General features: G+C 38.9%; 4 protein-coding genes across 13 annotated transcripts; 2 read left to right on the forward strand and 2 right to left on the reverse strand.

Moving 5' to 3' along the window:
- The first annotated feature begins 8080 nt into the window (after positions 1-8080).
- LOC23687559 lies at positions 8081-9039 on the forward strand. The gene has a single exon (XM_011494679.2). It carries the CDS (start codon positions 8587-8589, stop codon positions 8890-8892), a length of 306 nt encoding a protein of 101 aa, XP_011492981.1. The 5' UTR covers positions 8081-8586; the 3' UTR covers positions 8893-9039.
- A 14990-nt stretch (positions 9040-24029) lies between these two features.
- On the reverse strand, positions 24030-64660 carry LOC5576462. 4 transcript variants are annotated; one of them, XM_021844628.1, is made up of 6 exons: positions 63445-64660; positions 46348-48029; positions 46075-46283; positions 28427-28776; positions 28222-28364; positions 24030-28132 (listed from the first exon to the last, which is right to left on the reverse strand). In XM_021844628.1, the coding sequence occupies exons 1-6, from the start codon at positions 64080-64082 to the stop codon at positions 25293-25295; spliced, it is 5862 nt and encodes a 1953-aa protein (XP_021700320.1). In that variant the 5' UTR covers positions 64083-64660; the 3' UTR covers positions 24030-25292. The 4 variants fall into 4 exon arrangements, with proteins under 4 accessions (XP_021700320.1, XP_021700312.1, XP_021700302.1 ...); XM_021844620.1 differs by having other exon boundaries at positions 24030-28144; XM_021844610.1 differs by having other exon boundaries at positions 28201-28364.
- An 8289-nt stretch (positions 64661-72949) lies between these two features.
- Positions 72950-74152, forward strand: LOC5576464 (calcium uptake protein 3, mitochondrial). The gene has a single exon (XM_001662606.2). It carries the CDS (start codon positions 72950-72952, stop codon positions 74150-74152), a length of 1203 nt encoding a protein of 400 aa, XP_001662656.2.
- An 11986-nt stretch (positions 74153-86138) lies between these two features.
- LOC5576465 (serine-rich adhesin for platelets) lies at positions 86139-220072 on the reverse strand. Of its 7 annotated transcripts, XM_021844648.1 has the most exons (11): positions 219695-220072; positions 194990-195622; positions 183858-185400; positions 123436-124187; positions 110059-111541; positions 100938-102026; positions 100651-100772; positions 95001-95006; positions 94079-94936; positions 93872-94012; positions 86139-87100 (listed from the first exon to the last, which is right to left on the reverse strand). In XM_021844648.1, the coding sequence occupies exons 3-11, from the start codon at positions 185278-185280 to the stop codon at positions 87029-87031; spliced, it is 5946 nt and encodes a 1981-aa protein (XP_021700340.1). In that variant the 5' UTR covers positions 185281-185400; positions 194990-195622; positions 219695-220072; the 3' UTR covers positions 86139-87028. The 7 variants fall into 7 exon arrangements, 6 of the variants coding, with proteins under 6 accessions (XP_021700340.1, XP_021700356.1, XP_021700363.1 ...); XM_021844664.1 differs by lacking the exon at positions 194990-195622; XM_021844671.1 differs by lacking the exon at positions 219695-220072 and having other exon boundaries at positions 195118-195882.
- Positions 220073-225727: the final 5655 nt, after the last annotated feature.

Raw genomic sequence — 225727 nt, forward strand, 5'->3', positions numbered from 1 at the left:
AATGCAACTGCGATCAAAGGGACCATCGAGTTAGCCATGAAAACCAACTTTAACTATGGTTCTCTAACTCGATATCGAGTAAGGGAGAGTTAACTGTACCAGGTATAGGTACGCTTGCAAATCGCACACTTCAGGTTAATTATCAGAACTCCAGATCTGAAAGACTTCCAGTAAAAGCTGGTGTTCCTCAAGGCAGCATTTTGGGACCAATATTATACAATATTTTCACATCTGACTTACCTGAGTTACCTCCGGGATGTCAAAAATCCTTGTTTGCGGATGACACAGGCCTCTCCGCCAAAGGATGAAGCCTACGTGTTATCTGTAGTCGATTGCAGAAAAGTGTGGATATTTTTTCTTCATACTTGCAAAAATGGAAGATTTCTCCTAATGCTTCCAAAACTTAACTAATAATATTCCCACATAAACCAAAAGCTCTTTATTTGAAACCTTCAAGTAGACATGTTGTCACGATGAGAGGGGTTCCAATAAATTGGTCAGATGAAGTTAAGTATCTAGGGCTCATGCTAGATAAGAATTTAACTTTCAAAAATCACATTGAGGGCATTCAAGCCAAATGTAACAAACATGTAGAATGGCTTTATCCCCTTATTAATAAAAAATAAAAAAATTGTCTTAAGAACAAGCTTTTGATATTCAAACAAATTTTCAGGCCAGCCATGTTGTATGCTGTACCAATATGGACAAGCTGTTGTAATACCAGGAAGAAAGCTAAACAGAGAATTCAAAATAAAATTTTGAAAATGATTCTGAGGCTTCCTCCCTGGTATAGTACCAATGAGTTACATAGAATATCCAATGTTGAAACATTGGAACAAATGTCAAATAAAATAATTAATAATTTCAGGCAAAAATCGTTACAATCTTCTATTGCCACGATTAATGCGTTATATGTTTAGGTTAAGTTAGGTTAAGTATATTCAAAGCGTTTTTTTTTCTCTTATAAGCAGGTGAAATCAACTCACCTGTAAAAAAATCCGAACTGCTACGGCAAATGAAATGTAATATGTTGTTAACAAAATGTAAATAAAATCTTAAATTTGTTTCACCAAATTAGGATGATAGTGTTGTCTAATAACACAGAACACCTAGATATAAGAAATGAATGTAATGTTTGGAATGATACTAATAAAAAAAGGTATACGCTTGCAGCAAATGACGTTTGTATGAAGCCAATATATTTAATGCTTATTTGGTTCTTTTTGAATTCTTATAGCTACAACAATGGTCAGTACTGGAATGCATTTGGAATGCACGTGTAGTGCAAAGAGTAAAGTGTATATGCAATTTCTGATAAATTACCCTGTTTATTTCACTTCGGTGTATTTTACTTGCCAAATAGGGAAGAAGAAACCACCGGGTCATAAGCACAATCAACACGATCCATAGAGTTCAATGCCGCTTTGAGCTGCGAGTAGGGTATTATTAATTACTTAAATTAATAAATTTGTATAACATGTTTTACACGTTTGGTGCTCTTTCTATACTTCATCCAGCCAGCCACACAAACAAACTTCAAACTTCGAGCGTCGATTTTTCAATGCCTACTTATCTATATGGGACAGTTATGCCTTTATGGGCAGTGTAATACGTTTTCGTTCAACAAGTTTTTCACTTTCCGGCCACAGATTCGTCGCGAGTGCCCCTCATAAGTCCGGAGAACTAGCTCCAAACAGTATTCGTAGCCTGTCTACACACATGGCTACACAACGGCAAATCACCTTCTTTGATTCGTTTACTGGTAACGATTTCGTCGGTCTGTTTAATAGTTGGCGACGCGTTGTGTTGTCCATGAAACAGACAATTCTTCAGAAATTACAGTAAAATATTCTGGAATAATCTCAGAACAAAATTCTAGGAAAAATGAGAGTTGTCTAAATGAAGGTTTGATGGAATTTTTGGTAGAAAATAAATCAAAATAGGAGCTTCCTCCAAAACTACTTTTAGGATATTGGAGCAGTGTCTGAAGATCTCAATAAAAAAAATTCTTGAAAAAATGTTTTGTAAGATTTGACCTGGATATGTTCTACAGTACTGAAGTAGTTATTGGTGTGAATTTCAGAAGGATTTCTTGAATTAACTCCTTAAAGAACATCATTCTCAAAGATTTATTTGGACTAACATTTGTTTAAATAGATGCCATAGATTCATTTCATTAAGAATCTTCTGAAAACTCGTTGGAAAGCGATACGATGAGATGTTCACGACAGAATCTCAAAAGAATTTTTAAAAGCGTATATTCATAAAAATACTTTGATAATAGCTTAAGAAGTATTGAATAAACTTTGAAATATATTTTTGAAAAATTCGTGAAAAATAATTTTATGATAATCTTGAAATAATCCATGAGTTTAATTTCAGAAGCTTTTCAGCTTTTCAGCTTTTCAAATTTCTAGAAGAGTCATTGATATACAGTCGAATTTCGTTCGTTGCACTATCTTTAAGTGGGTTCGTTTTAATTGGGCTCCCGTTAGGTGGGCTATAGCCCACTCACAACGAAGGCAAACGTCACTTTTTGACATAGAGCTCGATTTATCAATATTGGTAGCCCTGAATTTCTATTGTATTCGATATTTTGACAGCTAAAAACTCAGCCCGATTAGTGAAAGTCTTTCACTAGGTGGGCTACAGGTTTAGTGCAATCAACGAATGTTGACTGTATTCTAAAGAAGAGTGCTTCGAACAATCCTGGAGAAATTCTTGAAGTATTTTATCGTTGTTTCGATTCCTGCGAGAACTCGTGCAGTTATCAATTATGCCTTTAGAAGCAAACTCTTCTATGAAACACTTGGATATTTTTTATTATAGGAGAATCTTAAGTTCCTCAAAGGTAGAGAACGCATCAAACGTGATTGTTTTATATTATTTTGTTATGGCTATATCGATTATGCAACTTAAAGGTAAAGGGATCTTCTACATTCTCTTTAACTTAGAGTCGCATGACCGATATAGCCATAACAAAATAATATGTTCCTCAAAGAGTTCCTGTAGTTCCTTATAGGAATCTTAAGATAAAATCCTGAGGAGTTCCTGAAAGATTCTTAGAGGGATACTTCAAAGAACTCTTTTTATGATGCCTGCAGGCATTCTGAAGTTATTATTGGTTGCAACGCTGAAGGAATTTATTTCGCAGATCAACTTAGATTGATTTCGGGCCTCATTCATCGCCTATCAATTATTCAGGTTTTTTTTCGACCAAAACCGTTACCTGACTGAAGTCGAGAAATTGAATTAAATCGCATTTTGAATTCCACTTTGCCAACTATAATAGAAAGAAGAGGTTCCTGTTTCTTCATAGTGTTACATTTCATACTAAAGTTTAGTAGTCTAATAACACAAGGATGCGGTAAGCGTTACTCTCTCTGATGCAAATCCTAGCGACGCCCATGAAAATAGTTGAAGTTCAAGAACTTCGCCACTTGCTCGCAGCTGTAGGTATCAGACGTATACTGTAAGCTCTTCTTAAACTGTAACCACCTTCCTCTGTAAGAAGCAACCGCTTGGGCTTGGACTTGAAACTGTAGCCGTTTTGTAGATCGTGCAGAACCGGTGCAGTCCGGTCGGCATCTCTCAGGTGTAGTAAATCTCTTCAAGGTCTACTGGATTGCAATCCGAGGAAAAACATATGATCGAATCATCTTGTCGTTGAATCGTTATTAACATACCTGTACGAGCAGTACGAGCGGCAGCACCTCTTTGTCGCCGGACAAATGAATGGACGAGCCTCTTCTCGGTTGTGAATGAATGTTGTAGCTGTCTGTAGGAATTATCCGGTATGATGGACTGTATGGCAGAAGCACTGTGATTGAAAGTTACGATGCGCACAACTATCTTGCGTGCGTTCATTGTTTATGCGCATACGTAATTGGATTGGACGTTGATGGTTCCTCTTTGCGCTGCTTTCTGCTAGTTGTTATTACGTTTGTAAGTACATACCTAAGGCCTTTTAAAATTTGAACTATATCTGAACTTATGCTTCTTATTTGTCTGTCTCGGGTTAGTTTTCGATACGTAATTTTTTTGGCTTTCAGTTCATTGCATATTAGTAAAATATACCAGTCAAAGCTTAAAATAAAATTAACATAGTAAATAATCATTTGCTGTAAGACAAGCAGATGGTGAGTAGTGTTTGATCCTTCGACCTTGACGTTTGCTCCTGCGGGGGCGAGCGATGAGGGCAGGATCAAACATGTCGCGCGTCGGTAGGGAAGTAGTAAAAAAGTGATCGGTTCGTTAGTAGTGTTTGATCCTTCGACCTTGACGCTTGCTCCTGCGGGGGCGGGTGATTGGGGCAGGATCAAACATGTCGCGCGTCGGTAGTGGAGCAGTGAAAAAGTGATCGGTTCGTTAGTAGTGTTTGATCTATTGATCGCGTCGCTTGCTCTTGCGTGGGCGAGTGACGAACACTTGTTCGGCGTACAATACGATTATCGAATTATTTCGCGAATCCGGTTAGGCGTGATTATATCATGGATCGCATCACCAAACATTGGTGACTCCCAGATCTTTACCTTATCCCACTAACCCAATATCCTTTCCATGACAACCGTGGAGATGCAGAGGTGATCTCGGTCTCTAGTAACAACGGTAGCCACACTAACATTCCTTCCCTTCCCCGATGACCGTAAGGACGTGGTCGGCGCCGTTATTGACTTTTAAATTTGAGCTCTCGATTTGTGCACATTGAAGAATGGTAAGCTAATCCCAAGCCCCATTCATTAATTCCCTGTGCAACTTCGATTGTTCTGGTCAATCACGGAGTAGCAACTACGAATTGTACGGTCATCTATGCTTATGCTATGCTTATGCTTATTTGCAGTAAGACAAGCAGATGCAGTAAGATGCGTGCATTTTTCACAGAACTCCCTTCTTCTTTCTGGCGTAACATCCCAGCTGAGACAGAGCCTGCTTCTCAGCTTAGAGTTCTTATGAGCACTTTCACAGTTTTTAACTGAGATCTTTCTGGGCTAATTGACTGTTTGTGCATGTGTAATACATCGGGGGTGCGTAAATTGAATCAGTGCGTAAAACGAGGGAGCTCAGTTCGTAAAACGAGGTTTTGCCGTTTGCAATCTACTTGTATGAAATTAATTTATATCATTTAGAAAAAAATATGCTATTTTAGCACCATTAACATATTATTAATACATTGGGTTCTAAATCAGGCTAGAATGTGTGCAAGTTAAGGTCTTCCAAGAACTCTTTGGAGTTGGGGCATATGATTCTACATGAGTTAACGGAGATCAATTTATCATTTCTATGTAGAAGAATGTCTCACAATACTGGACCCTAGAATATTGTTATATTTTTAAGAAGCGTTTGTATTGTCAGATCCAAGTTTTGGTAATTAAGTGAGTACAACAGGTTTTCTAGTTCATTCAAAAACTTCCTGGAATATATACCTGCAATGTACTGGCATATTTAGCGATCCTTTGATGTTTTTTTGATATTGCACAGGCCCTTATCTATTCATAGTAGTAAAATGAATATTTTTATAGTTTGTGCCGATGTCCTAGGTCCCCAAGGACTCCATTGAATATAGGCCTTGGGATCTACGATCGTGATAAGAGATTAGAGGTTAGTTTTCAATTACTCCACAGGCTCCTAACCATTCATGTGAGTAAACGGTGTATTGTTATAATTTGTGTGGATGTCCTAGGTCCTCCAAGGACCCCATTGAATATAGACCTTGGGATCTACGGCCGTAATAAGAGATAAGAGGTTAGTTTTCAATTACTCCACAGGCCCCTAACCATTCATGTGAGTAAACGGTGTATTGTAATTATATGTGTGGATGTCCTAGGTCCTCCAAGGACCCCATTAAATATAGGCCTTGGAATCTACGATCGTAATAAGAGATAAGAGGTTAGTTTTCAATTACTCCACAGGCCCCTAGCCATTCATGTGAGTAAACGGTGTATTGTAATAATTTGAGCGGATGTCCTAGGTCCTCCAAGATCTATATCGAATATAGGCCTTGGGATCTACAAGCGTAACCAATTATCAATTGATGCTTTTTTGATATGGCACAGGCCCTTATCTATATGTAGCAGTAATGTGATAATTCGTACCGAAATCCTAGGTCCTCCAAGGACTTCATTGAAAATAGGCCTTTGAATCTACAAACGTGATCAATGGTCTATAGGTAGTTTTTAAATATGGCACAGTCTCTTAGCCATTTATTCAAGTCAATTGAATATTTTATTGATTTATACGGATATTATTGGTGCTCCAAGGACTACATTGAATAGAAGCCATTGGATCTACGGCCATAATAAGTGATAAGAAGATAATTTTCAAATACTCCAAAGGCCCCTTACCATTCCTGTGGGTAAACGGTGTATTGTATGAATTTGTGCGGATGTCCTTGGTCCTCTAAGATCTCTATCGTATATGGGCATTAGGATATACAAGCGTAACCAATCATCAATAGATAGTTCTTCATTATTGCAAAGGCCTCTTACTGTCCAAATTTGCAAACGAAGTATTGTATTGAGTTGTGTCGATGTTTTTGTACTTCCGAGGACCACGATATATGGGCCTGTGTATCTACAAACTTAAGTAGTTGTACATTGATGATACTTATTTATAGCATAAAATCTAAACTCTTAAGACTAAGAAGCCTGTCATTCGTTTTGGTAGCCTTGTTGATTCAATTCCAAATTGGCGTCGGACATCGATTTTCGTCATCCCCTCGTCGTGCCCGTTCCGAAAATACCCATATTGTATGGGTTTCCAACGGTTTTCCCGAACCAGAGGTAACCATTTTGGATTCCAAAATGACGTCGGACATCGATTTTCGTCATCCCCTCATCGTGCCCATTCCGAAAATACTCATATTGTATGGGTTTCCAACGGTTTTCCCAAACCAGCGGTCGCCATCTTGGATTCAAAAATGGCGTCGGACATTGATTTTCTTCATCCCCTCATCATGCCCATTCCGAAAATACCCATATTGTAGGGTTTCCAACGGTTTTCCCCAACCAGAGGTCGCCATCTTGGATTCCAAAATGGCGTCGGACATCGATTTTCGTCATCCCCTCGTCGTGCCCGTTCTGAAAATACCCATATTGTATGGGTTTCCAACGGTTTTCCCCAATCGGAGGTCAATAATTTCCCACAGAATTGTCAAAACTCAATTTACGCACTGCGTAAAAAAGTAAAAGTAAATTGAGTTTACTGCGTAAAAAAATGACTTAAATTGAGGTAGCGTCAAAAAAGACTTCGTAAATTGAGATTTTAGTGTACATCAATATTTTACCTTTATTTAGTGCTGATCTAGTGTAATATTATGCATATTCGCCGTAATATTAGGGTAATACATATATTGTATTGAATGGAGACAAAAATAACCATTTTAGTTATTCGAATTTAGCAATAGAGAGTTACGCTTGTGTTGAATCTTGTTATAAAGCATCCCCTTGTCACGGTAAACTTAAAATTATTTCTGCTTTAATGTAATATTAATAGGTAATAAAGCAAATTTCATTACAAATAGAATTACATGCGACGTTCATTCGGTGACCGTCTTGCCCCATATGGGTGTCACACTTGCCCCATAGTGTCGAAAAATAGGATATTTTGGATGATGTTTGAGAAACTCCAAAACTAATACTTTTCGAAGTTATTTTCTTTTTAAATGGCACAGTGGTTATGAAAAAATGTGAAACTAACATCATGAGGCTAAATATTGCAATATTTCCAAGTTCCTTTGGCTACTTCTAGAAACTAGATATGTGGGCCAGTGAACTGACAAAAAATCATTTGAATCCGTTGAGAATTCGCTGAGCGGTGAGGGTTTCAGTATTTTTGCTTTCACTCAGGCCTATACGGGTTAAAATGCTAACTTTTCTTTTATGAAATAAATTTATGCGAAACGTCCATCATTCTTATACGAAATGGGCCACCCCCTGTGAAAATTTCAATCAAATTGGTTCATAAATAGCTTGGATCTAACCGTCCATCTGACCGTCCTAGAATTGTTTGACTACCTTGGTGCAATTTCGCATGACAGTCCCTGAAGAATGAATCATCTCTTCTGTTTCCTTTCTTCCAGCTGAGAGAGGGGAACCCCGTCGTCACATAAGAACCAGCGCAGCGAATGGAGCATCGCTCATCATCAGAACCCGACCGAAATTGCGCAAAAAAGGAAAGCAAAACATCCATCCGCGATAGAACGGCCTTCGCGCGAAAAACCCTTATATAAAAGCATTGGCCGGCTCCTGTCCACTCAATAGATCATCTAGCGTGTTGCACTCGATCAGAGGTGCCACTGTCTCGGCAACATCTACGCGCGTAAGTTCTGTATCAGCGATAGTCGTGTGTTCTCTCCATCTAAGGATCGCCGCCACATGGTGTGAAAACAGTTGATTGAAGATAATTGGATTGATTAAGCCTCGATCGCAAACTCAAACCATTGAACTTGAGCCTACCATTTAGAGGCAATCCTCCAAAGAGTGTTAGCTGCTGCCACCAGTTGATAGACGTCGAATACGCACCCTTCCATTACTGATTGATCGAGTGCTAAAAATAACATTACCAAAAGCTGTTGCCCTACACACCAAGATGAGGTCACTGTCATTGGTACTGTCAACTTTGCTGAGTTTGCTGCTGTTGACCGAAGTGGTTCTAGCATCGCCGGTACTTGATAAGCTGTTCGGATTCGCCGCTTACCAACCGGGTTATTCCGGTTATGGCTACGGTGGAAACCAGTACGGGTACTACAGTTCCGGCGGAGGAGGCCCCAGTCCAACGCACAAGAAAAAGCCCAAGGGTCGCTCGTATAAGGACATCTGCCGAGTGGTGAACCCTACGCCGTACGCTTTGCCAGGAAGTGTTCCCTATCCCGCGGCGCCATTCTGTCCGTATTGAAAATGAAAATAATACTCTTGTATGTTGTGTTCAGTTGTACATCGAATGTGTTTCTATGAAGTGTGAGATTGAACCCTTTGCTGTATATAGCTAGTGATAAGGTGATGATAATAAAGTGCAAAGTATTTTTAGTTTATTTCAAAGGGATATGTGTAGTTCGTTCATTTTTTTACATTATGTTTGTTTGAATCTAATATGTATTGTATCAAAATGACAAAATTTGTGTTAAACGGTGTTACGTAAATTTGATGAACTAAATCGATTAAGAGAAATCTAAAACTGTTAATACGATCATATGATACTGAAGCAAGATTTCATTTATTTTTTCGCTTTCAGTATGACCGTACCTACAGTTATCAATTTTATTCCTTGTTTTTTGTCTAATACAAAAATTCAATCAGTTTTCGCAAGAAACGGATTATTTTGCTCGGTTCATCAATTATTCTAAATAAAATGGCTCTTCGATTTTTGCAATTAGTTTAAATCCGTGTTGAGACTGGAGTTTCCCTTATGAAAAGCCAAAAAATATGCTGATCAAGCCACGAACAGAAAAGAATAATGATCCCAGATTAGGGCAGTTCAAAACTGTTCAAAATACATAAAACATTTATTCAACTCATCGTGCAAAAGTTTGGATTAATCTGCATCTTATGAAAACCGCTTATGTTAATATCTCTACAATTTTTCTTACAATTTCGATGGTCTAAAGCGTTGTTCAACGTAAATAATAATGCGCATATAATTGGTATGAGATTTAATAGAAACTTATTTTTCTAATGACCCCAAACTATTGCACGATGACTTGAATGACTATTTTATTGTTTTTAAATATTCTATATTGATTTTAATTTTGTCCGTCTATATGTTTCCAGCGCTCTTAAAAAAAAACGAATTACGATTCTAATGCAGCACAAATAAAACGATTATAAAACGAAGCCAAACTTTGAATTGTCAAGTGCACAAGACTGGAGAATCTGACAACAGTTCACGTTGAAAATCAATCGAATTACTTGCTTACTGGTGGTGACCAATGGGATAAATTTTCAATGCGGAGCGCTGTTTGGTGTCTTGTGCTCTTGAAAATTTGAGGTGTGGCTTCGATGCAACTTCACCTTTTCCTATTTACTTTTGAATAAGCCATAGAGGGTAATCACAGGGATATGGGCAAAACACTTCGGTATGAGCATTTTTCGCAGGGACAGGCCCACTTACGCTTGCTTTGCTCTTTCAGAATGTTCCATATTTATACTAGTTTGAAAGCTTCTGTCGAGTAAGTAAAGAAACTGTATTCGCATGGTCAAATTGATGGACCCCTTGGTAGTTATAATCAAAACCGTTATTTAGAACCCTGTCATTTTTTTTTATTATTTTATTAGTATAATTCCAAACATTATATTCATTTCTTATATCTAGGTGTTCTGTGTTATTAGACAACACTGGGGATTATTTTTTATTATCGGACGATTTGGGCCGGAGGTTCTCCGATTTGGATGAAATTTTCACCAGAGGTTGAGCTCGTGGATACATGACCAAAAGTGAAATTCAAAAAATTATAGTGGCCTATTTTCCCGGAAAACTGTAGATGAATTTTCACGATTTCCCTATATATCTCAAACTTCAAAAATTCATATCTGCTGAACTATGCATCGTAGAACAAAAGTCTTTTAGTAAAATCGAAAGGAAATTTCCTCTACGCTTCCCATAGGAAATTGTGTTCTATTGTGGGCCTTATAACCGTGCGCTAACGGCGCACACAAGAGTAATTTGAGTAAAACATGGCCAAAATTATTTTCTGCTTTTAATGGTTTTCTTATTCCTTTATATTGATTAAAAAACGGTTTTAACTTAACTAGGATTAATTTCAAACCTTTCCCGAACTCATAACCACCTAACAGTGAGTAATTGTATTAAAAAAAGGGCATTATAGACATACTGCTTTTGAATTCATCTTTGAAATTCATTGGTTAGAATATTGTTGCAACAAATGACAATTGTTTTGTATGGAACTAATTGAAGAGTCCCTGGCTCACCAAGGGACAAAACTATTAAAGAAGAACCAGATTTTCCAATAGCATTTGGATGTTCTAAGCAACTTGTTTCAGTAACCAGGCTTAATTTTCCATTTGGGATTACAAAACGTTTAGTGCTGCCTGTTTCTGTTTTTTTTTGCGATTTAAAATATTTATTCAAACATATACTTGTATTGTAGAAAAATTTAACCAAAGACAAATAGACGTAGCGCTCGAATTATTTTTATCGTTACTGTACGATAAAAATAATTAGCGCTAAATTCTATTATTTAGTAGTTGGCCGATGGCTCATTCGTGGCGCTCGCGTCGCGTTTTCGTTCGAGTTTGACATTTGCGCACTACCGCCATCTAGTTACCGTTTGGCCAAACCCAGTATTTGTAAGCATTGGGCCTTAATATTCGCATGACTATGTTTTGAATTGATAGTTGTTCTATCTATTACGTCTGTTTGTCTGTGATTTAACAATATGCTTGTGTTTCTTAAATAATGAAAAATTTAATAGTCCATTTATATTGGGACGTTGGAAATTTATCTGTTTGTTTTATATTTCAAAAGTTTGTTCCATGCCTAGGGTATACTTTGTATACTGTCCATAAATGCATGTCAGTCCTATATTCATATGTTTGCTGGATTTCCTATTCACATAGGTCTATTATTCATTGATGGGTAGTATAGTGAAAACGTTTTTTGAAGGGTTATTTATCAAATAGTATGCTATTGAATTGATGATAATTAGGTCGCAATCAAATGGTTCATGTTCATGTATAACAATATGATCAGACCTTTTTTTATTTCTTTAAATCGACACATGTTAGTAAATTTGAAAATGATGACAACTGGCGCTTAGGCTAATGAAGCAAAACAGCAATATAAAATTTAAAAGCTATCAGCTAAAAATGCTTTTAAAAACGATCAATGGGGAAATACTCTAGACTAGCCCATACTTTATAAGAAGACAGTCGCATAATTTATGATTACGTTCTAAAAGCCATTGGTAAGGGGTCGTCCATAAATGACGTAGCATTTTAAGGGGTAGGGGGGTCTTCACGAATTTGTGACGATGTGTGACGAGGGGGAGGGAGGGGTCCAAACTAGTGGACGTAGCATCTTGAATAATTTTGGTAAAAAGAGTAGCGCTGAAGTAAATGACAAAAAGTTTTTTATCAAATTTCTTTATCTGACTTATGAAACATGGTTCATAAAATGAAGATTGAGCTTTAAACATTAATATGAAAAGAAAAATTTTCTAGGAAATTTTAAATTTTCCTGATCAATACAATCTAACAGTTTTTATGAAGCTTCGAATTGTTATGTGAATATTATATTGTAGTCGTGTCTGGACATTTTTATTATTTATATTTTAACAAATTAAACGATTAAGTAGTTGAGTTAAAATTAATACCTTATCGACCTAGGAAATATTGTTTTTTCATTTGTTAACATGACAAAGAATCAACCGTATTAGAACGGTTCCACGCGAAATCGTCCATAAAATGCTGAAATCTGACATGTACCATTCCGATTTGGATGAAACTGCGCAGATGTATTAAGTATATGAGACGAAAATTATCTCATATAATTGGGGATCGTTTAGAATCGAGAGTAACTTCCGATAAGGACGTATGTATTTTTGGCACCACCATTTAAAAAAAATTTTACCTCGGAAACCGTTTGAAATAGAGAAATAGTGTCTGACGAGGGATGGTAGACAATCAAATAGGCTTTGTAAAAAAAATATACACTGAAAAAAAAAATACTTTTATTTTCATGAAAAAATCGAAATTAAACCTTAAAACACAAATTGCAAAAAATAGATATCTTCGATTTTTTTCAATTTTTTTCTGTAAAATTTCAATGTAAAACCAGATGTTTTAAGCACAGTTTCAACATGGTGCACTCTAAAATAAAAAAGTTTTTCTAAGAGCAACTTTTGGTGCATTTCTGAAAATTCAATATCTGGCCGTATAAAAGACGTTTTGATGCTGTAATATGATTTTTCATCCAAAAACAATTCAAAATGCTAATAACAATGATCTTCCTAAAACTAGCCGTTTTCTAGATATTTAGGATTCAATTATATTAATATCATAAAACTTAAGAAAATACGCCCGTTTCATAAGTTACTCCAGATGCTCCACCAACAATGTTACGTTTATCTCTTTCCACATTAATATCCCATGTTTTAAGGGCAGTTTCCACATGGTGCAATTTAAAATAATTTTTTTTTTCTAAGGGCAACTTTTGGTGTATTTTTTTTTAGGTACATTTTTTTAAATGGTGATGCTAAAAATACTTAGAAGTTACTCTTGATTTTAAATGGTCTCTCCACCAGTGGAAAAAACTTATTCTATTATATCGAAACTATGTGCAAAATTCCATTTGAATCCAAGGTAGTCGAGTTTCATCGTTTACCGATTTGGCGTGTGTTCCGGGAATTAACTTTTGCGTGGTCTGGACAGCGATTTCTTCGGTTTTACGAAAAGACAAAACACGAACGCGTTTAATCGGTACAGCGTTTATTTCATAACTGAACAAAGATACAAAGTTTGTTTATTTTTCAGGTAATGCAAAAGAGAAACTTACACGGAAAGAAATGTGGACTGTATTTCAAACTTTACTCTTTCATACACCCCCCCTTGGATCGTCCGATCTGGTAGCAAACATCTGGTAGCAAACACACCTTCGCTACTGCTCGTCGGTATTCACCACTCGAAGACTTGATGGTAATCACCCTGACTACGCCGTCCTTACCGGGGTGCAAGGCCACGATGCGACCCATTTTCCACAACTGTGGTGGCACGTTCTCGTCACGAAGTAATACCATAGATCCTATCTTGATATCTAGTACGCCATCCTTCCATTTTTGCCGGGTTTGTAACGTGTGGAGGTAGTCCGTAGACCACCGGTTCCAGAAATGCTCCCTCATACTCTGCACGTGCTGCCACCTTGACAGCCTGTTGATCTTCTGTTCACCATACGACGGTTCAGCAATTGCTAGACCGGGACGTCCGATAAGGAAATGCGATGGCGTCAGTGCTTCCAAATCATTCGGATCATCCGAGAGGGGGCACAACGGACGCGAATTCAAAACAGCTTCAGCTTCTGTCAGGAATGTCGCCATTTCCTCATAGGTCAGTCTAGTTTCGCCAACGACTCGTTTGAGTAGGTGCTTCATTGATTTAACTCCAGCCTCCCAGATCCCACCAAAGTGTGGACTTCTGGGAGGGATGAAGTGCCAGATGATTCCTTTCGCACTGCAGAACTCAGCCAGTTTCTCAGTGTGAGCCTGATCTTCAAATAACTTTCGCAAGCTAGCCAATTCGTGGTTGGCGCCAACAAATGTCGTACCGTTGTCAGATAAAAGGTCACTAGGGAGGCCACGTCGGCTTACAAATCGTTGTAGTGCAGCGAGGAATGTCTCGGAACGAATATCGGTGCACAGCTCCAGGTGCACGGCTTTTACGGACATACACACAAATACACAGACGTACGCCTTGAAGAACCTTGGCTTGCGACCGCTTTCCTTCAGCACGAATGGGCCTGCAAAGTCGATTCCGATTTTGGAAAACACTGGAGATGGTGTGACACGATAACTAGGCAGGTCGCCCATGAACTGCTTCAATTGTTGCGGATTGTGTTTGTAGCAGGTATAGCAGCGACCAGCTATCTGTTTCACGACGGACTTCACCTTAACAGGCCAGTACTGTTGGCGGATAATGGACACTAATCCATTTTGCCCTACATGAAGATTGTTTTACGGAATATGCGAATATTTCAACCGTCCACCGACCCTTATTATGCCAGCTTGGTCCAAATATGGTGCTAGCACAGAATAATTATTTCGCTTCGTTTTCTCCATTTTCAGATCCTTGAGCAGATCCGGGAACATTTCCTCCTGAATCAGCTTCACGATTGTTTGAGTTGCTCTGGATAGCTCTGATGCAGTTAGATGCCCACAGTTCTTCTTCGTCGCTCGGCAGTTGTCGATGAACCTCCAAACATATGCCCATGCACGCTGCAGACGTGTGAACTTGCTGACTCGCGCGAAATAAAAAGCGGGCTCCTTATTTATGTTAATCAAAACACGTTTTCGTAGTTCCGGCAGGCCTTCATCGTCAATGGGAGGCATCTCTTCTTCTTCCAAATTTCGCGAATGTCGAAGTTCGGGTGAACCTCCCCACCATAGCCGGTTTTCTATTAGATGCTCTGGGAGCATTCCACGTGACAACGCATCTGCCGGATTACACTCGGATCTCACGTAGCGCCACTGGAAGTTTGGTGTGAGCTCGATGATGGAAACAACTCTATTGCAAACGAATTCATTCAGTACCAACGGAGATTTCTTTAGCCAGCTCAAAACGATTTGGGAATATCACCAGAGTCAGTGTGACACTGTCGAAATTGACTTCCAACGCTTCCATTGATTTTCGCGTCAGTTGTGCTAGAACCAGTCCAGCACATAATTCAAGGCGTGGTATGGTGACCGGTTTCAAAGGCGCAACACGAGATTTACTGCAGAGAAGTTGAACGTTGATCTTACCATCTGCTAGAATACACCGCACATACAGGCAGGCACCATAAGCTCGTTTCGAGGCGTCGCAGTAGCCATGTAGTTCGATACGTTGCGCACCGGCTGGAATGACACATCTCTTCTTTCGAATGTTTCGTATGGACAGCAATTGCTCACGAAAAGTCGTCCATGTATCCATCTGCTCTTCAGGAAGCTCGTCGTCCCAATCAAGTTTCAATCGCCATAGTTCCTGCATAGTTAATTTCGCAATGGTTCCTACCGGTCCTAGGAAACCTAGCGGATCATAAAGTCGACCTATCTCTGACAGAACGACTCGTTTTGTAGGTGTGCCTTGGTTGATCAAGTCCGTCACATTGAACGCGAAATAATCATCAGTAGGATTCCAGATCAAGCCTAAAGTTTTGATGGTGTTGTTCACCTCCGATGACTCGAAATCCACCTGCTTCTCTTGTAGCTCATCCGGTATGGCTCGTAGCACCTCTGAACTGTTAGAGCAGAACTTGTGTGCTCCAAAACCATCCCGCTTCAGCATCGCTTGCAACTGCTCGTATGTCTCAACAACTTCAGCAGCCGTTCGTCCTCCGGTAATAAAATCATCTATGTAGCTATCCTTTTTCACTACTCGCGATGCCAGTGGAAATTCGTTTGCCTCGTCCTTGGCTAGCTGTATCAAACTCCTCGTGGCAAGGTAGGGAGCGCTGGAGCATCCATAAGTGACGATTGTCAGCTCAATGGTTACCTCTCCTTTGTCATTCAACCAAACGATCCGCTGGTATCGTCGGTCCTCTGGATATACCTGTATCTGACGGTACATTTTAGGAACATCAGCTGTCAATACGACTTGGTGCGTACAAAACCTCAGGATGAGTGTGATTAAATCGCTTTGTACAGTTGGACCCACCAATTGCGTATCGTTTAACGATATGCCCGTTGTCGTGGCCGCCGAGGCATCAAAAACAACTCTAGTTTTGGTAGTTGAACTACTCTCCTTATACACCGCATGATGTGGGAGAAAGTAACCACCAGCGGGATCGTTGCCTCTTGCATATGTCCAAGTAGACGATACTCATTCATAAAGTCTGTATACGCCTTTTGTTTCGACGGATTCTTGGAGAAACTACTGATCAATCTATTACAACGACGCTTGAAAGGTAACCTTACAACGTACCTCCCCTCGCTATTTCGAGAGTGTGTTTCCTCGAAATGTTGTTCTACAGCGCGTTCAGTTGCAGTCATCTTGGTGGTAACGTATCCTGCTTCCAGCTCCCAGAATCTCAAAAGAGTTTGGTTGATGTCCTCTTGAGTCGTGTTCATATGACAATGTTTTCTCGTGCGGGGAGCTGCCTTCCGTTGTGTGTTGACAGTTCCACTGACAACCCAACCAAACGTAGTCTCAGCCAGTGTGGGAAAATCGCCACCTATCTTCAGACGCCCCTGTTTCAGAACGTCATAGAACACCTCGGCGCCAATAATCATGTCGACTTCTTCAGGAACATTGAACGAGGGGTCCGCCAACTCTACGCCGGCAGGGAGAGGCCACAAATGGGTGTCTATCTTACCTGAAGGAAGTTCGGTGATGGCAGGGGTGACCAGGAAGTCGAGAACAGCAAAGTATTTGCCATCCCTAGACGAAACTCTTGTCTGGATAATCTTGTTGCTACTCGTCGTCACTCCGTTTAAACCGCAGATCAAAATCGGCGGGTCAATAACCGATGGTTTGATGTTCAATTTCGTAGCCATTTTTTCCGAAATCAGATTCGACTCCGAGCAACAATCGAGTAAGGCTCTACATGTAGTAGTCACACTGCCAAATCCACTCACTAACACCTTCGCAGTTGACAGGAAAATCTGCTTCGTCACGGACGTTGCTTGCGTACAACAGCTAATCGTACGTTTTTCCGCTAGATGTTCCGGTTCGGGTTCAATCTGGGCTTGCAGCACAGGGTTCTTCGGTTGATTGTTGTCGCTCGGCTTCTTAGGATCTTCAGCACGTTCATAATGCAAATAACTGTGGTGGCGTTTGCCACACGTTTTGCATTGCTTATCTGTCTTGCATTCCACTGTACGATGTCCGGTGCGAAGACAGTACAAGCACAGTCCTGCCCTTTTCACCTTCTCGAAACGTTCAGGGATTTGTAGTTTCTTGAAGGTTTCACATTTGTAAATATTGCGAGAACCTGAGCAGCATGGGCATGTTTCTTTACTGGTCTGAACGAAAACCTTCTGTTGCTTGGGCTTGGTTACTGTCTGTGGTTGACTGGCTTGGCCATGATTTGACAGTTTCTAAAGAATACGACAACGATCCTTCAAGAATTCTAACAAGTCATCATAACTAGGTTGATCATCATGAGACAATGACGATTCCCAGTATTTCCTAGTCTCTCTATCCAGCCGCTTGCTAATGATGTTGATGAGCATCATTTCTGATAATCCTTCCACAGGAAGATCATGGTTTTTCAATGCATCCACGTGCTTTGTGCATGATTCTAGGGTTTTGTTCTTCTTCGTCGTAAGCGCTACTATTCGTCGTATCAAACTTTGAATGTTCCAGTACGGCGGATATTCAAACTTACCTTCAACATAGATTCATTATCCAAGTGTAATTTTGTGAAAGCTGTTATGGTTTGTACACTTGTACACCAAAAATGCAATAAAACTACTATATTTCGGTAAATAACTTCAGTTCAATTATCCATTTTGCACTTTTTCACCGAAATCGCATGGACGAACACGATTTGAGAGAAATGCTTAGCGATCGACTGAGCCACACAACTTTCCAACACAAGTTTCTTCCCGCCCCCGTGGGTGACTTACTTCGCCGGGCACTTATTTTCACTATGGAAAACCTTCGTACTTCTTCACTGAAGGGTTTCATTCCAATCACACGCCGTAAAACTTCAATAAATCACCAAATTTTACGAAATTTTCTCAACCGCCGCGTATAATTGAGAATGTAAACAAAGTTTAATCCGTCGTACTGAGAAAAAAAAAAGCTTGTGCGCATCAATGTGTGTGCGACGCTCGATGTAAAAATACGGTTTCTTTGATTGTGTTGTTTTCGCTGTACTGTGAGCAAATGCCATAATTGTACGGTCAAAAGGAATTGTGTTCATATGTTTGGGCTGAGTTTTGATAACGAACAATTAATTTTAAAGGAAATTAGTATATTCCATCATGCTGAAGGAATGGAGGGAGATACCAGTAGATCTATATATTCTAGTAAAACATTTTATTATAGCGTTGATATGTTGTGTTTTAACCATTCAATACACACAGTGCCGTAAGTTGTCAGACGAATCTGGAAACTGATTGCGACGGAGTTGAAAACGATACGACGGACTGAGAATACGGTAAGATGCATTTTCTTTGCATTATTTCCAAAAAGAGATCAAGATTTATCAAAATGTTATTGTAGAATGCTAAAGCCGTTTTGAGAAAGAATTGTTTGGCATCGGTTTGTATCAGCATCATTCACTGCAATACTGGGCAAATTGCAGTTCTCACTGATCAATGCTTAATACGATGGATACTAGCACATCACTATACCAATTTCTGCAACTCTTCTCCATTCTCCTTTGTAATTCTTGGAAGGTTGAACAGTGCGTCGATATGCGTATCGATGATCAAACGTTGATCCTCGTAGGCATCTTCTGACATTCGCCAAGCTTATTCATAATCATTATTATTGATTATATCCTGGTCTATTTTACCTGACGCTTCTCCAATCAACGAGTTTTTGAGGTGAAACAATTTGATTGCCAGTGATTCGTGTGGATAGCGATCCATCACGGTGCGGAACATGCTTTTGAAAGCGTATCAGTTCTCCAACTTCCCATCGAACGTTGGGAGTGGTACCTGCAGGTGTGGAACATTGTTTATCACCTGAGGTCTGGTTTGAAGAGAAGATGCATTGGCATTTAGCGGCAACGCTACGTTCGTATCAGCTTTCAATTTATTGGCAATCATTGTCTGCACTTCAACGTACAGCTGACCGTGCAAGACTTCAAAGTTGAGATATTTCTGGGTTGACTCACCTCGTTTGTCCCTTGGGAGTAGTGCCAGAAGATCCGTGTGCATTACGTCAAATTCATCATAAGCTCGTTGAATCGTTTGCAACTGAAGGTTCAGGTAATGAATGTTGTTTGCTGCCTCCGTTTTGATCGATTGTTGAATCCGAAACAGCTTTTCGATAATCAGATCCTGACGATCCATCAAATTTTCCAAAGCACGATCCATTCCTGCTTTCTCTTTCTTGTCGCGGTCAAGTTGCTTTTGGTAAGCAACACTGAGCGTTGGATCCTGTTCCTTGTGAACTGCAGCGTCAACAGTAACAGAAACAACCTGCTGATTCATTGTCGAAGCAGGAGCGACCGATGGAAATTGTTCTGACAACTGATTAACAGTGTCCGGCGTTCTATTTTCGTCACTTTTGTTTTTCGAGAGATCGAACTGAAGACTCTTCTTCGAGATTTGACTCTTTTTCACTTTTGGTGTATCACTTTCATTTTCATTTTGAGTAGCACTCTTCAATTTTGAATTCTTCTTTTTTTCCGGTCATTTTTCGGTTATGTGGTTACATTTCGATTTTCACTTCACTATAGTTGTCAACCCAATGTTGACAAGTTTTCTTCGGTTGTTGTATTGACAACCACCAAAACACATTTCCTTTCATTCGGTAAGCATCGCGCTTCACCGAAACAAATTCATAACCTCACTTTGTTCTTCAGTGGCTCTTTAGCTTTTGCAATTGCCGATTCACAGTCGCGGCAAACATGAATCACACATAACCACACTTCTCGTTCGGAAAGCTTTGAGCTTATACGAATGAATCTTTCACAAGTCTTTTCAGACGTTAGCTGCGTGCAGCATTACTAACACAACCACAATTCTTCTGGAAAACTATCAAGTTTTCGCTTTTGCTGATCGTCGAGATGCAGCAATCCAACACTGTTCCCATTCGGAAAGCTCAAACCTTCGCGTTTGCTGACGCTCAGATATGGCGTAGCAATCTTACACAAACACACTCCTGAAAGCTTTCAAGCTTTTGCATTTGCCGACTCGCTCTGGCAAGCCCACAATCAAACATTACATAATTCTTCTTTCTTATAGCTTGGAGCTTTTTTCATCGGTGGCAGAGCACTGTCTGCGCATAAATCACACACTGATGCTGATTTTCGTAATTAAAACCCAAATCATGGATTTTCACTAAACAATTCAAGCTTTCCGCATTTCAAGCAGATCCAATCACTTCATCACTACCAAAAATCGATTCACAAAGCATCGAGCATTTGTGATCGCATCTTTGCACGCACACCACCTCGGTATACTGCAATCATTGGCTACGCCATTTTGCACGCGGTGCAAATCCACTAAATTCACTCCCGATCGGTAACGAATCCGGGTTAAATCACCGGGAAATCGCGAGCTGTCCACATCCGGTCCGATAGGACCAAAAAATGTTCCGGGAATTAACTTTTGCGTGGTCTAGACAGCGATTTCTTCGGTTTTACGAAAAGACAAAACACGAACGCGTTTAATCGGTACAGCGTTTATTTCATAACTGAACAAAGATACAAAGTTTGTTTATTTTTCAGGTAATGCAAAAGAGAAACTTACACGGAAAGAAATGTGGACTGTATTTCAAACTTTACTCTTTCAGCGTGGAACCGCTCATTAGTTCTATTCATATTTTCTGTTGGATCATTAATTCTTCTTCTTCAAAAAAAAAAAAAAAAATCCTCATTAAAGCAAATATTAACGTTATTTTTTGTAAAACAAGATATTCATTCAGTGCGTTCAATATTGCAGGAGATTTCCACCAATATTGCAGGAGATCTTCACTTAAAGATTTGTTTTGCTCTTGATGGAACAGCCTGGATAATATTAAGGACACCAAATTCGAGTGTTATCGAAATTGTCCAATCATTCAGTTTTCTAAATCACTCCATAATTCAGCGAAAGAGTATTTTTATTATTTCATTATGAGTTGTGTCAGAACGATGATGAAGTTTAGTTGAAATACTAATATTGAAAGCTGATTGTATAAAAATGGCTGATTCTTGAACAAACCATATATTAAAATGGGTTACATGTATGCCCTGATTCGCTACTCGCCACACCGTAACGCACATGCGCTAGTGTCTATGTACGAAAAATCGCTAAAAGGTACCGTAATCCGGGGTAACATTGATCATTTTTTTTAGTTTTTCTTAAATTTTTCATTTCACAATACAAATGTTACAAGTTTCATATTTTTAAAATAAGTACTGGCACCCACCGCTCCTAACTATGTACTTTATTTTGTTTTTCGAAAGATTTAAACATGTTTAAATAAATGTTTTAAGTGATTTTTTGATTCAGCTGATATGGGGTAACATTGATCACCCAAGTAAACAACGTTCGCTAATATTGGAAATGTCGTTACTTACTAAAATCAGGGCCTCTGAAGCCGAATATGAAGACCAAACTCTTACAAGTCATTTACTTTTTGAGTTATTTCAAAATTAAAAACACCTTGAACCGCGGAATACGCCTAAAAGTAGGCAATTTCCTCAGGAAATTCTACATTCGTAATAGTAATTAGTTAATGTTGCCTAATTGAATAAACTTATGAAAGATTTGACAACGGAATCGTTTTCGGCGATGCCATTTTTAGTAAGAACCGCATTTTCCTTGATCACATCGGCTGCAGAACTCATGTGATCATGAATTTTCGGTAGTGTCAGTGAAAATGATAGAAATCATTGTTTCAAAAAGTTGACAAATTTGCGCATGAACTAAACGCAATTTTGGCAAAAACCTTAATTATCATTAGCTTATGAATATACGAAAGAGAGGCACCATTCATGGTTCGAAAATGTTTCATCAAAAAATCTTTATATGAACGTTTAACAAGATGAGTCATTCCGATCAATGTTACCCCGCTGATCAATGTTACCCCGGATTATGGTACCCCGAAAAATATTTGTATGGCGCAGTGCATCTAACGAATTATTTCTCAAAATTGGGAACTATTTTCGAAAAAAATATTTGGTACCGGTTGTGCGCGATGATGATGGCTATCACGCCTACCAAATTTTGTTTCGATTAAAGCTTTCATTCACAAGATTTTTGAAGTTAGATGCCTTTCCCCATACAAAATAAAATGAGAAAACTTCTGCTAATTAACTGTGAACAAGAGCAAAGCAGGTAATCCATTGTTATTTTTTTATCATTCTGGCTACTGTTTATTGAAACGACTTGAATTTAGAAAATAATGACGAGGATCTATTTAAATTTAAGATACTTCGTTGATCATATACACTGAAATTGGCTACTTTAAAACGAATAATTAAAAAAAATCCTTTCAAATAACAAAATTTCTGTTTAATACATTATAACATATTTCGAACCCTTGCTCATTTCTGTTAGGTTTATCATTTCAAACAAGATTTTTACCTCTTCACAACATTTTTAGCTGTAAACTTGTGTTATGTTTTAACAACTGCAAAAGTAATAAAAATTAATTTTAACCTGTATAAACTGGTCCCCAAAATTATGTAACTTGAACAGGAAATAAGTTTGTTAAAAATGTATTTCAAATGATTTTGGGCGCTACGGTATATAGAAGTATCATTTGTTGGATTATCCTAACGTTTCAATCAGTAATTTATATTATATAATATCAAACTTTGTTTTGGATTTCTGGATTTTAATGCTTCGTTTTAGTCCAATAGCTGAGTAAAAAAAAAAAAAAAAATTTGGGGGGGTGTCTTGTTATACTACGTATTATCCAAGGGGGGTATCAGCATTTGTGACTAAATGCTACGAGGGGGGGTGGGAGTGTAAAAATTCAGTGAAAAAATGCTACGTCATTTATGGACGACCCCTAAGCAAGTGTGTAGCTCGTTATTGTTGAACATATTATTGGCTTAAAACATATTAAAGAAGCTAAGATCTTTAAGCTTTAGAGAAGATAAGATCTCCATATATCTTCCTGTGATGGTTTTTTTTGAATTCAAATACATTTATTTGCCTACAAACAGTAAACTACACATTGCCTACAAACTACAACTACACAATTATGCGACAATCAATCGTCTAGTGGCTGACGGTACTGCGCAGCTACCCCATCAGTCGACAAGCATTGTATATTGAAGCACAGCGTTCTGTTTGTTGTGGAACTCGTGACGCTGGATAACCGCGGCCGAATTTCAACTACAACGAGATAATGATCCGAGTCTATATTAGAGCCTCGGAAGGTCCTGACATCCATAACATAGTTAGGATACCAGTAAAATATAAAATATAAATTTTTCTTTGAAACAGCATGAATAAATATTCAAGTTTTCTTCGAAAAATAAAACTATCAAAGTTACCCCGTTTTACGGTTTTTATCTTTAATATATTGATGAGTTAATATTTTTTTTTTTTCAAAAATTGAGTTTTGTTCATGAGTAATTTTTTTAACTTTTCGAAAACAATGATTTCAATCATTATACCGGAGATTCACAGAGGAAAAAAAAGTCCACAAGTTCTGAGGCTCAGAATTTTTTTTCGAGATTTTCATGAGATTTATATGAAAAAAGAAACTCACTTTTTATGTTTTATCCACTTTTCTTTATTAATTTCCTCGTATCATACATATGCCAGATGTGGTTGTGTCATAATTTGCATCTTGAATCTATGTTTGCTTCAGAGATAATATTGGGTTATCTTCTCTCTAGGTTGGTAAGTTGCGTAAAGTCCTTGTTGTGTTCTATCGACATTCGTCCTCATCGTCGCTCTAGACGACGATTTCTGAGTACTGCTGACTCAACGTAAACCATTAGACGTTTACTATTCATTTGTTAATGGTTAATGCTTCGTCACTATTGGTCAGAATGTGAGCTAGCAAGTGCCTCGTTGAAACAGTTTATAAGGAGTTTATGATTTTAATTTTCGATTTTGTGACGTCATTTTGTATTAATAAGTATTTTGGGTATAATTTGTCTGTTTTGCTGTTTGTGGTTTGTGCCATTGTCACATAGAACACTATTCATTGTATATTGTGGTTTTCATTACACAGATACATACGATGGCTTCCTTTTTTGTTACAATCTATTTTATAAATATCGATTTTACAACTACTAATAAAATGACTGACTGACAAGACTGATGATTTTGGTTGACTAGAAACAAACAAAAGAACACTCTTTGCGTACTGTCATATGAATTTCTTTGTTATTTTGGCACAATGCTCTCGATTCGTTTGTATGTGTATGGTTTGGTATATCTTGGTAAGATAGTATTTTTTATTCTGTCTAATTTATTCATAATAAATATTACAAACTACGATAAGATTTTTTCCAGCTGTTGGAAAGCATCCTGCTTCTCAATTCGTGCTAGAGAGAAAACAAAAGTATGACGAAAAACATTTATAATGTTTTGTTATGCGATAGTTACGGAAAAATAGTTTGCGCGAAATCGACTTTGTAAGAGTTTTGATTGATTTTTATGCGTTAAAGATAGATACAATAACGAATTAAAGTAGAACTGTTATTGATTGTTACAATTACAAAAACACAATTGATTGCACAGTTAAAACAAGTAAAATATAGCTCTAGCAGCTCGCCCGCCAAAATTAATATTGATAAGCCCCATGCGCTGCAGAACATATTTTGATATTCTTACAAATATTCATAATCGATAGAGACATTCAACAATGTGGTTTTTCGTATACCGAAACTCGTTCTCGGTTATCATTTTACAAATATCATTACAGGTTTTGGTGGGTACTTTTCTCAGATAATATTCGTTAGTTTGACCGGCACGTTCTGCTGGTTTGTCTTGAGGGTGAATTTCTTGTGACTCTCTAGGCTTAGTAGTAGGTTGGGAAGGGATGGTAATTCGCTGCCGCTGAAGCGTGTTGATTCAAGGGAGGAGATGTGAGATTCTGTTTGACCGAATGATGATGATAGTTAGACGATCCGACTTGGTGGTGATGGTGATGATGGTAGGCTCCAAAACCTCGTTGAGGAGAGACCACGTGCCTTGGAGGAGGAGGCGCAGGTCCTGGAGTTTCCGCGAGAAGACGATTGTTCTGTTCGAAGATCAAGTGCGCAGCCGGATCGACTAACAGGCGATGGTTTGTTGCGGCCAGCTGTTCACTAGCCAACAGCCGATGATGATCGGGAAGTGAGTCGCGGTTAGAATGCTGTATTTGAGAAGACAAAAACGATGGATGACGGACATGATGAGGGGTGTTGCCTACGATCATGTTGCCTCCACTATTCGCACTGAGATCCAGTGAAACCATTCGTATCATATCAGGATGGGGATGAGAGTAAGGAATGGCAGGAGAAGGAGGAGATGGGACTAGGTAATTGGATGTACGACTTAGATCAACAGAAGCTGGTTGTTCCGACTCAGCGTCTTGACCGATATGGTCTTGGAGCATATGCTGCATTTGTTGCTGCTGCTGTTGTTGTTGCAGTTGGAATTCCTGTTGCTGTTGTTGGTGCTGTTGCTGTTGCTGCTGTTGTTGCTGATGCTGCTCTCGTTCGTTGAGAATGTCGTAGATGTGGTGGTGATACCGGTTGAAATTCAGATTTCCACCACTTGAGGGTACCTGGAAATTGCTATGTGAGTAACTCGAAGAAAGACCGGTTCGAGAAGTCATATCTAATCCTTGGAAGTCCGAAGTTTCATTCATAGCGTTACTGGAACGAAAATCGGGAAGATCCACATTGGCTTCAGAGTTGTATTTCAGTCTGAGATCCGTTGACAAATCCGACCCTAAACTGTTCCGAACCGATTCATATTTATTACTTCCGCTGCCGGCATTCGGCGTAATAAAGTCTCCACCGGAAGTTGGATTTGTGATCTTCAGTTTCGGTTCGTTGCTACTCGCGCTGACGGACAAGTTCTCAGCAATCACAATACTGCTATCCTCGTCACTAGATAAGTGTTGCATATGGTGCTGGTTCTTCAGATTTGCTTCAAAGTTCTCCAATGCCAATGAGCTGATGGTCTTTTCCTGTCGACGAGCGTAACTATTGTTATCCGCACCGAAATCGTATCTCGGTAGTGATGGAGTGGAAGCGGGTGAGATAAGGTCATGTTCTCCATAGATTTGTCGTGAAACTGATCGTGCTGGCGAGTTTGTAGCAGTTTGCTGAGCTTGTTGCTGCTGCCTTTGAGCTCCATTTGAGTTGGAATAGTTGAAGTCATTTTGATCAGGAGACAATGCACTACGCACTGAGTCTACGCTTGGAGTATGCTTATGTAGTGCTGACTGCGATTGCTGTTGCTGGTGAGGTTGATCATCGTAACCAAGCATCTCTCCATCGCCATAGTTCGTTAACTTGTCCCGCGACTTAGGCCGCACCTCTAGTTCGTTGCGCTCCTGTATGATACTAGCATCGTCTGGAGACTGCGTCGAAAACTGAGACATTGAGTTCATCGGCAATGGGAAACCGTGCGGCTTCATCATTTTCATTTCATCTACCGAAGAATTCATTTCTTCCGTACTGAAGGAATTCGCTTGCAAGTTGTTCTCAGCGGATGCTGTATTGTTTCCATCGATGTCCATGTGAAGATTTTGGTTTTCGTTGCTACTATTGTTCATTTCAGCTTCGTTGATGATGTTACTCACCGAGTTTAAAGCTGCTTCTACCAGCATGCTAGCCGATGTAGGTATCGTATTGATAGCGTTACGGCCCGTTACTCCACCGTTGTTATTATAGAAACTTCCCAGTAACGATTGATGATTGAAATGCGTTGGGAAAGTGTGGTTTTGGAATGCTGGCAAATCCGGTAAGGAGTTATTCAAACCAGCAAAGCTTGACGTATACTGAGATTGTTGTTGCTGCTGCTGTTGTTGTTGCTGAGACTGTTGCTGATTTTGTACATTAGGGTTCTGTTGATTTTGGTTGTTCGAGTCAACAACATCCAAAATAGTTGAGTTATCATCGTCATCTTCGTCATCATCTGCCACCTGAGTATGCGATGTGTTATGCCCTACATTTCCTCCATTCATAATCAGTTTCGTTAAGAAATCTCTATTGGCAGCTGCCGCCAGCATATTCTCCGAATTGTTATCATCTTGCATATGACCGTTATCACTTATCCACTTTTTGCTACCCTTACTTATTACCAATCCCGGATTACCGCCGTTCATAAATTCTTTATACTTTTGATTACTTGACGTTAGTGAGTTCAAATCCCCGAAACCATCTCCGTCCGTCATTGGTTTCTCGTCCTCACAGCTGGGCAGTTTGTAGTGCATTGCATTCTGTTCGTTCTGGGCTGATATGTTCGATAGACGCGAGTGCAGTTGACTGAACTCTTCATGTTTCTCATCCGACAAAGGCTGATTCAGATGCCGTTGGATCGCCTCCAAACGTTCGTCACGCTCGGCACAATCATTCGAATCCAGGTCGTCATCCAATTCTTCCTTTCGAACCCCATCGCCATCCATCCCGGGCAATCCCGTAGGAACCTTCCCAAAGTCCTTGAGATTTCCACTTAGAATCGAGGATATTTTTGTCGACAACAACGACAAGTTGCTGTCGTTTTTGCAAATTTCACTAAACGACTCCAAGATGTTCTTCGTTTTGAGAATGCTGCCAGGAAGATCCTTCGGTACCCGTTTTCGCTTCTCGCTGCTTCCTTCTTCGCCTGGTTCCAGCTTCCTACGCTGTCTGCGCTGAAGGCCATCTGTAAGAAGATCTAAGTCAACAGATATCATGGAATTCTTTTACGTCGGTGGAGGATAGGCTACTTACCAACCAATCCATCATTCATACCACCCGAATAAGCATCAAATGTGTACGCGACACTGCGCTCGATCTTCGGCATCTGCTCCTGTGTGTATCCATGCACCTTCTTGTAGTGGAACTGGAGACACTGCTTCGTTGTAAACGCTGCCGCACACTCGTTCTCAGCACACCTGCAAATCAATCACCATTTTAGTACATCTATCAACTTTAGACTAACATCACAAATAATTACTTGAAAGGCCTCACTCCGGAGTGCGTCAACATGTGGATCTTCAGGTTGCTTCTGTTCTGGAACAGTTTCTGACACCGTGGGCAACTGACCACAGCAGAGTTGCGGCTGTGCACCTCCTTGGAGTGACGCTGAAGGGCTGCACGGGAACCTAGTAGTTTTGAGCATAGCTTGCACTGGAAATCTCGCAACACTTCGGCCATGTCGCTGTGCATGCGTTTGATGTGAACTTTCAGCTTCTGCGGTTGGCAGAACTTTCGGCCGCAGAAGTCGCACAAGGGACGCGCTCGCTGAGGATTCATACTGCAGCCATAGGTTCGATGCATCTCCAGATAGTTCAGACGTAGGAAGAACTGTGAATAGAAGAATGATATCGGTTGTGTAACTATACTGGATAACACAACTAGGATATGACGATTATCTACAGTATCATGTCCGGAACAACTTCAAGAATGTTGTGACCGGAACTCCAAACAAAAGCCTAAATACTTTTTATATATGATTCGTGGTTTTACAGCCGAGTGGAAGTTTCGGTAGTTGTTAAGAGCCTAAAGCTTTGGTAAAGTGAGAATAGCTGTGTTGGCTATGACCATGGTTAATGCAAAAAAGTAAGAGGTTGTTTCCGAGATACAACCGCCAAGTTGACGTTGGATAACGTTAGCTTCTTCTATTTCCTGCCTTGAGACCGTCACGAACTTATGAAAGATTTCTACTGATAAATCCAATCAATTTTCATACTATTTGTTGTATGTCAATTCTGACCTATTATGGTCATAATATGTGACATTCAACACCGATAAAATCGGTCGATGAAAGAAGAAGCATGAGCGGTAACTCTTGCTTCCCGAACAAGTATTCCGGTCGAACGTTAGGTCCACGCGATCCACTAAGATTGATTGCTTTAGTGGGTTCCGAAGCCAGTTTGAGGTTGAGGTTATTTCTCCATGAAGTACGTGAGCTCCATGTTCTCCTCTTTGCTCAAATCGATGTTAAAGTTGTCAGTCACGATGATTGGCATGATCTCCTTTTGATACTCGAAGAAGTTCCGCACCATGAAGAACTTCTTCTGCTTCGTCGTTGTATCCGGGGAAGAGCTCGGCCGTCATGGTCCTGCAAAAAACGAGTGGGTTAACTGATCGGTTTGTTTGAAGATACCAACCTGTTCACGATCCACGCCAAGCGTATCAGCATCATGCCGAAGGACATCCAGCTGACTCGTAGTATCCGTGGAGAACGCGCTTAAATCTAATTGCAAAACAATTTCAAACAAAACGGCCCTTTTCAGGGTCACAAAAATGCATTCGACGTAAAAGAGTTACCATCAGAGACATTTAATCTATTACTATTAATTGATTATTCAATTTATTTATTTATCAATTATAATTTTGCTTGATTAGTTTTCAACGGAGATAAATGGCAAACTAAGTTTTACCTAGGTTCCCGTCGCTCGGATCGGGCGGCGGTAGCATTTTTGCAGTCTTCCCGAGCCCGATTTCATCTTCTAAACTCGTACCAATTAGCTCATACCGTTGAAAAAATTAAATTACTGTTAGATATCAGGGATTTCCTTAGGAAATTGCCTACATTTAGGCGTTTTCCTCGCAATTCTTGATATTAACTATTCATTGTTTTTTTAAATATTGCATTATTAAGAATTTAGCAAGCATATTCGGATTTAGGGAGCTTATATTCATTATATAGAGTCGTTACAAAAAAAAAAACAGTAATCGCATTGACAAGTGATCAATTTCACCCCGAAATAGGATTCTCCGATTTTTTTATTTAAAGGATGATTTTTAGCACTAAAACACATTTGTTAGAAAATTTTGGCCAAAGAGGCTGACCGTCGTACTGCATTCAGTTGTTTGGCGGCTTCCACAAATTACATAACGCTCTAGGGGGAGGGGGGGAGTAGGCTCAAGCGTTACGGCTCATACAAAAATTTGAAATTTTTCATACAAAAAGCGTTGCGGAGGGGGGGGGCGTTAAAAATTTCCAATTTTTGCGTTACGTAATAAATGGATTCTGCCTTTAGCATTTTTAACATTGTTGAATACAGACAAGAAAAACCATGAAAAATGACCAATTTCACTCGAAATTACGGTACATATAAATTTCAAAACGTCAAAACCTTATAACAGCAAGAAAAATGTGCTTTTCTATGAAAAATAAGACATGCCTCGATATTTACCAATCTGTCAATAGTTTAGTCATAAAAATCAATAGTTTTCTTTATTGGTGTAGATTCGTAGAAAGATTTCCAATCGATTGGTGCAAGACTCTCGAAAATCTATGCAAGCGTTAGTAAGTTATTAACAGTCAAAATCTAACCACTTTTCGTGACGCGAGCGATTTTTCGTTTTTCGAAATTGTACCCCAGTACAGTCTTGGGAACTGTGACCACAATTCACCACAGTTCATCGATTCTGCCATTCCACCAAAACACAAAGCAGCAGCAGCATCAATACCATCAGGCGTTGCGCTGCCAACGGTTCACACACTGCTTGACTGTTTTTGTCTCTCCACTATGACCATTTTCGGGCAGCCATTCCAAGCTGAATGATTGAAAAAAGTGTTAAATCATTCAATCGCTAATATTTTGCTTGTGTTTTCAACTAATTGATATCTATTAGCTCTAACAGAAAGACCACAATCATTCCGTTACGATACATATAAACAAGTTCAATTTCATACTGCCTTTACCGAGCAAAAATGCAAAACCCCGAAAACCGCAAAAATCGTGTCACCACTGTGCTCGAGTCATTTCGCATTCGGGGTTGAAAAACGTTAGGAAGAAGAAGATTACATTTTTGAAGAGCCGTGACATTTTTTTGTTTTGAACCGTCATGGTTTGCTTTGGATTTTGATGGTCGTGTAGAAAGATGTAAATGTAGAGGCGGTAAATGTTTGCTCCAGTACTTTTCTCATCCCTGCCCCAGTATGTTGCCGTAAGACGTTATCCAACGTCAAAAAGTTAGCGGGCAATGCTGTATTCTAGCAGCATAAAAGCACCGAGCAAAACAAAGATAGAAGTACATAAGAAGCTGATAGCCGAACAAGTATATCGAATATCTGGTCATGAATCACCATGGAGCACTTTGTTTAGCCATTAAGGAATGAAAAGCGTGTTAAAGAAAGCGAAAATAACTGAGAAGGAGGTATCGGAGACTGACCTAGAGATAGATCAACCATCGGCACCGCAAAAATCGCCATCAACGGCAAAGAAAAGGAACACGTTGAAGAGGCTACAAAGACCTGCGTGACTTAGTGATTCCGAGAATCAAAATAACGCTTCCGGTACCGATTCGATTCAGTAAAAGAAGGCTTTCAGCAACGTTTAACTTACTCCATGGAAAGTGATCGGTACCCGAGAAGGAGCAAAGTGCTGGGTTTATTGATTAAAGAGATGAAAGATCTAAAGACAATATTAAAATTTAATCCTTTTTTTCTACAAAAGGGAAATCTGCAAACAGACCCCTGAGAAGGTAACTCAGGAAGTATGGGGGTGTCGCACCAACGACGACCCACTAAAACCAGCCCATGCACTGTTCATGAACAATACTCACTGAAATCACATAGCATAAGTGGAACTCGAGATCAAAAAGTGGTACCCACTTTAATATCTGCATGCTGGTATAAGGACATCGAAATGTCAAAAGAATTACACACTGAAAACATTCTACAAGCTCGATCAATGTGTTTCACACGTGAATTTTCACTAATTGTAAAACACATCAATCGATGGTGTAAAACCAGTCGCTATCGGCAATCCGAATTCAAATGTAAAACACGTTAATTTACAATTTTTCGAAAAGTTTGCTGCAGATTTTGTTAGCAATTTCTTGGTTCTCTAAAACCAGGCACCCATTACGGGCGCACGGTTTCTCAAAAAATAACATGTTGACAAACATGTCACGCGTGGGTAGCAAATGTTAGTCCTTGTCATGTTAGGCAAACTAGTTCTACTAGTGATTGATATCGCAATCGTAAAACACGTTGAAATTGTATGTAAAAGCCTTTGCTATCGAACCAAAGTCAAACCTTAACAGAATTACAAGTTTTACACGTTAATTCACCCTGCCATTTGACACGACAGATCCACGTTGAAAAGAATACCTATATATAACTATTTTCGAAAATATCACATTCTGTGGTTATGGAACATGAATATTAAAAAAGATGACAGAAAACATTTACATTTTATGAAAATATAAAAATGTGTTTAGTTTTCGGACATTAATTCCCAACGTTGTCGAAGTCCCCTGATCTTAAGGTGATTATAAAACGAAGCCAAACTTTGAATTTTCAAATGCACAAAACTGGAGAATCTAACAACAGTTCGCGTTGAAAATCAATCAAATTACTTGCTTGCTGGTGGTAACCAATGGAATAATTTTTCAACGGGAGCGCTGTTTGGTTCTCAAGTCTTGTGCTCTTGAAAATTTGAGGTGTGGCTTCGTTCTATAATCACCTTAATGTCTGCAATATTTGCTGCAACTGGTCTACTGCTCGAATCATATGGTTTTTGTTTACCAATGGCAATGACAGTTCGGTGTCTTTTATACTAGATATACCACTTGCCGGCAGCTGAAAGGGGGTACAAGTTTTGAACTCGCTTTCACCTCCAAGTTCTACATATGTTATGTGCTGAAATGCTCTAGTGGTGTACAGAGAGCACTAACATTACCCTTAGCATTAGAGCTTTATCTGCTTGGAACCACCTTACTACATTCTCAGTATTATATTGTCGGGGAACGTGTCCCCTCCGCATGTAGCGAGCGTGCGATCTGTCACAACAATGAAACGGGGGCAATTTAACACAACATGCTGCGTTGTTTCCTCCACACCAGCACAATTGAGGCACGCAGGAGATTCTGAGTGCCCGAACTGTAACCGTTGGTTCCAATTGCTACTTGCAGCTTCCCCGCAAGACAGTTTTCCTTCCCATTAACCCCACTGTGCTCGTCACTCACCTTATGCAGTCAAGTGGTACCCACTTGTCGGCATAAAGGGTGAGTACCAGTTAGATCCCAACACCAATACGCATCAGAGAAGTAACCCATTTGCTGCGGTTTGAGCGCGAGTAAAACATAAAAGCTCGCCGTACGTTCATCATTTGCCCACAGATGGAGTAGGGTGGAAGGGTTGCCAAATTGGAAGAGCATTATAGGTACTTCGGCAATTTTCGTGCTCGGTCGTACCAATTAGATAATTAAATACCTCAGCTTTCATCTCGAGGAGATTATTCTGTCCGAAACACTAATCGGAATTGTAGTGCGCGCCGGAAAATAATTATTAAGTTTGATAGTGAGTTTTTCTTACATTTAGTGGTGTAGATTTCTAATATTAGTTGAATCTTTTCAGAATAGCATGCGTAGTTAAGCTCAAAATCGCATGCATAGTTAGTGTAGTAGATTGTATTGAGCATTTTGCACCTTGTTAGACTACTGTGCAAAATAATTTTGCACAGTGAATATTTGCACACCTCACACATACACCTGCATAACAGTTTAACAGTTGCTTCGATACCAACGCTTTTCGGATCTGATTTGTTTATTATTTGTGCTAACAATCCTTGGTAAGTGTTTCGTTTGAAATTCGATGTGTTTTTAGTGATCAACAGTGATTTCTTACTCTCACAACTTATTTTATTTTAGTTATCATCAAAAAATTACGGAATACGATCTATACATAGCCTGAAACATCGTAAGCCGCCGGAGAAATACTTCAGTGACTAGTTATTACGACCTACCCCTCTTCTGTCAGCATACGATCAAGTTTCTACCGGCTTGGTTATCCGATTATCCCTGAGATTGCTCGTGCCTCGGTCAGTACCGCCTGAAGTAGGAATTTGCTGGGCAGGAGGCTAGGGCCATACAAAGGGATGGTGCGGTCACATTGTGGTTGAATTTGATCTCAATACCTTTATAAAAAATCATACCAAAATGTAAACGTGCGCGAAAATGAACATGTTTTGATAAAATTCATCGCACTGCTTTGAACAGTTTTGAAACGTCATAGCTTTTAAAGCACACGCCTCAAGACACGCCTACTGTTATTCGTGAGTGTGCAAATTGTATCTGGCAAATAAACAATTTCATTAGAATCTAAAAATTCGTGCAATGGTCAATAGTGCAAACAATAATTATAAAAGGTTGGTGGTGCTCAAAAGAAGAAAGCAATTGTGTGAATAGACAAAAAAACCTATTGTTCCTATTGTAATTATAGCTATCCGTTGTAACTATTGTAACGTCGCGTCAAGAAGGAAGGTCAAGTGTTAGATTGACAAGGAAAAGGTAATTTAAAGACTACAAGAAAATGATTGTACTTGTAACGTGAAAATTTAGTGACGTCACACGTTAGTAACCATGGGGTAGGTCCATCTCGTGGGCCTTTTTCTTTTTTCTACCCTCTCTTGGCGGAGCAAGGGCCGTTCTTCTACTCAATAGGATCGAGCATCGGTGATTTCCACGGACAAGCGCACCAGAAAACTCCTCGACACGCCAGTTTGGGACAGAATTGGGAAATTCGTCGAAGCGTGGCCCTGTCGGCCTATTGTTCCATTGTTCGGCCGGTATTCCTGGTCAAACCATCACCATCGACCATATTGCCACGTCACGCCCGGTCCAACCACCTCGTCAATGCTCCTCGTCAAATCCGCCACGTTGACTGCTGGCCTTATCAGTCGGCCGACCTTATCAGCACCATTGTCCAGTTGCCCCATCACGGGAGGATAATCCGCCGAAGGGATTTAGGTGGGCCCTGGGCCCCTCCTTTACCTACGACCGACAAGGACTCGTCTCGTCGGTGATTGACCAATCAAGCCATCAACCATCATCGCAAGCCTCGCCTCTCCCCTCAGCAACAGAATTCGCCCGTCATCATCATCAACCCCCAGCTGCTACCACCATGGATTGAAAATGAGCATGAACCGCAAGTACCCCATTAATACGTTGTGACGTCACTCTAAAATGCCATAATTGGCGAATAAACAGGCATGTAAATTGAATTGCTTTGTAGGTAGCACACTTTATTTAAGATTCGGCTATCCATTTGTCTTCTCCACCACTCTTAACTTTGCTTCGTTTGTTCGGACTCATAAAGGAGTCGCCAGGCCTCGCCTACTGTGTATCGAATGTGAATTCCTCTCTTCGAGTAGCTTTTGAGCCCCTCCTAGGTACGGCACTGTTTGTCAGTTTTTCCACCTTGCAACATCGGTGGGCACGTGTCGCGCAACACACGTGCATGTGTGTAGCTCCCGCCGTAGGTGAGTACCTTCTGTGGGTGTATAGTGTTGAGATCTAAGGTAAACGACCCTGTAATTGTCACCCTTCCCTAGTCTCGGGGAGCTAGCAGGTAACAGAACCTATGCAGTAGACCTGTTCATATTTGAAAAAATGTATGGAAATCTACCGGTCAAGCAGTATTCCGAATTATCATGCTAAGAACAATGTGTGGTCAAATTTTCAGCTCATTTGATAAAGATTTCAATATGCTTCAAGTTGAAAATGTGTTTTAAGTCTATATCAAGGTTTGAAAAATCATAACTAGCATTTGGAAAATCAAAACCACTTGCTATTACCACTACTTGAAAGCTAATTCTATTCTGTTAAAGTTTGTCCAACACGCTAATAAGATCAAATTGAGTTTTAACATTGTTTGATCGAGATTTGTTTTCCGCAGTACCCGGAAATCACAGTTTTTTGAATATATATGATACAAAAAACACACATTGACATTATTTTTTCAGACCATAGTCAACGGGAATAGAACATTGTAAAGCTATGAATTCATTAACCATTAACAGCTTACATTTTACCTAAGGCAATAAATTACAAAAAATGCCCAAAGATCGAGCACTGCATCGCAACCTGATGATAGTTAAATCACGCATGACACATGTACCGACGAATGAATGAATTGAACAAGTTAGCATTGCTTTTTCTTTCCGATTGATGATTGTTTTGATCGTATTTCATTGACGATTCAGAACGATTTGAAAACAATCATCATCATCGACTGAGAAAAGCAGTGCTAACGTGTTCATTTTTTACATTCCACAAAGCTCACGATGGTGCTCTTTGCTCCCCCACAGCGGATTCACATATGTGCTTCCAAAGTTACTATTTTTTACAATTTATTTTTGTAAGATAACTTGTAACTTTCAACGGGATTGTTTTTTAGAGAGAACACTTCCTAAAAATAGTGATTTTCAAGAACCTCGAAGCACAAACCTCAACCAAACTATGTTAAAACTTGCTCCAATCTTAAAATCATGTTCGACAAAAGTTCGTAGAATTGAATCAACTACTGTGTAGAGGTATTTCCAATAATTTTTGGTGTTCCGTTCGGTAGTTATGATTTTTTATAGCTTGAAATTATCCTAAAAATACATAATTGATTTGAAGCACACCTAATTTTTCTCCAAATTGATTGAAATTCTGACCAGAAGTTCATTTTAAAATGAAAAATCTACATATTGGTTGACTGGTTGATTTCCCGACATTCTTTAAAATATGAATAGGTCTATTCTTTACGTGCTCCCCAACCGTTTTAGGTTTCTGCTCGTTCTAAGCGAATTTGACCAGATTGGTCCTCTGTACCTCAGTATGGATGGTGCCACGCCTGCCGAGAGCTTGTGTTTGCTGGAAATTTCAGCAGAGCTGTTAGACATCATCCTCTACAGTGCCGCTATAGCCGTAGATGCCCTTTTACAGGCATATTCAACGTGGCTAGCGAAGATGAGCTTGTCGTCGACCCCAACATGCCTAAGGGATCGATTGGAATCAATGGTGCAATCACCTACCGAGATAAGCACCCGTTGCTTGGACTTGCGGCTATTTACCACCACCTCAGTCTAGAGACGGGCCAGTGCTAGTTTCCTAGACTTCGGGAGGGGCAACCTTAGTACGCAGGCCTGGTTTTGGGGGATTTTCAAGGTTTTGTTTAAAAATTGCCAGTTTTACTAAGACCTTGACATTTACAATAATTTTTACTCAAGTTCACATAACACAGCGTAACAAAAATGAAATGTTTGCATGTCTCAAGAATCAAATTATGTGTCTCTAGTAGATTTGGGGTTGCTAAATCTGATGCCATTCTCAGAAATGTTCCAGCACGTCACAATTTTTAGCTACAGGTCGCCAAAGTTGCATAAGACACTGATTTTATTGATGTTTACATAAAATTTAAGGTATAATTTATCAAACTTTTTTGTGATCTTATCCACCAAGCATGCATAAAAGGACTCAAATTTTCATTTTAGATGAAATTTGGTTGAAATTGCTCGATTAAATTTGGTTTAAACCATTTTTTTCAACATAGTTACTGTCTCCATACAAAATTCTTCGTTTCTTTTATATGGGAAAATACAATACTTTTTTAAATTACCAAAATATAACTTTTCCGCATCGAAAGTATTGTAAACATTTTTGACAAGTATTGTTATCGAGAGCTCAGAATTTAAAAGTCAATAACGGTGCCGGCCACGTCCTTACGGTCATCGGGGAAGGGAAGGAATATTAGTTAGACAACCGTTGTTACTAGAGACCGAGTATACCTCTGCATCTCCACAGTTGTCATGAAAAGGATATTGGGTTAGTGGGATAAGGTAATAAGATCTGGGAGTCACCATTGATTGGTGATGCGATCCATGGTAGAATCGCGTCTAATCGGATTCACGATTTAATTCTATAATCGCGTTGTACGTCGAACAAGTGTTTATCATTCACCCACACAAGAGCTAGTGACGCGATCAATAGATCAAACACTACCAACGATCCACGGCGCATTTTCATTTCACTACTCGACCGACGCGCGACATATTTGATCCTGCCCTCGACGCCGCCCCCGCAGGAGCAGGCATCAAGATCGAAGGATTAAACAGAACTCCATAAGTGAATAAAATTATATTAAAAAAAAAGTGCTAGTTGCTGAACTTCTGATCAGTGCTAAGAGCCGAACCTGAAAGAAGAGTTTGGGAACTCCTCGTGGCTAGGCCTGCAAGGTCTCGTCCTAGCGAGCGTCTCGGGTTTAATCATGCGAAAATTATTACATCTTAGCCATTACCATTCTCTAGACGTCATTCCACGGACTCGACATGGCTTGATTTCCTTTCTGGGAACTTTGCATTTATGAATATTGCACCGCCTTCGTCTAGCCCGAAGGCAGATCACTGATTGCCAAAGCACTCATATAAGGCACTTACCGATTTGCTAACAATCGCTTGCCCAATGGCCTTTGTAAATTTCGGTCAGCCAATCGGGAGCGTCTGAGAGACGTCCCGACTCAACTGCCTTAAGGTCGGCACGCTCACCTTAATTTGCAGCGGACAGGGCATTTTCGCAATCGAAATTTAGGAAAACCCACACCACTTCACGATTCAAAACTCCTACTTTATTTCCAACTTTCTCACAATTTTATTTGGGCTACTTCTCCTCACTACCACTTCTTCTTCTTCTCCTTCTTCTTCTTGGCATTAACGTCCTCACTCTCACTGGGACAGAGCCTGCTTATCAGCTTAGTGTTCTTATGAGCACTTCCACAGTTATTCCTGAGAGCTTTCTTTGCCAAAGTTGTCATTTTTGCATTCGTATATCGTGTGGTACGATTATACCAAAGACAAATTAAAGACCTCCATGTCCCTTGCAGTTGCCAAAAATTTTATGGCTCATAAGGTAATCTAGAATGCCGTGAAAAGTGTACTGCAATCTGTCAAACTTGGGTACCTTTTACACTACCGAGGGACCAAATGCAGTACTAGAAGTGGTACCCAATCTGAGCCCGAGTGAGACGGACCTGATTATACTCTATACCCAGGGAAGTTAAGGAAATTACGAAATTCATTACGAAAAGATCCTGGACCGACCGGGAATCGAACCCAGACACCTTTAACATGGCTTTGCTTTGCAGCCGCGAACTTCAACCACTCGGCTAAGGAAGGCTCCTAAGCAGTGCTGGGAATGGTAATGGGGCACTGCACTGTTTTAATTTTGCATGGGATTTTGACGTTTACTGGCCTTGTTGTTTACAATTTTGTGAAGGGGTGAAAGAGAGAGATAGATTTTTATGCAGAGCCCCATAGTAGTAGGCTTGAATTTCGAGAAAATCACGTGGCTCTGCCCAGTACAGTAGTTCAAAAAAGTGAATCTCATCAAGTGAATTTTCTAAGGGTGTGAACCGTTTCACCGATTCGTTTAACTTTTAGTTAAAATTTGACAGCTCGATAGTTATTTCCCCTCCGGTTAGAAATAACCCTGCTCTAGAGCATGGTTAAACTTGACAGTTCGAAAGTTATTTTCTGCTCCCGTGAATTTGAGAATAACTAACCATCTGTCAACTTTGTTCTGAAATAACTACTCGACTGTCAAAGCTCAAATGGGTCGACCGCAAAGTTCAATTTAATCATTTGAGGGGAAAATAACTATCGAAATGTCAAATTTTAACTAATAGTTACGAATTGGTGAAACGGTTCACAGCCTAAATCGTTAGTGTCATTGAAGGCTCTAAATGCGGAAAATAGAATATTCTTCTATTCTATTCTATTCTTCTTCTTCCAGCTACCACCTGTCCACTCCTTCCTTTCGACCTGGTAACGGTTACCGGATTTTTCCTACCGCTCACGAATGCTTCGGCAACGTCTGGCCACGCTCTCTTCGGGTTGGCTTGGGCGACTTCGACTGCAGACTTCTGGGACCCTCCTACGCGTCCTAGGCTACCGATGTGGTGATGCATCGGTCTTCGGCTAACAACAATGCCGAAAAGTACCCGGAATAGGGCTCTGGACAGCGTAGGCAGTTATAGAAATTCGGTGGTTCCTATACTAATACGGCGGGGTCCTGGTGGAATGAAAAATAGTTTCAAACCACGGTAATAGATATTATGGTAACTGCCAAACATCACACAACTCTTCTGCTTTCAGCTTCTCTCTAAACTTTAACTTTTAAAATTTCAACTGTACTCTAACGACTAGCTTATTTAATTATTTCCGGGCAACTGCTATCCCTACCTCCTCGCGGTACTGGGCGGGGTACGAACAACCTTAGAGAAGATCGGGTAATCAACCCCGGTGGGAACTCTGGTCATAAGCTGACAGGAAAGAGGGGGTTGTCTGGAGCGTCTGTAGTCCATGTTAGGAGCGGCTCACAACAGCGCCTGTTCCCCATGTCAGGGGCAGCTGATCATCGTCCGAATGCCAGAGAAGGACTCTAAGCCAAACTGTGCACTATGGGCTTCCGGTTCCCCGGAAATCTAGGGGGTTGGTGCAATGAATAATCAACGCGAGAATACGAACCGGGACAATCGGCGAAGACTGACTAGCGATTGAACGACAGCGACTTAAACGGACTAGCGATCGAACCGTTGGTACATGGAACTGTAAATCTCTCAACTTCATCGGGAGCACACGCATACTCGCCGACGTGCTGAAGGACCGCGGATTCGGCATGGTGCGAACTATCAACCAGAGCTGCGAACAGCTGGGAACAGCTTTTATAGTGATGGATGATGTGCAGAGGTACGTGATCGGGTGTTGGCCGATCTGCGAGAGAATGTACAAGTTGAGGCTCAAAAGCCGGTTCTTCAACTTCAGCATAACAAACGTGCACAGCCCTCACTCTGGAAGCACTGATGATGATAAAGACGCTTTTAACGCGCAGCTCCAACGCGAGTACGACAGCTGCCCAAGCCACGACGTTGGTGGGCTTCGTCCCGTGCGGTTCCCGTTTCAGTCCGGAACACTTTTCGTCATGAATGTATTCAGACTGAGCCATTGGGTGTTGCATGCTAGTCCGTTGTCTAGTGTGGTGCTTCCTTCAAAGGGCTAATCGTCCACTGGAAGCATTTACGTGTCGGTGTCTTTTTTTAAATCATCATAGGAGATTTGAACGCTCAGGTTGGCCAGTAGGAGGAGTTAAGACCGACTAAGAAAACGGCTTACGACTAATTGATTTCGCCGCCTCTAAAAATATTGCCATTCGTAGCCACTACTTCTAGCACAGTCTTCCATACCGATACACCTGGAGATCACTACAGCATTCAGCATCGCAAATCGGCCATGTTCTAATTGATGGACGGCACTTCTCCGACATTATCGACGTCGGGTCCTATCGTGACGCTAACATGGACTCTGACCACTATCATGTGATGGTTGAATTGCGCCCAAAACTCTCCGTCGTTAACAACGTAGATTCCGTCGGCCGCCCCAGTATAACTTAGAGCGGCTTAAGTAACTGGATGTCGCAGCTGCATACGCGCAGCACCACAGTGAAAGCAGCCATTAATAATGCAGCTGAGAGCAGCGTCGGGTACGTGGGACGGAGTGGACAGAACGATTGGTTCGACGAGGAAGGTAGGCAGATTATGGAGGAGAAGAATGCAGCGCGGGCGGTCATGCTGCAGCAAGGGACCCGGCAGAACGTGGAACGTTATAGACGGAAACGGCAACAGCAGAGCCGCCTCTTTCGGGAGAAAAAATGCCGCATAGAGGAGACGGAGTGCGAGGATATGGAATAGCTGTGCTGGTCTCAAGAAACACGTTAGTTTATCAGAAGCTCAACGCATTCCGCAACGGCTTTGTGCCGCGGGCCGAGATGTGCAAGGATACATAAGGAGCATTTTGACGAACGAGCGTGAGGTGATCAAAAGGTGGAAGCAGCACTTCGACGAACACCTGAATGGCGCTGAGAGCACAGACAACGAAGGATGGGATAACGGAGGAAATACTTTCGTCAGTACTGCGGGCGATGGGAACCAACCAGCTCCCACTTTGAGGGAGGTTAAGGGGCCCAGATAGCCGTAGCGGTAAACGCGCAGCTATTCAGCAAGACCATGCTGAGGGTCGTGGGTTCGAATCCCACCGGTCGAGGATCTTTTCGGGTTGGAAATTTTCTCGACTTCCCAGGGCATAGAGTATCTTCGTACCTGCCACACGATATACGCATGCAAAAATGGTCATTGGCACAGTAGGCTTTCAGTTAATAACTGGAAGTGCTCATAAGAACACTAAGCTGAGAAGCAGGATCTGTCCCAGTGGGGACGTAATGCCAGAAAGAAGAAGAAGAAGAAGAAGAAGAAGGATGCCATTCACCAGCTCAAGAACAATAAAGCTGCTGGTAAGGATGGTATCGGAGCTGAACTCATGAAGATAGGCCCGGAGAGGCTGATCATTTGTCTGCATCGGCTGATAGGCACAATCTGGGTAACAGAACAGCTACCGGAGGAGTGGAAGTAAAGGGTAGTATGCCCTATCTGCGAGAAAGGCAACAAGCTAGATTGTGAGAACTTTCGAGCGATCATCATTCTAAATGCGGCCTACAAAGTATCAGGGTTTGTTCACAAATTTCATAACGCCGAAAATTACCATTTTTGACACCCACCCACCTCCTCGTAACACTTGCTGTATGAAAATTTTGTAAATTGTGTATGAGCTGTAACATTTTGTAGATATCCACCCGAGCAGAAGAAAATAACTACTGAATACCAAATTGAGGTATTCCATACCAGATAATTTCCAATACTTACAACCTAAATGAGGTATGAATGAGCCCTGCATAAGAGGTAAAATACCTCAAATAATACCTTCTGCATATGCTACAAATACCAAGCCGATACTCAGATCAGGTATTGTAATACCTAAATAATACTTTCATATAAAAGTGAAATTTTTCAATACTAGTTCAATACCTCCAGCAGTCCTCAATAGCTATCGAATACCAAAATGAAGTATTTTTAATTGTTTTCAACATTTTTTTCAAATACCATTATAATACCAAAATGAGGTATTGATAACTGAACAATACCGAAATCTGGTATGATACCAAAATATGGTATGCATAAGTTATTGGCGAGTTATTCTTTCCTCCTCGGGCACCCACCCCCTTCAACGTTATGCAATTTGTGAACAGGCCCTTATCCCAGATCATCATCCGTCGTCTGTCACTGTAGTAAACGAGTTCGTGGGAAGCTATCAAGCCGGATTCGTTGACGGCCGATTGACAACGGACCAGATCTTTACTGTGAGGAAAATCCTCCAAGAATGTCGTGAATACCAGGTCCCAATCCCAACGCATCAGTCACAGTTTACGTAATGTGTACAATTGACGTTACACTGAACTGAATATTGTTAAAAAAAATATTTTCAATTATTTTGGACGTAATTTTACAACAATGACGTATTTTTAAGCTCAGATACCATCAAATTTACGTCATTTCATTTCTCATATGGAATATTTTGCTTATCTTGAAACAATCGTCATGTGTAATATTAGTTTTTTCTTAAAGCTAATTTGCTGCTGAAAAGGAATGGACCAACTGATTAAAGTGATCTTTCGGAAGAGGGAAAGAGAAGCGGGTATGAGCAAAATGACGGTACGATTAGAAAACTGGGCATGTACAGTGGTGTTCAATTGGAGTGTTGCAAATTTAATACAGTGCCCGTTCGATTTTGGCAACTCTACCGTTTGATCTTCATTTGGAGAAGCCCAGCAAGCGGGTACAGTTTTCGCATAGCAGAAGTGTTTTTTTTTTGGCTTTCGGTTCGTCGAAATGGAAGTTTTTTCTGGTTTTCGGGCAGTGCAGTTTGAGAAGCCCAACAAGTGGATTTGATTTTCGTATCGCTTTATCGGAGGAGTGGAAGTTTGTGTTTTTTTCTCGGTTTTTGAACAGTTTCGCATAAATGATACTTTATAGAGTAGTGTCTGGTCTTTCGATTCCATAGCATGCTCTTGCAGCGTGAGCGATGGAATCAAGACCAATCTTTTTCGGTCCTCGTGGTGCGAGTGCGAAAAGAGGTTCGCATTAGTAGTGTGTGGTCTTCCGATTCCATGGCATGGAGTTGTGTTTGATCTTCCGACCTTGACGCTTGCTCCTGCGGGGGCCGGCGATGAGGGCAGGATCAAACATGTCGCGCGTTTGTCGAGTGAGAGTGAAAAAAAAACCGCGATCACTTAGTTGTTCTTCCGACCTTGACGCTTGCTCCTGCGGGGGCCGGCGATGAGGGCAGGATCAAACATGTCGCGCGTCGGTCGAGTGAGAGTGAAAAAGTGGCGTGATCCGTTAATTGTGTTTGATCCTTCGACCTTGACGCTTGCTCTTGCGAGGGCCGGCGATGAGGGCAGGATCAAACATGTCGCGCGTCGATCGAGTAAAGCGAAAAAGTACCGCTTTCGATTAGTTCTTTTTGATCTTCCGACGTTGACGCTTGCTCCTAGGCAGTGCGTCAAGAAAGCCCGAGCAGTCGTCAGTTGTTTTCCCTCACTGGTTGCACGCCTATTTTCTCTGAGTGCTTTTATATAGCCTATTAAACGAGTGAAGTTCAAAGAGGATTGTTGCTGCTCAAGGATGACGGATCAATTGGTGAGCTCGTTTTATGCTACTGTTTCTAATCTATAAAATATGTATGATTGCACCCTTAATCGTTACAATGGTGAGACGAAAATATGATTTTTCAAAAAAATATGAATGGTTCGTCACTGTGAGTGTCGACATAAACTCTGATTCATAAATTTTTTATGTCTAATTTTTTTTTATTCAAAACACTTTCTTCTTTTTACCTTTATTTTTGTAATTAAAAAACAAACTTTGAATGGTTCGACACTTCAAGTGTAGACTTCCAAAAGGTTCACTTTATTCAACAAACTTTGAAACGTTCGTCACATCAAGTGTCGGCATATTTTTTCTCTACATAGATGTTGTTCATATCAAATGAAAATATTATATTTACATATAAGCATGTTTATATCTCACAAATCATTGTTTATCATGGTCTAATCGCTTATCAAAGTGAATCCTGTGACCCAACGATCCTTCCCATTAACAAACATCCCTCCCAGTAACCTTTGTGGAGATGCAGAGGCAAACACGGTCTCCAAATAGCAAAGATTACACACTAACATTCCTTCCCTCAATCCCACCTGACTGCAAGGACGTGGCCGGCGCCGTTATTGACCATGTATAAATAGAGGCACTGAATTATGCACACTGAAGAAGATTATGGCCAATCCCAGCCGAACTTCTAGTTGATTCTTTGTGCATTTTCACTGACTTCGGTCAATCACGGAATAGCAACCATTGATATGTGTAGTCAGTCTAAGCTAAGCTAAGCTAAGGCTAATTTGCTGCTGAAAAGGAATCGTTCAAGAAATTCCTAGTCAATTCCTTGCAGAAATTATCTTCAGTGGCTCCCGGTTGAAATGACGTTTTTTTTCAAATGCGTGATGCGATCAGAAAAGCGTTTTCTTGGATGATTCTTTGCCTAAATTTATCACGCATCAAGATAAGCCAAGAAATTATTTGTCAGCCTTAGTGTCAGGTCTTAGTGTGTAGAAAGAAGGTGCCATTTTGCAACATGCAACTCAGGTCAGCAGGGCTCATTATCTACAGAATGATCGACGCATTCTTCTCGCAGTTCAGATTAGCAGAACTCCATGCATGTCGTGCAAGTATTATTTGATCACCTTTTTTCCCGAATCAGACGCTATGGTAATAAAAATATGGCTCAAATTTACGTTATTTGACTCGCTTCTTTTATATGCATCCAGAAGACGTAAAATCACATGATTTGTTTAAGGGTTTAAGGCCTTCCTACTGGGTAAACTAAACCATAATTGTTCTAACTTTTATGACTGTTTGTCTATGGTTTTAAGTTATCTTACCTTCGAGCAAAACTGGCACTGATAAGCTCCTTTTCCATCATGCATCTTTTCTGCATGTTTCATAATGTTCTCCTTTCCCAGCACTGCAATTCCGCACACTTTGCAATGGTACTTTCGAATGGTCAAACTGAACGCTGGATCATGGAACACCGAACAATGCGTTCGGTAATAGAGGGGATGATCAAATTTCAAGTTGCATCCACCACAATCTGAAAATAAGGAAGATCATTAAACTCAGTGCACGCTATCAGTGAGATTTCCAAATAGCCTTACTCGTTTTTTCCATTTTCTTCTTGCCCCAAGCCGAATTGCTCTCCTCGCTCCAGTACAGCAGTTCACTACCGACTTCAAGATCCACGCAAGTTATGAACACAATCTGCTCGTTGCGCACTTTCAGCACGCAATTTTTCTGATCCCGGTGCCGAGCCGGTCGCAGATACCGTAACCAGTTGGCCTGGTTCTTGTTCTCCATGTTGATGTAGGTGGACTTTGTCCCATCGAAAGTTTCGTAGATATACCGCATATTGCAGTCGTCTTGGATTTCCGTCTCTTTGGCCACGAGCCCTATAACAGGTCCAAGTTGGGTATATTTCGGAATGAAAATCTTCGTGTAAATGCTCAGTCCATGGTTGATCGTATTGGTAACCGTTGCTGTCGGCGGAGGAAGCTGTTGAGGCTGTTGCTCGCCAGATTGGGATGCTGCCAAGGAGCATGATGACTCATTGGCATCAATCTGCATTTGTTGACTAGTGTTTGTACTGTTGGCAGTTGTAACTGTGCTGATCGTCGTTGCCAACGGTGCTAATCGAAGTTCGAATTCCGACGGAAGTGAGGTTTCCGCAAATGAAGGAATTATATCGAGTTTTTCTTCAAACTGATTTTCATCATTCTCATCACCTTCGTCATCATCCTCATCGTCATCGTAGTTGTCTTCGTTCTCATCGTCCATCTCTTCTGGATTCTCAGGTTTCAGCACAATTTTATGCTTTTTAATAAGGTCTTCATTCTGTTCAATCCATTCATTAAGCTCGATTTTATTGTTTATCACTGCCAACGGCGTGTTCAGTGGACATGGATCGGTCCCGTGTTTCAAACCGCATCCTGTACAGGCTTTATTTTTCGTTGTTGGTGCTTTCCTAGGCTTTTTGGGCGGTGGTAGCAGAGGCTTGCGATCTTCTGGAGTCATCGGTCGATATTCTTGCTCTTCGTATTCTATACGAAGATCAACCGAACCCGTTTCCCGTTTCATTTTTCTACTCGTTCCAAGCTTCGGATCGAACGGCACTTTTCGTATATCGATCTTTTTGATGTCCAGTTTACTGTCGTACGCTTCGTCGTCCGAAGGACGATCAGAGTGCTCAGAAAAATTCGAAGTCGACGGTATGTCCTCCCCGAACGACTTTCGTTCGAGCTTTTGCTTCTCCTCCATTTCCGTTTTAATTTTCTCCGCAATGCGGTAGTCCAACACTTCTGTTTCGGTATGTAAAGAATCTTCCGACACCGATCCCATTGTACTGCTAATGGAGTCCTGTTGAACTTCGTTGCCACCCTGGCCGACCCTTCCCGGAATCTTTTTGATAATATTTTGAACAATAAACTGTTCTTCGTCTTCATCGCCTCCATCGGCTGCAGCATCCTCATCCCTGTGGCCATCCTCGCTAGGCGGTAAGGGTGATCTCAATGGCTGCTGAGACCTTGGACGTCTGCGTCGAAACTCCACCCCTGGTCCGTTTTCATTGTCATCCTCGTCTTCGTGGAAGTCGAATATCCCTGCCCCACCTCCAGAGGTACGCATGCTGCTACTGCTATTGTTGTCGTTGATTATATTTACACTTTCCTGGAATTGTACTCTTTTGGTTTTCTTAGTGCTAGGTTTTCCATTCGATTGGTCGCTTTTACTACTGACCAGGACGCCCGGCAGGACATCTTGCAGCGAATCTGAGTCACCATTCAATCTGGAACGATTAGAAAAGGAAAAATTAATCATTATTCATCGTGTCGTTGATGTATGTAAAATAATATTGCTTTTATTATAACGTCTTTCAATACCTATTATCACCAACGATAGAAGAAAACATATCCAAACATTTTTGCAATCGACTACAGATGACACACAGCCTTTGGCGGAGAGGCCTGTGTCATCCGCATACAAGGATTTTTGACATCCCTGAGGTAACTCAGGTAAGCCAGATGTGAAAATATTGTATAATATTGGTCCCAAAATGCTGCATTGAAGAACACCAGCTCTTACAGGAAGTCTTTCAGACCTGGAGTTCTGATAATTAACCTGAAGTGTACGATTTGACAGATAACTTTGAATTATTCTAACAATGTATGTTGGAAAATTAAACTTTTTTAATTTAACGATAAAGCCTTCATGCCAAACACTGTCGAATGCTTTTTCTATGTCTAGAAGAGCAAGACCAGTAGAAAAGCATTCAGGTTTGTTGGATCGAATCAAATTTGTTACACGTAAAAGTTGATGAGTGGTCGAATGTGTATGGCGGAATCCAGATCATCATTCTGTTCAAAATGACCTTTAAAAAGTTTACTGATGGAAGACAGCAAACTGATTGGACGATAGCCAGAAGCTTCTGCAGGATTTTTGTCTGGCTTTGAAATTGGAACAACGTTAGCATTTTTCCATTTATCAGGAAAATATGCCAACTGAAAACATTTGTTAAATATATCAACTAAGAATGATAAGCTACTTTCTGGAAGTTTCTTGATGAGGATGTAGATGATTCCATCATTGCCAGGAGCTTCATATTTTTGATTTTTGTTTGACGTTAACTACGTCTTACGGCAATATACTGGGTGTCAATTGAAAATCTAAAATTTTGCGACCGTCACGAAATTATGAAAGATTTTGAACGCTAATAACTCAGTCATTTATCGATAGATTTTAAAAATTTTCCCACCAATCGGTCGGAAATGTATACAGCAATTTCCTCGAATGGAGAAAACTATTGAATATCGACAATAAACTATTGAAAATTTGGAAAATGTCGACCCCTTTCTTACGCAACCAATCACGTGCAAGCAGTTTTCCACGCTTCTTTTGCGTTCCGCTTCGCACTATAAAAGCAGACCGATTCCTGCTTCTTCGCTCATTCTTCTTTTTGCCGTCAGACTGTGAACATGGTCGGCGAGCAAGTCTCGAGTGCCTTTCGCATTATCAGCTCAGTTTTCAATGGAACGCGAATGGAACAACAACACGCCGTCACGACTGAAGCCGCTTGTTGAAGCGCACATCGTCATCAGCACCGAAAATCTCACCGGGCGAAGAGGATTGCATCCAGTGCGCCGTCAAAATGTGTCCGTGTTACGCAAATTCAACAATTCAATCGGCCCTTTTCAGAGCCAACAAATGTGTTTTAAAGAGTTGATTGTGTAATATTCCTTAATTTGTTCGAGATGGCTGAAGAAAATCGACTAAAGCCGCCGAAATGTGTCCGTGTTACGCAAATTCAACAAGTCAATCGGCCCTTTCCAGAGCCAACAAATGTGTTTTAAAGAGTTAATTGTGTAATATTCCCTATTGTGTTTACCACATACTTGCTATAATTTCTTAATTCATCTCATAGCAGCATACAATAATTGATTTATTACGAATAATTGACAATACGGCAATTTGAGGATGTTTCCAAGGACGCTGCTGCAGTGCCGTCGGGATGCAATAACAGCATAATGCTCATCTTGTACATCCCTTACCCAGACATCAGTTTCATATAGCCTATTTGCCAGATAAGAAAACGAAGAATTTGAAAGGAGGAGCATCACCTGCTATTCTAAGGGTATAAAGCATCCCTTCTTCGTTGAATTCGGTTTCATTCTGTTTTCGCTTTCGAGCTGGTAAGAGCTCCTCCAAACCTGCTCAGCTCTTCGCTACCAGAGGCAAGCTGTTTGTACGAGATGGCTGAAGAAAATCGACAAAAGACGCTTGTTGAAGCGCACATCGTCATCCGCACCGAAAATCTCATCGGGCGAGGAGGATTGCAACCAGTGCGCCGTCAAAATGTGTCCGTGTTACGCAAATTCACCAATTCAATCGGCACTTTTCAGAGCCAACAAATGTGTTTTAAAGAGTTGATTGTGTAATATTCTTTAATTTGTTCGAGATGGCTGAAGAAAATCGACCAAAGCCGCCAAAATGTGTCCGTGTTACGCAAATTCAACAATTCAATCGGCCCTTTTCAGAGCCAACAAATGTATTTTAAAGAGTTATTTGTGTAATATTCCCTAATGTGTTTACCACATACTTGCTATAATCTTTTAATTCATCTCATAGCATCATACAATAATTGATTTATTACGAATAATTGACAATACGACAATTTGAGGATGTTTCCGAGGACGCTACTGTTGTGCCGTTGAAATGCAATATATTGACGTTAACTACGTCTTAAGGCAATATACTGGGTGTCAATTAAAAATCTACAATGTTGCGACCGTTACGATATTATGTTAGAGTTTGAACTAAAGGAAGGCTGCAACTATGACAATCGACTAAAATTCAAATGCAGAAAATCACTTGGCGTAGTTAACGTCATGCGGTCGTGTCTTGTACACAACCCCCCCTGATTTTTTAATAATAGTTCTCACTTCTTCCAAATCAGGCTCCCAGGAATTTTCGAAAGCGTTCTGTTGATTGAGAATATTTTCGAAGTCCAGAGTAACTTGATTTTCTATTGGACTAGTAGAGGAATTAGGGTCATAATGGACACGTTAAGCAAATGTTCGTTTTAAGACCATATAATGGCAATGTTTTTAATTTACTAGACGGGGTTTTCAAGTTTGATGTTAGTACGACGTGCTATATTCATCCATGTTGATAAAAATCATACCATATGCCTGAAAAGCAAGATAGAAAACTGAGTCGAAAACAAAGTAAAAAGGTATCGGGGCGAAATGGGCATTTGCATGAAATTAAGTGATTCCAATATATTCAATGACTGTCAATCGTTTCGATATGTAAAAGGACTCTCCCTCAATCATAATAGCTAAAAAGAACCTTTCAAGGCTTGTTATTTTGCTCAAAAATTAAATTCTTCCATGGCCTTGCTTATATGCCAATTTGAAACTGAGAAAAATTTTAATTCAAATTTGGAAGGACAATTGAAGCAAAAAATAAACATTTATACCGTCAAACATTTTAAATGCATTACAGATTTCATGCAGTGTATAAACTTTTGATGAAGTATGCATATTCTCAGATATTGAGGGGTGTCCATTTCGCCCCGTATGTTCATAATGCCCCTAATCCCCCTAAGTCCTAAATTAAAGTTGTGTGCACTTTCAAACTAAAAAGCAAGTTTTTGAGCTTTTTCGCAATTAATTAGTAATAATTTGTTTTCCTCTTTCAATTCCGGTATTGGCTTCTGAGGTTTATTTTTCAAAATTTTAGATAATTTCCAAAAGGGCTTCGACCGAGGGTCCAATTGAGAAATTTTATTTTCGAAATTTTTGTTTCTTAATTGAGAAAAACGTTTCTTGATTTCTTTCTGCAAGTCTTGCCATATAATATTCATAGCAGGATCGCGAGTGCGTTGAAATTGCCTTCTCCTCACGTTTTTAAAACGGATCAAGAGTTTAAGATCATCGTCTATAATCACGGATTCGAATTTTACTTCACATTTTGGAATTGCAATGCTTCTGGCTTCAACATTGGAATTTGTTAATGTTTCAAGAGCATTGTCAATATCAAGTTTTGTTTGTAAAGAAATGTTAACATCAAGATTAGAGTCAATATATGTTGCATATATATTCCAGTTGGCTCGAAAATAATTGAAAGTGGAGCTGATAGGATTGAGAATCGCTTCATGGGATATTAGAAATGTAACAGTGACATGATCAGAATCAAAATCAGCATGAGTAACTTATTGGCTACAAAGATCACTAGAGTCGGTTAAGACCAAGTCAATCGTAGATGGATTTCTAGAAGAGGAAAAACATGTAGGGCTATCAGGGTATTGAATTGAGAAATATCCTGAAGAGCACTCATCAAATAAAATTCTGCCGTTGGAATTATGTTGAGAATTATTCCATGACCGATGTTTGGCATTAAAGTCACAAATGACAAACAAAAGTTGACTTAATGCGAGTCAATTTTCGCAAGTCAGTTTGGAGCAAATTTACTTGCTGTCCAGAGCACTGAAAAGGAAAATAGGCAGCTATGAAAGTATATTTAACAAATTGTGTTTCAACAGAAACACCTAAAGTTTCAAAAACGTTAGTTTCAAATGACGATAACAGTTGATGTTTTAAACGCCTTTCAATGATGATTGCAACTCTCCTACATGCCCCATCAAATCGATCATTACGAGAAACAAAAAAGCTAGGATCTATTTTGAATTTAGATCCAGGTTTCAAATACGTTTCAGTAACAACTGCTAAATGCACATTATTAGCTGTAAGAAAATTTAATAGCTTATCCTCTTCACCATTCAATGAACGAGCATTTCAATTTAAAATATTTAAATTATTATTTGGATCCATTAGAAAACCGTAATCCAATAACAATTTGATTAGTAAATTTACACCAGCTTGAACTGCTTCCCATTAGATGATGATTTTTCGTTAGAATTTTCGGTTGACGAAGAGTCGGAGTAGAAGTTTCCTGTGGCGGCAGGGTTTTTTTTTTTCATTTTATTTGAAACAATTAGAATGGGTACTCGTAGTATGAAAAGGGGAGGAGCTCAAATTACCTGCTACGATATCGGCAAAGGATTTTCCTTGGGTAGATACATTCGAAATTAAAAGATTCGAACGGCTACCCAACGGATTAAAATTAGTTTGTGAATGAGCATGATTATGATCTTCCTAATAGGTATGATTCTTGAGCAAGCGATCGTTAACTGAAAAATGAGCATTGTTCGATACTCTACCATGCAAATTCCGGAAACGACCGTTATCGTAACGGATATTATCTTTCATCTGCCTGGTACGAGCCTCGACGACTCGCCTACGCGAAGGGCAAGCCCAAAAATTTGACTTATGAATGCCCAGCAATTGGCGCATATGAACTTATCGGTATCTTCCTTCACTGGAAAGACGTGCTTGGCATGAGAAGAACCTCCGCAAATCATGCATTTAGCTTAGCATCCATGCGGCCATGTTTTGTACCATGATCATTGATTGGGGTTCTGGAAATTTCCTCCAGGGGTCTTTAAATGTTTCCATGTCACAAGGACATCGAACATAAGTCTTGCTTTTTCTAAAGCTAATATTATTTAGATGTTTTTTTGTTAAAGGGAACTAAATAATATTTTTGAGAGAGCCCTTTCCGAACAATGCCAGATTGGGTTCTCTTTTTCGTAATGTTTGCTTGGCCTGGGGAAAATCCAAGTAAATCATTTATTCCATTTTTGATCTCTTCAGGTCTTATAGTCTTATAGTCACTTGAGAGACCTTTCAAGGCGACTTTGAACAAACGTTTAGTTTTGTCGTCATAAGTAAAAAAAATTGTGCTTCTTCTCTTCAAGATGTTTGAGAAGAAGTTCGCGATCTTTAAGAGTTTCCGGCAAAACGCAACAGTATCCTTTCTTTGCGATTTATGAGGAAACCTTGATTCCCCTAATGGAGTTCAAGATCTCCTGCCTAAAACCCCCGAATTCGGAACAACTGACCACGATAGGCGGCACTCTTTGCTTCCTCACTTGAATCAAACAGCCAGCAGTCTCTACTTCGATTTGGTGTTCAAAAAATTTATCTAGAGCATCGAACTGATTGCTAACATTATCCATTTCACCCTTGGAAGAAAGTTCACATTCCGAAGAAATGTCCTTTCTTCCATTCTTGCCACGTGTAGTGACAGTTTTAAAACCCACTTTTTTGGAAGGAAGTAGTGAATTCAGAGATTCACCCTTCCTTTTGTTAGTTGTTGATACCATGTTTAGTGAATAAACGAAAGAAGACGAGATCTCCTAAGAGGTTTTTTTTTCTCAAGACGGTGTCCAAGAAGGATTACCATCGCTAGCTTTCGCCAACGAGTCCAACGAAAAATCGAAGGCACGGGTCCAAGTAAAAAAAGCTTCTTGGAATGCCAGTTTAGCAATCTTGCTCTCATGCACTTATCCCAAAAATTCCAAGCAAATTAGTTTCCGTAGAATTTACATTTCGAGAATCGACCGCGAAGTTTGATTCGCAAACACAAACACACAAGCCCACGAACTTTGCCTCTTTGGAGCAGCCTTTTTCCGAATTATGACCTTCCACTGTATTCTAAGGCATGGGTATCACAACTCATCTCTCAATTCACCCCCGTAAACACTCACCACCGTAGATATATTTGCCCAACCTGATAAGCCCATGTCGATTCGTTCCTATACAAATGCGTATTGTTGATACGGTTCTCCGTAGGCGGTTTGCAATTGTCTCCTTTTCAGTGAAACACACCCACCAAAAGAAAAATACACTGCCGTTTAGAAGATTGGGTCACCCCCAAAAAAAAACAAACCCAGTTTTTTTTTGTTAATATTTCTGCAATTACACGTCCGATTGGAAAGGAAATGAGTTAATCTTACCTAGCAATTATTTTAATCTAACCTTTTCTGAAATTTTGTTTACTCAACTTTTACTTATAGTTAAGACATTTTTTATTCTAAATTGATACTAAATAGGAAGGGGCCTTCTTTAGCCGAGCGGTTAGTCCGCGGCTACAAAGCAAAGCCATGCTGAAGGTGACTGGGCTCGATTCCCGGTCGGTCCAGGATCTTTTCGTAATGGGAAATTCCTTTACTTCCCTGGGCATTGAAGAAGAGATCATAAACAATGATTAAAAGTAATTCTGAATTCTCCCTACATTCGTTCAGGAATTCCTTCAATTATTCTTTCAAGGGAATTTACGAAAGTTCCGTAAGGGGCTCACCCAGAAATTCAGTCCGAAACTTACGGTGAATTTTTTTTCACAAATTCTTCAAAGAATATTTCCAGCGATTCTTCAGTTCCTCAAACATTTCTCCAGATATTCCTTCATGAATTGTACTAGGATTTTTTCCTTATTTCCATTAAGAAATCCTCCAAAAATTTGTAATTTCTCATAAAGTTCCAAAAGGGATATACCTGCAATTCCTTTCCGAATTTCTCCAACGATATTTCTTCAAGATTTCATCCAGGGATTTCACCAGCGATACTTTCAGAGGTTTTCCAAGAATCCCTATAAGAATTTCTACAGGAAATTCTACATGGATTCCTATCGATAGTGTTCTTTAGGTTTCATCAGGGCTTCCCAAAAAAAACTTCAGAGGTTCCCTAAAATATTCAGAAACTCCTCCAGGAACTACTTCAGAGATTAAACCACATTTTATTTTCTGAAGATTCATCAATTAATTCAGGTATTCTTTCAGAAATTTCATTAAGCTTTTCTCAACCACATTTTCCCGAAATTCTCCTACGCGTTTATCCCCGTATTTATTAAGGAATTTCTCTGGATATTTCACCGAGAATTCCTCCACTATTTTCATTAAAGTTTCTCCAGGGATTTAAGGGATTAAACTTTATTCGGAAGTTCTTCCAGGGATGCTTCCAATGATTTATCCAGGAATTCTTGCAGGTGTGTGTAAGAAACCAACTAAGGATTTTACATGAATTTCATCCAGAGATTCCATAAGCATTTCCAATAGGAGTTTCTTCAGGGATTGAACAAGAAATTTGCTTAAGTTTTTTTTTTTCATCCAAGTATTCCATCAGGAATCCCTTGAGAGATTTTTCCCGGAATTTCTTTAGTGACTGACTCATATATTAGCTTAGCTAGCTTAGCTTAGACTGACTACACATATCAATGGTTGCTATTCCGTGATTGACCGAAGTCAGTGAAAATGCACAAAGAATCAACTAGAAGTTCAGCTGGGATAGGCCATAATCTTCTTCAGTGTGCATAATTCAGTGCCTCTATTTATACAAGGTCAATAACGGCGCCGGCCACGTCCTTGCAGTCAGGTGGGATTGAGGGAAGGAATGTTAGTGTGTAACCTTTGCTATTTGGAGACCGTGTTTGCCTCTGCATCTCCACAAAGGTTACTGGGAGGGATGTTTGTTAATGGGGAGGATCGTTGGGTCAAAAGATTCACTTTGATAAGCGATTAGACCATGATAAACAATGATTTGTGAGATATATACATGCTTATACGTAAATATAATTGTTCATATAATTTCTATGTAGAGGAAAATTATGCCGACACTTGAGGTGACGAACCATTCAAAGTTTGTTAAACAAATACCTAAATGTAACATTCCTACAGCTGTCAGTACGAAAGCATGTGTTATTATATTTTACTCATTTGAAAAGAAACAAAAGACTCAATTGGTTGGGACATCATAGAACACTCTTATTTTTATGCCGACACTTACAGTGGCGAACCATCCAAAGTTTGTTGAATAAAGTGGATCTTTCGCAAGTCTACACTTGTAGTGTCGAACCATTCAAAGTTTTTTTAATTACAAAAATAAAGGTATATAAGGGGTGTTCTGAAAAAAAAAAAAAGTTAAACATAAATAAATCATGAATCAGAGTTTGTGTCGACACTCACAGTGACGAACCATCCATAGTTTGTTGAAACATCATATTTACATCCCACCATTGTAACGATTAAATGTGTAGTCATACATATTTTATAGATTAGAAATAGTAGCATGAAACGAGCTCACCAATTGATCCGTTATCCTTGACTGAGCAGCCATAATCCACTTTCAGCTTCACTCGTTTGCTCGGATAGCACCCAGAAAAAAAAAATAGGCGCGCGACCCGAAAAAAAAACAGACGACAGCTCGGGCTTTCTTGACGCACTGCCCAGGAGCAAGCGTCAAGGTCGTCGAAAGATCAAAAAGAACGAACCGATCGCGGCACTTTTTAACTTACTCCAACCGAACTCCCCGATCACGCCACTTTTTCACTTACGAGACCGACGCGCGACATGTTTGATCCTGCCCTCGTCGCTCGCTCCGGCAAAAGCAAGCGTCAAGGTCGAAAGATCAAACAGGACTAACCGATCGCGGCACTTTTTTCACTTACTCCAACCGAACTCCCCGATCACGCCACTTTTTCACTTACGAGACCGACGCGCGACATGTTTGATCCTCTCTTTAGTGACTGACTCATATATTTGTATAAAAATTCCTTCACGAATTTTTCCATGAAATTTACCAGAAATTCTCCAAGGAGTTTCTCCCGGCATTTTTACAGGAATTTCTCCAAATAATTACTCCACAATTTTGTATAAAGCTTTACCAGAGAATTCTATTAAGATTCCATCAACATCTTCCTGGGGTGCGTTCAATGATTTTTCCAGGAATTCTTCCAGAAATTCCTCGAGGTATTCTTTTGGAATTTATCCAGACATTTCACTAGGGGTTCTGCTACCAACTTTCCAGAGATTACTTCAAAAATTCCACGAAGAATTCTTTCAAAAATTCCTTTAGTGATATTATGGGTAAATGGTGAAAATTTCTCTTAAAGCTTCAACAAGAAATCTTTCAGGTATACTTCTAGGGATTCTTCCAAGAATTTCTTAAGGAACTTCCCCAAAGATATTTCTACAGGATTTTTTTTTCAGAAATTTCATCCTTAACATCTCCAATACTCCTCAAAGAATTTCTTCAGGAACATATCTCTAATTAGTTTCTGTTTTATTAGTTTTCTCGTAATAGTAATTAATTTCAGAAGTTCCTCCAAAGAATACTGTAAAATTTCTTTAGGAATTCTTCAAGGATTTCTTCAATGATATCTCTCAAAATTTCTACAAACACTCATCGAAGAAACTTTATCCGAAAATTGTCCAAAGATTCTCCAGGTTCAACATTTCCACCAGGAAAAATTTCTCCAGCGATTTTACCAAAAATTCTTCCAGGGATATCACCAGGAGTTTCTCCAAGGGTTCTACTAGTGCTTCCCAGACTATATGGACAGGAGTTCCATAGGGAATTTCGTCAGAGATTTCACAATTATTTTATTCGAAGATTTCAGTTATTGAACCCGGAATGTTATAAAGAATTCCACTAGGAACTCCTTGAGAGATTCTATGTTTCCAGGGGTCACACTACTATTTCCTCCAGAGAAACCCTCGGGTATTCCTACAGAGATTAAACCAAGAATTCCGAATGGAATTACATCAGGAATCTTCGCATTCACCAGGAGTTCTCCAGAGAATCCAATTTTCCAGAGATTCTGCCTCGGGAGTTCTTCAAAAGATTCCATCAGGAAATCTTCTAGAAACTCCTCCAAGGACTACACTAGAAATTATTTCAGAAATTCCACTAGTTTGGCCTTATGGGATTCAACTAGCACATTCATAATAATTTAAACGAAAAAATGGGGATGAACGTCTTTACTTTACCTTTGATATCATCAGCGTTTCTACCAAAATTTCCGCAAAGAATTCTACCATGGATTCCACCAGTATTTTCTTTAGTGATTCCACTGGAGTTTTCCCGTAAATTCCAATAAGAATACTCTCAGGAATTTAATCATGATTTTTTTTCAACGATTCCACCGGAAGTTACACCAGGTGTTACAGGGAAGACCTCCAGGGATTGCACCAGATTTTTTCCAGGGATTCCACCACGAACTCCACAGGAAATTCCTCCAAGGATTCTACCAGAGGGATTTCATCTGAAATTTCTACCAGGAATTCTATCAGCGATTAAACCAAGAACTATTTCAGGGATTCTACCAGTTTTTTTTTTCTCATGGGATTCTACCAGTATTATTTTCATGGAATTCAACTAGCGATTTCACCAGAATAGCCTCGAAAAAGCCTTCAAGGGCTTCAACAGTATTTTCACTATGGATTCTATTAGGAATTACATCAGAGTTTTAATATGAAATACTCCCAAGGATTCCAACGAAAAAATCTTTAAGGACTCAACCAGGAATCCCTCTAGGGATTCAACGGAAAGTTCCTCCAAGGTTTTTGTTAGGAATTAACCCAGGGGTTTGACTAGTAATTTTTCTCATGATTTATATTTTTCTCCAAAGACTACGAGTGGAATTCCTACAGAGATTCCATCTGGAATCCCGACAAGCATTTCATCAGAATTATTTCCAGGCATTACATCAGGAAATACTCCAGCCATTCCAATAGGAATTCCTCAAGAATTTTTTTCAAATTTTCTATCAGTAATTCTACCAGGGATTTACCATATATCTTTATCAGGGACTCCCCTAGTATTTTCTTTGGAATCCCTCCAGGTTTGACTTAAAAGATTCAAGTATGAATATTCTCAGAGATTACATCAGGTAATCTTTCAGCGATTCCGCCAAACTTTCTCCAAAGTATTTTCTCTAGGGATTTCTTCCGGAATTCTTCAGTAGATTTCATCAAGATTTCCGACCGGGATTGATTTTTTCCAGGAATTCCACAAGGAGAGATTCCACCAAGCATTTTAATAACAGTCTTGAGGGGAAATATAATAGGAACTTCTAAAGGAAATCCTGGGTGAAAATTTGTAGAGTTTCCCGACGAAATCTCGAGGTGTATTTCAAGCGGAAACTATTCTTTCCACTAGAAATAGTTCTAGGGTATCTACCATCTACCAATTCATCCAATATCTCCAGAGGAAATGTTTGTGAAATTTACGGAAGATTTTTTGTTGTATATTCTGGTGGACTGTTCGGAAAACTTTCTGGTTAGCCGTAAGAAATTCTCAACCCCTGATGAATTTAATGGCGGAATTTTAGGAGACATTCCTGATAGAATATCTGAAAAAAATCTAGATAAAATTCTTGAAAAATAATGCTGGAATATCTGAAGGAATTCCTAATACAATCACTAGGAAAAAATACTGGTGGGATCGTTGAAGGATTTCCAGTTGAATTTAGTAAGAGTTCGTAGAATAAATATAAAAGGAACTCCAGGAGTGGTGAAATCGTTAGTGGAATTTCACAAGGAATTTCTGGAGTTATCTTTGAAAAAAAAAATCGTAAAAAAAAACTCCTTGGGGAAATTATGGGAGGAATTTCAAGTTGTTTCCCTGAAGGAATTCCTGGTGAAAACCTTGGAACAACTTCTGGTCACATTCCAGGTCGAATCCTGGAGAGAACTCTAGAAATACTGGTGGAATACCTTTTAAAATCGCTTATGGAGTCTCTGGTGGAATCTTGATGCAATTCCTAAAGAAAATCCTTGTTGAAATTCCTAGTAAGAAATTCTGGAGAAATTTCAGGTTGCCCTGTAGAAAATATTGGTGAAATCCCTTTAGGAATCGGTCGATCAGGTCAATTTTTTGAAAGTTTCCCTAGAAGAACTCTTGTAGAATACGTAGAGAAAATGTGGGCTCCGTGGCCGTACGGTTAGTGTCGTCATGCATTTGATCGCATCGTGTCATGAGGTGTGGGTTCGATTCCCGCTGCAGCCATTGAAACTTTTCGTCAGGAATGTTCCTTTATCGAAAGGATTTGATCATCGGAATTACTCAAAAGATTCCTTCCGGAATTTCTCGTGGAAACCTCAAGTAATTTGGTAATACACCAGTATATCCTCCAGTGACTCTATGACGAGTTCCTCCTGGGATTCAAAAAAGATATACGGCCAGGGCTTCTTTTGAGAATTCTGCTGAAATATTACCAGGAATTCCTTCGAAAATTCCGCTAAGAACTCCTCAAAGGGTTCCAACTAAAAATACCCCTAAAAATCCTCTAAGGATTCCAATTAAAATCCTCCAGGGATTCCACCAGAAGGTCCGCCATGGATTGCATTTGGAATTCACCCAGATAATTCTCCATGATTTCCATCAAGAAAAACTTCAAGAATTCCGTCTAAAATTCTCATAGGGATTCCACTAGAAATTCTTTCGGAAACTCCGTCGATGTTCTTCCAGTGATTTTATCGGGAATTCAAAAAACCTCCAGAGGTTCTTCTAAAAAATTCTGGAAAATCCTTCAAGGGTTCCGCCAAGATGATCTCCAAAGATCCCATAACGAAGAGGATTAAACAAAGCATTTCTCTGAATGTCTTCAGGTTGAATCCCTCAAAGGTTCTTTTTTGGAAAATTTTTGGTAAAATTTATGAAACAGTTTATTGTGAAATCCTTGGAGGAATCACCAAAGAAATCACTGGAAAAATTCCCAGAGTATTCCCTGGAGAAATTCCTCAAAATATCTTTGGAAGAACTTTTAAAGCAATCCTACAGGATTCTCCAAGGTAATTCCTGGTGGGTTCCTTGGAAAAAATCCTTTAAGAAATACTGGAACGAATTGATGGATAAATTCCTTAAAGTATACTCGGTGAAATTTCTGGTAGATTCTTGAAGTAATCCCTTGAAAATCTCAGGTCGAATGCCTCCCAAGAAATTCAGGGATGCAAGGAAGAATCTTTGAAGGAAACTCTGGATGAATTTAGAAAATAATTTATTGAAGATTCTCTAGAAGAATCCTCTGTGAATAACCTGGGGAACATCTCAAAAGGAATCTCTAAAAAAATCCTGAGGGAAACCGTGTGGAATCCCTGAAAGTTTCCTGGTGGAATCCCTGAAGGAACTTCTTGATGAATTCTTGGAGAAATTTTGGGTAGAATCACTGTAAGAGTTCCTGGAGTGAATCTCGGCATGTATTTCTGTAGGAATTATTGAAGGAGTTTCTGGCGAAAATCGTTTAGGACTCCCTGAAACAATCTTAGCAAGAATGTCTGAATTAAATCCTGGAGAATTTTTTGGAGGTATTCCAAGGGAAATCACTGGAAGATTTTTTCCTGTATTAATTTCTTGGGAGGGATTTATTGAACAATCTCTTTAAGAATTTCTAGAAGAATTCCTGGTGAAATCACAAGAAAAGAACCCTTGTTGAAACTGTTTAGAAATTCCTCAAGTTACACTGGAGGGATTCCTAAATAAATCTTTGGAGAACTTTTAGGTGTAATATTTGAAGGAAGCATTATAAAAACTTGTATCACTCTGTAGAAAAAGACACTAAAGAATCGCTGAAGAAATTCCTTTTGGAATTTCTAAAGCAACTCCTGGTGGAATATTAGGAGGAAGTCCTGAAAAAAGCCCTGGTGAAATTCTTGGAGGATTTCCTGGTGATGAACTTCTTGAGAAGTATTTGAAGTAATTGATCTTTGAATGAATTAGTGGAGGAAATCCTGAATAACCAGTAGATGAACCTTTTAAGAAATTTCTGGAAGAATTCCACCTGAAGGTATGCTTGAAGAATTTTCCTCGGAGAAATTTCTGGTTGAAACTATGGATAAATTTCAAGAGGAATAATTGATAAAATTTCTGGTAGAATCCCAGGAAGAATATATGGGGAAATCCCTAGTATAATTTATGGATTCCTGGAATAAATGGCATTCCTCATCAATATCAATTTCTTCCGGTACTTAAATTTTGAATGTTCTGCTCTTCCTGACTACGATTATTGTCCAAAAATCGTAGAAACATGCCCACTCACAGCTACACAATTCGAATAAAAATAACAATCACTTATTCACTAGACTTGTCGAGATCATTCAAATCATGCGAAGAAATATAGAGTTGCGGCAACGAACATAGACAGTTGGTTAAACGGTTGCACCCACATAAAATAAAACTTGGGAGCGGAGTCAATGTTGGTCAAACCGTCTGAGCGTCTGTGGGCTGCATAATATAAAGATTTTTTGATACTAAATTTGATTTTTTAAAGATTTCCAGAAGTTTGCATGAAAGTATTCCGGGTTTAGCATTCGGAAAAAATATGAAGTAATTTCTTGAACCTGAAAGAATATTTGACAGAATTTCTGGAGGTGTTTAAGAATAAATTGTTAAATCATGTAGTAAATCACAAGAGATATTTCTCTTGAGTTGTTTGGAAGAATTGTTGAAAGATTTTTACTAGACTTTTAAAGCACATTACATTGAATAATTTTCACACTACATTAGATATTTTCCGTAGAGAGAATTGATGTTTTTTTTTTTTCAAATATTGAAATATTCCGATTTCCGTCAAAATGTTGCAAATACCCTACTAAAAGTCTGGAGTCTGTGTTCTTATGCCACACTGAATAATACAATGGTTGATACAATGCTCAGATAGAATGTTGTCTTTTTTTAGTATAAATATTAGGAATCTATGACAAAAAGTCGAACGACAAAAGGTCGAAAGGGCAGAAGGTCGAAATACAAAAGGTCGAAAGGACAAAAGGTCGAAGAACAAAAAAGAAGGGACAAAAGGTCGAAAATCTATTTTCAAAGAAGGAAAAATTTCCCACCAAGCAAATCATATTCGACCTTTTGTCCTTTCGACCTTTTGTCTTTCGACCTTTTGTCCTTCGACCTTTTGTCCATAAACCAAATATTAGATACTTGCACGACCATAGATGTATGGATAAAACTTTCGTGTTTTTCGGGATTGACCCCACACTTTTACACGGCAGTGTAACTAGATAAGGTCGCTCCACTCACCCATTGGCTATTCGATTTTTCCGCTTTCGATCGTCCATCTCCGCCAGCCGAAGCAGGAATGTTACAAATTCCACATCGTTCTTGAACTGCAACAGATTCCGCAAGGTGTCCCATTTCTCCGCATTCTTCGTGCCGATGTAGATGTTCTTGCTGAAGTTCTGGTGTCGGTACTTTCTCACCCGATCAGCAGCTCCTGCCACAGGAGTTCCCGCCGCGGCACGGTTGAGATTCGGATTGGTGATACTGCTACTGCTGCCGGAGCTAGAGTTGCCACAGTTGTTCGGATTGTTGGATGCACAGCTGGAAGAGCTATTACCATTGGCGGTAGCTGATGGCGGGCTTGGTGGTCTGACTGGTGGAAGACTTGGTCCGGAGGTTTGGGAAGAATTTCCGTTGGGCAACGTTCGCGTATTGCTCTGATTGCTGCAGATGCTATCCGTATCGCTGATGTTTCCATTTTCCACTGCTGATGGGAGTGACGTCCTTCCAACAGGAAGGGCGTCCGTTTCCGGTTTTTCCTCATTATCCGTATTCGGCTCGCTATTGTTGTTACTCTGAATACTGACTGGTATCTCCGATTCCGTATCACTGTCCAACACCTTTGGCATCGTATCACGCATCCCTGCCCTTAGTTTCATTCAATCAATATTTCGCAGAAAATAATCACCATTTTTCCGACCACTTTAAGCAGAAATTTTCACATCCCAACCCCCTTAGGAGGGCGCTCGCGCTGCCATCATTCTGGCAGACTGCATCAGATATCCTTTTTTCGCAGTTCCCATTATTTCACTCTCACATTCACTTTCACATCCCAATCAAATAAAATGTCTAACTTTTATCACCACACAGCGGAGCAGCAGCACAAAAAAATCCTGGAGGCTGAATACCAGCCCCGCGATGTCGACGGCTGCCCAACCGACGATGATGGAGCCCACTCTTGCAATTTTTGGGAGGAAAAATCCTAGCCCGTTCACACACAGAATTCACACTTTTCGCCAGCCTTCAACCAAAATTTCCACTATTCCCGACGATCGACCATGCTCGATTTCACCTAATCCTGTTCCGAGCCCGGGTCCGTTCTGTTTTGGAAAACTTTTCAACCATTAAAGTCAAACTTTTTCCAGTAAAAATTGCAACTTTAAACCGACGAAAAACTCGTCAAGATGAAACTTTTCATCTTTAAGGCTATTTTTTCACTTTTCCCACCCCGAACGACGTACTCTCGCTCTCAATTCCAGGAGATGAACTTCCGTCCTGTATACATGGACATCTAGCGGGAGCCCGCCCGCCACCACAAGAGCGAAGCAGAATTTTCTACACTCGCTCTCTCATTCTCGCGTAAATATGAGCCGTAGCGAGTGTGTATGGGTGTTTGTACACAAATCTACTCCCTACTAAAGGACGAACGTATCCTTGCAAGGGGGAGTGCCGAGAAAAACGCATCGAAGGAAAATGTTGTGATGTGCTTGTTCGACGTCGTTTTGAATCGATAGATGCCGAAATGCCACGTGCTACTGGGCACTGCAAACTCAGGCGCAAGCTAGTGACGTAGTTGATGCGCTTCTTCTAACATCCTAAGTTACAATCTGAGTTTTATAAATTACTTCAAGGCTGTTATATTAAATAAACGACCGTAAATCCGTGGTCTAGGTATTTTTATCTATATTGCAACCTAACCTCTTGCAGAGTATAAAGCAACTAGTTGGTCTACTCTAGGAAAGGCTACAAAGTGTTTAGTTATGACACAAAAGAACACCGAAATCCGTACACCAGAGCACTAAGCCCAATAAAAGCCTCCAATAAAAATATTTGGATTTAAAATAGGCAGTCAATTAGTATTTTTCTATTACTTCCACGTCTTTTTATGCCTAATTAATCACAACATGAGCCTTTCGTTTCGTAGAAACTTTAAAATATAGGAATAAAAATCACTTGCCTTATATCGAAATCCGTACAGCTGCCCAAAATTCAAAATTCAATTGCTAAATACGGAATTTTTATTCTCTTCTTTTTATTCCTGGCTTATAATCCGAAGTTTAATTGATTTTAGTTCATTATCATCAATTTGACTAATCATCAATTACTGAAGCCACGCGTTTGTAATACTAATAACCCTATATCTAAATCTGGCTACATCTTACTACCCCGAACGCCACTACCCCGAATGAGTCATTACCCCGAATAGTTCAGAATACAGCGCGGTATTTATTGTAAGCAATACGGTGGTAAACAACGGTGCGTAAAATACGATATTAGTTGTTCTTTCGGTGAATATTTCCTCTCATGCTTTTAAAGACCGTTTTTACTTTTTTGAATGTAGGCGGAACTATTAATTCTGTTACAGTAGTTGATGACATCATAGCTGCAAGCATTTCATCACAAATATTCCATTCTTCATAAAATAGACTGTTCTTTCGAGTTATTGCTAGAAGAGCTAGCCACTAATATTTAAAAACTATGGTTGATTCTAATGAAAAACAGAACCTTCTCAATGAGTGATGCTGCTTAAGGGGTAATTGATTTAAGATACAAGCTTCTCCAGTAATGCTTGAGAGGCTATAATTTTGTTATTTTTTTGTAAATTCCTTTTACAAAAACATTATTAAACTTGTTAGGTTCATGTTTTAAAATTAAAGTCTCTTCTAGGATTGCTCACCAGTTTTCTTCCAATACAGTTTCTCAATTCCACATAGTCAATTTTCTGTTTTAGCTGTAATGAATTGCTCATACCAACGCGATTTTTTCGCTATGGTGGAGACCTGGGAGGGAGCCACAGATACTACACACGAAATATTGAACAACACTTTGGGATGGTACACAAATTATGTCACGCTAAATTTCAAGTTGCTGACCCCCTCCCCCCCCCTTTTGTCACGTTTTTTGTATGAGTCCTCCGAATTTTTTGTAAGGCTTGTCACGCTTGGCTTGACCCCCTCCCCCCCTTGGAGCGTGACGTAATTTGTGCATGACCCCTTTTCCAAATTGTAATTCCGCTCACCAACGACAATCAAGGCAGGCTTGGGAAAAATCGCTAGTTTTCTATTGTTCTTTCTGGACAAACTTGGAAAAAGGGCTATAGTTTTATGTGCATTGAATTTTAATTTTGATTGGAAAAAAGTAAAAATATTCGTGTTCCAATTCTTTATATTCGATCAAATAAAAAGTTGCTATCGTGGCATTGCATTTGAGTATGCAGGAATAGATTTTCAACCGATTATTGTCAACTTTGTTGAAATGCAAAAATATGTTTTGATCAATTACGCGCTTTTTTCATGTTAGTCCATTCTTTAAGATCTGGGCTCACAGTGACAGTTCGTGACAGCAGAATCTCGGCTCACTATGACGTACATAAATTTTGTATCGGTTTCTCCCTCCCAGGTGGAGACGAAAGGTTGTCGTGAATTTAAACTTGTGTCGATACATGCACAAGCTTTCCAGGATTTCTACGATTTTGATCCAGCTGGTCTTCTAGATGGTCCCTCAGAACAGCACTTACAATGACAGAATCATGGTGCTGATTAATTGCTATTACTGTAAAAAAATGTAAGCAAGAAAACTGGGTTGCAGTTGCGTATTGGGGACTTAATGAAATAGTGAATTTGGGAATTCCACAGTTTTTATTCTCATACTACTGGTTCCGGCAAACTTAGTTTTTCCATAAAGTAGGCTATTGAATAACGCATAGAATCGTCCTGTACAAAATGACAGTTCCGTTCAACCCCGTTCTTCCCGACTTTCCCGTGGAATATCCAGTACTTTTCATGTACACAAACTCGTTAGAACAATCTAGGAACATAACTACGGAAAAAAAAATTAAAATTCGATAGACCGTTCTCAAGCCATTTCGTGACATACAAACATCATGTCAGCGTGAACGTGACAGCTATCCAGGAAATACACTGGCCGAGAACCGGAGAACGTGAGTTCCGAGCGGTGGAGCCCATCGCCAACACTTCATTCAAGTACCACATCTACTACAGCGGTGGCGACAGAGCAGAACGTGGAGTTGGTTTCATAGTGATTGGGAAGCAGATGAAGCGAATTATTCGGTGGAAACCGGTAAGCGACCGAATCTGTGTGTTGAGAATGAAAGGCAAGTTCTTCAACTACAGTCTGATCAGCATATATGCGCCAACGAACGATAAGCCCGATGACATGAAGGATGAGTTCTATGAGAGCCTGGATAAGGCCTACGGAGAGTGCCCAAAACAAGACGTCAAGATAGTCATCGGCGACGTAAATGCGCAAATCGGGAAAGAAGATTTCTTCCGATCCGTCATTGGACCGGAAAGCCTTCATTCCGTTACCAATGATAATGGCCTGCGGCTACTAACCTTCGCTGCTGCTAGAGGGATGGCAATCAGCCAGGCTTTGGAAAATTTAACGATCATTGACACACGAGCCATAATGTCATCCCATTTATCCGTCTGCATTCATACAACATGCATTACATTTAACGTTCGTGGAAGATATCGGGCCATGAACGAAAACAAGACAGGCACACACCACCCACTGTTTGGTGCCGATCACTGTGTGTCATCACTTGTAACATTTGCTGACCCACTCTCATTGGGATAAAGAAACAGAGGCGAATATTTTTTATTTCCTGTGCTATGTTTGCAACCAAAGGGTGTTCAATGGGTCAATAGATTTTAATTAGGTTGTTCAAGGCTGCATTACTAGAAAATATGAAAGTTATTACCAATTTTATGCAAAACACATCACCCAAATGGCTCAATACTGTAGAAGTCTGTGAGAGTTGCATCTCTTGAACGCTCTCGTGCCACGTACCAAACGAGAGAGTGAATGTTTACATTCATAAGGCTCTCCAAATGCGATGTGCCACGAATTGTTATGGTTCGCGAACTGTTATACTCTCCGAATATGGTTCGATCGGCTTATTCGGATCAAAATCCAAACACTGTAATCAGCAGTACCTACTTCGCCCGAAAGAATATCCGCAAACACACATGGCGACACCCGAGTGGCGATGCCTGCTCCCAAATCGACATTTCTCAGATGTCATGGATGTCAGGACCTTCCGAGGCCCTAATATCGACTAGGATCATTATCTCGTTGTAGCTAAAATTCGGACGCGGTTATCCAGCGTCACGAGTTCCAGAACAAACAGAACGCTGCGATTCAATATACAACGCTTGTCGACTGATGGGGTAGATGCACAGTACCGCCGGCAACTAGACCTGACTACTAGAACTTTCTGGAGATGTCGACAGCCTGTGGGACCCTATCCACGAAGCTGTGACAACAACAGCGCGGGAAGTGATTGGCACTGGTCAACGACGGAGACGAAACGACTGGTTCGATGAAGAGTGCCAGAGAGTGAAAGACATGAAGAATGTCGCCAGAAGCCTTATGCTTGTGGCCGGTACCTGACAGAACAGAGAGAGGTACAGGGCAGCAAGAGCCGAAGAAAAGCGAATCCACCGCAGAAAGAAAAGGCAGCCCGAAGAAAGTGTGGTAGCTGAAGCTCAAGAAAGCATATACCGGAATGATATGCGGAAATTCTATGCAACGATCAATGATGCGCGGCACAATACTGTATCAGTGCCCGCCATGTGCAATGATCGAGAAGGCAAATTGCTGATCGATAAAACAGTGGTGACTGCCAGGTGGAAGGAGCACTTTCAGAAATTGTTGAACGGTGAAAATGGAAACGAAGAACAGGATGAATATTGATGATGACGATCAAGCTGTGGACCCACCGACCATAGGAGAGGTTAAAAAAGGCTATCAGCGAGCTGAAGAACTGTAAGGCTGCTGGGAAGGACGAGATCCTCATACGCCCAATCTACAAGAAAGGGCATATACTGGAGTATGCCAATTATTGAAGAATTACTCTGCTGAATTCGGCATACAAAATACTGTCGCGCATCCTGTTTAACAGACTGAGACCGCTCGAGGAGTCCTTCGTCGGCGAATACAAAGCGGGTTTTCGTGAGGGCCGTTCGACTACGGACCAGATGTTTAGCTTGTGAATGATCCTAGATAAATTACGGGAGTATAACTTGCAGACTCACCATCTGTATATTTATTGCAAGGCGGCAGACGACTCAGTGAAAAGAAATGAGTTGTGGCAGATAATGTCTGAACATGATTTTCCGGCGAAATTAATTAGGCTGATACGTGCTGCGCTGGATGGTTCGAAATCAAGTGTTTGGATCGCAGATGAGGTGTCAACCTCGTTCGTGATGTTTGACGGGTTGAAGCAGAGAGACGCACTTTCGCATTTACTGTTCAACATTGCACTCAAGGGCGCTATTAGGATATCTGGCGTGCAGAGAAATGGCACTATTATCACAAGGTCCACATGCTCCTTGGCTTTGCGGACGATATAGACCTAATTGGAATCGATCGCAGGTCAGTGGAAGAGGCCTTCGTGCCTCTGAAGAGGGAGACAGCGAGGATAGGCCTGACCATCAATTCTACCAAGACGAAGTACATGGCTACAGGTAGAGATAGAGTCAGGCATGGTGGTGTAGGTGCTGAGGTAGTGTATGATGGGGATGTGTTTGAAGTTGTTGAAGAATTTGTCTACCTTGGAACAATTGTGACTTGAGACAACGACGTTTCCCGCGAAGTGAAAAGACGTGTTGCGGCTGGGAATTGGGCCTTTTATGGACTACGTAACCAGCTTAGGTCCCGCAGCTTGCAAATGGAAACAAAATTCGCCCTGTATAAAACATTGATGCTTCCGGTGTCTCTCTACGGGCACGAAGCGTGGACGTTGAAGGAGTCAGACCGGAAAGCTCTCGGTGTTTTCGAGCGTAAAGTGCTGCGGGCAATACTCGATGGTGTTGCCTGAGTATTTGGTAGGGATATAGCTAACAAATAATGATGTCCATTAAATGATACAATTTTGCAATTCGATTCGCGTCAGTATTGTCGTATTGATGTTCTGGTTCTCAAAAGAAATGAATTAATTGAATAAATCCGATTAACACTAAGGAAAAACTGTGCTAGCAAAAGTAGTGAAAAATTTTGACATTTTAATCAACACAATTAACAATTTCAGCCTACTAAGATTTAACTATAAAATCTGTAGGCAAGAAATCACCCCTCATTGTTTTATGTCAAGCATAAAAAGCTGGATTGATCTGACTGCGTCAAACAAATAGCGTACATAAAGCTTTTAAAAATCATTTAAGACATTATTAAGACAAAATGTATATCAATTTTGGCCAAATGGTTGATGTAATAACAATCTTATGATGTTTGTTGTTTAACCTTCATCCAGACAACATACTTTACACATGCTGAAAAACACACTAAAATGTGTTTAAGGACCTTATTCCGGAAAACTTCGTAATATGGTCCAAGTGGATCTGGAGTCATTACGTACCGAAAGTGGCCAAATCATCCATTCAAGCAGATCAAGGGTTATCTGTCAATAACAAGTTCGATTGGGTATTTATCCGTGAGATGGCGCAACAAACAAATTTTCTTCAATGTTTAATATCTAGGGATGTATTTTGTAAATCGAGTAAATCCTGATAAGCTAGATGGTTGGTGTCTTCCACAAAATTGTTCAGCAGATCAAGGTATCTGATATTCCCTGATAATCCTGAAAATAACTACAGTCACCTCTCCACATCTCGATAACGAAGGGACCATCGAGATAGGGAGAGATCGAGACATAGAACAAGTTTTTAACGAATACTAGATTGAAAATCACTCCGTTGCCAGGAAAATCAAAAACAAACAGTTGTCATTTCGTCTTCGCAAATTGTTTTTAATCTCTAAAATTTAAGCGACAAATTGAATACTACCAACACAGAACATACAGATTAGCGTTGGGCGATTTTGAATCGATGTTTCAAATATTGATGTTTTCATTCCGATTAATCGATTTTTCGAATCGATATTTGGGGCATCCAAAATCGGGTGAATCGATTTTCTTCTTGCGAGTTTTTGATTCGATTTATTTTGGTGAAATTAATTAATATTTCTCAATGAGTTGATGAAAAAGAATCAGGATTTTGTACCCGCCATAAAGTATTTAGAATGTTCTATAGAATTTCAAACTGATTTGATTGAAAGATGTTAAAAACGAAATCAAATTCATTTGATCTTATTTCAAATTCGATGATTTTCATTTTGAATTCGATTTGAATCGATTCAAAAACATAGATGCAAAGGATTCGATTAAAGCTATGAATCGTTTCGATGGCTTTAATTTGAATCGATTTAGTAACATCGATGTTAAGAACAAATTTGCCCAACGCTAATACAGATATAAAAAAAATCACGTAATGTATGAAATGATACAAAAAAAGCATTTTGAGCCATCCTCTCCAAATTGCTCCGCGTATTTTCATCATAAATATTTCTCCGAAAAGTCGTCAACCATTTTCACGCATGCATTCGTCGACGGAGCAGTCAACAGAAGGGCTGATCCAATTCCTACCTTTTTATGATGTCCTACCACCTACAGTAGTGCCATGTCCACAGAATCACCACATCCAAATATCGTCGTGCACGGTTGTCCTTGTCGCGATGCTTGCATATGTTGTGGTGAGTGCACATCGCAGTTTCAACATCAGCAGCAGCAGCCAGATATCAAACATAACATCACATCAACGGTGAAGGCTACGACACTTGGTCCGTGGCGTGGGTGGGAGTGGGTGTAGGACGATGTTTATGTACTGGAGGGGATTTCAAAATTTTATGGCAACGAGGGAATAGACACCGCATATTTGAAAGTATGCAACCACACTGGCAATATGAAATCGGTGGAAAGCCAGAAAAGAGATGGACTAAGTTTGAAATTAGTAGCTATCGGAACAAGTTGCAGAATGATGATTTGTACAGCACGAGTCGTAAATTTATCCTACAAGGCTTGCCGAGTAGGATAATTACGACGAGTGCTGTAAAAATCGAGTTCTGCAACGAATTATGTACAACATTTTCTGCAATTTCATAGAACATCGAGTTCTGCAACGCGTTACAGTATTTTTTCAATTTCTCATAGTAATAGGCTGTTTTTCATCCCGCCAATCCGTCATGAATCGGCCTACTTTCCTGCACTGAATCATACAGTGCGGTAATAATCATTACGCAACTGAAATCAGTGCTGTAATGCTCCATTACGCGACGCTTTCTCATTATGCAACTGTTTTGAGTTGCGTCATGAATCATTACACAACAATTTTTCAGAAGTTGTAAAATAATGGTAAATGCTTTCCGATATAATTTTTGATACACTCAAGCGGCCTTCCACGAAATTGCAAAAATGTTGTACGCAACTCGTTGCAGAATTAGATTTTTATAGCACTCATCGTAATATACGACTCGTGCTGTAAAAATCGTCATTCTGACACTTGTTGCGTGAACTACTATTATACAACAAGTTGCAAAATGATGATTTTTTCAACAAGAGTTGTAAAATTATCCGACGAAGCACATCAAAGTATCTTATGCCAAAGGTCGTAGTTACCTATAAACCATTTTTTGAGGAAACTTCACCACTGCTGTCAAACCAACGGAAATGGCTACCTTACCTCTTAAAATCTTTTGCGCCGTGAGCGGTGGGGTTTTGGCCTGTATCAGTTATTTCAAAGTGCGGGAACCGGACGACTCTTACCGATTGATCTTGAAGGACAGACCGGAAGAGCGACTGGCCAGACTCACGAAACGAGAGCGACGCTTTGTCGAATTCGCCTCGGCAGAATATGCTGGTCAAATCTTCATGACACCCGGTGACTTTCTGGCATCCGTACTGGAGCGAAACCCGAAGCCATGTATCCGAAGGAAAATTCTTACCCATGATGAGCTCGCATATTTTCACAGGCATGTTCCACCGGTTGGGCAGAATACCACCATGCTATTCCGGAAGCTGTCCGATTCGGGAATCTTATCGTTCGCTGATTACTTGTTCCTGCTATCGGTGCTAACTCGACCCGAGAGTGGATTTCGCATTGTCTTCGATATGTTCGACACGGATGGGAACCAACGGATCGATCACAGTGAGTTTATAGTGATTCAGAAAATTTTGGGCAGAACTCTAAAAGAACGTAGCGACGATGAAGACACGATCAAAACTTTGTCTCGACTGACGTCCAGGACAGATCGCCAAATATCTGCAAATGAATATACCGCAGCCAGAAAGGACATTGTGACTACCTTACAAGTCCATTTCTTCGGTATTCATGGAAATGGCACCCTGAGGTATGCTGAATTTTACAACTTTATGAAGCATCTGCAACAGGAAGTGCTGCAAATAGAATTTGGAAGATATTCAAGAGGCAGAAACTTTATTTCCGATGAGGAATTCGCTCATTTACTGCTAAGCTACATGAATTTGAAACCACAACAATATGATCAATATTTGCAACGCATTCACAACATCGGCGTTAGTCGCCATTCAGTAACTTACGAAGAATTCGAATCATTTTGTCAAGTTTTGCACAATCTGGATGATTTCGTAGTGGCGATGCGATTTTTCTATTCGGTCAAGAAAGCTATTTCAAAAGATGAATTTGCTCAGGCTGTGAGAATATGTTCTGGTAAAAAGGTGGATGCCCATCTAATCGATCTGGTATTCGCGTTGTTTGATGAGGACTGCGATGGATATGTGTCGTTGAACGAGTTTCTCCTGATGATGAAGAACAAGTTACGCTTCCGTTGCGATCATCAACCGGTTGGTGTGAAAGCGTTCAAAAGATGCATGCGGCAAGAGATGAGATATTAAAAACTGTTGCCATACGTGTAAGAGCTATTGATATAAATATACCTATGTTTACATTCTGTTTCGAAAAAATGAACCCTACCTACCGAAAAATATTTTATTTCCAGACTCCACTTGTTTCCACTCCTCTAGTAGCTGTTCCGTTTTCCAGATTATGACTATCTGGCCGATTGTCTACATCGGCTATCCGGGCCCATCTTGATGAGTTCGGCTCCGATACCATCCTCGCCAGCGGTCTTGTTTTTTTTTTTTTTTTTTTTGAGCTGTTGAATGGCATCCTTAACTTCTAACTTCTGAGAACGGTACAGCAACTCCATCTCTTGGCATTGTACCTCTTTCAGGCGGCGCTTATTGTCCCGGAATAGACGGTTTTGCTATTTCCGCTTCAGTCAGTATCGTTCCACGTTTTGACGCGCACCATGCTGCAACATTGCAGCCCGCGCTGTATTCGTCTCCTCCAAAACTTTCTGGCACTCCTCGTAGAACCAATCGTTTCTTGACCTCTGTTCTACATGGGTAGAAATCAGAACCCAAATTCATGATTATGCACCCGGATATCATGATTCCAGCGTGTTTTCATCTTATGAAAATACACCATGATTTGGACTCACGATATCATGAGTCAGATTGTCGTAATGCGACACAAGTTGCAGCTGAGTGCTCGAAATCATGCATCGTATGCTCGAAAATTATGATTCGTGCATCCGTTTCGGATCTATTTATATTTCTGTCAGTCATCCCTATAAAAAAAAAAAAAAAAAAAAATGCGTGAGCAAGATTCGAACCAAGAACCTTCTGATTTAAAGCCACGTACTTAACCACAGTACCAATCTATCATGATCAGGGTTCTGAATTATCGTATCAATGATGCGAAATCCACGATTTTTCGCACGTAGGGAGAATGCTTTTTCGCTTCCTCACGTGAATATCTTTTTTCGCTCACACTTATTTTCCCTAGAGTTACGATGGAGGATAACCGAAAATCATTCCACTCCGGGGATAATTTCTTTTTCACCCCAACATATTTTCGCTCACCAACTTCTCCCGAGAATTATCACTATGTGGATAAACAAAAACTGGTGTCGCCGACGGGATTCGAACCTACAACATTGCTTAAAACAGCCGCGATGCGTGCCGCTACCACATCAACTTGACGAAAGCAGCAGTTAATTTGATGCATAAAAGCAACTGCTGCTTGTGGCGATGGACACATGAAAAGTTCTCCGTGGAGAGGAGAATGGTAAAATAAAATTCTCACAGCTGTGGAGTTGTGCCATTATCTATTTTCGCTTTGTTTTGTAAACGGATAATTTCGCAAGGCAGCTTTTCGCTGAAAATTGTGGTGATGGAAAAATCCATTATCGTGAGAGTGAGTGAGAATTCGGAAGCTTGATCATGATAAATGATGGGGGATCAATGCGAATGACTTGAAGCAAAGTGCACCGCTTTGTGTTGTCGCTCTGGATGTTACGTTCATGATGATGGCTCCAGAAACCATGATTTGTCGTCCTAATATCATGGCCTAGCCAATTTATGAATTTCATGACTTGTAAGTCATGGTGAGGGAATCAGATTTTTATCCGTGTACGGAGGGTCATAGTGCACAGTTAAGCTTAGAGTTCTTCTCTGACACTCGGATGATAATCAGACGCCCCTGACATGGGGAACAGGCGCTGTTGTGAGCCGCTCCAGGTTTGCAGAAGTAAACCCCACCCCTTCCCTGTCAGCTTATGACCAAAGTTCCCACCGGGATTGGTTACCCGATCTTTCCTAAGGTTGCTCGTATCCCGACCAGTACCGCGAGAAGGTAGGAGCAGGAGTTGCTGGACAGGGGTGCACCATATATGGGTATACTTTACTCCTTCAGATATGCGAGGTACCAATAGTACGTCATGCCCAAGCATTAATCAACCGATTTTTGTTCTGAGATTTGATTATATATACTCGGTCCTACATTGGAGAATCGACGTCGCCCTATCTCCGTTCTGAATCCTGGTCTTTGAAGATGTTTATGGTTTAAAGATAAATCTTATTGCAATAACCCCGAGCTGCAATTTATTTATTTACAGTATTGGACAAAACGTTTGCAACTTTTTCGATTTTCCATACAAAATTACCAACTTTGGTAAGCCAGATCTCAGTTATTTATGGACCGATTCGAATGAAATTTTCACAGAACCTCAGATATGACTTGAATTTTAACATATATTTTTGAATAATTTTTCCAATCACGAGTTTATGAGTAATAACGGTTTAACTAACGTGTAATTTTTGACGAAAAATTCAAAACGATTTATCTCAAAATCTGATAGCCTTACACAAAAACTGTCTTCAGCAAACTTGTTCATCTCGTTGAAATTTATAACTTTGCTGAAGATACCATGAAGCTATTCCTTCAATATGTTTAGTTATGTCATTTATAAAAAACCGTCAAAAAATTCACTTTAGTTCAACCGTTACTGCTTTTAAACTTGTGATTGGAAAAATCATTCAAATATATATGTTAAAATTCAAGTTATGTCTGATGTTCTGTCAAAATTTCATTCAAATCGGTCCATAAATAACTGAGATATAGCTTACCAAAGTTGGCCATTTTGTATGGAAAATCGAAAAAGTTGCAAATGTTTTGTCCAATACTGTATGTATTTGTTAATTCATCTGACAGTTGTATACATGAATATACTTAATAGTTATTGTAGCATCCTTGAATTAGTCACCCTCCTATTAAAGCATCCAGAAGTCTCTCCAAAGTCAAACAGCTCTTCAACTAAAGAAAAGGTTCGCAAACATGCGGTCAATGGTTCGTAACAGCCATAAAAAGAGCGGTGAAATCTTGTTGTCAACATAGTTGAAGACCTCAAATGCCAACCCATTGTACGGAAGTTGACACGAGTTAGAAGCGCAGGTGTATCGATCTCTCCATTCAGCAGTTTAGCAACGAAAATAGATTGCTGTATACTTCGCCGTCGCTGCAGTGAACCAAGTCCTAGCAGCCGTCATCGCTCATTAAACAATGGTAGGTTAAACTACTACTAGGCAGTGATGCCACATACACAGATTTATCTGTAATTACACAGATTTTTTCCTGTTTTTGCATACAGATACAGATCACAGATTATTTCGATAAAAAAGATTTTTAAGATTTTAGGATATTTCACGAGTTTATGACGCGGTTTTGAAAGATACAAAACAGAAATGCCATTACTCTGTTTAGTTTTTCTCAAAATCTTAAGTATTTTGAAATTTTAGAAATAATTATGCGTCATTAACTTACTTTTAGTAGAATAAGTTCATAATAAAAATTGTTGACATTTCAAGAACACCAATAAAACGTTCGCAAAAGTTCTTTTTAACCCAAAAAAATAAATTTTGAATTTTATTGCGACACAGATTTTTACCAACATTCTTTAAGGTTGACTTAAGATAAAAAAGATTTTTTAGCCGAAAACACAGATTAGAGTCGGAAAATGTGCGACTTATACAAGATTGTATTGCTGTTTGCATTTGAGGTGCAAATCTTGACTAAATGTCCTCCAAATGCGGTAACACAAACCAATCAAAGGACTCCTAGCAACGATGATTTAAATCAACGCTGACCTAGATAGAAAAGCCTATCTTTGACATCGCATTTCTTGTGGAAAATCTTACCGCGTTTGGTGTTCCCGCATTTGATATTTGCGTTTCAAACGCACACAGCAATATTCAACCGATGATAAGAGTTAGCAGCTGTTTTAAAGGCAGACCGATGTCTACGAAGCCTTTTTTGTTTGGCATTCTGATTACGCTTCAACCTGCGCAGTACTGAAGTACTCCATACTGGTTGAACTGGTGGCCTTTTTACTGGAAGGTTGTCATTAAGCCAAGAGCAAATAGCGCGACAGAAACGCTCCGTAATTACGTTCACATCCTGTACATTCACCAACTCGTTCCAATTCACGTTTGACAAGTACCGTAAAACGGGGTAACTTTGATAATGCGGGTAACTTTGATAGTGCGAGATCCGCAACATACTAAACGAAATAACAAAGTTTCTGTTAAACAGTTAAGCAAAACGAATGCAAAACTAAGGAATAATAGTATGCCGCTTCATGTCTAAGCTATTTTCTTTGGAATCAAGTACATTTAAGGATTTATATGAAAATATTTAAAATTTATAAAATTTTAGCATTTTTTAAACGCTCACAAACAATCTGTTCTACGATCACTATTTCATGAAGTCATAATGAGTTCGTCACTTATCCTTGATAGTCTAGTTGTAGCAGAACATGGATTCGGTTTCAAATTTCTTAGCGAAAACCAATTTTACAATCTGGGACCATTTTTATAATCTAAGTTAGAAATTTTCAGAAATTTCCATATAGCGTAAAACGCCTAGAGGTATGCAACGCCCTATAAATGTTCCGTAATGCATTCAATAGGGTAACGACTGTTTATTTCGTTCATAACCACTAACAGTTGGCGCCAGCGGCATAAATTGCAGACAACAACCTTTCGAGCATTCAGTTTCTCTTACCGGCCGCCGAGCGGCGACACTGATGTTTGTATTCCTCTCACTGATCGCGCTACGCTGGATTCTCAAATTTCTCAAACTTTCAACACAAGCGCATGGAAGAATGGTAGTCAGAGAACTGTCAAAACGTATGGAAAATAATGAAAATCGTAAATTGCTCGCAATTAGGAAACTGAATCAAAAAAGTAGTGATTAGAAATCAAGTGTAAAGTGAAAACACAACTTTTTGTGTTTAGTTCATCTTCCGTGGTGCTTTCTTTGCTTCAGGATTTCGTTTTTACTACCATTGAAAAAGAGCCATCTATTGCCTTTTCAGTTTTGAATATCGCCCTATTTTGTTCGATTTATACTCCATTATCAAAGTTACCCCAAAACAGAAAACCGACTTTCGATTATTTGAAAAATGATATATCCATTCAGAATGAATCTTTTGGCAATCTATCAACTGCAATCAATAGTTAGGATACCAGTACTTGTTTTAAATATTAAAAATTATAATTCTTTGAATAAACATGCATAAATAGTCAAGTTTTCTTCGAAAAAACTATCAAAGTTACACCGTTTTACGGTACTCGGTAAGCGCAACAAAATTGATAGTTTAGCACTCTGGATTCTCGATTACTAGAAATGCTACGTTGCGTAAATGAAGCAGTTACGGAAATACATATCTAACGGAGGGTGATGAGGATCGATAGGCAGTAACGGGATGTCAGCTCTCAAGACGTTGATGTCTCCGGAAGTGCAAAATACAAAGTCCAGAACTCTGCCGAGATGATTGAGATGGTTGTTAGCTTGGGCAGCACCCATTAATTACGTAACGCTTAAATTGTAAATTTTTGACGTCAGGACCGGGACGGCTGATGATCGATGGCTGCAAAGGCTGGTTAGGGCCTTCCATAAGACTAGCGGATATGCGTCCCGGAGTAAATGATGCTTCGTCAAATTGGTTAAAATTAAAGCTCGGATCAGAAACGATGGACACATGGTATGTGAGGTCGGGTGTCAGTAAAATACGACGACTGGCTGTGCCTATGTGCAACGGCTATGGATGAAAAAGTAGTAAATTTTCATCAGAACATGAACTGGAACAAACTTGGAGTGTTTTCGTAAGATTCCACAGAGTGATGAACATTTGAGGACAGTGGTTCGAATGTCCCATCTTAGGCGCTCATCGATGTGTACCTCCAGATACTCATATTCTGTCACTTTTTCATTTATTTTACAATAAACCACCATATCTGGACGAATCTCTTCGTCACATTTAAGTGAGCTGAAAATCATCATTTTGGTTTTCTTCAGATTTAAGGCCAGCAGATTGTTTTCCAGATATGCCGAGACAAGCTCCATATCTTGGGTCATCTCAACTACAACTCTTTCCGCGTGTGGACCTTTGTATGAGATGGCGGTATCACAAGCAAGAAGCCTTGGTTTACCTCTGAGTGGCAGTTTTGATACATCGTTTAGATAAATAAGACAAAAAATAAGGGACCTTAATTGCTCCCAGGGGCCCAAATAGCCGTAGTGGTAAACGCGCAGCTATTCAGCAAGACCAAACTGAGGGTCGTGGGTCCGAATCCCACCGGTCGAGGATCTCTTTGGGTTGGAAATTTTCTTGACTTCCCTGGGCATAGCAGACTCTTTCCCAGTTGGAACGTAACGCCAGAAAAATAAAACAAAGATAAATTTGTTTCTCATAATGTCACAAGAAGCCTATACGAACCGTAGCATAAAAAGTTTGTTGTAATGTTGTTCATTCTTTTAAGAAAAGTAGTCTGATATGCAAAGAAATAGCAAAATAGTAGTTTTTGCAATTTCTCATCGTAATAGGCTGTTTTTCATCACGCCAATCTGTTATGAAACGGCCTACTTTCCTGCAACTTTTATAAGTCGCGTAATGAATCATAATACAACATTTTTTTCAGAAATTGTAAAACAATGGTGAATGCATTCCTGATACCCTCAAGTGGTCTTCTACGAGATTGCAAAAAAAAAGTTGTACGTAATTCGTTGCAGAACTCGATTTTTAAAGCACTTGTCGTAGGATAAATTTACGACTCGTGCTGTAAAAATCATCATTCTGCAACTTGTTCCGTAAACTACTATTATGCAACAAGTTGCAGAATGATGATTTATACAGCACGATTTGTCCAGGCTTGCCGTGTTGCATAATTACAACGAGGGTTGTAAATATCGAGTTTTACACACCATTCACAAAGGGTAGAAATCAAAGCAAGATGTATTCTTCTATTTTTTTAAATCAAAGCTTTGGGCTTTGCTACCAATGCCTACCCAGACAACCAAAATGTACGTATAATGAAATAATGTGGAGGCTTTGTATGTGCAAAATTTTACCTATAAGATGTCACGAAAAGGCCTTCTACGTATAAAAGTGGAGGCGATATATGTGCATATATTATGTGATGAATAATAGCATTCAATGCGACAGTATAAATTTTCTACCGAACTAACCTGTGTTCTTATGCGACTTAACGTATGATAACAAATGCTGATTTGACAGCTGCTACGGATTGATTCGACTTACTTTGTACGAGTATACGGGACGAAACAAAATGTACAAATAAACTCAGAAAAAAGCGTTTTATGCGAGGAAGCTCATCAATCTAACGATTTTATCCACCGTGTTTTGCGGGTTTGATGTAATTTGTATGAATAAACGAGTTATTACGTGAACTTTCATGCGACTTCTGGTTGTCTGGGTATCCACCTATTCCATTAATCATTTGTGATAATCTTATACAAATGCCCTTTTCCTTCGAGTCGCATGACCGATAAAGCCATAACAAAATCATATAAAATAATCACAGTCGGTACCTTCTCTGTAACTGTAAGTAGCAATAAATAACTAAGTTGTTGGTGATCATAAGTAGACCACTTTTTGGCTACATCCTCAATTTTTCGTTTTCGAAATTGTCCCCCTAGGGCGCCGGTATCACTAGTGGATTGCCCTGGCAAAACAAAATCATATCACAATAACGATACAACCCGATGTCAATTTGATAACTCCCAAAACAGTACTGAAAAGTGTAACGTTTCGATACTAATATTAGTGCTGAAAAGTCGCACTTTTCAGCACTGTTCCTTTCGGCAGGAAAAGTAGGCTGTTTTGTTGTCCATTCTCTTGATAAAAAGTAGGATGATTTGCAACGCAATTGCACAATAGTAGGTAACGCAACAAGTTGCAGAATAATGATTTTTACGGCGCGATCGACAATTACGACGAATGATGTCAAAATCAAGTTCTGCAACGACCCAGCAAACCAGACACGAAACGTCAAATGCAGCCCTCCGTTTTTATGGCTAAAAAAGTGAAAAGTATTGTATTCAAAATAAACTGTAATCAAAAACCTCAGTCAGTGGAGCAGTTTTTTCAAAAGTTGCTGATAAGTCTAAACACAAGATTAGTTATTTCTAATATCTGCTACGTTTGCTGGCATGAAATTTCACTCAAAAGGCTATTTATGATTCAATGTGATGCTAACGCAATCATTTTTTGCTGAGAGGTCCATGTGAGGGTTTGAACGGCTTGCGCATGATTGGTATAAACACAAAGGGGAATAAGAAAAAACTCAGCAATCACAGAAAAAGAAGACCGTCTTCGCGAGTCTCGTCTCAGCTTCCCATTAGCTTGAAAATTATATCGAGTTAGAAAGCCATAATAAAAATTGGGTTTGGCTACCTCGATGGTCCCTTGGATCGCATTTGCATTGGTTTTGTGCTTTATAGCTCGATACCTCCCTAACTCAATGATCCCTTCAATATCCAGCTATGGGAAGTTGACAGTAACTTAAAAAAATGGGGAAAATTAGTAGAATAAAACACCGCTTTTGAGAATGTTACATCACAAAATTTTATATATTTGTTTTTGTCTGTTAGAATAAATATACATTTCCCATAATAGGTGTTGTTTAGGTTTTGTTTAGCCATAATTACATTACAGAGCTGTCCATTTCTGCCTCGCTTAACCATTTCCATTACAACTAGGCTATTTTTTGCCGTTTTTTTTCATATCAGCCTACAGTTTCCACAATCTCCGGTTAGACCAGTTTTCCTTCAGCAACTAGTTTGCCGTTCACATTCAGTGCCATTTTGCCAAGCTCAATTGGATACGCAGCATTTGCAAATTGTGTTTCAAAAGAAGCGGACCACATACACTGTCCCGAAGATCTTGCTGTTCCGCTTCTTCGGTTAATAATTTTCCGCCTAGCAAATCTCAAGAGTAGTTGTAAATATTTGGTTTGCTTTGCACGGTTTCAGCTGACTTCGGCTGGTTCGCTTAGCTTAATATCTGTTGTGTTTTGTTTTTTTTTTCTTTTCTTTTATTACCGGTTAAATAATTGATAAACTATGTCTGTCGACTACTTGTTTTTAAAGAGTATTATTCTTGTTTGTCTTCTTTTCATTGATCCTATGGCGGGCGGGTGAGTGGCGCATAAAAAGTGCATTTTTGTTAGGGATTTTTGTTATGTTCTTTTATTTTTTCTAAGTGAGGGACAACTTTTACGACCTTTTCCGTCTGTTTTACGCTTACTTATGCATGTTGTTTTTGGTAATACTTATTTCAATTACAAAAGTTCTCATACTATACTCATACTATACTCAGCATATGTTTTTTTATCTTTCTTTTGCTCCGATTGTTATAAGTCAATTTCTTGTTAGTGTAAGTTGTTCTTCAGCTAAGAAGGTAATTTCCATTCGCTTTTTCGAACAAGAAAAAATCAAAACACTTAAGGGAAGGACATTTAGACGGATAAGGGTTTATAAAAAAGGTACATTTCTACGATCACATGTATGCGTTTAAAGGAAAATAGTAAAGCATCAATTCTTCAGCGATATATGTGTAAGCACAAACAACAGTTATGTATATTTGGTTCATGGTTAGGCAAAGCTAGTGGGACTTATTGTTTCATTTCTAAATAGCTGGTTTCTATATTTCACCTCGTTTAGACGCTTCATTATTACATTTCTATCCGATTGGCTAACAGAGACATGCTGGAGTTAATAAGTTAGAGAAATCAGTACGGTACCGACAACTAAAATATGAAACGGAACATACTGATATGTTTGCGTTCAAACCATAGTCATTGTGTACTGGTGTGCGGAGATTTTGCAGTTTAGGGTGAAAAAAATCCTCTTCTTTTGATTCAAGCTCGATATCTACTATAATAAGAAAAAGGTGGTTCTTATACATTTGTTGTTCTATGTTTTTTCAAGGGACGGCCCAATCTCATTTGTATCTACTGTTTTCATTTTTGGAATCAGCAAAACCTATCTACATGTACATATATATAAACTATATATAAAAAGCATCAATCTTGATCTGTTCATCTTGTAACGGCAAAATGACAATATTCATATGGACTTTACTGGCTCTTTGTTTTTTTTTTATTTCCATTGTCTACATCCTAGGTAGTTAATATCATTCTAGGTGGAAGGTAAGGAACCTGAACGTATGCAGTAAATCTTTGAAAAGGTTTACAGTTATAGAGGTTTACCGTGTCGTGTCAAATTTAGAGCGATCACTCCTAAGACAATTATTGTAAACCACAGTAGTCGGTCGGATCACAGTAATCCGTGCCGCCCTATATAAGCGACTGTCAGAAATAAATTTCCATTCCATTGTTAAGCTAAGTATGCTGTTTCGCTCAAGAAAAGTAAAAAAATTCCTTGAGTGAATGGGTTAAGAAATTTCCTACAGGATTCCCCATTTGAAATTACATTGCTTCTCAACTGCGTACTGCGATCAGAAAAAATGTGATTTTCGGGACCATTTCTGGGCAGAAATTTCCCACGCATCGAGATAGGCGATTCCTTTTCTTGTCAGTAGCAAACCAGGCTTTAGACGTTAACCAAGTCACAAGTCTTTTACTAACTCTTAATAACAATCAACACGTAGGCTTACAAGAAGGCTTTTCGATCTATCTCTGACTTTTTTTCATCTGAAATGCCTTGAACGCATTTGTGATTGTGTGGCACTGAATGAACATTGTCTTGGATCTTGGCTTCCAACCCAGTTATGATGGCTGAAAATCAATATTCTTTTGAAAGAACTCCGAAAATGTACTACCGGATCACACATCAAACGATCTAGCAGGCATGGCACAACTTCGACGCCTCACTACCTGCACGCAAACAAATTTTGTTGTATAATCTACCGAATCCATGGTAGAATTAAGAACTGCACCAACGATTTTCAACCGACTACAAAAATCTGTTAAGTTTACGATAATCTGGTGAAAATCACTGAGCAGTGCAGTAAATTTGACTTTGACCATAGTAGCATCTACTTCAAAGCATTGTATTTCAATCCGTGACACCCACCGTACAACACAGTGTGGTCAAAAGTATGATGCTAAACTTCTCAAATCTAAAATGTTTCTAGTCAAAAATACTACAACTCTGGTTAAATCAACAGAAGAAATTTTCTTGTGTAGTTATGTTGACTATGTTTTGGTAGAGTTAACAGATTAATGTAGTCGGTTGAAAATCGTTGGTGCAGTTCTTAATATTACCATGGATTCAGTAATTTCTACAATAAAATTCATTTCAGTGTGAGAGAGACTCGCGAAGAGGAAAAATATCAACGTCATATGCAGCCCAGTTTCCCCTCTCACGAAACGTCAAATGCAGCCCACCGTTTTTATGACTGAAAAAGTGAAAAGTATTGTGTTCAAAATAAACTGTTATTAAAAACCTCAGTCGGCGGAGCAGTTTTTTCCAGAGTTGCTGATAAATCTAAGCAGAAGATTAATTATTTCTAATGTCTGCTACGTTTGCTGGCATGAAAATTCACTCAAACAGCTATCTATGAATCGATGTGATGCAAACTCAATCATTTTTTGCTGAGAAGTTCATGTGAGGATTTGAACAGCATGCGCATAATTGGTATAAACACAAAGTGGAATAAGAAAAAAACTCAGCAATCACAGAAAAAGAAGACCGTCTTCGCGAGTCTCGTCTCAGCTCACTACCATAGTAAGTGGAATGATAATTTCCCCTCTTGCCAACAACAATTCTGAATTCCACAGTGAATACGAATCTCAATATCCTACAATACTTGACTCAAATTTCCAATTCGTGAAATTAACTTCCTTGAAAAAAAAATGATGCAAAATGATTGGTTGACAAACTTCTTTGCAATGTTTGAGTTTTTGTTGTTGTCTTGGATGTGAGTGGCCTCACGATCGGTATACCTCAGTTTAGCAATGGTTCTGATTTTACAAACTCAATTTGAAAACGTTCACCTCATAATTATATGATTTCTAGACTAACCTCCTCCCTTCTGGATTCCTTTCGTCAGTGTGTTCAAACCAATATGCAATACCTCAGCAACACAGACAAACAAATGAACGACCTTCTGCTAGTCTTTTGCCCAAAGCTGAAACAAAACTTTACGACTGGAGTAGGGCTCAAAAATACTACAATTATATTTTTTATGTCCAAGCGTTTCATCTGTTTGCCTGTGTCTTTAAATTCCTTGCCTTAGACGGACTATTAGTATTGAAAAGCTAGACGAATCCCTTTGGGTGAAAGTTTTTTTTGCGTTAGTTCGTCGGTATCGTTCGGTGACAATTTACGCTTTCTGTGTTCCTTGTTAAATTTGATGCCAGATGTTTTGCTAAGTATTAAGCTTAGTGTTAAACAATTTCAAAAAATATATTTCATTTTCCGTGCTCGATTTTTCATATGTCTGCATTAATCGTCCGCTCTTTGGTTAGTAGTTCATTGCGTCATTGTTGCACTGCCAACATATATCGGTCCTATCTTATGTCGCTTACGTCCACGAAATGGTTCGTTATTTATACTGATATCAATACAGAAAGCTGTATCTTTCATGGGAAACATACATTTCGCATTCAATCCACTATCTGGTTCTGGTCGCTTCGGTTTATGCATCTGCTGCCCATCGGCAATGATATTTCCATGAGTAAATGCAGTTTTTCCTTGTGTTCAGTGTGACTCGAGCCTGTCTCACTTTCTCCACCTCTCTCTCTTTCTATTTATCAATTATAACTGCAAGGCCAAGGCGTGAATAAATTCCGATTACAATTGTCCTCTCGTTTTTTGTTTTCTATTCAGTTATATGCACATTTCTTTCATATATTTCAAGCACAGAGCATACATGTCTTTTTCGTCTAGATAGATTCTCACTGTGGATTTTCATTAAGTTATAAGATGAGTCTGGATGAGATGTGCTTTCGCAAAGGTGCCAAATACGTAGTTGATTTCTAGTTCTGTTTTTTCGTCTTTACCTATGGTGTATTGTGAAAGCTTTAGTGAAAGGGTAATGTTTAGTTGCACAAACGATAACTCAAGCTGGAACAAATTGAAAAGCTTGGTTTCGGATATTCTTAAATGTAGACCGGGTTTTCCTGGCCGGTAAGTAGACGGAACATGGACGTTGGCATCGTTTTCATCAGGATCTGAAACGAGAGTAATCAAATCAAAAGATATTCAATGACATTTTTGTAGCTTCAACAGGTTATGGGCCCAGTGACACTCTGAAAGTGATGCTGAAGTCAATACGATGGGTGGCCACGAGGAAGCAGAACCTGAAGGAGAGGACATAATCTCGACGAGGAGGTATATCTTGAAACTATGCGGTGCAGTCTGGACTATACAATTGCTGATCGAAGAGCTAGCTCGGCGGTGCTGGAAGGCTATCAGGAGGAACTTGGAACAAGGTGTAATAAGCCAAGAAGAGCTTGCTGCTAGAGTTTACAATTTTCCCGGGAATTGACTTCCCGGGAAACGGGAAATAAAATTGTCATTTCCCGGGAATCCCCGGGATCACGGGAAATTCTTAAAAACGTGAGAAATAAGCTTATTTAATGGAGTTTTTTTTTCTAATTATTCATATTTAATATTTTAGACCACTGCCTTTGTACGGTTATTTCTCTCCTGTGTGAGTAATTAATTTTTGTTTCTGGGGACGAACCTGGTGTAGTGGTTAGAACACACGCCTCTGACGCCGAGGACCTGGGATCGAATCCCATCCCCGAGATAGTCACTAAAATTTTCAGTGACGTCTTCCTTCGGAAGGGAAGTAAAGCCGTTGGTCCCGAGATGAACTAGAAATACGCGTATCTATCAAAAGATACAAACACCAGTGGAAATAAATGATATAGTACTGAATTCGGTTTTTTATTTTCTTATGAAAATTCAATCGATTGATCACCGCCAGCTAGTGACCAATCGATTAAGTTTTCAGCTTAAACGGATGTTCTGTTCTCCAGAATTATGCTCTGGAAAATTTGAGGTTTGGCTTCACTCAAGATTTATTATCATGAGTTTACATTTCAAACGTGTGCTTGGTATTTCCGATTTGTGCTCTTGAAAACTTGAAGTCTGCCTTCGATGCATCTTCATTTCAAAAATTCTTTTCGAAAAATAAAATAAAAACCAATTAAATTGAAAACATTAAAACTGAAAACCATAAATGAACAATAGCCCTACCAAATCATGTAATAGATCTCTTGAAAGTTCCTTTATATTGTATTGCATATGAAGTTTCTAGAAAAAAAAATGTCAAAAATATATGCATTTTTCAATAAGTGTTTGATTGCGGAAAACAACCAATAAAAATCAAAATTATTTGAAAAATAATTTGTACGACGGTTTTATTTTAACGTAGATGGTTGATTCTTTATTAAAATAGAGCTTCCCGGGAAATGCGGATATCTCGGGAGGTACGGGAATCCCGGGAAACAGAAAATCATTTCCCGGGAAACGGGAATACCGGGAAATATAGAATTTTCGCACTTCTAGCAAAACTAGAAACTTTCTCCTAACCCGGCTATCTGGGGAGCATATGGGGTTTAGGCTCTGTGGTTCTCACTTAACGGTCTATTACTCAACAGTCTACTGCGGATGCACGTCTCGAGTGCGGTAACAGAGAAAAAAAGGGGAAAACTTTACTACGCCACTTTTCTTTGGCTTGGGCTACAAGTCCGATGTCCTCCTGGAATTTCCTCATGGTATTACTTCAGGAGGCAGAGGGCTTGTTGATGCCTCTACGTCTTTGCGTCACCTCTTGCTCTATTCGATCTGACTGCAATTTGTCTCTTCAAGGTCACTCAAATTTTGGGGCCGACCACACGGCGGTGATCGATACTACTCGGCTTAGTTCCCGACGGTGAAGCTAGCCTATTCCTATGGAGAGTACCTCGACGGAGGAATATCTCCCAAAACCGGTAACGTTACGCGTTGTTCATACTCCGTTGTTGGCCGGTAGAGTGCTGAAGTCGGCCCAGAGATCTTCCGAACCGATGCTATTCGGGCAGATGCCGAGGTCGATCCTGCGATTCCCGTGGAAGGAAACTTCCGGTTCACAGGCGCCCCGACGATGATATGCCGGTGCTGTTCGGCGATCTACTCAGGAAGATCTAGCCTACTCCGATTGCGCCCAATGGTCTCCTCTCATCAACAGACTGACTTATCGTGTGCCGAGGTTAGTCCGACAATTCCTGTGGAAGCTTGGCTTCCGGTTCATCAGCGCCCCGACGTCCCGACGTCAAGCGCTGCTCTCTGCGTCTCGTTTCGCTGCTCTCTGCGTCTCGTTTCGCTGCTCTCTGCGTCTCGTTTCGCTGCTCTTCTCGCCAGTTGCGCTGTGAGCCAGACATTATTTGCACCACCATGTTGGTCATCATATTCCAAAGATCGGGATCGCTTATCATTCCGTGGACCACACCTTCTATACTGAAGTACTCACCAAAAGCAGTTGCCACCATGTTTCATTCTATGTTGAACCTCGGGCAGTCGAAGACAACATGTTCTAGCGTTTCTTCAATCTCCATACACTCAGGACAGAATGGTGAAGACGCATGGCCGAATCGATGCAGATACTGCTTGGAGCAGAACTGTGTCATGTGGAAGTTCACTTCTTCGTGCTGCCTGTTCACCCAGGCCGATAGAATCGGCATGAGCCTGTGGGTCCACCTGCCTTTCTCGGAGGCATCCCATTCTTGCTGCCACTTAGCCAGCGAACGAATTCTTGCCAACTTCATCGCCTGCCTAGTTTCTATTCGCTGATAGCAATCGATGTCTTCGGTCAGGATGATGCAGATCGGGATCATCCCAGCGATTACGCATGCCGCCTTCGACGATATGGTCCTGTACGCGCTCACCACTCGCATGGTGATGAGTCGGAATTTGCTGTTTAACTTATTCCGATTCCGCTTGGTCTGTAGGGCCACTCCCCAGGCTGGCGCACCGTATCTTAGTAGCGATGTTGATACGAAAGCCAGAAGACGCCTCTTACTGCTTCTAGGTCCACCTATGTTGGGCATAAGTCTTGTGGCAACGGAGGCAATTTCATCACCCTGTTGAGGATAACCCGTTCCAAGAGTTTACCGAGTGTATCCAGTAAATATATAGGCCTATATGATCTTGGATCCCCGGGCGGTTTTCCTGGCTTCAGCAACAGTACCAGTTTCCGAATTATCCACATTTATGGAAATTGACCTTCATCCAGGAATTTCTGCATAACCTTCCTTACCATATCTGGATACGCAAGGACCGCTGCTTTGAGTGCCACGTTGGGGATTCCGTCCGGACCCGTGGCTTTGTTCAACTTCAGCGCTTTCACAGCTGCTATAAGCTTTTCGTTGGAGATCTTCGACATTCCCTACCTCTTCATTGCCATATGGTGTGGCCGGCCACATTGTAGGACCATGCTTTGGGAATAGACCTATGACGATGACTCTAAGTTTGTCTGCACATGTTTCGGCCGGCGTCGACGGGCCCTTTATTTTCGCCATTATTACTCGGTAGGCGTCCCCCCAAGGATTAGCATCAGCTGCTCGGTACGTTTAAAGCAGTTGGACTTGCTCAGCTTAATCTCTCGTTTGAAAGCCGTTCTGGGTTGCTGGAACACAATTCTTCGCTCTTCTCGGACTTCCTCGTGCCTCGCTCTCTGATATCGTCTCCTCGCTTTAAGACAAGCGGCGCAAAGAGTGCAGAGTGCCTCGTTCCACCAGTATACGGGACGCCGGTTGTTTGATGGCCTACGTTTTCTTGGCATTGTTGTGTCACACGCCCTGACCATCGCCCTTGTCAGCTCCACCGCATCGAGATCCGGGATATCGCTCTTTGCACGAAGTGCTTCGACGAAAAGGTCCTTGTCGAAGGCCTTAGTCTTCCACTGCTGTACGATAGTTCTCGGCGTTGCCGAGCAGTCCCGTCGGCTAATGGTATAGCGGATTGCCTGGTGATCACTATGGATAATCCATTGGATAAACTCCTCACTTACCCTCCAGTTCATGTTACCCGATCGATGATCGTCCGTTTTTCCTAAACGTGTTAACGGTACCTTCATTGCACAGCTGGAGATCTAGCTTTATCAGGGCCTCCAGCAGGCTATAATCCCTGGCATTGGTTACTCTGCTACCCCACTCCACGGCCCATGCATTGCAGTCTCCTCCAATTAGTACTGGCTTCCGACCGACAAGCTCATTGGTTAATTTCTTTCATATCCGCCTGAATTTGTCGAGCGTCCACCTCGGAGAAGTGTAGCAGCTGCCTACGTAGCCACCATTGACTTTCGCGATCACGAAAAAACCACTTCTTGGATGGGGAACCTACCCATCACCTGTATCGCCGCTATTCCCGTGCTGTCCGCCACCCAGTTGACATTATCGAGCGGTACTCGATCTGGCCAGCTATAATCGCAACGTCGCATCTTGCTTCCGTTGTTGACTGCCATAACAGTTGCTGTGCAGTGTCGCAAAGATTCAAGTTGATCTGCGTTACTTCCACTACTGTCGTGATGCGATCGCCTTTTTATACGCAGGACACTTAAAACCGCCCGTTGTATAGGCGTTTCTTTCTTCCGGTTTACAGAGTTAACACTTTGGTCGCTTCGTACAATCTTTCCCGAAGTGCCCTTTCTCCCCGCATTTCCTGCACAACTCGGATCGGTCCGGACCGTTACAGATTGCCGCCTGATGTCCCAAGTTCATGCACTTAAAGCACCTCATCGGTGGTCTCTCGGCTCGGGAAACGATTCTCAGCGGACAAACCGACCATCCAATTTTCACCTTTTCCTTCTCCACTAGTTTGTTGGCTGCGGCCACTGATAGCCGAATCGTCGCTAGCTGTGTGCCATCGTACGACTTTGAAAGTCGGATTGTCTTGGCCACATCTCCAATGTAGCACTGTGCTTGTAACCCTTGTTGCAGATCATCATTGGATGTGATCTCGTCCAGGTATCTGCACTCAACCACTGCCTCCTGAGTTAAGGCTTTTACGCTTGCCTCGTTGGCCAACGAGTCAGCAATCAACTCCTGGTAGGCCGAGCTTTTGATCTGGATCGTTCTTCAGCTCGAAGAGCATTTCTCCTCGCTGAGTACGGCTCGTTCTGACCACGTTCTCTCCGAGGTCTTTTAGCTTCGGATCCTCTCTGACCTTACGAAGAATTGCTGCTTACGTGGTTTGGTCGTTTGCCTTAACTAGTATGGCGTCCCCTTTCGACCACTCACGCCGTGGGCGACTAGTCTCTTTCTTCGTACCCTCCTTTTTCCTTTCTCTTCCTTCATGGCGAAGTTGTTTCTTCCCTCTGTTCTTCTGGCTTCTAACGGTTTGCCATTCTTCATCGTTTTCTACTCCGTTCAGCAGGTAGTTACCCTGCTCGTTTTTCTGTTTTTTTCGAGCCCGCGTCTTCTCCTAGCGAGTCTCTATCACGCTTCTTCGACAGCTTGTTAGCATGTGCCTTGGGGGTTTTAGGCGCTTCTTGCGAACGCGTTTGCGTTCACACCCTCTGCTACTTCAACCTGCATTACGCTATTGTCTGAGAGCCAGATCAGCGCAAGACAGGAAACGTTCAACTGTGCCTACTTCCACCAGCTAAGGTGGAGGCTTGCCAAAGTTTTAAGGGGACGTGGGCAACCGCACTATTAGCCCACTCGCCGTTTCTGGGAGGTGTCATCCATCCTTACTAGGGAAGTGGAATAGCACGGCTGTCAGCTCTGCATCATCGGTGTCTATACGTATTCCGTAACCGTGTCCATGTTGGTTGCGGCCAGTAAACCATAATCAGAATTTTACTGGCATCCATCCTGATGTGCCGGTTGGCACTCCAGAGGTCTAAGGTACTTTGAAAGCGGCACCAGGTCGCTTGATCAGGGCTACTTGCAGATATGTGATTTTTTTTTGTAGAGATTCACTAGAGCCCACCGATGAACCCCCGTCACATCCTAGGTAGACCATGCTTGAGCCCCTGGTCAGATGGACCAGACGCTCGGCCACCTCCCGGAGGAAGTACTAAAGGTGGTATTCCGTACAACTGTATAGATGGCTTTCGCTTGGAGTAAGCAATAATCCCAAGCTCCCACTTGGAACCCCCTCTAGCTGATGTCAGAAGGATAATAGTGCCCAGGTTGCACTACCAGCTAAGGAGCTTGTGAGGACCAGAGCTATGTTAGACGCTCCTTCCTGGATGTCGACTCATCATTTTGGAACCCATAGCAGATTGTGTGATTCCGAGAATTAGCGCCATGCTCTCTACTTGGAAAGTTAGGTTTGGAAACAACAAGATGGCTGACGCGTTCAAGGTATCGTTTCGTATGCTCTAGAGTGAATTCTAAGTCATGAAGGTTCTGAATGAAATCATTATAGGAATGGTAAGAGCGGTGTTATAAAAACAGCGAAGTCCCTCCGAACTCACACCGAATTCTTTCAGAATTGCCAGAGTTTGTTTTATTCCTTTATTAAGATGAATTTTAGCACATTGACATATGACTAGTTCTTTACCGGAAGAGTGCCTAAGAGAATGACAGATGAGTATCCCATGGAAAATGGGTAAAAAAGGATGGTCAGAGGGGCCAGGCCTCTGAGTCCTACCGAGGGGTCTCACGATTGTGGGTTTTTAAAAGCTAGGTCACGAGAACCGCATCCCCCTTTCCAAGTACTTCCTTATAACTCTACGTTATATGAAATTTAAAATAAGCATGATGTATAGATTTCAAACGTGCTTCAAATCGAGAAAAACAAGTTTTTCATGAAATTTTTAATGATTTTCAAATCGATATTTTTCTGGCCAACCGATCTAGGTCAAAAAACTAAATATGAAATTTTATAGGGAAACTCGTGGGCTTTCATTTGAGGTTAGACCCAAAAAGCCGTTTCAAAAACCTTATTTGGCAGTAAATTTTGAATGAGCTGAAATAAAACGAATGCATCACAGTAACAAAACTTACCTCTCCAACTGATGTAGCCAAAAGATTGACAATTTTTTCATGCGGAACAGCTACTACACTTTGGTTGTTGATCTCGATGATCCTATGTCCAACTCGGACACCTCCTCGTTCTGCAATTCCTCCGCGAAGTAAACTGCAAATCTGTTTAAAACGAACAATAAATCAATTACGAAGGATCCTACGAGAGAATTTGTTCCTTCGACTCACCACTCCATTCTGCACGCTGAATCCCAGCTGGTACTTGGTGTTGGGCCGTTTGATCTTCACCTCCACTACCGGTGCGCAAGGAACTACAGTAAATTTGACCACGGTTTGATTTTTCGTGTTCTTGATGTAACTTTGGCAGGTAGACAACGGCAAACCGACCAAACTCAGCCCGTTGATGGCAATGATTTGGTCTCCGATGTTCAGTTGACCGCATCGAGCTGCAGCACCGGATGAGGCCAGATTAGCGATCACCACCGTAGGCAGCATGGAGCCCCAACCGGACTCCACGATTACCACCCCCAGGATCTCACCCTTCGCCTTCGGAACCACCACCTCCTTTTGCAGTTCCTTTTTGGCAAAGATCTCCAACTCATCGCCGAAAATTTCCTGACTGTTGAGCACTTCCTGGTAATCCATTTCCTTCATAAAACTGTGATCCTCAATTCCGTTAGCTTTCAAAAACTCCATGTAGGCCACTTGGAATGCCTGCCCAATCGACTGCGCTATGAACTGGGCTTCTTCGCTTTCAAACACATGACAAATCATCTTCGGAGTGCGGTTGCCCTTGGGATTGCCAACGGTCTTCTGCGGTGGAGTGGAACCTGTCTGATTTGGTTGGTTTGCCGTTCCGTTAGCGTTACCACCACTTCCACCGGAATCTCCCGAGTCGACATCTTGTGGCACGAATCGCCTTCGGGCCATCAACACCACCAGATCGCCAATATCAGCAATGTAGGAAATCGTCCGCAGCGCATGATCCATCATGATCTCCTTCAAATCCGTATTTAGCACCATGATTTTCTCGGTCGATATGAACAGATCTACTTCCGTGCTGGGCTGTGGTTCTCCATCTGGAGACTGGAAGTAGAAATGATTAATTTTGAGTAACAATTTTACGTCTACTTAGCATATGCAAACTTACCAAGGCCTACACAAGTTATAGTAGCGATACGTATTGAAAAGTGCGAAGAGGCATGAAAGTAAAGGAAATGAAAGAGCGTTTACTAGAAGAACGTGCACACATTACGTCTCTGTTCATGAGAGTAAGAGTAATTTTAGAAATTCAGTTACAAAATGTATGGAGAAAAAAATGTTTGAATCAAATAACATGATGTAGTAAGGAGCTAACGGTATGAACGATAATTTGTCGAAATAGCCGTATAACGTAGAAAGAATTACATTCCGTCTCTAAAAAGACAATTCACTAAAACCTTCATTTACGTAATGGGTCGATGACAAAATTTGAATTTTACGTAAATTGAATCATTGCGTAAATAGAATTTGCATTTAGTGAATAGAATTCTCGCCCTTAAAATTTAATTTATAGCTATACCTCGATTTAGTGGACCCACATGAAACTTCGATTTTATGGACATTCAAATTTTATATTTTATTATATAACGTTAAACGAATTCAAACACGCGTTCTGTAAAGTAAACATTTGTAAGAGGTTTTCCATTAAGTGCGCTATGCTAATAGAGTTGTGGGGTTCAGTTATGTTATGAAAATTTAATAAATTTACAACAACACCACTCTTGCAAGAGAGCAGATGATTTTTTTCCGTTTAAGGTGAACCACTGCGGCCAGTTTTCTTTGGTATTTTCGGGTATACCTAGCTGTGTCCATTGTTAAGTGCATGTCGTACTTTACCTTACATTACCATTGGGAAATAATGAAGAAGTCGTATAATTATCTTTCTCTACCAAAGAGCTTTTTTAGAAAAAGCGATATGACATTTATTTGCAATCGAATTACTATTAGAAAAGAAGGGCTTTATAAGTGCCATCACAATTAGGAGTTCTAACATTAAATTCGTAATAGTTTAAAAATGTGGGCATTTGAGCTGTTAAGTTGGGCTGGCTAGCCGAGATAATGCACAAAATTTCTACAAATAGAGAATTTCGTAACACACCTATTCATAAATATATATTCTATACTAGTCTAAATATATATTCTACAGTGGTCCCGGCAGATTTAGTTAGCTGTACAGATAGATATGGAAGCTTTAGTACGACATTGTCAGCACTTTTGAACTTATTTTTGGGATTTGCTTGTGAATACAAATTTGTGTTATAAATTTCAATGTTATATTTATTTAATCATTAAACAAACCATCCATACGATGATTCGTCATTATAAGTATTATGAGATAGACAAATCTTTTTTTCAATAATTTTATCGAAATTACTAAGAATAACCTTTGAATAGTTCAACATTAAAAATGTCGACACACTGATAGATAACTAATTAAATTTAGGCTACATGCATCGCATCACTTACCAAGGTGAATCCTGATCATGTAGCTTTTGAATCCTCCCACTAATTAAACTCCTTCCTGTGAAAACCATGGAGATGCAGAGGTGTTCTCGATCTCTAGTAGCAATGGACGTCACATTAACATTCCTTCCCTTCCTCGATGACCTAAGTACATGGCCGGCGCCGTAATTGACATTACTAAGTTTGGAGTTCTCGAAATTATATGCTACTCCCTAGCTGTATCTGTTAGTTCCCTGTACAATTTTTATAATTCTGGTCAATCACGGAGTAGCAACAACGAATTGTACGGTCATCAATGCTTATGCTTATATTTATGGTCATTTGAAGGTGGTCCAAAGACAAAAAAGGTTTATATGGAAATTACTATGGAGAAATTTTGAAAAATGTTCCAAACACATTTGTACTGTAATGTAAGTACAAATATATCATCCCACACTGAAACCTCAATCTTCAAAACTTAATTAAGGATGTTGTTGCAAAAACAAATCCCTTTGAGCTAATTTTGTTTGGGATTTTTGTAGATGTTTGCAAGGCTATAAACCCATATGTAGCTAAATAATAGAAAACAAACTCATGAATATCTCTTCTTTTGTCCGTCGAATTGGACTGCTCTCTTCAGAAAATGTCTTTATTATGACTCAAAAAATGAGTTTCCACTATGGGATGATAAGTTAGTACTCACATTCCAGTATTAACGTGTTTGGAACATTTTTCAAAATTTCTACATAGTATTTTCCATACAAACCTACATCGTCTTTTTCATGGTAAGGATTGTAAGGAAGGTATGGGAGATTGGATGTTCAAACTTTTTCCAAATTTTGAACTGCCCTAATGACCAGTTGAGATAAGATCAAATTATGAAATTTTGCCACCAGAAAAAGTTTTATTATACATATGATATTCTCATGAAAACCATTTGCCAAGAATAAAATAGCCGCAAATTAGAATCAAATTATGAGAGGCAAGAGTGTAAAATATGTAAATAAAATGTTCATTCCTTTGATAAATATCTCATTTTTACGAATAGCCTCATCTCAAAAAAGGTTATTTGTTCAATGAGCCAAGTTAAGCAGTTCTATTTGGGTCCCTTCACATTACTCGATTCCGGGTAATGAGGATGCACGATGGGCACGAAGGAAGACGATATTAATGACAAACAAATAATCTTTAATGATTTTTTCATAATAGCTCGTCAGCACGCCTTGATTAGATGTTGCCAAAAATTGGATGGTGAAGACTTAGGAAAATGGTTATATTCTATTCCCTCACAGAAAACTGTGGCTCAATGTGTTGGAATTAGGCCGAAACTTTTATAACCTACTAGTCATCGCACGGTTTGCCACCGTCGAAACCACAACGCTGTTGTTGTGAACGAAAAGCGAGTTTTTTACCAATTGTGTACGCGATGACGGAAGTGTTCAGATGAATGTATCGACTTATGTTCAATCATCACTGATCAGGCAAGCTACAGCTGTTGTGCAGGGCATCATGATATCAAACATATGTTGTGGAAATACCTCGATCACGCTATTATTTCTATGGAACTCTCAAGGCCCAAAAACCAGAAAATGAAGGCATTAGAGGTATTAAGCTGGATCTCAACTATATGATACTTAACTGTTTTTGAGTTCTTGAAGAAAATCGAAGTCGCCGTTTTATTCATTCCTCTTCCGTGTTGTTTTGCTGGTCACTTCGCTTTCCCTCAAAATATGTAATTTTTATGTCGGTACAGGTCATCATGTATGTGTCCACTCTACGTTGATCAGCAGTAAAACCGTCAGCATATAATGGTGTCTAACCTTGGTCAAACCGCGGTTCCTAAAAGCTAACATTAGTTCGGTTCCGTTATTCCAAATGGCGCTTGAGCCTTGAAACTAACAAATAAGTAAGACAAAATCAAAGAAGTTTTGTCGTTTTACGATACTAAACTAGATCAAACTATCAAATTAGATTGGACAGCTGCTACGGATTGATTCGATTCACTTTGTACACGCATATGAAACGAAGCTTAATGTAGGAATGAACTCAAAAAGTAGCAAAAAGTTCATTTTGCGAGGAAACTCGTTAGTCAAACGATTTCATCCACCATATAATGTGAGCGTGATGCAACTTGTATAATTTATTAAACGGCTTTTGCCGTCAATTATTATGCGACTTGTGGTTATCCAGAGGGCTAGTGTTATAGAATCGTTCTTGGATAATCCAGAGCTGTCTTGGTAGCGTTATTCGAATAACATGCCTAGCCGTTCTCATAGGGGACGTTAGCCAGAAGGAAAGACGTTACAAGTAATACTGTTTCATATGGTACGCCCTCTTCAACATCTAATCCAATTTCTCTCGCCGTTCCCTTACGGTACCTATCGATCTAGTTTTCATTGCTTTCTTCTCATTGCTCCCTATCACTTTAAGCCAAACAGACCAATATGATGGTAAACAAATTAAAATATAATTATCACGGTCGATATCTTTGTATGTAAAGTAACAACCTATTTGCGGAACGGAAAGCATTAGGTTCATTATATTGCTACACTGAATCAAATCTGCCTTTTTGTTTACCTTTTTGACAGCATTAATTTTTTTGAGACCATTAAGTTAAAGCCAAGGCTCGCTCAAAACCTATTAGTCTTAGTGCAGAACAAATAATCTGATTAATTGATTATTTAGCTAGGAATTTGCGAAAGGTTTCTCAAGATCTAAAGCTTTCATCAATGATTATCTTCTTCGGCTTTGTAGCCGCGGACTCTAACCACTCGGCTGAGGAAGGCCCCATCAATGATTATATTGCACGGAAAAATCAACTATTGATCTTAAAGCATACAATACAAGACCAGAAAGATTTAACTAGATGGAAACCATTGTTATTGTCTCCGTTTTGGAATCATATTTACAATATGTTTGAGAATTTTCAATTTTTCTTTCAGTTTAAAAATGGAGTCGAATAAAACTAAGAAAGACAATAATGATGTCGTAAATGCGGCGCGTCCTTGTAAATCGAAGAATTTTGTGCCATTCCACCAGTAAATTTTCTTCGGCATGAATTTCATGCGATTGTAAGGAAATTTATTGTCACGCAAAAAATATTATTTTAAGGGGTCTATTTTGTAAAAAGAGCAGATTCATGTGACTCGTCTCTAGTCACTGCCGATCAAAGTTAGCATATAAATTTCAGATTTCACCCGTCGACTCCCATTGTAATCCAGTCACATAAAGTGACAGCTGTTGAAAAACTCAAGTGACAGAGCCGTGCAAAATCCACTGCGTTGATAAGTGGCATAAAGATTGATCACAGCAATCGGTTTTAGACGTTCTTCTGTGATGCGGACTGGTATATTGTCTGCCTCACTTGCGATTCGATAATTGGCTGGGTAAGTTGTGTGAGCATCGCGTGGAGGGTCATTTCTTTCTCGTTGATAATCTAAACTCCAAAACTAGTTAAAATAGGGCCTTAAATTATTGCTATAAGTCGACAGAAAGCATTGTGCTTTCAATATTATTAGAAAAATGTGGTTTATAAACAATTTATTCGCTGATATTTGTTTGGTCATAAGCTCTTAACACTGATTATTACGTGTTTTAGAATGTCGTAAGAGATTTGATTGTTGCTAGCTGAGCTCAATATTTCTAACAAAACCCAACAAAACTAAGAAGTTTAGAAACTGTTTTAAGGAAAAGTTTCAACAACCTGTTGTAGTGTGGGTCTCTTTGGGTTTAACGAAGTGTTATCAAGGGCTTCATTAAAGTTGCTAAGACCAATAAGTTTTAAAATGAGTTTAAACTATATGATGGTAACAACATCTTGTAGTAATTGGAAAACATAAAAATGATACTTGGCTGGTTACCTGAAATCTGAATACCCATATTTCATAGAGAAAGTGAGTGCAGGAGGAGATATCGTAGATAATCACGCAGGATTAGTTACCTCTATTGGTTTAGCACATGCTTCGAGTTTACAAAACATTCATAAATATGTGTTAAACGTTTGTGTGTGTGTGCTTCTTAGCATTGAAAGCATACTAATCCCATTTACAAAATATCACGTAAATAGAATCTACGTCAATGGAGGTGTTTAGTAGATTACTGGAACAATGTTATGTCAAACGACCATTACGGCAAACAATCGTGATGCGAAGTACCTTCTACGCAATATGACTTTATGTCAAATGACCCAGACCCAAAATATGCGAAAAAAAAGGCTTGAAAAGGAACAAGTCTTACATGATGTAATCAACTGACATTCCCTAAATGAGGTTATAAGTAGGTATTAGATTTTACGATATAATTGCTTTCTTCTTTACCTTAATCCGAGATACAGCTTCTTCTGCTTGCATCATGCGGGTTGATTTGGTCGGCTGACCTTCACACACCAATTGGGTTGATCCAAGGTATCGCGCCCGAAAGAGAACTCCTTCGATCAAAACTGTGGAAGCCTGCAGCGGAAGGTATATTTTAACTCTCATCTTTATCTTTTTTCGATGAATTTTCACTTACGCAAAATAGTGTTATCCATGAATGCATGTTTTTAAGAGTAGATTGAATTATACCATGGCATAGATAAAACATTAAAAAGAAATGAAGCACTTACACTCACCTTCCTTATTCTTTCCCTTTTTCTTCTTGTCCGTATCCGACTTCGAGTCATTGGATCCATTCGGACTAGCGCTCTCAATTGCCTTATTCTCAATTTTAATCGGGGACGTCTGATGACTGTGATCCGGAGAAATTGCGCTGGTATCATTCGGACCATTCAAGTTGATCAAATTTCCATTCACACTGCTACTATTATTATTATTACTACTACTGATCTGATTCTGTACATTGCTGCCCAGGAGTCCCGGCGATGCCTTACTGGATGTGACAATCTCTGGAAGTGAGCTGGCCGGTTGAGCAACCGTTACTGCGCTGGCAGGCGACAGTAACGTCGAAAGGCCCTGTCGCAACAAGGATCCCTGGTTACTAGCTTTGCTTCCGTAGAGCGAAGTTCCTCCATTGCTTCCCACGAGGCCAGTCTGTTGCTTAGGAGATAGTTTGTGCAGTAAAGAACGAGTTTTGCGGTCTGTCCAACTCTTGCTATTATCGTCGTAGAAGCCCTGGTCATCCAACCTTTGATGACCTAACAATCGATCAGTCTCCAAGTCCGTATCTGGATCTTCATCGTCATCAAGAGCACTTGAATTCTTTGCGTTGTTTCCATGCAGCAGAGAGTCCTTCTCAGTGGACAAGTTGGTTGATCTTTCGGTAGGTCCACCTGCCGTTGGAGTAGTCGGTAGTAACAATCCCGGTGAAGGGTTGATCACCGTTGTGGGCGATATGGCTACTAACTTGCTTTCCCTCGAGCGCGGTATCCACACTGGGGATATTGAGGGAACAGGAGACTCTAGCTTATCCGATGCTAACATGGAATGCTTTTCGTAGTTTTTCATGGTCGACTGTTGATGGGATTGCTGTTGCTGTAGCTGCTGGGATGATGGACATAGCGATTGGGGGTGTGTCGGAGATGCGAGAGTTTTGTTACGCTGCAGGCAAGTTCGTATATCTTTCAGAGCCGCCTGGACGTCTGAACTGGCCTGCTGCTGATTGTGTAGCTGCTGTAGAGTAGTTTGCGCATCACAATCGATAGACGACTTCCTGTGAGGGGCCGGTGCAGGCGGTGGAGGTGTTGATTGTATAGTATCTGTGAAAATGAATCTTTTATTAGTATACAACATGATATTACTAAACTCTCGATGATTATCGTCAAAAATTCGTTTTGTCTTAATTATTAACATCAAGCGCGTTTAATCAAACTCAAGACCTTCTTTCAAATCATTCCAAACAAATGCCATGTCATACGAATAAACGTCATTCTATCAAATTTCTGAAAGCTATCATGTTGAGATCCAAGTTTAGCGATTTTAGCACTTTTTTTTACAAGATCCAGTCAATTTGTTTGCTTCGCTAAAAATACCATGGTAGCATTGGTAACTCAATTTCTGAATAAAATTAATATGAGTAACGGTCTCTCTACTGTAATCGATCGGCCGAGATCCGATCTCGTCGGACAACGACCACGCACTAAATTTCCTGACCAATAAGTGATTGGTAAGTAGCAATAATTTGTCACGATGCCGATGTCGCTTTGATGTTTTTTTTTTTTTTTTTTTTATTTATAGTAGGGTACAAAAAAGCTTCAAAAGCCAGGCCTGTTGTGTGTTGGCACGATGTGGGACTCACGTTAGGCGTGCTTAACCACTAAAAAACTTTCCCTACTGCTCCTGTGCCTCTATCCCCCCCGGAACTACATCAGGCAACTTCATCGGGGGAGGGATGTGCTCATGCACTTCTTCAATCTCAGCCTATAACTGTTCTGCTAGTTCGCTGTTGGAGCGTTTTGCCCAATTGGCGGTTGAACATCTCGCCGGGACTTTGGACAGCTTTCTGTGCGACGACGCATACTTCCCTTGGGCTGGCCTCGCGTCAGAGCTCTGTTGATCTTCTACTGGACGCTCATGTGCACTTCGTTGCTCTCCGACGACTCGTTCTCCGCTGCTGCTGTTCGAGCTCTCCGTGTTGACCAGTTGGATGCCGAGGTCGGTCCAGCGATTCCGGTTAGAGGATGACTTCCGGTTCACTGGCGCCCAGACGACCCAAAACTGGTTTGTGACGATCGATGCTACTCGGCTTAGTCCCCGACGGTGGAGCTAGCCTACTCCGGCTACGTGCTTCTTCATGATTCGATACTGGCCGGTAGAGTGCCGAAGTCGGTCCAGCGATTCCGGTTGGAGGATGGCTTCCGGTGCACTGGCGCTCCGACGACTCAAGCCGGTGATACGCTACGTACTACTCAGAGTAGTCCCCGGCGGTGGATCTATCCTACTCCGACGACGCTTTGATGTATAAATGTACACGACGATCTCATATATCCGAACGAAGTTTAGACTGCAAAATGATGATTCCATGTGCTTTGGGGTAATCGAGTTCAGTTCGCCTTCGAGCGTCGGGGTCTCTTAAGGGGCTCTGCAGCTTGTAGGTGTCATGGGTTCGAACCCCACCGGAGCACGTGGTTTTTTTCGCAGTTTAAATTTCCATTTGCACATTTGACACGTGTTTCGCCGTGTACATGTAAACTTCAAAACTTCAAAACCTTATAACTGTTGAATCACAGTTCGATAATCTGTTATCCATCTACCTTGGGTATTCAAATGGCCCAAGGAAACACCCGGTGGTCCCAAACGGAACCAGTTTTCAGTAACTTCCAACTCCAAGAGCATCATCGTTTTGTTGCTAATACCACTGTGAGGCTCCCCAAATCAACACGATTTATTTACAGCAATAGCGACGAAAAATCGCCGCGATTTCGTTGCTGTTTTGCTGCATGCACAGTTTTTGTAGTGTGTCTAAATAGACTGGCCCTTAAACAAAAAAGTTGTAAAACTCAACGGGGCACCCCTTAGATATGAGCCTTAGGGTAAAAAAACGCTGTCTCAAAATTTCAACTCAATTGGTTGCTCCACCAGCAGGCGCATTCGATTTGAAGTTTGTATGGGATATTCGTCTCAAATAAATTGAAAATTGATCCGATGTCACTGTTTCGTTCCGTATACTAATTGTTCGCGTTCAGATAAGCCCAGAATGACAAATACACTAGTTGATACCCTAATGAACATAATTGCAGAAGGTTGTATCTATATTTAATCTCATTTTCATTTCTCTTTCAGTTGTTGAAAGTTAGGCATAGATCAGCACTCCCGTACCGTCATTTATATGCATGCGACATGTGCCTCAGTTCGCCCAGCGTCATAGGTGGCTATGATGCCCTTAGTGGCTACCTCCAAGCTATGTTGAAGAAATACAAGCATTATTGCATGATATACTTCAGATGGTTAAAACACCAACTTTATTAATTTTGATCATGTTACAATCTTCTACAATATTTTTCGCTATTACATCAAGAAGTGTTTTTGACATTCTGGGTCCAATTGAACGCGATCATCAATTTTCCTAAACCAAACAGTAGATGATGTGCTGTTGCTCATATGTTTGAGCTGAAAATCCCACATTAACTTCAATTCAAATGCGCCAGCTCATGAAACGACCAAATGAGCTGAATTTTTCAGAAAGGCTTCCTCTAACCCCAAGAAATAATCCTGGGGGGTGCCCCGTAGAATCATACAACTTTATTTTTCTCCCATACTGAGCTGGGCCAGTCTAGTGTCTAAACCACGGCTGCGAGAGAATGCTTGCATGGACACAACGACGAAATTGCGGCAATTTTTAGTCGCTGTTGCTGCATAGAATGGCGTTTATTTGGGGGAATCTGTCAATATTGCAGTACTTTACTGCCTTTCCTTTGCGCGGACGGCGTGTTAAGGGGGCGGACCTGGTGTAGTGGTAAGAACACACGCCTCTCACGCCGAGACCTGAGATCGAATCCCATCCCCGAGATAGTCACTAAAAATTTCAGTGACGACTTCCTTCGGAAGGGAAGTAAAGCCGTTGGTCCAGAGATGAACTAGCCCAGGGCTAAAAATCTCGTTAATAAAGATAGATAAAAAGCGGACGGCGTGGCAACCAGTCAACCGCGCTTGCCTTCTGGATTGCCATGACAGAGGAGCACTGTCTGGAAGCGACGGATTTCTGGCCGAAAACATGAGAGCGGTTTTAGTTGCGGCAGCTCCGATATGCGTGTTGTTCCTTTCGCGTCCCATTAAACATTGAACATTGAGTTGCATGCCGACCGTGTTCATAGTCTGACGGTAAAAAGAAGAATGAGGGATGAAGCTGGGACAGGTGAGAAGCGGAACCCAAAAACTGAGCTTGTACGTGATTGGTCAGATAAGGAAGAGGTGAAAATTTTACGATTTTTCAACTCTTTATTGCTAATTATCATTAGTGTTCTCCATTTGAATCGACGCGTAGATAAATTTCGGATCTACTGATGAATAATTATTGAAAATCTATCGATTATTGGCTGAGTTATAAGGTGTCCCAGAAAGTATGGGCACGACTTTGCCATACTGCCATTTCGAGACTTGTGCAGATGAAAATCTGATTTTCACACATTTTATTCTCGTACTTATCAAAAGAAGATTTTGAATTTTGAGTGAGTTTTTTTCGCTACCTGTTTGTTGATGGTGTGACACTTCTGAGTAGGTCATAAAGTACGTACAAAAAAAAGAAAAAATATACTTATTATTGCCGATAGGATAAATAATACAACTATCACTTATTTTGAAGGAAATTATAATCTTAGGTATAATAAATTTGAATAGAAACTAATAATTAGACTTCAGCTGTTATTTTTTAAAAAGGGTCCAAACCAAGTACTTGTATATTTGTTAAAACATGTAAAAATCTAAAATTGTAGTTGTCTATTCAAAAGTATAGATATTTGACGTAAGTAAATATTGAATAATCTATTTTTATTTATATTGACAATACATGCAGCATACAATTTGTGTGGAACATCTTAGATACAATGCACTTGATCTCACCAGTTATAATTAGTTAAGTTCCAACAAAACACAAAAGTATGTGCTGACTAGTGTCAAATGGTTGGTCATTTTATTTAACAAATTTTTTTTAAGGTCATTTTATTCAACAAAATTTTCACAAGCAGCAGTTGAAATGTCTCGAGTAAAAATACAAAAAATACAGTGTGATTTTGTTTTTGGCACCCTCCGATTTTGGCAACAAATTTTAATATCATTACAATTTGCATTTTTAAATGTAAATATCATGAAGTCTTTTGTTTTAATGATTTGAAAGGCAGGTCAGCTTCACGCTTACCGCATTCCAGAGATCAATCTTCATCGGTATTCCCCCAAATCCCATCAACTGCACTTATTTAATTAGAGTTGGTCGTGTGTTCGCAAAGTCATTAATCACTGTAAGTATATTAGCTAGAGTTTCAAAATCATTTCTCGGTCATTCACGCTGTTTGACCAGCCCACTTGAGTCTGCCGGTGGTTACACACTCAAAAAAAAAAATTTTTCTTCACATTTGAACAGCACTGGCATAAGAACAACAAAACGCAGAGCTCCATTCACGAATTTCATCTGGCTTTTTCAGCTCCCTGTTCTGATTATTTTTGAACTACAGGCATTTCGTACGTAAAAGCATACCGCAATAGCAGAAACAACCCAAGCATAAAGTTGTAGTTCTTAACTTTTCATAGAATTTAAAAAAAGACACGGACACCGTCTTTAGCCATTTAGCTGCACAGACTGTAACTTAACACTAGACAACGGACAAGCATGATCCAGTGGCACAGCCACGAAACATTCTTGACGAAAAGTTTCAATGGCTGAAGCGGGAATCGAACCCACATCCCATGACACGATGCGCTTAAATGCCTGACGACATTAACCGCACGGCCACGAGACCCAGGTAGTACATGTACGCACAAAAAGACCTGAGTAGGACAGTCAAAGGATTGTCTTACCCACGATTTGTCATCAGTTTCAGAAATTTTAAAAGCATTTTTTTCGTTCCAAATCACCAAAGTTTAAATGAATATTTGTTCACTGTATTTTCTTCTCCAACCGAAATACAGTGAACATATTTTCAGCGAGTAAATTTCAATATTGAGCAGAAAAACTACATTGATTTTTTTTATGATGACGATGATTACGATTTGAAGTTTATTTGTGTGTTGTACGAAAATACAGACCATAGATATGGATAATGGGGACCTGATGCTACTTGCGACATGTTGAGCACCACTGCTCTATACTATTTTGTAATTATTTCTCGAGGTATTTTCAATCTATCTTTTGATGAAAAACTTTCTTAAAGGCTTAGTCAATATTTTGTTTCGAAAAATATCAGATTGTTATGCTCTTTTGATCGCAACCAATCATTTGATATGAGATTGGACTTGGATTTGAAAAAAAACTGTTTTTTTAGGTTGATTAAATACAAAAACAAAAAAAAATCAGTTTTGTAGCAAAAACAATACAAAAACAAAAAAAAAATGTTAAAACAAAAAAAGAATCAATTTGTAATTTTTTGTTGTAGATTGTTTAAAGAATATGTTTCTAATGTCTGTATTCTCACACTATTGCTTCAATGTGGACCGTTCCGAAGTTTGGCCATCATTTGGTTCCACAATGACGATGTAACAACATCCTAGTCATATTCTTGAAACAAAAAGAGTTCCGATGGTGGCACGGTTCCGTTTTAGGCAATTGAATATTTTGACTTTGTTGCCAAAACGAAATCCCACTGTATAAAAATATTTATTCGTTTGGAAAAATATTGTGATTCTCGTTATCAAAGTCGTGCCCATACTTTCTGAGCCACCCTATTATTAGCGGTCAAAACCTGACCTCTTTTCGTTACATGAGCAATTTTTCGTTTGTTTTTTGGAATTGTACCCACATATGTTTCCGAACGACATTATCCAACGTCAAAAAATTAGGGCTATAAGGGTATTGGATTAAGAAATATCCTAAAGAGCGCTCGTCAAATAAAATTGTTCTGTTGATATTACTTTGTGAATTATTCCATGAGCGATGCTTAGCATTAAGGTGAAGATGAATCGAAGCCAAAGTTCAAATTTTCAAGAGCACGGATCTGGAGAACCAAACATCCGTTTAAGCTGAAAACTTAATCGATTGGTCACTAGCTGGTGATGACTAGTCGATTAGGTTTTCAGCTCAAACAGATGCTTGGTTCTCCAGATCCGTGCTCTTGAAAATTTGAACTTTGGCCATAGATATGGATAATGGGGACCTGATGCTACTTGCGACATGTTGAGCACCACTGCTCTATACTATTTTGTAATTATTTCTCGAGGTATTTTCAATCTATCTTTTGATGAAAAACTTTCTTAAAGGCTTAGTCAATATTTTGTTTCGAAAAATATCAGATTGTTATGCTCTTTTGATCGCAACCAATCATTTGATATGAGATTGGACTTGGATTTGAAAAAAAACTGTTTTTTTAGGTTGATTAAATACAAAAACAAAAAAAAATCAGTTTTGTAGCAAAAACAATACAAAAACAAAAAAAAATGTTAAAACAAAAAAAGAATCAATTTGTAATTTTTTGTTGTAGATTGTTTAAAGAATATGTTTCTAATGTCTGTATTCTCACACTATTGCTTCAATGTGGACCGTTCCGAAGTTTGGCCATCATTTGGTTCCACAATGACGATGTAACAACATCCTAGTCATATTCTTGAAACAAAAAGAGTTCCGATGGTGGCACGGTTCCGTTTTAGGCAATTGAATATTTTGACTTTGTTGCCAAAACGAAATCCCACTGTATAAAAATATTTATTCGTTTGGAAAAATATTGTGATTCTCGTTATCAAAGTCGTGCCCATACTTTCTGAGCCACCCTATTATTAGCGGTCAAAACCTGACCTCTTTTCGTTACATGAGCAATTTTTCGTTTGTTTTTTGGAATTGTACCCACATATGTTTCCGAACGACATTATCCAACGTCAAAAAATTAGGGCTATAAGGGTATTGGATTAAGAAATATCCTAAAGAGCGCTCGTCAAATAAAATTGTTCTGTTGATATTACTTTGTGAATTATTCCATGAGCGATGCTTAGCATTAAAGTCACCAATGACAAAATATCTCGCAGAACTTGTGATCTCGCCCTAAAAGCCATTGGTAACCGAGTGTGTAGCTTGTTGTCACCGAACAAACGATTAGATTTACACGTTATTCAACAATGCTACGTTGAAGAGAAGATCCTCCTCTATCTCTCAGTGGTGATAGTTTTCATCCTGATCCATTCGTTTGCTTAGAAACACGGTTACCAATGGCTTTTAGGGCGAGATCACAAGTTGTGCAAGAAATGTTGACTTATTGCGAGTCATTTTTCGCAAGTCAGTTTGAAGCAAATTTACTTGCTGCCCATTGCAAGTAGGCAAAAAGACCCAATGCAAGCAGGCAAATAGGCAGCAATATTTGTATATTTGCTAAGCTGAGTTTCAACAGAAATACCCAATAGCTTCAGCTTCAAATGACGAAAAAGGTGATGTTTTATACGCCCATGAAAACCACATGCTCCATCTAGTCCATCATTACAATAAACAAAAAAGTTTGGATCTCTTTTGAGTTTGGATCCAGGCTTCAAATAAGTTTCAGGAATAGGGGAAAAGCACCAATTTTCGACCTAGCACTAATTTTCGACCCATTCATACGATTTTGGCCTACTTTGTATGAAAATCCGAAAATTAGCACAGAATTCTTGTAGGTCGAAAATTAGTGCTTTTCCCCTATCTGCTATGTGTATGTTAGTAATTGTTAGAAAATTAAACAACTCGTCCCCCAAAAAAACAAGCATTCCAATTATTTAAATAATTGTTTGGATCCATTAGAGAAATGTAATTCAATAACAATTTTATTAGTAAATTTAACATCAACTTGAACAGCTTCAGCCATAGTAGTGGTTTTAAACATTGCATCAATCATTATATTCAATTGTTCAGTTAAAAATTGAAATCAGAGGGAGACATGTTACTGGAAGTAGGTACATTTTCTGATGATTTTCCGTTAGGATTTTTGGTTGATGGAGAGTCGGAATAAAAATGTTTACATGTTCCACTCGTATTAACATTTAGCATATACCACCCAAGTTGTCCACTTTAGGATTCAGAATATGTGGAAATATCATCTTCGTCAAAAATGTACTTACATGGCATTGAAACGAACGTTCAACTTGAGAAAATTTACCGCAACATGCAATAAATCAGCGAATACTTACTGATGGTATACAACGATTCCAGCTCCGGATCTCGGTTTTTGAAAATCTTATTGTTCTGCAGTGTGCTTGAATTGAGCCCTCCCGTCGTCCCATTCATCCGGAACCCGTTGCTTCCGTACAGACCATCCAGATTGTTGTTATGGTTTCCTATCACCGGAGACGAGCTTATCGGTTTTATCGCGTGGCCCGTAGGAGACGTCAACAAACTGTACGAATTGGCAGCCTGTTGCAATTTATGACTGCTGTTGATCAAATCCGGTGTTGGCAGTATGCCGGGATTATTGTTTTCCGTATCGGAAACGTGACCACTAGATAGGCCATCCTCCAGAACTGGCATGCTGGTGTAGTAGCGAGTGTAGTTGCTTGCACTTCCGACCGCACTACTGGTGGCATTGTTCACTCCATTATCAATCATCGTGGTGGAAGAGTTGATCCCAGTGGAGGCACTGCTTATGACGCCATTGTTCAGATCGTCGCACATCATTTCACTACCACCATTGACCATGATGCCGCCATACTCGCTACCATACTTCAGGGAAATCTCACTGTCATAATCGCCGCAGTTGCTCTCGTAATCGGTCGTATCTGGGGAGTAGTTAAAGTTTTTACTTTGGCGCCGAGCCAGCGGCTTTTTGCCATTGCCAGAACCAGCATTGCCATTGCTTCGGAGCCTCTTCCCGTTTCCGTTCGCCATGAACTGCGTCGAGTCGAGATTACTTTCGTTAATCACATCACAGCTGCTGGCACGGCTTCCGGGATCCAAGTACAGGCTAAAATGCCTTTCATGTTCCTGGTACTGCTGTGGTTGCTGTTGCTGTTGGTGCTGTTGCAGTATCACATGTTGCCGCACATTGCTCAGATTCTGATGTTGTTGCTGCTGTTGGTGGTGTTCCTGAGATTGTTGCTGTAGTCGTTGTTGCTGTTGCTGTTGTTGGTGGTGGTGGAAACTGTGATGAAGATGATGATTCGCACTATAAATATCTATTTCTTCTTCATCCTCTCCGTCATTATCATCGTCATTTCCGCCACCAACGGTAACAATTCCGGAAAGAACATTCGATCCCATTCCAGCGAGCTTCTTTTCCTGTTTCTTCTTCCGGAAGCTGGTGTACCCGTTTTTAATTCTTGGTTTACTTTTTACGTTGATCATATACTTCAGATTGTTGCCGACGCCCCCTTCGCCTTCGTCGTCCTCGTCTTCGTCATCTTCTTCGCCGTCTTCTTCGCCATCCTCAAGCTCTTCACCATTTGCAGCAACATCATCGTCATCGCCATCTGCTTCGGCGTCGCTATTATTATTATTGATTGGCGATTTACGAGCTGCATTAGTGCTAATATCCTGCTGTCTGGCTATGCCGCCGGAGCCAGTGGTCAGCGACGTCATTGGTTTCTGCTGCTCAACAGAGACGACGGTAGATCCGATGTAGGTCGTCTCCAGTGCCTTGCTGTCCCCCATCTCGATAGGGTAGTCATAATGGATGTCCTGTTCATGGAACGAGAATGAAAAAACCAGAGAAATGGGTTAACATTTTTGGAACATGGCTCATTTGGTGTGATTGGACTGTATGTGCGCAATTGTGTGCTTCGGATAGGGTTACCATATCTGTTCTGAACGGAAGAAGTACTTTGAACTCTGTAAAAAAGTACAGAAACAAACACTAATCATTTTTTCTTAATGCGTTTGTTATAATATTTAAGTTTTAATCATTATCAATATTTGAATGTTAAAGTCTAGAAGGCGTTCTCATTCAATTTATAAATAGTTTACCTTAAGGTGATTATAAAACAAAGCCAAACCTTGAATTTTCAAGTGCACAAGACTGGAGAATCTGACAACAGTTCGCGTTGAAAACCAATCAAATTGCTTGCTTGCTAGTGGTGACCAGTGGGATACATTTTCAACGCGGAGCACTGTTTGGTTCTCAAGTCTTGTGCTCTTGAAAATTGTGAGTTGTGGCTTCATTCTATAATCACCTTAACACGTTAACGCCCAAGGTATCCCCCAATTGTACTTAAGTTTCGAAATTGTTATCAATAGTTATGTTCCCATATAATAAACACAGCTTTACCAAAAATAAAAAAAATCTATGGTAAGAATCCAAAAAACATTCCTAATGGTGAGCCGTCGATATCTGACAACTCCATAACACTAATTTTGCATTTTACTAAGACAAAATTCATGCTTGGTTATCCTTCAAAAACCGTAAATGTTGATAGAGTGAGAGTCTCTTAGCATTGCCCCACCCGAATTCGAACTCGAAGCCCCACTTTACTCTATTTGTACTCAAAAAGTACGTATGGGAACCCTAGCTTCAGACGGACTGGTCACCAACGTTTCTGGCGAAAATGGAAAAGGGTTATTTGCCTGAGTGAAATAATGTACAACGTACACGTAAGTGATGTTACGTGTTCTTGCTGACACCGCGTCAAACTGGAAGGTTTGTGGATGAAATTGATCATTCTTGTTGAGCCACACGGTAAAGCAGCGTTTTTCGGTCGGTGGTGAATTCTTCCTGATGGAGAAGCAAGAAGATGCGAGGTCGTTTATTTGGGTGGAAACGAGTTGAAAACTGTAGAGCAAGGTTTTAACACATGATTCTCACAAGAAATAGCACTAAAGAATATTCACCAGGCTTCTGTTGAAAATGCACAAAGTCCCACAATTTTTCTAGGATACAAAAAGGAATTATTATTTTCTTTTTATATTCGCCGGTACATTTTAGATATTATCTGATTCACTACTCCTAAATTATATTGTCTTTTTAAGATAACCATACACGGGACGACACAAATTTTTCTAAAAACAAACGGATGACGTTGTGTCAAAACGTTGTCAAACCTTTAGATATATTGGAACCTTTTAATTGGTGCAGCATTCAACAAATCAAAATTGTTATAGGGAAAGTGTACCAGTTATGGCTATAGTAGTTTCCTATTTGGCCATATGTGTTTTCTCCAGCCCGATGCTAAGCAGCCATGTTTTCGAGGTCAGCATCAAACTCAAGAGCACAACGTACATTGGCGTAATCATATTAGGCAAATTTTTCTCCGATATTTCAATGTGTTCCACGCTAACCATATCAACTCAAATTGACTTGCTGTACTTCAAACGAATAGTTTGCAACCGTTTATTTGTGTTCATATAACTGTTGTTGTGAAAAAATAAATTTTTCGGCAAATAAGATTTCGCCCTCCTCGATTGTTAGTCCTTAAACGACTTTTTGTTTACAAACATTGAGTTGTCAGTGGAAACCACTTCCCAGTGGGAACCAGAGATGTTTGCTCGTTGTTTTCCAATGGGGTTGTATGGGCGGGGTTTGCAAATTTTAAAATACTTTTTGAGAAGATATTTTTAGATAAAATAAATCGAGTTGAAGAATTTAAGTACCGTTTTGACTCATATTCCGAACACTTAAGGCCAACAGTGACTTCAAATGCATCTGATTGGCATAAATAAGCTGATATATGTGAACATTTTAATTTATCGGCAAAGTCTAACTGTTAACTGTTGGGTGTACAGATAAAATTGATTGTTTAAACTTGTTTAGTATTGTTTTCACGTAATAGTATGGAACAACATTTTGATTCAAATGCCGAACACTGTGTTAATTCTGTCTCATATTCCGAACACCTTGATTCAAATTCCGAACAGCACAAATAAATCGTATTCAAATGAATAATTTCGCAAATAAATTTATCTAAGCTGGTTCTACTGGTCTCAAACCAGAGAACCATGACTACTCCCGAGGTATAAAATAGATTTGAAGACGGTAAAATTGAATTACAATTGACTGCTATTTCCTTGTTATTTGATGACATATTTCAGTGAAACGTTTCAACCAAACCGCCATACAAAAACCAAGTGTTCGGAATATGAGTCTGTTCGGAATTTGAGACAAAACGGTACGTAAAATTAATTAAGAAATATTACAATAAAATACCGTGATATGATTCAGCTGCTCTCCTTCTGTATTGTTGTTAAATATTTTTTTCGATTTTTTTTAAAAACGAGAATTACTTCGACAATAATTTTCAAGTGCAGCAGTTTAGAATGGAAATCATTGACACTATTGTTGCAGCAGATCGATAGTATTGCTGTGTGCGTTTGAAATGCAAATATCAAATGCGGTAAGATTTGCAACAAGGAAGGCGAAGTCAAAATTTGATTTCCTTCGCTAAGTTGGCGTTGATATGCATCATCGTTGCTAAGTATCCTTTGGTAACTTTGTGTTACCGCGTTTTAAGCTCAGTTAGACTGGATTTGCACGTCAAATGCAAACAGCAATAGACCAGCATGCAAAACTCAACTGCCGGTAGAATACTTATTGTCACATCTTACAGAACGCAACATACATAATCGAGTCTAAGGGCTAAAAAATGAGTTCTTCTTTCATTGTGAAGATTTTATGTCCAAATATGTGAATGTTTGCAATCCCGGGAACATTCCGGGAAATGATTTTCTGTTTCTCGGGATTCCCGTATTTCCCGGGATTTCCGTATTTCCCGGGTAGTTCTATTAAAAAAGGATTGACCATCTATTGAGGGGCCCAGATAGCCGTAGCGGTAAACGCGCAGCTATTCAGCAAGACCAAGCTGAGGGTCGTGGGTTCGAATCCCACCGGTCGAGGATCTTTTCGGGTTGGAAATTTTCTCGACTTCCCAGGGCATAGAGTATCTTCGTACCTGCCACACGATATACACATGCAAAAATGGTCAATTGGCATAGAAAGCTCTCAGTTAATAACTGTGGAAGTGCTCAAAAGAACACTAAGCTGAGAAGCAGGCTTTGTCCCAGTTGGGACGTAACGCCAGAAAGAAGAAGAAGACCATCTTTTCTCAAAATAAAAACCTTCATACAATTTACTTGTCATATCATTCTAACCAGGGACCTTCGTTAGCCGAGTGGTTAGAGTCCACGGTTACAAAGCAAAGCCATACTGAAGGTGTCTGGGTTCGATTCCCGGTCGGTCCAGGATCTTTTGGTAATGGAAAATATCATCGTACTCATCGTACCTGCCAAACGATATACGAATGCGAAAATTGCAACTTTGGCAAAGAAAGCTCTCATTTAATAACTGTGGAAATGCTCATTGAACACTAAGCCGAAAAGCAGGCTATGTCTCAATGAAGATGCAATGCCAAGAAGAAGAAGATCATTATAAGCAATAAGTTCACTAGATAACTAGTTATAATTCGAAGTTGGTTTGTTGTTTTCCGAAATCAAATAGTTGTCAATAAAATGTATATGTTTTTGATGATATGTTTTTTTTTCTAAAAATGATTATAAGCTCTACTGCCCATAATTGCATAACACTCACATTCGACATTTTGACAAATTGGAGTTAATACCATGGAGAGTCATCAAATGATAAATACTTTCGAACAACTTACTGAAATATGTGAGATTGTTCTAGAAAATTCGAAAAAATACCAAGTTGTTTTGTCACATTGGCAATTATAATCACATAACAGTCACATTGGGATTATAGATGAGCCTCGTATTGTAATAGCAATGAAATTTCCATCAGAATTATTTTCTAACTATTCATCTAGAATGCAATATGAGTTGTACAAAACATCAGCCTCGAATATGCACTTTTCAGTTCCTGGTAATTTTTAGAAATTTTAGTTTTCTCCCATACTGCCATAAAATGCACACTTGGTATTCCATTTACTCGAAGCCTACTTTTGTCGAATTATACAAATATGCAGTTATGGGCAGTATAGTAAACAAAGGATTTTTTTTATGAATTGAGTGAACTTATAAAGTTTTCATGGATGTAACAGTCACAATTTTCAACATAAGACTCTAGTTGGTTTTTATTCAAATGCTTGAAAGGATTGCTTCGATGTTGGTAAATATGATTTGAATTTCATGTAAAGCCTGACGATTAAAACGAAGCCAACAGATTTTTTTTTAATTTATCAACTCATTACGCGTGGTAAAGATGGACAAATTATGGGTGAAATTATGAAAAAAATCCACGTGCTCAGCTGGAATTTGAACCCAGGGCTCTTGTATGCTAGACGAGCGCTTTACCAACTAAGCTTCCGAGCCACTTGGTGACCTAATAACTTAGTTGATTACAAGTTTAGAATTCAAATCCCCACAGATCACGCAGACCCCTTTCATATTTTTAGAAACACAAACTCACAAAAAGAGAGAATTTTTTGAAAATTTCCCGGGAAATGGCAATTTTATTTCCCGTTTCCCGGGAAGTCGAATCCCGGGAAAGTTGCAAACACTACATTAGACCATTTCACAAAAATCGAAATGTCTGCGATTCAACCAGTAAACTACCAGGCAAATTTTCATTCAATTTGGAGAAGATAAGGAGGTGCTTCAAGTCGAATTTGTGTTTTTAGCTATTCTTTACATTCAAAAAATTCTAACGGGATTTTATAGAAACGAAAATCAAAATAAATACCACTAATTGAATGAATTATTAGTACTTTACAACTTTTAAGAACACTGTACGCCGATTGGAGAAGGTTTTGACATAATAAAATTGATTTCTGTTCATGAAAGTATCTGTAAAACATACATTTATCTACAGTTTTTGTTCTACGAGATTCTTGACTTCATACTTAATCATAAAAATTCAACCGTAGTATCATTTCTTTGCCATTTCTGAACATTATTGTAGTACTTCATTTTCGTATCCGAATTAAAGATAAATTGGAAAAAATCGTTGGAATACGGCATTCCTCATTTCCCAGTATTAAGAGCTGCTGCCAAATAGCGCAATTGCTGACATGTTACAAGATTGAACATAGTAGCTTTGTTTTTTCAATGATGGAAATTTCATCAATGCAGTCGTTCTTCAAACAACATTCGCACGACTTCCGATCTTGTGGATCGGAGTTTGATTACAGGAGTTCATTTAGTTCTGCATCTCTGCCATTGTGCCCAGAATGGCCGTACTCACAAACAATGTCTAAAGTTCTATTTTATAGTTCCACATCCTTCATTTAAAGTTAAAAGAACAAAAATCGGTTCAAAAATGTATGTTTGAGAACGTTTTAAAATCATGGGTCATTTATTACCCTTAATATATAATGTGCAACTTTTTCTTAATGCATTAATTAAGAAGGTAAAAGATGAGAACTTTTAAAAAAATCATATTGTTATTTTCAGATTATTCTAGGAGAAAACACAACTGATTTAAATAATTTTCCAAAAAAGCTCTATACCTTGCATTGTAGAGCCCACATTACTTTTTTTTATTAAAGGCCGGTTTGCTACTGACAAGAAAAGGAATCGCCTATCTCGATGCGTGGAAAATTTCTCCCAAGAAATGGTCAAGAAAATCACTTTTTTCTGATCGCAGTACGCAGTTGAGAAGAAATGTCACTTCGAAGGGGGCTCTCTGTAGGAAATTTCTTGACCCTTTCAGTCAAGGAATTTCTTTACTTTTCTTGAGCGAAACAGCATACTTAGCTTAATTGACTAAAAACAAAATGGCTGCCTAAGAAAATGTGTATGGGGAGATTCAATCCCTCAAAAAACATCGGAATATTTTCAAAACACGATGATCAATTATTAATATCGATATATATTCTAAAAATAGAAGAGTTTTTTAAAAACTGAAATTATGATGAAAAAACATCAAAAAATAAAAAAGTTATCACGATTTGACTATTTTTTTTGTGTTTTAAATGAATAGCGATAAAATGGGAAATCGAGAGTTTCATCTTTATTGTAATGCTCGTACAGCTAATACAGCTAATATAGCTAATAACTTTTTTGTTTATCGTAATGATCGACTTAATGGTTGCAATCATCATTCATAGGCGTATAAAACATCGACTGTTTTCGTCATTTGAAACTAAAGTTTTTGAAACTTTAGGTGTTTCTGTTGCTTGGTAAATATACTTTCATAGCTGCCTATTTGCCTTTTCAATGCTCTGGACAACAAGTTAATTTGCTTCAAACTGACTTGCGAAAATTGACTCGCAATAAGTCAAATTATATTGTCATTGGTGACTTCAATGCCAAACATCGGTCATGGAATAATTCTCAGAGTAATTCCAATGGCTGAATTTTATTTGATGCGTGATCTCCAGGATATTTCTCAATTCAATCCCCTGATAGCACTACATGTTTTTCCTCTTCTAGAAACTCATCTACGATAGATTTGGTCCGAACCGAATCTAGTCATCTTTGTAGCCAATTAATTACTTTTGATACTGATCATGTTCCTGTTACATTTCAAATATCCCATGAAGCGATTCTCAATCCTATCAGCTCCACTTTCAATTATATTCGAGCCGACTGGAATATATACGAAAGATATATTGACTCTAATCTTGAAGTTAACATTTCTTTACAAACAAACTTAATATTGACAATGCTCTTGAAATTTAAACAAATTCCATTGTTGAAGCCAGGAGCATTGCAATTCCAAAATGTGAAGTAAAATTTGAATCCGTGATTATAGACGATGATCCTAAACTCTTGATCCGTCTTAAAAACGTGAGGAGAAGACAATTTCAACACACTCGCGTTCATGCTATGAAAATTATAAGGCAGGATTTGCAGAAAGATATCAAGAAAAGATTTTCTCAATTAAGAAACAAAAATTTTGAAAATAAAATTTCTCAATTGGACCCTTGGTCTAGGGGAAGGGGTGGTAAAATGAACACCTTAAGGAAATCATCTTGTTTTTGATAGAAAAACGAGGAATTTGTAAAGTTCTATCGCACAACATCAAAAATAGGGATGTTATCTATAGCAGCGACATGGATTCAGACTAAAATAGCTAAATTTTCACATATTTTCATCGCTGTCAAAAAGCGATGCAAATGTTCATTTTACCTGCACTATGCGGGTTACGTCAGTTCTAATTTTCAAACGTAGTTTCCTAAAATCTTAGTTTTCGTTGATATTTTTACTTCAATAGGGCGATATTCAAAACTGAAAAGGCAATAGATGGCTCTTTTTCAGTGGTAGTAAAAACGAAATCCTGAAGCAAAGAAAGCTCTACGGAAGATGAATTAAACACAAAAAGTTATGTATTCACTTTACACTTGATTTCTAATCACTACCTTTTTGATCCAGTTTCCAAATTGCAAGTAATTTACGTTTTGCATTATTTTCCATATGTTTTGACAGTTCTCCGACTACCATTCTTCCATGCGCTTGTGTTGAAAGTTTGAGAAATTTGAGAATCCAGCGTAGCGTGATCAGTGGGAGGAATACAAACAACAGTGTCGTCGCTCGGCGGCCGGTGACAGAAACTGAATGTTCGAAAGGTTGTTGCCTGTACTTTTTGCCGCTGGCGCCAACTGTTAGTGACTAAGAACGAAATAAACAGTCGTTACCCTATTGACCTACGTATCAACTCTAACACGCAGATTTATGGTCTGAATCTTCCGTGCGTGATAAAAAATAATCGAAATTTGTTTTTTTTTTCGGTGAAAGGCACGGTGTTCATTTTACCACCCCTGTTCATTTTACCACCACTTCCCCTAAGCCTTTTCGGAAATTATCTAAAATTTTGAAAAAACCTCAGAAGCCAATACCGGCATTCAAAGAGGAAAACAAATCATTACTAACTAATTGCGAAAAATCTCAAAAACATGTTATGCAGTATGAAAGTGCGCACAATTTTAATTTAGGACTTGCTAGTCTAATTGAAAATCAAGTTACTCAGGACTTCGAAAATGTTCTCAATCAAGAGAACGTTTTCGAAAATTCCTAGGAGACTGATTTGGAAGAAGTGAGAACTATTATAAAAAAAATCAAAAATATGAAAGCTCCTGGCGATGATGGAATTTTCTACTTCCTCATCAAGAAACATCCAGAAAGTAGCTTAACATTCTTAGTTGATATATTTAACTAATGTTTTCAATTAGCATATTTCCCTGACAAATGTAAAAATGCTAATGATGTACCAATTTTAAAATCAGACAAAAATCCTGCAGAAGCTTCTAGCTATCGTCCAATCAGTTTGTTTTCCTCCATCAGTAAACTTTTTGAAAAGGTTATTTTGAACAGAATGATGGCCCACATCAACGAAAATTCAATTTTTGCCAATGAACAGCTCGGATTCCGACATGGACATTCGACCACTCATCAACTTTTAGGGGAAGACGGGGTAAGAGCGCCCGCCGGGGTAAGATGGACCACCTCCAGTTTGGCATGAAAACGGCGGTTTTCTTAAAAGTTAATCAAGCACTTTGCATAAACACAAGATTTTTGTCATTCCGAGGCATTTAGGGTAATATTTTAATGGAATTTTCCATAACAAATATCGAAAACAAAGTTTCTGCTCGTCGATATTGAATTTGATCTAAATTTGACAGATACTCATTTAAGGATTTCGGAAGGGATTTTTTTTTGTAAAAACATTACAAATTACCCGTCCATGCTTGAACAGCAATGTGAAATATGCATTAGTGAAGTGAAAAATTAATTGTAAATATTTTAGCTTTGAAATAAGGTTATAGTTCTGAAAATTGCACTAGTGGGGTAAAACCGACCACTCTTAGTGGAATAAGATCGCCACCCCTAATTTATACCAAATAAAATGCCTGAACCATTTTTAAAGTTGTAACTAAGTTGTACATTACGATTCAAGTAAAATGAAATCAATTTTAATAAAAATACAAGCCAAATTCGCATATTTTTCCAAAATAAGGGTGTCTTAAGGGGATGATAAGTATGTATCTATTTTTTTTTTTTGAATTAATGAACCCTAAACATGATTCAATATCTACGTTAATCAATGTAGAATTCATAAAACATTATTATTTTTAGAATCACAGGGAACTGATATGTTTTATCGTAAAATTGTGTACGAAAATCGTGGTGGTCGCTTTTACCCCGTGGGTGGGCGGTTTTACCCCGTCGCTAAAAATAATCGTTATAAGACATCACTTCCCAGCCCCCTCAACAAAAACACAGCCCAGTCCCTCGAAGATGCGTCACAGAGGACGATGGAGGGACGTCCATCCTCTGGCTTCATCAGAGAGCAACTGCGGCAAACAGACCCTCTTCGCAGGCAGCAGCCTCAACACAGCACAATCGGCAAACCGGACCAACGCAATGAACAATGGATTCTGAATATGGATATGAACAACGACCCATGATGGTGAGCGCATAACGCTCTTCGCATCTTTGTGTGAGATGACGAATGAGGAACCATGCACTATAAATAGATTTAGGCTAGAGCACAAAACAAATGTATCTAGTTATAGGAAATTGGCCCAGTGGTGCCCAAGTGGACAAAGCTGCCGACCAAATAAAGTTGAAGAAAAAAAAAAAAAAAGACATCACTTTTTCAAGCTCCAAGAAATAAATATTTTTTTGCAAATACAACACTTGTGATATTTTTTGATCATAACCAAGGCTTCAAAAAACGACATGCTGCGCAGAAAAATGATTTATTGTTTCTTGACTTTGACATATGAATTAAATTGCTTAGGCGGGCGGTCTTACCCCGTCTTCCCCTATGTGTAACAAATTTGATGCGTTCCAACAAATCTGAATCTGGCTATTCTACTGGTCTTGCTCTTCTAGACATAGAAAAAGCTTTCCACAGTGTTTGGCATGAAGGTTTGATTGTAAAATTAAAGAACTTTAATATTCCAACATACATTGCTAGAATAATTCAAAGTTATCTGTCAAATCGTACACTTCAGGTTAATTATCAGAACTCCAGGTCTGAAATACTTCCTGTAAGAGCTGGTGTTCCTCAAGGCAGCATTTTGGGACCAATATTATATAATATTTTCACATCTGATATACCTGAGCTACCTCAGGGATATGCGGATGACACAGGCTTCTCCGCCAAATGACAAAGTCTGCGTGTCATCTGTAGTCGATTGCAGAAAAGCTTGGATATTTTTTTCTTCATACTTGCAAAAATGGAAGATTTCTCCTAATGCTTCCAAAACTCAACTAATAATATTCCCACATAAACCAAAAGCTCTTTATTTGTCGAGACATGTTGTCACGATGAGAGAGGTTCCAATAGATTGGTCAGATGAAGTTAAGTATCTAGGGCTCATGCTAGATAAGAAGTTAACTTTCAAAAATCACATTGAGGACATTTAAGCCAAATGTAATAAACATGTAAAATGTCTCTATCCCCTGATTAATAGAAAATCAAAACTTTGTCATAAGAACATGCTTTTGATATTCAAACAAATTTTCAGGCCAGTGATGTTGAATGCTGTACCAATATGGACTAGCTGTTGTAATACCAGGAAGAAAGCTCTGCAGATAATTCAAAATAAAATTTTGAAAATGATTCTGAAGCTTCCTCCCTGGTCTATTACCAATGAGTTACATAGAATATCCAATGTTGAAACATTGGAACAAATGTCAAATAAAATGATTAATAATTTCAGGCAAAAACCGTTACAATCTTCTATTGCCACGATTAATGCGTTATTTATTTAGGTTAAGTTAGGTTAAGTAAATTCAAAGCGTTTTTTTCTCTTATAAGCAGATGAAATCAACTCACCTGTAAAAAATCTGAACTGCTACGGCAAATGAAATGTAATATGTTGTTAACAAAATGTTAATAAAATCTTAAATTTGTTTTAGCAAATGAGGATGATAGTGTTGTCTAATAACACAGAACACCTAGATATAAGAAATCAATGTAATGTTTGAAATGATACTACTAAAGAAATTAAAAAAAGAGTTTCATTTCAAAAGGCCTTTTGAAATACAATGGAGAATCTTAAAAACTGGCATCATCGCTGTAATAAAATCACTTTTTTCTTTATTTTATTTAAACAAAACTTATCGAAGCATATCATACCGCAATTAGTACTATATCATTTGATTCCACTCCAGTTTATATTCTTTGACAAACACCATATTTCGGCCTCAACTGGAAAGACTCGACCAAAAGCAATTATTTGGATCCTATATTTTTAAAACTACCGAACGATGAAAAATGAACCAGCCATAGATTGGAGGTTTCGACAATAAAGATAAAAAATATATTTTAAAAACTATGCTATAAAAATATATGTTGCAAAAAGTCCAATTGTCCAATTTTCTTCTGTACAAAACATTAAGCTCGTTTAGAGTTGACGGATTTCGATCAAATTTTCACGGTAACTACTGGGGGTCCAAATAAACAAATTCGGAGGATATAATTTACAATTTTTACAAGACGATTTTTGCCATAATAAGATGGGCCACCTCAATGGAAACGCTGAATTTTTTGTCCTGCATACGGCGATTTGAACGACAAACTGGTGAGTTCTGTCACTCAATGTCGATAACTTCCTTTCCATTATTAAAAGCCAAAAATAAAAAATTGAATCGCAATACTGTTTGAAATATTATAATAAGTGTTGTAAAAAGTCCGCATAACAAAAATCAGTATCTGTGTTCTCAAACATCGAACTTACCAAACTTTCGACATCATCCCCGCTCTCGTTGTAGTCGCTAAACTTTTCGAACGCCTTCTCCACATCCTCCGTCGTGGGACACTTGAAAAACTCCTCCAGCACCTTGCGCGTCTCGGAAAACTCGTACAGATAATCGAACGTCGACGAGGCGGTGATGGGCGTCGTAAAGGACCCAGCACCAAAAGTTGGATTATCGTCAGCCGTGGTGGAAATCAGTCCCAGCGAGGGTTTAATTTCCGGCGTGGACCGTTTGGTGGGAATTTCCTCCGCCGTATCTTCACCCCGGTAATCGCTGTCCAATCGTATCACGTTGAGCTTGTTCATCTCCAGTGATGACGAATCCACCGTATTAGGCGAACTGCCACTGTTGATGCTTATCGCACTGACGGCAGCCCGTTTGGCGTCAAATTCGCTGAGCAAAGCATTGGCATCGAACGTGACCGAACTGTTCAGTCCAGAACTGACCTGCTCCAGTAACGTGGGAGACCTGGTTGGATGGTACGGATGGTGGTGGCTGCTTATGCTGGAACCAGGCCCATTTGGAGTGGGAGTAGTGGTGGCAGTACTTGTATTACTTGTACTATTTGCCGTCTGCTGTGATGATACAACTCGCTGTGGGAAGCCTGGACGGGGCGGTGTCAGTAGCGATGGGGAAGTCAGGTTGAGCTTGTAGTTAGACGACATATAGTAGGACGACGACGAGCTGTCCTCGTTCAAACTTAATCCAAACCGCCGGGGGGATCCTTCGTATTCTGTTTGGGAAGAAAGGGTGGAAAAGAATACGGTAAGATTAGAGTTTAGTTTATAAAGGCAAGAAATTGCATGAGGAGGGGATAAAGTTCGAACAGTCTTTGATTTCCAATAACAAAAACTTGCTGTGGTGTATTGCAATATATAGAATATACTATATAAGTACTCTTGCTCAGCTTTGAGACGTTACGACAATAGAAAAAGATAGAGGAAAAATATTATTTTGTTTCTCTACCTAAGATTTGTTGCTTTTCCCAAGCTATTTACAGATGATTGTTTGTAAAACTTTTTTGCTGGCAACAGATAAACTTGAATCAATTAAGGTAATTTGAAGCGTTTTCCATCCCCTACACGCTTAGATTTTATTACCGGAGTCGGTAAAATTTTACTGGGTGTTTGAACATAATAAAATGCATTTTTGGACGTTAAGAATAAAAAATAATTAGGCGCCATCCACAAATTACGTATCGGAATTCAACATTTTGAATTTCTTTGAAAATTATTCCATGAGCAATGTTTTGCATGAACCCGTCAACGCCCAAGGTATCTCACAATTTGAATTAAGCTCCGTATTTGTTATTCAAATTGTATTCCCATAAATCAAGTCTATGGTGAGGATGAAAAAAGTGTGTCGTCCATATCTGGTTGTTCTACAAGTTTTTTATGGGATCTGACAGCGATGCTTATATATGTATTTAACAAGTTGGTGTGGTAGCATGGTTAGCGTGCACGCATCGCGGTTGTTTTTAGCAATGTTCTAGGTTTGAATCCCGTCGGCGGCACTAGTTTTTGTTAATCCACATAGTGATAATTCTCGGGAGCAGTTGGTGAGCGAAAATATGATGGAGTGAAAAACAAATTATCCACAGAGTGGAGTGATTTTCGGTTACCCTCCATCGTAGCTCTTTTATCGTGAGCGATAAAAGATGTTCATGCGAGGAAGCGAAAAAAGCATTCTCCTTACGTGCGAAAAATCGTAGATTTCGCATCATTGATACGAAAATTCAGAACCCTGATAAAAATTTAAAAACAAGAACATCAAAAACCGAATTCCGGATAATCGAGTCTAAAATTCCGGATAATCGAATCCCGGATAATCGAGTCTCCGAATAATCGAGTCCGACCTGTACTGATAAAATGAATACCGCGTTGTATTCTTTTCGCGGCGATTAGGGTACCAGATGTTTTTTGTCTCATATGAATCCTCATTTTTTTTTTCATCCATATAGCTTTGAGGTTGAAAATTGTTGAAAGTTACCCCTTTTGACGGTACATTATCTGATGTTGAATAAAAGTTTGCTGTGCCGGTAGGGTTTTTTTTTCATTTGATTTGAAACAATTAGAACGGTTGCTCGTAGTATGAAAAGGGAAGGAGTTTGAATTATCTGCTACGATATTTGCAAAGGATTTTCCAATCGAAATTAAAAGATTCTAACGGCTACCCAACGGAAGAAAAATAGTTTGTGAATGAACAAAATTATAATCTTCCTGATGGGTATGAACATTAAGCAAGCGATAGATAACTGAAAAATGAGCATTACTGGAGATTCTACCTGTGGTATTCCATGAACGAAAAATGCCACCATTATTCTGCCTGATACGAGCCTCGACGATTCGTTTGCGGTAATGGCAATCCCAAAAGTTAGACTTATGGTTGCCTCCGCAATTTGCGCATACATACTTTTTGGTATCATCCTTCATAGGACAGACGTTCTTAGCGTGAGAAGAATCTCTGCAAATCATGTCTTTAGTATCCATGCGGCAATATTTTGTGCCATGACCCCACTTTTGGCACCGACGGAGCTGTGTGAGGTTCTGGAAATTTCCTCAACGTCTCTGGAAAAGTTCCCATGTCACACGCAGTGTTGTGGAAAACTCAATTTCTCATAACTCACGCTTGAGATTTTTCATGCGTGAGTTGTCAATCACGTAACTCAACAGTCAAAAAATCATGGATGAGTTGGCTCGCCTTTTTGACTCATTGTCTCGTATTTCCACAGTTTACTCACACACGGCAATAATTTCTTGTTAGTCTGGTAAAATTATAGTAATCCTTTCTAATGTAAACAACAACATTCAGGTTTCACGAGTTTTTACCGGGTTTTGCGACTGAATCATTTTTCACGGTTTGAGTTGATTGAGTTGATTTTGCATCAAAATCTCATGCGTGATATTTGCGAAGCAGATCTCTAATGAGTTTGCTCTCACGGGAGAGCGTATTGATTGAGATTTGAGTTTGAGTCTATCACACGGACATAAATCAACATTAACCATTTCACCCTTGGAAGAAAGCGCGCATTCCGGAGAAACGTCCTTTGTTCCATTTTTGCCAGATTTAGTGACAGTTTTACCCCTATTTTTTGGTAGAAAGTTGTGAATTCAGAGATTCACCTTTCCTTTTGTGTGTAGTTGCAACCATGTTTAGTGAATAAACGAAAGAAGAAGTGACCTTCTTGAAGGTTTTTTGCCAAGACGGTGTCCAAGAAGGATTATTACCGCTAGCTTTCGCTAACGGGTCAAATGAAAAATCGAAGGCACTGGTCCAAACAAGAATCGTAAAGGAACCAATAGTAGAATTTGTTCTATAAACAGGTACTGAAAAGTACTATTTAGTAGCACTAAGAAGTGCTGTTTTATTGTTTAAGGTAGTTTTAAAAACTTCCACGAGCACAGAGAATTCGTGTACGCACAACACGAAGGTACGATGCGCACTGAGTAGTTAATTTTATTTATTTAAGGCTTGCGGCCACCATAGTTATATTTGTTTTATGAAAATCAGCACGTAAGAAATATTAAACCCCCCATCTCCTCCCATAATCCCTTACGTAACTAATGAACGGCACCCAAACAAAAAATCTAAAGTATTGTGCAAAGTAAAATAGCGCAACAGACGAAATTTGAAACTAAAACTGCACCTTAAAGCTGACAATCGATGAAAACACATGTATTTACGGGTTTGACTGAAGGACACATGTGTAATACGAAACCTCGTCATTCCGTAAGCCTCGAATGGTGACGTTTCCTTCAAACAAAATGAACGAAGGGTTCTTGGAGGGTCACTATGTAAATTGTTATTTGTTTCTATCCTTACCTCATCAATTGTAACATTTTAATGGCTCTGTTACTAATATGGCCTCTGTTCCTATTCACTTATGCCAAAGGGTCGTATTTAACCATTGATAGAAAAAAAATGATAAAATAGGTCTCGACACGATAAGCCGAGATTTCCAACGCTTCCAGTACTAAACCTTTCACGCGAAATCCTGCAGTCAGTGACAGAAAGCCAATCTCTCCGACGTGCATGAATATGCCGCCTTTATTCCACCGGTTCAAGGATATTCTTCACATTTGTCCTCAGCCTCAACAATGACTGAGATTTGGCCTGCATATGCTATGCTTGCTATGCAAACGTAAAGGGATTCCCCAACTGTTGTGTGCGAGTTACATTGTTTGCTTTTGCTTTATAAATTGGATTTTGATATCATTTCTCAACCCGAAGCCCCCTTCCTGCACTGACATTCAGGGATTCAGGGCGAAGTAAGCATATCTATATAGATACCATTGCTAGAGGCTCCCTGCGACGAGGAGTTGGAAGTGTGGAGCCTAGAAATCCGATAGCTCTCACCGAAAGTGTGCAACCACTTTCCAGTGTATCCACTACGACGAGCGAGGCCTAACTATATGTATATGAATGTGGTGGCAGCTGCAAAGTATAGAATTTCCTCAGTTACCCTAAGATATTAGCTGGAAACGGTGAATGGTGGCTGGCAATGAAGTAGGACATATGCATTTCGATTGGCAAAGCTCCATTTGGAATGGCTCGAATTTCATTCAAATAACATACGAGTGATCAGATGATGTTAAATTCCATGGCTGCTTCAATGGGTATCGAAGCGAAATAGAATAGAATGGTCACTGTTGATTGTTCTTTTTTCTGGAGTTACAATCCAACTTGAATACAGACTGATTTTCAGCATAATGTACGAAACAAAATATTGCAACAATCAGCAGAATAATGAATCATTTTGAAAAAAAAATTGCGTCACCTCAATAAAGGAACTTTTATAATGCTATATTTCTCTAGTGCCACCTACCGGCAAAACAACGAACAAACATGATTACCTGCCAGATGTCCTCGACTTTCGGAACCATTTTGCTGAAGAATAGAATTTCCAAAGTTGTCAAAATTAATAGATAGAACAAGCTTCAAATGCTCCATTTTATATACGCCCTAGCGCCATCTAGTGGCAAAATTTTGATCCAAACGGTTTGCTATTCGGATACGCATGACTTTCTGAACAACTTTGCTGTAGACTCGAACTTTCTGTCTTATCAATATCAGAAGATAAAACTAGCTTGAAATGCTCAATTTTAATGGCTCACCAGCGTCACCTAGCGCCAAAATTTCAAATCGACCTTTTTGTTTCCCGGATGTACTTGACATTCTGAGCAACTTTGCCCAAGACTCGAATTTTCTATCCAGGCTAGACAATCGTCAGATTTGTCACCTTGCGGTGGCGAAATGAAAAAAGTCATCGTCATCCAGTATATTAACTCTGGCGAAAGAATGCACGACTAACTTCAATCCAAAATCGTCAACGAGCAAATTTTTCTTCATTCCGCTTGCTACCCTTACTCAGAAGAAGAAGGCGTTTACTGTGGAGTAAAGTGGGGCAAAATTTTTTTTTGATGAAAATTCAGTGTGTATTTTTCGTCAAACTTAAGTTTACGGCTGGTGTAAAGTATGCCTATGATAAAAGTATCGATATTTTGTGTTTTAACTAGCGAACTTTTGCCCCACACTTGATTCGAACTCTTGCCTTACCGGTGGGTTAATATTTTGACACAAGTTTGTTCAGCAAAATTATAGCCAATATGTTGAAGGTTCACTGTATGGTATTTGTTTTGTTTCAACTGGTATTGTTTTTCTGGAAACCCACCTTACTCTATATTCGCTTGTTTCGCACCAACCAACGAATGCCATCACATAATTGCTTGTATTGTATGATTCCAGAATAGCTCTGTTGGTAAGCGCATGGAGTTCACGATCTAGAGATCTTTTGTTCGATTCCCGACGGGTTTTTATGTTTCGTTTTTATTTTATTTTTTCAAAAAAAAAGCTCCTAATTTGTCAAAGACACGATTCATATATTTAGTCGGCTCAGTGCTCCCGTACGAAGATTCACCCGTTACGAAGGAATCGTATTTGTTCGTCATGACGTCGAGCCTATGTATCGGATATCTGCGGCAAATCGTCATCCGATGCTGGTTGAGTGACGGTGAGGATGTTTCTTTCAGTTTCGTCGCCGACTTTTTCCATTTGACGGTGACAATTGTCTGCCCTGTTTCTATCAACAAAGATTTTTGACATCCGTGAGGTAACTCAGGTAAGTCAGATGTGAAAATATTGTATAATATTGGTCCCAAAATGCTGCCTTGGGGAACACCAGCTCTTACAGGAAGTCTTTCAGATTTAGAGTTCTGTTTATTAACCTGAAGTGTACGATTTGACAGATAACTTTGAATTATTCTAACAATGTATGTTGGAAAATTAAAGTTTTTTTTAATTTTACGATCAAACCTTCATGCGAAACACTGTCGAATGCTTTTTCTATGTCTAGAAGAGCAAGACCAGTAGAATAGCCTTAAGATTTGTTGGAACGGTTCAAATTTGTTACACGTAAAAGTTGATGAGTGGTCGAATGCCCATGGCGGAATCTGAACTGTTCATTGGAAAAATTGAATTTTCGTTGATGTGGACCATCATTTTGTTTAAAATGACCTTTTCAAAAAGTTTACTGATGGAGGAAAACAAACTGATTGGACGGTAGCTAGAAGCTTCTGCAGGATTATTGTCTGGTTTTAAAATTGGTACATCATTAGCATTTTTCCATTTGTCAGGGAAATATGCTAATTGAAAACATTTGTTAAATATATCAACTAAAAATTATAAGCTACTTTCTGGAAGTTTCTTGATGAGGATGTAGAAAATTCCATCATCGCCAGGAGCTCCCATATTTTTGATTTTTTAAATAATAGTTCTCACTTCTTCCAAATCAGTCTCACAGGCATTTTCGAAAACGTTCTCTTGATTGAGAATATTTTCGAAGTCCTGAGTAACTTGATTTTCAATTGGACTAGTCAGTCCTAAATTAAAATTGTGCGCGCTTTCAAACTGCATAGCAAGTTTTTGAGCTTTTTCGCAATTAGTTAGTAATAATTTGTTTTCCTCTTTCAATGCCGGTATTGACTTCTGAGGTTTTTTAAATTGTTTTGATAATTTCCAAAAGGGCTTAGAGCCAGGGTCCAATTGAGAAACCTTATTTTCAAATTTTTTGTTTCTCAATTGTGATTAAGATTCTTGATTTCTTTCTGCAAGTCCTGCCATATAATTTTCATAGCAGGATCACGAGTGCGCTGAAATTGCCTTCTCCTCACGTTTTTAAGGCGGATCAAGAGTTTAAGATCATCGTCTATAATCACGGATTCAAATTTTACTTCACATTTTGGAATTGCAATGCTCCTGGCTTCAACAATGGAATTTGTTAAAGTTTCAAGAGCATTGTCAATATTAAGTTTAGTTTGTAACGAAATGTTGACTTCAAGATTAGAGTCAATATACGTTTCATATGTATTCCAGTCGGCTCGAATATAATTGAAAATGGAGCTGATAGGATTGAGAATCGCTTCATGGGATATTTGAAATGTAACATGGACATGATCAGAATCAAAATCAGCATGAGTAATTAATTGGCTACAAAGATCACAAGAGTCGGTTAAGACCAAGTCAATCGTAGATGGATTTCTAGAAGAGGAAAAACATGTAAAAAAGGGTATTGAATTGAGAAATATCCTGAAGAGCACTCATCAAATAAAATTCTGCCGTTGGAATTACTTTGAGAATTATTCCATGACCGATGTTTGGCATTAAAGTCACCAATGACAAAAATGTTTTAATTATTGCGAGTCAATTTTCACGAGTCAGTTTGGAGCAAATTAACTTGCTGTCCAGAGCATTGAAAAGGCAAATAGGCAGCTATGAAAGTATATTTTAAAAATCTTTTATGCTTCCAACAAACGCTCGAGTGCATTCATATGGCTTGAGGAAAATTCTGCCGCATAAACGAATTAAGCCTCATTACTGACACTCGGTCGTTATAATGATGCTGTTTTTACAAAACAAAAAATAGCGAGGGCTTTGAAAAATATGCTGCAAGTAAACCTTTCAATTCTTCGGAAGTAATTATGCATTTTTCAATACAATATGCAAAGGAACAAAACAAGCTGACTTTTAGTCCCATCAGGCACCGGAAAATGGTAGCGATTGCATGCACGAGGAAAATCCTCTGGCAGTATAGGGTGGATAAAGTCTCGCATGGCAAACAACAGCAAAAGAAAATGAGCTCATAAAATACAAATGAAGAAAAGCAGATTTCAACCCTCGGAAAAGCGCAGACAAAACATTCTAGCATGCCACGGCAGAATGACTGAATGAACTATCTAGCTTGCTGGAACATCTACTAAGGAATGGTAGTACATAATATTCCTATTGCAAATCAACTGGAAACATACTAGAATTTATTATTATAATTGTCCATGAAAAGTCAATTTGATTTATAGCTTAAAACAACACGATAAAAATATATTTAAGAGTAAAGAGTAAATTGAATCGCTCAAATCTCACAGAAGCGTTTTAAGGCACTTTTTCCTATCTGGACCTGGCAACACGTAGATATCATAAACGGACAAACGGCTATCACATAGAGGGAAGCTATCCGCCATCTAGTCATCAACAGTTAACGAGCTAACCAACCCGACTGCAGACTAGATTCCTAGTCAGTTATGACGAAGCGGACTTTGGGGTACACTGCCACCATTGCTTTTTCATAAAAACGACAAAATATAGGTATATGCTTTATGAGTTTAGCAATATGATTCCTTGTAACTCTGAAAACAATAAACAAAATATGACGAAAATTGCTCAAATTTTTAACGTATTTTCGTCAACTTTAATATAAACAACAAATGTTCAGTAAATTTTTATAAGATTTCATTGTTTTTAAGTAACGTGGTAGGGGAAAAGCATCAATTTTTGACTCAGCACCAATTTTTGACTCATTCATACGATTTTGGCCTACTTCGTATGAAAATCCGAAAATTGTTGTAGGTCGAAAATTAGTGCGTTTCCCCTAGAAGGTTATTTATAAACAAATTTTTCTAATGTAGGGCATATCGTGCAACTGTTCAAATGAATAAGTTGTTGTGGCACTTGAACGGAAAAAGTATTTAGTTTTACATACAAAATCCTGTTTGGTTGAAATCTAAACTTATTGGGGCAAGTGTGCCACCTATTTGGTAAATGAAAATTGAGGGCGTAAAATGTAAATGGTCTTCTAAATCCAAGTTACACAACAATGATGCAGTGGTTCCTAATCAAAAGTGATTTTAAGAAACATAAAGGTTGTTGGCTGATATACTTTTGATAAAAAAAAAACATATTTTATAGTTATTTAACATACAAACAACGTTTTTTTACACTTTTTTGTTGTTATTAAACCGCTGCTAGAGTTACCCAAACAGCATGCGACTACGACAAACCCTTATTTTTTATCGCGCGGTTGAACCCCTGGAGCGTTTTGAAGCGATGAATAAAAGGCCGCCAATTTGTCTGGATATTGAATAAATTATCCTGGCTAGCTTTCACAACCCCCCACAGGCATTGGTGCTAAAGTGGAAAAATCGCGGAAAAACGGTCGACAGGCGTTTCGTTTTGCCACACGCTTTCACTCATAGCTTCTAAGCATCTTTGTCACTGCTGTATACCTGTAAACTTTTTCTTGCGTTTAGATATGAATCGGAAAACGCACTACCAACACGTAGCAGCAGGTGCGGCTCAGAAAAACTCTAAAAACGTTAAATTTTCCGAACTTTTTTCTAAGAGTGCATTTGCAAACGATTGCATGTTGTCGACGTCACCGGGAACAAGCTTCACCTTTTTTTTCAGCAGCAGCCAATCGAACAGGACGACACTGCCAGACCCAAAACGAATTTGGATGTTGTCCTCGGTGCTAATTGCTGACCTAGTTGAAATTCTTCCACCAGCCAGAAACGAGAGCATGCAGTTAGGATACATACCTGCCCAGTGTCACACGTTTTTTTTTATAGAAGATAGGGTGGTCATTAGGACGATTCAAATTACTAAAAGTTCAGTTTGGCAAATAAAACAGCTGTGTGTTCTTTATTTTCTACAATTTGTCAGCTTGGAAAAACTGGAAGGAAAAAACTGCTTTTCAGTTTTGACATTTGCTCTATTTTTACGTGAGCCTGGTCATCCGTTATTTACAGTATATCGTGAATGCATCAAAACTATAACTAAGTTAGTCAATTCCATAGTTAGTATCATTTCAAACATTACATTCATTTCTCATGTCAAGGTATTCTGTGTAAGGCAACACTATCACCCAAATTTGATAAAACAAATTTTAATATAAGTTTCTTAATGTAATAGACTTTGATGAATATTAAGTAGAGAATGTTATAATAAAGCAATCTCTATTTGAAACCACACGTATCTTTCTACATTTTCAGAGAAAAAACGCTTTCAATTGACTTAACCTAGATATATAACGCATTTAGCGTGGCTATATAAGATTGCAACGAGTTTTGTCTAAAATTATTTTTATTTTATTTGACATTTGTTCTAATGTTTCAATATTGGACATTCTTTATAACTCATTAGTACGATATCAGGTAGGAAGTTTCAGAACCATTTTCAAAATTTTATTTTAAATCCCCTGCAGAGCTTTCTTTATAGTATTATAAGAGCTAGTCCATACTTTTACAGCATACAACATGGTCGGCCTGAAAATTTGATTGAAGATCAGAAGGCAAAGTTTCGATTTTCTATTAAAGCTTAGCTTAGCTTAGACTAACTACACATATTAATGGTTGCTATTCCGTGATTGACCGAAGTCAGTGAAGATGCAGAAAGAATCCACTAGAAGTTTGGCTGGGGTTGGCCATAATCTTCTTAAGTGTGCATAATTCAGTGTCTCTATTTATACAGGGTCAATAACGGCGCCGGCCACGTCCTTGTAGCCAGGTGGGATTTGGGGAAGGAATATTACTGTGTAGTGTGTAACCTTTGCTATTTGGAGACCGTGTTTACCTCCACGTAGGCTACAGAGAGGAATGTTTGTTAATGGCAATGATCGTTGGGTCACAGGATTCACTTTGATAAGCGATTAGATCATAAACAATTATTTGTGAGATATAAACATGCCTTTAAATATAATATTTTCAATTGATGTGGAAAATTTTCAAGTAGAAGAAAATAATGTCGACACTTGAAATGACGAACCATTCAAAGTTTGTTGAACAAATAGCTAAACGCACAATTCCTACAGCTGTCAGAACGAAATATATTATCATATTTTACTAATATGATGAGTAAAAAACTCGATTGGCTGCACCATCACAGAACACTCTAATACCGACACGTACAGTGGCAAATCATTCAAAGTTTGTTAAATAAAGTAAAACTTTTGCAAATCTACACTCATAGTGTCGAATCATTCAAAGTATTTCTTTAATTACAAAAACAAAGGGTTTTGAAAAAATATGGAAAACATGAATAGTTTATACACGCAAAAAAATTGTGCGGTAAAAACTACCATTTTAGGGGGTTAACTTAAGCGCTTGCACCGGCAATTTTCAGCAGACCAGAAATGCGCTTGATTTTACCATGTCTGTAGTTGGAATCAGATTGTTGTAAATTTCTGTCAAATGTACCAGTAATGCGGTGGGGTGTACCGTAAACATAGTAATTTGGTCTGAATTTCCATGGTAGTTTTAAGAATGGGCGTAGTCAGCTGAAATAGTTATTCTTACCACAGAATTTTTTCCCGTGTATAATAAGAGTTTATGCCGACACTTATAGTGACGAACCATTCATAGATTGTTGGAAAATCATATTTACTCATCGTTGAACGATTAAAAGTGGAGTCAAACAAATTTTACAGATTTGAAATAAAAGCATGAAACGAGCTCACCAATTAATCCTTCATTCTTGACTGAGTAGCCACAATGGACCTATTCACTATTTGACGTTTAAGCGGTGCCCTGTTATTTATGTGACCATGGAAACTAGTGCATTCGGCACCGCTCAAACGTCAAATTAGTGAACTCGTGCATAGGTCCATCCACTTCAGCTTCACTTAACACAACAATACGGCAGCGCAACGGAAAAAAAAATCTCATGCTTGCTCGTGCTCTTCACCCCGCACTCCAAAGGTTAGATTTTCTGTTAATAAGTGAAAAAAGACATGTCATGTAAGTGTTACGTTTGGCTTTAATGCCCTCAAAGTGATTTTCGAAAGATAAATTTCTACCTGGCATTCCAAGTAACATTGGTAGCTAAATAACAGCTGACTCAACCAAAATGTTGCTTACACAGCTTCTTTTCAGCTGAATAAACTGTTTTTCAGCTACCAATGTTACCTGGGATGAGCTCTACATACTTAACTTCATCTGACCAATTTATTGGAACCCCTCTCATCCTGTCAACATATCTACTTCATTCCTCGTCGTGCGCTCTATCGAGACGGTCGATATTATTCCGTGCTCTTACCTTTCGTTATTTTGTGGTAGAGTTTTTTCTCCACACGCAAGTTTTTAGATAGTGGAGTTTTTTATATCGTACGCTCATCCTACCAGTGAACGAAAATTGGTATTTCGCGCAACACGTGGAAGCAGCTAGTCTTGGCATAGTCCAACGGCTAGACTGTGCATCATCTAAGGGCAAACCGGGGGTCCCCCCTTCCCGGCATCTACCATCGTGCTCATCGCAGTCATACATCAGCGGGCTTTCATCATAGTACCCAGCTCCAGTAGATCGAACGAGCCAAGGTCATCACACGAGCAAACGCCAGCTGACTACCTACTGTAAGCAGATAGCACGCGGTGTGTGGTTAGGTAAATTGTTCCTCCTTTGGTTGCATTGTTAGCCGTCGGTCGGTCAATCTCATATTCTTTGGTCGAATAGTTACACAGTGGTCTCGCAGTGTATTTTTTCTCAACTAAAATAAAACCCATTTTTTTTTTTTTTTTTTTGTTGAATTATTTTTTATTATTAATTTGATATTTTCGTGTCGCATTAATATCGAATAATTCACTTAGCAGAACAAAACCTTTTTTTTTTTTTTGCACGCTTTTTATTATTATCGATATTGGCGTTTTTCTCGAAGCGTAATACAACGCTATATTTTTTGAGTCTTGTGAGCTAAATTAATTGAAAGCTCCTTGCAAATATTGTTTAGGTAATTGATTTTTCCTGTGTGGCTAAAATTACTGCACAATGGATCCAAATGATGAAGGCGGGGGCAATTCGCAGTTCCTAATATCTTCCGAAGATGAATCAAATACTAATCATGCTCAAAATTGGACCTCTATGGAGACCAGCGAAGTTGCTGAAACAAGTACTTCTTCAGTACCAGCAGCGCTCCAAGTACAAACTCCAGTTAGGTTCCCTGAAAACCATACGCCCACTACCCATCTTTCTGAGGAAGAATCAATAGAATCTCCATCGTATGAAACATTGGTCAGTACACAAGTACCAATGGAAACATCCTCTGCGCATTCTTCCTCTGAACATCAACGGCAAGCGCTCCCCTCCACCTCTGGTAAAGCGAACCCCCGCCAGAAAGCTTACCCGCCCGGATCTAAGGGTCCCTTTCTGGTTTTTTTCCGGCCCAAAGGTAAACCGTTAAACAAATTGCAAATCGAAAAAGATTTGGCAAAGTCGTTTCGGGGCATCGAGTCTGTAGATGCCCTCAGCCGTGACAAGCTCCGAATCACTGTCAGTGATCGTGAACAGGCAAATAGAATTGCTTCCTACGAGCTCTTCTCGATGGAGTACAGAGTATACATACCAAGTCGAGACATTGAGATCGCAGGGGTTGTCACCGAACCGCATTTGAGTTGCGCTGACATCAAAGCTGGTGCTGGAGGGTTTAAAAACCGTGCTGTTCCCCCAGTCACTATCCTTGATGTCAGACAAATGAATCAGGTGGCTCCTGATGGCACAAAACAGCCCTCAAATTCGTTTTGCGTCACATTCTCTGGATCGGCGCTTCCGGACTACTTGGTGATCGGGAAACTTCGGTTACCCGTTCGCCTCTATAAACCTACGGTCATGCACTGTGATAAGTGCCAACAGATTGGTCATACCACACCTTTCTGTTGTAACAAACCTCGATGCGCTAAATGTGGTGAGCAACATGTTGAGGGTGCCTGCAGTACAGAACCTAAGTGTACATGTTGTGGTCAAGCTCCACATGAGCTCACCACATGTCCTAGGTATATAGAGAGGGAGAAACTTCAAATTCGATCTCTACAGCAGCGATCGAAGCGTTCTTACGCAGAAATGCTGAAGAAGATCGCCCCAGCTGTTGCTCCGCCAGCCCAACCGATAGCTAGCAACAATATCTTCACCTCCCTAGCTGACGATGAGCAAGGTTCTGACTCTGAGGAGGGTGAAGAGTATACTATTGTGCAAACAGGATCAAAGAGAAAGCGAGCTGTTGCTAGACAGCTGCGACATCGTCAGCACATTTCTCAAAACGCACAGCAGGAACTCCGACCCTCCCTGAAAAAGTCAAGAAGTGGCGGAAATGCTATTAAAGCGAATCCACCAGGTTTCAGACTTGTCCCTGGAGACTTTCCGTCACTTCCGGGATCATCTAAAACCCCAGATATCCCAGTTTTTCGCCCAGAAAGCCAACACGCAAATATTCCTTCGGCTCGACAGGAAAGTGTCGAAATTTCCGACAAACTAACACTTTCTGGGATTGTGGAAATCATCTTCAAAATATTGGAAGTTTCTCCCGCAACAAGAAACCTCATTAACATGGCTCTTCCTTTCGTAAAACCTCTTCTGAAACGTCTGTTTTCACAATGGCCGATCCTTGATTCGTTCATATCTCTCGATGGATAATTCAACCAACGAGGTCGGGGATATGATCGAAATCCTACAGTGGAATTGTAGAAGCATTCTTAAAAATATCGATGCGTTTAAATTTTTAGTCCACAGCACGCGCTGTGACATATTCGCCCTTAGTGAAACATGGCTCTCTTCTGATAAAGATATTTCTTTCCACGATTTTAACATTATCCGCCAGGATCGAGGGGACGGTTATGGAGGGGTGTTATTGGGAATCAGAAAACTCCACTCCTTTTATAGAGTTGACTTCCCTCCGATGACTGGCACCGAAGTAGTCGCATTGCAGGTCACGATACGAGGCAAAAGCTTTAGCATAGCAAGTGTGTACCTGCCGCCGAGCGCCAGGGCATCTCGCAGGGACCTTGCAGCCATCTGCGGCACCATGCCAGCTCCAAGGTTAGTCGTTGGCGATTTTAATTCGCACGGTACAGCCTGGGGGTCAATGTATGACGATAACCGTTCGTCCTTGATATACGACTTGTGCGACGACTTCAACTTGACAATTTTAAACACTGGGGAAGCAACACGAGTAAAACCTCCAGCTCCACCAAGCATGTTAGACCTCTCAATCTGTTCGAATTCGCTATCATTGGATTGCACGTGGAAAGTGATTCAAGATCCCCATGGTAGTGATCACCTGCCTATCAAAATTTCTATCACCAATGATTCGTGTCAGGCCCGCCAGATCGACTTAGCGTATGACCTCACGAAACATATTGACTGGGGAAAGTACGCTGAGTTGATCATCGATGGCGTGCAGTCGGTCGAGTTACTTCCTCCGATGGAAGAATATCAGTTCCTATCCGAATTAATCGTCAACAGTGCTCTTCAAGCACAGCGTCGACCAATACCGGGATCGAAAGTTCGACGTCGGCCACCCACACCATGGTGGGATGAGGAGTGCACCGCAGTATATCGGGAAAAATCCGCCGCGTTTAAAGAATACCGGAAACGCGGTTCTCGGGAAAACTACGAGCGCTATACCTCTCTTGAACGCAAGTTTGGTAGCCTTGTCAAAGCAAAGAAACGAGGATATTGGCGAAATTTCGTAAACGGTCTTTCGAGGGAAACGTCGATGACAGCATTATGGTCCGCCGGGAGAAGAATGCGCAACGCGTCGACGGTAAATGAAGATAAAGAACACTCTTCTCGGTGGATCTTCCAGTTCGCTAAGAAAGTGTGTCCTGACTCCGTTCCCGTGAACAGAACGGTTCGCGCTTGTTTGCCAGAGAGAAACGAAGTTGATAAACCCTTTTCGATGCTTGAGTTCTCACTTGCTCTCCTTTCATGTAACAACTCCGCCCCAGGAATGGATAGGATTAAGTTCAACTTGCTCAAAAACCTCCCAGACGTCGCGAAGAGGCGCTTGTTGGACTTATACAATCAGTTTCTTGAAGGCAACATTGTTCCGGATGATTGGAGACAAGTGAGAGTAATTGCCATCCAAAAGCCCGGAAAACCCGCGTCGGATTACAACTCGTACCGCCCTATCGCGATGCTGCAGTGCTTACGCAAGCTGTTAGAGAAGATGATTCTTTATCGGCTTGACAAATGGGTTGAAGCGAACGGCTTTCTCTCAGATACGCAATTTGGTTTCCGCAGAGGCAAAGGAACGAACGACTGTCTTGCGTTACTTTCAACAGAAATCCAACTAGCCTACGCTCAAAAGGAGCAAATGGGCTCAGTATTTTTGGACATTAAGGGGGCTTTTGATTCAGTATGCATAGATGTCCTTTCAGACAAACTCCACGATTGTGGACTTTCATTATTATTAAACAACTACTTGTATAATTTGTTGTCTGAGAAACGTATGAGCTTTTCTCACGGTACCTCAACAACTTCACGAATAAGTTACATGGGTCTCCCCAGGGCTCATGTTTAAGTCCCCTTCTTTACAATTTCTATGTCAGAGACATTGATGATTGTCTCGTGGAAAATTGCTCGCTAAGACAGCTTGCGGATGATGCCGTTGTTTCTGTAACAGGACCAGGGGCGGATGATTTGCAAAGACCACTGCAAGATACTCTAGACAATTTGTCTACTTGGGCCTTGAAGCTGGGTATCGAATTCTCTCCGGAGAAAACTGAGTTGGTTGTCTTTTCTAAGAAGCGTGATCCTGCAAAGGTAGAGCTTCAACTCATGGGTAAGGAGCTTGCTCAGGGTATTTCACACATGTATCTAGGGGTCTGGTTCGACTCTAAATGCACCTGGGGAAAGCACATCAAATATTTGTATCAGAAATGCCAGCAACGAATCAACTTCATGCGTACCCTCACTGGAACATGGTGGGGAGCCCACCCGGAAGATCTGATAAAGCTATATCGAACAACGATTCTGTCGGTTCTCGAATACGGTAGCTTTTGCTTTCAATCCGCCGCGAAAACACACATCCTGAAGCTGGAACGTATCCAGTATCGTTGTCTTCGGATCGCGCTAGGATGCATGTCCTCAACTCATACGATGAGTTTAGAAGTTTTAGCAGGAGTACTGCCTTTATCAGATCGTTTCGCGGAATTATCGCTACGCTACCTCATCCGATGTGAGGTGTTAAATCCATTGGTGATTGGAAATTTTGAAAAGCTAATCGAACGAAATCCTCAAACAAAATTTATGACACTGTACTACTGGTACATGAGTCTGGAGGTTAACCCTTCATTGAATGCTCCAAATCGTAGTTGCTTCCCAGACTTCTCCAGTTCTACTGTAGGTTTTGATCTGTCCATGAAGCAGGAAAACCATGGAATTCCAGATCATCTCCGATCGGAGTATATTCCACTAATTTTTGCAAACAAATTCGGTCATGTCAGCAGCGACAGAACGTTTTACACTGATGGGTCAAAAACAAATGATTCCACTGGATTTGGTGTTTATAACGAATTTCATAGTGCCGCACACAAACTTCAAAACCCTTGCTCGGTATACGTCGCAGAATTAGCGGCTATACACTATGCATTAGAGCGAATAGCCTCTCTTCCCTCTGATCGATATTTCATTTTTACGGATAGCCTCAGCTCCATTGAGGCTATACGTTCAATGAGGCCGGTAAAGCACTCCTCGTATTTCCTTCGCGAAATACGATCTTCACTGAGTGCTTTAACGAATCACACCATCACCTTGGTATGGGTCCCTTCACATTGCTCGATACCGGGCAATGAGAAAGCAGACTCACTCGCCAAGGTGGGCGCTATGGAAGGCGATATTTATGACCGTCAAATCGCCTTCAATGAATTTTTCGCTATTGCTCGTCAGCAAACCCTGCTCAGTTGGCAACAAAAATGGGACAATGGTGACTTGGGTAGGTGGTTGCATTCCATTCTCCCTCGGGTGTCCAGGAAGCCGTGGTATAAAGGGTTAGACATGAGTCGAGACTTTATCAAGGTAATGTGTCGGCTGATGTCCAACCACTACTCTTTGGGATCGCACCTCTATCGAATAGGGCTCTCAGACAGTAACCGTTGCGGTTGTGGTGCAGGATACAGAGACATCAATCACGTGGTGTGGTACTGTTCCGAATACGGCATTGACAGATCCGATTTATGTGAATCCCTCAGGGCCCGAGGGAAACCAGATAAGGAAGACATTAGAGATGTTCTAGGTAGGCTGGATTTCGATTACATGATGCTTATTTACAAATTTTTGAAGCAAAATGATGTCATTGTTTGATTTCCCATTCTCGCTGTCCACATAGTCCACTTTTTGGTTTCGTTTGTCCACCTTGTCCCCTCGAAATACGTTTGTTTGTACCGTTACAGGTTGTCGTCATGTCCTCTCTACGGTTGACCTGAAGCAACAACGATACTCACTACCACGCTGAACGTCAACATGTAAACCTTAACCCTATCCTCTCCTTCATTTTTTTTGTTATCCTTAACCTCGGCCAAACCGCGAGTTTTACGGTTCCCCAAAACTAATATAGATTATTAAGAAGCAATTATGAATTTGTAAAAAAAAATCAATTGAATTCGGCTCCGTTATGCCTAGTGGCGCTTGAGCCTGTTAAATAAACGTTTAAGTAAAAAAAAAAAAAAAAAACATATCTACTTAATAGCTTCAAATTAAGAGTTTTTGGTTTATGTGCGCTTATGTGCTTCCAAACACTAGGAGAAATCTTCCATTTCTCAAAGAACGAGGAAAAAATATTCATGTTTTTTTTTTTGCAATCTACTACAGATGACACACAAGCTTCGTCCTTTGACGGAGAGGCCTGTGTCATCTACAAACAAAGACTTTTTGATGTCCCTGATGTAACTCCTTGACCTCGACGCATATTTGGTTTTTCCTAAATTTATCTGAACTATCTTTTTAAAAGGACCAAACATGACCCGATTTTTGTTTTTCAAAATAATGTAATCGAAAAATGGCAATTCCTACAAAATAGTGTTGTATGTTGTATTGTCTAAATATTTGAATAAACATACTGATAAAAATCTCATTTGAGACTTACACTGAAAAAAATAATTAAATATTTTGGGCCCTATTTACTAAGTTGAGTCGACCAAAATGTACTCAGTGTCGACCAAAACAATGCACTCGACAGTTGCCACTCTATGTGACATGATTACTATGATAGTCGATGAGTGACTTCTGAAATATCTTTGCTTACTTTGATCGACAGTAACTTCAGACGAGTCACATGAATCTGCTCGATTTATAAAATAGACCCCTTAAAATCGATTTTAGAAAAATATCATTTTTTTCATCATGTATTTGGTAGTAAAAATAAGGGCCTATATTGTAAACCGATCAGATTCGTGTGACTCGTCTGTAATCACTGTCGATCAAAGTAAGCATGCATATTTCAGATGTCACCCGTCGAATGGAGAGTTGCGCGAAGAGACTTCTTTGAATGGTTGTTCTTCTTCGTCTTCGAAAAAAGGCCCCTATCTGTTTTGCTGGTCTGCTCGATAGGTAGACGGTTTGACAGTTCGATAGGTAGATTTGGTTTCACTCTTCGCGCAACTCTCCATTCATAGACTCTGGAGTGATAGAACCGTGTGGAGCAAACTTTTTAGTCGACAGTGACTCGACTGGAGTTCATTTTGATCGACTCGACTCATAAAATAGGGCCAATAATGAAACTTTGTCTCAAGATAGGAGATAATCGGCAATATTTTTCAAATATCGTGATATTTTGTCTTTTTTATGGTGATGATAAGATGCAGGAGAAAACACCCGGGGGACATGCATTACATTTTTTTCGGTAAAAATTACCGAAAATTCAGTAGTTTTGACAGCTGCACTCGAAAATTCAAATTACTGAAATTCGGTAATCAGTTCGTTTACCGAACCGATTACCGACCGTTCAGCTGTTGAGATTTTGGTAAATAAATTACCGACTTCGGTGATTTGAGCTAAGTGTGTAGGGACCTTCAGGACACCTGAATGAAGCGATTTGGGCAGGGAACTTGAGACTGCCTCCTCCCTGTAGTTAAGATTTCGTGGATTGCGGGCGGGCTCTTCGACCCCCTTTATTGGGAGTATTCTATTAATCGAGGGCTTGATTTTACAATTGTTCGTGAAAACTTTCTTCTGGAAGGAGATTCTTTTTCCCTGCCACGTGTTTCTGATTGCGGGTGCGCACATCTATTTCCGCCCTTCATACAGGAGACTGACTGCAACAACAATACAATCTTGATCAAATCGCTTCTCAGATTATTCCAGTTCTATAGGCCGATGCCTTGCTACAACAGATGGTAGTACCTAATCTTCATCATCATCATCACTACCATCCATCCATACATCGTGAAATAGGCACTTTTAGGAATAGGGGACGGGTCTAGTGTTGTGGTTAGAACACACGCCTCGCACGCCGAGGACCTGGGATCGAATCCCATCCCCGAGAATTCTATTTTAAAGGACTAAAAATCATGTCAAATCTCTCAAATGTTATCACATTTTCCCTCGGTACAAAATAATAAAGGAATAATATTTGCGATAATCCATTTTTTTTGTATATGAAGAGAGTGCTTTCTGACAACTCCGAATATAATATGGAGAGAAACGCGTCATGTGTTCTTTCTATATGGAATTCTTGATAATTTGAAGTAAACTGAATAGACAAAATTGTCTCACATATTGAGCTTCATTGCTTTCTTAGATGGTTGTGAATTTAACTTGTTTAGTTATGTTTGAAAATGACACGCTAAAAACTTAATTTAAGGCAAGAAGAAGTTTTTGAAAGATAAACTTGTTTTTCTTTAAAAGTGTTCATCTTGCGATGTATGGGCTGTTGGTAGTTAACATAAACCTATCTTGATACAAAGTTTTTTTTAAGTATGTTTATTCAAAAACATATTTTGAAAAAAATCAGGTTAAAAAGTTAGGCATTTCACAAAAGATAGTCAAGATAAATTTTGGAAAATCTAAGTGTGCAAAAAAAAAATAGTTAGGTCAGTGAAGCACTGTTTGATGAATTAATTGAACAACTTTAACGAGGCAGAAAAGTTCTTGTAACACAGATTCGTAGGAATTTGTTAAATTTATCTTGAAATTTGAAGTTTAATTTCTAGAGACAAAAGTTGTCGCAAAATTCCATTTACATTAAACTATCAATTTTGCGACAGCAATTTGAGCACAAGGAATTTGGAAATCTCCAGTTATCAAATCTATTTCAGTGATAAAGAAAATTTAAAAAATATCGATCCCATATTACTATATGTGGTCTGTTGTCATGTCTTTCTATATACAGTACTGGACAGAATAAAGTACGCGATACGGATACGACAGAATAAAGTACGCGATACGAATAAAGTACGGATTGGCCGTTTTTCCATACAAAATAGTCAAATTTGGAGGCTTATATCTCGGTTTCTAGATGTCCGGTTGACCTGAAATTTTCACCGCAGCTTGAAAGTAACCTCAAATTTGCTAGGCTAGAAATTCATAGTTTTTCGTTAACAAACTTTTATGTTATCGCAAATCTGAAATTTTTGTAAAAATGACAAAATTTTTAAATAGAAACAATTTTTTAATGCAAATATTTAGAGCAATATGTCCTTCTGCAAAAATTTGCAATTTGATGAGACACACAAGTTTGTAGAACATCATTTTTCGGTAAAACTGATTGTTTTCAAAATATTTTCAAAATAAAATTATGCAATTTTTCGCAAATTGAGAGATTTTCAATAATTCAAAAGATTGTGTTTCAAATACAGTGTTATTCCAATAGAGTAAAATCTATGTTATATCTAGGGTGTGGTGAAAATTTCAGATCAGTCGGACCACTAGAAGCTGAGATTCAGATCTCCAAACTTGACCATTTTGTATGGAAAAACGGCCAATGCGTACTTTATTCTGTCCAGTACTGTATCTGTCTGTCAAGTTTGCGGTATAACTGTAGGCGAACATACCATTAGAAGGCAAAGAAAGTAATAGAACAGTACACAACTATCATGCCCTAAATTTATCGTATAATAGCCATATATCACTAAAAAGTGAATTTCTGCACTAATAGTTACTTGGTTGTGCAAAAGTTAAACGCTTTAATTTTTTTTTCATTCAACACAATAAACTACCATTTTAAGCCCTAAATATGTAATGCTGTAAGCTTTTCCATATTCATTTGCTAACAGGAAGAAATTGCATATTCACACATGAAAGAGCCGAACAATAAATGTCCTGGACAAATCAATACAACAAAAACCAATCAAATCAGTGCAAATGTTCGTTATGGCGCCTGGTTGTCCCTAAGCAAACCCCCGAACGCACTTCATCAGCCTCGTCCACGTTGATCTGTCACTCACTCAACAGGATTGCCCACGCGAGGTTAAGGCAACTACGAAGAGTTGCACAATTTCCGCATCATCGCTCTGTACAGCAGTTTACACTCCCGTGCAGAAGTTTTGGATCACTCCCTAAAAACACACAAAAATGTTTTGTGCATATCTGTGTCATTGGACCTGTACATACACTACAACCCATCTATTGCTCATTCGAAAGGCAATGAGTTAATCTTATTTCGTAGATGCTTTGATAAAAAAAATACTTGAAGTTGGGACAATTTTCAATACCTTCACTGAAACAACATGTCTAATACTCTCAGCAATCCCAAATGTTTAACCATTGCAGCATTAGAACCCTATATTCTCAGAAAATCACTTGCAATTTTTTTGGCTGAGAAACCTGAAAACTATATGAAATCAATAAAATAGTCATACAATTTCGTATAATCGTTCAAAAGTACGGAGCCATCCCTCAGTATACTGTATCGTGCAGATGCTTGGGTCACTAGTAAACTTATTTAAAACACGAAAATTCTTTAATATATAATACCAATTATTTATGCCCCTTACTTTCGGGGCAATTATTTATGCCCCCTACTTTCGAAAAGCCATAAACTTTTGAAATTGATGGAAAAATAGTAGAGATATTCACAAAAATTATTATCGTGCGTCGCAGGCGTCCCTAAACTTTTACACGATGACTGGAATGAGTGTTCTATTAATTTTGATGAATTGAAAATGTTCTTCAAGTGCTTCAAAGAATATAAGATTATAGTTCTAGTGTCCTATTGATTTAAAATGTTGGTATGGCTGAGAAATTTAGCCATGTTTTCCAGTGTAAATTTTGAAAAATATCACAACTTAACGCAAAAATTTAATAAACACAATTCAAATTTTTTGTATGATTTTAGACTTCAAACTTTTGAACGGTAGAGTATATGTAGGAAACTTCGCATGACCTAGTACAACTGCAGAGCCAACTGTCGAACAGCAGGAGCATTACCGGGTCAGGGGACAAAATCCGGTCGCCATGGGTAGAGGAAAAATCGAGCATTCCAGACGGATATTATACTGGTCACTCCCACCTACTACTGGCCCAACATAACGTCCTGTCCGGCACGAAAAGAGAACGCGCGGCTCCAAGCAAATTAACATTTCAGACTCGATTAACTTTTTTCGCCGTTTCTCCGTTCGACTGCCTGGTGCCGACCTGACCCGAGGCTCCGGTTTGTGCTCGTCCTATATAGAAAAGGCGGCTTATTGGATGGCTTCATAAAGTACACGATATGTCATATGAAAATATCAGTGCACATTTATTAATTAAAATGATTTTGAAATTTCTAGCTCATTTGTATTAGACCAGGGGTTGAATTTTGAGAAAATTTAAAGTATCTCTCACTTATCGCTATCTGCAACAATTATGATCCGCAACACATCGTGAAAGTTTGTTTAGTCTACTGGTACAGTTCCGATTATATCGAGGGAGATAACTAGTACATGATAAAACCCATCTTCTGGAATTGCTAATCATGCCATGGCTACTGCAGTAAAATAAAACACCTACCCCCAAGTGAGAAAATGGGGACTATTATCGCTCTCTTTTTGGGGCTCTCCTTCGCAGCTCCTGTTTATCAAGCTTGTACTTGCAAAACATTGCCGATCATGGACCGATACAGATGCGATGTTTTTCTTCGCTTGCTTTGATCGTGCTTCGAAATCAATTGAGAACGAATTCTGCAATGCCTGTAATAGACATTCATGAAGGTACAATAAAAAAACATACTTGTTATATTTCACGTTACAGTAATTGGTACTGAACATCGATTCACCTGTTCATAAGAAATTTTGTTCGACATAGCATGAAACTTACTTCGTTTTCACCGGTTGCAATAATCCTTTGCCACAAATAACTGTTGGGTCGCGTGGCGCAATACAATTTTAGTATTCGTCGTATCCACAGCTGTAAAGTGCAAAAATAGTGTGGCGACTTGCTATTATCAGCATTCCAACTTAATGTCTATTTTGTCTACATTAGCTAATGTTGTATTCATAATCTCACTTTCATACATATTATTTTAGGCAATAATAGTTGCACAATTCTATTTTAATTCCACAATAAGTGCTATGTATGGTTAGATTTAGGATCAGTTTATCAAAAATATTTTTTCTCTCAAATACAGGTGATTTCGATTCGCCTGCATTTCTAGGAAAGTGAAGAAGATTTTGCGATACATTGTATTAATTGAATACTCAATGAGTGTTACTCATATTTGCTTTATCTTCACGGCCTCTTTGCAATAGTTAGTTACGACAGAACAAAATATATGCAATTCAAAGCACTACGATGAAAGCTCTTGATGTTATCGCATAAGCACTTGAAAGCATCGCAGTATCTCATCATCATCATCAAAAGCTGTGAAGAGAAAAGTGGACCCTTCATCTTTGAATCAAGCAAATGAAAACGAAAGCAAATGCAAACTCCTAACATTTCTGCTGCAATGATACTCTTGGAAATGCATCTACCGACTTTGTAGGTGAAACGTCATAAGCCAAGCGCTGTAATTAAGGTTGTTTTGAAAGTTTCCATTTCGACAAGTGTTTACTGCAGTTTTCGTGAAATAACGAGTCGGTATTCTATAGACAGGAACAAGATCAGGGGAGGTATGTATGAGGCTTGGAGATGTGTAAAAGTTCAAGTTCGAGTCAATAATTCCTCTCCGGGCACTCTGACTCTGATGGATATGATGAGAATGGAAATGTGATAAACTATTTACCAACCAAATTAATTACTGTTAAAGTTACGCGTAGTTATTATGCTATCTTGTTAAGTATAAATCGCTTCATATTAGAGTTTTGAAAATGCAAATCAAAATCTACATTTCCGAGGCACAAGCAGGATCTAAACAGTTATTTCGATGGTTTTAATAAAAATAAAATTGCCATTTTGGATAGCCTACGCTTTGAAAACGTGTCACTAATAGTGACTCACTTTAAATTACATTCACCCTTTTACAGACAGGTTACTTGGCTATCGTAAGAAAACTAAGTAAAAAGTTCAAAAATCGATGCTGGAGTTTGTGCAATAATTTCTTTTTAAAGTACCGTAATCCGGGGGCAAATTGATCACTGGGGTGAATTTGATCGTGTCGTTACCATTCTATGTTTTCTAGTTTATAGATGTCTAATGATGGTTTCAAACTATTTCATTTTTATTAAGGTCAGTTTTGCATAGAAATATTCACAGTTTTTGAAGGTGTTAGCAATACTGTTGGAAATATCGGCACTAAACAATCTGCTGGTGCTAAGCCTGCATGTAAACATTGAGTGTTTAAAATGTTGTGTTAGCTTCAGTGTGAACTTCTGAAATCATTTTTGAAATCGTTCAGCATTACAAGAATAGTTTTTTTGCTAATTAAACCGTTTTTGTTGAACAAACTACTTGTTTCAAGGGAAATTGCATACATTTAGGCGTATTATGCAGATTTACAAAGTTTAGTTTTGCAATAAAATGATGATATACACTAGTTGTAAGAATTTTGACATCATTTTCAGATTCAGGAGACCCAAATTTAGTAGATGGGTAAATTTTACTTTCTAAAATATGCTTTATTATAAAGTGATCAATTTCACCCCAATGTGTCATTTTCAATTTTTTACATTAAAACTTATTTTATGAAATGTTAAATTCTATTTCATAAAAAATCTATTACATAAATTAATAGAGATCAATGAAGTACTGATTTTACCGAAATAAATTTGGCAATTTTTGAATTCCAAAGAAAATCATGACAAAAAATTGTGAAAAAGTGATCAATTTGCCCCCGGATTACGGTACTTGATTCTTGTCTAGAATTTCTTGAGAATTATCATTCGATTTTCTTTATTTGGATAAATTTTATGATATATTTTTTTTCTTTAGCAACTATTTCAGGTGCTTAAGAAGAAGATGAACGTTTACTACAAACCTTTAACCCGTATAGGTCTGAGTGAAAGAAAAAGTACTAAAACTCTCATCTTTCAGCGGATAATCAACGTATTCAAATATGTTTTGTCAGTATACTCGTACTGCTTGAAAAGACGAGCTCCCGGCCGAACTTTTCAAGTATGGTAGAGAGCAGCTGTACGAAATACTGCACCGTACTCTGTTAAGGATATGGAACGAAGAAGAACTGTCTGCTAGCTGGCTGGAGGGCCTCATCTGCTGTCTGTATAAGAAGGGACACAGAAGGGAGTGCGCCAATTACCGAGGAATAACGCTCCTCAATTCGGCGTAGAAAATAATGTCGCGTGTTCTGTTTAACAGATTGGAACCGCTGAAGGAGTCCTTCGTCGAAAACCAAGCTAGTTTTCGTGACGGCCGATCAATGACGGATCAAATATTTACCTTGCGACAAATCCTTGATAAGTTCCGGCAATACAATTCATTGATTTCAAGCGATTCAGTAAAGAGAAACGAGTTATGGCAGATAATGATAGAACACGGTTTTCCGGCGAAACTGATAAGACTGATTTATGCAACGTTGGATGGATCGAAATCAAGTGTGCAGGTTGCGGATGAGACTTCAACCTCCTTCGTAACCTTAGATGGATTGAAGCAAGGAGATGCGCTTTCGAATCTTTTGTTCAACATTGCTCTCGAAGAAGCTATTAGGAGAGTGGGCGTGCAAAGAAGCGGTATCATCGTCACCCGGTCGCATATGCTCCTGGGTTTTGCGGACGATATCGATATGATCGGAATTGATCGTCGAGCCGTAGAAGAGGCATTCGTGCCTTTTAAAAGGGAGGCAGCGAGGATTGGACTTACAGTCAACACCAGCAAAACAAAGTACAGTGCACCCCCGTTAATTTGAACGGTACCTCATGCAAACCATCGGGGTTCACTTTTAATTTGAACATCTAGTCACCCTAGAACCATATTTCTTGTTACCTCTTTCCCTGTTTTGTTTTGATTCTGGGCTCCGTTCCACAGCGTTCCATTTCACTTTACTCCGTTCCATGAGTTAAATGAAGTTTAAACCATTTTTAATCTGAACGATGTGCAAATTAGCGGGGTACAAATTAAAAAGTGTTCAGATTAAATGTGGTCAAACCAACGGGGGTACCCGGTACATGATCGCTGGTAGACAGCGTGGTGCCAATCGTGACGTTGATAGTGAAGTGGTGCTGGGTGGTGAAAAAATTGAAGTAATGGAAGAATTTGTGCACAGACAAACAGACGTAACACTTCGAGCAAATATCGATCAAAACCACAGTCACGAAAGCATGTACGCCCAATGCTAAAATTAGTGTGTTTGGCCGACGGGCCAACAGATGGCGGTAGTGTGTAAACGCCAAACGCGAACAAAAACGATGCGAGCGCTGCGGGTGGTGGATTGACCACCTCACACTTAGATCAAATTACCGAATTCGGTAATCCATTTACCGAAATCTCAACAGCTGAACGATCGGTAACCGGTTCGGTAAACGAGCCGATTACAGATCTTTCGGTAATCTCCGTTTTTGAGCTCAGTTGTCAAAATAACCGAATCGTCGGTAATCGTTTACCGAAGAACTGTAGACACGGCGTAGAAATAATTTTTCTTGGAACCTTATTTTCAAAACAGGAACAAAAATAACGAAAACGGATTTTCATGATTGCGCTTCTTTATTCAATAAGCAAAATCATCATGTAAAAATGAATGTTCACTAAATCTTCAACGACGAGACAAGCGCTGATGGGATCGATGCCACATCGGAAACACAAAGCGGGATGCGCACGGGAAACTGCAGGGGCAGCGGACGCTGACAACAGAACTGCAAAAAAAAACGTCAGTTTATAGATAAACATTTATATGCTACGTTAAACTCACCTCCATCATAATTGTCTGTCTAGAATATCTAAGATACTTGTACACTACCGATTTCAGGCATTCCTCGGAAGATTCCACTGCAACGCCCGGAAGAAAAACGTACATAACTGATTTACGCTGTCATCCATTCAAATTACTGAAGTCGGTGATCTAACAGACATTTTACCGAAAGATCAGTTGAATATTTTACAGTTTTCGGTGATCTAAGTATTTACAGATTTTTCGGTATTTTTTTTTTTTTGACAGATCATCTATAATTCACCGTAGTTCGGTAGTTTTGTTTGTAATGAGCTGCCAAAAGCTGCTGAATTACCAAATAATCGGTGTTCTTGTGAATTACTGATTTGTTCGGCAATTTTATTTACCGAACGCGCATAGTCTGAATGAGTGTGTACTATATTTTTGTATCGACCGTTGAAAAGGTGGTCGATGGACAATGATGAGAGTGTGACGTCTGTTTGTCTGTGATTTGTGTATCTTGATACTTTAGCGACGTGCGATATGATGTTACCCACGAGGTGAAAAGGCGTCTTGCAGCTGCGAATGCGGCTTTTTACGGGCTCCGTAACCAGCTGAGGTCCCGTAGCCTGCAGACGAAGACAAAACTCGCGCTATATAAGTCACTGATCCTCCCGGTTGCTATATACGGCCTTCGTTCGGGTTTTTTTTAACGTAAGGTACTGCAAACAATACTCGGCGGTAAAAAAGAAAATGGCATCTGGTGGCGCCGCATGAATCATGAATTGTACCAAGTATATAAAGAAGTGAGTATTATTAAGCTCATAAAACACGGCAGGCTGCGTTGAACTGGTCACGTGGTACGAATGCCGGAAGAACGACAAGCAAAAGTAATATTCAGTAGAGAACCCGGACGAGGCCGTCGACTTCGTGGTAGGCCGCGCACACGATGGCTTTTTGCAGTTGAGGAGGATCTAAAAGGGCACTCAACGTTCAGGGCGACTGGAAACGATTGGCTCAGGACCGAGCCCAGTGGAAGAAAATTATCCATTCGGCGTAGATTCAACGTAACGGATTGTAGCCCATCAAGGGGCAAGTAAGGCCTATCATATCTAAAAATCACAATTCCTATTAAATTCTGAAATAATTCTTGCTGCATTTTTATAACAGGAGGAGTTTTTGAAAATAGATTCAGAGAAATTCTAAAACCTATCTCTGTTACAAACTTGTTATCGAAAAATCATCATAAGCTCTGGTTTTTTGTATTCAAAACACCAGGAGGAAATCCCACAAGAATAATCAAAAACAAAATGGTACTGGAATTTCTTATAAGTCTCTGAAGCTAGAATGAAGAATGATAATCGTTTGATATGTATATGTAATATAAATTCTAAAGTTGTTCTTTTAAGAATGCTTGAAGATTCACAGGAGTTTTTTTTTCAGAATACCTGGATATACGACGGATCTGGTGTAGTGGTTGGAGCACACGCCTCTCACGCCGAGGACCCGGGATCAAAATCATCCCCCAAATAGTCACAAAGATATGATATGATAGATTTCCATCACGAAAAGATTATGAACTGACGACAAAAGCTGATTCTACTGTTTCATCTCGAACAGATGCAAAATTACAGTAGATATAAAAAAATCATCTGCCTTCTAGATACGCTAAGCATTTGAAAAGTGAAATGAAGGGATTGTGATTTTTTATTGAAATTGTTTCTCAATCCGCAAAAGTTGGAACAAACCTGGAAGGGAGGCACAGATACTACACACAAAATATGAAACTACGTTTTTCCAAACTGCAAGATAACTCCAGCTTGCCAAAGACAATTAAGGCAGGCTTGATGAAATTCGCTAGTTTTCTTTTGTAGTGTACCTTTCATCTTTCCGGACAAACCTGCAAAAAGGGCCATAGTTTTCTGTGCATTTAATTTTTATTTTTATTAGAAAAAGTAATACGATGCGTATTTCAATACTTTATATTCAATCAGAATCAAAAGTGCTCTCATGACACTACTTTTTTATGTGATCGAATTGATTCTCATTCAATTTTTATACTTTCGATTTAATGCGAAATAGTAGTTTACGTAACAAGTTGCAGAATGATGATTTCTACAGTACGAGTCGTAAATTTATCCTACGAGACTTGCCTAATAGGATAATTACGACGAGTGCTATAAAAATCGAGTTCTGCAACGAGTTACGTAAAAAAAATTGCAATTTCGTAGAAGATCACTTGAGGGTATCAGAAATTATATCATAATGCATCCACCATCATTCTACAATTTCTGAAAAACTGTTGTGTAATGATTCATTACGCAACTCAAATAGTTGCGTAATAAGAAAGCGTTGCGTAATGAATCATTACAGCACTGGTTTCAGTTGCGTAATGACGATTCCCGCACTGCATACTTCGGTGCAGGAAAGTAGGCCGTTTTATGACAGATGGGCGTGATGAAAACAGCCTATTACGGTGAGAAAATGCTTAAAATATTTTTTTTTGCAATTTCTCATCGTAATATTTCGTTTTTCCTCACGCCATTCTGCCATGAAACGGCTTGCTTTTTTGCACTAAAGTATGCAGTGCCGTTATAGTCATTACGCAATAGGGTCCTAAAATGTTTAATGAACTCTTGTTGTCATTTAATAACACGAAAGAGTATGTAACTGCAACTGCTTTAGCAATTTTTCCCGCTCAAATAACGGTTATACACAGCTAAAAATATGTTGTAAATTTAAGTTTATTTTCATGCACATATTTGGAGCATTAAAATAAACGTAAATTTCAACCACCAATCCATTATTTTTCAATTGAATTCACTTTAAATTTACACGATCATGTAATATTCAACCATTTTTAGTTGAAAATTAAATGTATATTAATTTAAATTTACATGATAATGTACTACTTATTTGGCTTTACATCAATTATCTTGATAAAGCCTCGCCAACAATATTTCGCCCTCGGTTCATGGCCGCTTCTCTCCATCCTCGACTGTGACCCACGCTCTCCAGGTCCTGGTGTACCTGGTCAATCCACCTAGCTCGCTGCGCCCCACGCCTTCTTGTTCCGACCGGATTCGTGGCGAACACCATCTTTACAGGGTTGTTGTCCGGCATTCTTGCAACATGCCCTGCCCAGCGTATCCTTCCAGCCTTAGCTACCTTCACGATACTGGGTTCGCCGTAGAGTTGAGCGAGCTCGTGGTTCATCCTTCGCCGCCACACGCCGTTCTCCTGCACGCCGCCGAAGATCGTCCTTAGCACTCGGCGTTCGAAAACCCCAAGAGCTTGCAAGTCCTCCTCGAGCATAGTCCACGCCTCATGCCCATAGAGGACTACCGGTCTTATGAGCGTTTTGTACATCGTGCATTTGGTGCGGGGTGAATCTTTCTTGACCGCAGTTTCTTCTGGAGCCCATAGTAGGCACGACTCCCGCTGATGATGCGCCTTCGTATTTCCCGACTAACATTGTTGTCAGCCGTCAACAAGGATCCGAGGTAGACGAACTCGTCCACCACCTCGAAGGTATCCCCGTCTATCGTAACACTGCTTCCTAGGCGGGTCCTGTCGCGCTCAGTTCCACCAACCAGCATGTACTTTGTTTTCGACGCATTCACCATTAGCCCGACTCTTGTTGCTGATTACATGATAATGTAATAACACACGAATTTGATTTATTTTTACAGTAGACTTCAGTTTACATCACATTGAAAATTAAATATTTTTTTCTGTGTATTAAATTTCAACTTTAATTTTAAAAATTGGGTCCATAAATGAACCTTGACACTTTTGATCATGTTAGACGTTCACTTAGTCAACAAAAAAACCACAGGGATTTTTGTTTCAACACTACACGGAGCCGCAAATCAACCCAATTTTGACTTCTTTTGACGCAAGTCGGCTCTTCCGTGGGATAACCCAAATTTGGGTTAACTGCACAGCTAAAAATATGTTGTAAATTTAATTTATTTTCATGCACATATTTGGAGCATCGAAATAAACCTAAATTTCAACGACCAATCAATTATTTTTCAATCGACTTCACTTTAAATTTACACGATCATGTAATATTCAACCATTTCTAGTTGAAAATTGAATGTATATTCATTTAAATTTACATGATGCTGTAACAACACACGAATTTGATTTATTTTTACAGTAGACTTCAGTTTACATCACATTGAAAATTAAATATTTTTTTCTGTGTGATATATACCTATCATTAGGTTGTTTCCATTTGACAGCGGCAAAACAAACAACCCAGTGCAAAAAAAAATCTACCCAGCGTTAGCTTTCGAAGTCTTCGTGATGGGTGAAAACAACTTAACGTTAGGTAAACTCGAAAGAACCCAAATTTGGCTTATTCCATTGAACTTCGACGATGGGTCGGTGCATCTCTCTTTGTTTTTGACAACATTGTGGGCTTCGTGGCCGTGCGGTTAGTGTTACCAAGCATTTAGCCGCATCGTGTCAAGGAGTGTGGGTTCGATTCCCGCTTCAGTCCGGAAAACTATTCGTCAGGAAAGTATTTCGATTGTGCCACTGGGCGTTGCATGCTAGTCCGTTGTCTAGTGTGGTGCTTCCTTCAAAGGGCAAATCGTCCACTGGAAGCATTAACGTGTCGGTGTCTTTAAAAAAAAAAAACATTGCTGTTGCGGGAGAGGCAAAACAACCCAACCGTGGGTAAAATCTTAATGCAGTTTACCCAAATTTGAGTGAAAAGAACTTATTTTTTGGGTATTCTGATTTCTCCGTGTAGGCTTGTTCCTGACCTGACATGTCGGAAGGGATATGGAGAACAAAATACACTCAAAATGCGAGTTTAAGCCAAGGGGTGTGACAAAATATAGAAAAAACATAAAATAGGACCTAAACAGACGAAGAACATTTAAAAATTTGAGTGAACATGTGTTTTTGGCCTGAATTTAAGCGTTTGGTACTAAAATTGGAACAGGGCTTTAGGACCATATTGTTTTCAGTTGCGTAACGGTGCATTATGCAACGCTTTTTCATTACGCAACTGTTTCGAGTCGCTTGATGAATCATTACACAATAATTTTCAAAACATACAAAATAATGATGAACGCGTAATCCGGGGGCAAATTGATCACTGGGGTGAATTTGATCAAGTCGGTACCGAATAAAATTCGGTCAATCAAAATCTCTCAAGGGTGCTTAATACTTCGTTGCCATCACATACATTCCATGTTTTCTAGTTTATAGATGTCTAATGATGATTTTAAACTATTTCATTTTAAATATGGTGTGTTTTGCATATACATATTAACAGTTTTTGTAGGTGTTAGCAATACTGTTGAAATTGTCGGTAATAGACAATCCGCTGGTGCTAAGCCTGCATGTAAACTTTGAGTGTCAAAAATATTGTGTAAGCTTCCGTGTGAAATGCTGAACTCATTCTTGAAATCGTACAGCATTACAAGAATAGTTAATTCATCATAAAACCGTTTATTGTTGAATAACGTGCTTATTTCTAGAGAAATTGCATACATTTAGGCGTATTATGCAGATTTACAAAGTTTAATTGTGCAATAAAATGATGATATACACGAGTTGTAAAAGTTTTGACATCATTTTCAGATTCAGGAGGCCCAAATTTAGTTGATAGGAAAATTTTACACTCTGAAATATGCTTTATTTTATAGTGAATCAATTTCGCCCCAATGTCTCATTCTCAATTTTCGATATTAAAAATAATTTTATGAAATGTTAAATTTTATTTAGTAGAAAAACGATTACATAAACTGATAGAGATCAATGAAATACTGATTTTACCGAAATAAATTTGACAATTTTAGAATTCCAAAGGAAAACATGACAAAAAGTAGTGAAAAAGTGATCAATTTGCCCCCGTTTTACGGTACCATCAAGGGGTCTTCTACGAAATTTCAAGAAACGTTGCAGAACTCGATTTCTACAGCACTAGTCGTAATTATCAAACTCGGCAAGCCTCGTTGGTACGACTCGTGCTTTAAAAATACTGCAACTTGTTGCGTAAACAACTATTATAACAATTGCTCGCTCTTAATATGTTTATCCATTGTTTAGGAGCCCGGCTCACAGTGACATTTCGTGACAGCAAAATCTCGGTTCACTATGACGTAGGGTAAATGATGGCTTCGGCACCCTGAGGGTATTTTCGGCAGCACTAACTTTTCGTCCTTGTTAAAATTTATCTACGGAACAAGAGTTACCTTCAATGTACTCAATATATTCCTTGAACTATAATCTTCCATGTAAATCTCATCATTCACAAATATATTATATAACATGGGTTTTATCATTGAATGAAATAAATGCTTAGGAAATTATCGTCATTCGTGAGCTGTCGAATAAAACAACAAAAAAACAGCTTAAGAAAAACTCGCCACTTTGAAAGGTCCAATTCTCCGCTCCAATACCAATTTGTCACAAAAGCCACGTACCGATTAAAATTTTGATTTGTCTATAAAGCACTCGAAAATGCTTAATTTTTATGCTTCAAATCATAAATTAAAATTATTTCACTTTGTTTTCTTCGGCAATCACTTTTTATTATGGGAGTAGGTTGCCAGAAAGCCATATTCAATTGCGGTGTATTTTTCATTCAAAATTTAAATTCATAGAAAAAATTGAACACAACTAATTAATTTATTGGAATTAGGCAACAAAGCATGCATTGGTAATAATTGAGCCTTTCAATATTTTCCTTATCTGAAGATTGTAGCGCATAAACTTCAATACGTTAACTATTTTGGCAACACTCCTGTTGTTCTAGAGGCAATCAGAGGATGATGTATTTGTGTCATATCATAAGTGAATTGATTTGCAAAGGGTCTATTCTGATTTTCTCGTACACTGAGAAAGATATGAACGTAAAAAAAATTCTAGCAAGGTTTTGATTTTAATCCGAGTTCAACATATTCGGTGAGGGCTAACAATAAACCACAGAAAAATTCGCGTTACCTTTTAGCATTTTTTGTGCATAGACACTGGGGTGCGGCTTATTTTTCAAAAGTTCTCAAATATTCGCAAGCTATTATGAATTTAAATCACATTAGAAGAGAAACCTCAAAGTTTGAGCCAAAAATATTAATATTTAGAGGTGGCGCAAGCTCTTAATTTTGTAACAAGAACTAACCAAAAACAAGATTTAAAAATAACGAATTTCTTCGTATTATTTGAGCCTTTTCGCCAAAAATTACATTTTTCCTATAAAACTTAAATTTATAAAGCATCTTGTTTCAATTACGAGTTGAATAGTGCATATATTTTTAACATGTGCAAAAATATTATTCTTTCAAAATTATTTAAAAATTGTTGCCAAGTCCTTTTAAAAGGCTTAACAAATGAGGAAAACCAGTTTTAGCTTTAAAAATATTGTTTAACTGACATAAATCTTAAACAAAACTGGCGCATTTCGTTAAAACAAATCATTTTTTGTGCAGTTTTTGTTGAATAACATCAAAAACAATCAAAACATTTTTTTAGTGAAATGTGGCGTGTGAAAAATTTTTAAAATTTTTAAAATTTTAAATAAGCTTCAAAACCATGCAAAAACAATTGGAATCGATTGAGTATTCATGAAGTTATGGTCAAACAAAGATATTTTTTTAGTAAAATGATACAAACGCAATATTTTTTGCTGAGATTTTCAAGTGAGGGTTTGAACGGCTTGCGCATGATTGATGTAAACACAGAGTAGAATAAGAAAAAACTCAGCAATCACGGCAAGAAGACCGTCTTCACGAGTCTCATCGCGGGTTTTCACTATGGATACAGTGGACCAGAAGAAAATGGCTTTCTTGCTAGCTACAGGTCTTCCATTCTTACTTCTTGTTAAATTGTTAAGGCCCAATTAAAAATGGTTCAAAATCCAAAACTGAAAAAGCAGTTTTCTCTTTTTAAGTAGAAAAATCTAAGAAAATAAAAACATACAGCTCTTTCATTTGTCAAATAAAACAGCTATGTGCTTATGTTTTCTTCGATTTGTTGGTTTAGAAAGATACAACTACTTTTTCAGTTTTGACTTTTGCACCATTTTTACTTGGACCTTAAATTGCTTCAGAATGAATTTTCTTTCTTGTAACTCTGACAGATAGGGTGCAGAGCCACTTGGGCACTTCCATGGTTCACTTTGGCATGGGGGGTTTTTCCCGGCCGAATTGTCTGAATTTTTGCAATAAGAAGCGCATCAGTATGACGCACATTGTGGCCAAATATGACCCTTGCAGCTTCTAAAAAACCCCACTGCCAAAGTGAATCAAAAGTGCCAAGAATAGGATCCGGCTCCCTAATATTTGCCATTTTCATAAGTACGAATGTTCATACTTATTATGATAGTAATAATAAAAGATAATTATGAGACAAGTACAAGAAAATATATTATTCTTACTCGTGAAAAACCGTCCTCTGTCAGATTGTCAGTTATTCAGTTAATTAAGATGAAATATATTATGAGCATAATTATAACTTAGGAGAAGGTACCGACCGTGATTGTTTTATATTATTTGTGTTATGGCTATGGGTAGTCGCATTATTATCTCATAGGTAAAGGATGTCTATAGGAGATTTTTTTTGCAAATAATGATATTAATAGGGTGCAGAGCTACTTGGGCACTTCCATGATTCACTTTGGTATGGGGGGTTTTTCTTGGTCGAATTGTCTGAAACTTTGCAATGACGCATATTGTGGCCAGATATGAGTTCAGTAGCTTTCAAAAAACCCCACTGCCGAAGTGAATCAAAAGTGCCAAGAATAGGATCCGGCACCCTAGGTGGATAGGCATCGCAAGGGAGCGACACCACCTAATAAAATTTCAATCTTGTCGCTCCCTTGCAACGCCTATCCACCTATTCATTTCATCATTCCCAAAAAAAAATTCTCTATAGAGACTATATATAGACCCCCTTTATCTATGATTCGCATGACCGCTATAGCCATAACAAAAATCTCAATCATAACTACATTACCAGATTATATAAATCATTTTTATGTGAAAAATGTTTAGAAATATTTTAAAAGATAAGATTTTTGATACTGGAGTTTTGTAAAATGATCGGGACAGCAAATGTTTGCCAAAATGCAAATTAAAACCACTTAGCGGCACATGAATCGATGTTGATGATGATTGATCACCAAGCAGTGTTCATGATGCAATCAAAACAGACCTACGAAAATCTATCTTGCGAAAGCCGAATGAACAGATCAAACGTCGGAATGATTTAAGATATCAAAATTGACCCCAATGGCTATTGACTCCTGAAAAAGTACAAAAGAGATAAACTTGTAAATACACCCATACCCATACCCATAATGCCAGAAGCTTCTAGATTTGACTGATGTATTGGAGAAAACACGTAATCATTCGTTTACATCCGGACGTGTCTTCTATCGAAGAAGGAAACCTTTCCATCGAATCACGTTCAGTAGTGCAATCACACCCTCGAAAAATCATGTACCAGCCTCATCAGGCTGCTCCGAGGGCCAGCTTAGCACTTGCCAATCAACGTCTAAACCCATATCATAGTGCTTTAGTACATAACGTTTTTTTTGCCTGAACCCCCTTTTAGGATTGCTAGAATTCCAGCCCTGTCTGTCGGTTGGCCCTGAGAACGGAAAAAAATTGCAATCAAATTATATCTACCGCCTCGGCGCAAAACCAAACAGCAATAATACCAGAAAGTGATACCCCACTCGAGTTGGCCTCACTTTAAGGGTTATTTGTCATTTTTTTTTTCTCTCCTGCCATTCGGGCAATTATACCCATCAGAGAGATTAAATTCGAATCCATTTCGCAAATTTATTCCCCCTGCTGGAAAAGTCACTCAATCAATCTCGTATACCTTACACTGAAGATACGAGCTACTGTTCGAAGGAATGAACTGCCTATTTCCAATGTGGCAAAGTCGTCTGCAGTCAAGATAATGAAATACAATTCGAAGTAGGATGGAAGTAATGTGTTGATATGGACTGTATAAGAAAATAAGCCAGAAACATGTTTGAAAGCCTAAAACGTTTCCATTGTCATTTTAACTATTTAATAGACATAAACATTGCAGTTGATCTATATTGAACACATACATAAAGTTATGTTCAGAATAATAGTAGTAAAAACCGATTTTCATACAAAATGCTCAACATTGGCATGCTGTAACATTATTTAGTAGATGTTTTGACTTCTGTTATTCTGAACACAACTGTACATTATTCTATTATGACTGGTTGTTTCAAATTAATTTATAAAATTATCTTTTAAACACAATATAAATGGTTGCTTCAATATAGAGAGGAACTCCACTATACCATTTTAACGTTTAAACTAAATGCCATGGAAGACAAATATTTAAATCTATATGTGATACAATACCTATAAAATTGGAACAAAATTTCACTTAGCTAGAAGGTCGGATATTGTGATTGTTTTATACTTATTTTTGAGAAAGTCTTCAAGTTTCTCGTAAATCTACACATAACTTACTTCGCCATTACGTAAATGTGAACCATTGTATGAACATCTTCAACGTGGATTAATCCGAAGTCAAATGATATGAGCCGCCCTGGAATACAAATCCAATTTTTCCATTGTTGCTGTTGGCAGAAAGAAGCGTTTTGCACATGTTGTGTTGTTTCTCCCAGAGTATGCTGGGTTTCATTTTTACTCCGCCTACAACATGCATATATTTTTCTCTTATTACATTTCTGGATGAAACCTACATTTCATTCTGTTAGTTTTTATTCAATTTTGTCGTTTGCCCACGTAAAACATTCTAATGCTTTCCTCTACACCAAACTATCATAACGACTCCATGCTATCACACAGATCCAATTGAAACGTGAAAATATCACGAACAACCGGAAATCCAAATTTGAAACTCAAACTAATAACATCATTATGCAAAACAGGTATAACAAGTAATCATAGCCATCTGAATTATATGATCTCGGCTAGCTCATAACTTGAATTGAGATATCCTTATTTGTGTTTCACTAGTCGGGTTCAGAAAAAAATTTTTTTTTTGTTTCATTCTAAACATCATATTCATTTATTCTATCTAGGTGGTCTGTGTTAGGCAGCACTGTCCTCCTAATTTGCTAATTTCCTAACTTAATCATTTTTTAACATTTTGTTAACAACATATTACATTTCATTTGCCGTAGCAGTTCAGAATTTTTACAAGTTTATTCCACCTGCTTATATGAAAAAAAGCTTTCAATTAACTTAACCTAACTTAACCTAAATACACAGACAAACAGACGTCACACTCTCATCGCTGTCCATAGACCAACTTTCTAAAGATCGATTCAGATATTGGGTAGGTGGTCAATCGACCACCCGCAGCGCTCACGTCGTTTTTGTTCGTGTTTGACGTTTACACACTACCGCCACCTGTCAGTCCATCGGACAACTACAGTGGGCGTACATGATTTCGCGATTTTGATCGAGATTTGTTCTAAGTGTTACGTCTGTTTCTCTGTGCTAAATATATAACGCTTTAATCGTGGCAATAGAAGATTGCAAAATTTCTGTCTAAAATTATTAATTATTTTATTTGACATTTGTTCCAATGTTTTAACATTGGATATTCTATGTAACTCATTAGTAGTATACCAGGGACGAAGCTTCCGAATCATTTTTTAAATTTTATTTTGATCGTCTGCAGAGCTTTCTTCCTAATATTACAACAGCTAACCCATATTGGTAGAGCATACAACATGGCTGGCCTGAACACTTGTTTGAAGATCAAAAGCTTGTTCTTGAGACAAAGTTTCAATTTTCTGTTAATAAGCAGATGCAGAAATTTGATATATTTCTTCCAGTTGGCTTGAATGCCCTCAATGTGATTTTTGAAAGTATTTTTTTATCTAGCATGATACTTAACTTTACCTGACCAATTTATTGGAGCCCCTCTCATCGCGACAACCTGTCTACTTGAAGGTTTCAAATTAAGAGCTTTTGGTTTATGTGGGAATATTGTAAGTTAAGTTTTGGAAGCATTGGGAGTAATCTTCCATATTTTTCAAGCATGAAGAAAAAATATCCAAACTTTTTTGCAATCTACTACAGATGACACGCAGGCTTCGTCCTTTGACGGTCATCCGCAAACAAAGATTTTTGACATCCCTGAGGTAACTTTGGTATGTCAGCTGCCTTGAGGAACACCAGCTTTCACAGGAAGTGTTTCAGACTTGAAGTTTTGATAATTAACCTGAAGTGTGCGATTTGACAGATAACTTTGGATTATTCTCACAATGTGTGTTGGAAAATCAAAGTTTTTTAACTTTACTTTAACTTTATTTGCAAACTTTTCAGTAAAAATAGATTCCTAACAAATTTTCATACAGTCGCCCCACGTTTATGGATAACGCGCAAATCCACTTTTGTGTTGTTGAATTAAAACAGATTTTTTCATTAATTTATTATTTGCAATCAGGGTAGAAGCACCGGTTTCGACCAGCCATAAAGATTTTTGATATATATGAGAAGCCCCATATGTACCGCAAATACGCCAAATGAAAGTTTCGACGAAAACCATCTAGATCATTAAAACTATACAGCAAGGGACTAAGACATGAGAAGGAGAAGCTAATTCTGGAAGTTGTTAGTTGACTTATAGTGAAGCTCATGTGTTCCTTGAAAGCAATTGCTCGTTGTCCGCAAATACTTGTTGAATATCTGATTGGAGCAATGCTAGAATTTGCAAATTGAGTCTTTGAAAGGATATGTTTTAATCCGGTCGCGATAGGATCATTTTTTATATCAATGAAGGTATGAAATCAGAAAATTCCTACACAATATAATAATCAATAAACAATCGATTGCATATTGCTTCAATAACGATTATCGTTCAAGTTCATCAAATGGAAATATCTGTAGCTAAATTAAAAAATATTTATATAATCTTTGCTATTGTTATCCAACTCTGAATGAATCATATAATCTTGATTTCAACTGGAACATTTTAAATTTTAGACTTGATTGGGAACGATTCAGTCAAAATTGAAACTCATTCTCTTCTATGTATGACTTTCCAAGTTTTTAGATTTATCGATGATTTATTTTACACAAAACTCACGAATTGGTGTGGGTATAATCAAATTCGAGTAATATTTTAACTTTGTGGAGTTTTCCGTTATTTTCATAATACTAAACTTCCCTATGCTTAGCACATTTTGTACCAAGGGCACCCGTCAAGTGATCTGACTCGGGCCCCCAGAAGCCCAAATCTGGCACTGTTCCGATCTATAAAGAAAAACTTCCCAAACGTTTTACTATTGCACTGTTATAATTGGAAGAGAGTAACAAAGTAGAGAATCTCTCATTGCTACATAGGTCCTTTAGTAAAGTTCATTGAGAATTCAATAAAAAAGCCAAAACATATGCTTTAACTCTGGGAATGTAAGTTGTTTTCACTGCTATATTCTTGTGTTTATTCTAATTCATAAACTCTTCAGGGAATTTGATAAAACAGAAAACTAACTGGGAATCACTACAGTAAGCTAATAAATAACAAAGTATTCTAGCCTTCTTTAAAAACAAACTGTCTAAGGTTTGTCGAACCGTCAAATATTTTGGAACCTTTTCATTGGTGTAGTATTTGAAATTTCAAAATTCTTATAGTTGCCTCAGCGTTTTGCCAAATTTGGCGACCTTCAGATCATTCGAATTCCCTGATTTTCTAAAGATTACGGAGAAGAAAAATCTGCTATTGAAGTTTTTAGCTGGGAAAGCATTTTGGCCCCATTGAGAATTTCAACGAATTTGTGTGGATATAAATATTCTTTTTTGTAAATCGTGAAAATAGGGTGTTATTTAAGAAGTGTTGAAAAAATGTGACTCGGATTTGTCCATAATAAATCTGAATGCATTACCCGACTATGGGTACATAACAAAATTATATCAGCATATGTTATAATGATAAAAAAAAAAATTTCGAACATATGTTGTTACAAACTTATCCTGTTGTCAAAATAACTAAAACATAACAAAAACTTGTATGAATTGTAACATAAATATAAAAAAAATATTGTGTAAACCTATCAAAAACATGTCAAACCTAGTTATAATGTTTGATACAAAGTATCAAAAGTATAATACTGTCTGATGTACGGAATAACACATTCAGTTACGAGATTTTTGATCAATTTTATGAAAATTCTAACAAAACTTTATATGGCTTATGTCATTTATGTCACTAGCTTATGTGCGTTTATGTCACAACAAGTCAATTTTCAATCGCCTGCTATTAGACAATAATTAAATTGAGATAATAACATTTTGTCATCGCTTGGGTGGTTTAACAAACCCAAGAGACTTTTCTTTCATACTTTCCAAATAAAATAATAAGATATTCATATCATATTGTGATAAAAGTTTATTATATTTTTGTTATGTGCCTCTAGTCGGGTAGCGTACTACTACAATATTCAATCAATCGGATAACAAAGTCATCCAAAAACAAAGTTAAATATTCATTTTGAAAATTTTGAGGTGTCACATATTGGGCAATGAAATCTTCACAACGAAAGCAGAATTCATTTTGGACGTTTGGACTCAATTTTTTAAATTGTCAATTCTATTTTTTTTTTCGTTTTCTCCCGGTAGTTGAGTTTTGCAATGTTAAACTACTTTCGACCTAATACAACAATCATGTCAATGATTTTTATTGCAAGTTGCTGCACTTAAAGATTATTCTCGAAATCATTCTTATTATTGAAAAACTCGAAAACATATGAAAAACAACACAAGACAATCATATAAGGAACAGCGTAAAAGAATAGCGGATGGATAGTATTAGGCTAATTTATTGTAATATTTCTTATTTGATTTCACTATGCAAAAAATAACACATACTTAAATTCTTCAACTCTTTTTTTATATCAAAAAATATCTTCTCAAAAAGAATTTTAGAATTTGCAAACACCAAACCCCCCCAGACCCAAATCCTGGTTGCGCTACTGGTTTCTGCTGTAGTGTTCTGATTCGAGCAGAATAACTCACCGATGAAAAAAAAATGCGGAATTTATCAGATTTAAGAAACATCAATTGCCCAGGTAACCATAAGCCGTATATCGGGCCCTTTCAGCCATATACGGCTAATATAGTGCTATTTAACGACTTATTGGCATTATATCAGCCGTAAATCAACATTTTGGCCCAATATACGGCTTATTGGTTACCTGGGTGGTGCCCGCGGTTCACACTAAGATGAGTAGATATGGCTAGGATCCTCCATCTATGGAATGGACAGCTTCTTGAAATCCATTCCTTTTCGCAAATAACCGTCAAATTTGAGGTGTATTCATAACAATTATATACTTCAGTGCCATGGAGCTAATTTGGTTTTGTACAGCACCACTATGATTTTGTATTATCAAATTTTGTTTAGAAAATTGCCCTTAGTTGTTTTACAACCGTGGGGTGACTGTATGAATGTTTTCTAAACTGCACGACACCAAAAGAAAAACCATAGGCACATCTTCACTATCGCAATATGAGTGGTTAATCTCGTATGCGGTAAATTTTCGGATGCAGTGCGGTTATATCCCGTCGTTGACGTGCTAGGTCAGCTGCGGTATTCTTCTATCAAGGCTAGTCTATAAATATGATATACACAGACTCGACATATCCCATATGACGTTGCTACGTTACTTTCAAACGCCTGGAATGCCTATCATACAATTCCACGAACACTGCTTATCCAGACCTAGGGCTACTGGACGCAGTAGGCACATCCAAACAGACGCAACACTTAGAACAAATCGCGAACGCCCAACTCAAAGACCACCGTGTTTGGCTGACGGGCCAACAGGTGGCGATAGTGTATAAACGTCAAAGACGAACTATAACAATGCGAGCGCTACGGGTGGGGGATGCGCCACCTACAATATATTCGAATCAACCATGAAAAAGTGATCAGTAGATGAGATTGTGTCGTCTGTTTGTCTGTGCCGTAAGTATATAAACTGGAAAGGATAATGGCGGAAGCGAATTGCTCCGCTTCACAAGCCACCCAACTCTGCCACCAATTTAATAGTCTTACCATACATATATCGTTTACAGACCTTCCTCAAGAGGGGTGGATTATGGCGGTACTGTGGATTAGAACGTCTGCGGTTTTTTATTGTTACCCTACGTCATATTTTGCGTCGCCAAACCGTCGTCGTCGTCATCAGACATCATTTGCGGTGTGTTTTGCACACAGCATTGTGCAAGGTAACGTGATACTGTAGTGAAGATTATCTAATGATTTCATAAATTAACTTTAATCTGATCCATGCGATGGTAGATATGATCTTCTATTGTCATTGGAAATTTTGTTTCTCAAAACCATTGCTCTCTGCTCCCAAGTAAGCACAGATTGAGGATTTTTTTTTCATAGCTATCTGATATCTACATAACCCTACAACAAAATCAAACGAAAATTGGTCTTTCTTTATGACGAGCCTAAATTGCCCACAAAACGTTTTATAAGCTTATGAATTGGAAAGCTCATATTTGAATAGTCGAGCGGTCAAGGAGCAAAGGCAACGAGCAATGCTACACGCACAGGCCTTTGGTCTGCAATCAGCCCTTTTATCAGATAAGCTTCAATAGAATGAGAGGAGGCATACATATGGGAACAACGAGAGATATGTTTAATAACTTTGGGGAAATGAAACTTGCTTCGCGCCCTACTGTCTACTGAGCATTTAGACATGCAATGTATGGTTGTGTTTTGACTGTTGGTTTTATCTTGGAATGCGTCTACGACAGCAAATGATTGGAAAAAGTCTGACTAAGATCAGTCAAGATTGAGTTGGCTTTCATCATTTTTGCTCACATATTGTTCACTCGAAATCAGTCAAAGCATTTAGATCTCAGTAATACCATGGCTAAGGCTTGGCAACATTCCCCTACATGCCTTCTTCAATTTTATTGCGTTTCCGTAATAGAATAATACGTTTTATTGCATAGTTTGAGGTTGGATTTATGGCGCCAATGAGAAGCGAAACAATATGCAGACGCAATCACCCATGGCTACCACAACAGAAACAGCAGAAGAATAAACAACTTTAATGAATAATAAAAACGTAGCTAACATTTGAAAAAAAAAACATGAAGTATAGTTGGGACTTACACAATTCTTTTTTTTTTCCATAGCATGTTAACCATTTTTTAATGACTGCAAAAATACATGGTGTCGAAAAACGTCGTTACTTTGATTTTTTTTTATATAAACTTCATTAGTATCATTCCAAATATTACATTCATTTGTTATAGGGTTTCAATGCTAGTAATGAACCCCTTAGTAGCTGAAATTCATTCTAGACGCTTTTCCGCAATGATATCTCAGACGCATATACGTTTTGTGGAGTCTAACAACAAATTCAATGTCTTTACTTCATAGTACGTCTATGAAACATACAAAATCATTCGATTTTTCCAGCGAAATATGCATTTGAAAAACTGTTGTCCGAATGCCTATTATGGACCCTCCGGGGTCCATAATAGGATTGTTTACAAATTTGACGTTGCGTATTATGGACCCTCCATTTGATTCCCATGTAATCCGGCTCGCTGCCGACGAGCCAATTATGGACCCACCTGAAAATGCGTATTATGGACCCTCTTGTGTGGTTTCATTTACAAATTGTTCAAATAGGGTAGGTGTACCAGTTTTGGCCACCCTAAGGAAAAATATTGTTTATACATAACTCAAACGACCTTTGGTTACTGTCAATACATCAAACGAAAGCTTTCAATCCATGCTCAGCGGGGAAAATATAAAAACTAATCAGAAACTTTGTTTTTGTATTAAAAATGGTAGTGGCGAATACTGGACCACTTGTACCAGTATTCGCCACGATTTTAATTTCGGTTCCTGAATTCGCCGGTTCGTTGATTTCTTATGGAGGGTGGCGAAACAGGAACAGGTGGCGAAAAATAGGTGCAAAGCAGCAAGAATTTTTAAGGAAAATGATTTTTTTCTATTATTTTCTGAGAAAATTTTGGGGTTTCCAAGAATGTTTCCGTATTATCTTAAAGCAATTTAGCGAACACTAAACAATTGGCAATCGTATATGTCGTAAAACGGTATATAATCTGGGGTGGCGAATAACTGGTACATGGCGAATACCGGTACACCTTCCCTATCATATATTTATGCGTCTCAAACCAAATATTTTGCCTGAAACTGCTGATTAACAATGTAATCGAAGTTCCCCCGGTGGATTATCATAGGAATAAAGTTGCTTTGAGTGTTAATTTTATGTTTTTCTGTAGGGGGTCCATAATACGCAAGAGGTCCATAACCGGCATCGACTCCCTAGATAAATGCTCTGTGGTAGTAAACACTTCATCTTTCTGGCGTTACGTCCCCACTGGGACAGAGCCTGCTTCTCAGCTTAGTGTTCTTATGAGCACTTCCACAGTTATTAACTGAGAGCTTATTATGCCAATGACCATTTTTGCATGTGTATATCGTGTGGCAAGCACGAAGATACTCTATGCCCTGGGAAGTCGAGAAAATTTCCAACCCGAAAAGATCCTCGACCGGTGGGACTCAAACCCATGACCCTCAGCTTGGTCTTGCTGAATAGCTGCGCGTTTACCGCTACGGCTATCTGGTAGTAAACACTATCATCCTAATTTGGTAAAACTAAATTTATATTTTATTAAAATTTTGTTAACAACATATTGCATTTAATTTTCCGTAGCAGTTCAGAATTTTTACAGATGAGTTGATTTCACCTGTTTATATGAGAAAAAAACGCGTTTTGAATTAACTTAACCTAACTTAACCTAGATATATAACGCATTTATTGTGACAATAGAAGATTGCAACTATTTTTGTCTAAAATTATTAATAATTTATTCGACCCGTATTAACCCGTAACGCGGGTAGATCACTTTTCGTGGTGCGTTAATTCAAGGATTCGCGGTACAAAGTCCTTGTTATTGGCAACAGTTTCTGAAAATTAATCTATTTTACCTAGCAGTTGGTTAAAGACTCGGAGTTGGTCAGTCCCGAGACTATACTTGAAGCCAGGATAACAATCATGATTATTAACTCAACAAGGACTGTAAGTACTGGTAATTCAAGGACTCACGTGAATTCTGATTATTAAACAAATTTTCTAGCTTGATTCGGTTTTGCTGCTAGCATAAAGTCCCTTTCTCTAGTATTTTTCTGGGACTAAACTAAAAGCGAAACAAGGACGGGACTAGAGTTCCGTTGCATGGTCAAATATCAGTAGTACCGATTTGGTTTCTCAGAAATTTAATCGATTTTGTTTGCTAAGGGGCGCGCCTTCGCTGAGATGTAAATTTCTATGAAAGGTGTAAATAGCGGGACCTTTTCATCATAGTCGATTTGTATCAATATCTGAGGAATCAAAACTAGAACTGTACAGAAATCGATGCTTCATTACCTATCAATGGAAATGGAGTAATGCGACATGCACTATACACTAAGGATACGGGTAATGCCACCATAGATCTAGATACTGGTCGCAGTGGCGTATCCGAACAGAGAAAAAATTATTCGACATTTGTTCCAATGTTTCAACATTGGATATTCTATGTAACTCATTAGTACTATACCAGGGAGAGAGCTTCAGAACCATTTTTAAAACTTTATTTTGAATCCTCGGCAGAGCTTTTTTCCTCGTATTTCAACAGCTAGTCCATACAACATTGCTGGCCTAAAAATGTGTTCGAAGATCAAAAGCTTGTTCTTAAGATTTCTTAAGTTTTGATTTCCTATTAATAAGTGGATAAAGACATTTCACATATTTGTTACATTTCGCTTGAATGTCCTCAATGTAATTTTTGAAAGTTAATTTTTTATCAAGCGTGAGCCCTAGATACTTAACTTAATCAGACCAAATTATTGGAACCCCTTTCATCGTGACAACATGTCTACTTGAAGGTTACAAATAAAGAGCTTTCGGTTTATGTGAGCATATTATAAGCTGAGTTTTAGAAGTATTAGGGAAAATCTTCCATTGTTGCGAGTATGAAGAAAAAATATACGATATTACTTTTTTGCAATCTACTGCACATGACACACAGGCTTCATCCTGAAACTAAGCGGGAAATACTACAGTGCCAGGCCAACTCAGGACACAAGATCTCTCCGGCAATCCCAGGGTCGGCTAGCTACCGGGTAATCAAGGGCTTTTCGCGAATACAAAAACTAACACGGGAACTCTCACGTTACTCAAACATTTATTAAAATTTCCTAATTGTAGCGTGTGCGTGTTGTTATGTGTTTTTCAATTAAGTGTAAATTTGTTAAGTGTTATCTAATCTAGTTCGTACCGGTACATACCGCTGCCGTTTGTTGTTGGGTGGACGAATGGCCGACACAGCGACACCAATCCTGCTGTGCGGCCGGAACTCTCGCCGGAATGGCGAAACAGGCGGATGTACGGGCTGGTATTCCGGTCCGTTGACGGGCCAGCGGGCGTTGCTGGACGGTGGGATGCAGGCGTCTTCCCTCTTAGACGTAATCGGCCGGCCGTGGCATGGCCACCTTGGACGGCCGAGAGGGGGATCTCCTTAGCGATTAGGGCCAACGGCCTGAGATGTTGGTCCTACTAGAGGACAGGGTCCTTAACATTTAGGCCTGGAAGCCTAATGGCTTCACAAGCCGAGCCGTGTGCTGGACGGCAACAAAACAAGAGCAAGAACAAGAGGTCCTATTGGACAGGAAATGTTATTGCAACTTCTAGGATTCAGAATTCTCGTGTGTGCAGGGTAATTTACCTGAGCCTGAATCTTCCCAAGCATCCACTTAGCTTCTGCTAAAGGATTAAGGGGGGGGGGGGTTGCTCAATCAAACTTAACCACTGCACTTAAAACTACGTCTTTAGCACACGGACGCCTGATATTAAAAGAGACCGTTTATGGGCAATGGCCGTTCTTTTTGATATTCCCTCATTCCATCATATTTCCTTTTTATCTATGCCAACAACATCCTTCGGCCATGATTCCTTATTGGTAGCAGCGATGACATTTAAACGGTACAGGACCCTATCACTACTGTGGTAGTCTACTGTAATTGCACAAGAAACGTGAAGGGTCCGACATTAAACATAAATAATAAAAACAAAAATCAACAATTTGTAACCAAACGGTTACAATCCTTTGGTGGAGAAGCCTGTGTCATCCGCTAACAACGTTTTTTGGTAAATCAGGTAAGTCAGATATGAAAATATTGTATAATATTGCTCCTAAAATGTTGCCTTGATGAGCGCCAGCTCTTACAGAAAGTCATTCAGACTTGGAGTTCTGATAATTATCCTGAAGTGTACAATTTGACAAGTAACTTTGGATTATCCAAACAATGTATGTTGGAAAAATGAAGTTTTTTTTTTTTAATTTCGCAATCAAGCCTTCATGCCAAACACTGTCGAATGCTTTTTCTATGTCTAGAAGAGCAAGACCAGTTGAATAGCCTTCAGATTTGTTGGAACGAATCAAATTTGTTACACGTAAAAGTTGATGAGTGGTCTAATGTCCATGTTGGAATCCAAACAGTTCATTGGCAAAAAATAAACTTTTGTTGATTATGTTGATGACGTTTTAAAAAGGTTTACTGATGGACGAAAGCAAGATGATTGGACAATAGCTGGAAGCTTCAGCATAACTTTTGTTGGTACAACCTACCAAAATGGTAAGATTGGTACAACCTAGGCATTTTTCCATTTGTCAGAAAAATATGCCAGCTGAAAACATTTGTTAAATATACCAACCAAAAATAAGAAGCTATTTTCAAGATGTTTCTTGATGATTATGTAAAAGAAATCATTATCGCCAGGGACTTACTTTTTTTTAGCATTAGTTTTTTTAGTAATAGTTCTTTTATATCAGTCTCCCAAGAATTTTCAAAAGTATTCTCTTTATTGCGTAAACTGCTTTTAAATCTAGAAGTATTGATAATACTTTTGTGAATCGTCCAAAATCCGCCAATTTTTAAACAAGCCGAAAATAACTATATTACCATGTACAATTAGCGATAATGTAGAACTTTATCGTCAGCACGTTTTATTACTATATTTAGATATTCGATTCAACTGGTATGATATGACATATTACCCTGGGAAAAGTATATATGATACAAACAACAGAAACTGCTTACCATGTGCTATTTTAGGATGCCTACAAGACACAAATAGAGCGATTTTCTAGACGTCGTCATATTGCCATTGTTATTGTCGCCATCCATATCGGTATGATACCCGCACCCACAGCTCCATAACAAGTGGCTCCCAAAATTTGCTAGCTTATCAAAACCGGCAGCCAGCCCGGAAGCAGCCAGTCATCTCTAGCAACTCACCAACCAATATTGCCATTGCCAATAAACGGTGCAAGGTTTCCCAAACAGACGGAGCTGCCTTCGTACCGATAGAGGGATTTGCGGTGATGTGAAAAAAGAGTCATTCTAGCTTACCAAGCCGGGCGACAAAAACCGAGAATTCGGTTCTGCTTTTATTGAAGCGGAAATAAGGGCAACCCCCGTTTCGGTTGTGGATGATATGGTAAAAGCAGAAGCATACGAGTTGAGTAGCAGGAAATGTTCGGCTGAGCTTTTCAACATTATGTGAATGGAGTTGTTTACTGCTTCAATATTTTGCTGGTGGCATTGATAGATACGTTATTTTTATACTGAATATTTACTCTATGTTATATCAACAAATCAAATTGCGTTGCTGTATTGATACCTAGAGTAGTGAAAAAAATCGAGTAATTAGCCTTTACTTAATTGTAAAATTACAATACAATTACATACATATAATATACTGTTTTGAAAAAAAAAAAAAAAACAGTATGCATGTTTTATATAATAGATCGTATGGGTTGTTGAGTACCGTAACGATAAAGATATTGATAGCTAATATTAGATATTAAGAAATGAACAAATGTAATAAAAAATCAAATGAGTTCGGCCTAGTTATGCCTGATGGCGCTTGAGCCTGTAAATAAACGAATAAGGAAAAAAAGAAAAAAGATATTGATATTTTTTTCATACACAACTTTAAAAAACTATAATAAGATATAGTATTTTTAAAAAGTTTTGTAAAAAAGAATAAAATTTGTATTTTGTATGAATTGCCCCTCAACCTAACTGAGATTCGTGATAACAGTAGCAAAAGAGTTTAAACTCCTTTAAAAGTAAAGATCTTCAACTTCAACATTGTTACATTCGTCCCTTTGAAAATCATATTAAAAAAAGTTGCTTATTTTACTTTTTAAATATTTTACACTCACCTTTCCAAACTTGTTTTATTCAGTTCTGTCAGTCAATCCACAAAAAAACAACAGTTGTTTTACACGAAATTAAGAATCTGACCAAAATCGTAAGGTAAAATATCATACAGTTTTCTGTTACATAACACTAAATTGTTTTTGAATTGTAGCTAACTATCTACGAACAAGAATAATGTTGCTTCGATATTCAAGTGCAATGCGTTGTATTGTATTCAATATTTTATACTGCAAATAAATGGTTACTCCATTCACTGAATGGTACGATTTTTATTCGGGCAGAGTAATCGTAATTGAGTGCTTAGATTTTAGTATTTCAGAGCATAGACCCTAGCTCTAGAGTACAAAGTAAAAAACACATCTGGATCGTCTTCTTTATATTTTGTATTTCGAAAGTTTTGCTATTTTTATTTATTTTATCTGTTTTCATATTTCACCCTTACTAAAACTGAGAAACTGTTTTTCAGAAAGGTAGTGTTCTATGAGCACTTCCAAAGCTATTATTTGATAATTGACCATTTATGAATTGTATATCACATAGAATGCTCAATATATGTTATATGCCTACCTAAATCAAGCGGAATGATTTATTCTTCTTTATGATTTAGGTACCTTATACATGTTCGAAAATTCACGAATTCTACTTGAAAACGACCACATGTTAAGCCATCGCTAACTGATTGTCATGAATTCCAAGGGTTCTTTTGAATAAGACATTAACCAGCCTTGCCTGCTTGAAATTCTTGGGAGTAATTAATTCAGCATTTTAAACATTTTTCAGTAGCTACGTATTTTTATTACATAATTCAGCTAAGTATTCCTTTCCATAATTTTTTTAAGGATTCATGATAATTGTATTTCCCCAAGACTCGCATAGAGATACCACCTTCAAAATAGTTGTAGTGATAAAAACGCAGCTATTCAGCAAACTTAGCTGAGGATCGATCGGTATAGAGTAGTTTTGTGCTTGCCATACTATACACATGTAAAAATGGTCAACCCATGTTGAGAAGCAAGCCTAATCCCAGTTAAAACATAATACTTTATCTGCTTTGTGCAGTCCTAAATCAATTCAACAAAAAATGTTTGAATTGGCATATTTATTCATATTTTTCTTCATATAAGCTTCAATCATCTTTTTGGGTTAAGCATACTCATTATCTCAAGATTCTAAAAGCGCAATTACATGCACTACAAAGAAATGGAGGCGTAGAGCGTATCTTCCTTATTATTTCAACAAGACATGAATCGTATTGCATTATAGCATAATGCATTTTTTCTCTTCAACTAATTGTGCAAAACATGTACAGTGTTGAACAAAACATGATAACCACCTCACTCAAAATGTTCGTTATGGCTGAATTGCAAAATTGTAAACATTTTTCCATTTTAATTTTCCCTCTATAATTTCAGTTGATTATTCATTTTAAGAATAACAAGCAGTCGACTCACCACATCTCGATATCAAAGGGACCATCGAGATAGGGAGAGATCGAGACAAAGAACAAATTTTTAATGAATACTAGATCGAAAATGATTGTACCCCGTTTGGCATAAAGTCGTTTGGCATAAGGTCGTTTGGCATAAAGCCGTTTGGCATAAAGTCGTTTGGCATAATGGCCGTTTGGCATAATAGCCGTTTGGCATAATAGCCGTTTGGCATAATGGTCAGTTGGCATAATGGCCGTTTGGCATAATGATTGACTTAAAATAAATATCGGCATTTTTAAGCTTTTACCGAGATCAACCCCACCGAGCCAACAGCAACAAATTTTGGTAGGTTCTAAACAAGCGTGGTGTTCGTTCAGATTTTCCAAGCTGAAAATTTCAAAAATTGTTGTGACATTAAAGAGCATTACTAAATAAAACTCGTGACGGGTCTCTACATCTCAGAACATAGAGTATCTTTGAGCTTGTTGGATTATACACATTTGAAAACAGTAAATTGGCAAAAAAGCTCGCAGTTATTCATCAAGGGAACGCTCATAGAATGTTTCGCTGCAGATCCAGCTCTGTCCCAGTTTGGACGTAACACTCGATAAAAATTACTTGATAAAACAATGGATTATTTTTGCAAAATATCAAATGCTGTAATCCAAAGATCTATCAATGCGACTTAATGTAAAAATAGCCTATATTATTTTTCGTTCGACGCCAAAAATTAGTGCGTTCAGAATCATCAAAGTGATTGTGCTACTTTTCTCGGAATGCCATTTCTCCAAATGACTGGTTTCCCCGAAAAGTAGTGACAAGAAAGAACGATGAACAGTCAAAAGAAAGAAGTATTCTGTCATACTCGGCCAGGTCCGTCACACTCGTGCTCAGATTGTGTACCACTTCTAGTACTGCATTTGGTCCCTCGGTAGTACAAAAGGTACCCAAGTTTGACAGATCGCAGTACACTTTTCACGGCATTCTAGATTACCTAATGAGCCATAAATTTTTGGGCAACTGCAAGGGACATCGAGGTCTTTAATTTGTCTTTGTACTCGGCTATACACATGTTGGCAAAAATGCTGATGACAGTAAAACTCGAAAGAACCGCCAATTAAATAAAGAAGGGTGCATATTGGATGGCCAGTTCATTGACCACCCTGAAATGTATAAAGCTACGACAATTATGAGTGCTTAAAACTTTTCGGGGAATTGGGCTAGTCGGGGAAACGGGATATTCAGGGAACTGGCATTCGGGGAAACGACATTCGGGGAAAACTAGCTCAACCGATCGAAGTAACTGCAGTAATTGATTTCTCTTTTCGCTGGTAATTTGAGCAGATGAATGTTTTCCATTGCCGCCCTTTTGCCAGTTGGAAACAAAAAAATACTTAAAAAATATAGCTCCAAAGAACAGCCTATGCATAAAAGAAGGAGAAATTTCTTGAATCAACAGTTTTCATACCTATAATTATGGATACATCATATTCAGAAAAAAAAAAACAATTGAAAGGAGGGTAAATTTGTGCTAAATATATAAAAATCTTCAGTGCAAAAAATTTGTTCCAATAGCAAAACTAAAAAAAAGAATTAATATTTGAAAGAAGGAAAATTTCTGGATAAAAAATAAAATACTATTGGCAATAACTTTCCTAATATGCTTAAATTTATTCAAGAGTAAATGATTGTTGAATAAAGTATCATACAGTAATACCTCCATGAGTCGATGTTCCATGACTCGATATCGACTCATGGAACCATACTAAAAACAAAATTTCGTGGTTACTTTGATAGTCCCTAGAAACAGCTTTCCAAAGGATTACTGTTCCATGACTCGATATTTCCATGAGTCGATGGTCCCTTCAATATCGACTCATGGAGGTTTCACTGTAGTAGTGTACATTTTGTATCAATTGACTCCAAATCAAGCCAAATGTCATCAGAAAGATTCAATAGAAACGTGAAAATGGAAATTCTTGGTTTCAGACTCATTATGCCAAACGACTATTATGCCAAACGACCATTATGCCAAACGACCGTTATGCCAAACGACTTTATGCCAAATGACCATTATGCCAAACGACTTTATGCCAAACGGCTTTATGCCAAACGACTTTATGCCAAATGACCTACCACCATCGAAAATCACTCCGTTACCAGGAAAATTAAAAACAAACAGATGTAATTTCGTCTTCGCAAATCGTATTGAATCCCTCAAATATAGTCCAGTAACCTTTGACAATGGGCATATCGACAAACGGAATGAGAATCGGGAATAACAAACACATCGAGATTGTTTTCATGTTATGAAAATACACCATGACCAAAAGTCGTGAAATCATCAAGCATTTTACCGTAACGCCGGCTGTACGTTACGTTTTCAATTTTTAGCGAAGAAAAATGTCCATTTAAATCCTCAAATCATGAAGCATGTATGTATGCTGGAACCATGAATAAAATTCATGGAAACATAAGCACTATTCATGAATTTAGTCATCTGTCATTTATGATTCCTATTTTTGATGCGAAAAGTGGCAATTTCGGTCATGAAATCATGAAGCAGGATCTGATATCATTAACACAGTTCATGAAAACATGAGCACTTTTCATGTATTTAGATGCCTGTCATTTATGATTTTGATTTTGGTGCTGAAAAGTGGCAAATTGAGTCATGAAATCATGACGCAGTGCCCCTGAATCATGAACTCATTTCATGAAAATAGGCATTATACGTCAATTAAGATCCCAGTTTATAGTTGCCATTTGTAAACAAATAAAATGAAGATTAGAATAGTTACGGTTTTTGTGCCGGTAGTTTCGTAATAAACCGTGAACACATTCCAAAAATGTCAACATAACGAGTGCCACATCTTCAGCAGGAACGCTTACATTCGTTGGTTAGGTTTGTACGCAAAATGTTGTTTCGAGCATCAATTGAATTGGAAAATGGTCCCTGGGCTCACAAAATGCTGGTGGATTAAGGTACCGCGGGGCAAGTGGGAACGAAAAAAACGATAGTTCAAACAAATTGTTCAATAAAATTTTCAAATGTCAATATTTTTCAAATCCAACAACACAATCACGTTTTGGCAACATATTTGCTGGTGTGTGCATGAAACTAATCGAATAATTTCGAAATTGTGAAAACCTTGGAAGAAAGTTTTAGAATGAGCCAATGGACGCAGTTACCTCGCTAAGTGGGGCAAGTGGGACACATCCAGTTTCATGCGTCAATCCACATCAGTAAGTCAACCATTACAATAATAGGATTGATAAGTCATAGATTTTTAATTTTAAGTACATATTTGATGTACATAAGGGATCAACCATAAAATACGTTTCGTTTTAGGAAGAAACCCTTTATTTAATAGTATGTCACCTCACATTTGATATTAACTGAAAATTCCTCAATAAAAGCATAAAAATGAATTAAACTTGTTCAAAATATATCATTTATAAGTTGTTAATTAAAATGTAGCACATAAACAATCAATAATTGACGAAATTATAAATATGTTTTGTTATTATTTATATGCATGACAGAAAACCACCTTATAGGATGGAATTGTTTTCCATCACTACTTAATTTGGTAGAAATAACAAATAAAGTTCAAATAACATAGAAAAGTAATCATTCTCATGATGCATTTCAAATTTCAGCTGTGTGTTTGTTCAATTTTGAAGTCGTATTTCAAAAGTAAAAAATTAATTAAAAAATAAAGAATAATAACACTTTTCTTCTCCCTCTTATGCAATTACGTAATTTGAGGTTGATCTATTTTGATAAAAATCATTTGTTTGAATGTTTTAGTGCTACTCTTTAGCAAAATGTATGAAACGTGTACGAAAAGTTTTGATTCTGGTTTTTGTTTTGATAGGTCCCACTTACCCCAGGTGCAAATATATTTTGGGGTTCAAAAATCGAAAATTTCATATGAAATGAAAACAAAATACTGGTTTATCGTTAGCAGCTTGTAATAATACTAAAAATTATAGCTTACTGATGGAAATTCGATTTAAAACACATTTATTTTTTGCGAGTTAATGCAAAACGTGAAACGTGTCACAATTTGTCATGCAAGTTGAAAATTACGCTGAACTGACAACTGTTACATGAACCACATGGTAATAAAAATAACAATATTTTTAGTACTAAATACATTCCTTGTCATGAAAATTTTTTCCTAGTTGAGCTATGACGAAACGCCCCACTTACCCCGGATTCTCACTTGCCCCGGGTACCTTACATGAGTGATGGAACACTTTTTAACGACGCGGATGTTGAAAGTGGAACTGGAACATTCGGCCACCGAAGGACTTTTGTGAGCTGCTCTGTTATGAGATGTGAGGAATGCATCACTTCCAAACAGTTAAAATCGCCGACGAGCTTGTCAAGCAAAATCTTTGCTCGAAGTCAAACATTACCCGGTTCTGCATAGTCAGGAGGAAGTAAGTACATTTTGGAACAATGTGGGAACTCACGGAAATTTCGACAAAAATGTCATCGATATGATGACATGGTTCCGAAGAACTTAAACTTTTTCAAAAACAAATTTGTTTATATAATTTCACTAGAAAACATCACCGATCGCCATGAGACACGTTGACTAAGGTAAAGAAAATGACAGTTAGATTTACGTAACGCCCTGAACATACATATTCTTGCAAAATAGTCACGATTTCATGACTTTAAGTCATGATATCATGAAACATAAAATTTTATGAATTCATGACTTTTTGTTCATGATTCCGGCAACGGTTTTTTTTCCGTGTAAAGTGTACGGGGTTAGACTATTGATCAACTATAGAACGAGCAACATATTGAGAAAAAATATAAAACTCAAATTTATATGCTTATAGTGTAGCCCATCAAAAGTATATCAACATATACTGAAAATATTTTAAATAGCTATTGTAGTTAATTTTATATGAGCATTTAAAATTTCGCTACCTGTACCTCGCCGGGTAAAATTTTCGACGCTTCACGCATCGAGCAAACTTTTCCCAGATGGCAGCACCATACCTTCGTACACTCGAATCTGTCACGTTTTTATCGTCCCCGCAAATCATTAAATTTGGCTGGTGCAGTTTAAAAAAAAGGGTCTATAGCGGAAACAAGTCAGTTTATTCTGCATGCGTTATGCTGGGCAGTGCTTCGTTAAAGCCCAAGCAGAAGATGCATCGAATCCGGACCTCAAATTTTTAAGGGAGGGATGGAGAGCCGGACAGTGGATCGGGCTTGATCAATTGGTCACTCGCTGGTGGTGACCAATCGATCAAGTTTTCAGCTTGAGCTACAGTCTGGTTCTCTAGTTTTGTGCTCTTGTGGGTTTGAGTTTTGGCTTCGTTTCTTCTACATCGAAAAATAAACTGAAAAAATGTTTTTTTTTATTTCGTCGCCAGAGTTTTTTTTTCTCGTTTTAGTTTGCACGCGTTCTGTATGCAATCGAGTTTAGGTTTTCGTGGCTCCGGAGTGATATTTTGCTTTTGTGAAATGAACATGCTGCTTAAAGTAGCTTACAGCCGCTCAATCAAGGATGGATGATCAATTTTGTGAGCTTGTTCATTTTCAAATGTACAATATATTGCAATTTAAGGGAAAACTTTCCGTTTCAAGGTTCAACGAAAAGCTACCGCAGCTGCACGGTGTGCTGAAACACATATATTATCGAACTTGCATGAACCTCCGATCTTTTTTCACTAAAAGTTAGCCTTAGTAGTCAAAAAACCTTGTGGCATATTAAAAAATCTTTCATCGGAAAAAAATTGGAAGAAGTCAATTTTTTGTATTTTTGCCCTTTTTCAAATGTGGGTTCATAGGAGAATATTAAAGATACACTATGTTTGATGAATTTCAACAGCTTGAAGAACTATTGGACATATCTTGAAAACGAATGAATTATCAGACGTTTCTAATTGAGCAAAATGTCTTCCTGCACTCACACAATACGACCAGCCCATCATGGTATGTCGGCTCCACTCATTGACATAGCCACATTATTTTGTTATTGGTTTTCGGTTTCCAGTCTTTACAGATCATAAACGGATTACCGTTCTACACCTGAAGTTTTGGTCACACATATTGTGCCTTTTTCGAAAATAGACAACGATCACCTTTAGAATTGTATACTTTTACAATTAATCTAATCAATGTTCCCAATTCTTCTGATAAAAAGAAATCATTGGTAATAGAAATGTTGATAAAATTATACAACTACATACAGTTATAAAAATAAACAGCTATACAATTATATATGGCCTTATATTTACAATTTTTTTAAAAGGGTGAAAGATTAAGAATAGGCCTTTTCATGTGACAGCTCCGTGTATGCATTTATTTACATCTGCCAGAGCGGTGCATACACGGGCCTGTCATTTCCGAAGAAGAACTGTCAAACAGTTTCCGAATCAGCTGATTTGAGACGTCTTGGGAAAAGGCCTATGTCCCCCGATCTCAATGTATGCAATTTTTGTAGCAACTGGTCTACTGCTCGAATCTGTTTTTGTTAACTATTGGCAATGATAGTTTGATGTCTTCATACTAGATATACCACTAAACAACAATTTAAAATGGGTACAATTTTAACTCGCTTTCACTTCGAAGTTCCACATCAGTCCTTAAAAGTTTTGATGGCTATTTTTTCTTGATTTTAACAGTAAAGCACAAGCTTCACGGCGCAGATAAAACACGAATCAAAATCTAAGTTTTACGGAACTTTCAGATAATTAATAGACGAATAATAGATCTAACAATTTTGACTTATGTATACAAGATCTTCAATCTTTATTCACCTAATTTAATAAAAAAAAGTTTCTCTTATTAGTGCTACTATAGGAACAATTTTTCTACTATAGGTACAAAGGAGTTTAAAATTAATCAAAACTATTTATTTTGGTCATTTTTGGCCAAAATACAAGCTGAGAATCAATTTTACTAATATAAACAGCTCCTGATGTTCAAATATTATGCAATGATTTATGGAAAAAAACAGTCCGTAAAAAGCCACTAGTGCGACTATAGTGAACGGTTTACTAAGAGAACACCCACCCTATCTAAACGTGTGAGATAAAATTTCGATTACTGTGTAAAATTTACTCAGTCCCTGCGTGAACTATACTTAGCGGGTAAAAACACCGTTACTATAAAAATCAGTGAAATTGTATCAAACTATACAGTTAAAGTTATTCAATCTAGTGATGAAATCTATCATAGATTATTATTTATGTACATAAACTGGTATTAATATGTATCGCAACATAAACCCGCCTCACTAGATCATAATTTAACGACAGTACTGCATATTTCTTCCGGCCATTTAACGTAAGCCGCAGGCATATATTTCTGCCAGGTAGGTACGCTATACCCCACACACCACAGCAGCAACGAGTCCAGTAAAACAACAGACACCAAAACCCACTGGAGGCCCATATATAATAGTAATAAATCACTCACCCATAATATTCGATCCTGAATTGGACGCCACCGCCGTAGCTCCTGAGGCTGTTTTGTGCGTCGTCTCGTTACTGCTGTTCGGTCCGTCCCCAAAACCACCACTTCCAGCTCCTGCATCGTTGTTATCCTGCAGCATTTGGTTACGGCGATGCAGACTAATCCCGTCGTCCAGATCGTCGACGGTGGCCATCGACACGTGCAATCCAGCACCGGTGACATTGCTGTGCTTATGGTCGCTATCCTGACGCTGAGGTTGATGCTGCTGTTGCTGTTGAACACGTCGTCGCTCTTCATCAATATCGTTGAAGACAATCATTTCGTTAGTCTTGTAATTGCTATAAATTCCACTAGGCTTTTCTGTGGCGGTAACCGCCATATTGACCACATTCGTCGTACTGCTGTTGTGCATCTCGTTTTGGTAGTTGAAGTACTTCAACTTGTCCTCGATGTCGCTTTCGTCCTCCAGTGGGGACTGTAGCACCTTTGTGTAGGCTGACTTAATCGAAGGACGTTTCCCTCCACTTCCACCCATATTGGACGTCACGGTGGACGAGATGGGTGTTGAATACGAAAGGGCACTGCTGGACGACAGATCCCAGTGGTACCGCGAATTGCTACTGGGCGTTCCAGGGTCCTGCTTTGGAAGATTGTAGTAGTGCGATTGGCGACCGGTGTAATAGTTATGTCGCGTGTAACTGTCCTTCCGCAGATCGGTTTCATCATCTTCATCATCGGATGGAAGGAAGTGACTGCTGTTGCCTGCTGTATTAGCATTGTTCTCCGTTGGAGACGTCGACAGTGGAGGGGGTTGACTATTGTAGTAGAAGCTGTACTTATCCACCGAGCTTGCATGCCGACTGGTGGAGCGACTGCTCTCATATTGGTTATTATTCAATCTTGAGCTAAGTTCTTGTCTACTACCTAATAAATCATATGCAGCTCCGGACCCGCCATTGCCGCGATACGCACTATTATCCATTCCGTAAGATGTGCTATTCAAGGTAAAGGAAGAAGACGTAAGCGAAGTGGGCGTGGTTAACGACGAAGATGTGCCTGTAATGTCCGATTTGCTGTTGCTGGTAATTGTGCTCATGCTATTTCTGTTGATGTTGCTGTTGTTATTGTTACTGCCCAGAATACCACTCGGTGCTTGATAGTGCTGCTCAGCTACTCTGGGTTTGCATTTTGGAAAGAGTATGGAAATCTTTTGCTCACTTAGACCTAAAGCTGAAGAAGAAGCTGCAGACGATGCCGAATCGTTGAAGGTGGTGCCGTTGGTGCTGCTTGATGTAGCGTTTAGCGGTATTGAGATAATGCTGTTGCTGTTTTGCTCAGCGGAAGCCTGTGCCAAAGCTGCTGCTGCTGCTGCCGATGAGGATGATGACGATGATTTCTTATCAAGCGTGATGGTTGAACTGACCATATTTTGTTGTGAAAAGCACTAATTGTTAGAAGAATTCACTTCTCCGATTATGCGTAGGCTTGCCAATTATTTTATCCCGTTAATTATTTCGTATCTTTGTGTCTCTGCAATATGTGTTCTCTGAAAGCAAGATAGCGTAGAACTGATTAAATCCACTGTTGTCAATCACGAGGCTAAAGAATATACAATTGATAGTGTGTAGCTCAGAAAATAGTCGAATTAAATTGTATGGCTGAAGTTTTCGATTTGTTTGAATTAGTTTATGGAATATCATTAATCATAAATTGTTTGTTAGAAGTGTGTGATTTTATGATTCTGTTGCATGCCCATTAGCCTGGGACACGTTTATATGAAAAAATTAGATTCTTGCTCCAGTCCACTTTTTGGGTTGCATAACAACTGTGCAAAATTTCAGCTCAATCGGTGAAACTATATTTACGCGCCGGCCGTCCAAAGTTTGTATGGGATTTACTATGGGAAAACATACTTTTGCAAAGAAAAATCGCCAGAGGTCGCCCATTGACCTCTATAAAAAATTTGAGCACTGATCTCGATAGGTATTTCTACGTTGCAGAATATTGCCGAAGACCGCGAAACAATCCGACACTTGTGAAAAAAGTTATTCAATGAAAACCTATTAGCAAGGCGCCGTTGATTAACACGTAAAGGAATAACAATAATAACAAAATTGGGCAAATCACAGTCAGTGAAACTCACGCCCATCGCTGCTGTAAGCAAAAAGACTTGAAAATAGCAAAACACCCGTTGCTAAGGGCAACCCACAATTACTGTAGAAAAATTGTCTATTTCTTATGAACCAGTGCACGAGTTCACCGGTTGACGTTTGAGCGGTGCCGTGTTATTTATGTCACCATGGAAACTAGTGAATTTGGCACCGCTCAAACGTCAGATTAGTGAACTCATGCATTGATCCATTGGATTTCCCGTATTTAGACGCCTTCAATGGCACTAACGGTTTGGAAAATTCATGCGCCCAACATCGGTACATGCACGAGTTCACTAATTTGACGTTTGAGCGGTGCCATATTCACTGAATAACATATAAATAACACGGCATCGCTTCAACGTCAAATAATGAACGCGTGCATCGGTCCATAGGCTACTTGATGAGATTCACGTTTTTGAACTGCTGTATTAGTAAGAGCCACGTGATTTTCTCGAAATTCAAGCCTACTACTATTACCATTCCCAGCACTGATCAGAAGTCAAATTATTTTATAACGTTCAAAAAATGTTTTATGAACGTAAACCCTTTTGGAATTTAAATTAATAAAACTAATGTTTTCGTGAATATTTTATGTATCTATGTAGCGGAATTTGGGGCAAGTGTGCCACCTTAAGCAAATTGTTCTCTAACTTTGCCTAAAGTTAATAAAATGCACCAATTTAGCCTCATGAGATTAGTTTCACATCTTTTCATAACCACTGTGCCATTTAAAAAGAAAATAATTTAAAAAAATATTAGTTTTGGAGCTTCTCAAATATCATCCAAAATAACATATTTTTCGACACTATGGGGCAAGTGTGCCACCCATATGGGGCAAGACGGCCACCTAATGAACATCGCATGTAATTCTACTTGTAATGAAATTTTTTTATTTCCTATCAATACTACTATCAAAGCAGACGCTAATCGATAATTTAAAAAATTACTTTAAATTTACCGTAATAAGGGGATGCTTTATAACAAGGTTGAAAACATGCGTAATTCCCTATTACTCAATTCGAATAACTAAAATGGTTATTTTTGTCTCCATTCAATACAATATATGTATTACCCTTATATTACGGCGAATATGTTTAATATTAAACTAGATCAGCACTAAATAACGGTAAAATATTAATGTAGATATGTAAAACGGTACTTAATATGCCGAAAAACATGTTATTATTGAATATTTTGAGAAAAAAATACTTTGGGGGGCAAAAATGTCAATTATTCCCCTACTATACTCTAGAAACTACTACTGGTGCCTCATTTTGGTTTATTATTATGATTTTGTTGATGAGGTTTACATTTTTATAAATTTCACTCCAACAAATTTTGTTTACCAAGTAGGTGGCACACTTGCCCCAATAAGAATACATTTCAACCAAACTGGATTTCATATGTAAAACTAAATACTTTTTTCGTTCAAATGCCACAATAACTTACACATTTGAATAGTTTCACGATGTACAGTACCTTAGAAAAATCTTGTAATAATTTACCTTTCACCATTCTATTTAGAAACAACGAAATCTTATAAAAATCCACTCAAATTTGGTTGTCTTTGCACAAATCGATGTAAATACGTGGAAAATAGAGCAATTTTTATCATATTTTGATCATTGTATTGTGAACTATAAGGGAACATATTGTTGAGCTCAAAGAGAAAATATATATTGTAGTTTTTATAAAAAGCAGGGGTGGCACACTTGCCCCTATGGCACACTTGCCCCAAAGTCCGCTAGGTTCTATATGTTTATGTTAAATTCAAGTTTTTCCTCGATGTATATGAGATGAAATTCTTGAAGAACCTGCTGAATAGGCGCGTTATAATCTTTGAACTTTTTTCTGGAGCCTGTAGAATTTTACATCATGATTCACATCAATCAGAATAAGGAAAAGAGAAACTTTAGAGACCATTTTGGTTAACCTTCCATTAAAAATTGAGACTTTTTAGATACTTGCATTAGAACAGAGAGCAACCTAAGTCACATTTTCAGCTGAACTACAGTTTATTCAGCTGAAATCTGCTTTACAGCGATTTGTTCAACTCTTATTCCACCAAAATGTTTGTTGGGAAGTCTCTAGAAAGGACATTTGGAGCTTATTCCTCAACAACAAAACGCATTTGAGATTACCTTCTTATTGGTACTTTCATTAAAATTAAGCTTGTTCTATTCATGTTCCCATATTCAAGTTGGCGAACAAACAGATTTACTTGTCAGTTTTGAGATGGAGAAATTGTTGTAGAACTGGTAGCAGGTCTCTTTCTAGAGACTTCCCAACAAACATTTTGGTGGAATAAGAGTTGAACAAATCGCTCTCTGTTCTAATGCAAGTATCTAAAAAGTCTTAATTTTCAATGGAAGATTAACCAAAATGATCTCTAATGTTTCTCTTTTCCTTATTCTGATTGATGTGAATCAGGATGTAAAATTCTACAGGCTTCAGAAAAAAATTCAAAGATTATAACGCGGCTATTCAGCAGGTTCTTCAAGAATTTCGTCTCACATACGTCGAGGAAAAACTTTAAGAGAAAACATCCAGGGATTTTATCTGGAATACTTTCAGGAACTCATGGGTGGATCTTTCAAGAAATTATTATAGAGATTCCTCTACTAATTCTCCCAGAATTTCTTCCGATGATTTTTCAAATGATGTTTAGCGGATTTTCTTCAAAAATCATTGAACACTGTCTTTGCTCCAACGATACTACCTCCATTAATTTCCTCAGGGATTACGTCGATTTTTTTTCCAAAAACTTTACTAGGACAGATTTTTTTTCACTAATCCTTAAATCGAATTCTCCACTTGTTACTCTAGGAGAACTCACAATGTTTTCAAGATGTTCTAAACGGTATATAGGAATAGGAAATCGATGGATGAATCACTGGACAAAATTCTAGAGGACTTCCTTGGAAAATGTCTGAAAGCATCTTCAAAATCCTGATTGAACCTTTTAGGTAATTTGTATGTTAATCTTTGGAAAAATGCAGGTTATATTTTTGAGATATCTTAACGAAAATTTTTCGAGAAATGCCACGGAAAATTATTACTTAATGAACTCCTGGAGAAGTCTTCGATCTTCGAAGTCTGAATGTTTGGAAAAATTCTCACGAAATTCCTAAAGAAAGTCGTGAAAAAATACATACACCAACACGAGCAGTAATCCTATCGTAATGTCGAGAGAAATTACCAAAAATAAAATTCTATGTTGAAGAATCAAATTCTTATCTTCTGGTTCCTATTAGGTTACGTTTTATTGTCATACATTTGTACATTTTAGGTCTCTTCTTGGTTCCTGTCTGGTCTCTTTTTGGTCTCATGTTTCAGGTTAGAGGGCTCTAAAGTTCCTGTTTTCAAGGCACTTAAACGCTTCCAGCTCTGTAGTATGATCGATAGCCATTTTCAAAAGAAATATTTAAATAATTAAGTTCTATTCCTTGATCTACAGGTATATCAATTGCATTCGAACCAAGTCTTAATCTTCATTGAAAAAGTTTTCAGTATAGTTGTAAAAGTTACGTCAGGAAATCGTTAGGAATTTAAGTAAAAGGATGTCACTTTACTTGGTTATCCAAATCGTTTTTGAATCTTTCTTGATCTGATTGTTTCTCGTGAAGTCAATAAAATCCTATTCTGAATGTTGTTTTAGTTATTTTATTTGAGTTTGTTTGCATACATTTCGCCCATCATTCTGGATTTATGGAATCACCTTGAAGTTTAACTATAAATTATTTTTTCTAAGATTATTACATGAATAAGCTTTTTCACTTTGTACACATAGTCCACAGAGTTTCTCCAGAATGTTCTCAGGCATGTATCTAAAAATTTCTATACTGAGATTTTGAGATCCTTCGTGAATTTCTCCCATTTTTACAGCATTCATCTCTTGAAACTCATTATAAGGCATACCTCAAAAATGTTAAGAATCAGTTCATGAATTTTTCCTGGAATTCCTGCAAACGTTCGTCCAAGTGTTCCACATGTGACCTTAAGATATTCCTCTAAACATTCTTTAAGCAATTTCTTGAGGCATTTCTTTTGGAACTCGTACAGAAATTATTACTCCAGGAATTCTATTGACAATTGTTTAAACATTTTAACATTTTGAAGAACCAATTTAAAACATTTGAGGGAGTTTAAAGCAAAGGGTTGCAAGTGGCAGAAATATAGTTATTTTGTGACAGAAATATAGCAATTTGTTAATCCCTACTCATTGTATGGGAACCAATAAAACAAGCCTCTTCTACAAATTATTGTTTTTTTTTCTACTGTACGGAAAAATTACTTAAAAATATACCGACCAAAATGTCAATAACATCTTTTTGAATTCAGGTCTCTTATTTCCCGAACATTCATGGCAAAACTTATCATTTTTGCTAGGAACTTATCCATTTATTCCATTGTTGCCTCTAAGAATATCTCCAGAACATTCGACATAACACAGGAGGACTACGTTTACTTTGTTAATTTGATAGTTAGTTAGTCCTTTTTACCAACAGCAAGCAATCCTTGAATTAAGCACGAACTACCTTACATTTTCTTGTAAATAATTTAATGACTTGGGTTCACACTGCAGCTAAACTAGATACAAGTGAATAAAACGGGGTAGGTATCTCTGAATATAGTAATTCTTAAAATACTGGTCAATCTAGTCAAGATAATTAGAGGATTCTTATTACTGAACAAACCTCCTTGTTTGAAAGGATTCCGATGCATGGTCAAATATCAGTATTAATTATTTGTTTTGCTAAACAAAATAATCAATGACTTAATGATTTGGGTGCACCTTCGTTGAGGTGATTCTCTGCGAAGGTCTTAAATAGCGGGACTTTAATGCCCCTAAGGGATGGTACACAAATAATGTCACGCTAAATTTCAACTTTTTTGACCCCCCCCCCTCTTGTCACGTTTTTTGTATGAGTCCTCCTAAATTTTTGTAAGGCTTGTTACGGTTGGCTTAACACCCTCCCCCCTTGAAGCGTGACGTAATTTGTGCATGACCCCTAAACGGCACTTGACAAACACGATTATGTGACAAAATATATTATAACTGTTCGCAGCGGTGGTGTTCGGAAAGCGGTTGGTGTTAAAAAAGGACAATCCCCGGATATTGAAGGCAGCTTTGAATAATTTACATGACATTTCGACCAAAAGTTACAAATATTCATTCTGGAATACCTTAATGATTATATTTTTCCATGATTTGCTCCATAAATTGCTTAGTTAATACTGTAGAACGCGTGTTTGTATCAAACTCCAAAATACCGCTATTTACTTAAATAAGTGTTACTGAATCTATAGTCTTTTTCAAAAATATCATAGCACGTCTAGTTTCTGAGATATTCACTATTTCAGCCAATTTGTATACAGTTCTCCAGCATGTGTGGTAATTTGTTTGCTTAATTTGCCATTGAATTCAAGCTATATGACATGAGAAACGAAGAACGTTGTATGGAAACTGCAAGCACTTTGAAAAAATCCATTTAATCTCAAATTTATCGTGTAAATTAAATCAAAATATATCCGAAATGAAAGATAATGTTCCATTTTGCATGCGTGATTAGGTCATAAAAAACATGATAAATCATACTTCAAGATTCATGTCAGCATCAATGTACAACTTTTGCAATATGTAGCTGAAAATTATGACGTGCCGGAACATTTCTGAGAATGGAATCAGATACACCAACCCAGAATCTACTAGAACTAGAGACACATAATTCGATCCTTGAGACATGCAAAAATGACAATATTTCATATTCATATGCTTCCTTTTCTGTTTGGCCTTACGACCCAACTGGAATGGAGCCTTCATCTTAATTGGTGTTCAATGAGCTGTCTTGAAAAATTCACCATTTGTCGTGTTTGTATGCAACATTATCCCAACTCTAAACATTTTATGCACTCTTGCAAGCAGATCAAGTTTACACAAATTTCATAATATTATTGATAAGGTTTTTCAACTCCTATATCATTTCCCTATCTAAATACCAAAAGTATACTTGTATATAAACACTGAACGCCTAGAAGTATGCTCCAAACATGTTAATGATGAATTAATATTCTTATCTTTTTTTTCTTCTTCTTCTTCTTTTTCGTTTTCTTCGTGTGATTGCGTCTCCACTGGGCCAGAGCCTATTTCTCAGCTTTGCGTTCACTTTCACAGTCATTTACTGAGAGCTTTCTTTGCCAAAGCTGCCATTTTTCGCATTCGTATATCGTGTGGCAAGTACGATGATACTCTAAGCCCAGGGAAATCGAGGAAATTTCCATTACGAAAAGATCCTGGAACGATCGAGAATCGAACCCAGACACCTTCAGCATGGCTTTGCTTTGTAGCCGCGGACTCTAACCACTCGGCTAAGGAAGGTCCCAAAATAATAATAATAAATATTACTCAAAATTAACGATAAATTCCTTAGAAATATCTTCAGAACTTCGTTGGAGCAAATTAATCACAATTTGTAATCACAAATCTTGATTAAATTTATGTTAAATTTTCAACGCTGTGGTTTGCACACTGTTGGGCAATCGTATCGTTTATGATTCAAAGGCAAATATTTCTTAGTGTTATTTTTTGCTGATCCTAGCTCGGTACTCGCAAAACTTGATGTCCCCTTTAAAGATTTGACTGTATCTGGTTCCCCTGGTAAAATGATCACTATTTTGTTTATACTGAAATCTTGATCCACTAAAAAACCAAGAAAGGTCGAAAATGAATTGATAAAACATCGTTAAAAATTATTTTTCTTTTTTTTTCAGATAGATCTCATAAGTGAATTCTTAAAAAATGCCTAGTTCTAAGATTTAGAAGCATTTTTTATTAACCCTGAAAAAACTACGGAATTTTGTTAAAAGACGACTAAGAAACAATACTTTGAAATTCAAAATTTACATTAGGAAAGTAAGGGTTAATCATAATCACTAATCATACCGAGTTTAATCATTGATCATAAGCATTAATCACCGAAAATTGAGGTTTAATCAATAATCATAATCATTAATCATTGAGCACTAATCTAGAAGCAGGCCAATAGAGACGTTATACCAAGAAGAAGAAGAAGGAAAAGAAGAAAGGATACTGTATTCGGAAAAGTTTGTAAACTACATGTATTACAGTTTAGTTCAGAACTCCTCCAATATGTGGAGGCAATCATATGAACTTCCACTAGATACTGCAGTATCTTGAGACTTAGGGAGTAGACTGTTGTCAAAGTTGCTGTGAATACTACAGATTTCTGCTTGAAGCATAGTATAGAGACCATTAATTCATCACTGCATGATATCAGCTTTCATGTGTATCTGAAATGAAAGGATGCTAAAGTTTCAATTAACGATTCGTTAAAAATTTACTCCACATATTCACTAGGGAATATTCCTCAAATAATCAGGATTTTTCCAGAAATTATTACTGGGATTCTCTCTATCCTTTTGGGGATTTCCTATAGAGTTTTGGATAATTCCATCTGACATTACTCAAAAAATTCTCTTTTTTTATTTTCGACTTTTGCAGTCAGCTATTTTTACTTTTAGGGTAAAGGTATTCAATATCGGCAGATAGAGATATGTTTGTGGTAACATTGTGCTAAAAGATTATGTAGCCGGCGGGACTTGAACCCACAATTTCCATTCTGTACACGGACGCATTACCAATTATACTACAGCTACGCTACGGTAAACTGAAGTATTTGGCTAATGACCTTTGTAGCATCCCCAAGCCCCACAATCCTACTAGTCCAATATACCACACTTATCCCTCACCTTATCTCTATCTGCCGGCATTGAATACAGTCGGTGTGAAAAAACGCAACACTATTGTACCTACATCCCCATATGATCGCACGGGTTGTCGATTCGGCTGAAGAATAGGTGCGTGGCTGCTGCCGTACACACTGACCAACGACGGCTATGATACATCCGTATCAAAGGGGTTTACTCTTCTCTTTTTTTATTTTCGACTTTTGCAGTCAGCTATTTTTACTTTTAGGGCTACATAATCTTTTAGCACAATGTTACCACAATTACACTTAATTTGGCAAACATATCTCTATCTACCGATATTGAATACCTTTACCCTAAAATCTAAAAATTCTACAATGGATTTTTTGGATCGTCGAATCTTCTTTTTCCGAAAAGTTGTTCGAAACAAACACTCTAGAAATTATTGCCGAAAACGATCCAGAAAATACCCTAGGAAATCAATCAGTGAATCCTACAGGTACTCCTTCATGAATTTCTTAGTAGATTCATCAGAAGATTCTTATGCGGATCCAATAATATTTTATTCACAGATTCTTACTCGAAATTCGCAAGATTTTCAGCAAAAAAAAGTCTGATAGGGTTCTTTTCTAGAAATTATCTGCGAGCCTCTAATGCAGTTTACGGAGGCACCATTCTTAGAGAAAATGACAAAAAAACATTTCGGGAAGTATTCTTCAAGCAAATTATGAGGGGTCTTTCAAATCTCTAGGAAAAATTACACTTAAATTTCAAAAGTACTGAAACGGCTATGGCGTTGTTTCTAAACAAATTCAATGCAAACTATCATCTAAACCGTTTTCTTATTCATTGATTTTGTTTAAAACAAACAAACATCATCAAAAAGAGCTTATTTTACGGAAAAAAATAAGATACATCGTTTGCAACTAGTTAAAATTAAGATTAATCATAATATTTCGTGAATGGGTGCCTCATGCATGATTCACATTTTAGACATAGTAGACATAATCATATTGCAGCAAAAGTTTTTTTTCAGTTTCTCCGTCCTTGCCACTTTCCAAACACATATGCAGCAAATCGTGCCCTGAAGCATTGTGGCAGCTTTTCCCAATCCGTTCGGAAAAAAACGGTGCCTGCTTGCTTTCCAAAGGACCCACTAGGCCGTCGGACGAGGTTTTTCCTGAGCTACAACACTACTTCTCTTGTATATCCATTGCCGTCGCCACCGCCACATGGTTTCCATTTCCAACCGACTTCTGCGTTTACGGCTTTCACACTACACTGCTTGGTGAGCTGTTTTCTTCGGATTTTCGCCAATAACAGAGCAATACGCGAAAACCCCTCAACGCGAGTGTTGGTAACCTCTTCGAGCCACACTATACCATATTTTCCCACAAACACAACTAGCGGTCACACAATGGAAAATTGGTGTACGACGAACTGATCGATTTGATTAACTTTCCCGTCACTTCTGGCTTCGGGATTTTCTTCTTGCATCCTATCGAACGATGTATTTTTAATATTCTGTAAAACTTTTTGCAGTCCTTCACTAAGATATTCTTCCTCTTTCACACTGAGCCGTAGATCCCTTCTCCTAGAAGTTCGTATTAATACCCAACTGCTTCCATAAGCCTTCTCTTCACTGATGGCTTCAAGAATTAATAACGACGACACTTTCGCATTTTCCCTTAATTTTGCCAGCTGTGCCAGCTGAGTTCACTTTTTGTCGAGCACTTGACTAATGTTTTCTGGTCCGTCCACTTCCCGGCCAGTTTCAGTCCCAAGTCTAGCCACAGCACAACCGAAATCGACGGAAATCAACACCGCTGTCCGCCTTATAAAACATACTGGTAGCCGACCGAAAAAAGAGGATTCCAGGATATGGCACTGAAAAATCGATATTTGAACTTTTTATTTAACATGCAGAAAGTTGCCACTGCTGCTGCTGATCTCGCTCGGTCTCACTCTTTCGCACTACTACTGCCGGGGCACACTAGCCGTCATGTTAGGCAGACCTTCTCCCCATGCCAACTACGGAACCATGCTTCCCTGCATAACACTCCGCACGAGGTCCTGTCCTGCTACTGAGTCTTCCTCTACAATACAGCGTTCACGATGTCCTGGCCTCGAGTGTGGCAACCAACCAACCAGCCCTCAAGTATGCTTTAGACTGCTACTGAGAACTGCTGAGGCGAGAGAGCATGAATGCGAGAGACACTTTCCCATCTTTATACTGAATGCGAATTCAGGACGAGTAGGTATGCTACATAGAGAGTCGATTGAAAGGGGGTGTTCTAGCAAAGAAGGGAGAAAACAGTGGGTGGCAAATGAAAACTAAGAAGCGATGCCAGAACTGCATGAAAACGGGGAGAATCGCATGACTCATGATATGGCGACAAAATCTGAATGTCCATGTTTGACATTTGTTCGTCAGGAAACAGGTCATTTGAATACTACATTCCACACGTTGAATTAATTAATTATCACATCAATTGAATAGTTCATAATTAAGAAAATGTATAGAACGAATTCACGATCATCCGAAGACAAATTCTATAAGGGAAAATGCTCCAAGACTATCAAACGAGGATAAACGGCTCAAAATACTTTCATATGCTGAAATACGCACTAAAATCGGCGAATCTTTTTTGTTTCTTGGCATTCTGTGTCTCAAAATCCTGATTGGATTTAAGGTTTGTGGCTTCGTTATTCAGTTGATCTAGCAATGAAAACATTTGATTGGGAATGCATTCGCTGGATGGCGCTAGGAACAAATTTTCTTCAATGTTATGTATATCACGATCCTGATCTGCTAGAAAGTTAGCGTCTTCGACAAAAGTTGTACAGCAGATCAAGGTATATCTGTCAGTAAAAACATCTGATTGGAAACTTATGAACTTGTACAAACTTATTTTTTAGGTTTCGATTTATATAGACTGCGGCAAACTTAATTGGTAAAATTCAAACAATTATATCAGGTATCAGGTATCAGAAGGCCGGCTCCAAAGGCACGTTCCCCACCAGTTGGGAGATTTGTGCCATCGCCATATTTGAGCCTATTTCATCATCTACCCGATGGGAGAGGAAAGGGAAGGGAAAGATGGGAGGAAATAGGAGTGGGGTCCCTTGAAGAGGGAAAATCGCATTAGCGAATTGAGAGCATGTAGCTCCATACCACAATGGGTTCGAACAGCGCCCTAAAAAGGACACTGCAAAACGCAAGAGCGTAAAGAGAGCCTATAGCTCATTACCACAGCGGGTTAAGAATGTCCTGAAGATTCAGGCTTCTGAATTCAGTTTCACTTAATAAGTGTTTACCAAGAAATTGGAATCGCATTTGCGCAAAAACTGGACAGTTACATATTAGGTGATACGAAGTTCCATAATCGGAGTTACAACTATCACACACAAATGAGTCAGCACGCTGAATATTTGCCATGTGTTAGTTGAGTCGGCAATGGCCTGTCAACGCTCTGACCAAGAGACTGCAATTCTGCTTTGTCAGATTTGTTAAATACTTCGCCACCCTTGGAGATGGCTCAGTAATGTACAATTTTGTTTGACGACATGACTCCAAACTATTCCAATATTGCTTGTGCTGAGTTGCCGCCCAAGAATTTATCTGAAGCATCACCCAGCACTTCGAAATTGGAATAGCCGGCTCAGGGCCAATGAAGTCATGCGATGCTCCATCACGAGCTAGCTCATCAGCCAATTCATTTCCAGCGATGGAAGAATGGCCAGGTACCCATACAAGAGTTACAGAGTTGACTGAATTCAGTTCCTCAATTTGAGTTCGACATGCGATAACAAGCTTCGACCTTGAGTTGGCCGAAGCGAGAGCTTTTATAGCAGCTTGACTATCTGAACAGAAGTATATGACTTTACCCATTACGCGCTGTTGAAGTGCTGATTGCACTCCACACATAAGGGCAAATATTTCCGCCTGAAAAACGGTGCAGTTTCTACCAAGTGAGTAAAACTGATTCAGCCTTAGCTCACGAGAATATACTCCTGCACCAGCTCTACCTTCAAGAAGGGAGCCATCAGTGTAACATACTATATTGTTTGATATACTTCTTTCCAAATAGCCAGACGTCCACTCTTCCCGTGAAGGGAATTGTGTGATAAATGTCCTGTAAGCAATTGTGAGATCACTTGGAGCAAGGACAATTTTGTCCCAATTCACCAAAAGTGGAAACAACGAAGTGTGTGTAGATCTACGATTCACTGGATTTTTCTCCAGTAGATCCAGTACCCATAAACGGTAAGAGCAAGAAAGTGCTTCTTGTTTAAGATATATGTGTAGTGGCGCAACGTCGAAAAGGGCCTCGAGCGCTGCTGTGGGAGTTGTAGAGAACGCACCAGACATCGCCATCAAGCACATCCTTTGGAGATGGCCCAATTTTGATTGGATTGTTCTCACTTCGCCCTTTTGCCACCACACAAGAATATGCCAATATTGGTCGAACAACTGTTGTGTAAATCCATTTGATATATTTGGGTTTGAGGCCCCAAGTTTTACCAAAGGTTCGCCGGCATTGACCGAAGGCCATGCAAGCTTTTTTGACTCTGAAATCAATGTGAGGTGTCCATGAAAGTTTGGAATCTAAAATAATTCCGACATACTTTACTTGATCAGTCACAGTCGAATTCCATCGCGGTTTCGTCTTTCCGTAAAAAGAACAATAGATGTTTTATTCGGGTTAACCGAAAGGCAATATTGGCGACACCAACTCTCGACTACCTGAAGAGCACTTTGCATCAGGTCGAATAGGGTGCTTATGCACATACCAACTATCAGAGCTAGATAGTCGTCAGCAAATCCATATGTTGGAAAACCGCTATTATTGAGTTGCCTCAATAGCGTATCTGCTACGAGATTCCACAAAAGTGGTGACAAGACTCCCCCTTGGGGGCATCCGCAAACACTCAATTTTCAAATCGCTGCTTGACGCAATGTCGAGAAGAGATGTCGGTTTTTGAGCATTTGATGAATCCAATTGGTAATCATTGTAGGTAGCCCATGGTTTCATGCTGCTTCCAATATGGCATCAAAAGACACGTTATCAAAGGCACCCTCAATATCCAAGAAAACACCCAAGCAGGATTGCTTCTGAGCGAATGCTTTCTCGATATCGTATACAACTTTGTGTAAAAGAGTCACAGTGGACTTTCCAGATTGGTAAGCATGTTGATTCACATGAAGAGGCATGTTTGCCAAATAAACATCACGGATGTGATGATCGATAATGCGTTCCAGACATTTCAGAAGAAAAGAGGTTAGACTGATTGGTCTAAAACTCTTCGCTTCTTCATACGACGCACGGCCTCCTTTCGGGATAAACTTTACAGTAATATCACGCCAGGATCTGGGAATATACCCGGTAGCAAAACTGCTTACAAGTAGCTTTTTCAAAACATGTTTGATAAACTCAAACCCCTTTTGGAGCAGAACAGGATAAATCCCATCCGCTCCTGGAGATTTGAAAGGAGCAAAACTACTAAGTGCCCATTGAATCGATTCAGTAGTTACGATACTGCGAGCCGAGGCCAGGGACTCGTAACTACATGAAAAGACATTTGGTTCATCCGTAGATGCTATGTCCACACATCCGGGGAAGTGTGTATTGAATAAACATTCTAAAACTTCTTCATCGGAAGAAGAAAACTCACCATTAGGTAAGCGAATTTCGTTCACTTGGAAATCCTTAGATTTTGCAAGGATTTTGTTCAGCCGACTGACTTCACTCAAACTGGAAACATTTGTACAAAGGTTTTTCCAGCCGGATCGTTCAGCAGAACGAAGAGCCTTCTTGTAAGCCTTGCAAGCCGACTTGAACGACTCTGATCCAGCTGAACGGCGTCTGTTCCAACTCCTTCTACATTGTTTCCTGAGTCTAGTCAGATAGGAATTCCACCATGGGGTCCCTCTTGTAGTCTTTACAGACCGCAGAGGACATGCTTCTTCAAAAGATTCCATAATGTAGGATGTTGTAGTATCAACGGCATCATCCAGATCACTTGGATTTTCAATGGACGGAGAATATCCATGAAATTTGATCGCAACCAATTCAATATAGAGTTCCCAGTTTGTTGATCGAGGATTCCTAAAACGCAAAGTCTGCGCAGTTACATTTGAATGTTCAAAGAAGATGTAGCGAGATCAGATAATGATTCCTCATCTGATACATGCCAATTCGTCAACTCGTGACTGATTCTATTCGAGCAGAGCGTTATGTCTAACACTTCTTCTCTATTAGAAACCATGAAGGTTGGGCGATTGCCTATGTTAAGTAATTCAAGGTCTGTACTACTTAAGTATTTCATCAGACTGGAGCCTCTCACCTTTGCCGTGTAGTTCCGGCGTCCAGAATAGAACTACGGACAACCCGTTCCGGTGGTAAGAGTCCACCAGACGGGGTAACCCCAATTCAAGGTGTGATGCGAAAAACCGTGCTGAGGAATGAATGGTCGAAGGGGTGAAAAAGATGTTCGGCCATTAACGGAGCCTGTGGGGCACCTGGGCACCCCTCACAGTATTTTGTCCCTTACCGCGTTAATGCAGGGCTCTGGCGTGGTGGACCTCTTTTCCCGTGCTACTCGTGGGATTCAAAAATGAGTACAATATCTAATCAAAACAATAGTAGTAGTGCAGGTAGTAGCAGTAGTAGGGAAGCGAACCCCTTCGCAAGAAGTGGGCTAGCTAGATCTCCGTTGAGGAGAGTAGAAGCAGGAGGAGGCAGCAGTGCACGTAGTGCCAGTGCTGGAACCCATATTTCATCCCCGGCTAACGCATCGGGTGAAGTAATGGATGGAGCGTGGTTGATGAGGGCCATCAATAAAAGTAGAGATGGGCTCTCTGCGATGGAAGTGGCTGCACAGCAGCTCGACTCCATAATTGACTTTGCGTCCTCGAAGTCTAACATCAGCAAGGACCTCAAGCAGGCTTTGCTTAGACTTCGTAAGTCAATGTTGGCGGCCAAGCAAAACCATGCTGAACCCATGGTGACTGTGGCTGCGGCAGAACCCGTGGAACTGAAGGTGCCGAAGTCTACCCAGACGGAACCCTTCGTTTTCGCGGGCAGCCCCAAAAGCGTGGAAGCGAATGCTTACAGCAAGCAATCGCAGAAGCGCGCGAGGCAGCCGTCAGGGGAGGAGCTACCCGGCGGCGCTCGTAAGGCCAGGCGGATACTGACCCCGAAAACCGGCAGAAGTGCCGGAAAATCGGACCCCAGCCAGGCGTCCCGGAAAGCCGAGAAGAGTGGGCCCGAAAAGGCTGGCCCCTCACGGAGTGATGGGAACAGGGGGTTGCGACCTTTGAGAGGTCCTCCATCACCACAGGTCAGGGCGGAGCAGGGGGGGGACGCCCCCTGGACAACCGTAGTGAGGAAGAAGAAGAAGAAGAAGAAACAGGAGAAACAGGAGCGCAGGGATACCAGACCTAAGAAAGGTAGGAGGGTAGGTGCCAAGCGCGAAAAGGGTGATGCGATCATCATCAAGACGGAAGAGTCCAAGTACTCGGAAGTCCTGAAGGCGATGCGCAGTGACGCGAAGCTTGCGGATCTAGGAGCCGACGTACGCAGTGTCAGACGCACTCGTACAGGTGAAATGATCCTCGAGCTTAAGCGCGACAAGGAGCGCAAGGGCGCCGCCTACAAAAGTTTGGCGGAAGAGGTCCTTGGCGCTGGTGTTGAAGTGAGGGCTCTGACGCAGTCAGTGACTCTGAAGGTGATGAACCTTGACGAGATCACTAACGCAGAAGAGCTCGTCACGGCACTGCGGCAACAGTGCGAAGTGCAGGTGCCCACCACCGCCGTTCAGCTACGGAAAGGTCCGGCAGGTACTCAGGTGGCCTTAGTACACCTACCTGTGGCAGACGCAAATAAGTCCGCTAAGGTAGGTAAGATCAAGGTTGGTTGGTCAGTATGTTCACTGAACATACATGAGCAACCAGTGATCTGCTTTAGGTGCAGGGAACCTGGACACAAGTCCTGGGGCTGTAAAGGCCCTGATAGGACTAAGTTGTGCAGGCGTTGTGGTGAGGAAGGTCATAAGGCACTAGGCTGCAAGAACCCTCCCAAGTGCTTGATTTGTTCCGGCAAGTCTGTGAACAACAATCACCCAACGGGAGGCTCAAGGTGCCCGACCTTCAAACGAGCCATCAACGAAAAATCACAGTGCAGGTAACGCAGCTGAACCTGAACCACTGTGACGCAGCTCAGCAACTGCTGTACCAGTCAGTTGCTGAGTGGGGGACGGACATCGCCATCATATCGGACCCATACCGAGTACCCGCCGGCAACGGCAACTGGGTCGTGGATGGATCCGGAAAAATGGCGGCGATATGGACAACGGGTAAATACCCTGTCCAGCAGTTGGTGTCTACTACCTACGAGGGCTTCGTGATCGCCAAAGTAAACGGGGTCCTCTTCTGTAGCTGCTATGCGCCTCCGAGTTGGTCGACCGAGCGGTTCACGCAGATGCTGGACTGTATGACGACCGCGCTGACAGGGCGAAGGCCAGTTGTAATAGCGGGTGACTTCAATGCCTGGGCCGTGGAATGGGGAAGCCGTAACACGAACCAGCGAGGTCAAATCCTGCTAGAGGCACTGGCCGTGCTAGATGTCGATCTGGCTAATGTTGGTGCCAAAAGTACCTTCAGCCGTAACGGAGCGGAGTCGATTATCGACGTTACTTTTTGTAGTCCTGGCCTAACGAGTAGTTCGAACTGGAGGGTAGACGATGCCTACACTCACAGCGACCACTTGGCGGTTCGCTACAGTATCGACTACAACAACAGCAGGCAGCGGGTTGAGGAAGCGGCTAGGTCAAGGCCAAGCCCTCGTAGGTGGAAGACATCGTACTTCAATGATGAAGTACTTAGGGAGGCGCTCCGCCGTGAGTGTAACCTACTGGGCCTAAGCGGGGACGAACTGGTAGCGGTGCTTACGCGTGCATGCGATGCGACCATGCCTAGAAAAGTCCACCCTAGGAATGGGAGACCACCGACATACTGGTGGACTCAAGCTACTGCGAACCTGCGCCGTGCCTGCCTACGGGCCAGGAGACGGATGCAGCGAGCACGTACCGAGCAGGAGCGTGAAGAACGACGGGCGGTGTTCACCGCTGCCAAAGTCGCGCTAAAGTCCGAGATAAGGGCAAGCAAGAAGGCCTGCTTCGAGGGACTCTGTCAGAGTGCCAACGCGAACCCGTGGGGTGATGCCTACAGGATCGTAATGGCGAAGACAAGAGGTGCAATTGCTCCTACGGAGCAATCTCCACAGATGCTGGAGGGGATCATCGAGGGGCTCTTCCCGCGCCACAACCCTAGCCCATGGCCTCCTTTTGTAGGACAGCCGGGGATTGGGGCTGGCGATGAGGATAGAGTAACTGATGAGGAACTTGTAGGGATTGCAAAATCCCTAAGCATGGGGAAGGCACCAGGTCCGGACGGAGTTCCAAACCTGGCCCTCAAAGTCGCAATCTTGGAGGCTCCCGGTATGTTCAGATCTGCTATGCAGATATGCCTGGACGAGGGAGTATTTCCAGATGCGTGGAAGAGGCAGAGCCTGGTACTATTGCCAAAGGCGGGGAAACCACCCGGTGACCCGTCGGCGTATAGACCAATTTGCTTGATTGACACGGTGGGGAGGTACACCGGTGTCGAGGTACACCGAGGGTGTAAATGGTCTCTCAGGCAACCAGTTCGGCTTCCGGAAAGGGAGGTCCACTGTAGACGCTATTCTGGCGGTTAAGAAAACCGCTGAGATAGCACTCCAGCGTAAGAGGAGGGGTATTCGCTACTGCGCAGTAGTGACTCTGGATGTAAGGAATGCATTTAATAGTGCCAGTTGGGCGGCTATTGCTGATGCGCTCCTGCGTCTGGGGATACCCGAGTACCTGTACAAGATTCTCGGAAGTTACTTCCAGAATCGGGTATTAGTCTATGACACAGAGGTGGGTCGGAAGTGCTTTCACATAACCTCAGGAGTCCCGCAAAGTTCCATCCTGGGTCCGGTATTATGGAATGTCATGTACGACGAGGTGTTGAGATTAAAATTCCCGGCGGGTGTGGTCATCGTTGGCTTTGCCGACGATATTACGCTGGAGGTCTATGGTGAATCGATCGAAGAAGTGGAATTGACTGCAGCCCACTCGATCGCAATTGTGGAGGAGTGGATGAGCTCCAGGAAACTGGAATTGGCTCACCACAAAACGGAGGCTGTGGTTGTCAACAACCGAAAGTCGGTGCAGCAAGCGGTGATCAGTGTAGGCGACTGCACAATCACTTCGAAGCGCTCCGTCAAACACTTGGGGGTGATGATCGACGACAAGCTTACCTTCGGTAGCCATGTCGATTATGCCTGCAAGAGAGCCTCCACAGCTATTGTGGCACTGTCCCGGATGATGTCCAATAGCTCTGCGGTGTACGCCAGCAAGCGTAAGCTTCTGGCCAGTGTCGCCTCGTCCATACTGAGGTATGGTGGCCCGGCTTGGGGCACGGCTTTGAGTACCGATAGCTACCGTAGCAAGCTAGAGAGTACTTATAGGCTAATGTGCCTGAGGGTTGCGAGCGCGTACCGTACCGTGTCACACGATGCACTTTGTGTCATCACCGGTATGATGCCTATTGGTATCCTTATCATGGAAGACATAGAGTGCTTCGAAATGCGCGGCACAAGAGGCATACGCAGGACTGCCAGACTGGCCTCCATGGTCAAATGGCAGCGTGCGTGGGACAGTTCCACCAAGGGAGTGTGGACTCACAGGTTGATTCCGAGGTTAGATATCTGGGTCAATAGGCGCCATGGGGAACTAACATTCCACCTAACACAGGTCCTTTCGGGTCATGGATGCTTTAGACAATATCTACACCGTTTCGGTCATGCGGGTTCTCCCGAATGTCCAGTTTGTGCAGGTTTAGAGGAAACGGCGGAACACGTTTTGTTCGTGTGCCCGCGTTTCCGCACAATGCGTGACCGCATGTTTGCCACATGCGGTCGGGACACGACTCTGGACAATTTGGTCCAGAGGATGTGTGCAGACGAGTTTGGCTGGAATGCCGTTTCATCGGCTATCACCCACATCGTCTCGGAACTCCAAAGGAGGTGGCGTGTGGACTCGAGGAGTGACTAGTGCAGACGCTAATCAACAGGTGGTCCAAGGGTTCGCAGTCGGCTACGTAGGTCATACCGGTGCCCTACGGTCGAAATCGACCCTTACAGCGATTAAGTGGCCGCGGGGAGAACATCCTGGTAGCGCTGCTGTCGTGGCGCCGGCCTACTGGGTGGATACGAGCCTCTGGTTGTTCGGGGCAGGTGGAGGCCCCTTCGTCAGCAATCCCAGCTCGTGCTAGCTGATAGGGCCTGAGCCTTCAGTAGGTCAAATTGCGAAGCCCGCAGTATCAGTTCTTGATACCTGCGGTGCAGCTGGGCGCGGGCTTAGTGGTCGACCCTGCCCGCCTTCAGCGGACAACGGGAGGTGAGGACCACTCGGGAAGCTGGCAATGCGCCAGCATGCTACCTTGGTGGACCCCCATAAGCGTGTCATCGATGTTCGTTGCTGCAAGGCTACGCAGCTAACCTGGAGGATGCGATGTGCAATAGCCCCTCTCCGAAGCAATGCCTTCTTGGTGGTCCCGGAGAGACGAAGGGTTTGGCGGCAATGGAAATGGTTTAGTGGGTCGGGGGTGTAGTCCTGTTTACTGCTTGTACGTAGTAAATGGTCCCCAACCCCACACTCCCGGACCTCGGTCCGGAGTCTGTTGAGCAGATTATCCCCCCATTGCTTAGAAGGAGAGAGACTGGAGCCTCTCAAATTGATATCTGAGCTGCCCCAGATGATGTGATGAGCATTGGCATCACTGCCCACAATCAGCGGAAGGCCTTTTGTTACGCAGTGTACGACAACTCGTTTGAAGTCATCCGTTGGGGATGGTTCATCATGTGGTAAATATACCGAACAATAGACGTATTTCCTGTTGAGGTCACCAACAGAAACATCGATTGTGACAGCACATACATCTCTGGTCGTCAACTCAGAAATGAGTGTAGCAACGATTACTTTATTTACGAGCACGCATGCGCGGGGCATGGAGCGCGAGTTTGCCATTTCAAGTTTGCTGAAAGTAGCAAAAACTGGGTCCACAAGGTTACCTAGATAGAAGTTTCCTCTACGAAAGTAGGGTTCTTGAACTAGCGCCACTTGGGCTGCACTATTTTGCATGAGTCTGCAAAGATTGATCGTTGCTGTTCTTTTATGCTGAAGATTGATCTGAGCTAACCTAACCGTAGCCACTACCCAAACTAGGCAGGATTAAGCTTTTTGCAATCTCAGCACGAAAAAGACCAGCAACGAAAAAACCAGATCGGTATCTATTTAAAGTCGCCAAAGGCGAAAGAGCACAGAATACACTGTGTAAAACGCATAATGCGAATCCATATAGGTGATAATTTAAATTAAATGTCAACATATTCATAATCCCACCCTTATTAAGCCTCAGGACAGAGACTGAAGAAGGGCAGCCGATTATCTCGGAGAAACACAAGGTCACCTGCACCATTGCTCCGGGTAGCACAGGAAGGACTCAATACTGTGGAGGGCGCCCTGGTACCCCACAGGCTCCGTTAGCGGTTAGGTTTTATTTAGACCCCCCTAACCATTCATTCCTAGGCACGGTACGCATCACACCATAAATTAGGGGTCACCTGTGAGGTGGACTTTTACCACCGGAACAGGCAGTCCGTAGTGTTAATTCTTAGCCAGTTGAAACAACCGCTACCGACACTACGCGGCTATCTAGGCTGCTTGGGAAAAGGAGGTTAATATTGATGATTAACTCCTGACGTGCCCAAGCAACCAAGCGCTGGATGGCGCTAGGAACAAATTTTCTTCAATGTTATGTATATCACGATCCTGATCTTAGAAAGTTAGCGTCTTCGACAAAAGTTGTACAGCAGATCAAGGTATATCTGTCAGTAAAAACATCTGATTGGAAACTTATGAACTTGTACAAACTTATTTTTTAGGTTTCGATTTATATAGACTGCGGCAAACTTAATTGGTAAAATTCAAACAATTATAACTTTCAAACGAATGCATCTAAAAAGACAATTTAAAAAAAAGACAATTTGCATAGGCTTCAAGCCAAAGGCTGCACAGACTGGACGATCACTAACATTAGGCAACGGACAATACGGATCACCCAGTAGCCCAGTGAGGAATTTTTCGTATGACGAAAAGTTTTCGCCGACTGGAGCGGGAATCGAAACCACACCCGTGGCACAATACGCATAAACGACTGACGCCGCTAACCGCACGGCCACGATGCCAGCTTTTTTTTCGTTTAATTAGCAATAGTTTCAAAAATATGTCAACCATGTATATAAAACTCTACTTAGCTTTACTTATCTGTGACAATAGATCAAAATGAGCAATTCACAGAAAATTTCAACCACTCTTATCGTTTTAAAAACAAAAAAAAAGTTGTGTTTTCAATTTTCATTTAAACTTAAAAGCTGAAATAAATGTGATTATCAGGAAGGATTACAGATTTGATTTTTTTACATTTCAGAGTACTAGCAGGTGTGGAGAAAAAAAAAATCTTATTACAATTGTTAGTAAATGCCTTTGAAATATATATAAACATACAACACTGCAAGAGCAATAATTTAAAAACTCTGAATATTCAAAGGGAAGTTTGGAACATGCGTGGAAAAGTTTGATAATTGACAGAATGCAATCAGCATTGAACTGTACTTGGCAGTGGTATCAACATGAAGGGTTGAACATTAACCCATCAAAAACAGTTTTGGTGCCGTTTACTCGCAGAAGAAAGATTACTTTAAAAAATTTGACTATAAACGGATGTATTTTACAATATTCTTCCAATGTTAAATATCTAGGAGCAATACTAGATAGTACTCTCAATTGGAATTTACACTTAGAGCAGGTAATACTCAAAGCCACAAATGCTCTATGGGTGAGTAAAAAAACTTTTGGTAAAAAATGGGAACTGAAACCAAAAATGAATGATTGGATCTATACGGTTATAGTACGACCCAGAATAGTTTATGCTTCACTAGTTTGGTAGACAAAAACAAAACAACATATGGCCCAGAGAAAGCTTAGAAAGTTGCAACGCTTATCCTGTATGGCCATAACAGGAGCAATACACAGTACACCATCAAAAGCCTTGGAAGCAGCTCTTTATAAACTTCCGTTACATCAATATATACAGAAGGAAGCTGAAAAGAGTGCTCTAAGGCTGAAAAGAACTCAAACAGTGGCGCGGGAAGATGGTAGGACAGGTAGGACATGTACTACGCACAAAAAGACTTGAGTAGGACAGTCAAAGGATTGTCCTACCCACGATTCAACATAAAAAAGAAAACAAAATAAGCAGAAAGCTTGGACTTGTGTGAAGAACGGTTGAGAATATCTATAGGAAACTTATTGTAAGAATTGATATAAGAAACTTATTTAAGGCTAAGTAGTCCGTCATTCGTTTTGGCAACAATGATGACTTTTCAGCTTGCATTTCAAAGTGATAAAACTCAGTCTTGATAGTTTATATTGACTTGAAAATGTATCACTGTACGCACTAACATGCCTCAAGTATGCTGATAGTTTTTCAGCTGTGTCAGTGCAAAACCAATTGATTTTCTTTAATTCGAAATTGTGAGATGAATTAGCAACAATCATCAACAACGCGTACAAATTTTAATAACGGCCTACTTCGCCTTAAACGTTAGAAAAACAAAAGGCATTTCTGAATGAATCAATGGATAGTTGGTTAAAAATATATACGGCCAACCTTGTGATGAGATGTATTGAGATAATTTTGGAACTACCATAGTAATTTCTTGAAGAATCTTTGGATGAAGTAATGGATTGATCTAAGACCAGTCCCATCGTGTTATACACAGCATGAATGTGATGGTGCTAGCGATTTCTGAAAGTTCGATCACTATTGATATAATCTATCAAAGTATTGCAGAATTTCTTGACTATTTACAAGGCAATTCCCATAGAACTCCCACAGTTAGTTCCTGAAAAATGATTTGATCAAATTCCTGATGATATTTGAGGCATCATTTATAAAAATATTCAGAGCATATCTTGACGATCTTTTTTTTCCGGATTGCTGAAGAAGTTCCAGTGATATATTTGATGGAGTTTTTGCGCGATGAAACATTTTTCAAGAATTTTCTTCATTTTCTTCTGAAAATATTTGCTTTTAGGGTCACTTCAGTGCAAAGAAAAAAAAACTACATAAACTTTTTATTAAATATTTTTATTCAGGGTCTCCTACAGAAATCACTCCAGGAATTCTTCTAGAGATTTCTCTACCAGTCTCCCAGAAATTTTTTTCAGAGAATTTTCAAAGGATGCCCACAAGAATTTCTCCAGAATGTTCTCCAGGAAATGCTTTCGAACTTAAAAGCTACTACCTACAGTAATTTTCTCATGATTATTTTCCAAAACTATCTTAGAATTTCTACCAGATTTTTTTTTCACTAATTCTTCGACTGAATTCTTCATTTGTTACTCTAGAAGATCTTACAAAGATTTCTACAAAATTTCTCTTGAGGAAATCCTCGAAGGTTTATTTCAGAGTTTTTGAAAAAAAGGGTTAAAAAACAGCAAGAACTCCTCCACATGTTCATGTGTATTCCTTCAAGAATTCATTGACATTTCCTCCCAGAAATCCAAAACTCTTTAAGGGGTTTTTCGAAAAAATCTATTGTTTTCTAGAAATTTCTCCAACATTTTATCCAAATATTACTCATGCAGTTTTTCCAAATATTTTTTAAAAAGTTTCTCGAAAAATTCCTATGCAATTCTATAAGTTCAATAAATTTTCCACACCAGCTAATACAACCATAGATAATAATTCCTCCGATCATTCGTACATAAACTTCTATAGAGATTCTGTCCATTGTTTTTCGTGAAAATCTTTAAAAAAAAAAACCCTGCGAAATACTGTTCCGAGATTCAATTGTTTTTATTTTTTAGATTGTCTTAGTTAGTTTATCTAGTATTAGAAAGTTTATCTAGGGAATCTTCCTAAAACTTCCTCAAGAGTCCAGGCGTTATTTCAGAGATCATTGTTCATATAGAGTGACTTTAAAGCTTCCACTAGTTTTATATGAGATAACGTCAGAATTTTCTTCGAAAGCGCCTCACGGATTTATTGTTCACAATACATTCCTTGACATTTCCCTAGAAACATTCCTAGCAAAAAATCTTCCAAGACTTACTTACGAAAATCTCAAAGTATTACAGAAGGAATTTCTGCAAAAACCTTAGAAGAAATCTCTGCAATTTCTAAATGTATTTTCAGAGAAATCTCTAGTTGTAATGTTATATAAATTCCCATAGCCAGTTTTATAGGAAATCCCTAATAATTGTTGGCGGCATTTCTGGAGAAGTTTTTGATAGAAATATAGAAGATGTTTTAGCCGGAAATGGGAATAAATGAATTATTCACTGGAAAATATCTTATAGGAATTCCTTTTCTGTGCTTCTCCAGGTCGGATTCTTGATGCATCCAAAACAAGATTCTTGGAGAAATTCTCTAGGAAAATTCCTAGAGAAATAAAACCCCTAGAGAAAATTAAGTACATAATTCCAAAAAAGTATGAGATCTTGTGCAGTCTGCTCTGACGCTATGAAGAATCAAACTCTTATCTCATGGCGGAAAAGTCACCTGAAAATATATCGTTAAAACGCTTGGAAACAGTAAAAATTCCTTAACTCAAAACCGACCAAAATATCACTAACACCCATTTGCGTTAGAGCCCCTCAAATAAATTTCCCCTTTTAAATTTCCAGTCTGGGATTCCAAAGGGTTGAATTTTTCTTAGCTTCACTGTGCAAAAAATATTTGCCAACGTGTGTCCTACCCATAGATTCAAACGTGGACGCGCCTCTGAACTCAAACATTTTTAAAAGGCAATCTTTTCGGGCCTCTCAGTATACTGAATGATTTTCCAATAAATCCATTGGTAGTAATGAACGAAGACTGGATGGAAAATAGGATGAACTTAGATATACCATATAACGTGGTTGGAACAAACCGCCAAGTATGGGAATCAGGCGGTCCGAATATCTCTCCAGGATCGATAATTTTCTACACTTATAGCTCAAAACTGAATGAGAACACCGGGGCTGGGATTACAAAGCCCAGGTATTGATATTTCAATACCAATGGGAAGATGGACCACTGTTTTCCTTGCATCTTTGTGTCTGAGAAGGAAATACAGGCATGCACGGATTTGCATATTTTCAGATAGCCAAGCGGCGCTGAAAGCTTTAAAATCATTCACAGGACAATCAAAACTGGTACGGGAATGCATAACACTGTTAGGATTTATTCACAAATTTCATAACGCCAAAAATGGTCATTTTTGACACCCACCCACCGCCTCGTAACGCGTTTTGTATGGATATTTTTCAAATTGTGTATGAGCTGTAACATTAGGGCGATTCAGATTTTAAAAATGTTTGAGAATCCAATCTCCCATATGCTTCCTACCATCCTTACCATAAAAACAGTGTTCTGTGAAATGTTCAGCGTTCTAGGTGATGATTTAAAGGTGGCCCAAAGACAATGTAAGTTTATATGGAAATTACTATGGAGAAATTTTGAGAAATGTTCCGAACACGCTAGTACTGTAATGTAAGTACCAACTTATTATCCTATAGTAAAAACTCATTCTTCAAATCTTAATGAAAGATGTTGCTGAAGAAATAAAACCCTTTTGAGCTAATTTTGTTTGGGATTTTTGTACATGTTTGCAGAGCTATAATCCCATATTAAGCTAAATAATAGCAAACAAATTCATGAATATCTGTTCTGCTATCCGTCGGATTGAATTTCTCTTCAGCAAATTTCTTCATTATGGTTTGAAGAATGAGTTTTTACTATGGAATAATAAGTTTGTACTTACATTACAGTACTAGCGTGTTTTGAATTTTGAACCACCCTGCTGTAACATCTTATGGTTACCCACCCACCCCCTTCAGCGTTATGAAATTTGTGAATGGGCCCTTAAAGCAATTGTCTGTTAAGAACCAGGTTAATTTATACTGTGTACCAGGCAATTGCGGAATTGAAGGTAATGAAAAATCTGATTTACTTGCAAGGAAAGGGTCAAGTGTCCAGTTCATAGGACCAGAACCCTTCTGCGGTGTATCCAAATGTTTAATACAAATGAAATTGAAACAATGGGAGGATCAAATGATACGGTCAAACTGCAACAGAAACCTTAAGGCAATCAAAACTGTTCATAACTCCAAATAAAAACATTACGGAAAAACTTTTAGGTTTAAACAAGAAATCTTTAAGCATACTTATTAGACTTCTCACAGGACATTGTCCGACAAGATATTATTTGAATTAAATCAATCGATGTTAAACTGGTGTCTGTCGGTTTTGCGACTGTGAAATAGAACCTCACAACATTTGGTCTGTGACTGTCCAGCGTTATATGTACGTAGAAGACAATATTTCAATAAGGCACTGGTTTGGGATAATTTTTATTATTGTTGCGCATAATAGCACAGTCTAAATTTGAACGCTTGTATAAATAAGATTTTATAGTACCCCTAGAAAGCATACAACGCGATACACTGCTTAATTGCTAAGAGCAGCAAAACCATAGTCAGTATATATCACGAATAGCTGTAGTGAGGATGTGTCTGCAGGAAACAGCGATGTATCCTCAATAATGTCATCGAATTTGTAAGTGATTATTATATACTCAAATCCCTTGTTTTAATAAAGACATTTCATAGCTTTTTAGCTGATCAGAAACGAATAAAACTGTTTCACTTTATGCTGAAAGACTCGGTGTTCTCCGGGACGCTTCCTCTAGCGACAACAATTATTGTAGTTGGAAATTGAATTTTTCTAGTAACTAGATGTCACTAAATCATGCTGCGAATCTCATCGAAGAGGTTGTACAAACCTGTTGTTTAGTCGAAAATGGAATAGTAAGTGCAAAGAATTTTCACTCATGGTATAATAATTCTGAAGCATATTCTCAAATTTCAATAACATTTGAGGGGTGGAAATAAAGCTAATAAAATAGATACATGACTCATTATTTGAGCCAAAAGATTCTAGATTTTGCTAACAAGCAGCGCTACTGAGCATAAAACTTTTGTCTTGCAAATATCTCCGGATCCTGACTACTTAACATGCGGTGTCTTCGGCAAAATTGTTCAGTAACTCCATCTTGAGATTTTAGATTTTGCCACAAGATGGTACTAGTGAGTATGAAAGTTTTATTTTGAAGATATCTCTTGATCCTGACCACTACACGGGTGGAAATCAGAATCCAAAAACAAGTTTATGACTCATGATATCATGATTCTAGTGTGTTTTCATCTTATGAAAATACACCATGATTTGGACTCATGATTGCCGTAACGCAACACACACGTTAGGTTTTTGTAGCTGATTGCTCGGAATCATGATTCAAATGCCAAAAATGCTGAGTCGTGCATCCGTTTATGATCGACAAAATAAAAAAAAGTTAAAAGTAACATACATTGAGATTCGAGCCAAGAACCTTCGGATTGTAAGCCACGTACTCTACCACTCAACCGCTTCGTCATCTTTAATAAAGAGTGATCGATACGAATGAAATGAAGCAAAGTGCGCCGCTTAGTGTTTTCACACTGGATGTTACGCTTATGAGGAATCATGATTATGACTCCAGAACCATGATTTGTAATCGTGATATTATGACCCAACCAATTTATGAATTTCATGATTTGTGAATCATGGTGTGGGGATCAGATTTTTATCCGAGTAAGAAAGATAACGTCTTCGTAAAAATTATTTATTCTAGCCAAGAGGTTCGAGATTTTTTGCAAAAAAAAAAATCATACTCACTAGGCCGTCTGGGGGCAAAATATTGAATCACATGGCTCGAACAATGATAAACCTTGACTTACTGAACAAGTTTGCCAAAGGCGTCATTTTTCTAACAAGGGAAGGTCACGATGGTGTTACACGGGGTTTTCAACCGGACTATTTTTGTTAGATTCTACATGTCGAAATATGAAAAAACCCAAAGCCTTTCGGGTGGTTGACCAGTGGTGTAGCCAGGAGGGGCTCTGAAAGGGGCAACTTTGTACGTATATTATATTATTAAGCTAGTTGGAAATTTGATAAAAATATTTTTTTTAGTATTTATTGTGATGGTAGAGAACAGAGTTGACATTAATGTATGTTTAAAATGTATTTTTTCCATTCCATAGGCGCAATCAGGATGGGTTTCTTATTGGTATACTATTCTGATAAAACCAAATCTCGCGTTCAGTATCATAAAGGCGTAACTGCAGTGATCGATTTCTCTTCATCGATTTTCTCTTCAGCCAATTACTTGGCCAGGCGACTGTTTTTGACTGCAATTTTTGATTCAGTTCGTTCTTTGTCATACTGCATTTTTAAATGTTATCAAAATAGATTGAACTTCGTGCACTAATCCAAAGAGAAAATCGACGAAGAGAAATCGATCACTGCAGATACGCCTGTATGATACTAAACGCGAGAAATTTGTTTTGGTGTCCATATTCCATATTAGTTACGCCAATGGTATAAAAATACATTATAAACATACATTAATGTCAGTTCTGTTCATTACTATCGTACTAAATACTGGGAAAAATCTTTTTGACAAATTTTCAATCGACTCAATAACATTATATTCGAACAAAATCGACCCTTTCAGAGCCCCTCCTGGCTACATCACTGGTCCATCACCCGAAAGGCTTTGGGGTTTTTCTTATTTCGACATGCAGAATCTAACAAAAATAGTCCGGTTGAAAACCCCTTGTAACACCATCGTGACCTTCCCTTGTAGGTAGTCAGGAACCTGAGATATTATTAAAATAAAAGTTTTATGCTCACATCCGCCACCAAGGATGGGGTGCGACTCAAATCTCTGTCGGTGCTACACGCGCTGCTGCGAGATAGCACCATACATTAGAAAGAGACGTGCACGAGTAATTTGCATCGATCGAGATATCTAAACTAAACAATTTAAAACAGGTACGTTGCAATGAATTATTTTACAAAAGTGATTATGAACTCAAAACAGGCTTGTGTTATTCAATGCGCCACAATTTCTGGCAGTACGCTGCAGATAAGGTACGGCTGGTAGATAGACCAGATCTAGTGTTTTTTAGGTGAGTTACGGCCAAGAAGTCATTGAATTGTGGAGCTGTCGTGAAAAACTTTAACACCTGTACTCCCAACCCCCCTCAGAGAGTCGGAAGTGCAACTTTGACCATGCATATCTTTCTAGTTTTCGATGCGATTTTCAAACAATTTTCAGCAATGGAACCGGACACCAGTGCTGAGAATGGTAATAGTAGTAGGCTTAAACTTCGCTAAAATCACTTGGCTCTTCCCAGTCCAGTAGTTTAAAAACGTGAATCTCATCAAGTAACCTATGTTGGGTGCATGAATTGTCTAAAACGTTAGTGTCATGGAAGGCTTTAAATGCGGAAAATACAGCAGGAAATAGAACATTTTTATACAGTAATTTTGGGTTGCCCTTAGCAACGGGTGTTTTGCAATTTTCAAGGCTTTTTGCCTACAGCAGCGATGGGCGTGAGTTTCACTGGCTTCGCTGGCTGTGATTGGCTTTGCTTGGCTACTGTAGAGTGAATATCAGATTTTTTTCCCAACCCTGCCGGACACTATTCAATATTGATGTTCATCTTTGGGTTTTTGAAATAGACACGTCTACCCAAAGTTATTAAGCGAAAGGCACTTCCTAGTTTTTTGAAAAACGCATTTTTTCACAAATTCAACAATAAAACAAAATTTAAAGCGATGACATAGTTTTTTCGACATGAAATTGATTGTGAAAGTCAAGTGAACATGTTTAATTTAAAAAAAAAATAATTTTTGATAACACTCAAAACTTATTTTACGCAGAAAACCACAAAAAAACGTATTTCTTGAGCTTTTTTGTCTGTGAATCAAAGTTGAATGCTATGACATGTAGTTTTTTCGACACGAAGTTACTCAAAATTATGTTGTTTTGTAGGTAAAACTAATTTTGTGTGTGGTAAAAAAAAAATATTTATTTGCTCTATAGTTTTTACTTGAATTTTAATTTACATACGAAAAAGCTCAAGATATACGTTGTTTGTGTGGTTTTCTGGGTGAAATAAATTTTAAGTGTCATCTGAAATTATTATTTTACTCAAACATGTTCACTTTATTTTTCACAATCCATTTAACATAAGTCATCACTTTGAATTTTGACTTACAGGCAAACGGGTCCAAAAAATAGGGTTTTTCGTAATATTTTAGTCAAATAAATTTTAAGTGTAATAAAAAATTTCAATTTCTACTCAAACATGTTCACTTGACTTCTACAAGTAAATTCATGCCGAAAAAACTACATGTCATAGCCTTGAGTTTATATACAGACGAACAAAGTCGGGAAATAAGTTGTTAATATGGTTTTGTAGGTAATAACAATTTTGAGTATGGTCAATTTTTTTTTTAATTAATGTCAAAAATATTTGGCAAAGCCTTCAATTTTGATTTACAGACAAAAACGCTCAAGAAATACGTTTGTGTGTAGTTTTCTGGGTAAAATAAATTTAAAGTGTTGTCTGAAGACAAAATACTCAAACACATTCACTTGATTTTCACAATCAAATTCATGTCGAAAAAACTATATGTCATCGCTTTGAATTTTGAGTTACAAAATTATTAAAAGGTACTCAAATCCAGTGATGCATTTTAAACTGAACGCGAGCCAAAAGTGAACTGAACGCGTTCTAATTTTGCACGTGAACGCAGTAAACATTGAACTCTCGTGCAAGATTCTGACGCTGCTCACGAACGGTCCGTTCATCTTAAAATGCACACTGAGGCACAAAACTTAAAAAAATACTACTTCAAACTGCATTGAATTCATATCCCGTACAATGTATGGAACCTTTAATGTCCCTTGACATCTCTAGTAAATTATTCTGCTGTTAAATTTGATTTAAAACTGCCATGGAAACAATTTTCTTTTCGCGTTCATTTTTCAGCTCTTTTGCGTTCATATTTTGGAACTGCTCAATGTTCAAGCCTACTTGATCTTTCGTTCAAAAATTTGAACTGGAACGCAAACTGAACGCGTTCAAATGCAACACTGCTCAAATCTACTTTTAAGTTTCTCTATTGAGATTCTGCTCAAATGATTCTGCTCTTAATTTATCTTAACCTAAAAGAAGGAAATATAAATTAAGAACTTTATTTAAAAATGTGATTCGTTCAAGATTTCTTCAGGCGTATACATCCAAGGAATCTGCAGAAAATTACTCTAGAAATTCATCTACCCCCTCTTGCAGAGAGTTGATCAGGAACGCCTCCAGTAGTTTTTCGAGTAAAGCTTAGTGAATTTTCTCCAGAGATTCTTCCAACGTTTTCTGCAGTAGTTACCCGTTATTCTTCCACAGAAATTCCTTCGAAAACCCTCCCAAAGAATCGCTCTACAAATTATTCTCCATTTATTCCTTGAGTGATCACTCTGGAGAACTTTGTGGAATCCTATTGTTATTTCTTGTTATTTCTACACTATTGAACAACGACGCAGGAGGATCTATTGGGGCAAAATGGACAGTGGCAGCAAAGTTAACGCTTTTCTACAAATCCGCAGATACAATGTGCATATGTTTCGGCCCATAACATCGCGTTAACGAATCGTTGAGGCTCGTACTTGGCAGATGAACGTTTTTCGTTACCGGAATTCCCCTTGCAGAATCTCCAACAATGCCCATTTTAATTTCGAATGGACTTACGTAAGCAAACTCGTATGCCGATATTGTAGTAGACAGTTTCAGCTCATCTCTCACAAATTGTCTTCCTACGGATTACCGTTCTAATGGATCATTGAAGGTAGTTTGTGCAAGTGCTCACCGCATCAAAACAAAGACGCCACTGTATATGGGATTTAACATTATGACAGCATTGCTGTTCTGTCAAACACACAAGACTACGGCGGCGCTATCTATGCTTTTCATAGCGGCTGTTTTGGTAATTTTAATGATTCATTGCTTCAAATCATATGGAAAAAACCGTGCCGCCGAAGGCAACTCCTATTCCGTCTCTTCATTAACGGATAGTACTCAAAAAATCACCACAAAATGCACCTACTGCTAGTGAAATGTCTCCTTTTGATTTTGATTTTTTTTAACTAAACAATTGAATTAAATGATTGACTCAAAACCACCACAATGATGGAATGTATTATTTATATCATCGTAATTTAACTTCCAGAGAGTAGCATATCTGTCTTGGTGAATGTGTTGAACACATCTTTTCAGTTGGCAAAGGTATTATCCTGACAAATGGAAAAATGCCAAAGGTGTGTCAGTTTTAAAACAAGACAAAAATCCTGCAGAAGCTTCTAGCTATCCTCCAATCAGCTTTTGAGAAGATAATTTTGAACAGAATGATTGTGCACACCAACGAAAATTCAATTTTTGACAATGATCAGTTCGGATTCCCACATGGACATTCGACCACTCATCTACGTGTAGCAATTTGGATTGGTTCCAACAAATCTTGCTCTTTTAGACATAGGAAAAGCATTCGACAGTGTATGGTATAAAGGTAATTTTTTTGTACCAATGTATGCTGTAAAAAAACAATGTTTCCAACATTCCTTGCTAGAATAATCCAAAGTTATCGGTCATATCGTAAACTTCAGGTTAATTATCAGAACTTCAAGTCTGAAAGACGTCTTTTAAGAGCTGGCATTTTGGGACCAATATTATACAATATTTTCACATCTGACTTACTTAAATTACCTCTTGGATGTCAAAAGCCTTTGATTGCGGATGACACCTAACATTTTGAAAATTATTTTGAAGCTCCCTGGTATAGTACTAATGAGTAACATAGAATATCTAATGTTGAAACATTGGAACAAATGTCGAATAAAATTCGTTTCAATAATCTATTGTCACGATTAATGCGTTATATATTTAGATTAAGTTAGGTTAAAAAAGCGTTGTTTTTTTTCTCTTGTAAGCAGATGAAATCAACTCACCTGTAAAAGTTCTGAACTGCTACGGCAAATGAAATGTAATATGTTGTTAACAAAATGCTAATAGAAGCCTTATTAAGTTTTACCCAATTAGGATGATGGTGTTGTTTAACACAGAAGACCCACCTAGAAATAAGAAATAAATGTAATGTTTAAAATGATACTCATAAAGAAATTAAACAAACAATAATAATTTAACAATAAAAGCTGTCAGTTAACAACTGTGAAAGGCTCTGTCCCAGTTGGAGCGAAAGAAAACATATAGGTACAAAATTTGAATTTTCTTATTCGTTGGTTCAGAAACATTGTACAATAGAATAACATATCAAACACCAATTCCATCGAAATATTAGGAGGGCACATTTGGCAACATTGTCGTAAGCTTACACCAAGGATCACAAAGGATAAGCCTCGAAATGTCATTCTCTCCCTCTCCTGGAGGCCCGGTCCATAATATATGCTTGCCACCCACCACCACCCTCTCTTCCATTAACTACACACTCGCAGCAATCTTCCCCCCCCCCTACCATATGAAATCGCCTGGCTGGTAAGACCATCAATGTTTTGAATCTCACTCTCTTTCTTTATGTTCTCTCTCCTCATCTGGTTCTCATTTTCTCCGGCAGGCTCCTTTTACTACGTACTTTCCACAATCGACCACCCTTCCAATGCCACCCCGTCTTCTTTTTCGTTTACTGGTTTCCACTTTCAGTAACACTGCACAAAAGTATGGGGAATCAAGTGAAGAGGACCATCAAGAAGAAAAAGCCTAATTGGTGTTCTTCATATTGCACACTTTTTCCAACTAGCATTTTTCATACATTACACCGGATTTTCATCTCTCATGTTGACGCAATCACCAACAAATGCTCATTACCTTATCTTCTGTTATTCGTAATTTTACATTGCTACAATTTTCACGAAGGAAAAATTGCACATCATGCTTTTGAAGTTCGATCCAAAACTCAAACTCAAGGACTAAAAACTAAAAAAATCACACGAAAACGTCGAAGTCCCCAGAAAACCGTATGGGGCTTTTTTCTATTAGTTTTTCACGAGGAAAATCGAATGTTCGGACGATTCCTGATGATTATTCATCACATTACGCAGTGGGAAAATAATGCACAGACTGTCCAACCGAGCACACTATATGTAACTCTCTCTTTTTCCCTTTGGTGAAAATTTTACAAGATTTACTACTCGTCAAGGGTTACACGATCCGATTCGTTCCGTTGTCCGCGAGAGAATGACTCAGACGATGGACAAAGTGTAACATCCAACCCCAAAAAGTGACGCAGAGGAAATTTGACGGGTGGAAAATTCGAAATAGGTTCGACGATGGGTGTACGAAAATGTCCTTACGAGGGACCCAGGCACACTCCAATAAGGGGAGGTAATGTATGGTTCGATTTACCTGTTAGACTTTACGTCTCCGAACATCGACTCGACAAGGAAAAAGCTGCAATTTCAACATTTTTTATTCGATTTTTTTTAAACCTTCAACTGATGTGGCCTTTTTCGATAAAATTTACAGCAGGATTTTTTATCCATAGTAAACTTTTTGAAAACGTCATTTTGAACAGAATGATGGCCCACATCAACGAAAATTCAATTTTTGCCAATGACTGTGTTTGGATTCCGCCATGGACATTCGACCACTCATCAACTTTTACTTGTAACAAATTTGATCCGTTCCAACAAATCTGAAGGCTACTCTACTGGTCTTGCTCTTCTGGACATAGAAAAAGCATTCGACAGTGTTTGGCATGAAGGCTTGATCGTAAAATTAAAAAACTTCAATTTCCCAACATACATTGTTAGAATAATCATTGGCGTAAACAGGGAGGGGCCAGGGGGCCCGAAAAAAAATGGAAAAGAAATGACAATATAGTTGAAATTAGTGTACAGTATCAAATATGCCCTTATGATACTAAACGACAGGCAATAGAAATATATAGTTTTAAAACGTCACATATTGCCATAATGTTTACTTTTTGGCCTTTCCCGATATTGAAATTCATTGAAACACGTTTTAGATTTAGCAGAACTTATTTGATCCATTAACAATACTCCTATGTTAATTAGAAAACCATAGTTTCTTCAAATTTTAAAACAAGCATATCGCAGGTATGATCCATTATCTAGAACGAATCGTTGTTGCTGCAAAAAGTTTGTGTATATGAGTTATGGTAAAGTTTTACAAAAAAATGTTTTTCAAAAATAAACAATGATGCAGCAAGCAAATTTTATTTTGTATTCTTTTTTTCGTGAAATTTTAAATACTGTATTGTCGTGACTTCACGTCCGATGTCGCATAAATCCGTTTTAAAACTGATTTGTTTACGAGAATTCAAGCGTGTTCAAACCCTTCACGGGCCTTGTGTGCATTCGAACCCTTTACGGGCCTTGTGCGCAATTAAAACCTCGTAATTCCAAAAGCTTTTTTTTATTTTTTTTTACTCCATTACATCTATTTTCTACATGTATATTCAAATTTATGAGCTATTCGATAAATTTGTCTCTGAGCCGTCGGGAACAGATATGAATTGCTGGTAAGTAAACGACAGCGAAGCAGCTGCATTCAAATGTGACAGCAAAAATGTGAACATTGTAATTTCTTTATGTACCGTCAAACGGGGTAACTTGCAACAGGGGTGAAACTTGCAATACTTCGACATGTAACCAAATTGTAGTTTCGTTCAGCATTGAATTAAATTTTTATTATATAGTAATATAGTACAGTAAGAAGCGGCGGATTCGTACAAAAAACAACATCGAACCGAGTAAAGTCGTGGATGTCGCAACGATTTTTTTAAATGTTAAATTGATACCAATTTTCTGAAGTTCTTGTATTGATAAGGTAATAAGACCATGTGACTATTTGTTTCTTTAGAACAAACCTAGAAGTTAAAGTTTGAACAAATCTAGAAACTGCAAACGATTTTCTGTAAGTCACACTTATATTAGAATTTTTTGCATGTGAAATCACAAAATATTCTTAACCTTTTCTTGGCTCAGATTCCTTATTTTACCAAGTCCAATGAAATAGCCGTTTGTTAGGCGACCTTTACTTACATATATGTCAATCGCCTGTATAAAAACAGATTGTTTTTTGAGAATGAGCTCATGATTTTTTCGGGGTGGTGGGACATTTTACATAAAGACGTTTCGCATATGGACGTTTGATATAATGGACTTTTGGCATAATGAGAATTATATGCCTTCTTTAAAATGCCTACCTGTTCTTGTATGAAACTGCTTTATGCCAAACGTCCTTCTAAGCGTTTCAAGACCTATCATAAGAATGCTCTGAAGTGTATTTTTTGACCCATAGTGGGGCGGCAAAATTTACAAATTAGCCCGAATCCACATTTTATCTTCAAGTTTAGCGAAATTTGCCTGATAGTGCAAAAAAAGTGACCAAAATTTTTCACATTTCCAATAAGTTTTGCGAAAAACTGTTTTTTTTTTGGTATATTACAATCAACCTTGTTTTGGGCAATTTTTCGATGAAAATTTAGTGTGTATTTTTCTGTAAACATAAGTGTATGGCTGGTATAAAGTATGTCTGTCGTAAAAGTGTCGATATTTTGTGTTTTGACCAGCGAAGACAATCAATTTTAAAACTATTATAACTGAAAATTTGTAAATATTTTAACACAAGTTTGTTTAGCAAAATTATAGCAAATAAGGTTTACTGTGTGGTATTCATTTCTTTTCAATTGCTATTGTTTTTATGAAAATTTTGATTATACCACTAAGGCCGAACCTTTTCCCTACCTTATTATAATTGAATATTATTAAATCCTTTAGCAAAATACCTTCCATCTTGCTTTGTTCAAACGCATTTGATGACGACAGCTTTATTTGAAAAGAAAACTTTCAATCCTTCAATATGACGATAGCCAAGCAGCTTTACCATGTAAAGTCTTCAACTCGAACAAAAAAGATATTATTCAATCCTATGTTAAAAATTGGGTTTCGAGAGGTTAAGACAAATGAATCGCTCGCTACAGAAATACTGAGCAACAGTGATCCATATTTTCAAACCAGCAGGCTTTTTTTTTTTCTTTGAAGGTTTGGGTTTTGTTTTGGCTTTTTTGTTTCAAGAGGTTAGAATTTCATATTGATCTTAAACCTTAATTGAACTGATACATTTGAAACTTTATCTTATTTTATAACTCTGCTAAAATTTTCAAATCGAATTGGAAAGGTAAATTTGTTTCCTGATTGATCCTGATGAAAAGCAGAATTTTAAATCTTTGTATTTCATTCAAGATATATTTGATTGGGTTGAATACGTCATCTTGGCAATATAAAACGTCGCAGCGTTATACTATATACTATTTTTCCATAAAAATGACATTTGGTAACAAAGTTGATCAATGGATGTTGAACCATATTCAAGTTTTTATATACCGACCTTTGTATGAAAGTGCTCCACTACAGGGTATCCGCAAATTATCTGTACAAACTTCGAAGACATGGCTCTATACAATCAAGCATAATCAATTCAATATTCTTGCATGGTTTTAAACATTGGCTTATTATATTCTTAAGAAGTAAGTTTAACGCATTTCCGATTTCAAATAATTGCAAAACCAACCCAAATGTATTGAGGTGTCTTAAAGGGAGCTGTTTTACGAGCTTAATGACGGAAGATAAATGTCCATAGAACTCACTAGATTTGAATCGCACAATTTTCTATTTCCAGTCTAACTTGAAGCCACTAACCTGTAGATTGCTTTAAATAATAATAGGACATTTGGATTCATCTCTTTTAGGTTTTAGGGATAACACATCTCCAGTAGTCCAGTATGACTAGCGGCCCTCAGGAAAAACGTCTCCGAAAAATTTAAATTTGCCTTTCTCAGTAACAAACAAACATTTCGAATTTTTTTTTAAATTTTGTTTTGTGTTGACATATAGATATATTATAAAAGGTACATGGACATTGATTTTTCATTGTTTTCAATGCGAGATCATCTTTCCAATATTTTGCTGTTCGGATAATTTGCGGACACCCTGTATAAACGGTTCACAAATATTATCGAAACAAGCATTGTAAAGTTATCTACATCCGAAATCTAATGTAAAACTTTTACCTCTCATGATAAGGGGCCGTGGCCCTCCTCAAATCTGATGGCTATTTACGCCCATGAGAAGTTATCTGTCATATCGCACACTTCAGGTTAATTATCAGAACTCGTATGGAAAATAATGAAAAACGTAAATTACTTGCAATTATGAACCTGGATCAAAAAAGTAGTGATAAGAAATCAAGTGTTGGGGCCCAGTTAGCCGTGGCGGTAAACGCGCAGCTAATCAGCAAGATATTAATAAGCGTTGAAAAATAAGCTGAGGGTCGTGGGTTCGAATCCCACCGGTCGAGGATCTTTTCGGGTTGGAAATTTTTTCGACTTCCCAGGGCATAAAGTATCTTCGTACCTGCCACACGATATACGCATGCAAAAATGGTCATTGGCACAGTAAGCTCTCAGTTAATAACTGTGGAAGTGCTCTTAAGAACACTAAGCTGAGAAGCAGGCTCTGTTCCAGTGGGGACGTAATGCCAGATAGAAGAAGAAGAAGAAATCAAGTGGAAAGTGAATACATAACTTTTTGTTTTTAGTTCATCTTCCATGGTGCTCTCTTTGCTTTAGGATTTCGTTTTTACTACCACTGAAAAAGAGCCATCTATTGGCTTTTCAGTTTTGAATATCGCCCTATTAGATGTTTATGCTTATAGTAAAGTACTTTAATCGAAATGCGGCGTTACAAAATGGATGAAAATTTTTCGCAAGTTGGTTAACCTATTTTTCAACGCTTATTAATATCATTCATGCATTGAAATTTATCACCTACAGCTCAAATAACACAAGACAGTCTTATGGAACCAAGAATGGGTGTTTCATAAGATCATCTAACGAAATACCTTCGAGATATATTATGGAAACAACATCTGCCGAAAATCATACGATGGTCTTATGAATTTTTCTTGTGTCGTAATTCCATAAGCAAATCTTATGACAGTCTTACGTCCGCTTTCCGCAGTGTAGGACTCATGCTAGATAAGAATTTAACTTTTGAAAATCACACTGAGGGCATTCAAGCCAAATGTAACAAATATGTGAAATGTATCTATCCCCTTATAATAGAAAATCGAAACTTTGTCTTAAGAACAAGCTTTTGATTTTCAAACAAATTTTCAGGACAGCCATGTTGTATGCTGTACCAACATGGACTACCTGTTGTAATACCACGAGGAATGCTCTGCAGAGGATTCAAAATAAAATTTTGAAAATGATTCTGAAGCTTCCTCCCTGGTGTAGTACCAATGAGTTACATATCCAATGTGGAAGCATTGGAACAAATGTCAAATAAAATAATTAATTATTTCAGGCAAAAATCGTTACAATCTTCTATTGCCACGATTAATGCGTTATATATTTAGGTTAAGTTAGGTTAAGTAAATTGAAAGCGTTTTTTTTTCTCTTATAAGCAAGTGAAATCAACTCATCTGTAAAAAAAATATGAACTGCTACGGCAAATGAAATGTAATATGTTGTTAAAAACGTAAACAAACAGTAACTGTCAAAAGTATCACCCTGATTCGATCTATTGAAAAAATGTGAAACGCATTTGTGTAGCTACAAATGTTTCTTATAATTTAAGCTGAATTGTCTCCGTACTTTGACTTCAGTAAGTTTTGCATCAATCACAATGCAAAATTTATTAGAAAATGTATAATTTCAAAGAAATGCAACTTTTTTGTGAAACCATTGCAAACCCTCTATGGCCGGACAGTAAAAATGTTAACCTAATATGTAACTGGGATTATAATTAATTTATAATTCTCTTTTTTCATAAACGTAGGGTAAAAAAACGAACAGCAACAAAAATATTTTTT

The sequence above is a fragment of the Aedes aegypti genome, chromosome 1 (genome assembly GCF_002204515.2).
Source record: "Aedes aegypti strain LVP_AGWG chromosome 1, AaegL5.0 Primary Assembly, whole genome shotgun sequence".
In the NCBI taxonomy this organism is placed as follows: domain Eukaryota; kingdom Metazoa; phylum Arthropoda; class Insecta; order Diptera; family Culicidae; genus Aedes; species Aedes aegypti.

Excerpts from the sequence above, each read along its gene's own strand:
- LOC23687559 (XM_011494679.2), top strand. The coding sequence starts at position 8,587 with ATGAGGTCACTGTCATTGGTACTGTCAACTTTGCTGAGTTTGCTGCTG.
- LOC5576462 (XM_021844599.1), bottom strand. The coding sequence starts at position 64,082 with ATGAAACTAAGGGCAGGGATGCGTGATACGATGCCAAAGGTGTTGGAC. Across the intron at positions 46,284-46,347 it reads GAAGAAAATGGAAAAAACGA|ATTGTGGTGGATGCAACTTG; the intron begins GTAAGGCTATTT and ends CCTTATTTTCAG. Across the intron at positions 28,365-28,426 it reads TCCGGAGTGAGGCCTTTCAA|GTGTGCTGAGAACGAGTGTG; the intron begins GTAATTATTTGT and ends ATTGATTTGCAG.
- LOC5576464 (XM_001662606.2), top strand. The coding sequence starts at position 72,950 with ATGGCTACCTTACCTCTTAAAATCTTTTGCGCCGTGAGCGGTGGGGTT.
- LOC5576465 (XM_021844664.1), bottom strand. The coding sequence starts at position 185,280 with ATGGTCAGTTCAACCATCACGCTTGATAAGAAATCATCGTCATCATCC. Across the intron at positions 100,773-100,937 it reads AAAGAATAAGGAAGGTGAGT|TTTTGATCGAAGGAGTTCTC; the intron begins GTAAGTGCTTCA and ends AGGCTTCCACAG. Across the intron at positions 87,101-93,871 it reads TGGCTACATCAGTTGGAGAG|ATCCTGATGAAAACGATGCC; the intron begins GTAAGTTTTGTT and ends CTCTCGTTTCAG.